We start from the raw sequence: 230391 nt of genomic DNA, 5'->3' as shown, positions 1-230391 counted from the left end.
ACAAAATACAACAAGTAACAAAATTCCCCAACAACTGAAGAAGTTGTTGCAATAAATGATGTAACTGTTGCAACAAGTGAATAGGTTGTTGCAACAGATTCTTCAGTTGTTGAATACGTGATTAAGGTGCTGTATATCTTCTACAAACACAACCAAATAACTGAAGCAATGTCCAACAGATTTATAGTTGTTGCAACATATTGTATAGTTGTTGCAACAAGTGTATAACTTGTTGCAACAACTATAAATCTGTTGGACATCTTCTACAAACAGAACCAAAGGACTGAAGCTAAGTCCAACAGATTTGTAGTTGTTGCAACATATGGTATACTTGTTGCAACAACTATAAATCTGTTGGACATCTTCTACAAACAGAACCAAAGGACTGAAGCTAAGTCCAACAGATTTGTAGTTGTTGCAACATATGGTATACTTGTTGCAACAACTATAAATCTGTTGGACATCTTCTACAAACAGAACCAAAGGACTGAAGCTAAGTCCAACAGATTTGTAGTTGTTGCAACATATGGTATACTTGTTGCAATAAGTGTATCACTTGTTGCAACAACTATAAATCTATTGGACATCTTCTACAAACAGAACCAAAGACTGAAGCTAAGTCCAATAGATTTGTAGTTGTTGCAACATATGGTATACTTGTTGCAATAAGTGTATCACTTGTTGCAACAACTATAAATCTGTTGGACATCTTCTACGAACAGAACCAAAGAACTGAAGCTATGTCCAACAGATTTGTAGTTGTTGCAACATATTATCTACTTGTTGGCACAAGTGTAGAAATTGTTGCAACAACTAAAAATTTATTGGACATAGCTTCTATATATAGAACCAAATAAATACTAGGACAAGAACAAAAAAATCATCTATTGGATATCCACTCCTAAACCCTGAACCATACCAGGACAACAGCAGAAAAAAATCATTTATTTCACTACAAACACACAACAACAACAACAACAACAACAACAACAACAAAAACAACAATAACAACAACAAGATGGATTTTATCCAAGCTTTTCCTAAACACTTAACCAAACCAAAACAACAAGCATCCACTTCCAAGACAACAGCCAAACCGTCTACTACAGACACACAATTATACAAGTTAAACAAAATACACCAAATGTATGTGCAATAATTGTTTATCCTTTCTTTTCCTAAACCATACCATAACAGGACAACACCAACACCAACATCAACATCAACACCAACACCAACACTAACACCAACAACAGTATTTCACTACAAATACACTAAATAGAGGTTTTAAAATCAAGCAACCTCAGCAACTGTCTGCAATTGTCAAACAAGTGCTGAAGTTGCTGCAGCAACTTACTTATCTGTTCGAAAAAGTCAACAAGATTGCAAGCCATTTTTTCGAAATCTTAAGGAGAACAAGAACAAAAACATCACAAAAAATCATAATTTGAGAACAATGTACGTTATTTACAAACGCAAAAACCCCAACAAGTCAAACAAATACCCTAAATAAGGGTTTCTCGAACAAGGAACAACAAAATAAACAACATTGAAGACAAACTCATGTTCTTCTTCTTCTTTTTCTACAACCAAAATTATCAATTTCTACCAAATAACTTTTGGAACAAGTGAAACAAAAATTTTACCTTGATAAAAGAAGAAGCAGCAGCAGCGGCACCTATAGACGAGGGTGAAGAAGAAGATGACAAGAAAAGAGGAGAGATGAGAGACGTCCAAGTGAAGGAGATTAACTGTTGCTTGGGAGTTTTGATTTTGAAATATGGAAGAAGTGCGAGGGAGTTGTGGAGATGAACGGTTTTGGAAGTTTTGAATATTGGGTGGGTGTTTTAGTATAATGGGTGGGTGTTTTGGGTTTTTTTGTAGTTTGTAAAAGATTAAGAAGTTTTAACAATTATATTTTGAACTCCAATCTTCTTAATCCCAAATTTAATTAAATTTTGATGTGAGGTGGGCCCTACACGTCACCCTTAGTAATTTCAAGACTTTTTGGTCACCTAGAATTAATTGTTCGAAGAAGCTTCGGTTTTAAGGAACAAACAAGAAAGACTGAGAACAGAACCGACAAAAGTGCAGCAGAGAGAGAAAAGTTGACCAACTTAAATATATGATGCAAAGAAATTTAATAAGTAATGCTATCATCGAATGAAGAATGAAGATGAAATTCCTTCATCGACGATAATATTACTTATTAAATTTCTTGTATGACAATCAAAACTTCTTTTCATTTTAATAGTGGGTAAGTTAGTTTAATATTCATATGATTAATTAATTAATGGCTTGATTACAACACCATATACTGCTAAATACTTCAGACAAGGAACCTCTTTTTCAGTTATAATGTAATCTCAAATCCATAGACTTTCCTCCAGCATTTAGTACACATATTCCCCTTTTGTGTTCACCTCAATTGTATCGCTTGTAAAGCAAATGACCAATCAAACTCCACTGAAATTCCAAGAAAAAACAAGGGTATTTTCATTCATCACATTAACAAGAACCCCTTTTGTGTTCTAAGTCTAATTTTGTGTATACAAAGAGAATTTAACTGTTATACCCCAAAAAAATCAATTTGGTTTTCATTCATGTGGTAAACTCAAAACCCTTTTCTGTTCTAAGTCTAATTCTGTGTGTAAAAAGAGAATTTAGTTTGTTATACAATTTGCAAATGGCTATGGAGGCTTCAAGTCAAGTGGTTCGAAGGAGTCCGGTAAGGTATCCAGAGGTTGATTTGTCTGTTCTGAAAGAAGGAAGTACATTAACGCCTGTAAATGATGTGATTTATGTTGCTGTTGGGAAAGAGTTGAAGGAGACTGAACCAGCTTTGACATGGGCTTTAAACAAGTTTGGTGGAAGGGAAATTTGCATTCTTCATGTTCATACTCCTGCTCAAAAGATACCTATAAGTAATTAATTCTTTTTTCTTGTGTTTCGTTTTTTTTTTTTTTTTCCATTTTAATGTGATTTTTGGTGATCAAGTTTTGATTTTTTTTTTTTTTTTAATCTTGGCTTGCTATGGTGTTTTTCTTTTGAGCCAAGGCTCTGTCGCAAACAGCCTCTCTACCCCACAAAGGTAGGGATAAGGTTTGCGTACATTCTACCTTCGCTGTTGTTGTTGGCTTGCTATGGTGTTGTTTTTCTTTTTACTTTTTCCACATTAATGTGATTTTTGATGATCAAGTTTTGTATTTTTTCTTTTTTTTAATCTTGACTTGCTAAGGTAAAGTTGTGTCGGTGGCTTCCAGCCGTGGAAGCAGCCACTAATGCTTGCATTAGGTTAGGTTGTCTATGTAACACCTATTTTGGGGTGGACCCTTCCGCGGACCCTGTTAACGCGGGATGTTTTGTGCATCGGGCTGACCTTTGCCCTTTTTTACTAGATAAGGTGTTGTGGAAAAGGTGGTTTGTTGAGTTAGCTTGATTTGTTGAGCTGTCTTGCTTTTTCTCACCTTTTTATTATAGTGAGAGTTCTTGAACCTTGTTTTCATACTTGAGTAAAAGGTTAACCACTGATTTCTGATGTTTGTTTAGACTTATAAAGTCAAACTGTGCTTTATTTGTTGTTTGGTGCTAAGGGGATCTGTATACTTGACTGATAGTTCAGGCATAAATTAATTGGACTTTGTGTACTTGATTAGTATCAGCTGCTAGATGTGCTGGAGGGAAGTTGGTTGTAATTCTCTGGTTCTACTCTTGAGTTTTATAATAGGTCTGATTCTCATTCTTGGTGTAACATTCCTACCTAATCAACTACACTTTTGAACATTTTTTATGCCCAACATTCAGCTAAGAAAAGGTCAGTTATTAATTTACAATTCTATCAAGTTTTTTTTTTTTTTTTTTGGGTAATAATTCTATTAAGCTTTCAAACTTGAGGATGCTACAAATTCTTTGCAATTGTTCCTGGAATTAAGCTTATCAATCCCTTCGATTTCCCTATTATGAGGCTCAAGACTGATGATGTGGTGTTGAATAATCTCATTGACAGACTCTCTTTTTTATTTTTGTTTGCGGTGAAGGTGGGCTAGGGGTTTTGCGTAGAGTGGAAGTTAATTTCTTGTTTACTTGCTAATTGAAAGAGTAATAGAAGGAAAAAGGGGATATTTGGTGACAACTTATCAAAATCTTTATTCCTCTCAGAAATTAATTCACTTTCATTTATAGCTCCGTGAAACCCAACCCCCATGCGACCTTCAAAGAAAATAGAAAAGAACAAAACAAAATTTACTTTTGAAATTACGAATTTCGTTAGCTTTTCTCACTCATTCTTCTGAAATTTCTGAAAATACTTTTAGTGTTCAGTTTAAGACATGTTGTTCCTGAATGAGAATCAGTTCTTTACTTATCTACAAGATTTTTTTTCTGCTTCCGCAATGATTCCCGGAATCTAAGTACCGGCACCCCAATTTCGGCCAAAAGATATAGCAGGAAACTTCACTGTGCTGCTTGAGATGTCAATTTCTCCGTAACTTATCTAAATTCTTTTTAAATAGTAGAATGATGATTACTTATTCATTTCCTTAGAAAATAGTTACTTAGTCTCATCGCAACTGTTGTTTGAAAGTGTATCCATTTTCTCTTGGACGGTTTTGCAGTGGGTTCAAAGTTTAACATAGATCAATTGGATGTGCAACAAGTCAGAGCTTACCATGAGAAGGAAAGGCAAGACATGCACAAGATTCTGGAAAAATATATTCAGATCTGTGGACGAGCCGGGGTATAGTCTTTTTCTTTTGCCGAAAATTGACTGTGAATTATTAGTTGCTTGCTTGATATTGGTGATTATTGCAAGTTGAAAACTTTATATTTGCCTGTAACTTGAGAGTGTTACTGAAGAATATTGAATGTTATTTTATTTTATTTTATTGGTGGCAACAATTATGGGAGTTCTCCCTTACTCCATGTTCTCCGTCCTGTGCGTGGATTAGTATTAAGTTATAAACCAGATTACCATTTTCAGATATTTGATAAATGCATCAGATATTCAGTTCAGAGCTTCTCTCTACACACTGTTAATAGTCATAAGAAAGTCTGCACTTCAACATTCCTTTATTATACTCTTGATTGAATTGATGCTTTTACTTCTTCTAAGTATAATGTGTCTGTTTCTTAATTCAGGTTCAAGCTGATAAACTTGTCCTTGAAATGGATTCAATTGAGAAGGGCATAGTCGAGCTTATATCGCAGCATGACATAGGGAAGCTTGTTATGGGAGCTGCGGCAAACAAGTGCTACTCAAAGTAAAAATAAGATATTCTTTTTCCGTTACTTGAATGTCAATACAATATATATTGAGTGAACATCTTGGTACATTTGTTTGGGTTAAGACTTCAAGCACCGAACAATCGAGAAATTATGTGAAGGGTCACGTCTCCCATCTTCTTCCCTTCTCCATAATGTGTATCTAGTCCATTAGCTGACTTGTTGATTACATCCTGCAAGTTCAAATTTTTACTTCAAATATAGAAATGCCATTATGAAATCGAAGTCAGTAGAATATGTGGAAAAGAAGTCACTTAAGTCGCTCATGTTTAAGGAAAAAAATTACCGATCTCTTTATTTTTTTGAGAAGGTAAGTAATTAGTATATCAAAAACAACAACATATCCAGTGTAATCCCACAACTAGGGTCTGGGGTGGGTAGGATGTACGCAGACCTTACCTATACCTTTGCGGGGTAGAGAGGCTGTTTTCGATAGACCCTCGGCTCAAAAAAAAAATGTAACCGGCGTAGGAATGTAGGAGTAATTAACTAGTATATTGAAAAGAAAAAAAGGAAACTTAGCACCAAGTTGGTGCTAAGGCAGTACAAGTATCGACAATCCTTCTGAACAAAGAGGATATCATCGATGACTGGCCCACCCAAGTCTTGTTTCACCCGATGTTGGGGCCCCATCATAAATTGTTCACGCTCTAAATGTCTACTCCTGGGCATGAGGGGGAGTGTTAGGTCCCACATCGGTGGATGGGAGGCAAATCTGTTTCCTTAAATGGTCTGAAACAAGACTTGAGTAGGTTTGGCTCTGATACAATGCTAAAGAATGGATGTTGGGCCTTGTGCCTAACTCAACCCCAAAGCTAGCTCAGGAGGTGAGGATTGCCCAAGACCATATAAGGAGACAAATTTGCCTCCCACCTAGCGATGTGGTACTTGACAGTCCTAAAATTGAAGTCTAACTTACTATCTACCTCCTTTATATCCTGTAGATTACATCAAATGGCTAAACGCCATAAACTTCTGAATTTAAGCTACTGGACACCAGTGTTATCAAAAGCAAAAAGCGCGAAAAAAGCTCTAAGGTCAGCTGGGGCTTTAAGCGCGAAGCGCATATAAAGTGTGGGCTTTAAAGAAAAAAAGCGCAATGGTGCAAAAATACAAATATATATATGTTTAGTCCAAGATTAATAATAGTAAGCATGAATAACAAATATATGGACAAAGAAATTGTAAAAATATTAAGATAAAGTGAAATATCAATCATCTAGTGTCACCTCCTCAAGAGAGGCTCATTGGCAAGGAAAAGTATGTCTTAGAGCCTTGATGACGACACTGAAGCGCACATAAAGCGAGGCGAAGCGCTCAACATGTTTTGAGCCTCGCTTCAGGGCTTAAGCGCGCCTTTGATAACACTGCTGGACACTAACTGACTTTCCTTCAAAACATCTGCCGTTCCTTTCCTTCCATTTACTCCAGCATAAGCAGGCAGGGATGGTATACCAAATCTGTGAAACATGACTTATTTCTTTCTTCCTTTATAAACTTCATTTGATGGATGTATTATCTAAGAAATATCTGTAAGGTGTGAAGCTATCATACTTAGTGGTCAACCTAAGGTTTCTTAGCTCCGTGTGTTAAAGTTTTTATGTGCATGGGATTTACTGGACCACCAGAATTATTAATACAAGTTGAAACATGAAATATTCATCTTATGCATAACCAAACGTGCATAATGCAGCCCTTTCGGCAAGAGTGTTTTGGCCTAGGTGTCCTAGTTCATTTAATTTGTTTGCCCTGCTGATCTTTTGGTTTTCCCCTTCATCTTTTTTCAAATTACTGTCAGAGTTCCTCCTTGCATCTAAATACTTACCAGCACAGCTGTTTTAAGGAGAAATAAAATAATGTGCGTATGCCCTGTTCTGGACCACCCTATCACCCAAAGACATAGATCGCAAAGGAAAAAGGAATACTTAAAACCACGTAGACAAGGAAAACAAATTTCTAGCAGCACAACTCAATATTTTTTACCTTAACAAGTAAATCAAGTCTGAGAATTTATTGGATCTTTCCTTTTTTTTTTTTTTTTTTGCGTAACACACCAAGCTGGGAATTGAGCTCTTATGGTGAAATTTCAGGAAAATGACCGACCTTAGGTCGAAGAAAGCCATCTATGTGCGGTTACAAGCACCCACATTCTGCTGCATCTGGTTTTTATGCAAAGGGAACCTCATTTATACAAGGTATGCGTCCTTTAATCCTGGATCTATCCTGGAATTTTGTTTTTGGATGAAAATTGGGTGGACAACTGGGGATAACATTGTTACAGAATTCTGTGTTTTCTTTTAAATATTCTTTTCCTATGTATTTCTATTTCTACCGTTTCTCCCCTGAGATTGACTTTCCTTGGGATTTGGATGCGTGAACCGAGGGGTTAGGGCGGGGTTCATTCTCTTATGTCACTTAGAAAACATGGGAAACTCTAAATGGAAACTACATTATGTCATGCAGAGAAAGTAAGTCAAAGAGACTTAATACAGACAGTGTGTCACCGTCAATTCCAGGAAGTCCAGATAACGATATTATTCCAAGATCAAGATCTATAACAGAAGGTTACACCGAACAAGTAGAGCTCAGGGGCCGGTTTACAGATTATCGTAGAGTTGCTTCTGACAATCACAGGATAATCTTCTCTGGAATTTCCTCCGGTAGGCGTTTACAGGCTAATTTCCCAAGCATGAGTTCAGATAGAAGTGCTGATGGCTGGGATGGAATACCACTAAATCCCTTAGTGGCTTCACGTTTTTCATCAAGTTCATCTGTTGAAATGGTTGGAAATGAGACTGCATTTGACTCATCCGCTCTGCAATATATCAATTTTGATCATCATCAGTCATCTCGTCCAAGTATAGTAAGTAGATCATGTTATTTCTTTTGTCTCTTTAAATTACTAAATTACTAGCAATACCTTCATTTCTTGCTTCCTAATGAAATGGGTTGTTTCTGTTTGAAGAATTAGATTAATAATATGCTTTCTAAATTTTGGATGATTCCGTGGAAAATTAGCAGGTCAAGAGGGTGAATGATGTGCCAGCTGGAAGCATGAACGATGAATTCTATGATAGACTTAAGCAATATGCTGCAGAGGCAGAAAATGCAAGGCGAGAAGCTTTTGAAGAATCAGTCAAGCGTAGGAAATTTGAAAATGATGCAATTGAGGCTAGACGAAGGGTAATTTATTCATTTATATTGTACTTCAAATCTTTTAATTGAATGTTATGGTACTAAAATTTGGTATTCTCTCGGATGTTTGCAACTATTACCCATTTGCGCCAAGTTTCCACCCGTTGCTTGATTTATGTGAAGCCTTAATTTGATTGAGATATAAGATGGTAAGACCTAGGCTGCCATTTTTTGAAAAGGAGATTGTTCTTTCAAGTATGTGCTCTCCTAGGGAAGCGGGAATGATGGAGGATCTGAGATACTTATTTGTGATAGTTTTGTTTCAGGCAAAAGAATCAGACACATTCTATGCTGATGAGTTGAGACAGAGGAAACAATTAGAGGAAGCAATTGCAAAAGACAAGGAAAAAGCTGATCAGATGAAATCACTGCTAAAAAAACTTAAGGAAGATCTGCGGGTAGCTGAAGCACAGACATCTTCACTGGAGGGTCAACTCTTAAATTGTGACACTCAGGTGCAAGAGTTGGAACAGAAAATGTTTTCTGCTGTCGACCTTCTGCAGAAGTACAGGAAGGAGAAAGATGAATTGAAGGTGGAGCGTGATGATGCACTCAAATTAGCTGAGTCCCAGAGGGAACAGTACTCAGATGGGTCCTCATTTCCATCTCCGTCTGTACTATTTGCTGAATTTTATTTTCATGAAATTGAAGAAGCAACTCAGAACTTCGATCCAGCCTTGAAGATTGGAGAAGGTGGTTATGGAAGCATTTATAGAGGCCTCCTTCGCCACACTCAAGTGGCAATAAAGATGCTGCACCCTCATAGCTTGCAAGGGCCCTCAGAGTTCCAACAGGAGGTCAGATTCGTTATGTTTTGCTATTTTTTTTTTATCTGTGCATAGAAGCTAAATTGTGTCTGATCTCCTGAATTGTTGTGTAATTTCTACAATTTCTTTTGCCTCTTGCCGTTTGTCCTCTCAATTGTATCCCTTGTTTTTGGCCATATCCTACTTTATGTCCCTGTTTGTGTGGCCAAGGCAAGAGATTAAAATAGGGAGGTAAAATAACTAAAGACAAAAATACTTAATTTGGTGTGATATCTATTGATGGTGGTAGCACAAACGGGTATAGAGGAAAGTAAACGTACTTTCGTGTTTATTTGTATTCAACATATTGTAGCTACTCTTAGATCATCCCCATTTGCCACTCACCAGATGAGAACAATCCTTCATCCCTGAAGAAGTTCTCTCCCACAAATCACTAGGATGGTTGATTATCTGCTAAAAATGGTTGTATATTGATTGGGCCAATAGGTTTTTCTTGGAAGGGAAACTTTTAGTGATATGTTGAAATATCTAAATACTAGTTAATCTTGTCTGTTTTGCTAGAATGTATTATTACCTTGTAAGACTTGGTTTACTCATAAAACCTTGAGTAGTGTCAGTACACCTGATATCTTTTTCTCTGGTAAGTGTCGGTACACCTGACATCTTTTTCTTTGATAAGTGTCAGTGCACCTGATATCTTCCGTGCTCACTGATTCACAGACCTATTCAATTTGACGCACACTAGTGTGTTTCTGCAGTCAGTTTTCTTCTTTGATTAGCTTTGTATGTTTGCTTTGCATCCTATGCTTCTCTCTTAATCATATGAAACATAAAGTTTTAATTCTTTAACACAGATATCTTTCTTGCAATTCATGATATGGTTTGTTGATATGATATAGGTCAATATTTTAAGCAAGTTGAGGCATCCAAATATTGTGACTCTTATAGGAGCGTGTCCAGAAGCTTGGACTCTTGTATATGAGTATCTTCCCAATGGAAGCCTAGAAGATCGTCTTACCTGCAAAGGTAACACGCCCCCGTTGTCGTGGCAAACGAGAATTCATGTAGCAGCAGAGCTTTGCTGTGCTCTCATCTTCCTCCATTCGTGCACTGCTCGGGGCGTAATTCATGGTGATCTAAAACCGTCAAATATTTTGCTTGATGCGAATTTTGTGAGCAAGCTTAGTGACTTTGGAATTTGTCGAGTTATCTCAGAAGAAGACTTTTCAGAAAATAGTACTACGCTTGGTTACAGAACTGACCCAAAAGGCACATTTGCATACATGGACCCTGAATTCCTCGAAACAGGAGAGCTTACTCCAAAGTCTGATGTCTATTCATTTGGGATTATATTACTAAGGCTGTTGACTGGAAGGTCTGCATTGGGGATAAAAAATGAAATCCAATATGCATTGGATAAAGGAAACTTAAAAAATCTGTTGGATCCAACTGCTGGAGACTGGCCATTTGTGCAAGCCAAACAGTTGGCTCACTTAGCTATGAGTTGTTGTGAGAAGAACAGTAGTTGCCGACCTGAACTTTCTTCAGAGGTGTGGAAGGTGCTTGAACCAATGAGAGCTTCATGTGGGGCATCATCATCTTTTAGAATGGGTTCTGACGAGCATTGTGACATTCCATCCTATTTTATTTGTCCAATATTTCAGGTTAGTATATTGCTTGTTTTAAATCTAGCAGTCATCATTATATCATTATAAGTCCCATATAGTCTGACTTATCAGTCATCTACGTGATTAAAAGAGGTAGATGCTCTAGTTTTCTGGCAACTTATTATCTGAAGCTCGTCGATACTTCTGGGAAATTAGCGTTCTCACCCTCCGGAACCCCAACCCCACTTTTGACTAGAATTCAGCATCCTTTTCTGTCGGTTCTTTTCTGCTAGATTAGAAGTTTCCATGTGGTTTTGTGTTTGATCTTCCAGTTAATGAGGTTTTTATCATCCAACTCAGTGATATTTGGGAAGTTAAGATAGTCTTTTGTATTTTCATTGTTATTCCCTTGAGAAAGCATAAGCAAGCAAGGAACTTCATCCTAATCAATTTTTTTTTGTTAATGTGTTTCACTACAGGAAACCATGCAAGATCCTGTAGTAGCGGCGGATGGCTTCACATATGAAGCAGAAGCATTAAGAGGATGGTTGGACAGTGGACATGAAACCTCGCCCATGACAAACCTTACGCTGTCCAATACGAATCTTGTTCCTAATCATGCTCTCCGTTCTGCAATTCAAGAGTGGCTGCAAGAACCTTGACAAAAGTTCTCAAGCTTTGTGAAATTGTCTATAGAAGTCATTACATGTTCTTCTTTATCTTGGGTTTCTCATGGATGCTTAACTTTAGTTTTGCTGTAAAGCAGTACATCAAAAGTATACTTCTATACAGGTTTTGGGTACATCTATAGATAGAAATGGCATAAACTGGTAGTTGACTGAAGTCTGATTATAGACAGGATGGTTTGATAAACATACAAGAGATGGAACAGACAGACTTGTTTCCAAATTGAATTTGCAACTTAGTAACTAGCGTGACTATTCTCTCCTGTTGATTCAAAGATTTGAGCACGTTACTTAAAATATAAATTAAAAGAATATACACGGTAAAGTTATCTCCCTGTTACCTATAGGTCACGGTTTCAAGCTGTGAAAGCAGCAACTAATGCTTGCATTAGAGTAGATTGTTTACATCACACTCCTTGGGGTATGATCTTTCCTCACACCCTGGTAACGCAGGATGCTTTGTGCGTCAGGCTACCATACACTAGATATAAAAATCTTAAGTAATATTTTGGTATTCATTTTTTCATTTCCCCCGTCTCCTTGTACTTACAAATTGTTTACAATAAATATATTGCGTTTTTTCAATTTATTTTCCTTTTTGGGGGGAAGTCCAAATATATTCCCTTTAAAGAATGACATACTAGGAATGTTTTACGGAACATGGAGGAGAAACTTTAGAAAGAGCAGGTGGAAAACATTTGTGAATGCTATAAACCGCAAAATAAACACAACGATACGGAAAGTCACACGGACCATCTAAATGATCCAAAATAAATAAAAGGAGGTATTTAAGTGAACTTCCTAACTAATAATGACAAATTTAATTAAATTTTAAAGTTTCAAGCTAATTGAAAATTATGAAGAGAAAGAATATAATAAATTCTAAATAATGTTTTTTTTTTTTTTTTGTTTGCTTTGCCTTTCTTGACAAATTAAATCAAAGTTAGAACTTCGAAACAGTGTCACGTAATATTGAAATTTCTATAAAGCCTGTTTGAAAGAATCATGCGAGGAATTACTTATGTTTCTTTTGCTAGACACTATATATGCATAACGAATTGTGTATTAAATGTATACTTAGTACTAGGACATATCCTAGAAAAACCTAACGAGGTAACGAGCTATTTGTTTTATTCTTGTATTTATTGAATTGCATTTTTCAATTGTAATGATAAAATGCTTAGAGAATAGCTTGTGATTTCAACAAGTAAAACCAGTGAATTATATTTAGATTGTTGTTAATTTTGCATAACTAGTGTGTTACATTGTTAAGTGAGAGATAATAAAATATAACAATATGAAACAAATTGATTAATTGATTATTTTGTTACAAGTAATAAAATTATTTGGAAATAAGAAAAAGAATAATAGTTTCTAAGTAGTTAAGTGAAGCAGACATGTGAATATACAAGAGAAAAAGACGTAATATGATTCTTTTTTTACGATTGAGTTGATTAAATAATATGCAATGTATGAGAACATAAAAGGAGTCGATGAATAAAGTAGTTTCTCGTCTATTATACCAAAAAAGAAAGAGCTGAGATTACTTTTTTTTTTTTAAAATTATTGTAAAAAAAACAACTTTTTTTTTTAACCCAAAACCGTGCTTAAGATAAAATGTTTGAAGATTAATCATTTTGAATCACCTGCCACATAAATGTTAAGTACTTAGTTAACTCAACTCGAATGATATGTCTATGATCATCTTCCTTTACTGAGACTTGTTGATATTATCTGGACCTATTTACATTAATATAATTTTTATTATTATACTCCTTTCCTCGTCTAAAAGAGAAAGAAAAGATTATTGAGAAGGGTTATTACTTACTAGTCAAAAGTCCCTTCGGGGACATCCGATAAACAAAAAAAAAAAAAAAAAAAAAAAAAAACCTTACTAGTCAAAAGAATCACCTAAGATACTATGCTTTATTACAAAATCTTTGACTGAAGCATGACTATCTTTGTATTTTCTTTTTCAAATTTGCTCATAGCCTTTGATTTTTTGAGTTTAATTTCCTTTCCAATTTGACTTCAGCCTTTAATTTCGAGGGAAGAAGTTTATGAAAAAAGAAGTTTTTTTTTTTTTTTTGTGGGGATCTGAAATTATCATTCATTGAGTTACAGAAAAAAAAATCTTAAAATTTCCTAAAATTACGTGTTAGTAGAGTAATAAATATTTGAGGGTGTTAAGGAGAGGAAAGGAGAGCTATAGAGCAAAATGAATGACAAATAGTTTTCAACACATTAATCAATTATCGGGAATTATTAGAAAGGAAAAATGAGACCGTGTATTGTTTAAGCACAAGCAGAATGTTAAAAAGCTAAAATTGCACTCTCATCTAAAAACAATCATGTCTATTGATATCACACCAATAATAATCTAAAGAATGCATCTTGTAGAACTTTGAATGAAAAAATTACAAGATGCATTCTTTAAGGAAAAATAAGACCGTGTATTGTTTATGCACAAGCAGAATGTTAAAAAGTTAAAAAGCACTCTCATCTGAAAACAATCAATTCTATTGATATCACACGCGCAAGTACAACATCAAATGTCGGCTATATTCTTTGTTGTATGAGCATATTTTTTTTTAAATTGAATAAACTCAATTACTCATTGTACAATATTGGTGTATTTATACCTCCAAAATTTTAAATGTGTCTGAAAGAGATTTAGTGAATCCTAATACACATTTTTCTGAGTATAATGGAAAAATAACAAGTAAGTAAGAAAAGTAAACGATTGAACACTTACAAAACAAAGAAAGTTAAAACATCTTAACCTGACCTCTAGCTATTTACTGTATATGCCTAATTTTCGTATTTTTATGTAGAACAAAAAGGATTAGATCTCAAAGTTACTTTTCTATTAGTAATATTGGAGAAGATAAATTGCAAAGAAAATTATTTTTTACTAATTTTATAACTCTATTAAATGATTTTAGAAATGATGGAACCCTTTGATAATATTTTTGTATAATGGTAGATATATTTTAATTGAACTAGTTTAATTGTACGTGCAACATTACGTCAATTCAGTAAAATATTTGTATATTGTTTCATTTCAAATTGTCGATTTTTATTATCACTTTAGCCTGTCTAATCTATTAATACCGTAATCTATATCTTAACAGTTAGAGAGATGCCGATATTCAAAGTTGTATCTTACCTGACTTCTCTTTATAAACAATATTTAATTAAATTTGGTCCTTTTATTTAACAAAATTTAAATATGGTCTTTTTCATGTCTCTTCGTGCTATTGACATAATTGTTTAATTTTCTCTTTGGTAAATCACCCTTCATTTTCTTTACGTTTTAAAATTCGGTTGTGTTCTGTTTACAAGAAATAATGTCAAACATATTTTAGTTTATCATAAAATAATAACTATTTTTGGCAAAAGTATTTTTTTTTCTAATCAATTTCGTAATAAAAATAAAGAAGACATAAAGAATTTTATACTTGAATAAAAATAACTTAAGTATATACAGAAATTAAAATAACTTAAGTATATACAACTCTAATTTTTTCATTCAAAGTTCTACATGATGCATTCTTTAGATTTGATGTGATGTTTTAAATTTGACTACACAAATCTGCATTTCAAACCAAAATTAAACTAATATAAAACAAATCATAAATAACTATAGATGAAAGAAACTAACCTAAACAAATTACAGAGCAATTAATTGGGAAGTAAAAAAACAAGGAAAAAATTGTTTAAATAAAAATCTTGCGAATTTCTAAATATTAAGCATTCTTACTTAGTTCAAATAAAAGTCCTAAATATTAGGGTTACAATTAAAGATGAACATGATAACTCACCTCCTTGACTTCCTAACAATTAAGGAGCAAAATTAAGTGCAGTAAACAAAATTTTGCCATTAATATCAGAAGTCAGAATTATATTGATACACAAAAATACACTCTGAAGAATAAGGTAAAGGAAAAATGAACTACATTATATATGGGCATAATAATATAATCTAGCAACTTGTAACAAATTAATAATAATAGAAAGGTGTATGGTAGAATGGAAGATGACAACCTGAAATTTGCGATGAAAGAAAACTGAAATGGATAGTCTTGCCACTAAATAGATATTTTACGTAATCAATAATCAACATCGCAATTATTTGATAGACGTCAACCTCCATCAGTAGAAGGCAATGATTCTTGTGTTCACCCGAAACAAAATTCACAAAGAATCAAGTCAATACTCATTACCCCGAAGACTAACAATTATACAAAATTAAAACAAAAATAAAGCACTGACTAATCAACGCAATTTAAACAGTAATATGTTTTATGGTAATACCGTTTTCAATACAAATACTTATTGTAAACTTTGTCTACATTGAGAAGCATTAAGGAGCTCTTTAACATCTGTTATAAAAGAAAAATTGGTCCCATAATTATAGAAAACTTGTGTAGTTTGGGAAACATTAGAGTTTGAATGGAGAAAATAGTACTCCTAATATTAAGTGAAATTCACGAAGACAATATTGGCCTTCCAAAAAATTTGGTCGGTCAACTATGGGATTTTATTTTCCGAAAAAAGGAAATTATGTGATTTTATCAAATTTAGTAAAGATCTCTAAGTTATTAAGTTTTCTTCTAATTACCTAATAATCAAGTGACCTAATTGGTAAGTAGTCAATCAAATAAACTCGAACTCTATGTTCTTTTACGTAGTAGTTTAGGAAAAGGACCGGATGAATGTTTTATTTTGTATTCCAAAAATAACAGTGGGTTTTTTCACCTTTTCCAAATATAAAATAGGTGTAATATTATTAATATAATTAAATAATAATTTGAAGAAAATAGTAAATGATAATTTTATCTATTATAGAGTGTTTTTATGAAGGGCAAAAAGTTCAATCAACATTTCGAAGACCCGTTTTTAATATAACATAGATGATTTAAATTAGGTAAAAATTTAATGGATTATTTTGAAAGAAAACCTGTATTATTAGTGTTTATGTATATTATTATAAAGATAATTAATAATTTGAAGAAAAAAATAGAAGAAGACAAAAATTACTAATATGCAAAATTGTAATTGACTTCAATTTTATAAATATTATAAAACAATAAACTTCATACATAATATATATGTCAAGGGAGTTTATTAAAGTAAAATAAAATATGAAAATCAAAGTGCGCAAACGTGCAATTTGTCGTACTCCTGAAAGAAGGCTAAATGTAGAGAAGTTCTATGCCTAAAACAAAGGCTAAATATTAGGAAATATATTAGTTACATTGATGTTTTGACACCGAATAACTTTAGGATTTAATAGGCAAAATTTAGTTGTTTTACTTTTCCTAGATATTAGGAGATTTATTAAATATCTATTTATAAATAAATATTAGAAAAATAGTAAAATGACTATTTTGTCTATTGCAGAATCTTTTAATGAAGGATAAAAGTTCAATTAACATTTCTAAGGCCCTTCATGCTTTTAATATAGTATAGATAAGTATACAAATCATAAATTTTCACAAGATTGTTACTTTTAATAACCAAAAAGTAAGAAAAAACTTCTCCGTCAGGCACAACGAAATAGATCATGCTTAATGGGAAGGAATAGTTCGTTTTCTATTCTACTATACTATGGAGCTAGCAGACACCTCAACGTTAACATGTCTGCTGCATCAAAGGGCATTTAAGTCATTTTGTCTACAACTGAAAAATATGATTGGCCAATCGGTAAACTTATTGCAGCTCCTTCAAAAATATTTTTGTGTTTGGACTATCTTATCCTTCTGTTTTTGACCCGCAAGTCTTGTCAGGAGCTTTTGCTGACTGTCAAAAAGCTAACTACCCTCTAAATGCCAAGTGGGATGTCATTAACTAATAGCATGTTTGGCCAAACTTTTAAAATTAACTTATTTTGAAAGTATTTTTTTTAAAAAGTACTTTTAAAAAAAATAATTTTAACGAAAAACAATTTGTGTTTGACCAATTAATTAAAAAAACACTTTTGAACAATAATTAATATTTGGCCAAACTTTTAAAAAGTGTTTCTATTTGTATTTTTCTCAAAAATACTTTTAAAAAAAGTGCTTTTGGACAAAAACAGTTTTTTTTTAGCTTTTAAAAAACTGCTTCTGCTACTCTCCAAAAATACTTATTTTCTCCCAAAATCTTAGCCAAACACCTCACTTTTTTTTTCCAAATAAGCACTTATTAAAAAAATAAGTACTTTTGGAGGATAAATAAGCTTGGCCAAATATATTAGTTACATTGCTAGGATTTACTTTTACTTTTCTTTATTGTGCATTTGTTTACATCACAGACCCACATTAAATCAGGCTTTTGTATATACATCTGTCACGTTTTGAAATTTTTATTGGACGAAAATGTTTTATCAATTGGTTTCTTTGTCCTGAAATATTTACAGTTTCAGAAAATTTCACTCTAAGAGGGAGTTAGCAGACACCCCACCGTCAACCATGTTTGCTTCATCAAAGGACATTTAAGTCATTTTGTCTACAATTGAAAAATATGATTAGCCAATAGAGAACTTGCTGTAACTCCTTCAAAATCTTTTTGTGTTTGGACTATTTTACCCTTCAGCTTTTGACTGAGTTACATCAGTCTTGTCAGGAGCTTTTGACAAAGGAACTCAATTAATTATTGTTATATCATCACATATAACTCTTAAATAACTCAGGTTTGTATATACATCTTCTCCTGTTTTGAAATCTTTATTGGACGAAAATGTATTATCAATTGGTTTCTTTGTCCAGAAATATTTACATATTTACATTTTCGAAATTTTTAGATAACATATGAATACATGATTATTCCTTTTTATCATTATAAACTGTTAAAAACTGACAGAAAAATAATGGTTCAACAATTCAGTAGAATCTTCATATGTTTTTGGACCCATGTTTAACACTGGGCTTTATAACTAGTTTTTTTCCTAAACCACACTCCAGTTCAACTACTTGAAAATCAAGGAAGAAAAGAAAAATGAAAAAGGAGCGAGGAGATAGTTTAAGAAAGTATTTTGGAACTTGATGAATTCTTATATATGGTTTAGGCGTATACAAATTAATTGAAGATTAAATATTCTTATTCAGATTTCACAAAATTAAAATCAAAGTTTATCAATACTTAAGAGATCAAACATGTAATTAACTCGAACGCAATAGACTCACCTATTACTAGTAATTAGTCAGCAGTAGTATTTTGATTTAGCTATTCAACCTCCGGCCACCCTCCCCCTTACCCACAGCGTGATTTAATTTACGTGACACATAAGTAAATCATGGGTTGTTGAAGAGTGTGAAAATATTGTATAGAATAAGTTAATTTTCTGGTAACCAAACTTCTTCTAGAAATTCATCCTATCACCATTTGATAGTGTTTGGACAGTACTTAACTGTAGGTGGGAAAAAGTAATAGAAGTTTAACCAGCCCATCCACCATGGTTGGGCTAAATTTTAGAAAAAGAAAAGAAAAAAAGTATTAAAATTTTAGTCTAAAAATCATATATAGATGTTAAAATTATTTTATTATGAAAAAATTTACAACCGCTGAACTTTAGTATTAGCGGAATATATTCTGTGCCATTTTCAATTTTGTCAAATCCTACAAAAACTGTTTTGTTTTACTACTTACTCTGTTCCAATTTATGTGGAACCGTTGGCCTAGCCACAAAACTTAAAAGAAAGACAAACTTTTAAAGTTTGTGATCTAAAACAAATCTTAGACATTTGTGTAGTTATAAATTATATATTAGAAATAAAAAAAAAATTAAATGAAATTATTTCTAATTGTAGATCTTTATCAAAAAAAATATTTCTAATGATAGAAATATAACATTCTTTTTAGGATAAACTAAAAAGAAAACTACCACATGAATTAGGATGAAAGGGGTATCATTAAAGCCAAAAATAGTATATAGATGTTAAAATTATATTTGGACATAAATTATACAGTATAACATAAGTTATGCAGAAATTTACAACTACTAAACTTCAGTATTAACGGAATATGTTATACATGGCCTTTTCTTTTAACGGGGGTAGAGAAAGGAGAAATGAGCAGATTACAAGGTGCGGAATCGTACCCTTATTAATAAGGTGAAAGTTCGTCGAATTTGACAAAACTTATTTTTTACTATTCATTCTAATTTATGTAGCATTGTTTGACTAAACATGAAGTTTAAAAGAAAGAAATGCTTTTAAGATTTGTGATCTAAAACAAATTTTAACTCATTTTATTAAGGGTAAAAGATTTTTTTTTAAATTTAAATTATTGTTCATTGCAGAAATAAAACATTCTTTTAGAAATAAACTTATATATAAAAAAAAAAAACTACCAGGACGAAAAGGCTATTATTAAAGCTAACTTTTGGATTATCAACCAATAAGTTGCTAGGAATAAAAGGAGACACGTGAGGTAATCGATACCTGAAATGTGAATCTCATCACTAAAACTCAGACCCATTACAATTAGGTGTTGTTGTTCTTATCGTACGGTTTATACGGATACTTTAGTTTATCGGTCCCATACGTAGCCGGTAACAACCACCACTTTTTTACCTACGAGCTTACAAATTTTTCACATTTTCCTTATACAGCACGCACCGTCTATGAGATATAACCGTAAATAAAAGTGAGAAAATTTTACTGAAAAATAAAAGAGAAAAAGCTCTAATCCTTTTATTGCCGATTTTTCAGTTTCAATCGACAGAAAAAGAGACGTATGATTCTGTTGAAAAGTTTGCCACGAGAAAATGTGATAGTGACAGTTTTGGTATTTGGACACAGGGTTTGTTTGTGTACGTATAATAGAACGATTGATGTTAAAAAGTATTGAAAAAGTTTTCCAAAAAAACAAAGAGCTTTTTTCGTTAAGTGAAATACTCCATTAAATAAGTAAAGCTTTAACAAAATTAATGTTTGTAAAAGAACATTTTCTTGAGGGTAATTCAAGCACACACGATAGCTTTTTTTCGAAATTATCCTGAAAACTAATTTATTATCAATCGTCAAGAACTAAACAACCATTTCAGTCACTTTAATTAGTTTCTACTTTGTTTGTTGAATATTGTGAGTTTTGATTTTATTGCAAATTTTCATATGATTTGGCAATCTAAAGTAGAAAAGAAAACTGTCTTAATATTGTTTTGGATTAGGATTACTTAAATGTAATTGCAAAAGATACGATGTATACATAAGTGATACAAAAGTGTACGTGCTTAAAACATTTCAAATGTAATAATTGCCTTAAATATTTCTCATGGTAATGTTATTTTCTCTTATAATGTTGTATGATAGGTGATCGTGATTCACGTGTGTATTATATTCTGATAGTCTCCACTTAATTGCTTAAAGGGGTATCAAAAATCAAAATATTAGTTAGATTACTTCTTTGGTTAACTTGGATTATGAACCACATACTCTTCATGGCAAAACTCTCTCATCTTCGTTCTTTAATAATATTCTTGTTTAATAAAATTTTTTAGAAGATATACTTTAGTTCTTTCAGGCAATATGAGATGAAATGATCTTTTTCCAAGAACTTCATAGTAAAATTTTAAAATAAAAACATCAAAACACACACACAAAAGAATATTGACAATCTTACTAAACCGAAATTACAAGCTAGCATAGCATGATAGCTGAAAAGAATGTTGTGTGTTATTAAACAAATTTGTGAAGGCGTAAAGACTCTTCTTTATTGTCCCATATGGTCAAGAGAGTCTTGATCATCATAAAAATGGAAAAAAGGTACATCAGACTATTGCTAATCCGTGGAATTAAAATGGCCAATGTGTAATACTACAAATCTACATGTAAATCGTTTTTTTTTTTTTCAAAAGAGTGCGAAGAGAAAGTAAAGATATTTTGTCCTATTTACTTCTTAGAAAACCCTTTTGTCCTAGAGTTTTATCCTCTTCTTAAGAATCTGAATTAGTTTAAAACATTTTACTAAATTGTCTGGTGTTATCTCTTTTATGTCACATTTATTCTCATTCGACTTTTAAAATCATATATTCATCTATGGATTGCTGGTCGAAAAAGTTAAAACATACCGTTAAACATAATGATAGTAAAAGATTTGTCTCTTTTATGTCGCGTTTATCCTCATTCGACTCTTGAAATCACATTCAAATATGAACGGGAGTTCGAAAAATTTAAAACATATTGTTAAACATAATGACAAATGATTTGTCTCTTTTATGTCGCGCTTATTCTCTTTCGACTTTTAAAATCATATTCAACTATGAATTGCTGGTCGAAAAAGTTAAAACATACTGTTAAATATACAACAACAAAATATTTGTCTCTTTTATGTTGCGTTTATTCTCATCCGATTTTGATATCACATCCAACCGTGGATTGCTGATCAAAAAAGTTAAAACAGATCGTTTGGACATGGTTTGAAACCTTAAATCATACCTTTGTGGATGATGTGAAATTTCATCCCATGATTTCGCATGTCCAAACGTTGATTTCAAATCGCATGTCAAAACGCCTGCTAAATATGATTCTAAAACAAACAGTTGGATGCAACTTGAAGGTGTTCCATATCTCAAAGGCAAAGTTACCTTTCATCAAGAAATGACAACACATAAATATACCATTTTATTGACAAATTCATGGAGTGAATAAGAAAGGTTCCACTGCACAATTGAGGTGACTTACAATGGTCAACAACCTTGAAAGGACGTATGGTACACGCGTCATTAGCGAGAGTAGAGAAACCCACACGGGACAGAAAACTAAAAATAGATCAACAGTTACAAAGGGAAAAGCAACAACTCATTACTACAATAATTAAACCCAAAAAAAAAGAAGACCAAACCGTGCTTTAATTGAATATATTTTTTCTCATTTCTTGTTTTCATACATCATAGTACTATAGTACTATATGGTGAAAAAAGCAAGAAAAACTATTGTACTATGCCCCACGCCTTCCACTTACCATGTCTTTCTTCACATCTTCCACCAAAAAACAAAGTACAAAGGAATTAAAAAAACAACAACAACACCCATTTCACTCTTTACCTTTGATCTTCAAGATTTGAGCAAAAACAAAAAAAAAATAAAAAAATCAAGGGTTCTTGAATTTCATGGAGTTCAAGAAAGTAGACTGTTATATTTGTGGTGTTTTTGTTGTACTTGTGTTGTGTACTTCTTTGGTTAGTGGTGGTGATATAGTCCACCAAGATGATACTGCTCCAAGTAGACCTGGTTGTAGCAACAATTTTGTTCTGGTAACTTCTTGATTCTTGTTTTAACTGTGCCATTTTTGTTTTTTTATTTCAAAGATTGAGTCTTTTTTAGTTAAAAGTTAGTAGTTCATTTTCTGGTTCTCTCCATTTGTTTGAATATGCCCTTTTGAGTAACTTTGTTCTATCTGTACTTTACTGGTATACAAGTTAAATTTGGAATTGTAGGTGCGTTTTGTTGAGAGTTGTGATTACTCTTGTTTTTTTCCTCCTCTTCTTCTTGTGGTGTTTATGTGTGTCTTTTAACTTGTCTTAGAAGTCAAATTATTTTGTACTGAAATCAAATTGACCTAACAGAGTGAAATCGATATAGAGAATTCATATAGTGTTAATCAATTGAGACACAGTTGCTTGATCTGTGTGGCTATTTATCAGTGCACAACTCATTGTTTTTTATTTCTTAGGTCAAGTGAGCTTTATTTAGCTTGTAGAGGTTGGATTTTGTTTTGAGTCCTTAACGTTTATAATTGCTATTCATCTGCTATATGTGTTTAATTGTATTAGAATTTAATCAATTAAAGAGAACTATGGCATTAGCACCCAAGGGTGTGAGCTAACGGTCGATAAGCTGGATTGAAGAGACCAGTAGAGGTGAAAAAGTTAGGCGATTTTTCCACCTATCTAAATCTGGATGGATAAAGTTATCCAATATCTGTACCAGGCAGGTATCCTGCGACATAGTTGGAGTGCTCCAAAAACCACCTTTATCCAAATCAACATAAACATTATTTGGTTCATGTTTTCTTTGGTTTGGTGCTGATCTGCAGGGTCTCTCGAAAACTAAGTTGCTTGTAGCGATATGATGCATTGTATCGCTATTTTATTTTAAAAAAAGGGGAAGGATGCATTGCTTTGCTAAGCCCTCCCATCATGCGCTCAATTTCTTTCCTCATTATCCTATGGCATGTGAATTAAGAAATGAGAGTTTGAATGAAGTGGCGCATTTAATTACCAAAAATGAAAAAAGAAGTGGCAAATCTAATTACCAAAAAAAAAAAAAAAAAAAAGAAGCGGCGAATATTATCTATCGTAATAAAAGAAGAAGAAGAAGAAAGAAGTGCTGGATATTTTGAATCAGTGGATGCAGATTATTAATGCACTCCTACACTTTTCTTAAAGAGGGTGCAAATTTAATATAATCTTTAGAATTTCTTTAATACAGTCTCACACATATAGGTTGAGCGGTGGGCGCTCCCACTTCCAGTTACTTGCGATTGCCCCTGATTGAGTGGTTTACCATTTAAGAGTTATGTAAAATATGACGGTACTTCCTCAATTCCTCTTCAGTAAAATATGATTGTACTTCTCCAGTTCTTCAGTTAATATATGATTATAGTAAATTGAATGTTGAAAAGTGGAAAAGTTTGTTACCAAGATGTTATATCAAGACAAAATGTGATATGGAACTCTGCATCCTCAAGTTGAAAGTCCTTTGGTTAGACATTAAAAGTAACGGACAAACTTTCTTAGACAAGAAGCCCCAACAGGTGTTATACGATAAATGACCCATCGAATATCATTTTCCCTTTTCCTAATCCTAAAACATTGACTATGTCTCTGCATGTTCCAGCATCTAAATAACATATACTTTTTTTACTCTTTTCCCAAGTCGATGTTGGTTAATCACTCTCAACAACATGGAAAGACGAAAAGTGAAGAATAACCACTCTCGTTAATATTGGTTCTTTGACCAATCTCTTCCTTCCACTTTGGGATGTAAGACCTCAGGTGATCTTAATTTTGATGCAAGCCCTAATTGTAACGCTTGGCTATTGTGTCTTATGCCTCATATTTGATGATCTTTGCACAAAGTTATCAGTCCAAAAGCATCTAAGGGGTGAACAAGATTGTACTGTGCAAAAGGTTGGTAGTTGTGAAGTTTTGTAAAGTTGCTTCTCTCCCTTCAACCTATCGGGGTTACCTCTTGGAACAAAACATTGCTTTTTTTGCATAGTGTACTACATGGTTTTCTCTCTTAAACAATGTGACTACTAAGGAAGGTATAAAAGCAACTGGATAAACTGCGTAGAGTTCCTCTAGGAAGATAACTGCAATAAGAATATCATTTTATAAGGTGGGACAAGGTGACAAAGTCTGAAAAGAGGTTGATTCATACCTTTGTTGTCTCCCTACGCTATTTGGTTAGGCAACTTTTTTCCCTTGGTTTCTTCTTGACAAATTACCTGATGTGGAAGAAAGAGACTAAATTAATTGGAGTATACATAATTAAGGCCTCCTCAAAAATAGCACTGCGGATACTACAGGAAGAAGAGGCTTTATGGAGGAAAGTGATAAATGCTAATAAGTATGGCACTTGATTATTAGACACTGTCATCAGAATTCAAATCCTTTACACAATTTTTACAATAGGTAATGGGCTACAAATTAAATATTTAGATGGATGCTTGGATTGGAATTGGACATGCTCCTGCTTGTGTGGAATCTCCTGAAATCTTTAATATAGCAGTAGAACCTGGGGCAACCTACAACTGTTGCTCAGATCAGATCTAAGCAATTCAAATACTATTTTTAGAAAGAATTGCTAAGATTGGCAGTGCGATTTCTTGCTTCAGCTGTTAGGCTGACTCCATAGGAGTATTACTGGGTTAGTGAAGGAAAAAAATCATTGAGATGGACAAAGACAACGAGGGCATCTTTATAGTCAATTCAGCCTACAAAACTTAAGCTTCTGCTCCAAGAATAGACTGGTGATGGAATATGATTTGGAAACCAAAGTGTTTGCCACGGTAGCATGTTTTGGATGGATTGCAGTAAATGAGCCCCTTCTCACTCAAATTTAATGAAGCAGGTCTTTTCATTCTCTAACAGGCATTGCATGTGAAGCTAATATTGAGACAGTTAATCATCTCTTTCTTCACTGCTCAGTCGCAAGACAAATGTGGAACCTGTTTCTGAATCTATTCAGCTTCAAATGGGTGAAGCTCAAAGACTTAATACAAGCTTTGTGGAGCTGGAGAAGGGCTAAAACTCAAAGTATCGTAGGAAATTTGACTCACAATTCTTCCTCTCATATTTTGGGTGATACAGAATTAAGGAAACCTCAGATGCTTTGAAGTCGAGAAGGCAGCAAGGCCTCATGCTTTAGCTCTTGTACTTTTGGTGTAAAAATTGAAGTGTCTACAATACAGAACAAATGTTAGCCTTTTCTTCCCCATACACGGCTAAAGGGATACCCTATTTTTCTACTGTATCTCTCTTTCCTAAAGCAGCCTTCTTGGTGCTACAATCTATATAATTAATCTTACCTTTCTCACCTATCCAAAGAACAAAAAAGTACCTTTCCTTCCTCTGAAAATTAATAAAAAAAAAGAAAAAGTTGTGCCCAATAGTACAGTCAGAAGAAAGCTGGGTCACTGGTATGGGCAGGTAAGATGTTATATTTATGCGCAGAAGGAAATTTAGAAGATGTAATGTTATTCCAGCTTTTGACCTTGTAAAGTCCTTGCTGTAACTTGTTGACATGATTGAGGGATCCACTTGCCTGTTTTATTTGTCTTCGCACATACTGTCTAAACCTCATGACCCGGCCAGTCTGTTGTACTAGTTGCAGCTGTGGAACCAAGAGCATCAGAAAAGGAGATGAGTTTAAAAATTTAGTTGCTTCTTAAGTTAAGGAGATGAACTTTATGTGTTTTCAGTAAAACATCGTTCAGTATGATTTTCCAATCAAAGGGACAGCTTTACTATCATCAGGTCGCCTGCGGCTTCTCCCTAGTATCACTTTATCACCAGATCCAATGAAAAAGACTTACAAAAGGATTGAACTGAGAGAGTACACCGTATTAAATCCTGCCTGTTGTGCAGAACCCTGATGGAGTAAGATCTCGTGGAAATTACATATTCCTGTATTGCTTGACCATAATTTATTTTCCTAGATCATTATATGAATTGACATGAATAACTCAGATGCCATAGTGTTGTTCCACACATATGTGCCATGCTATTTGGAAGAGAGATTTCTTGCCTTGTCGCATGGATTGGGGACTCGCCGGCTCGGGGATGTTAAATTTGAAAAATTCTGTTTTCTCCTTTCCCTCCTTGTGAACTGTCTGAGAAACTCCCTAGCATAACAGTAGTTAGTGTTACGGTTGGTTTGGTCAATATCACGTGGAAGCAGACCACTGTTTAGATGTTAATAGTTTTTGCTTGGTCAAATATTTTATTTGTATATGTTATTGGAGTCTCTTTGTCCCACACTAGTAGTTGGACATATTATCTAAATAGTGTTTCCTGGAATAGGTCAAAGTTCCGATCTGGGTTGACGGTATAGAAGTAACAGAGTTTGTTGGTGTGGGGGCTCGATTTGGCCCGACAATGGAATCAAAGGAGAAGCGTGCTAATCAGACAACGCTGGCCTTTGCAGACCCTCCAGATTGTTGTAGCACACCTAGGAATAAGGTTGTTTCACATTTATTTCTCCTGTTGAAAGCATATTTGGTTGGAATCCTCAAAAAAATTGTCATTTTGTATAGTGAACTCAAAGTTTTAGGTTTCTAATATGTGATAGCTCACTGGTGAGGCCATCCTGGTGCACCGAGGTAATTGCAGTTTCACTACCAAAGCTAACGTTGCAGAAGATGCCGGTGCTTCAGCTATCCTCATAATAAACAATCAAACAGGTTCAATGCTCTTCCTAAGTATTATCTGTATTGTTTTCCATGTTCCATTATGAATTAGCTCATTCTTGATGGTCTTGTGGAAACTGCAATCAGCCAACCAACAGTCCTGATTTATTTTTTGAACCACAGGCAGTGCTATTTCCTTATTATCAAATTTCAGTGATCGATTTTGGTGTTGACTTGGAACGTCATTACAGTGTGTCCTATGGAAAAAACTAAAATCATCCGATAATTTCCTGTATTACCACCCTTGCTTAATGTCTTCTTGACATGCACATGCAGAGCGCTACATATAACTTTTGTTCTCTCAATTGCTATGTAGAGCTCTTCAAGATGGTTTGTGAAAAAGATGAACCTGACTTGGACATTGGTATCCCTGCTGTCATGCTCCCACAACATGCTGGCACAAGCCTGATAAAGTTTCTTGGAAATAGCTCTTTTGGTGAGTCCCATGGTATTTTACTAATTTTGTAGGTTTCTTTGGGAAGGGTGGGGGGACACAGCTTATAGCTCCATCGACATAGTTAGTTGAGATTATTTGACATGGCTCTATCGTTGCTGATTTGTTTCCGAAATAGTGATTAAAAGATCTTCCATCTTTCAGTTTCTGTGCAGCTGTACTCTCCAAAGCGCCCAATGGTTGATGTAGCAGAAGTATTTCTATGGCTTATGGCGGTTTCTACCATATTGTGTGCTTCTTATTGGTCTGCATGGCGTGCCAGAGAAGCTGCAATTGAGCAGGACAAGCTCTTAAAAGTAAAGTCACAAAGATTCCTCTCCGTCACCTCTTTATTTTTCCTGCTCTTTAGGCTGTATTCCATGTGTTTTACAATTTTGAAGCATGAAACTCACTGCATCTTTCGTTAGCAGTTTGGTTGAAATATGTATCTTGGTCTCACAGGATGGCTCAAATGAATGCAATGGCACAGAGATGTCTCGTTCTGGTGTTGTGCTGGAAATCAACATAATATCAGCAGTTCTGTTCGTGGTGGTTGCATCCTGCTTCTTGATTATGCTTTACAAATTGATGTCCTCCTGGTTTATAGAGGTTCTGGTGGTTCTATTCTCCATTGGGGGTGTTGAGGTATGTCACACCAAAAGGAGGAGCCTTAATTCAAGGGTAGCAATACATAAGATTTTACGCAAATAACAAGGCCCTAAATATGAATGGAAATCAGGACCTTTTCATTTCCATCTCTCAATACCTTTCATATTTGTTTCCAATATAATTTCATCCCTAGGTGATCCCTTTCATTGATCCATCTGAGTTAAGAACTTGCTAGCACATCATTCACATATAGGAAAGATATAAATAGATTGAATGAGGTTAAGATTTTTGTATCTTCATGCGGACAATATTTGAAATAACACTTTTCTCACATTGTGCTTACAGGGTCTACTAACTTGTTTGGTCACTTTGCTATCATGGTATGTATCTTATTCGTGCTATTCGTATATTATTTTCTTAGCTACAGTGCGTCAAATGCTCCACCAAGCAAAACCACATTTGCACTGTTTTCAGGAGAATTTTCTTAGAAAAGTTTTCTGAAAGAACTGAAGATGTTTGTATAGTTGTTTTATAGAAGTTTGTTAGAAATTAATTTTAAAAAAACTTCTCCAAATATCTTTTTGATAAACTGTTCAAGCAAACACTACCCAAACTAAAAAAGTTAGCAAAGCTTCCAGCTAAAATAAGCATCTCCCCTTTTGTATTATGTGGGAGGGTTGAGTAGGTTGGCTGATTTCATAGCCGCATATCATTGTCCAAGAGAAAACAAAGGAAAAACATCTCTTGCTTGACGCAAATGCTCATTAGTCTTACTTTTCCAGCTGGCACTCAGTGCTCTTCTTTTTGGCTTCAGAAATTCAGTAGTAAGACTGCTCCAAGAAAGATCACGAATGAAAATCAATCTGTAATTAGGCAGCTGTGCATGGAAAACAAATACAAGTTTCACATCAACTTATACCATTGCATTTTCGGCTCTTGTTAAAATTCTATCTAGGATTCAGGGCCTGAAGCCTAATTAAATTCTATCTAGGATTCTTGGTATCAAATTATATTTAATAGGGATATGAAGCCCCAACCATCTTGTTTTTCTGTTTCTGACGCTCTGTAATTTGTTCTGCAATTCTGGCCCTTATTAACACTGACCTGTGGTTGCATTGTGCATAGATCTTGATCATGTGATAACAAATACAAGTGACATTCTTGCAGGTTTTGGCGGACCTGAATGTAACTTTATTTTGTTGTCTTTCAAAACTTTTATAATAGCATGAAGCTATAAGTAAAAATCTGAATTGTTGAATAAGATTGAGAAGTGTTGTAATATAGGTCATGGCATGGAGCAATAAATAAGGAGTCTTTCCCGGAAGTCAACAAATTTAAAGACAAAATGGAAAAGGAAATTTCTTGCTCTTTAACTTGACATGTTGTCCACCTCAATGTTTTACATCACACTTTTCAAGCATTAATCACAATTAGATTTTCTAATGGCCATAATCATACACTATGGTAGTAGTCACATTATCATTACATGTTTGTTCTTTCAAAAATACCGACCATTTATGAGTGGCAAAAAAGAAAGATTACGGTTGTTCTTTCTCAAAAGAAAACAAGATTACGGTTGTTGCTGTAAATCAGGCAACATCTGTTGTTTAAACAAGATCACAAAATACAGTAACATATGATGGTCCTTTCACTTAGTACTTAATGATTTGAGCATATGAGATGCCCCCATTTCCTATTACTTATCATATCAGGTTTAAAGCATTCAATCTAGTTGATTTTTTTACATCCTTTCATGTGTGATGGGTCTATTAGTTCCGACCAGAGTAGCAGTTATTAAGGCTCCAGTTTTGCATGCTTTGGTGAAAAGAAGGATAAAAAGCATATTTCGTAATGCTCCTGCACAGCTGTACTTTACAGTGAAGATCTAAGCCACATTTACTATCCTTTTGCATGCTTTTTATCCTTTTTTTGGTGGGGGGAAGGCGTACATAGAACCTTGTACTCTTTCAGATCACCCTGGGTGTGTGCTCTTTTGTTATAGTGCGTTATGGACATCTTGTCATTAACTGTGTTTGTTAGTCGTTGCTATTAAATTTTATTTTTATTTTCTTGAAATAAGATTGAAGAACATTTTACATACCACAACTCTGGTTGCTGGTGGTTCTTAGAAGTGTAGCTAACAGTCATTATATATAGTTTCAGATGGTTTGAACGTTTTGGACAGTCATTCATTAAAATTCCTTTTCTGGGACCTGTTTCGTATCTGACGCTGGCGATTTGTCCATTCTGCATAGCCTTTGCAGTTCTGTGGGCAGTTTACCGTCGTATCTCCTTTGCTTGGATAGGTCAGGATATACTTGTAAGCACTGTTACAATGGTGTACTTTTCCTTTGTCTAACATCATCTCAGTTTCTTGTATCTCCTTTGTTTCTTTTTTTTTCCCTCTCAGTTTCAACCCTGACCGATTGGTTAGAGAGTTGCACTAATCTAACCAGGGTTTTCTTTTTTCCTTTTCTTTTATGGACTTGGGTGGTGGGATGTGGAACCACTTCTTACCCTAATAAACTTATAGAAACAAATTATTACCTGAAAAGACATACCTTATTCAACAAATTCCAGAGGAATAAATCCTTTCTGTGTGCTTCAAAAGAAAAAAAAGATTTTTTTTGCAGTTAATGTTGTCTTAAAGATGGCACAATATGCTTAAAAAGAGTAGACATGTATTTTTTCCGATTGATTCAGTAGGTATGTGTTTAAAACGTGGTTATGAGGGATAAAGATGGAAGTAGCTTCTCTATAATCAGAATATGGGTGACATCTTTGCTCTTGATTTGACCTTCCTATGTGCTTGGATTCTTTTCATCTTTGGATTTCAAGAGAATATTGGCTTCTGCCTTTTTTTTTGTTGTCCTTTTGTTGAGTTTTCAGGTTCTCTTCTCATTATCTTTTGTTCTCTTGGAACTACTGTACTTCTGGGGAAATTTCCTGTTTTCTGTAAGAACTTGATGAATTAAATCTGTAAACATTTTATTCTTTTTTGTACACTTGGAAATATGTTTTTTTGTTCATCCTGCGACGTGGAGGTGTGTTAGCCTGTTAGGCATATTTTTCAGTGTTGGATAGCTCTATTTTTGTTCATATTAGTAGTGGCTGAGATGATGGATTAACGATCTCTTTTTACCTAGGGTATTGCATTGATCATCACGGTTCTCCAAGTTGTGCAAGTTCCAAACCTCAAGGTAAAACAATTCATGCTGCTGGTTTTTATTGTGTTACAGCTCGACAGTTTTATGTAATGTTTTGCTTTAGGAAAATGGTATATCCATGGACCTTCACTCGTTAGTGCTTGAAATTTTATTGTGGATGAGCAACGTCTTCGTATTGTCGTATCCTGTTCTTTACATCACTATTAAGTAGATAAGCGCTCCTCAAAATCCTAAATTCTACAGAAGGCAACCTTTTACTTCAGTGGAAATTCTGTTTTTGCTTTTCGATTGTCAACAACTAATAAGGAATGAGGAGAGATACGGAGAAAGTTGCCAAACACCTTTGACTGACTTCCTTATATATAGAATTAAAATACATAGAGTTACCACTGTGTAATCTCAAATTACCCTTAGATGGTTATTAATGTAACTCACTTTAGAGCCACTAAAATGTTTAATAAAAAATCAGCAACCTGCTCTATTTATATTTGGAGAAGAGGGTAGCTCAAGTGGAAAGCGCCTCCACCTCCAACGTTAAGGTTGTGGGTTCAAGTCACCAAGGGAGCGAATTACGATATACAAAATATTTGTAGAAGAGGTTTAGAAAGCTGAGAGTATGGGTTACAGAATTCATCGTTTGTAGTTACCCCACTTCTCCTCCTAATGGAACAATGCTTCACAGCTGGTTTTTCTGCAGTTTATGTTGTCTTTTGTCCTGCAGTCAAACAACTATAATAAACAACTTTCTCAAAAAAAAAAAAAAAACTATAATAAACAAGCAAGAGTAAAAACTAATAATTTGGTTCAGGAATAACCTTCTAGTGTGATTATTTCTTGGTCCTTCGTAGACTTGAATTTTTGCTGAGTAGTCCAAAGATTATCAGTATTACTGGCTGTCTGACATTATCCCATTTATTTCCTTGACTGTATCAGGTGGGAACAGTTCTTCTGAGTTGTTCTTTATTGTATGACCTTTTTTGGGTGTTTCTTTCCAAGCCGTTGTTCCATAAGAGTGTGATGATAGTGGTAAGCTCTTTATTTGTTTATAGAGTTTCTTCTCTGTGTTGTTTGTGTACTTCTACCCTGCTATAACTACCAAGGACTATTGCTCCTGAAATGTGATCATTTTCTCCTGTGTGTAGGTTGCACGCGGTGATAAAAGTGGAGAAGATGGCATTCCTATGTTACTCAAAATCCCACGAATATGTGACCCTTGGGGTGGCTACAGTATCATTGGTTTTGGTGACATAATTTTACCAGGTTTACTGGTAGCATTTTCTTTAAGGTTTGACCATTGGGCTGAATGGAACTTGTTGTTTTTTACATAACGTGGTTCTATCATCTCCTATATTTCAATCTCCTATATTTCTTGGAGGCTTCCAATTTTTTTTATTTTTTTTTTATAAGTTTACTTATTTTTCCATCCTCCAAAAGAGCCTGTTCAAAACATTGGCTCTAGCACATTTGATGGAAGGTTCTAAGCCCTATGGATGCCTCTGTGAGACCCATGGATGCATATAGGGGTGACAAAATTAGCCCTTGAAGACATGACCCACCGAACCCGTTCAAGTTTGGGCGGGTCAATTAACCCGCCCCAGTTATTAGCTCAGCCCATTTTGACCCGCCCAATTTAGCCCATAAAATTGGGCTGATGTGTAGCCCAAATTGACCCATGAGAAACCTTGTCAAAATATAAAAACATTCTTTTTGTTTGTACTTAATAAAGAAAAACAAGTTTTATTAGGTACTTAAAAAACTATAAAAGAACAAATAAAGATGTTAAAACTTAGTAAGAATTGGGCGGGTTTGGTTATGACCCGTTTTTTAGCCCATTTTAGCTTAACCTATTTCAACCCAAGTAACTTTTGGGCGGCTCATAATTATTAACTCCACTTTTGACCCGGCGAAATTCATCCCAACCCGCCCATTTTGCACCCCTAGCTGCATAATTAAATGCTTCCATGTTGGACATTTCTGATTCTTCAGATGAGCAATTTAAGTAAATTTCAAGACTAAAAAGAAAGGTTGAAGGTTAGGTTATCATTTAAATGATGAATGCATGTAAGTTCAAATATTAAAGCAGTCAAAAGAAAGCTTTATACCCTTTTCTTGTTTTTGTTTTTCCCATTGATTTTACTCTTTGTTGCAGGTATGACTGGCTCTGTAATAAGAAACTTCGAGAAGGTTACTTCCTGTGGGCTATGATTGCTTATGGTTTAGGTATGGATTCTTCAGAAAATGGGAATAAACCTATTTACTTGACATGTAATTTTGATTGTGACCAAATGAACAGCATTCTTGTTGTCGATAAAACTGCATTGCTGGTTGGTGATTTTATGTTTCATCCCTCTCTCTTTCTTCCTTCTATTCATATGTTCAGTCTGAAAGCAGGGGACTGTCTCACGGAAGTATGGAACTCGATCCTGGTTAGGTGATGAACTGCAGTCATGATGATTATGCCCATTTTCTTAATAAATAATTCAATCAAAAGTATGTTAATCAGTAGGAAAAATTTGAGGAGTGATATACTTGTCAATTGTCAGTGTCTGAGCTTGATATGTCTCTTTTACCATGTCAAGAGAAGTTAATATGTTTGTGTAAACAGCCGAACTATTGCATATCTTTATGTATTAGCATCCGTTGGTACTGTTGATCAGTGTTTTCGATTTAGAACCAATGCAAGCTTCCATTTACCTGTTAATTCCTTTTTTTTTCTTTTACAGGTTTGCTCACGACATATGTGGCTTTGAATTTGATGGATGGTCATGGTCAACCTGCTTTGCTTTACATTGTTCCTTTCACACTAGGTATGTTACAAGAAGCACAAATGGCATCTCCTCGTGATGGAGCAGCCAAACCTATAACATCTGGTTGTTACGACAGAGTCCACCACCGCACACTAGAATCTACCACCACAAACACACATAGGGTGATCACCTTTGGGTCTGATCACTGTAAATAAATAAAATGGACATTGGACCTTACCCAATGAGGTGAGGATTGCCCAAGACTATGTCATTCCCTCAACTAATCCCCCCCCCCCCCCCAAACCCCCCACCCCCTGCCCGCCCTTGGGCTGGACATTATAAAACCCTTCCACAATCTATGAGGGGCAAGTGTATTTTGTAACAACACCCTTCCGTACGTGTAACCTGTTCTAGGTTTTCTCGTGGACTGGAGATTTTTCTTTTTCCTTTTCTTTACTTGTTATTTTGATTTGTTTTTGTTTTATTTGAGAGGAGAGTGGGTAAAGAGAGAGAACTAGTTGAAGAGTGAATCTAGAATTGAAAAAGAGTATGTTCAACTTGCTGAAGAGTGGAATCGGAGCAAAGTCAATAGCTAGGTGGCTGAGAGAGATGAGGGACGCCCAGACCGATAAAGTAGGTTGAGAAACGGTCATGTAAATGGGAGTGTTATTCAAAGATAACCTGGAGGTAGCGAATTGTAAACCCCCAGTTTCCAATTTTCTGCAAATTGGTTTCTGATATCCCTTTTCCCCCTCTTTTTTAGAGGTTTATGGATGAAAAGAAGAGGTAAAAAATGTCAGCATCTCCAGTAAATTTTTATTGCAAATTGTTCACTTGTTAAGTCACAATAAGTTGCAAAATTAATATCAAAAAATTCTTTCTAGTCTCAACTCTGCCATAGACAAAAATCTGGTAGTTAAGTGGAGAAGGGTAGATAGGCGCCATTATCACCTGATTTTCGAACTGTGTGGCACTGGTTCTCAGGGATTTCTCGATTATTTACAGAGAGAAAAAATGGTACCCATATCTGCCTCCTTTGGTTTTTTTATTTTTTTTTTATTTTTTGAGGAGGATATCTGCCTCCTTTGTGCTAGAGGTCAAGTTTTCTACCCAACAGATTGATGTTCCTTATACGCTCTGTAGCGACTCCCTGGTTCTGTGTCTGACCTAATTTCCCATACTTTCGTCATGCTTGTCTTGTGTCGTCTCTGAGAAATGTCATATTCAAGGGAGAGTATGAACAATCACCTATCAACCCAAAATAAAATGAACAAATTGAGGGGAGTATGGATGCACTCTAGATTTATATTCTGGTAAAGCTGTTGACATGGGACAATTGCTTCTTACATTTTCAAATTTTGGCTAAACAATAAAAGCGTGAACTTTTCGTTTTCTATGTTAAGCACTCATCATTTTAAACATCTGTTATTGCTCATGTTAGGGACATTTTTGACGCTGGGAAAGCAAAGAGGTGATCTCAAGCATCTGTGGACAAGAGGAGAACCAGACAGGCCTTGCCCGCATGTCCGGCTTCAACCAGAGTAACTTGATAATAGACGAGCCAAATCTGTAATCCACTTATAACTCTGATTTCTCCAAATACAAGTTGGCGTACATAAGAGTGAAATTGTGCAAGAGGGTGGAATTCTGAAGATAGCACGATATTTAAGTAGGCTGCCCTTGTCAACACCGAGCAGACACTTTACGGGTATGTATCAAAGCTGAGATGTAGAGCCTGTAGTTTAAGTAGAGTTGAAAAGTCGTGTACTGCCTGTGCAGCCGCCTTGTAGCCTGCCAAGCTTCATGCCTTAAGCTGTTTATTAAATCCGTCACGATCAGGCAGTAGCTGTAATAGCTTCTTTGGAGGGAAACAAGTGTGCAGTAGTTTCATCTATAGTAGGAAAGACAACTTTTGTATGATACAACTTGTCTTAGCAAATGGTTAGCCACTTCAAAGTACTGGATGTATTACTAACTTGGGGCCTGTTGTGTGAAGAGTATGTTATTAATCTGTATTGCAAAAACGTTGAAACAGTAACTTAGAAATAATTTCTGAAAACAGAAAACAGAAACTAGACAGATTCTGGAAAAACCAGTAGAAAACGGAAAAACAGAAACTGGAAAAGTAATAACAGTCTCTGAAAAATATTTAAGAATGAAAATCGAGCCCACTGAATGCACAGTGTGTCCTTAAGAAAATTATTCCCCTCAAGTACCCAAGGTTAACGGAATATATCTTCCCAGTATAGAATGATCTTACTCACCGGTGTATCGGTACCTAAAACAACGGTGTCAGCGAACCACTCAACGACAGTAAACTACACTGGAATTTATTTGTGCAGAAGAAGAAGAAGTTTTGAAGTTCAGAAAATTCGTAAGGAAAAATCTGAGGAATCAAACGAATTTATAGCCATGGAAGTACTGTTTCTGAAGGTTTGCAACCCTTCATAATAGTCACTTTAAAAACGGGTGGGAAATTTAAATAAAATCTGGGAAAGAACCGGGTCGCGGGTCAGACACGCGGATCCGGGTCACTAATGGGTAGGATTGGATAATTTAATTAATTAATTAATTAAATAATTAAAATTAAAGAAAATTTGATCCAAAAAGATTATCAATCAAATCCAAAGCCGAAGCCAAGCCGAGCGACGACGACAGCGCGAGGGAGACCCTCTTCTTAACCCTTTAGCAACAAGGAGTACTTCTACTTTTAAGTAGGGGAATTTTTCTTTTCACTACCAATGAGGGACAAATGTTCATTTCATAAAGCAAGAGGGAACGACTCATTTTCCCTCCACTTCTTTTCCCCCCTTCATTTCCCATTCAATCTATCAATTAAACCCAACAATCCCCCACATAAATGGGGAATGGCTATAAGATAAAGGAATGCACGGACAAGTGTGTAATTTACAAGCAAGGATTAATTGCATTTGGATAAGTAGGTTTCCTTTTGAACTTTCCGTAGTGAACATATGTCGGATATATTCTGTCAATCGGTAGATTTGATATCTTTGAACCGTCGAGCTTTGGTGTATACCTAGATAATCACATGTCACACAATCAATCCTTTACCGTATATGGTTCTTACGGTTGTGTTCGTTTCAGCCATGAACACCTCCTGATTTTATGAGTGTATAGAGAATGGGCTTTTTACCATCATCCTCTTTGAAACGGCTTACACTTCACACTCACATAGGTGATTCCTAAACGTGTTATCGCGTAGATACACTATTTGGTCAAACATGCCAAACTTAGAAACCATTAAAAAACTTAAGCTTTAGTAGCTTGTTAAAAAGCCTTTACGTTTTATCCTTGTTCCTGAACATTGTCTTCATCACGAGAATGGATTGAGTTATTTGACAATGCCAAACCGTCAGTCACAACTTTGTTTGATCTCCTTGAACCTAGCTCTTGGGATCTCCAGTCTGCTAGGTAGAGTTACCGCCATGATGACTTGTCCTAAGCCTTAAACCCATTTCCTTAGATGATCTTTCAACCGCCTCTCTAGTTAGGCCTTTTGTAAGTGGATCCGACACATTATCTCTAGACTTTACATAGTCAATAGTGACAATTCCACTAGAGAGTAGTTGTCTCACGGTATTATGTCTCCGTCGTATATGACGAGATTTTTCATTGTACATAACGCTCCCTGCCCTACCTATTGCTGCTTGACTATCACAATGTATGCATATAGGTCACAGAGGTTTGGGCCAGAATAGAATATCTTCTAAGAAATTCTGGAGCCATTCAGCTTCTTCACCGGCCTTGTCTAAAGCTATAAATTCAGATTACATCGTAGAACGGGCGATGCACGTCTGTTTGGATGATTTCCAAGACACTGCTCCACCCCCAATTGTGAAAACATATCCACTCGTGGATTTAACTTCAGATGATCCGGTGATCCAATTTGCATCACTATATCCCTCAATCACGGTGGGATATTTATTATAATGCAAAGCATAGTCTTGGATATGTTTCAAATACCCCAAGACTCGTTTCATTGCCATCCAATGAGTTTGATTGGGATTACTCGTGAACCGACTCAGCTTGCTAATAACACATGCTATATCTGGTCGTGTGCAATTCATACTATACATCAAACTTCCCAAAACTCGTGCATAGTCCAATTGTGAGTCACTTTCACCTTCATTCTTTTGAAGTGCAAAACTTACATCAATTGGAGTTTTTGCGACATTGAAATTTAAATATTTGAACTTGTCAAGTACCTTTTCAATATAATGTGACTGTGATAATGCTAGACCTTGTGGAGTTTTATGGATCCTAATTCCTAAGATCAAATCAGCAACCCCTAAGTCTTTTATGTCAAATTTGCTAGCGCGCATACGCTTTGTAGCATTTACATCGACAATATCTCTACTCATTATCAACATGTCATCAACATATAAACAAACAATGACTTCATGATTTGGAGTATTTTTAATGTAAACACATTTGTCACACTTATTAATCTTAAATCCATTTGCCAACATTGTTTGGTCAAATTTTGCATGTCATTGTTTGGGTGCTTGTTTTAGTCCATAAAGAGACTTAACAAGTTTTCACACTTTCCCTTCTTTACCAGGAACCACAAATCCCTCAGGTTGTTCCATGTAAATTTCTTCCTCTAACTCTCCATTTAAGAAAGCTGTCTTAACATCCATTTGATGGATTTCAAGACCATGTACGGCCACCAGTGCCACTAACACCCGAATAGATGTTATCCTTGTTATCGGCGAGTATATGTCAAAGTAATCAAGGCCTTCTTTTTGTCTATAACCTTTGACCACAAATCTTGTCTTATATTTTTCGATAGTGCCATCAGCTTTCATTTTCCTTTTAAAAATCCATTTTGATCTTAAAGGTTTATTTGCAGGAGGAAGATCAACCAATTCCCATGTATGGTTGTTCAAAATTGATTCAATCTCACTATTGACTGCCTCTTTCCAAAATGTTGAATCAGAAGAAGACATCGCTGCTTTAAATGTTTGAGGCTCATTTTCAAGCAAGAATGTCACAAAATCTGGTCCAAAGGAAGTATATGTCCTTTGACGTTTGCTGCGCCTTGGATCCTCTTCACTTGGTGTAATTTCCTTTGGTTCTTCCCGCGGTCGTTTAGATCTTTCACTTGACGACTCACATTCAATTTTATACGGATAAATGTTTTGAAAGAATTCAGCATTATCTAATTCAATTACCGTATTAACATGAATTTCGGGATTGGCGGATTTGTGAACCAAAAACCGACAAGCTTTGCTATTTGTAGCATATCCAATAAAAAGACAATCCACAGTTTTTTATTCGATTTTTACCCTTTTGGGTAAAGGAACTTGTACCTTTGCTAAACACCCCCACACTTTGAAATATTTCAAGTTGGGTTTTCTTTCTTTCCATAGTTCATATGGAATAGATTGTGTTTTGTTGTGGGGCACCCTGTTGAGTATTCGGTTAGCTTCTCCCCACAAGCTCTGCGGTAAACCGGAACTTATTAGTAAAGCATTCATCATTTCCTTTAATGTTCGGTTTTTCCTTTTCGCAATTCTATTTGATTGTGGTGTGTAAGGGACAGTAGTTTGATGAATAATTCCATATTCTAAACATATCTCTGCAAAAGGAGATTCGTATTCTCCACCCCTATCACTTCTAATCATTTTTATCTTTTTATTCAATTGATTTTCCACTTCGTTCTTGTATTTCTTAAATGCGTCAATTGCTTCATCCTTACTGTTAAGCAAATACACATAACAATATCGAGTACAATCGTTAATAAAAGTTATAAAAATACTTTTTTCCACCTCAAGATGGTATTGACTTCATATCACATATATCTGTGTGGATTAAGTCTAAAGGATCTGAATTCCTATCAATAGACTTATATGGATGTTTAACAAACTTAGATTCAACACAAATTTCACATTTTGATTTATTACACTCGAATTTAGGCAATACTTCTAAATTAATCAATTTTCGCAAGGTTTTGTAGTTGACATGTCCTAAACGAACATGCCATAGATCATTTGACTTCAATAAGTAAGACGAAGCTGAATTCTTATTAATACTGTCAACAACCATTACATTAAGTTTGAAAAGGGCCTCGGTGAGGTAGCCCTTTCCTATGAACATCTCATTCTTACTTATTACAACTTTCTCACTAACAAGCACACACTTAAACCCGTTTTTGACGAGTAGTGCGGCTGAAACTAACTTCTTCCTAATTGTAGGAACGTGCAGAACATTGTTGAGAGTCAGCACCTTGCCGGAAGTCATCTTCAGAAGTATCTTCCCATATCCTTCAACCTTGGTTGTTGCAGTATTTCCCATAAAAAGCTCCTCTTCGGGTCTAGCGGGAGCATAGGTTGCAAATGCTTCTTTCACAGAGCAAACATGTCGTGTGGCACTAGAATCAAGCCACCACTCCTTTGGGTTTCCAACCAAATTGCACTCCGATAGCATTGCACATAGATCATCAATGTCATCATTCATCTTTTCCACCATGTTCGCCTGACCCTTGTTCTTGTCCTTTTTCGGGAGACGACAATCTGGGGCTTTGTGGCCAGCTTTCCCACAATTATAGCAGTTGCCCTTGAACTTTTTCTTGGCTTGCTCCTTCTTTCGTCCGGTGGACTTATTTCTTTTCTTACTTTTTGAGGCAGCCTCTTCAATGATATTCGCTCCCATAATCGTTGAATTCCCACGCGACTTCTTCTTGGCTGTTTTGTTATCTTCCTCAATCTTGAAACGAATCACAAGATCTTCCAACTTCATTTCCTTGCGCTTGTGCTTTAGATAATTTTTGAAATCTCTCCACGAAGGAGACAACTTTTCAATCATTGCAGCCACTTGAAATGCTTCGTTAACTACTATGCCTTCAGCAATAAGGTCATGAAAAATAAGTTGAAGCTCTTGAACTTGGGTTCCAACGGTTCTGCTGACTGTCATTTTATAGTCTAGAAACTTGGCAACCACAAATTTTTTCAAACATGCGTCTTCGGTCTTATACTTCTTCTCAAGTGCATCCCACAATTCTTTAGAAGTTTTCATAGCACTGTAGACGTTGTACAAATCATCCTCCAAAGCACTTAGGATGTAGCCCTTGCATAGAAAATCTGCTTGTTTCCACGCCTCAGCAATCATAAATTTTTCATTGGCCGGCATATCAGCGGCAGGCACAGGAGGGTCTTCGTTGATGAACTTCTGCATACCAAGAGTGGTAAGGCAAAAGAACACCCTTTGCTGCCATCCTTTGAAGTTGGCTCCAGAAAATTTCTCGGGTTTTTCCGCCGGTGGCACAGCAGTTCGGCTTGTTTCCGCAACAGTCACAGAAGTAGTAGCGCTTTCAAGTGCCATTTCTTTTCACTGTCAAAATTGACAAACTGTTTTAATAATCAGAATAGCAAACTTTTCACAACAACAACGACGATGTTTTTATGTTCTTCAAATCGTTGTACAAGTATGAACTTTAATATTCCAACGAAGTTTTTATATCTTCAAGTCAGAATACGAAATTTCATACGGAGTAGAAAACCACACAGGTTTTAGTCTCCAAAACAGAATGCAGATTAATATATAAAATTTAATTTCCTTAAGATTGTTATTAATCTGTATTGCAAAAACGTTGAAACAGTAACTTAGAAATAATTTCTGAAAACAGAAAACAGAAACTAGACAGATTCTGGAAAAACCAATAGAAAATGGAAAAACAGAAACTGGAAAAGTAATAACAGTCTCTGAAAAATATTTAAGAATGAAAATCGAGCCCACTAAATGCACAATATGTCCTTTAGGAAATTATTCCTCTCAAGTACCTGAGGTTAACGGAATATATCCTCACAGGATAGAACGATCTTACTCACCGGTGTATCGGTACCTAAAACAACGGTGTCAGCGAACCACTCAACGGTAGTAAACTACACTAGAATTTATTTGTGTAGAAGAAGAAGAAGTTTTGAAGTTCAGAAAATTCGTAAGGAAAAATATGAGGAATCAAACGAATTTATAGCCATGGAAGTACTGTTTCTGAAGGTTTGCAACCCTTCAGAATAGTCACTTTAAAAACGGGTGGGAAATTTAAATAAAATCTGAGAAAGAACCGGGTCGCGGGTCAGACACACGGATTCGGGTCACTAATGGGTAGGATTGGATAATTTAATTAATTAATTAAATAAATAATAATTAATTAAATAATTAAAATTAAAGAAAATTTGGTCCAAAAAGATTATCAAATCTGAAGCCGAAGCCGAGCGACGACGGCAGCGCGAGGGGAGACCCTCGACAAATGCTCATTTCATAAAGCAAGAGGGAATGACTCATTTTCCCTCCACTTCTTTTCCCTCCATTTCCCATTCAATCTATCAATTAAACCTAACAGAGTAGGTGTTTATTTACTAAAAATTACGGTGTTGTTTCTTCTAGAGAAATCAATTTATTGGTAAGCTCCATTTACACTATATTTCTAGCGATCGTCATTTGGTAAGCTTGCTAAAGTTGAAAAAGGTCCTCTCTTTAGACTATGTTTAACATCCCCTGTGAAGGATCACACGGAAATTTTGTTCAACTTAATATACCAAAAAAAAAAAAAATCAAGAAACAATGGTCAAGGAAATAAACTTGAGCCCAGAAGTGGCCTACTTCAATGTTGTAAAGGAAAATTGATTAACACATAGCTAGGCAGGAAAAAACTAATTGATACATGGTGTTTACACCAAAGCAACTAGTGCAATATACATCTTGTATTTAATATCTTCACTTCATTTTGTGGAGTAAATTTCACTTAACATTCTTCGTTTTTTAAGATATTAGAAACAGTACTTCCTTCATCTTTCGACCGAGACAATAAATTCATTAATTCAACGGTTAAAAAGGAGGTGGGTCATTTACATGGAATTATGGAAGTTATCATAAATAAAAGAGAGAATATCTCTGTTGCCATTTTGACCCCAAGATTTGATATAAAGGCACTTCCATCATTGTTTCTCTCTGGATGTTGTTATCCTTTGTGTATTCTTATTGTGAAGAGGAAATTTGCTGGTTCAGTCCATGACTGGGTTTTAAGTTGTTTGTTATGATGATTCATGATGATTTGGAATTTGGACCCTCATGACAAACCTGCTTCCACAACAAGGAGAACATCCAAAAACACAAAAGAGTTATTAAACAATTTATGACAAATTTAAAATTATATATTACTCATGTTATGATTTCAACATATGAGTCGTGAGTACAGTCACACTTAATAATTTTGGCTCAAACTATATATAATATGCGTACTTGAAAATTTTATCGGAATCATTTTTTTGAGTTTCCCATCAGATGTTTGGTACCCGCATTGAAGCTCGATTAATCAAGATTCACGCCACTTAGAAACCATCCCGGAGAAGTACTTCTTATCAAGGATTTTTTCGTAAGCCGAAATCTTTGATAGGGAAAGAACAACTCCATCTGCTGTACTGCATTCTTTGGTGATTCTCGGAACTATTTGATTCTAAAGAAAAGTAAGTGAATAATAAGGGGGAGAACTAAAGCAATGACATTTTTGAGTAATTGCGATCAACGCTAATCATTACTATTGAGTTGCCAAAGGCCCCAAAGTTCATCAACGGCATGTGCGACCGTTGGCTCGAATTTCGTGAAACACTTTTAAATCTTTCTCTAACGGCGGAAAAGTTTTAAAAACTACATCCTCTCTACTTTATTAATAATTTCAACTTCCCACTCAAGGATCCTTTTGCTTTTGCTTGTCTTCCTTTTTTCTTTTTAATCATATATAAGGTATACGAGCAAAGGGTTTCTTTTAAAGAAGATTGAACGTTACAATTAGATTCAGTTTGCTTTCACTTAATGTAGATTCGAATTTAAATAATCTAAAACTTGTCAATTGTTTTACAATCTTTTGTTTGGTTTTAATAGGTCTGGATGAAATTATTAAAATCATTAAGATGTTATCATCTAAAGATTCATGTGAATGTGACTTTTTCCGCTATATTATCCATTACAACCCTCAATCAATGGCGGAGCCACATAGCTTAAAGATGGTAACTTGGATATCCTTTGCTGGAACATTACAGTGTATAAATAATTTTATATTTTGTGCATAGAAAAATTATACAGTGTATGCATGTTAAATAATGTTTATATATATATATATATATATATATATTATATTAACTGTTGATACTCGTGAGCACCCTTAAAGAAATTTTTTGACTTCATCACTGCTACCAATGCTAACCTCCAATGTGCACCTGCCACTACTAGCCACCTTCGCCGTAGCTACCATCACACAACCACCACTATCAACCACCTCCATCACCATCTACTTACACCACTACTAACCACCTTCACCACCTTTCACTAGAGGTGGAATTTGTGACGGCGGAAATATCTTCAACCAAGTCTCATCTAACACTATTTCGCTTGAGGATAATTAAATGTATGTCTATGGTTATTTTCTTAAAATAAAGTGTGTATAAGTTAACATCGCTTAAAATGACAATGCAAAACGAATTAAATTCTCAAAGCTCTATTGACCGATCCAAATCCGTGGGCAAGTGACAACAAGTTGACACACTTGGGGGTAGGGGTGTCAAATTTGGCCCAAAAAGTGATGACCCGTCTAACCCGCCCAAATTTTTATGGGTTGGGCTCAAGATAATTTTATATTGGGCTGATTTCAGCCCAATCTAACATAACTCATTTTAAAGTGATCTCCAATTTAGCCCAACACTAGCCCAATTCTAGCCTATTTTTAAGATTTACTTAAATTTGGGTTTATTGCTTGAGATTTAGTTTATTTATTTAATCAATACACTTTTCTTGTATCATGTATCTTATAAGTTTGTGGTGTGTTCAATATAAAAGGAAATATTTTTCACGAAAAATATTTTTCTTGAAAAATATTTACCTCGAAAATTGTTTTCTTAAAAAATATTTTCCACGAAAAATCAGTAAAAATAATTTTCAGGAAAATATTTTTCTCAAAAAATGTATTTCTAGAAAATATTTTTCTAGAAAATAGACCCTTCAAAAAAATTGGATCAAGTTGGGCGGGTCATGACCCATCCCATTTTTAGTCCATTTCAGCCCAACCCAATTCAGCCCAAATAACTTATGGGCCAATGTTAGTCCAATCCATTTATTACCTCAGCCCATTTTTATTGGGTCAATTTCAGCTCAACCCGCTCATTTGACACCCCTACTTGGGGCTAAAAGCATGCCACTCACTAGGTGAATAGAACTCTTGCGCCAAATGATTTTGAAATTGTGAATCAGCTTTGGTTAATTAAAGTAGTTTAAAATTACTCCCTGGTTCACTTTTATTTATTCACTGTACTAAAATTAAATTTTCACTTTTACTTATCTACTTTAGCATATCAAAAAAAGATAAATTTTTTTTTTTGTTTTTTCCTTAACATTAATTAAATATATTCAAATTATTCTCCAAATTCAGTTAATATGAGTATTATGGTAAAATATATACTTTATTTATTAAATTTTAAGGAATTTGTAAAATCAAAAGTGAACAAGTAAGGGAGGTGGTAGCAAGATGAAACACTATTGACCATTACATGGTGATTAGTACAAATTGTGAAATGGCCGTTAATGGATTATAAACTTTAGAAAAAGGTCTCTGCAAAATGAGTATGACAGCTCATCTTCTTCTTGACCCCTCACTTGTTTCTTTTTTTGTGCTATACGTACTTTCCAGAAACACCCTGCCTAATGGGGCTCTTTATCACACAAAACGAAAGAGAAAAAGCAAAAAAAGGAAAAAAGAAATGGGAGAGGACCAAAAAGACAAATATACTTGAGTATGAAAAGATGAACTTACCTAAAACTTCCCTAATTCATTCTTTCTTTTTCTTAATGTCCTTTTCTTTTTCACATTTACATTTTACTCCACCCTTTTCTTCCTTGTTTTACCAGCTAAGCATTTGCTTTCTATTTTGCTTGTATGGTGTTCCAAGCCCTGAATTTTGTCATACGCCTCAACACTTGTCTTATTACTTGAAAGTAAACATGGCAAAACGTTGATTCTTTAAGCAACTATTTTTATTTTCCCTCCTTATGTCGTTATTATAGTTAACTTTTTTCCAAATACATATTCATATATTCACACATTAGGTGACTGAATTCACATAATTCAAGGATGGAATTCTACACATCACCTCGCCAACAAAAAATACACTGAAACACAAAAATATAAGTCATCATTTTAACTTACTTGCATCGAGAATTATAGCAGTCGCATTTAGTAATTAATGATCTGAGTTTTGCTCTAAAGTAAATTTATGTTTTGCATAGATAAGCTTGAGCTTGAAAATGATAGTAAAAAATATCAATTGAAGAAGATAATTTGTTACTTCAATCGTAACTAATAAATTGCTACCAACAATTGACAGATAAAACCTTGCTTTATGTAGACAAAGAAACTGAAATGGGAGTGTTGTTCTTTAAATAAAAATAAAATATATATACTTCACTTTGTTAAACTACACTAATAAGGAATGATTCTAAATACATAGACTTAATTAAGTAGCTTAGAAACTCAAATAGAATCCAAAATTGTCATATTCTCATAAATTGAATACTTGTTGACAAAATCTGAAACCTCAAGGGGCACAAAAGAAAATTAACCAAACATGAAGACCTTAATGCAATATTTATCATCAATTTTCCCTCTATAAAAAGAATCAACCCCCACTATCTTGACAACACACACAAAAAAAGAAAAGGCAAAAGCTGTTTTCTGTTTGCATAATCTTGAAGAAAATTTTGCAAGAATGGAAGGGAAAGAAGAGGATGTTAAGCTTGGTGCAAACAGGTATTCAGAAAGGCAACCATTAGGGACCTCAGCACAAAGCAAGGACTACAAAGAGCCACCACCAGCACCATTATTTGAACCTGGTGAACTGCATTCTTGGTCCTTTTGGAGAGCTGGTATTGCAGAATTCATGGCTACTTTCTTGTTCCTTTATATCACTGTTTTAACTGTGATGGGTTACTCAAGGGCTAATAGCAAATGTAGTACTGTTGGTGTTCAAGGTATTGCTTGGTCTTTTGGTGGTATGATTTTTGCACTTGTTTACTGCACTGCTGGTATCTCAGGTATACATACATATCTCTGACTCTTTTTTACCTCCATAGTTTATGTGTTCAGCTAGAGTTGTGTGTTTAACTTCAAAGTTAAGTCTTTTATCATTTTCATTAGTGATATTTTGCTTCAAAGATGAGAGCTTTAATGTGTCATTTTTACCTCCATAGTTTATGTATTCACTTTTCGGAAACAGCCGTCACCTTGGTAGGAGTAAGGTCTGCGTACACTCTACCCTCCCCAGATCCCACGATGTAGGATTTCACTGGGTTGTTGTTGTTGTTAGTTTATGTATTCACTTAAAGTTGTGTGTCTAGCTTCAAAGTTAAGTTTTTTATCATGTTCATTAGTGGTATTTTACTTCAAAGATGAGAGCTTTAATATGTCCTTTTTACCTACATAGTTTATGTATTCACCTAAAGTTGTGGGTTTAGCTTCAAAGTTAAGTTTTTTTATCATGTTCATTAGTGATATTTTACTTCAAAGATGAGAGCTTTAATATGTCCTTTTTACCTCCATAGTTTATGTATTCACCTAAAGTTGTGTTGTTAGCTTCAAAGTTAGTCTTTTATCATGTTTATTAGTGATATTTTGCTTCAAAGATGAGAACTTAATGTGTTTTTGTGACTAATGAAGAAGGAAACCCATCAAGTTGCATTCTTTACCAGTTTTGAGTTTCTTGTTAATAGAATCCTGTAGAGTTTCATAATACATCAAAATTAACAGTTTCATTTTGGACATTTGGAGAATAAAATTCTTTTGTTGTGGTTTTTGATGCAATGTTGTTATGGGCTTTTCAGCTATACTAATAGGAAATCCTTGTGCTAGAGCTGGATTAAATTCCAAGTTGTACCTTAGTCAAAGATGGTCAGATCCTCTGAACAATTGGTTCTTAATTAATTGAGTTTTGAGTTCTATTCACACAATCATGTTACTTAAAAGGTAATTACAAGCAAATATTTTTGATAAACGTTAAGTAGTAACCAAGTAAAAATGGTACAAAAACTTGCTAAAATAGGTTAAACTACATTAACAGTGCAAGAAATCTTTATTTGGCAGTGTATATAACTTAAATACTTTTAAATTTGTTCTTTGTGTTCTGACCTTGAGAAAATTCTTGGTTTTGATGATCAGGTGGACACATTAACCCTGCTGTGACATTTGGTCTGTTTCTGGCAAGAAAATTGTCCCTAACCAGGGCAGTGTTCTACATTGTGATGCAATGCCTTGGTGCAATTTGTGGTGCCGGTGTTGTCAAAGGGTTCCAACCATCTTTGTATGAGATTCAGGGTGGAGGTGCCAATGTTGTGAGCCATGGTTACACCAAGGGAGATGGACTTGGTGCTGAGATTATTGGCACATTTGTTCTTGTCTACACAGTCTTCTCTGCTACTGATGCCAAGAGAAATGCCAGAGACTCCCATGTCCCTGTGAGTACACTTAGTTGACTTCTCATTTTGAGCTGATTTACAAAATAGCCAGCTAATGTACGGGTTTTGTATATTTAAGTGTAAATATACAAATAATATACATATCGTATACATAAATATACATGTAATCAGTATTTTGTATATTTTGGCTAGCACCCGCAATAATTTCGGTTGACTGGCCAAAGAAAGCCCTTTATTTAATATGTATACTTACTCAATGTTGTGTTTTACAGATTTTGGCTCCTCTCCCAATTGGATTTGCAGTGTTCTTGGTTCATTTGGCCACCATCCCTATCACAGGCACTGGCATTAACCCTGCTAGAAGCCTAGGTGCTGCCATTATCTACAACAGAGAACGTGCATGGGATGACCATGTAAGTTTTACTTCTATGCATGAATGGATGTTGTTATATTATTCGAATGGAGTATAAGTTTTCTTAAAAGATATAGTTATACTAGATAACTAAGATGAGTTTAAATGGAGCAAGATGCACGGTAAAGATTCATAGAACCAATGACAATGGCAATTTTCTTGAGATTGAGGCATAGTCGCTGATGTTTTTGTGTGGTTACACTAAATCTGTGCCACTATCGTAGTAATAACGAATGCAACCTTATTCCGATCCATTAACTTAAACTCCTAGCTAATGTGTTTGGTTTTATAAGTAGCTAATGTGTTTTTCTTTCTTTTTTTTTCCCCCTGGTTTTGAATGAATGCAGTGGATTTTCTGGGTGGGACCATTCGTTGGAGCTGCACTTGCTGCCTTGTATCATCAAGTTATCATAAGAGCCATTCCATTCAGGAGTGAAAACTGAGGAACACCTAGGCTTAACTATGGGCTATGACTATGTCTTGTTTCAGTGTTTGGTTATTTTGCTATGATTGACAATGATGTTCAATGTTGATTATGTACAAAAGCTGTTGTAATGCTTTATAACTTATTACTATGTTGCTTCTTGAGTTGATCTTATTTATTCTAGCTTCTATTTGAGTATTGATTATTATGTTTGCAATCCTTTTTGTTTAGAGCGTAACTTCTATCAATATTTTCACAATCAGATCACTTAGAAAATAATAATTAGTAATTCTTCATGATAAGTAGTACCTTTTTAGATATGATAATAATTAATTAACTAGTTAATTTTACGATTATACTGGGCTTGTTGACTTTAGGAATTTTTACTTGTTGTAGCTTCTTTTTAAGATGTAATTTATTAAGAATAACTACCCTTTCACTTAATTATAATTACCAGCTACACCCAAATACAGAAGTTGGAGTGGCTGAAGTGGTATTGGGCGAGGCTCTCCCCCTGCCTCACCCAGGTTTCGAACCCCCTAGAAATATTTATGTTCTTACATTTACATGAATTTGAATGTATATGTATATTTGACATACACACTCAAATACACAACAACAATAACCCAGTGGCTCAAATACTCGCAAACACAGAAAATACACCCGAAAATACAGAGGCTTATGTGTGTATGTTTTTGTTGCGTCCTCTAAATTAGAAAAGATAGCTATGGTTGGTAAGTTTCGCTTTTAAGATAGTTATTCCTGTAAGTTTGCCTTAACTTTATCACGTAACACATTTTTAAATGTTCAAAAACTTGGAAGGCATCATTTTGGTGGGTAAAAGCAAAAATGGGCCGATGTCTAAATGGGCTATGACTATGTCTTGTTTCAGTGTTTGGTTATTTTGCTATGATTGACAATGATGTTCAATGTTGATTATGTACAAAAGCTGTTGTAATGCTTTATAACTTATTACTATGTTGCTTCTTGAGTTGATCTTATTTATTCTAGCTTCTATTTGAGTATTGATTATTATGTTTGCAATCCTTTTTGTTTAGAGCGTAACTTCTATCAATATTTCCACAATCAGATCACTTAGAAAATAATAATTAGTAATTCTTCATGATAAGTAGTACCTTTTTAGATATGATAATAATTAATTAACTAGTTAATTTTACATCATTGGTGGGGATTATACTGGGCTTGTTGACTTTAGGAATTTTTACTTGTTGTAGCTTCTTTTTAAGATGTAAATTATTAAGAATAACTACCCTTTCACTTAATTATAATTACCAGCTACACCCAAATACAGAAGTTGGAGTGGCTGAAGTGGTATTGGGCGAGGCTCTCCCCCTGCCTCACCCAGGTTTCGAACCCCCTAGAAATATTTATGTTCTTACATTTACATGAATTTGAATGTATATGTATATTTGACATACACACTCAAATACACAACAACAATAACCCAGTGGCTCAAATACTCGCAAACACAGAAAATACACCCGAAAATACAGAGGCTTATGTGTGTATGTTTTTGTTGCGTCCTCTAAATTAGAAAAGATAGCTATGGTTGGTAAGTTTCGCTTTTAAGATAGTTATTCCTGTAAGTTTGCCTTAACTTTATCATGTAACACATTTTTAAATGTTCAAAAACTTGGAAGGCATCATTTTGGTGGGTAAAAGTAAAAATGGGCCGATGTCTAAATGGGCTATGACTATGTCTTGTTTCAGTGTTTGGTTATTTTGCTATGATTGACAATGATGTTCAATGTTGATTATGTACAAAAGCTGTTGTAATGCTTTATAACTTATTACTATGTTGCTTCTTGAGTTGATCTTATTTATTCTAGCTTCTATTTGAGTATTGATTATTATGTTTGCAATCCTTTTTGTTTAGAGCGTAACTTCTATCAATATTTTCACAATCAGATCACTTAGAAAATAATAATTAGTAATTCTTCATGATAAGTAGTACCTTTTTAGATATGATAATAATTAATTAACTAGTTAATTTTACATCATTGGTGGGGATTATACTGGGCTTGTTGACTTTAGGAATTTTTACTTGTTGTAGCTTCTTTTTAAGATGTAATTTATTAAGAATAACTACCCTTTCACTTAATTATAATTACCAGCTACACCCAAATACAGAAGTTGGAGTGGCTGAAGTGGTATTGGGCGAGGCTCTCCCCCTGCCTCACCCAGGTTTCGAACCCCCTAGAAATATTTATGTTCTTACATTTACATGAATTTGAATGTATATGTATATTTGACATACACACTCAAATACACAACAACAATAACCCAGTGGCTCAAATACTCGCAAACACAGAAAATACACCCGAAAATACAGAGGCTTATGTGTGTATGTTTTTGTTGCGTCCTCTAAATTAGAAAAGATAGCTATGGTTGGTAAGTTTCGCTTTTAAGATAGTTATTCCTGTAAGTTTGCCTTAACTTTATCATGTAACACATTTTTAAATGTTCAAAAACTTGGAAGGCATCATTTTGGTGGGTAAAAGCAAAAATGGGCCGATGTCTAAATTGGCTATATTGGAGCCCGTTAAAGTAGCCCAAAGTTTCTCTCTTTTAATTTGGACCAGACTCAAGATTCCAAATAAAGACTCATTTACATAGCCACAGAAGTACATGTAATAGCTCCGAAGTCTTGGAGCCCGTTTGGATTGGCTTATGAGGTGCTTATAAGCTGTTTTCAGTTTTTTTGAGTGTTTGGCTGGTTCGCTTAAAGCCATTTTGTGCTTAAATTAAAGCCCAAAAAAATAATTGAGCCCGTTTGGCTTAGCTTATCTAAAACAGCTTATAAGCTGAAAACAACTTATAAGCTAACAAAAATAAGTTGGGATTAAGCCCATCCAAACAGACACTTATTTATGGAAGAATGACTAACCTACATATATAAAAGAATAGGTTATATTTACAAAATATGACGATACTTTTCAGTTTACAAAATATATTAATAAATTTGTTACAAAACATGTATGAAATTTCTGCTCAAGTTAGTTTTTTTTTTTCAAAAATATTTTTCTAAAACATATATTTTTCAAAAATATTTTTTAATTTTTTATATATATATATATATATTTTTTTAAAACAAATAATATTTTTTAGCTCAAGACTTAAAAAAAAATCGCTCAAAATTTTATGTATGAAATGTGTATATCTCGCTCAAGACTTAAAAAGCTCGTTCAAAAGTGTATGGAATGTGTATATCTCGTTTAAGGCTTAAATTTTAAAAAAATTTCTTCGCTCAAAGCTTAAAAAATTCACTCAAATTTTTGTGTATGAAAAATGTATATCTCGCTCAAGGCTTAAATAGTTCGCTCAAAATTTAGTGTATGAAAAATGTATGAAACGTGTATATCTCGTTCAAGGCTTAAAAAAGTTCGCTCAAAATTTTGTGTATGAAAACGGTATGAAATATGTATATCTCGCTCAAGACTTATAATTTCACTCACATTTTCGGTGTAAAATTCATGTTAGGTTTCTGAAAATTAATACAACTATAACAACATTGTATACAACTTTCTACAATATTCCAGGCTTAAATTTTCCGGTCACAATTTTGTGTATGAAAACTGTATTAAAAAATTCTCTCACAATTGTGTACGAAAAGTGTATTAAAATTTTCTCTCACAATTTTGTGTACGAAAACTGTATAAAGATTTTTGCTCACATATACACATTTCATACACAAAAATTTGAGTGAAATTTTTAAGCTCTGAGCGAGAAAAAAAATTCAAAAAAAAATTAAAACATAAAAATTAAAAAAAGTATGAAAGATGAAGATCCTTTATATTTTGTAGAACTATTGTTATGTTTTGTAAATAAGAAAAAATATCGTTATGTTTTGTAATATAGAGTCTTAAAGTAGGAGTGTTATGTCATTTTATTTATAATACAAAGCTGATCTCCGACTCTATATCTTTTGTATTTTTGATAAATATGTGCTAAGATTGATTATAAGTTCGACTTTGAGGTTTAACTCATTTTTTGGAAAACAGATCAAGTTCAAATTTATTAGACTTAAAATGTTTTGAACTCAATCATAATTTGAAGCTCACCGAAGACTCAAGTTGCGGTCAAACTAGATCAACTTGACTTTTGTAAAACTTGAGGTGAATTCGAAAACCTAAAGAAACACGTTGAAAATTAATATCCTATGGTCCATGGACCACGGTATCCAGTCTCTTAGTTATGATTCTTGAATATGCACCAAAACTAGTAGATGCAAAATACCAATCACGTGGATAACTTAGAAATATGTAACAGAAGAGGTTGAATTAGAGAATTCGATTGCATTATAATATCTCAATTGAACGGATTATTATAGATCGCATAACATGAAACCTATAAGGCCCAAAGCTTCAAGGAGAGTAACAAAAACCATATACCCCCGAGGCCCTGAATCGCAAGTTACACTAACGAATAAAATTTCTCATACTTCAGACCCAAAGTAACAACAATTTTTTGTGCGGAGTGTCCTCCAAATGCACTGGTCTTTAATTTTTGGCCCCTCAAAATGGCGGTTTTTAATTTTGTCAATTTGACCTAATACCATGAGGTTTGAGGTTCGAATTAGGGCTCAGTGAAAAAAAAAATCATAAGGCAGAATTTTGTAGCAAAGTTAGGCCTGTTCGGGAAAAAAGTTAGGCAAAACTCTGCCTTATGAATCCAAACTCTACCTTGCAATTTCTTTTTAATAATTAACTGAGCGGGGGTTCGAACCCGAAACCAAGGGGTTCTAGTGAAGGACAAAAATTAAAGACCACCAATTTAATGGGGAAAAAAATTAAAGACCACCCCAAAATAAGGACATTCTTGCAAATTGCCCAAGTAACAATAAGAATGTGTGAAAGTAGCTCAATTGGTTGGTTACCTGAATTCTTTTTTCTTTCGCGGATTGCCCTTCATTTGGGGTGGTCTTTAATTTTTGCCCTTCAAATTGGTGGCCTTTAAGTTTTGCCCTTTGCCTAATACCCCGAGATTGTGGACTCGAATTCCCACATTGTAATCCCCTTCCACTAAACCCCCCCCCCCCCCCCCCCCCAACCCCCAATGTAATAAAAACAATTTTAAAAAAAATGTGTGAAAGTAAAACCATTAAGAGGAGTAGAAAATGCTGCCATTTATAATTGCAACCTTCCAAAGAAGAACTTCCCCGCACATCAACCAATTCAACTTATCATAATTAAGTAATTTAGTGAAGTAAAAATATACACTATTAACTATAGTTGAATAATAATTGTATATGTTCAAACACATATCATGTATTCATTGGTTAGTGTAAATAACTGGTATTGATAAGTTTTTACCTTCCAACAGTAACTTTAATTTTAAATGTTGATTTTTTTTTTTTTTGTGCCTCGTCAGATTTGATAGTAGTAGTCTATTTCGCCCTTAACTGCCTTTTCAAGTGTCAATTAGCTTTGAGAGGTCCAAGGATTTAGGTGGTAGCTCATATGCCTAACCACGGACAATCCATTTTTCAGCAACAATGTTGAATTCACCCACATACATGTATATACACACATTAAACGCATATCATTGTTACACAAGAATAATGAATATAATGTTATAAAACTTCGCGTCAGTGGCTAAAATATTTGAATATATCTTTTTATAATATATATATATATATATATATTAGAAGAAAAGAAAAAGTTGAAAGAAAGACGGTATTAAAAGAAAATAAACAAGAAGGAAAAGGAGGAAGAGAAGTGGATATTAATTAATTAAGTGAGGAGGCAAATGACATATATAGGTGGAAGTTGGTGGAGCTGGGAAGCTGCTGCATCCATATATTCAAGTCAAAACTAAATTAGATATACATATATGTGGGAAATATGTATGGTCGATGGTTGGTGCATCTAATAAAGTACTCATACAATAGTCAATTAATGAATCAACAAGAAAACATGGGGACCTAGCTTCCTGGTTTGATCATCCATTTTACTGCCCAACTACTTCTAATCCTTTTCAACATTCAATTAGACTTCATATCTATGTCTCTCACCACCACAATTGGTTCTCACTAGTTCATCTAGTGATTCATTGTATTTTATACCTCATCTGGATGTCAACATATATAGTAGGACTTCCAAGATAAAATTGTTTTTATTTGAGCTAAAAAATTTCTTCGAGAACAACAATTCATTTCTTTAAAAAGAATATTTTTCGTCATACATAGTAGAGCTCAAAAGACATAATAGTATACTAGCAATCCATGCCCGTGCGATGCACGGGCTGAACATGTCTATTCACTTTAATTAGCCAGTCTTTAAGGTTTGTATTTTGAAAATAACTTTTAAAAACATTTTAATTGTTATTATATATAGCAACATATACAAAATGTATTTTATGTACTATCACTTTAGTTATAATTAACAAATGGAGTTGATGGAATTAAGTCTTTGAGATGGAAAGAGTCGGAGTTTTTTCCCATTATCATGACAATGAAAGTTGCTAAATTTTTTTCTTTTAAATTCTTTAATATTTTATATGTATACCGATAGGTTGATATGCATTTAAATTAAGTAACTGCTCAGATCCAAACATAAGAACCATTGTTATATATATTGGATTTTTTAAAAGCAAAACTAATTAAATATTTTTATTAAATTAATTAAAAAATATATTATAATTTTTTATATTAACAATTATAGATAAAACAAATTGTTACAAAGAAATCAAAATTAGAAAGATATATGTTATATCATTAATCACTAAATTTTAATTCTGAAATGAAAATATAAAGTAATGGAGTACATTTTATAAATGTAAAGAAATAATAATCAGAGACTGCAAAGGAGAGTAAACAAGTAAAGTATTGACAATGAAGGAAAACGGGGATAAAAGTGATTCCCTCCCTTCACTTTTATTGTCGACGTTAACATATCAAGAAAAAAAACTTCTTCTTATTTTCCCCTTCACATTAATTATTCATTTTCAAATTATTTTCTGAGGCTATTGAGACTATACACCAATAAATATGAATATTGTGATAAAATATATACTTTATTTATTAATTCTCAAAGAACGTAAAAAGTCAAAAGTGAACAAGTTATGTGTAGCGGAATTAAAATAACTTTTGGTACAAATTTGCATTGCTATTGTTCGTCCTCTTTCTACGTTTAAAGTATTGACAAAGAAGGGAAACGGCGATAAAAGTCACTCCCTCTGTTTACTTTTACTTGTCCACGTTAACATATCAAGAGAAAGAAACTAATATGGTAATTATTAATTATTATGAAACTTCAATTATGTTGATTGTGTATAAAGATAACGACTACGCATATATTATAGGCGTACATATTTGTATACATGTCATCCTTTTTTCTTGTATTCCTTTATTTATCATGGGGACCATCAAGCTAGCAACGCAAGAAAAGTGGGAAGAATCATGCAGAAGGGTGCTGGCCATTAATTTCCATGGAACTAATGAGTGAATATTTATGCGTTCTTATTATTAATTTTACCCTTTAATTACTCATTTTCAAATTATTTTCGAAGGCTATTGAGACTTACACCAATAAATATGAATATTATGGTAAAATATATATTTTCTCTGTCCCACATTACTTGTCACTTTCCCTTTTGCACGCCTCTTAAGAAATCAGAAGTAAAAGATGTATTTTACTGTCTTACTCCTATCTCTCTCCAATAAATACATTCTAATCAAAATTGACTATTTTCAAGAACATTTATTACTAAGGGTAAGATGGAAAAGATTTAATTAATTTTATCTTGGTTTTGTAAATGAACAAGTAATTTGGACATATATTTTTAGTAATGTGGCCAAGTAATATGGGACGGAGAGGATAAGATGTGAAAGATTTAACTAATTTTATCTTGGTTCTGTAAATGAACAAGTAATTTGGACATATATTTTTAGTAATGTTGAGTACTTCACTTATGAACAAGTAAAAGTGCACAGACGAAATAAATATGTGTCGGACAATTAAAATTGAAGTGCATGCTTGTATAGATGAGCAGAGAATAAATATTTAGTAAAAAAGTAGTTTAGTAATGTGGCCAAGTAATATGGAATGGAGGGAGTATTTCATTTATTAATTCTTAAAGAACTTGAAAAGTCAAAAGTCAACAAGTATAAGTGCACGGAGGAAATAAATGTGTCGGAGAATTAAATTTGAAGTGCATACGTGTATACATGAGAAGAGATAAATATTCAGTACTATGACGTATGACCACGTGGGATAAAAAAGTAGTTGGTTAAAATGTACAATTTATATAGCTTGTGATACAAATTTCTATTACTGTGTTAGTCCTCTCTTCATACTTACATATATTAGAAATAGAAAAGAAGAAAAATATAGAATAGAAAAATAGACATATATTTTTAGTAATGTGGCCAAGTAATATGGACGAAGGGAGTACTTCATTTTTATTCATTCTTAAAGAACGTGAAAAGTCAAGTATAATAATGTGGCCAAGTAATATGGGACGAATAAAGTACTTCATTTATTAATTCTTAAAGAACGTGAAAAGTCAAGTAATGTGGCCAAGAAATATGAGACGGATGGAGTACTTCATTTATTAATTCTTAAATAACGTGAAAAGTCAAAAGTGAATAAGTAAAAGTGTATGGAGAAAATAAATATATGTTGGATAATTAAAATTGAAGTGCATACATGTATACATGGGAAGAAAATAAATATTCAGCAAAAACGTGAAAAGTGAACAAGTAAAAGTGCACGGAGGAAATAAATATGTGTCGGAGAATTAAAATAGAAGTGCACACGTGTATACATGAGAAGAGAATAAATATTCAGTACTATGACATATATCCACATGAGATTTATTAATTCTTCAAGAATGTGAAAAGTCAAAAGTGAACAAATTAAAGTGCACGGAGGAAATAAATTTGTGTAGGAGAATTAAAATTGAACTGCATATATCTATACATGAAAAGAGAATAAATATTCCGCTAGAACACGAAAAGTCAAAAGTGAACAAGTAAAAATGCACAGAGGAAATAAATGTGTCGGAGAATTAAATTTGAAGTGCATACGTCTATACATGAGAAGGGAATATATATTAAGTACTATAACATACATCTACGTGGGATATAAAAATAGTTGGATAAAATGTACAAATTATAGAGCTTATGATACAAGTATTCATTGAGTGTACAATTTGTAAAGCTCATGGTACAAGCTGGAGGAGCAGTGTTCGTCCCTCCTCCACGCTTATATATAATAGAAATATTTTCCTTCACTAAGTCTAAGCTTTCAAATCGCTTTTTGATTCTTCTTATCTACACTATTTCAGAATTAAATTTTTATACCGTGAACAACGTAAAGAGCGTGTATATATATTATCAAATTATTTTTTTAAAACGACTATAAGCAACTAGTTAAGCTAAATAAGTGAGCCGTAATCTGAAAAATAGGTAATTAAGTACTCTTAACTTGTTATGACGGATTAAGCTAATAATAAAATAAATGTACACTACCACAATATATAATCGTTGGACGAATTTTTCTTCGCATCTACAGCAGTAGGGCTCTTCAGTTACTCTCACTGGATCAAAAAAAAAAAATTCCGCTTAACCTTTTTTTCTTGAGTAAAAAAAAGTGTCCACTTATCAAATAAAAAAAGAATTAACCTTGTTTTTCTAGATTTACCCTTGTTAAGTGTCATATGATCAAGTCTCAATGTCTATTTTAATTAGGGGTAATTTAGTCAAACTACCTATTTTTGTCTTGGAGTTAGTATTTTGTTAAGGGGTGTGCAAATGCCTAAGTGTACTCTTTTTTTTTTTATCCGGAGGGAGTAATAAATAATAAACTCATATGCTCTGTTGGGATAGAATGACTAAAATAGACACAAAAAGACCTAAAAGTCATCGTATTAATTGGTTGTAAAAGAAAATTGGAAAGTATAAATAGCTAGCCAACTACAAATACAAATAGAAACACCAACCTGGCCTACTCATTAGACTTCCATGTACTCAAACAAAACCAAAAGAAGAATTAAAAAAAAAAAGAAGTTTCTTTTTAATCAATCCGCCAATGGCTGGCATGTTGATCTTATAACTAAGACTTATACATAATAATTTCAACTTTACAAGGCTAAATTGAATGCGGAATAAGTTTATTGGAGCCTAGCTATATATAATATCGTGTCGTGATGGTAAATTGATATGCCCAGGGTTTCTTGTTAAAGTGGATAATGTATAGTTTAAAAAATTGGTTCTTCTCCCCTTATGTTTTTCTCGGCAATATTATTTTGAGAAATGATCTTTCTAGTTTGAGAAAGAAAAATCAATAAAAACATTCCTTTATTCTGATGCTTCATTTCACAAACTTTTCTTTATTTATTATTAGGACGTATATATAAGGCAATAATATAAGTACAAATGTTAATTTTTTGTATTAATTTGGCCCTCCAATTTAATATATTTACCTAGAAACTATATATATGGAAAATAAGAAAGAGAAAATGGAACAAAAGTTGTATATGTGATCTTAGCTTGCTACTATGAATCACTAACAAGGTTCAAGATTAAGGAGCTTAACTTAAACATCTTTTTATAATTGTGGTATTCGGGTCAGCTTGCGCGCATCTCAATTAGTTCAAATGGTATCTACTATGTCCAAAGTCTCACTAGTACATGTATCGCATAATTTGTTGGATAGATAGAAAGTAATCACCTAGTGTTTTTGCCTCCGCTGAGATTTGCACATAAGATCTTATGATTCTCAACCCACTTCGTTGACCATTAGGCAACACCCTTGGTGCTTAACTTAACACATGATTGCTCTTCTAATTTCATATTTTTCTCCTTGAAAAATTAAGGCAAAGCTCTACAAAATTTGCATTAAGTTAAGGATATTTTGGTCTAAATATGCAAAAAATTAACACCACTAACTTTTTTTATGTGAATGAGAGGTTCATTGTTTTACCAAAGAAGAGGATAAATCTAAATAATTGCTGCAAATATTAAAGCATCTATTTTTCTGCATCAAGAAAAATACTACTCCTTTTACTTATGTACTTTGGATTAATACTTCAAGTTCATTGGCCAAAAAGCTCAAGTACACGATCAGTTCCAAAAATAATAAATGACCACCAAACATGACAGCTTTGCAATTAATAGCACCAACAAATTAGAAAGAAGTAATGCTGATAGTGAAATTGAAGGACATAAAAGTCTAGTCGGTTGAGAAGTGAGTCTAGAGTTGTCCCAAGTCACACTCAAGAAATTGCTGATATGCTTGGCAAGAAGAAAAATGATTATTGCTTTATTTACATCAAATTGGTGACACTGACAACAAAGAGGAGAACACATAAATTCAATTAAAATTCATATCTGCATATTATTTGATGTAAATATTGAGTGTGTGAACACTTTTTTAACGGTAATCCAATTTACTTTCTTTCACATTTCATATTGATCAGTTCCTTTGTGTCATTATATTCCTAATTTAGCAAATTTTCTTAATGTCAAATCAAGCATGATTGCTTCCCAAATATGTAAACACATGTCTTATTTCAACAAACTAAATTCATTTACATCACTAATTATATAGCATTCATCCAAATGCAGTATTTATAGTACCAATTTAACTTCTATTAGTATAAAAATCTCAGTTATGAATATATAAGTAAAATTATTGAGAAAAAATTATGTCTGAAACTCTGAATTCACACCAAATGTTGTACATAAGCTTGACTCTGGTAATTCAATAAATTTCATCAATTTTTAAATATGCAAGTCAAATATAAATTTAATTCTCATCTTCACAAAAGATACAAAAGCACAACCAAACACCAATATAAGCATTAAATTCAATCAGGGACATTTCCGTCTTTTAACTAATCTTACCTCCAAAAAATTCCCAACTGTAAAAACCATACCCGTGTCCCACAAGGGACATTTCTGTAACTTCACACTCAACCACCTTCATTTAAATCAAGACCTTCCCTCTCCACAACCCTCCATTATTATTCTTACAAACCAAAAAAACTCTCTTTTTTTCTCTCTGTAACACAAAAATGTCACCTCCAAAAATCAAGAAAACCTTCCCATCAGTAACAACATGTGATACCACCACCATGAACAACCACTCTGTAGCGGCTGATCTTGACGGAACCCTATTAATTGGCCGTTCATCTTTCCCTTACTTCATGTTAGTAGCCATTGAAGCTGGTAGCCTTTTTAGGGGTCTTATCCTTTTGCTTTCATTCCCTCTCATCGCTATCGCGTATGTTTTTGTGTCTGAAGCATTAGCTATTCAAATGCTCATATATATATCTTTTGCTGGACTTAAAGTAAGGGATATAGAGCTTGCTGCAAGAGCTGTGTTACCGAGGTTTTACGCGATGGATGTGAGGAAAGAGAGTTTTGAGGTGTTTGATAAGTGTAATAAGAGGAAAGTCGTGGTTACTGCAAATCCAACTATTATGGTTGAGCCATTTGTGAAGGATTTTTTAGGAGGTGATAAGGTTCTTGGTACTGAGATTGAGGTGAATCCTAAGACTAAGAAGGCTACTGGTTTTGTGAAGAGTCCTGGGATTTTGGTTGGGAAGTGGAAGAAGTTGTCGATTTTGAAGGAATTTGGAGATGAAATGCCTGATATTGGATTGGGTGATCGTGAATCTGATCATGATTTTATGTCAAGTTGTAAGGTATTAGCACTAATTTAATTGCAACTCAATAGTTTATTTTTGATTACTCTCTCTGCTCTTATTTTACTTGTCATGTTTGTCTTTAACTCTTATTTTACTTGTCATGTTTGTCTTTAACTCTTATTTTACTTGTCATGTTTGTCTTTGCAAAGTGTTTAAGAACACTTTATCCTTTGTTTTACACATTAATCTGTTTTTAATAATGAGAAGGATTAAATAGAAAACATAATTGGCCTTAGTTCTTTCTTAGTTTTATAAAATAACAAGCATTTTAGAACGACTATTTCTGAAAAACATGACGAGTAAATAGGAATGAGAGGAGTTTGACATTATTACTATTCGCAGAGCGGGTGATTGTCTGGTGATAGAGAGTTGGATTATGATTTTATGATACTTTTTATCTAGTTTTTAAAGATGCAAAGTTTATTTTAAAAAGATTTAAAAAATTTGTATTTGAATTGAAATCGAAATAAATTAAAAGATTTGACCCTTGTACTCTGAACTTGTCATATTGAAGGAGTATATCTTTATTTCTTTAAGAGAAATCTAGAATCCTTAACCTTTGATTAGTATGTACATAATTCCATTAACCTTTAGATTAGTATACTGAAATTCTATAGACAGAGAATGTGAATGAAGCTTTTGTCTCATATATGTGAAATCTAACAATATTTAAATCTTTGACATTTAGCTTTTCCATTTCTATTTTTAGCAAATTGTATTTAATACTGATATTTAAAAGTGTACTTAATTAGAGCTTGTTCCAACTTGTGCATAATGTTGTTAACCAAACATTGCTAATTTTGCAAGCACAGTCCACAAAGGGACCTTAAACTTTTCATATTATTGTTCTTTATAATATTCTCAAGTGGGGGTTGCGTGAAGAATTCTTATAGATGTGATAATAATAATATGTCTTAAAATGGAACCTTATATTTGATTTCTTGTAAGAATCAATAAATAGAAAAATGAGCCTCCAGTGAATCTGGTTTTCTTAAAACTTTATTGACTAATAACTTAAAGTATCTATGGGGCTGATTGGTTACAATGCCCATTTAATGTAGTGGTTGAGCCAAACATGTGAAAAGTAAATTGTGAGGGGCCTCAGCAATTAATCTCCTACCTGCCACTAAGCAGAATTCCAGTGGTCCTTCACCTTAGACATTGATATACATGTGAATACAAGTTGTAAATGGACTTGATTTCTTTTTGGTTTGGTCATTTATGGATTGTTAGTAGTTGGTTTTTCTTTATTGAAAATAATAAATGCAACTGAAAACCATATTGTTACGTCAAGATTTCATTTGACCTTTGTGTAATATGTCAAGTTCTAACCAACAAATAGGTGATCTACATCGTGTTTAGTCTAACATATGTATGTCAAACAGGAGGGTTATATGGTACTTCCTAGCAAATCAGCACAACCAGTGCCACTTGATCGCTTGAAAAGCAAATTGATCTTCCATGATGGTCGCCTTGTCCAGCTTCCAACTCCCCTCAATGCATTAATCACCTATATTTGGCTGCCATTTGGATTTGCTCTCGCGGTGTTTCGTGTATACTTCAATCTCCCTCTCCCGGAGCGCATTGTTCGTTATACATATGGGATGGTCGGGATCAACCTTGTGATCAAAGGCCCTCGACCACCTCCACCATCACGAGGAACCCCAGGGAACCTCTACGTGTGCAATCATCGTTCAGCCCTTGACCCCATCGTCATTGCTATTGCACTTGGAAGGAAAGTGTCCACTGTCACGTACAGTGTCAGCAAGCTCTCTAGATTCTTGTCACCAATTCCAGCTGTTGCTTTGACACGTGATCGCGAAGCTGATGCTGCAATGATCAAGAAATTGCTTGAGAAGGGCGATCTAGTTGTATGTCCCGAGGGGACTACATGTCGCGAGCCGTTTTTATTGAGGTTCAGTGCTCTTTTCGCAGAATTAAGCGATAGGATCGTGCCAGTTGCAGTGGACTCCAAGCAGAGCATGTTCTATGGCACATGTGTCCGCGGGGTGAAGTTTTGGGATCCATATTTCTTTTTCATGAACCCGAGGCCAACTTATGAATTGACATTTCTTGATCCGTTGCCAATGGAAATGACCGTCAAGGCTGGTGGAAAAACATCAATTGAAGTAGCCAACCATGTGCAGAAAGTGTTGGGTGGTGTTCTTGGTTTTGAGTGCACTCAGTTGACAAGGAAGGATAAGTATATGTTGCTTGGTGGAAATGATGGTAAAGTGGAGTCCATGTACTCCAAGAAATCCTGAGTTAAACTTCACTGGAGATGGTATTATAGATGATTGATTTGGGGGATTTTGCTAGTAAAATTTGTGTTTCAACATTATATAGAACTATGCTGTTGAAGGGGATTTGTTTTTACTACATGATTGGTTACTGTATTGTATTCAATAGACAATTATTAATTGAGATCAAATTTGTTCCTGGACTAAATTCTCTTTACTGTTGCTGTGTTTTTCCTCCTTACTTTTCTTGTTTCCACGCTCAAGTGCAAAATCAGGACTACTAAAATGCTTTTTTAATTGTGACTAATGTAAGAATTTTGCACATTTTACATGTAAGCATTGTTTAAACTTTAGAAACCTTCCACCGGAACTCTTTCATTTTTTGAATTACAAAAAGAAACTTCATTTTATTTTTCAAATAAAAATAAATTATCATACCATTATAATTAGTCCAATATGTTATTATAACATCTAATCATCATCATCTATTACAAGTCCCACATGGGTACAATAGAAGAACAAAATCATTAAGTTTAAGCTTTACCCACTTACAATGTACAATATACGATTCAATCAAGTTGACCTACAATAACAAATAATTACTTATATCAAACCAAATTCGGTAACTTGAAAAATAGAGTAGATAATCTGTTATAAAAAATAACTATGATGATAGTGTAAATATTTACAATATGTATAATTGAAAAAAGATGTCAAAAAAAGTAAAGGTGAGAGGAATGCATGAAATTAGTTTGGGCCTAAAAGGTGTAGCTTGATCCATAATTGGGTTAGGTTGGAAGTGTCACACCCCTACCAGGAGTATGACGGGCTCCGACCCGTAGGCTGGGAACCACTTGACTTATCCGTTACTTTGAACATTATAAATCATAACTCAAAGAACACCTGCACGCAGAAAAGGCCCAACATAGGAATATCCGATCATTCAGCACATATGTACATATGCGGACCGACAAGGTCGCCACAACACAGCGTATATCATAAAGCTGGCAAGGCTAACAGTAAAGTATCAAGAGCTCAAAATAAGGCTGACAAGGCCACCAATATATTATACCATAGTGTGAACCGGTGGAGCTACAAAACATCTAACTGTACACACACGTCTACGAGCTTCTACATGGAAAACAAATGACCATAAGGACAATACCAAATAGACTGCAGCTCCGAAGAAAGTGGAGTGCTCCTGAGAATCCGCTGATAGAAGACCTACGGGTCTGATCCGTCTCCCTGCCTACCTGCGGGCATGAGCGCAGCGTCCACAAGAAGGGACGTCAGTACGAATAATGTACTGAGTATGTAAGGCATGAATAACAACATAATATAGATATGAAAGGTAACATGGAATATGAGAGATAACCTGTACATCTGGATGCCTCATAAGGCGGATGCCATGTATGTTTAGCCTTAAAAAAAACATTTTAGACATATACATAGTACCATGCCCGGCCATTAAGGCTCGGTGTCATATATATAGTATCATGCCCGGCCATTAAGGCTCGGTGTCATATATATAGTATCATGCTCGACCGTTGAGGCTCGGTGTTATCATCATTAGCCCGCGTCCGGGGCAATATCATAACATGCCCACTACAGTAGTGTGCACATCTACGTGTCATGCCCGGCCGACTATAGCGCGGCGTGAGAAAATACATACATATATATAAAGCATGCATGAGAGCCAAATAAAAGCTACGACTCTATCGGAGTGACGTAAGGTCGGTAACCTCCGATTTATGTTATGGGGCAATCATCATCGCTATATCTCACCTTGAAGGAACTATTATTATAAGGCGAGATCAACAACAATGAATAAAAATCAAGAAAATCACGAAAATAACTAAACATTCTCATATTCACATTGAAATCATAAGCTTGGGACTTTTAAACATGAAATCATCATCATCGTCATAACCATCATAGAAACATTCTCATCTTTAGCATCGTCATTAACATTGTAAAAACATGTCCGTTGTTGTTGTCATAAAAGCTTATAGAATCATAATTCTTTGAATCGAAAAATAGGGACATTTTTTAAAACATTTATGGATTATCAAGAAAAAAGTCATGCCTTTGAATCATGAACTCTAATTTTTAGAAGTAAGGAGGTTATGAAACATATGTAAGGAATTATAACATAGGAGTTTCTAGAAATAGGATCATCGTCATCACAAAACACGTTTATCTTTAGCATTATAAAAACTCCATGAATCATGAATCTCTAGCTTTTGAGAATAAAAATATTCTTGGAAAACATTTATGGATTCACATAGAGGGATCATGGGACATTTGGAAAACACCTATTAGATTCATAAGAAAGGAATCATGCATTTAGAAGAAAGGGACTAGCCTTAACATACCTGTTCAACCTCCAGTTATCCACACTTATTCGTCCGAATCCGTGAATCTACATTTAAGAGGATTCACACTATCATTAGACTCATCATAGTATAGTTATACTAGACTTTCAAGTCAAACTACTCTGTATTCTGTCGAAAATCGGGCAGCATCTCCCCTGTTTATATACCTAGCCCGAAATTCCAATTTAGCAACCAACAACATCAACAACAATACCAATAGCAATAACATCATTTCCAACACCAACATATGCCATAAAACAGCCCACACGCTGTTTTCCAACTTCTATATAACCAACTTACTATACAATTATTTAACGACTTTATCTCTGTAAATAAGCCTTAAATAATACAAAAGAGAAAGATTCATACCTTTTTTCTTGTTAAGATAGCAATATCCTCAATATCCACGCTAAAATCCACCGCAAAACAATACTAGAATCACAACCATGCGTTATCCGGACCTAAACCACTACTCCGCTACTTGAAAATTGCTCACTTTCTAATACCCTCACTCTCCCTTCTAAAATCTGGAAATTTCTGGGCTAAAATCTGGTGAAAAAAGGGGGTTATTACCCTTTATATAGGGGTCAAATTCGGGTCGGGTTCACTGTAGCAGTTTGCTGTAGCAGTACTGTAGCAAGTCGGTACTGTAGTAGTACTGTAGCACGCGTTTCTACTTTGTCAGCCGAACTTTTAACGTCCATAATTCTCTACTCCGATGCCCTATCAACGAGCGGTTTGTTGCGTTGGAAACTAGACTCGACGAACTTCATTTTAGGCTTTTGAAACACCTTAAAACTCCTAATATACCTGGAGATATATCCCTCCAAAGTTGACCCAAAATTCTATCCTTAATTCTGCCAACTTTTTTCAAATTTTCGACAAACTTATTTTTTTTGATTTGCTTGGTCCTGGAATCTTCCAAAACTCCCCCTACATGATATTTATCATTTATTATACTTGATAATGGTCATGTTCTTGTATTTTCAAGATTGCCCTTCCCGGTTATGACTTACGAATTCATGGTTGCACCTATTGAATTCTTTGCTTACTTCTTTGACAATTTGTTTCTTCTCTATTCTTCTGCAGTATTCTTCTTCCTGTAGAATTTCTTCCTGTAGTTTGGCCAAGCTTATTTTCCCTTCAAAAGTACTTATTTTTTCAATAAGTGCTTATTTTAAAAAAAGTGAGGTGTTTGGCCAAGCTTTTGGGAGAAAATAAGTGCTTTTGGGGAGTAGCAGAAGCAGTTTTTCAGAAGCTAAAAAAAATAGTTTTTGCCCAAAAGCACTTTTTTGAAAAGTACTTTTGAGAAAAATACACATAGAAGCACTTTTTAAAAGTTTGGTCAAACACTAATTACTTCTCAAAAGTACTTTTAAAATTAATTGGCCAAACAAAAACTGTTTTTAGCCAAAAGTACTTTTGAAAAAAGTATTTTTTAAAATAAGTTGTTTTTAGAAGTTTGGCCAAACAAGCTATTAATTAGTATCATGTTTTTTTTTTTTCCCCACCCATTTAGGAGGATTTATAGTGTTTCCACACTTCCCCTCCAGTGTAACTCGAACCCAGGACCTATCGATCGTAGGTGGAGGTGCTTAACCACTGAGCCCTCCTCACTTGTCATTAGTATCATGTTAAGAGTCACCGATCGACCTGTTTTTTCGGTTTTTCTTCCAACTACAACCTATTACATCACATCACATTTAATGATATGAAATTAAAAGATCATTGTTAATCATACAGTAGTTCATTTGATCATCAAATTATAAATTCATAAATTTACCCCATTCTCTTGTAGCTCTTAGAATATAGCTTAGCTGATAGAACTCCGTTTTTTATTGTTGTTAATGATATCATATAGTTGACCAAATAATTAAATTATAAATTCATAAATATATCCCATTTTTATTAAAGCGTACAATAGATCTTTATGGTCGATCATTTCTCAGACCCCGTGCATAGCGTGAACTTAGTACAACGAATTTTAGTGAACAAATTTGTTAATTCTTTCACTTGACTCGAGATAATATATAGCTCAGTTGATAAAACTTTCATTAAATAGTTATCATTGCAAATGATATTGTGTATGATATGTATCTAAGCTAGTAATTACTTACTTTAACTTAGGTCCGAGAAAATCATTTGCTTCGTAAAATTTAGAGTACATATAATCAAATGAAAAGAGTCTACTTAATACTCCTTTTTGCATGTAGTTAGGAGGCTTACCACTTTAGATATGTAAGAGGACTGAATCAAAAAATAGCCGTGAAAAAAACAAAATTAAGATTCAAAACCCCCTTCTGACATAAATTTTATTTTCTTTTTATTTAATGTTTTTATTTGGTTATATATTTGATTGAATTTTTTAAGATGGCTTTTAAGTTCGAAAATTTTATTTTGACTATTTTTTCAAGTGATTTTTTTTTCACACACAAAAATTCTATTTTTGTCCAATTTAAAATGCATTTTCAGACATAACTTTATATATTAATTTTTTTTCTTAATTTTTTCGAGTATTTTTAAAAAAAAAAATATCATATTTTTTATGTCCAAACGATTGCATTTGCAAATGACGACCTACACTTGAGATTTCATGTGTAGAGAAGAGTGGATAAAAAATAGCCACAACAAACAATAACTTTCTCATACAAATGACCTTTACTTATTGTAAAGCTCACGTCAATCTATTCCCTTATGTGGCACCCATGAAGGGCTTTTCAGTAAAAGCGATAGCACAGAGCTTTCATTTGAATACCCCAAAATACCCTTAACGTCACACCTTGTTTTCATCGATTTTTGGGTCAAACATGCAAGGGTATTCACGAGATTGTTGCTCTACAAATCGCAGTGGATGAAACGACACGTGTCAGTTTCTCAGCCCTCTGTTACACTCTTGCTTTGGGTTGTATCGACGCCCACTGAGATTATTCTTTTTTCCCGCTTCTCAGAAAAAAAAAAAAAAAAACAGGAAATATAAATAGGAATATTCCACTTGTAAATTGGATGAAGAACATCACTCCTGTTGTTATCTTCAGAGAATTTCAGATTTTTAGTTTCTGAAGAGAAAAAAAAAAATCAGATATTTGTGGAGCTGAGAGTGTTAAAAGTAGTGGCGGGTGACAATGGCTATCGGTGCCGTTGTTTCTAACCGGAATTTCGGTTGTTTCATCGGTTCTGGTAAACAACTAATTCTCTGTTGTTAACTCGTGCTTTGAATTTTTGTTACTTAAGTGTTTCTGCTTAGCTGTTGTTAATTAGCTGATTAACAGTTCAGTATACGGTAAGTTATGAATTTTCAGCTCTGTAGCATTTTGAGAATTTGTGAAAAAAAGTATTGGATGGCGGATGCATATGGCAATTGATTGAATTTGTGAATGTAGTTTTTTATGATTAGAAATACTTATAATGGTCAAAAACAGAGCCCAAGTTTCACTTTTTTTTTTGCGAGTTTCCTACCTGAACTATCAAGTGTTTGCGTTTCTTACCTAAACTATCACAATTATTTATCAAAACACACTTCAAAATTAATGAGTCAGCTGCCACGCGTACGAAATTTTATGAGCAAATTAAGCTGTAGTAAACACGAACACCTGATAATTCAGGTAGGAAACTCGCAAAAAAAGGTGATACTTCAAATGTGTTTTTGACCGTTATCTCTTAGAAATACTTCACCTGATAGTTTCGCTGGTTTGATTTCGAGCTGGCTTCTTGGATTTCTGTATATGTCTTTTCGTGCTGAAAGTACTGTTTTGCCTCAATGCTTGAGTTAACCTGTAGAGTTATACTGGTATCTAAAGGAATCTTTTGCATGCAATTGGATAATTATAGATTTTGTGTGACAGAGATTTTACTTTTGGTCATTTATGTGATTAAATTAGATATATTGGATGAGGAAGGCTTAACAAAATTGGCATTCGTTTAAGCGACTATATCGAGGTCGATTCTATAAACTGATTTAACTGAGACAAAGCTTAAGTTAGTTACGGCTCGACGATGTGTAACAATCACCATTTGTTTCTTTATCTCATTAAAAATCATTATAGAATCAATTTTTTAATTCGTGCCGAGACTATAAACAGGATAGACCTCCTATTCTATCAAGATAAGATTTGCAGTGTTACCTCTCTGACCCCTTGTCATCTAAAAATCTCTTGCACACTTTCTAAAGGAATAGCCTTTACCGCGAACTTAGGCGAAGTAATGGAATATTTGATAAATAGTTGTTATACCTTACAAAACTGAGGGAATCTTGACTTCAAAATTGGGATAAATAAATGTACATACACACATTAACTCATGATTTAACTCAATTATTTGGAGATCTATGTGAACAGTACAAATTCAGGGAATTTTGTGATTCTTGTTGATCATGGAAAATGCTGCAATAAACTAAGTTAACCTCGGGATAAAGCTAGTAGTTCTCGAAATGTGAAGAGCAGAGTCTTCTAACTTTTTCTTTTTCACTTCACTTGAAGTTTTCGGGGAGCACTCTGAATAGTGAAGTGATGTAAATATCAGAATGTTAGGCAGCAGTTGTAGCTGCAAAAACTAATTTTTACACTTCACTGAAGTCTTTTCCTGATTTTCTCATCTACTTGATCTACTCAATTCTTAGTATCTTGCATTTTCATGGTGCCTTAGTTAATAAAGCAATGAACTATGTCAACAGGCAGAGAGCAGTGTACAGCACATCACCATGGAGAGCGATTGGGGTTTGCTGCTTTGAAGTATGTTCAGAGGAATATGTTATATAATGAGCGGTGTCTCCCAAGAAGTGGCTTATCGAACTCGGGTTGCATATATAGGTCACATGCCCAGTCTATTGGACCTTTGGATGATAAATCTTTCGGATCAAAATCACCATTTTATGTTGAAGGCATTCACGCTAACCGGTTTAGTGGAAAGTATCATGTCATCAATCCTAAGCGAAGAACCAGAAGATGGGAATGCTATCTTTCCTCTTCTGACTCGGGTAACAGTTGGATTCAACCAAGGAAGCTGGATAAACTTGGTTTCATTGATGGACAAAAGCAGCAGCTAAAGCATGCTGCAATAAATAGAACTCAAGCCGACTACAAGTCTGATGAGTATGACATAACTGGAGCTTTGGAGTCTCTTGTGTCATCGGAAGGGGCAAGTGAAGCCGTTTTGGTGGAAAGCATTGAGCAACCAAAACCTTGGTGGGAGCAATTTCCAAGAAGATGGATTGTTGTACTGCTGTGTTTTGCTGCATTTTTGTTATGCAACATGGATCGTGTGAGCAATTCATCCAAATTTTATCTTGATACTTAGCTTTCCATTCTGATCTAATGACCCCTTCTAAGATTGGATATTATAATGCCTTTTTGGGATGTTTGAATGTAGTGTTCATTGCTTAAGCTTTTTTATTCAAAAACTAAATACAAGCATAATTGATTCAATAGCTTAAACACATGCCAAACTTCATGGTCGCTATATCAACTATTGCATATCCTATGCTTACAAACATGATCCTGAGATTCCAGCTACCTTGCCTTCAAGCTTTTGATTATAGATTACGTCACTAAAATTGTTGAAGTTCTTTAGATTGGCTGAATGAAAACGAGTTTCCTCCTTCCATACCTTTTCTATTCATCTGTTTGATATTATTTGATACAAGACCAAGTTTGACCATTTATTACTACCCTAACTCAGCTTCCACTTTGGTTTTAGGTAAACATGAGCATTGCAATACTTCCGATGTCAAAGGAGTTTAACTGGAACAGCGCTACGGTTGGTCTTATCCAGTCTTCCTTCTTCTGGGGCTATCTTCTCACTCAGGTTTTCTTCATTTGAACTTTGTATTGGTCTCTTTGTGGTGCATGGATTTTTTCCAGTTCCAGTACTAGTATTTGATCAATTTGTTGCATGATGGATGCGGTTTTCATGTATTCTACCCATGTCTCAACCTAAGATTTTATCTATCATTATGTTCTAAGCCTTAGAATTCTACTCTAGGTAGCCATTGAAGAGGGACGAACAAGTAGGAGAATGAATTCAATTTCTTATATGCTATTCTCATGTGCTAGATAAACCAATATCTTACTTTTGTTTACATGTTCGATATGCAGATTGTTGGAGGGATATGGGCGGATAAACTTGGTGGGAAGGTTGTGCTCGGCTTCGGAGTTGTCTGGTGGTCGATTGCAACTGTTTTAACTCCTTTTGCCGCCAGACTTGGACTTCCATTTTTACTTGTCGTGCGTGCCTTAATGGGTATTGGAGAGGTTAGTCTCTATATGCTTTTTCCCAGTTTCTTCCAAAATCTTAGATACAGCTGATTTTCCAAACATTGAAAGCTGTCCTTAGACCAGTAAGTAGCCTGAAAATGTTCTCGTTAGGGACATTGAAAGACACACCAATTGCTTCATCTTTAGCTATACTAAACAGTGGATTTAAGAAAAACTGCGATTTAAGAAGATACATCTCATAAACTTGTGGATCAATTGTGGGGCCTCACCACACACTGATTCTTTTGTACCAGAACTGTAGTTGGTAAGGAGTTAAATAAGTTATCACATGCATAGTCTCTTGTTCTGACTATGTAAGTTCTCGTCAGGGTGTCGCAATGCCTGCCATGAATAATATGCTCTCAAAGTGGATTCCTGTCTCAGAAAGAAGCAGATCTCTCGCTCTAGTGTATAGTGGAATGTATCTTGGTTCTGTTACAGGATTAGCTTTCTCTCCTATTTTGATCCAAAAGTTTGGATGGCCATCAGTGTTCTATTCCTTTGGTTCCCTTGGAAGCATCTGGTTTGCACTGTGGTTGACCAAGGTGAGTTCACCTGCTTTTTCTGTATCTTTGACTTCTGTTATTTTTATACTCTCCCAAAATTTTCATGACTTATTGTTTTTTGATAAGGTCATGACTTATTGTTTTTATCAAATTGGCTTAAGATTTAAAAAAAAAAAAAAAACTCTGTGCTTCTAGTTGTGAAGCAACAGAGCTATTAGTTTTCAGCTTCCAAGATCATTATTTAGACCTAAAACTTAAGTGGATCTTGTTCATGTCAATGGATCAAAGATGTCTGGTTGTTATTTCCTTTCCATGATTTTTCATGGTTGAACCATCACCCTGTGATAGCTACACTAATTTGCAGGTTGTGGTGAAAAAGGTGAGCTCTTGGAGTCCAGTTCTGTCTGATTTGTTTTTTCTGTGCCGTGATATCTGAGTCCTAGCTGACTAGTACTCTTTTGTTATACATTAACTATTTTACTTTCCAGGCATATAGCACTCCGAAAGATGATCCAGGGCTTAGTGAGCAGGAAAAGAGGCTGATCATGGATGGAAGCGTCTCTAAGGAACCTGTCACTAACATCCCATGGAAACTAATTTTATCAAAGGCACCTGTCTGGGCCCTCATTATCTCCCATTTCTGTCATAACTGGGGAACATTTATTCTACTGACATGGATGCCTACGTACTACAGTCAGGTATCTGGTACTGCTGTCTGGCACTATCATTCTTGGAATACATTCTTCTCTTTGATATTCATCGCCATTGAAAATGGAGAACAAAAAAATAAACAAATTTAATATTTGTCTTGGTCCAAGTGAGGATATTATTAGATTCATGCACCATTTCCTGAAGACCAGCGGAACTTTAGAGCTCAGAAGTTGTATTACTGATCCAGGATGCTGTGTGGTTTAAGGATTGGTCTGGAATGGCCACTTGACATAATATTTTTTGTTCATATTGGATTGGTCTCTGCTAGTCTTCTAACATTCCATTCTTTTGTGCATCTCTGTCTTTCTTTTTCGTTCTTCTGTGGAGTGACGTGTGACCGCCTTAGATTTTCCTTGCCAAGATAATAATAAATCTAAAGATAAGTTTAAGCACTTTCTGGGCCTTCTATATCAGTCAATTAATCAGCTATGCCTCAATCTCAAATTAACTGGGTTTGGCTAATCCATTCTGCTCTATTCATTATCAAAGTCCATATTCTGGCTTTCTAATATAAATATTTCTCGTGGCATCATGAAATATTTGTCTTGCTATCGTTCATGATCCTGTTAGATGTTCAGAATCTTCAAGGCTCTAGAATTTGTAACTATAATGCTGAATCTGTAGAAATAATCTCATGAAAATTGCAGTTATACTACAACTTGAATTTGGATATTGGTTTGTTTTGTCATACCTTTAGAACTGCTTACCTTACTAGCTCTAGTGCATCTTTAAACTATCTGAAGTGACTCAATGCTCATTGATTATTTAGAAGACAATTTCGTATTTAGAACAAACCTCACTGTGCAAGCTAATCAAGGTCTTCCTTTCTAATCTTCTTTTCTCTTCAGGTTTTGAAGTTCAACCTCACTGAATCAGGACTATTCTGTGTATTACCATGGCTGACCATGGCCATATTTGCAAATATAGGTGGTTGGATTGCGGATACACTCGTGAGCAAAGGATTCTCCATAACATCAGTTCGTAAGGCAAGGACTCGGAATTCTTATATACAGTATTATACAGTGTATAGCATCATAGTTTAACCATCTAATGATGAGCATTATCAGTTAGCTCAGTTGGTTGGCTACTTAAACTTTCACCTTATTGGTGAGGGTTTGATTCCCTACCTTGTAATCCCCTTCCCCATTTCCCCTTCCCCTACCCCCATTTTTACAAAAAAATAATAAATAAAAAATTGTCTTCATTTTGTTTCAAATAAATAACTCCCCCTAAATAAATTTGCAGATTATGCAATCGATTGGTTTTCTGGGCCCTGCTTTTTTTCTTACACAATTAAGCCATGTGAAGACTCCTGCATTCGCAGTGCTATGCATGGCATGCAGTCAGGTCGGTGCTATAGATAATGGAATGACATGCTTTTGGGAGATTCTTCCAAGTCTGTTGATTAAAATAATATAATTTGATTTTTTGCAGGGATCGGATGCATTCTCTCAGTCTGGCCTCTACTCTAATCACCAAGACATTGGACCACGTTACGCTGTAAGTACTTCTACTTCATATACATGGCAAAATGAAAAAGAAAAGCTTTTATGTTGAATGTTGTGTCTGGATTTGTTTGTCCTACTATTTTCCTGGTTAGTAGGCAACTGTGCTCCCAGGATGCAACTCGGGGACTTTTATCTTAGCACCATTACTGGGAGTTCTTGTCTGGGCACTGTTAACTACTACTCCCCTCGTTCCTGTTTTTGGGACACAGTTTCTTTTTTAGTCCGTCTCGAAAAGAATGACACACTTCTAGATTTGGAACAGTTAACTTTACACTTCCCATTTTATCCTTATTGAGAAGCTTATAAAACCACACAAATGTTATCACGTGCTTAAGGCCCCTAGTTTCAAAAGTTTTATAGCCACACAAATGTTATCACGTGCTTAAGGCCCCTAGTTTCAAAAGTTTTATAGCCACACAAATGCTATGGTGTGTTTATACTCACAAGTTTCAAAAGTTTTTGTTTCCTTCTTAAACTCCGTGCCGATTCAAACCATGCTACCTATATTGGAAAGAGGGAGTATATTTTATGAATTAGTAATCGTGAAAGAAATTTTACGTGTGTTAGCTTGTTGGTTTATTTATTGAATAGAACAGTTTGGACATTTCATAGCTTGTTTTTTTTAATCTAGATGTTTGAAACTTTTGTATACTTCCCCTCCTGCAGGGAGTGTTGTTGGGATTATCTAATACTGCTGGTGTGCTAGCTGGTGTCTTCGGTACAGCTGCAACTGGATACATACTACAAAAAGGTATTTATGTTGTATTTTTTCTTATCAGCTTGGTGGTTCTGAATGATAATGTCAGCTTTGAGTTTATCCAATGATATTCCTGTATTTTCCTTGTGCAGGGTCTTGGGATGATGTATTTAAGGTGGCCGTTGTATTATACATCATAGGCACATTGGTCTGGAATTTCTTCTCAACCGGAGAGAGAATCCTCGAGTAGATAATGAAATTTGCACAAAGGAAGCCCAGTGAGAAAGTGCAAATCCATCCGATACCTGGAAATGAATTTTACTACAAGCATAAAAACCAGTTAAGAGAACAAGGTGATAGTGCCCCCAGGTTTATACCTAGAAGGTCCCCCTGCAACGAGGTCCTAAAACAATTTTCAGAGTTGCCTTTGGAAAGTTAATCTTTAAAGGTGCTCTCTACTTGCATAAAACTTTGGATCATGCTTAGTCAATAGCTATCTGGTAATTTGACCCTGTAAATGTTAGTGTATTTACTGGCATGGACTTTCCATAGAAAACCTTGTGTGAAGTCTGGATATTTCCTTAGCTGAGTATTTCCCTTCAACCTTGATAATGTTTGCTAGCCGGGTTATACGGATGTGTTATTATGGTTCCATGGTAAAAAAATTATCCACACCTGCTGCTTACATCAAGATGCATGATATGTGTTTGTACATAAGACTTTTAGCACTTAACCATTGTTAATTAACATACATTCTTACCTCATTAAACCACTTAACTATAAGAAATTAACATTTTAAGATGTCTCAAGATGCTGATCTGACACTCAAGTGGACACTGAAAAATTCAGGAAACTGAGATAGGATGGTATCAAATTTAACCAAGTACAAGTACTGTATTACCCTTGTCAAATTAAGTCTTTGAATTACTTATACTTACTTGCACACCATTATTCGTTTAACTTATGTGCTAGATTTGTAAATTGAGCAAATCTTATTTTTTGCGCGGATTGTGCTTCTTTTGGGGTGGTCTTTAATTTTTGTCCCTCAAATTGGTGGTCTTTAATTTTTGCCCTTCACCTAATGCCCCGAGGTTCTGGGTTTGAACCTCAGCTCAGTAAAAAAAAAAGGAATTTCGCAAGGCAGAGGTTTGGATTCGCAAGTTTGAAACTCTGTTTGAAGCAGGCAAAACTCTACCATGCAAAATTTTGTCTTGTGATTTTTTTTTTTTAATTTTTGACTGAGAGAGTTCGAATCCGAAACCAAAGGAATTTTTAGCAAAGGGCAAAAATTAAAGACCACCTAGCGAAGGGCAATCCTGCAAATAACACCCTTGAGCACTAGGTGTGATGTGGACTCTTTCAAATGAATATAGATCTTGTCTCATCAATCGATTAACAGAAACATTTAAAGAGAGATGTTTAGTTTCTGGTCCGAAGATCAGGATACGCAGCAGCAGACAAGATTTCGCAGAATCCTGGAAAAGAACAGAGTTGAGTTTATAAAGAAAGACACAAAACAGATTGTATAGCCTTCAGCCCTTCACCATGAGATTGAGATATAATTAAACTAAGGCCCCATTTCCATAATAGCTTAGAGACATCAACCTCTTCAAGACTTTAAAATCTTGCATTTTTTTGGATGTTCAATTCCAGTTAACATGTGACTTGCCATTTGAACGAATTTCACCTTTAAATGAGAAATGATTTGCGGACAGTTAGGTTTCAAATCCTGGTTGGAAATATCATTTAATTTTGAAGATATTCAGTCATTTTAGCTATAACTTGGTTGTGTACGATCTTCCAAAAACTAATCTCAACCAAGAATTTTACAGAAAAGTTTTAGGTTGTGTTATGCTTGACCAGTGATCCACTTCTCTCCTTTTGCCATTGAACCAGAAGCATTTAATTGTATTTTGTGGGACAAGAGGGGTCAGAAACAAAGAAATAAAACAAACACCATTATTCAAAATAATAACAAGATACAAAAGAATTAACATACCAAACAAAAGTGAAAGTGTGAAAGCTAGAAAATACAAAGAATTGAGGCACAATAACTAAACAAAGTAAAAGGAACAAATAAAGGGGTCAGCTTTAGGATACTAAAATAATTAAAAGAAGAAAAACAGTGCTAGCTAATACTTGCACAACTTGTTACTGGTAAAATTATTGAGAAATCTCCCACCTCTTCAACCTCAAAATCATTTCCAATTGTGCCATCTGCCCCTCAATAAAACTTTCTCCCACAATGAATGTGATGTACCTCAAAATCGTGAATACCACCATTTCTCCTTTATGAAAAAAGCTGCCATAATTGAGCATTCATGTGAGAATTCAACCACCATAATAAGCTCATCCAATTGAACTATACTTCCTTACAATCAATATTTGCCGACACCATTCTTTAATCCACCTCAACCACCCCCTACCCCTCTCCCCACTATGAACATTCATTCATCTTTGTCCCCATTCAATTTTTGGACTAATTGGACCTCTCTTTCCTTCTTTACACTATTCACGAATGGTGTGAGGTCTCTTGGACGAAGATTGACTTTAAGTCCATCTTTCATGAACAAAGTCAACGACATTTTTTGCTCCACCTTATGGCCGGGAGCCACCATGAGCCGGTGGCGGAGCAACACTGCAGCCGCCACCGACTTCATTTGCAAATATGCCAAGTCTTTCCCTAGACATATCCTTGGACCAGCATTAAATGCCACAAACTTGTATTGTTCATGCATTACAAACTTTTTACCATCCGGGCTTAGCCACCTTTCTGGCTTGAATTCTAAACAATCTTCTCCCCACGTAGTCTTCATTCTTCCTGCTGAATATATGGAATATGTTATTGACGAACCCGCCGGGACAAACGTCCCGTCTGGCAACACGTCATCGACCACCACGTGCTTCGAGTCCTCGGGGACCGATGGATAGAGCCGGAGAGTTTCCGACAATGCAGCTTTCAAGTAGGTTAGCCGATCAACTTCCTCGAACGCTAACGGCTTATCGAGCCATGATGACGTGGCACTGCCACGTGTCTCCACCAGGACCGTAGATATTTCTTGTAAGATTTTTTGTTCAACTACTGGATTCTGGATGACCAACCAGAAAAACCAACTTAACGCGACTGATGACGTGTCACGTCCAGCTAGGATAAAGTTAAGTGCCACTTGTTGCAAGAACTTGTCCGTGTAGGATTCCTTCTTCTTCATGAACCTTGATAACAAGTCATCATGTGGGTTTCCGTCTTTTTGCTGACTCATCAACTCAAGCTTACGTGTATTGATGATGTCAGACATGTATTTGTCCAGCTGTACAAGGCTTCGGTTCAAGCTGACTTCCATTCCAAGCCCAAGCCATTTCTTCAGCTTCCATATAACTTCTGGCAATATGAAACGCTGCAATGACGCCTCCGTGGCTCGGTCAAAAGCCGAAGCAAACGTATTCTCGGGCAAGCCGGGTGCCAGTGTTTGAGGGTCCTTACCAAAAGCCAAGCCACAGATGTTATCGAAAGTGAGCCGAAGCAAAAGATCTTGCAAGTCAACCGACTTTCCCTCAAGCTGAGCCGTTTCAAGAATAGGACAAAACCTAAGGTCAATGGCTCGATTGACCCACCGAGCCATGGCTTGACGGAGAGTTCGAGTCGTGAACTCGAGCGCAGCCGTCTTCCTTTGGAAAAGCCACGTGTCACCATCAGAGTTAAAAATCCCTTGGCCAAGCAGCTCATGGAAAACGGCTTGCCAAGTCGGACCCTTCGGGTAATTCTCGAATCGGGTCTTTAAAATATGCTCCAAATTCTTCGGGTCACACGTGACAGTCACGAGGCCTTGCTTACGGGCCAAGAATGGGATGGCACATATGCATGTCTGGTACGTGCCCCCACACGCGCGTAGGTTGTCCACAATCCAGTCATGCATACGCTCCGAGTTCTCGATCAAGCCCGGTAAGCTGCCCAATAAGGGCCAGACACGTGGACCCTTGAGAGATCTTGAGATGAAGGTGAACCATAGAAGATAACATGTTATGGCAGTAAACAAGAGCAAAGCTATTGCAATGTCCATATTTTGAGAGCATATAAAAGAAGAAGAAAAAATGGCCAGTATAGTTATAGTACTCAGTGGGAATAGTAGTAGACAGTAGTATTATGAGATGTAACAAAAGAAGTTGAGAACAAAAGGGAATTTATAGGGAGGAAAATAATAGTAGTTGAAGTAGAATTGAGGAGCAATAACTAAGCGCCAGACTGTTTCTTGAATTTCACCATCTAATATTTTTTTTCCCCTCTGTCAAAAACAATAAATGCATATAAGAAAAGACTATATTTAAGATTTGTAGCAAAAGGACAATCAATGAAACCACTATACACTCAAAGGAAAAATACAAATGAGGGTGGTGGGGGGTAAGGGGTGGAGGTTGGAATGAAAAGCTCCCCAACTAATTTTTGCAGAAAGGAGCTGGTCTTTAAATTCGAGCATTGAATGAAAGGGTAGTGAATATAATGAAGTAAATGAGATTAGTTGAGAAAGTTTGGAGAAAGAGAAAAACAGATGTAGATTCCATTGAAACAAAATAAAAGGGAAATGAACATACAAAGGAATAGGGAGTTATAGTTATGGAGATGCTATATTTTTATTTTTATTTTTATTTTTATTTTGGGGTGGAAAAATTTATAGTTTAGAATTAGTAGAACAACCATAAATGGAACACGGTGTGTGGTCATGCAGGCTGGTTAAGTGTTCGGTGAACGACCAGCCACCAACAAATTTATAGCCACGTACCTCACGCTACTTGACTATATCCCATCCAACTTTTTTTTATCCCTTTGTATGTATATCCTTTTACCACTAGATATTACGTACTGTACTATCTCCTACTTCAAATATTAGTCGTTTTGGCACATGTGATTTGTTTCAAAACCTAAATTAAGTGATATGTTTAAAGAGAGATAAAAGGATATTTATAATTTAGCGTGTTCAACTTTCATCCCTATTGTTTCGCCTCAACTTTCACTACACCCTTAAATATAGATGGAAAAGTTAACCGAGGGATGTTTTTGATTAAGTTCAGGAAACTTAAAGGGATGTTTTCAGTTAAGTGAGATATTATAAGGATGTAGTGGAAGTTGAGGTGAAACAACAGGGATGATATTAGTCAAATCCTCGATATTTTTCTTAAGGAGTGTTCAAAAACTTTAAAAAGACTTGATGATATAAATAAATCCGATATAGTAAAAAATAAAATTTATTTACCACAGCAGGAGTTGACTTTGACTCTCTTGAATGAAGAATGAGACAGAGGAGCAAAGTCAACGACCATATATAGACTACTGCCATGGTTTTCTGGTTCTGAAAAATGAAACAAAAGTCAAAGGGTGCAGAGGTTTTTCGAACAGAACGAAACCTTAGCCGATTGATTGGGAAATCGAGCCTTTCTTCTTGCAAAATTGCAAGTTAAGATAGATCCTCAGGCATCAGATGCTATCTTGAGGTCAACCCTCAATTTCTTTCTTGATTTTTTTTTTTTTTTTGTTTTTTTGTTTTTGGGGAGTTGAAAATAGAAAAAAAATATTCCCTCCGTTCCAATTTATGTAATACTTTTTACTTTTCGAGAGTCAATTTGACTAAATTTTAAAGCTAAATTAAATTATATTAACTCAATATTTTAAGATCAAAATTTATATAATTGAAAACTACATGAAAAATTCTATAAGTTGCAACTTTTCTCATATTAATTTGGTGAAAAAATATATCTTAAAATGTTGGTCAAAGTTCATGCAATTTGAATTTCGAGAAGCGATAAGGATCACATAAATTGGGACCGAGCAAGTAGTATATTTTTCTATTGATAAAAATGGCAAACTTTGGAAGCTTCTAAAGTTGATGGATTAGCAAATGTATCTTCTTAATTTGGGTAAGTCACTTCACCAAATTCCTTACTTGTTTTGCCAGAATTCTTTTTCTGAGATTGGTGCAACTGTCTCCTAATAATTAGGTGATAAACTAAATCTTATTGACAACCTTCGAATCCTGAGAAAGACCATAAAGAACTATCAATTGATAGTATATTCTTATACGCACAAAAACACACACTTAGCGATAGTCGATGTTACATGGGACTCATTCTTGGGTGAATATAGTCAACACATAAGTACTCGTACGAGTACGTGTAGTATTTTGCTAATTTTCTAATGTATGTAAAGAACCCGAGAAATAGTCACACCCGCTCAAGTTTGGATGAGTCATTTATTAACTCAAATTATTTTTACCCGTCCAATCAATCAATGTGTCAAGGTGATTTTGGCTAAATATGTAACCACAATTAACCGATGAGATATCATCTTTTTTTTTTAATTGTCATGTAATATATGGAGTACATTATGAAGAAAAAAGATTATACTAGGTAAATAAACAAATTATACAAAATAAATAAAGAAATTGAAAATTGGTAAGAGCTGGGTGGGTTGTGCTATGACCCGCTATTTACCCCACATTGACCCAGTTCATCTCAATCCAAGTAACTTTTTGCAACTAATAGTCGACCCATTTATTAACTCAAACTCATTTTAACCGTCCAAACTAACCCGCTCATTTATTAACTCAATCCATCTTTACCCATCCAAATTCAATACAACCACCCATTTGACACTCATTGCTATAGTTCCTCTACATAGGGGTGTTCATGGTTCGGTTTGGATCGGTTATTGATTAAAACCATAACCAAACCAATTTAGTCGGTTTTTAAACGTCTAAAACCATAACCAAACCAAATAAAATAATAACCACCGGTTTGGTTATTGTCTGTTTGGTTCGGTTTGGTTGGATTTTTCGGTTTATGACTAACAGCCATGAGACTTATTAGTAAAACATTAAAAAGTTGAAAAAGACATGTCTTTTTTTTTATTCAAACGATAACTTTTATTTATCGTTTAAGGTGGAACATACATCATAGAAACATTTTCACTATTAGTGATAGTGTCGTATTCAAGTTACCCAAAGTTGCTAAACTATTACATATAGAGCTAAAAATTAACTAAGTGGTGGCTGCACCATTTTTGTCATCTTAATACACATACCTGGAAAAAAAGTAGAGCATAGGAGCTTTTAGTTGTTGTTATAAACATACATATTAATTAAATATAAAGATTACCTAAAATTAAAATGAAAATATATGAAATAAAAAAACTGAGTAATGATCTCAAACTTTGGGGCAGTACTTGCATTTTGCCCTCAATTCTCCCATTTTATTAAAAAAAAACTTTGTATAATGATCCAAAACTTCAGATGTTTTTCTATCATTATCCCAAAGGCTAAGATCTCAACTACAAGGAGTTGTTCTTTTCTGCTTTTTAGGAGGATTACCCACGGAAGAAGTATTAGGGCATTACCATGTGCTTGAGTTGCGGCAAATGCTGATGCTACTGAAGTATCTTCTATAGGAACCTCCAAATCTATAACCTCTGTCCTTTTCATATGAAAAATATTATAAGTTTAGAACCCATTCAGACAAAAAAAAAAGGTATAAATTCGAAAAAAAAAAAAAAATCTAAAATCAAATGGCTGACAAAGAAAGGCTAAAAATTTAAGTTAAAGACATTAGACTGTAACGTGAGCTTCTGTTAGTAGGTTTACACTTAACACTTTAAAGAATTAAAAGACTTGACATGGGCTTAGACATATTCTTAAAAATATGGGCCTTAAACAATCATGTGAAATAAGTAGATCAAAAATAAAATTAATGATTAAAAGTATAAAATATTTATAATTATTTATGAAAAACTAATATTATACATATAAATAATTATAAAATTTATGTATATAATTTATCGGTTTGGTTCGGTTATTTATTCGGTTATTTTTTAATATAACCATAACCAAACCAAATATTATCGGTTTGTAAAATTTAAAACAAAATCAAACCAAACCAAACCAAATGTCGATTTTTTTATTCGGTTTGGTTAAATTTTCGGTTTGGTTTTGGTTTTAACCAAAACCGTGAACAGCCCTACCTCTACATATCAAGAAACAAATCCAATTGGATAAAGGTAGCAGTAAGAATCGACTCTTCGTAATGGTGACAATGAGACAACCATCTTTAGAATATTTCTCCCTGCTATATAGGTCTCTAATGCAGGTATTTAACAATATTGAAGTTAATACATGCACAAACTACCTTTGGACTTTGACAAATAAAAGAGTTCATTTAAAAAAAGGGAGAACCCCAATTGGCAAGCGCTACAGAGAGAGCACTATGGCGTAAACTTAGCAATTAGCATCAAGAAAAACCATCCATCAACTATAGAAACGGAATTTGCTACGGCCAACGTGATATAAAGAATATTAAAGAAAAAAAAAACTTCTTGATCTGAATTATTGAGCTTTCCTGTCCCTCAAAAGACCTATATATTGCATCCCATCAAAATTGGGCAACTACATTATGCAGCATGATCACTCTTTGAGTGTTCTATTGCGCGAGTTTTTCTCATGAAAGCTTCTTAAGAGCCCACAAACTGTCCTCGACATCACCCACGAAATGCTCAAAAGAGGGAACACATGTATAAGAAAGTATCGAGTAATATCAAGTCCTGTGGAACTGTACCAATGATAAAAAAAATTAAACATCCCCTTCCCCTTTTCTGAGGACCCATTTCTAGTCCATAGAGCAGTATGAGAGAAAACATACATTCCAAGATCAACAAAGCGTTATAAAGATTTCACATTGAACAAACCAAAGAGAGTACCTAGCTATTTCCAGACATCCCTGCACCTTGCTTGATATCAACAGAGTAGTGTAGCCAAGAGTTGTGCACACCTCAACTATTCCTCCAGGGAAGTATTCAGAAACAGAAATAATGGGTTGCCACCTGTGCAGTTAGTTTGGAAGACCACAAAAGTACCTTCCGGCAAAATATAAAGGCTTCATGATTCTATAGCACCAATTACAGCAGATATCACTGACCATGTTTAAAAACATAAAAAGATTTCAAGAGGAATCGAATTTGAATCATGTAATGGCTGCAATGTAATGAACTAGCTAGATTCTTGAACACGAAAAATCCTAGAAAGCAACTAACTACTAATCACTTGGGTGTCGTCATATGTTCCATGTTAGTCAATTATTTCGATAGATGATACTATTTAATTGTTCTTCATGGAGTACACCCAATCAACTTACATTTAGCCTCTCACCACCGAGTATACAAAAATGAGTGATACATATAAGTAGAATCTTAATCGCACATTCACCATGCCACTGGGGTTGGTTAGGTGACATCACATTGTTGACTGCATCATGTTGCTCTTTCTTGACATGCAAAATCATATTAACATGAAGTGGCTTCATGTAAGTTACACGAAGGGACACCTTCTATATCATCCTCTATATAAATACTTTGCCAGAGGAACTTTTAGACTCTTTGCAACCTGCAGAAGTTGAGTAAAAAAAGGAGTCACAATGGAAGGTGAGAACAGCTTCTGAAAATATGGCCATTTTTTACTTTAGACAATTATGCAAACAGATTTTGAAAGGTTACCTTAAGAGCCATAGCTTCAGACACCATAGATCGGTACCGATTAGCGCCTTCCAAGGGGCAACTTCCACCTTTACTGATAAAATTAGCATTACACAGACTTGATAATTCCAAAAGAACATCAGACAATAGTCCGTTAGTCCAACTCTCTCCTTCCAATCCACCATCTCCTTGTGCTTCTTCATCAGGTAAGCATTCTGAAACAGATACGACACACTGAAATATGGCTAATAATCTTTCCAAGGGAAACGTTCCTGGTCCCTTCAAGAGCAATTCTTGTTCGGCAGTTTCCTTTTTCTCAACTGACTTCACTGAGCTCCTAAAAGCAGGGTAAATATCTTTAGGCAGGTAAGGGCAAAAGAAGTAAAATGACCAAAGACAACTAAAATATCATTTGCATCAGATAAATGCGAAACACTTTTGACTTTAAAAGGGATTGAGTGTCACGACCCAACCCCGTGGGCCGCGACTGGTGCCCTACTTGGACACCCAAACAGACAAACATATCAATTCGTAACACACTTACCCAAATCGAATCACATACAGATAGCATATACTGGCACAATTGTCACACGCTGCCTTTAATTATATCAAACTGTCTCAAACGCATTTCAACACAACCATATACATATATATATATATATATATATATATATATCAAAAAGCCGGCAAGGCTATCAAAAGCCGACAAGGCTAACAGATGGCGCAACGGCCCAAAACATATACAAAGTGCACGCCGACAAGGCTGCCATAACGAACAGGGTCATACAAACACATCTGTACAGAAGTAGGCACACACACCCACAAATACGTCTACAGACCTCTAAACAGACCAACAGAAACATATGGCGGGACAGGGCCCCGCCGTACCCCTGAACAAATATATACATATGCATCGAACAAGTATATATACCAAAAAGTAGGCTCCGAAATAAGAGGAGCACTCCAAACAGCAGAAGAGGGTGTCCTAAACTGGTGAATCACCAAACTGTGCGTCTGTACCTGCGGGCATGAAACGCAGCCCCCCGAAGAAAGGGGGTCAGTACGAAATATGTACTGAGTATGCAAAGCAGAAAGTACAGGAACAAATCTGAGGCATAAACGAAATAGTAGTACAGAACATAAGTATAAATCCAACATATCAAAATGTTTACTTTCAAAATATAAGTCATGCATAAGGTACAAAAGAATATGGTCGCCCGCCCGTCGATGGCGCCATAACACAGCATAACACCAGACGGTTTCAAATCTCCGTATCCCCGTCACATATCACAACACAGCATAACGCCATACACAGCATAACACCAAATATAAGTGGAACCCGACCCTCTTATCGAGTAGCTCGGTGAACCATAAACACAGCATAACACCGGAGTATATCAAAGTGCGCACGATAACAGAACCGGCCCGGGAACCGGCGAAAGATATAACAGAACGCACGAGCAGAGTCATGAGTAACCATATGCATAAAATCATTATCATAGACTCAAATATAAGTAAATGACCATACTTGAAATTCGAAATGATAATCATACCAAATTCTTTCAAAAGTCGTCCGAATTACATAAAGGAAAGTCGCGGGACCCACGGACGGGTATTGACCCGAGTCGGGCCCGCCTATGGAAAATATACTCATTATATGCCATATAAACTTCTACAAAAATATTGAAGCAATCCGAGCCTTTCTGTGAAAGATATGGCGTTCACAAATTACGAAATTCTTTAAAGTGAAACCTTTTTATGCAAAGTTCGGAAAGCGATTGTTTCAAAGACATAATGGTTCATATTTCATCAAATCATCCATAAGAGTGCCAAGGAATATATATAAGGATCATAACGTACTCGGATTTCGAATTTCCTCGAGGCTCGTAATGTAGCCTATTGAAAACTAAGGCATGCCAAAAGAAAGAAGGGTTGCGCTTTACATACCTTTAGCGTTTAGTCGTATTATAACTTGTACTTGCTGCCCAATGGTACTTCTCCTATATCAAGATATCAAGAGCTATGATTAGTCTACGAGGGAATTCCATATGTATTTTAACGTTAACAATTCCTTTCTAACATTTAGACGACGTTTCGTTCGCATTCAAACCAACTAGTGCTACAAGCTAACATTGCTAATCATTCTTTCATATATCAATCCAAACTTGTTTAACATGACTTAGGGGACTTTGGACAGCTTGCACATCATTCAAATCAGTCCCAAACTCACGGCCAAACAGCACATACCACAATACCATTTTCACTTAGCAATTTTCCAGTTTTAACTTACAACGACAACAACACGTTTAATAACATTACCTTCACGATTCTTGGAACTGTTTTAGCATCATTTTTATTCTTACAACAGCCCCCAAATCATTTAAATTTCAACTTGAATCATTGCACTTCACTTTCACTATATGTTCATAACAACATTCAACATACACTAATTCACTTCTAACCTTAAAACAGTCCACAGTTTTGGACTGCTTGTATACTTCAACATGATTCGTTTCTTTAACACCTCAATTCACATATTCAACATGCATACAATACACCACAATGTCCATAACAACAACAATCAAAACTTGGCGCAAAACAGTCCATAATTCCCCTAAAACAGTCCCCTTACACGGCTTCAACACCATTCCAACAACTTCATGATTTTCATCCATACTAAAACACATTCAATCCACTTCTAATACATGTACAAGAAGATTAAACATGATTCCATTAAAGCCTACAACACACGGCTCATTTAAATTTTAAGAAAAATAGTCCAATACCAACTTGCAACATCATAAACCAACTTCTACAATCTTTGTTCATTTACATATGTTGACACACATTCAATTCATCAACAATACATGCAAAATGAAACCAACCATAGCTTCACCAAGCTCACAGCTCAGCCCCCTACTTCAACCACAACAACAATCCAACAACAACATGCACGAATTGTACATTCAAATCATCATACAACACAAAAAAAAAAAATGATCATTCTTACCTTACAATTTATTCTTCAATCTTGGCCGAATCTTCAACCCTATTGAAATGCTACACCTCCTTGTTTCTTTCCAACAACTACTACACGTTTTTGTGCACTTGATGAGGAGTTGATTTGATGGAGAAACTGATTTCTTTTTATCAACTTGGAGAACCAAGTTCTGGCCGTGAGCTTCAAGGGCATGGATGGCATGTTTATGGTTTCTCCTTCACTTGAAACTTAATGGTGAATGTGTAGAACACTTTAGGGGTTTAATGGTGAGAAGGAAATGGAAGAGCTGGCCGTTTTTTTGGTGGTGGAACAGCCATGGAAGCCGTGGCTTCCTCTTTCTAGGGCTTGAGATGAGAGCTTCTCTCTCTTGCTCAATTTGTGGGATTGGGAAATGAATTGTGGCATGCAACTTTGGTCAACAAAGTTGGACATTTTGCTGCCCAAGGGGGTCTTACACGTCCCCCAACTCAAGCATGGGAAAAAATCAGATTTTTGTTATGTGCTAGTGGACCCCACACGGCCACTAGTGCAAAATTTGTGAATATTTAAGTCTTAATCCCCACTTAATAATCCAACTTGCATCGTCCATATCTCCTTATCCCGATATCATTTTGACGAGCGGTTTGTTGCGTTGCAAACTAGACTCGATGAACTTCATTTTAGGCTTTTGAAACATCTTAAAACTCCTCATATACTAGGAGATATGCCTCCTACAATATAGGCTAAAATCGGGTCCGAAATTTTACTGAAGTTGTTCCGATTCATTTCGTTTAACTTCTAATCCTCTATATCATTACTAATAATCTCAAATACTTTAAAGGTCAACTCGCATTACCTCATATACATACTCATAGCGCGATTTCAAATCCTTTAGGTAACCGTGTCACCTTGGAATACTTAAGGAAACCATATATATAACGATATTCTTACTAACTCGATTAACTTTCCTTGAACCTTCTTAACTCATTCTTTCTTGTTTTAATACAAGTAGCACGGATTATTATGGAGTGTAACATTCTTCCTCCCTTAGGAACATTCGTCCTCGAATGTTACATTAGTGTTGTATAAGCATACTTAACCCTTCACCCTTCCTAGTCAATCTTATCCTTCACAACCTCACAGCCTGTCTTACCAATATATTCACATCCGTCACAATTCTTTTTCTTCTGTACTCTTGTCTTAATCATACTATTACTTCTTTTAACTATAAACTCGTCATAATTTATCCCTGCTTATCAATTCAGTCGGTACCTCATATAACATCGTATTAAGATTTGCCAGCCTTTTCTAAATCATCTCTTATTATCACAAACCCTTCCAAATTGCCCTAGCATTTCCTTTTTACTATATTGATATCGATCTCATAATTACTATTACCATTAATTCAACGATTAACTTATTGCTCGCAGTCAACTACACTCACCACTTAGTCAACTCTTATCATTAACGTTGACACGGCCTTTCAATACATATTACGAACTAATATCTCATTCCTTTTATACTTGTGGAAAATTTTAGCAGAGTTCCCTCTGTATTTCCTTACTATCCCAGAACCTGCACGCAGGAAATACCAACAATGCCTCACAGGGCCAACATATATATATATATATATATACACATCATATCATATCATAGCCACACAGGGCTCCCAATATTAACAACATTATGAAAATGATGGACTTACCTCGTATGTCCAATCCAAACTGCACCTGTTACACTTTCCTGTTTACTTTCCCTTTCAATCTTTTAACTTTACATTTCGATCGTACTTCAAATACCTTACCCGACGTACAACCTTCGTACCGTTGCTTACCTGCGTACTTTATAACTTCCAATATCATCAGTCACTTTCTTCGGTCGATGTCGTTCTACTGCTGAAATCAAGGGTTAGTATAAGGAATTTCATTTCCTGACTGGGCTCTATCGCACGATCTAAGATATGAAAGAAAGGTAACATCCTAAATGTCCTGTAGCCTCCTGTTTATAGATGTGGTGCACAACACACCGATAAACAAGACTCTACTAGACACGGTCTGTAGACATTCCGAGGAAGGACCGCTCTGATACCACTTCTATGTATATGAGGTAATGCGAGTTGACCTTTAAAGTATTTGAGATTATTAGTAATGATATAGAGGATTAGAAGTTAAACGAAATGAATCGGAACAACTTCAGTAAAATTTCGGACCCGATTTTAGCCTATATTGTAGGAGGCATATCTCCTAGTATATGAGGAGTTTTAAGATGTTTCAAAAGCCTAAAATGAAGTTCATCGAGTCTAGTTTGCAACGCAACAAACCGCTCGTCAAAATGATATCGGGATAAGGAGATATGGACGATGCAAGTTGGATTATTAAGTGGGGATTAAGACTTAAATATTCACAAATTTTGCACTAGTGGCCGTGTGGGGTCCACTAGCACATAACAAAAATCTGATTTTTTCCCATGCTTGAGTTGGGGGACGTGTAAGACCCCCTTGGGCAGCAAAATGTCCAACTTTGTTGACCAAAGTTGCATGCCACAATTCATTTCCCAATCCCACAAATTGAGCAAGAGAGAGAAGCTCTCATCTCAAGCCCTAGAAAGAGGAAGCCACGGCTTCCATGGCTGTTCCACCACCAAAAAAACGGCCAGCTCTTCCATTTCCTTCTCACCATTAAACCCCTAAAGTGTTCTACACATTCACCATTAAGTTTCAAGTGAAGGAGAAACCATAAACATGCCATCCATGCCCTTGAAGCTCACGGCCAGAACTTGATTCTCCAAGTTGATAAAAAGAAATCAGTTTCTCCATCAAATCAACTCCTCATCAAGTGCACAAAAACGTGTAGTAGTTGTTGGAAAGAAACAAGGAGGTGTAGCATTTCAATAGGGTTGAAGATTCGGCCAAGATTGAAGAATAAATTGTAAGGTAAGAATGATCATTTTTTTTTTTTGTGTTGTATGATGATTTGAATGTACAATTCGTGCATGTTGTTGTTGGATTGTTGTTGTGGTTGAAGTAGGGGGCTGAGCTGTGAGCTTGGTGAAGCTATGGTTGGTTTCATTTTGCATGTATTGTTGATGAATTGAATGTGTGTCAACATATGTAAATGAACAAAGATTGTAGAAGTTGGTTTATGATGTTGCAAGTTGGTATTGGACTATTTTTCTTAAAATTTAAATGAGCCGTGTGTTGTAGGCTTTAATGGAATCATGTTTAATCTTCTTGTACATGTATTAGAAGTGGATTGAATGTGTTTTAGTATGGATGAAAATCATGAAGTTGTTGGAATGGTGTTGAAGCCGTGTAAGGGGACTGTTTTAGGGGAATTATGGACTGTTTTGCGCCAAGTTTTGATTGTTGTTGTTATGGACATTGTGGTGTATTGTATGCATGTTGAATATGTGAATTGAGGTGTTAAAGAAACGAATCATGTTGAAGTATACAAGCAGTCCAAAACTGTGGACTGTTTTAAGGTTAGAAGTGAATTAGTGTATGTTGAATGTTGTTATGAACATATAGTGAAAGTGAAGTGCAATGATTCAAGTTGAAATTTAAATGATTTGGGGGCTGTTGTAAGAATAAAAATGATGCTAAAACAGTTCCAAGAATCGTGAAGGTAATGTTATTAAACGTGTTGTTGTCGTTGTAAGTTAAAACTGGAAAATTGCTAAGTGAAAATGGTATTGTGGTATGTGCTGTTTGGCCGTGAGTTTGGGACTGATTTGAATGATGTGCAAGCTGTCCAAAGTCCCCTAAGTCATGTTAAACAAGTTTGGATTGATATATGAAAGAATGATTAGCAATGTTAGCTTGTAGCACTAGTTGGTTTGAATGCGAACGAAACGTCGTCTAAATGTTAGAAAGGAATTGTTAACGTTAAAATACATATGGAATTCCCTCGTAGACTAATCATAGCTCTTGATATCTTGATATAGGAGAAGTACCATTGGGCAGCAAGTACAAGTTATAATACGACTAAACGCTAAAGGTATGTAAAGCGCAACCCTTCTTTCTTTTGGCATGCCTTAGTTTTCAATAGGCTACATTACGAGCCTCGAGGAAATTCGAAATCCGAGTACGTTATGATCCTTATATATATTCCTTGGCACTCTTATGGATGATTTGATGAAATATGAACCATTATGTCTTTGAAACAATCGCTTTCCGAACTTTGCATAAAAAGGTTTCACTTTAAAGAATTTCGTAATTTGTGAACGCCATATCTTTCACAGAAAGGCTCGGATTGCTTCAATATTTTTGTAGAAGTTTATATGGCATATAATGAGTATATTTTCCATAGGCGGGCCCGACTCGGGTCAATACCCGTCCGTGGGTCCCGCGACTTTCCTTTATGTAATTCGGACGACTTTTGAAAGAATTTGGTATGATTATCATTTCGAATTTCAAGTATGGTCATTTACTTATATTTGAGTCTATGATAATGATTTTATGCATATGGTTACTCATGACTCTGCTCGTGCGTTCTGTTATATCTTTCGCCGGTTCCCGGGCCGGTTCTGTTATCGTGCGCACTTTGATATACTCCGGTGTTATGCTGTGTTTATGGTTCACCGAGCTACTCGATAAGAGGGTCGGGTTCCACTTATATTTGGTGTTATGCTGTGTATGGCGTTATGCTGTGTTGTGATATGTGACGGGGATACGGAGATTTGAAACCGTCTGGTGTTATGCTGTGTTATGGCGCCATCGACGGGCGGGCGACCATATTCTTTTGTACCTTATGCATGACTTATATTTTGAAAGTAAACATTTTGATATGTTGGATTTATACTTATGTTCTGTACTACTATTTCGTTTATGCCTCAGATTTGTTCCTGTACTTTCTGCTTTGCATACTCAGTACATATTTCGTACTGACCCCCTTTCTTCGGGGGGCTGCGTTTCATGCCCGCAGGTACAGACGCACAGTTTGGTGATTCACCAGTTTAGGACACCCTCTTCTGCTGTTTGGAGTGCTCCTCTTATTTCGGAGCCTACTTTTTGGTATATATACTTGTTCGATGCATATGTATATATTTGTTCAGGGGTACGGCGGGGCCCTGTCCCGCCATATGTTTCTGTTGGTCTGTTTAGAGGTCTGTAGACGTATTTGTGGGTGTGTGTGCCTACTTCTGTACAGATGTGTTTGTATGACCCTGTTCGTTATGGCAGCCTTGTCGGCGTGCACTTTGTATATGTTTTGGGCCGTTGCGCCATCTGTTAGCCTTGTCGGCTTTTGATAGCCTTGTCGGCTTTTGATAGCCTTGCCGGCTTTTTGATATATATATATATATATATATATATATATGTGTATATGGTTGTGTTGAAATGCGTTTGAGACAGTTTGATATAATTAAAGGCAGCGTGTGACAATTGTGCCAGTATATGCTATCTGTATGTGATTCGATTTGGATAAGTGTGTTACGAATTGATATGTTTGTCTGTCTGGGTGTCCAAGTAGGGCACCAGTCGCGGCCCACGGGGTTGGGTCGTGACATTGAGCTCATCAAATACCAGGGAGGTAAAATAGCAGTTTCACACAAATTCTTAAGAGATATTAGTGAAGAATAAGAAGTAGCAACACTTCAAATGCCAATAAGGATCCACTAACAAAGCTAATCGATCCACTAACAAACCTAATCATCAGACAACATCGCCACTTCTTCAAAATTTAAATACCCTTAAGAACTCTCCTGAACGAGCCAATAGGACTTTAAAGCTTCATAACATTAGGAGAACGTTTCCAACAAAGAGCTTCAATTATAAACAAGATGAAAAGGAAGCAAATTCTCAGTTTCACATCTGGTTATTTCAGTGATGCCTCTGTCAAGTAGTCCAATTAATCACCCCTGATTATTTCAGTAATACCTATGTCAAGTATTCCGATTTATCACGCAACAAAAACTCACTATGTTTGTTCTCTGATGAATTGAAGAAATGAAGCTATGCCCAAAGCACTCATGTAAATGCGAAGAAAACCATCAGTACAAGCAGTTTGTCTAGCAAATAAGGAACTCGATATAACAGCAACGTAAGAAAAACAGAATTCAAACTTACTTCCTCTTTCGTTTTGGGTTAACGGAGCCTCCAGTTGAATCAAACAAGTGTGCGTCAAGGGTAGCTGGATTCCTTGAAGCAATGAAAGCACAAATAAGAAGGTATTTGGCACAAGCAGACATATGAAAGTCTATCTCATCGGAAGATTCAAAAACTCCACTTTTCCTGGCAATGCCTTTCCATTTGTTCGTCTTAGCTGAGGCTTCAGAAGAAAGCCTGCTTTCAGCTTTGAATGTGTCATTCAGGGATGGTCCAATATGTGGCTGAAGATGAGAAAATAGTTTTCTTTTCATATCTTCACTTGGAACAACGCCTAAATCATCCAGAGGTTCACAATATATCTGATATAATGATGAGAAGGAAGTTGACAACTCATCAACTCGTCTAGTAACTCGACAAAATGGCCTCAGCACCACTCTGTATTAAAATAAGTCAGAATATGTGTTGCTGGTTGAATTTGTAATAAAGCCGCCAAAGTGATGAAAATCAAATTGAAAACTCAAACTTACTCGAGAAATGAGGAATATAGCTTTGGGTTTTCCTGGTTTTTCATCAAGATTTGACGAAGCTCATCCTCAGTGTAATCAGGAAAGTAAACAGGAATTGGTTCTACATAACCAGTGTCTGAGTAATACGTATCAGGTGAGGCATTACTGAGAAAAATCAAACCCACTTCTGGCATTTTCAGGATATCATAGAGCTTAAAGAGAAAAGGCAATATATTGGTACTCTTGTCCCATTCACGAGCAAGCTCCAAGTTATCAAAAACCAAGTAAACCATTTTCCCTCTAGCCCCTCCCACCGACTTCTTCGAGCTTGATTTCACCTTTAAACTATCTACCACACTACGAAGAGCCTCCTGCAAAAGATTTACAAAATCGGAAGGCCTTTCACAGCGTTTCGCACTTGAATAACGATTGCTTTCATTCTTCCTATGAAGCAATAACTGGTTCAACACAGATTCAAATAGTATCCTGGGGCTATAACATGTTATACAACTGCAGTAAACAAACGGACGTTTTAGGTTCTTGAATATCTGAAGAATGGTACTTGTTTTCCCGGTGGAAGCACCTCCATATATGAAAACAGGAAACATTGGAGAATCCAAGGGGCCCAAAAGGTGTAATAATTCAATTATTTGCGAGCGTCTACCAGGTAAACTAGAAATCAAGTCATCTAAACTAATTGATTCATCCCCATAAGCAAGGTCATGTATTGTCAAAGGTTTTTGATTACACGATTTTAACTTCCCTGTAGAAATATTCGGATCCGACAATGATGCTCTAGTGGTTCTTCTGGGAGTTTGTGGATTTCCTTCCTCACCCATTTCTTTTAATCCTGGAAAATTCAAAAATAATACTAGTATAAACCATTCAATTACAGAGAAGAAAGTCGTCATTATAATATATGCAGCTGAGGACTCACCTTAGTTGCTCCGCTGGTGAAGGAAGAAATGGAGTTGAAGAGTCTTTAGTCAACCCTAGGTTATGACATCTAATTTTCCCGCCAAAAAGCCCATCAATTTACAGTGTTTTTGGGTCATGGTTTTTAATAACTTTCAAATATTACTAATATTGGATTTTACAATCAAATAAATGTTACAACAGAAATATAGATTTGTTTAATTTTATCTCTTTATTACTAACTAGTACGGGAATGTGATTTTTGTATAGATGCTTCAGCGAAGTTTGAACAAAATTCCAAATAACATACATAAGAATAATAATATTACTATCGGATAAATTTTATCGCACATAATTTTCCATGTTGGATCCAAAATTTGTTGGTGACTTATTAATGATCCCATGGAACTAGTTTATGTAAGATATAACCTATGTATGAATGTGTTATGTAAAATTATTATATAAGATATTATACATGTTGAAAATGATTTTATCTCGGTCCAAGTTGTAAGAAAAAAATCTCAAAGCCTTATAAAAAAGGAAATATTCTTGAATTAAGCTCAAATGTCTTTGCACAAATCTGGCTCTAATTCAGCCTAAAATGGATAGCCCATTTGGCTGAATAAATGGCCCATCTGAGCATCTACTCATTTAAGAGAAGCTTTGAAGCCGCCACATCTCTCCTTGAAACTAATTAATCTTCTTCCTATTGTTCTGGCTCAAAGCACTTAGTATTCATTCTCTTGTTATTTTTGCCGAAACCGCGGATTTGAGCATCATTTGGGTTTGAGCGTAGATCGAAGATCTAAAGCCCCATTCACTGCACCCGCAAAAGGTATACCCGCTCCTTATTTTCTCTGTTTTGTCTATGTGATAAGATGTTGTCCTTATTTTAAGAAATTATGTCCTAAGAGCATTTCCGTTTAGCTGAGATTATGATAGAAACTGATGTTAAAAGGTGTATTTGGGATAGTTTTTTTTCTTCTTTCATTATCATTTAGGAATACATGTCTTTATGAGCAGTTGAAGTAGAAATAGGAAATGATTGAGTTACCAACTTTATGAATTTACCATGAAATCTAATATAGTGTGTTAAATCTAAAACATATCACTGTTAGCTATCTAAATACTCATGTGTTTGGCTTACTTTATTCCAATGATAACCTTCTGGTTGTGAAAATGATTTTAAGATAATTCGAAGTTATGACTATGTAGAGGCATGAAGCATATTGTGTTGTTATGTCCCTTTTCTGTAAGTCGAGGAGGTCATTTAAGGTTGTTAACATTTTTAAACTAGAATTACTTGTAATTTTGAGCACTGACGATATATTGGGATTCCCAAGAAGAACATACTTAATGTCTTGGCTATATGAAATATTTAGTGTTTCTTGTTTCCTTTGCAAAACCAGAAGATAACATTATCATGGTTCCACCTATTTCATCTTCATATGCTTTGAATTTTGATTATCTCTTCTAATCCCATCTTCTTTTTATTTTTACATGATCACCGGAGCCGAAGAGTTTCATTTGAGACTCAACGACGCCAACGCTGCACGGAGCCAACACAACCTCATTTCCTCATTGTTTTTTGTTGAATAACAAAGCCTGCCATGCAGTTTACCGTCTGGAGAACTGAATGGAAAACATGCTCTTCATCTTGTGTCTTGTGTGTTGAAAGCTAGATCATTATGGCATGAACAGTTGGACTTTATTTAATCATTTAGCGTTTTCTACCTCCCGATATTAGTAGGGTATTTAACGTGTAAGGGATAACACTTAGTTTAGAGGGAATGATTGGTAGCGTATTACTTCAGCAAGTATCCAAAAAGTAAGTTTTTTTTAAAACCCCACTCTAGTTTCCAAATTATTCTACTACAACCAGAGTTGTTTTCTTTTTTGACATTAGTATAGTTAAGCTAACTATTAAAAATTGTAATTCAATTCTAAACTCATTTTTTACCAACTTTGAATCCAAACCTTTTCCAGTAACTAATTTTGCCTTTATCTAGTCTATTAAAAGGGTTCAAAGTTTGCCTGGCTTTGCAATACGACGTTCTCAAGCTTTGGTACGTTTTGGTCTCAAACATTTTTTTAAAAATCAAGTCTTAAATCCGGAGTCGAGTTATCTAAATGCTATGCAGTTTTAACATACAAGTTTTCCACGAAATGCATTAGCACTTGCGTTTTAATGATTTTTTTTTTAATTTTATAACCTAGTTAATTCACCTAAGTTTGACCGATTAACCGTATTTAACGGATCTTAAATGATGCTTAATACCTTCCCTTTAGGATAATTAGAACTCTTACCTAGAATCATATAGGTTAAGTAAACTTTTAAATCAGAGTTAATTTAACATTATTTTAGGTGTCCTAATTCACCTTAAAAATAATTAGGTGGCAACTCTTTTGCATAATTAACTGAGAATCACCAATATGTTGTACCTTAGTTTTGATCCGGTTAAAATGGGGTATAACATAATGAAGGTTGTAATTGTAAGCAGAAGGTAATCCAAAACACTATATACGTAAAATTCAGCAATCCATCTGACACCATATATGTACAAGACTACGTGCAATTCTAGACCTGCTCAAAATTAGATTTATGAAAATAATACAGTACATTTTTCTTGAAATCCCAAAAGAGGAAAACCAGAGAGCAGACAACTTAAACCTTTTGAGAACAATTGTATAGAATATAAAGTTCCGGGCGCTATTTTCACAATTGCAAAGTGCCAAGTGTGAGAATCAACATCAAATAGGGCTGCTGCGACCTCCTGAATTTAACCCGACAATCCAGACTCCCTGGTGTGTGCTTATACAACCCCGTCATAAAAAACATAAGATATTCGCATTAGGCCCTGTCAAAAGTGTAAGTAAATCAGGAACATTGAAAAGCAAAGCTAGCATATCTCAAGTAACAAGATTCACTCACTCACTCATTTTCGTCATCATCATCATCTTAAAGTTGAGCTGGTGCACTCCCTCTGATAAAGGTACCACGGCGATCACCCCCAACAATCACATCCTTCAATCGAGACAGTGGACCAAACAGCCTGCTAATCCTCTGTCAACAATGAATACAGATCAGTGAAGTCCCAATGGCATTTCTGAGAACCGTGATAATTCAATTGACAAATGACAACCAGACACATAAGCGGAACTGTTTGTGTGATTGAAGTCTCATACTATCGAATTACAAAAGCTATTGACTAGACTAAAAGAAAGCAACAAGTATAAGCTTTTATCTTCCCAGAACCAAGAATGGAGATCTTGACAAAAACATGCTATCTACAGCGAAGTGTAAAATGGCAAACTCCTTTGCACTTCCAACAGAATCAGACATGGGACAAGGGGTGAAGATTAACAATGAGGAGATCAAAAGACCTTCTGCAGATTCAGTTATTCAGGTTCACTAATTCTAACAATCATGAGTTTCCAGACTCAACAAAGAACGATATTCAGAAAACAATAATACTGCGAGATAGTCAACAAGGCCAACGAAATAATAACCTAAAATCATTTTGGCATTCCTGTATAGGGCATCGAAGTTGGTGAAACTTCTTTTCTATAAGGTAAGGTTCAATTCCGTTAAATAAGTACCAAGGAAGTATGTAACAGCATACAAACTACAGCACAGCTGTACCAAATCACAATCTCATAACTTCTATAAATTCCATAGGCATAATACATAAACAGACCCTTAAACTTGGTCTCTGCTGGCAAGTATGCCTTCCAACTTTGGGTGTGCACAACTAGGCACCTCAACTTGTATAAAGTCGAACAAGTAAACACAAATGCTGACATGGCTAATTCCACGGGATGTCTGCCACCTCCGACCAGCAACAGTACTAGGTAACTTTGTCCATCAAGGCTAGGACAGATGGAAGAAATCACCTAGTGTTTTTATCTCTGCTCGGATTTGAACCTGAGATCTCATGGTTCTCAACCCACTTCGACCGACACACCCTTGAAAGGTTTAATTTTCTATCAGATTACCCCCTACACCAGAAATATAGATTTTGAAGGCGCCTATGTTTTACAATATCAAAATGATTCTTTTGATTCTCAAAACATCTCTTATTTCTTTGCAACCAAATGGCAAAGATGCAAATAGGTATGGTATTCCAGATTATCTGCAGGTTTTTCCTTACTTTCTGATTCTGCCAACAAACCAAAAGGTCTTTCACGTTCTTTGGCATCAGCCATTGCACGCCACTAATGTTTAGGCAGAGATCGCGTAGCTGTTTTGTGTGACTGCAATGCAGATAAAATGGCCTACAGATTCCAGAAAATTTTCACAGAAAAAACATAGGATATGTTAAGCATGCATTCCTAGCGGCAATCCAACCAAAACAAGCTACTTTAAGATGTGTTTGTGGTTTCCACAACAGCTTCCATGGCCAAGTCAAATCCCAGTGACCTATTATGAATCTTTACTGCTTTTTTAAAATTTTTGACGGCTAGCTTGTGTGTTGTACCTACTAGGCTGCTAAGTCCCACTAGCACATGTACCAGGTAGCTTTTCTTATACTTAAGCAGATAAGAATGAATCACCCAGCATTTATTTAGTCTCTGCTGGGAATTGAATCCTGGTCTTTCATAAATTTCACCCACTGCATTGACCGATGGGCCACACCCTTGGTAGCTCTCTCAAATCTTTGCTTTTTACAAGGGCTCTAGATATATCAATTAAAAAAGATCATACATGTCAAGCAAAGAGAAACAGAAACCATGGTAATAATCCTGCGTTTTCTCCTTTACCAGTAGTTCATTTCTCCTGAGATCGATAAACACGCTGCAAATGCCAAGTATTTAGAACCTAAAGGACTTTATAGTTATTTCTTAGGGAAAATATTGCACTTTCGAGGCCTAGCAGCATTCCCTCTTCAAACAATCATTATGACAACATCAAAAGAAATTGGAAACCTTCTAACGTGATTTCAAAGTTCAGTAATTCATGTCGAAACAAGAACAAAAAGGAATGTTGTCAGAACAAGCTATCTCTACAGATTCGGGCAATAACTTAATTTGAGATTTTGAACGATCTTACTCTAATCCTAACTCCTAAGAACCTCAAAGATTTAATTGTCGGTTTGGAACGACATGCTACCTTTCCGAATCATGCAAGGATCCCACCATTTCCTCCAAATAAAACACTGCAATCATTGTCTTCCCTATCTCTCCCTCTCTCTCTCTACACACACACAGAGGTCTAAGAACTCTAAACCCTCAAAAAATAGGCAGACCCTGACCTGTAACCAGATGATATGCAGTACACACATGTATATTCCATCCCCTATCTGAGGCAGGTGGATAATGGATCACTTATTCCAGAGAGAGCAAAACTACTTAATCAGAAATAGTAGGTCATGAATAAACACAGCTCGCAGGGATCTGTAGCACCCAAGTAACAACAACAACCCAGTGAAGTCCCACAACGTAGGGTCTGGGGAGGGTAGAGTGTACGCAGACCTTACTCCTACCAAGGTAGGACGGCTGTTTCCGAAAGACCCTCGGCTCAATAAAAAGCATAAAAAGAGGTCAGATAAGGATAAGAGATTCAAAGCGATATGGAAATGCAAATAACGAAAGCGACACAGATAAAATAGGATAATCAAAGTACAGGAAATAACATATAATAGCAGAAATCAGAGCACAAGAAATTATACTGTGATAATGCGACTACTAATAGGAAGGATAACGAGACTATCTACTAGCCTTCTACCCTGTAAATCAGAGAAAAAAGATCTCTAACATGCAGATCTAAAGATAATCATATAACAGAAACACATCTCCCCCCACAGAAAAAAAAAACATAAGGAAGGAAATCAACTCAACTGTAAGACTGCAAAGTAGTTTATTTATTTATTCTCGGGGAAACATTATACTCTTCCAAGCCAGTCAACAATTTTTTAATATACTAGATTCACCACAAGAAAGACATTAGCAACTGCACTTGTGCCAACAGTAGGTCATGAAAGAATATAATGAGATCCCCTTGTGAAACGGAGAGAAGGATGGGCTTGTGCAAGTATGCGTCAACATATGATACAGGCCTCAGCGGTGCATTCAAAAGCCATTTTCATGACAACAACTTTAGAAATGGTGTCTAACTGATGAGCTATCAAGGATTTCGGGTAAACAGTGAAATGAAAACAGAAAAAAGAGAGAAGAATGAATGCTTGGGGATGGAGAAGGGAGGAAACCTAGTAAGGTATTTGAGAATGTTGAGTAAGAGTGTAAGACAATGGGCTAAGGCAAAGCTGAAGACATTTTTATCAGTTGGATCTTATAAAATCCACCTATTCCAGGTCAATCTTACGTTTCTTGTTTTAGTTATCTCATACCTCGTTTGCTAGTTAATTCCCTGGATTTTCAAACTGTCAGCCACTTGGCAAGTATTGCTATTAAGCAAGCACCACTCTACAGAAGGTATCAATAAAAAATGCAGAAAAGACCACCTAGTGTGACTTTATAATACTTTAGCTGGTAGGTAAAGTATTACAACTTAAAAAAGAAAAGCTCTTTAGCAGATTCAGACACAAAGTTGGAATATTCAACTCAATGGGGATACCAATTTCAATTATTTTTCAATAAACAGCAACGACGCACCTCTCCATGGACTCCAGCCTGCCACTTCATTTGCAATACTTGCCACCTTTCTTGCTGCCACGTCTGACCAATAATCACAAGGCCCATAACAGCAGCAGCAATGAAGATAGACCAGAATGTGTTTGCATCTTTCGCATGGGCAATTAGGGAAGCAGCCCGTCTTTTCCACCATGCTTGACAAGGAAGGTTAGTTGTATCATAATCATCTTCATCTTTAGCCTTATCTACGCCCTGGTGAAATGGTTCAACTGATTCTGCAAGCACGTTGGTTTCCTCTGTTGTTGCTGAGAGACCCATGGGATCTTCACTCTGGTATGAACTATAGTTAGCAGTGCCAAAGAAACTCTGCTCTTTGTCTACCGAACTTAAGCCTTGCACAGCTGCATCATCTTCAAATTCTGCACCACTAATAGACAACTGGTTACCCTTCTGATCAAAAAATTGAATACCTGGAAACTCTGGTGTGCTCGAACCTTTAGTTTCTGTATTTCCTCCATAATTATCTGATTTACCTCCTTCATCAGCAACAAGATCTGGACCAGCATCTTCACCTCCCTGTTCATTATGGATCTCAATAACATCAGGTTCCAATGGCAAATTCTCATGCTGGCTTGGTGGAAAGACAAAGTGTCCAGACATAAACATTGCCTGGGAAGTTTCAGCTACATACTGTGCACTAGAATCACTATCATCATTCAGGTCAACTTGCTTCGGACCAGGGGCAGCAGCATATGCTGATTGTGTGAGTTGCACAACCTCCCACTCATTTCCACGAGGAGCAGTCTCCTCCCCTTCCTCATTACTTGCCATCTTTCCGAAATTGAAACTGAAGAGATTTAAAAAGAGAAACACATCTTAAGTGCTAAAAAGGCACCACGCACTTTGAATAACAAATTTATTCCAAAGAAAATAAGAAATTACGAGGAAGCATATGATAAGTTTAGTGAACTCTAAGACAGTTCTACAAACTTCTGGTACCAAAATGCGACGAAATTAGCAAGCATGACATGAAGTAATTCTTTACAAAATTGTGGAACTTAGAAGTCTTATAAACACATGCTACTTGCAACATTGAGGAGATAAATTCACAAGGTTTCAACGCAATTACATATGGAAGTTGCTCAATACCTCTGAGGTCACATTTGTTCCAACCGGAGCCATCTCTCGTACTTTGAAAACATGAAAACTGCTAACATAATCAAGAGAGAAACTTGAAGAAAACTTATGGTGTCTGTGTGCAGAGGCGGACCCACATGGAAGGGTGGGAGTGCACTTCAGAAAAAAATTATGTATATATATGTGTATATACCTTGAGAAATTAGTACATATTTAATTGTGCGCTCTAACAAACAAAAGTGTCTTTGGGGCACGTTGGTTGCAACTGCTGCTTCCCTTACATGTCACCTTGGATCGAACCCGAATGTCACTTTTAATTATTTTTTTGAGCCTATTTTTAGGAAAACAATAAGCGTTGAATGAGCTCGCCCAGATTCGAACCTGCACTGTCACCACATGTTGCAAAGCCTTAGCGACTGAGCTATCTCTTTCTTTTGCTTCACTGTGTTAAATTTTATTTATTACACATATTTGACCCATATACTTGTATTTGTATTTTCGCCACTGCTACGCTATTAATGACCGGCCCGACACGGTATTATCCCTCAATTGTCATTAAATTTTTTGTAGGCGTTTATGTTAAGATAATGGTGCCCCTGCCGTCTTAAAATCCTGGATCCGCCTTTGTCTGTGTGAGCGTGCACGTGTGTCCGTGCGTATGCGTGTGAACTTTGAATTCATTCAGCGGTTTCCAATTTTTCACTACCAAAGTCCGCTGCCTATATTTTTCAAAATCTACGGATCAGTAACTTTTGAACAGTGCTGTTCTGAACCCTAACAAAGTTCCAATTTCGAGAAAAACCAATACGGTATAATTTACAAAACGGAGATAGAATCATACACAAGAGAAGCAGTCACAGATACGGAATCGTAGAGTAAATATGTCACTCAACTACGCAAAGTCATTCAACTTTATTTTGTCATCAAAAAAATCTGACAGCAGAAATACGTACACAGATCCGAAGACCGAATCTACTGCACTTGCTAATTAATTCACCGAACAAAGCTAAATCAGATTAACGATTTTAAAGTCAAAATGATCAACAAATCAGTTGAGAAAAAATCGCTAAATGAAAAATTGAAAATGGAGCTGAATTTCGGAATACTTACAGAATCGGTGAAGATAACGTCGGAGCTCCGGCGAGAATGACTGAGAAAACCGGGTCGAAGAGAGAGAATTTGATTTATTTATATAGTAGTGAAGATTTATTTTATCTGTTGTGTGAAGGGATAAAGAAACCGGGAAAGCCGGTAAAGGTGTAGTGTACTATGACTTGCTGAGGAAGTGAGGATACCGGTTTTTACTTTTACCCAGTGGGCCAAATACTGTGGGCCAGGGTGGAGAATTCCCTGTTTTAGTGGTTGCTTCTGAGAGTGAAGATGTGTCTTGACGTGCCAGTCACGTTTGTGTTTTGGGAAAAGATTATTCGTGTAATTAGGATTTTTTATTTTCCCTTAATTTTGCCTTTTGTTAAAAATTGATGAGTTTTTCCTTTTTTTGGATTTCTACCCGGTTTTCGGTACATGCATTAGAGGCCGATTATATTCGTATTTGCACCGAATAGGGTCTATTTTTGGGGAAAACGCTCCTTATTAAGAATTTTTCAATACCTAAGATTCGAACCCGAGACTGGTGGTTAAGGGAAAAGTAGCCTCATCCGCTGCACCACTTTAATTTTTATTAAATTCTATGTCGATACAAAAACTGAATTTATCACCCTCTTCAATAACTCAACAAGAGAAAGTTTAAACAATCACAAAGCATTTGCCAAATTAAACTTATAGAAAAATTATCAATAAGATAAGTGGAAAATATAGCCATGTATGTCTAATGATAATTTTTAAAGATCCATTGCTTTTCTTTGTTGATGTTGGTAATGAAACATTGAAAAGTAGACGGAGGTTTAAATTTCACTGAAGTTATATCTTTTTAGTGTACGAAAGAAATTATCAAATCTATAACATCATAAGAAAAAACAAGGACGAAAACAAAGGACCAATTAGCATATTTGTGATATACCTAAAGTGTTTCCCATTGAAATTGAGCTTTCAAGTTGAAGTTATTACTATTTTTGTTCATTTTGTTTTGTTTTCCCCCTTTAGACTCCACCTGTACAAAATTTTCATTTTGGTCCCCTCAAAGTTCAGTTTCTTGTGGGCTTGATTTCACACTTTTAATAATAAGAAAAAGGAAAATATACGTGTTATAGCTACTTTTAGTACATAAATAGTGATATTAACTATTTTTTATTTTAATTACTAATGAATTTAACTAATATAGCTACACAGTAACTTTCAGTTATTGGTGCACAAATACACCTAAAATTTAGCACCTCCAATCTCATATCCCCTTTTAATGGTAACAATATTAATCACTTAATATACATTACCATTCTCTCTCCTTTTTCATAAATTTTTTACTTTCTCTATTCTCACTCACTACTCGTTTCAGATTTTTCATTTCTCAAATCCCTAAAAAATTCTCTCTCTCCTTCTATCAACCACCACCACCACGGGTGGCGGCCGCCCCTCTCTCAATTTTTTTTTGGTTTTCATGATTTCAAGCTTTGTGGACAAATTAAACATAAGAAGGCAATTAACCTTTTCATTTTCTTTTTTATGTGAATGATGTTCCAAGTAGAATGATCATTCATTATGGTTGTGGATTTATCTCCCATTGTGGGCAAATTGTGGCTGTAAATGTCAAGACTTTTGGGCTGTGGACCAATGCCCATAAATTTGGACCGAGTTGCATTTGATCTGTGGCTAGGGTTTTTTGGTGGTTTAGGGTTTTTTAGGATTTTGAGAAGATGAAAAAGATATGTATTTGTGTATGTTTTATGATATAGCTACCAATTGTTGTGGTTGGTGGTGTATTTATATAAGTTTCTCTATATTTTTGTGTATTTTGTTCAAATTAATTCCATCAGTTCATCTAGTTTCAAATACATGAGTGACGAAAATACATTGTAAGTTTTCTATATATTTGTGTATTTTGTTCAAATTAATCCATCAAATACATGCGTGATGCAAATTGTTACTCACACAAATACATGAGATTTAATATAAAAATACATGGGGTTTGATTGATAACTTCAAATACATTGGTTATGCTTCAAATACATGTGCAAATCAAAACGAAATCAATATTGAAAACTCCAAATACATTACCGCTAAAATACATGGGTGATGCAAATTGTTACTCACACAAATACATGAGATTTAATATAAAATACATGGGGTTTGATTGGAAACTTCAAATACATTGGTTATGCTATCAAATACATGGGTAAATCAAGAACGAAATCAATATTGAAAACTTCAAATATATTGGTTGTTGAATGTTTTCAAATTTTGAATTTTTGATTTTTTATGTTTGAATGTTGAAGATTGGATGGAGGAATAGAAAATGGTTGTGGGAAGGTAATCTAAAATCTGATTTTGTGGAAGGGTATGGTAAAAAATACCGATTAATAGCTAATTAATTGATCCTGCCGTTATGGCCTTAAATCAAGGGATATGTTTTATTTTTTACTGTGTTACTATGTATTTATACGCATCAAATACATCCGAAAAATACCTTAATTTGGGAAAGCATAGCTACAAATGGTAATTTTTAAAAGGTAGCTAGCTATAAATGATAGGAAACTATCAAAAGGTAGTCATTTTGTTAATTTTACCTAAGAAAAATTACTTGGGATAGTAAGAAGTAATTATTGACAATAACTATCTTTTAATTTATTTATATTTAATAGCTACAGTGATTTTGTAAATTACAATTCGTAGCTATACGAAATACATTAGGTTTATGGCTTGTATTTCTCCCTCACTCCTCTCTTCTCCCTCACCTCTCTCTCTCTTTAATCCTTTATTCGCCGACGGTTGACTACCACCGCCGTTACCTCCGGCGTCGGTTCCTCGCCGGAGCCACGCAAAACTTGGCTTAGTTTTCAAATTGAACTCACATTTGAAAGGAAATTGAACTCTGATCTGTATTTGACTGGAATCTTCCGACGTCGATTCCTCGTCGTTCACTCCATCGTCGGTTCCTTGTCGGAGACAGGATTCATCAAACTTGGACTCATTATTCGTAATCGCCTACTGCTTGCCTGATAGACCACTGAACAACATGAGATCTTTGAGTAACAAACATGAGATCTCAGATCAGAGTATATTCATCAATTTTTTTATTGTATTTGACCGAAGATTGGACCGAAATCCATCGCTTCTTCTCCTTGTTGTATATCAGATCTAAGTGTATTTGAGTGTATTTTTTTGTATCTGACCGAAGACTTGATTGGAATTCATGGCTTCTTCTATTTCTTGTATCTCAAATGTGCATGTATTTGAGTCTTTTCATCATTTTTTGAGTGTAAATATAAGTTTAATGTATTTGCTTGACTGTATTTTTGGGCAAACTAGATGTATTTGACTGTATGTGTTCTTTGAATGATCTATATACAGCCAAATACAGCAAAAACAAAAGGGTACATTAATATATAAATACAATAAAATACACATCTCTGTTGTTTATTTAAATGCACTGGAATACAATCATTTTGAATACACATGTATTTAGAGAAATTAAGGTTGCATGTATTCAAATACAGTCAAATACTCGTAACATCAGATAAAGTTGGATACAACTGAACAATATATTCAAATACAACGAATTTGCCATAAACTGGCTACGAATTGTAAACTGATAAAAGGTAGCTACTAATTATTAACAACCCTTAAAGATAGTCATTCATGTAAGTTGCCCTTAATAATAACCACTATAATATGCCCAACAATCAAATCAGATTATTAAATTCAACTTTTGATAGAGAAAAAACACAATAAGAAGATTATGGGACATTATCTTTACCAACTACTAATAAAGACTATTTTACAAGCCCTCCTTACTTCCCTAAGGCACCGATAGAGGGTGACAAGATTGGTTCTTTTTGCGTTAAAGACTTAGAGTCTGTTTGGCTGGGCTTAAAAAAGCAGTTTATAAACTGTTTTCAGCTTATAAGGTGTTTTAGATAAGTTAAGCCAAACGAGCTCAATTATTTTATTTTTTAGCTTATTTTAAGCATAAAATGGTTTTAAGTTGGTCAGCCAAATACTCAAAAAAAAAAAAAACAACTTATAAGCAACTTATAAGTCAATCCAAACGGGCTCTTAATAGAAGACGTTTGTAATAATTAGCTAGTTTTGATAATTTGTGTGTTCAAAATATCAGTACCACGTCAGAAGTTGTTACTTTTGTATCCACTAGGAACGATGATCCTAATAGGACATCTATTTTGTATAATGTTGCTATCTAGTATAATGAATAAAATTATTTCTTTTACCCAAAAAAACTACTAATAATATAGTGAAGGAGATGTAGACACGAAGCAAATGTCTATAATTGTTAAAGATTAATATAGTTTATTGATATATTCTTTCTTTCTCTTTATTAAAAGGAGAATATGAACAAATATTGGGCACAATATAATTGTTTAAAATGTATAAGTAACAATATAATGATGTTCGTGTTAGCTTGCGGACATCTAGTTTATTCAGTGGGATATTGATTATTTTTATCAATATAAGTACAAGATTATTTTACTCACCAAAATTCAACCATATAAGAAGATATTATTTAAACTTTTTGTGTTTCTATTTGTATTTGAAGCCCAATTTTCTATGATATTTAGCTTGACCATTAGACTAAACTCGGCCTCAGTCATTGATATAATGTCAAAAACTGAAAAGGGCAAAGCAAAAAAAAAAAAAAAAAAAAGGGGAACTTCCATTTTGTCATTTTTAGCTCTTTGAACCTTTCAAGTTTACTAGTTATAGTATTAATTCAAGAAACCAAAATTTCTTTTTATTCATGTCTCTTTCCTCTTTTTTTTTTTTTTTTTGTATAATAGTCCATTTTTATTTTAGAGGAATAATTTTACAGCATTCGCTTCTGGAGAGGCCCACCCGTACCTCGGAAACACTTCCATTTCCTATCGTTCGACGGGCAATTCGGAGAATTGCCCTTCTTTTGGGTGATCTTTTGTTATATCCCGTATTTTTTTTTTTCGTCGGATTATTTGTAAGCGGAGGTGGGGCCCACACATCGAGATTTTTTTTTTTTTGACATCTGAAAAGTCATATGAATCACATATGTGAAGTTAAACACAACTCAAGAAGGACCCTTGGGCGAAATCAAAGTGGAAGTCCTCCAAACGAATATTTTTAAGAAAACGTTTTCGGGTGATCTGACTTCTAGGGGCAAAAACGGTATTATAAGTTTGGAATTTGGAAAATACCAAGAAATAGAAGTTGTAGATAATTGAATTAGCTTTCCAACCATAGGTCGTGGGTTCTCAGGTGACGTCGGTGCAAGGAGATATGGACGTTTTAAGGTCGAAAGGTCAGTGGGCTAGGCCCAACTCGGGGCCAACCGAGTTAGGCCCATGACAAAAAAATAAGAAATTGAGGCCCAAATAAAGGGGGTGTCCGGCCATGGCTTGGCAAGCCCATGAGATTTAATTAATTTTTCCATGTGCTAATTAGATAAAATGGGATCATTATCATAGAACTTTCAAGAAAAATTTAGAAGATGAAAAACAAAGCAAGGAGCAAATTAAAAGGGCCATACGGCCAAGCTCTTGAAAAATTGACCCTTTGAAATCTTTCTCCAAAAATTATTTTCTTGTGGTATTTCTACTAATTCAAGGGTCCTTTACAACTTGGTGTAATTATTTTGGAAGAAAGAGCACTTGTTTCTTCAAGTTGACAACTTGGTCAAGTGAAGAAGATTGTAGAAAAAGGTAAGAATTAATCCCTTTTTATTATGTTATGAAGGTTGGTTTATGTTGTAGTATGTAGAAATGAGTAGAATTTATGGAAATATGGAAGTTTACAAAGTGGGTGTGCATATATGTAAGTGGACATATATGTATATTGTTGTATAAATAATATGAGTTGAATTTTATGTTGTATTCTAGTTGTGGTTATGGTGAAATTTATATTGGAAATGGAAGAAAATGGTTCAAGTTGGCATGGAAAATTATTGGGAATAGTTATAGGAAATTATATGATTTTAATGAAGTTTTTATGTAATTATAGAAGTGGAGTTTTAAATGTGAATTATTATGTTAGTTGGTGAATTTGGAAGGATAATAGTCCATATTGGCATGAAAGATTGGTTGTTAAGTGGTTATGAGAAGTTTTGTGATTTTATGGTAGATTTATGTAATTATGAAAATGAAATTGTTAAGGTGCAAATTATGATTATGGTTGATGAAATTGGAAGATGGAAATATGTTATGAATATGTAGATTGAAGATTAGAAGTTTTGGATGGATTATGGTTTTGGTGGAAAGTTTGTATATTTTGTATATCTTGTGAATATTTGGTAGAAACGATATAAAATGCTTCCGAATTATATTGTAATGATCTTGATTAGTAATGAATGTAAAAACATTGAGATTGGTTTGGAAATGTGAAGTTGGAATGAAAGCTATTGCATTATGTTGGAAAGAAGACTAGTTGTGTTATATTGTGTTTTGTAGTCATGGTTGTTGTCATTGTGTTGATAGTTTGGCCGGGTTGAATTCCCGGATTGTTGTTGATTAAAAATTGGCTAAGTTGAATTTTGGGGATGGTGTATTTATAGGGGAGATGCTGCCCAAATTTTTGTAGACAAGTATTGGTTAAGATTGAAATCTTAAAGCCTTACAATTAACATTTGGTAATTGTGACCAAATTGTAGATTTTGGCGAACTTGAAACTTGATTTTGGAGACGTGTATGAATCGGAAAAGGTATGTAAGGATTCACCCTTCCTTCTATGGCATGTCTTAAACGTAATAAGTTGGATACGAGCCTCGGGGACAACTCTATTCTCCGGAATCCGCACCCAAAGTTCCCCCTTTTTCATTCAGTAGAATTGAATTAAATATTGTATGAAATGTTGAAAAAAATTGCCTAAACATCTAGAACTTGCACAAATAGGACCCGACTATCTTAAAACTCTCACAAGTGACGTCATGAAATGTAACGTATGTAAATCGTGTACGCCACCTCATTTGACCCGAGGTGGGCCCGTTATTCCCGGATTTTCTTAATTGTTTCGTTTATCGAACGATAAGTATATGTACATGTATATGGGGAAGATTGGGAAAGAGAAGGCGCTATAGACGCATAGCCACCTGATCAGTTGGAGTATGGTACATGATATCGTCTCGGACGCGGGATGCCCGGACGCGGGATATATGGTTAAATGGATCGGAGCCGACGCCTCGGCAATATGATATGTTCTATGTTATATATATATGAAAAGAAATGTTTTCCAAGAAAGCAAAGTATTATATGTATATGGATCGGGCTGCACGTGCCGCAGCAATACGTTATAGTATATGCACATATGGATCGGACTGCACGTTCCGCAGCGCTAAGCATGCATGGTATCCGCCAACGTGCACTTATATGTACAGGTTGTGTTTCTACTTCATGACATGCGTTATATCTCTTTTATGTTATTATTCATGCCTTACATACTCGGTACATTACTCGTACTGACGTCCCTTCTTGTGGACGCTGCGTTTCATGCCGCGCAGGTCAACAGGTAGACAAATTTGACTCTTAGAAGCTCCATCAGCAGTACTGTGACAGCGCTCCAGTTGTTCCGGAGCCTCAGTTTCTTGGTACTACTTTTGTGTACATATTCGGGCACGGTAGAACCGGTCCTTCTTGTATATGTAGATGTACTTTGTTTAGAGGCTCGTAGACAGATATGTACAGTCAGATGTTTTGTACTTTTGTGGTCCTCGTCGTTGTATAATGTGCTAGCAAAGTTTATAAGTCCATGTCTACAATTATGCCATTAATGTTAGCGTTAAGCAACAGAAAAAAAAAAAAGATACGGTATAGTCTATACGGCCCACCTAGTAGTAAAAGAACGATACGAGATAAGGGGTGCTCGGTACAAGTATCGGGTACCCGTCGCGGCCCCTAGTTGGGTCGTGACATCTTTAAATTTTGCTCCTCATATTTGAAAATTTTAAATTTTGTCCTTCGCTAAAACTCATGGGTTTCAGATTCGAACTTCCACTCAGTCAAAAATTTTAAAAAAATTCGCAAGGCAGAGTTTAAATTTCGCTATGCCCCCACCGGCATACACTTGTTAAGGAATTACCAAAGTTATGCCGGACCCGGCATACTTATGCCTTATGGGCAAACTTTTAGTTAAGCCTTAACTAAAAGTTTTTTCCTAGTTATGCCTTATGGGCCAGACTTTTAGTTAAGGCTTAACTAAAAGTATGCCCCATAAGACATAGACTTTGTTTTATAAGCCAAATTTGGTTAGTTCAAACTCCGCATATTGGCAACCAAATTGAACTTAACATCAGCAAAGCAGTAACGCTGGGAAAGAAACAGATCATATATTGGCAGAAATAAAGCATGCTCATAAAAGGCTGATATTGTTTTTATATTTTATCTACTGGTGCATCGTAGGATGTGTCAATTTGCACAACTTGGTAAGTGCAAATATTAACAGACTGAGGTACATTTGCAACATTTTAAGACCTGAATATGCATTAAGATACATTTAGGTAGAATAGAACATCCACATTCTTTATTGGTTTGTTATGATTTACTGGTCTGGTCCCATTAAAGTTTGTCCATAAATATGGCTGACCCGATATAAACTTGTTAAGGAATTATCAAAGTTATGCCGGATCCGGCATAAACTTGTTAAAGAATTTCCAAAGTTATGCCGGATCCGGCATACTTATGCCAAGTCTGCCCATAAGGCAGAGTATGCCGGGTCCGCCATAACTTTGGTAATTCCTTAACAAATGTATGCCGGGTCCGACATACATGCGACCAAAATCTTGCCTTGCAATTTTTTTTTTAATTTATGCTTGAGCGGGAGTTAACCCAGAACCTCATGATTTCTGCGTGAACGCTCAGGGTTGCAACGCAAAGGACAAAAATTAAAGACCAGCAATATGAGGGGCATAATTTAAAGACCACAAATATAAGAGGCAAAATTTAAAGATCACTCCAAAAGAAGGGCAATCCGCGCAAAAAAATGTCGTTCGACTCTCTCAAACAACTTTCCTCCGTACAACTTCTTATGATGGTCATAAAGCAGGTTTGGTTTCTGAGCCCAACCACATAATGGTCCATAAAGCAGGTTTAGTTTTTTTTTTTTTTTTTAAATGTCAATCTCCATTTGGGACTTGGCTCCGCTCCAGTATAGGGACTGTCCAGTTTGTCAAGTGGACCTTTAATCTGCTGACATCTGGACACTTACAGATCTAAGGGTCATTAATTGTTCAACCAAAAAAGCCTCTTAAACCATGGTTAGGCCACACACTAGTTAATATTTAATATTTTCTTATCAGCAACATTATTATAGGCGAGAATCATGCTACTTTTCAGTTTTCTGATTTTCTTTATTCCCAACAAAAATTGAAGATATCTCATTTCATGATTTTTTTTTAATTTTTATTTTCATGATCTTTCTTTAAGTGTCTGTTATTTACACTACCAGGTCTCCAAATATTGTTAAATTTCCGCCCAAAATTTCAACCTCTTTCAAATTTAACGCGTCATTATTTTCATAGATTGTCGAGAACTCATAAACTAAAAATATTGCATCCGCGTATGTCCGCTCCACACTTTATTGGATGCTAATATAATCTTAAGTATTCGTTTTTTCTGTTATTACTACTCCAACTATCCGAAAAGCAGGATCTTCTAGTATTCATTTCTCAAAATAATCAACCAAACTACTAGCCACCCCACGTTTCAAACACAATATAAAAATGTAGTAGGGGACGGTATTGTTAACAGTGTAACATATAAAAAAAAAATGTCTTAACATAATCTTCCTTGGTTAAACATCTTGAAAGGTGTTACTGAAGCATGAAAACAAAAATCTAGAATTCTATCACCTTGTTTCATTTCAACTGTATTTGCAGTCAGAATTCCCATGAAATAAAAATCCCAAACTAGTCTTGCTGATGAAATCCAAGCACACGAAGCACCTTTCTCTTTCCAAATATATTTGTCTTGATTACATTGGCAATTGCCTTTTCTCTTGCTACCAAAAAACAGGGTAAATATCATGCAACAAATGATTCAATGCAGTTGCACAACCAAATAAGCATAAAAAACATTACTTTATTGTAGTTCCAAAGTTGAAGATTGTTCAGTTCTTCGATATAAGGGAAATTGGAATTGAGAAGAGGAAACTCAAAACATACTTCTATAAGGGACAAACAAATTCCAACATCCACAGGTGGGTTACAACCTTGACATGAAAAAAAAAAAAAAGGCTCAATTCACATTGGCGAATGTCAATTGCACACTAGTAAAAAACCTATGAACGGAAACAAGCTACTATGCCGGACACGATCACCATGTAACCTCTGCGTTCACGAATTTGCCATAATCAATGTTGAGAATACTTGTTTAAATCATGAAATGAAACATCCTGCAATAGATATAAAAAGACAGTTTCTGATAAATAATAGTACTTATTAGAAAAATATATACGTATGTGAAGTATTAAAAAATTGTTCACTAACTCTTAAGAGTTGAGTCAAACTTCCATTAGATGACCCTTGAGACAACTGTGGAGGGCACAATGGAGGAAAACTTCCTTCTGTCACACCCTATTATTTAAACGATTGCATGAGTTTTTAAGTTATAATAATAAATAAGGAAAAACATTAGATGTCGTGAGGTACCATATCATTTGATGTATCTGATAAAGGTGTACATGGGACTTGAAGACAGGGAAGGTGATCTAACTGCTGCTTAGTTTGGCATTGAAGAGATTTTGGCAACGAAGTCCTACCTTTCTTCTTGGACTTTTCCGTAAAACTCTTTGGCCGAGTATTAGAGCGACGAGTTGGTTCCTTTCTTTTTAACCCGGTCACCTTTGTGACATTTGTGTTGTCAATAAATATTATTTCACTCGGTTCGTTCTGAATACTCTTGCTTGGAGCCAACTTTTCAGGCGATTCATTTCTCTTCTTGATATCCTTTAACTTGGCAATTATCTCATTCGCACCTTTTGCGGCCAATTCATACCCTTCTGTGGATTCTGAAGCTTCACTTGAAATTTGAACAAAAGTATGGCATAAATGTCTGTACCTTGCAGTAACTTCAACTTTTGGATCACTATCTTTTTCTACTAGATCGATATCTACCTCGTTCATGTTAGAAGCATCTTTTGTCCACCGCTTTAATATATAATGTACCGGAATCATATCCTTCACATTTAGTAAATCCAGAATCTTTAAAGCATGTCTACATAGTATACCCAAAAATTCAAACAATTTGCAGCTGCAAGAAACTTGAGTTACTGATTGCTTAACAGTTACAGCATGCTCCTTAACACTTCCAAGAGTGCTAACATTATAGGTACATAATTCTCCTTCACTATAAGAGTCCTTTATGGAAACCAGTAGTGATCTTTCCCATTCATTTTGGAACATATCAAATATAGTTGGGGTGTATACTTCCCTAGCATGAATCAATAAAGGAAGTTTAACCTTTAAAATAGGTATTCTTTGAGTCATGTCAAAATTTGACTTATTCTCATTGGCACGCTTATCATCAACTGATCTTTGAAAATGCTTAAAAAATTGAACAATATCCAAATCAGATTTTAAATATCCCCTTAAAGATCCATTAAAACTCTCACTTAATTGTGTACTTCGCATACCTGCTGAGAATGTATGTCTTCCGTATGTCATGGACCATTTCTCTCTTACAACAAATGTGTTTTTCAACCAACTATTATCCTCAAGGTCATATTTCTCAAGCATTTCCTGCCATGCACTTAAAAAATCCTCCTCATACTCATAATCATAAAGCAATTTGCTAAAATCTCTTGGAAATGATTCATTAGCTCTAAAGATATGATTAAGATGTTTAAATGCATTCTTTTCCAAGTGCCATACACAAAGGCGATGATATGTTTTGGGCATTACAAATGATATAGCAGCAGATATAGCGGGATCTTGATCAGTGAAAAATGTTTGTGGTTTATCCGCAGACATAATCTTAAAGAATGCATTTAAAAGCCATACAAATGATTCAGTTGACTCTTCGTATAGAAGGGCTGCACCAAATATAACCATTTCCCTATGGTTATTTAAACCAACAAACAACGCCAAGGGTCGATACTCTTTATTTGTTCTATATGTTGTATCAAAGGACACAACATCTCCATAAATCTTAAAATCTCTTATCATCTTTCCATCAGCCCATAATACATTAGTTATCAAACCATCGTCATCTAGATCTAAAGAATACCGAAAAGCAGGATCTTCTAGTATTTGTTTCTCAAAATAATCAACCAAACTACGAGCCACCCCATGTTTCAAACTATCTTTTCTTTTATCCCGAAGATAATTCTTTTGATCTCTCCTTGTGTAACCTAGAAAAGATTGTCCTCCAACTTGACGAGCAGCATAATCAAATGAAGCTTTAGGGCATATTCCTGAATCATCTAATAAGTCAATTTCATATGCTTGAGCAACTTTTATCTTTCTTTGTGAGGGTAACATATGAGCCAAAGAAGAAGGAACAAGAGGATGATTATGTTTCTCTTCAAATGAAGTGATGCGAAACATTCCATTTGATTGACGACTAACACTAAAATGAGCTAAGCACCCCGTCCTAGTTTCATTTCTATGTTTTTGAACCATCGTATCTCGTTTGTGTTTATCTCTATAACCTTCTTTATAACATACCAATTTTCTTGAAGTCACGTACCCTCGGACTTTATTTTTGTTAGCATATTCTCTCCTTACGCTAAAACCAATTACACCAGCGTATTTATTGTAATATTCATATGCATGCTCATCTGAATCAAATTCCATCCCAAGTTTTATGAGCACATTACATCCACTTTGAGACTGACTAGATCCAATCTCCATAAATCTAAAATACAAAGAATATAAATAAGATAAATAATCAGTAATCTTAAAATTTTACGAGTTCATTATCAAAAAAAGCATACACAGTGATGTAAACAACCAAAATACATAGTAGCAGCAACATGTCACTTCCAAAGCAAGCTTAATTTCATAAGGCATAGTACAGTGGTGATTTTTCAGCAACTTCAAGGTGTAAGTCTACAAGGACTATTTGTGTGATATAGTTTTGAACTTTATTCAATTTATGATGTGTGCAAAAATTCCCACATTTTTGTTATTCATATTTACTAAGTAATATTCTCAAAAGGTTCTGGTTGAGACATTTTATCAAATACATTGTTGACACTTTTCACATTGACAATTGTACCAACAAAAAGTAAAAGGCTTTCACATTGACAATTGCAACAAGAAGAGGAGTGTAAGAGCAATGAATAACCTGTATTTGTGTCGTCACTTCTTCTCAAGAAAAAGAATTGTTCATCAACTGATTTTCTTTTTCTTTCGGATCTTTTGTTGTTGTGCCTTGCAAATGATTTAATTTTCTCTGTTTGCTGAGTGTTACATCGTCCCTCTCTTGAGCATATAATTTCCATGGTAAGAAAATCTTTTTCCCAACAAGAAGGAAATTCCTACAGCAATTTTGTCGGATATCTTGCAACCAGCTCCGAAAATTTTGAAGCGGGATTTTAGGATTTTCTTTTATCTGCGTTTAACCATGGTTTAAGAGGCTTTTTTGGTTGAACAATTAATGACCCTTAGATCTGTAAGTGTCCAGATGTCAGCAGATTAAAGGTCCACTTGACAAACTGGACAATCTCTATACTGGAGCAGAGCCGAGTCCCTCTATTTGCAAGGGCGGCTCATCAAAAGGCCTACAGTCATTTGGTAAGAGCCTTTTTCTTCATACTTGTTGTTTATAACGTAATACTCCCTCTGTTTCAATTTGTTTGAACTTATTTTGTTTTTAGTCCGTATTAAAATGAATAATTTTTTTTTTAATTTGAAAATAAATTCACTTTATGAATGATTTACAGCCACATAAATTTTCAAGGCTTATTTTGAACCACAAGTTTCAAAAATCTTCCCTCTTTCTTAAATGTCGTGTCCAGTCAAATGAATTCATATAAATTGAAACAGAGGGAGTATCATTATACTAAAAGTGGGAAGCTCCTACCTTCAAAATTAGATTACCATTTTTCCTTTGTAGTAAATTAAAATGTAATAAAACATAAAAAAATGTAATAATATTATAATTGCATGAATCCTGAATTATACGTTTAGGACCATAAATAAATTTACGCATTGAATGAGATCCTAATTAAATATCCAATTGAACAAAAGCATTAAAATTACATAAAGGGTGAATGAATAAGAAGCTCATTAGTTCTATTTTAATGCTCCACTACTCATGAAATAATGAATACGATGCATGCAATTGTGTATCTGATATACTATGATATTTTGATGTCTTTTTAAATTCTAAACTGAATACCTCCAACAGTCATTGAAGGCTGAATGAGTAGGATGTTTCATCTGCCCATGGTAATCAATTTACATTTTAGCTTTATTTGTTTCGTCTTTTGGCCTTTCTCCAATAATAATAGTTATATACCCCTTTTATTGCACTATATAAAGTGGAGCTGCAATATGAAAATAATAGGTTTGTCAAAAATATCCCAAATAGTGGATATCCAAAATATCCCAAAATATCCCAAAATATCTCAAAATATCTCATGTCCTGTTTCTCTATAAATAGGATGCACAAATGCAATGTTGAAAGAGCAGAAGTAATATAAACTGATATCTCTCTACATATTCTCTCTACATATTTCTTCCGTATATTTACTTTATAGTTATTATTTTATAACACGTTATCAGCACGAGACTCTGTTATCTCGAGCAAATACTTCAAAACCTCGAAGGTATTGATTTCTTCGTTTTCCTTTACTAATGGCAAATCTTACTAAATGTGAATTTGTAGCCTTAGATATATCCGGTAATAGATATATGTCTTGGATTCTTGATGCCGAGATTCACCTTAATGCGATGGGTCTGGAAGACACCATCAAAGATAAAAATGAGGCATCAAACCAAAATCGTGCTAAGGCAATGATATTCCTCCGCCGTCATCTTGATGAGAATTTGAAAATGGAATATCTCACGGTTAAAGATCCTCTTACGCTGTGGAATGATCTGAAAGATAGATATGATCACCTGAAGATGGTCATACTTCCACAAGCACGTTTTGATGGGCTCCATTTAAGGTTCCAAGACTTTAAATCTGTTAAGGCATATAATTCTGCAATGTTTAAAATTATTTCTCAATTGAAATTATGTGGTGAAAATATTACTGATGATGATATGCTGGAGAAAACATTCTCCACTTTTCCTGCCTCGAGTATGCTCCTGCAGCAGCAATACCGAGAGATGAAGTTCAAGAAATATGCTGAACTAATCTCACATCTTTTAGTGGCTGAACAACATAATGAATTACTGATGAAAAATCATGAAAGCCGACCCACTGGTACTGCCCCATTCCCTGAAGTGAATGAGGCAAATTTTCGCCATTCTAGGCGTGGAAGAGGTCGTGGCCCCAGTCGTGGTCATGGTCGTGGTCGAGGAAGGAATTTTAATAATGATTCTCGTTATGCACCATATAATACCCTTCACCACCAGCAGTGTAAAAGGAAGGATGAAAAGCATGATGTTGTGCAAAAGAAAAATTCAGAAAATAATTGCTTTCGATGTGGAGGAAAAGGGCACTGGGCACGTACCTGTCGTACGCCAAAGCACCTTGTTGATCTATATCAAGCCTCCCTCAAAAGGGCAGAAAATGATGCCGAAGCAAATTTTATTTCTGAAGATAATGTTGAGCCTATGCATTTAGATGTGGCAGATTTCTTTGAAATCCCTGAAGGAAAAATAGATCATCTGATCGGTGATGGATCTGTATTAACTTAGATATTTCATACATGTCATTTGTATTAGCTAATGTGGTTATGTTTCCATATATAAGTAATAAAGTGTGTGTAATACTTTGTCTAATCAAAATATCTACTTCGATGTTTACTTTGCCTATTTTTTCGTTTTGAAGAATATATGGAAAATCCTCAAATATTATTTGGATCAATGACAAATCATGAAGATATTTGTGTGATTGATAGTGGAACAACGCATGCTATATTCAAAGATGAAAAATACTTTTCTCACTTGCGTAGAAAAAGGGGAAATATTAATACAATTTCTGGCAATTCGAAATTAATTGAAGGCTCCGGAAGAGCTACTATATTTCTACCTAAGGGGACGAAACTTGTTATAGAAGATGCACTATTCTCTTCTAGATCCCCAAGAAACTTGTTGAGTTTCAAAGATATCCGCCGTAATGGGTATCACGTTGAGACATTAAATGAAACAAATGATGAATATCTTATCATTACAAAGAATGTCTCCGACCAGAAATGTGTTTTGGAGAAATTACCAACTTTGTCTTCTGGCCTGTACTATGCAGAAATTAGTACAATGGAAGCACACTCAATCGTAAACCAGAAGTTTAACGATTCAGGAACTTTTGTGCTTTGGCATGACCGAATGGGTCATCCTGGATCAATAATGATGAGACGAATTATTGAAAATTCAAAAGGGCATCCACTTAAGAACCTGAAGATTCTTGAAAGTAGTGAGTTTTCATGTGTCGCTTGTCATCAGGGCAAATTGATAACCAGGCCATCACCAATGAAAGTTGACATTGAATCCCCTGCTTTTCTAGATCGTATACATGGGGATATATGTGGACCTATTCACCCATCTTGTGGGTCATTCAGATATTTTATGGTTCTAATAGATGCGTCTTCGAGATGGTCTCATGTGTGCCTCATATCGTCTCGCAACCTGGCGTTTGCGAAATTATTGGCACAAATAATACGCTTAAGGGCACACTTCCCAGATTATCCTATAAAGGCTATACGTCTTGATAATGCTGGAGAATTTACATCCCAAGCTTTTGATGATTATTGTTTATCAGTTGGGATAAAGGTTGAACATCCTGTAGCACATGTTCATACCCAAAATGGCCTTGCTGAGTCATTTATTAAGCGTGTGCAATTGATAGCAAGACCATTACTTATGAAAACACGGTTGCCTACAACCGTCTGGGGTCATGCTATTTTACATGCAGCATCTCTTGTTCGTCTTAGACCGACTCATTATAATAAATACTCCCCGTCACAATTAGTGTTTGGTCATGAACCAAATATTGCTCATCTCCGAATCTTTGGCTGTGCTGTATATGTGCCTGTAGCACCACCACAACGCACTAAGATGGGCCCCCAAAGAAGGTTAGGAATATATGTTGGGTTTGAATCACCCTCCATTATTCGCTATCTTGAGCCATTGACGGGAGATTTATTCACTGCCCGATTTGCAGATTGTCGATTTGATGAAACAAATTTTCCACAATTAGGGGGAGAGAGAAAAGAAATCAAAAGAGAAATTGCGTGGAGAGTTCCATCACTATCTCATTTTGATCCACGTACCCCTATATGTGAGCAGGAGATCCAGAAGATCATCCACTTACAGAAAATAGCAAATCAAATGCCAGACGGATTTACTGATTTGAAAAGAATAACTAAGTCGCATATCCCTGCAGAGAATGTGCCTATTCGAATTGATGTTCCAAAGGGACAATCTACTAGTGTCATAGCCTCTGAATCTCATCCACGCCTGAAGCGTGGTAGGCCATTGGGCTCCAAGGATAAAAATCCAAGAAAAAGAAATACAAACAATGATCAGAATGACACTATGAAAGGATCTCATGAAGAGATTCAAGATCTGATTAATTCTGATATTTCTGAAGAAATCAGCAAACCCGAGACTTCAGTGAGTGAAGAACTATATCGTTCGAAAATTGTGGTGAATAGTGTTTTTGCATATAATGTTGCACTAAATATTATAAAGGGCAGTGAGGATCAGGAACCTCAATCTGTCGGAGAATGTCGCCGAAGATATGATTGGCCAAAATGGCAAGAAGCAATTCAATCAGAATTGAATTCACTTGCTAAACGTGAGGTTTTTGGACCTGTAGTCCAAACGCCTAATGGTGTAAAACCAGTTGGTCACAAATGGGTCTTTGTACGGAAAAGAAATGAGAGAAATGAAATTGTGCGATACAAAGCACGCCTTGTTGCACAAGGATTCTCTCAAAGACCCGGCGTCGACTATGAAGAAACATATTCACCAGTTATGGATGCAATAACATTTCGATACCTCATGGGTTTAGCTGTCTATGAAACCCTTGAAATACATCTTATGGATGTGGTTACAGCTTATCTTTATGGTTCACTTGATAATGAAATTTATATGAAAATTCCTGAAGGATATAAAATGCCTGAAGCATTTGGTTTAAAGTCTCGGGAAATGTATTCAATCAGATTACAAAGATCATTATATGGTTTAAAACAATCAGGGCGTATGTGGTATAATCGCCTAAGTGAATACTTGATAAATGAAGGATATATAAATGATGCCATTTGTCCATGTGTTTTTATTAAGAAAACAAAATCAGGGTTCATTATACTTGCTGTTTATGTTGATGACATAAACCTCATTGGAACTCCAGAAGAGCTCCAAAAGGCGATTGAATATTTGAAGAAAGAATTTGAGATGAAAGATCTCGGAAAGACAAAACTCTGTCTTGGTCTGCAAATTGAACATTTCGCAAAAGGGATCTTTATCCATCAATCTGCCTATACTGAGAAAGTTTTAAATCGGTTTTACATGGACAATTCGCATCCTTTAAGTACTCCTATGGTTGTTCGCTCACTTGAAGTGAGCAAAGATCCGTTCCGACCTCAGGAAGAAAACGAAGAGCTACTTGGTCCTGAAGTACCATATCTTAGTGCAATAGGTGCACTTATGTATCTTGCTAATGCTATAAGACCTGACATAGCATTTTCTGTTAATTTGCTAGCAAGATATAGCTCTTCTCCTACACGGAGGCATTGGAACGGGATTAAGCATATATTGCGATATCTGAAGGGAACTAGCGATATGGGTCTGTTTTATACTAACAAAGGTAGTACAGATCTTGTTGGTTATGCAGATGCAGGTTATTTATCTGATCCACATAAAGCTCGATCTCAAACGGGCTATCTGTTTACATGTGGAGGTACTGCTATATCATGGCGATCGACCAAGCAGTCCATTGTTGCTACTTCTTCAAATCATGCTGAGATAATCGCTATTCATGAAGCAAGTAGAGAATGTGTGTGGTTGAGATCAGTAATACATTTCATCAGAGAAAGATGTGGCTTGAAGTGTGATACAAAAATACCCACAGTATTATATGAAGATAATGCTGCATGCATAGCTCAGTTAAAAGGAGGTTTCATAAAAGGAGATAGAACAAAGCACATTTCACCAAAGTTATTTTTCACACATGATCTCCAGAAGAATGGTGATATTGATGTGCAACAAATCCGTTCAAGTGACAATCCTGCAGATTTGTTCACTAAATCTTTGCCAACTTCAACTCTTGAGAAGATGATATTCAAGATTGGAATGCGAAGACTCCGACATCTGAATCTTGGTCTTCGTCAGGGGGAGTGAAATACGTGTTGTACTCTTTTTCCCTTAACCAAGTTTTGTCCCATTGGGTTTTCTTGGTAAGGTTTTTAATGAGGCAACTCTCAAAGCGTATTATTAGATATGCGCACTCTTTTTCCTTCATTAGGACTTTTTCCCACAGGGTTTTTTCTAATAAGGTTTTAACGAGACACATCATCTATTAATGGATATCCAAGGGGGAGTGTCAAAAATATTCCAAATAGTGGATATCCAAAATATCCCAAAATATCCCAAAATATCTCAAAATATCTCATGTCCTGTTTCTCTATAAATAGGATGCACAAATGCAATGTTGAAAGAGCAGAAGTAATATAAACTGATATCTCTCTACATATTCTCTCTACATATTTCTTCCGTATATTTACTTTATAGTTATTATTTTATAACAAGGTTTAGTTTTTCCCCTTTTTCATCCTAGAAAATCAGGAAGGAAAACCAGTGTCTTATTGAGGTAACAACTTTATTGTTCCTTTTGCTGCTATTCATATTCATTTTCTTACTCTTTTCCAACATTTTCTTTAGTCAAACTATATATTCTTTCATCCAAATGCTATTAAAGAAGTAAGCAAAACATGAAGGTAAGAATTGGTGCGCCTTAATTACACTTACATTATAAAAATATTATTTTAATTTACATTGAGTTGGTTGTTGATTTAATTACTATCTTATATGTTTTAAAATGAGGTACAAAGGTTCTAGAGATGTTCTTCTGGTCTTGGTGTATATTTATGGTTGCTTCGTTTTTTTCTTGGAATATCAAGTGGAGATGTATTTCATTGGTTATTACTCCCATAAATTGTTTATGGGCTGCTAATATGCTTGATTTGGTTATGCCTCATTTTCTCACTAATGTGTTCTATAGTAAATTCAAATATGTAATATTGTAATATACAAATTAGAGGGATCAAGAAATATGATAGAGAGAAAGATGAATTGCTGATTTGTATGTATTGGAGACAAATATCACCTAAGTTTTTCTATGCAATTAAGGACTCTCAAATTAAGTAGACCAACTTCTATAAAATGAAAAGCTAAAATGATGAATACAATAATTGGTTAACTGTGTAGGATTGCTAAAGGATGTAGGATTGCTAAAGGATGTAAATTAATTACTTTCAAACCAGGTCTTGACCCTTAAATGTTTATTATCTATATATCATAAAATATTATTTCGGATTTTGAATTTGTGTTTCACTTATAATCATAAACCAAATCTTTATTTATTTGATTAAAGATGCTTGATGGAATTATTTTTTTAAAATTGGAATATAATGGTTTACAATTTTTTTCCAAATATTATTCCAAGTATATATTAATATGGTTTTGAAATTTGTATCTTCATCTATGGGGTACACACGCAACGCGCGACTAGTTCTTAAATAAACATTTAGCTTCACATAGTATTATTGTTATTTATATTGTAAGAATAAAACCAATTTAATAAGATGTTAGCCATGTGTTTACAAAACATTATCTTGAATATTGCAGTAAAAAACTTAATTTACTAGTATGAAGATTTAAGTAGTTTAATTCAAAGATCTAAAATATTAATAATGTTAAAAAGTATTGAGCCTTTGTTTCTTTTTTAGTAAATATTTTTTACTTCTTAATTTTTCTACAACTGCTGTAAACTCATAGCAAATAAGAAACAATACTAAAGATGAAAGCGATCGAAATAAGGAGATGAGATGAGAGCTTTTCTTATTTCTTCCAAGTAACCAAGTGTCTATACGACATGAATCTCAATACCTCTATTTATAAGGGGTACATTGAGGAATATCGATGGTGTCTTGAATATGAAATTAACCATTATGGGGAAGATTATGGGGGTGTGGGAGATCAATGAGAAGGTAATGGAGGTGTGGGAGATCAATGAGAAGGTAATGGAGGTGTGGGTATTACAACGCATAATGGTGGGGAGCAGTGGGATATTAACTATATCATGGAGAATAATAGTGGGAGCTATATTCGAGTAGTGGACATCCAAACAATTAATTTCATCACTGTCACACCCCAACCTAGGTGAGGCGTGGCTGGCACCCGGTGTCGAACTGGCCTGAGCGAACCACTCTGTAACTCATGATTGTTGGACGTAACCCAGAACATACATAGGCCAACTTGACCGAACTCATTCTTTATGTAAACTATCATGGGCCAACATGGTCACCACTCGTGATATATCTACTGTAAGTGGGCAAGCGTCGGATTAGCGAAGTGTTACTCAAAACATATCTATATGTACGAGCCGAGGAGGGCACTATGAGTATCAACACCGAACAATCCAAAAGAAAACATAAATGAGGGCCGACCAGGCCATTGACATACTGTACATACTGAACCTGCGCCTACAAAGCCTCTATGAGTATCTGACATCAAAACATGGTCGGAACAGGGCCCCGGTGTTATAACCCGTATTTTGTACATTCGGATAATTCGAGACAATTGCGAAAAGTCAAAGGCGAGACTATTTTCCAAAATTATTTCGATGAACAAGTTGTTTACTAGTATGGAAATATAGAGGAAGGCTAAGGGCAAATTTGGAATTCGGAAAATAATTTTTTCATGAATTACAAAACATAAAAAAAAAAAAAAAAAAGGAAAAGAAAGTGGGCTTGACTAATTTGGGCCAAAGTGGCCGGCCATGTGGGGTGGACCAAGGCCCACATGGAGGCCTAATATGTATTCATAAAAAGATGACCAATTAGTCATCTTTTTCATTCTTAATACTTAGACCTTTCAAGAAACTTGTAGAAGAGCAAAAATAAAATAAAGGCCATTCGGCCAAAGAAGAGGAAAATTGGAGCCTCCAAATTTAATCCAAAAATATTTTCTTTTAGTATTCCTACTAATTTGAAGGTCCTCTTGAACGTGGTACAATTGTTGGAGCAAGAAATTCCCTCTTTGTTGCAAGTTCATAATTATAGTCAAGTGCGAAATTGAGGAAAAAGGTAAGAATTCATATTCTTTTATATGTTATGGAATGGTTGTGTATGTTGTAGTGTGTAGAAATGGGTAAAATTCATGAGATATGTATATGTGTGTCATGGCCGAATAGGGTGTGTTGTGTGGAGAAGATGAGATGATTTTATTTTGTAGTTTGATTGTTGCGTTGTGGATTCCATGATGTGAAATGAATGAAAAACCATGAATTTAGTGTGTTGGAATGGTGGCCGTGTGGTGTAGAGCTTGGCCGTATGTGTGTGTTGTGTTGTATAGGGATGATGAATTAATTTTTCTTAGTATGTTAGTTGTGTTGTTGTGGATTCTATAATGCAAATGAAGGATTAATGATTCAAGTTGAAGTTATAAGTGTTGGAAAGTCATTTTAGAAGCTAATAGGACTATAATATTACTTTTTGTATTTATGGAAAATAATGTTGTTAGCATGTGAATTGTTGGTATAGTTCATGAATTTGGAAGAAGAGAATGTATTGTGATTGTTGTGTCGCATTCGGAAGGTTTTGGGTGATGTAATATGTTGATTGGGTTGTTGGAATATTATGTGAATTGTTAGAAGCATTCTTGAATCATGTTAGAAAGATTCGGGATTAATAGCTTGAATATATGTGATTAAATTGGATAAATGAAATGCCGTGAATTGTGTGACAAGAGTTGTTGATGTTAGAATATGTTTTGGGATTGATTGTTGAAGTTGTTAGTATGATTGTTGGCAATGTTGTTAATAAGTTGGCCGAGTTGAATTCTCGGATTGTTGATTTGGCCGAGTTAGATTCTCGGGGATGGTGTATTTACAGGGGAAATGCTGCCGAAATTTCGGCAGATTATAAGTGAGTTTACTTGAAAGATTAAGACAAGTGTGTGACAATATGTCTGATGATTTTGTAAATCTCCTTGAATGTAGACTAACGAGCTTGGACGAATAAACGTAGCCAATAGGACATGGAGCAGGTATGTAAGGCTTACCCTTTCTTTCTTTCTTTTGGCATGATCCTTATAACACGGGCAAATGACGTATATGTGCGATTTCAAAGAAATTTCCTATCCTTAGAGCCACTAGGATGGCTAATAGTTTTGACTCCCATAAGTTGTCTCATATGGTTTTGATGTATATCTATGATGTCCGAAGTTTGTTGATATGTTTCCAAATGGTATTCGAAAGATAATTGATATGACTAAAGTTTTGATTTTTCAAATGCTAGCACGTTCGATTATTCCATCAAGTCTTTGATATATTTTGATATGTGCGTGTGGTTCCAAAAGTTCTATTTAATCTGATCCATAACGATATCCGAAAGATACTTGACATGATTATGGCTTTGATTTTCCAAAAATGATTTCTGAAACGTTTTTAGAAGGTTCTGTACTTCAAAAGCTCGTAACTTTCTGATACTAATTCCGATTGACCCGATACTTGTTTCTGAGCCTTCGGATGTCGTTAAATATATTTGTTCATTGAGTCTTGGAATTTATTTATTGATATGCATATGGTTTCTCACTACTCTGCTCGTGCATGTGTCATTGCCTCCTTCACCGAGTCCCGGGCCGGTATATATCGTGCGTATGGTTCGCCGAGTCCCTTGCTTGAGTGCCGGGTGCCATATATGTATTCCGGAGTATGATGTGTTACGGTGTTATGATGTGTTCATGGTTCGCCAAACCATATATGTGTATATGTATATTCTGATCTTATGATGTGATATTATGATGTGTGACGGAGATTACGAAGCAAACCTTCTGGAGTATGATGTGTGTGGCGCCACGTTCCCCGAGTCCCACAAGGGGCCGGATACCGTTCCTGGCATACATGATTTGTGTTTCCAGTAAGTCATTTTTATTAATCTGCATATCATGCTTAATGTCTGTACTAACCTTCCGCGCGTGCCACAGCAATATAATATGTGTATATGGATCGGGCTGCACGTTCCGTAGCAAATACATTTGTGGATCGGGCCGAACGTTCCTCGGCACTAATATGTTATATATGTGGATCGGGTCGTACGTTCCTCGGCACTATTATGTTACATATGAATCAGTTATGTGTATATGTATATGATGACATACGCTGTTGGCACGCACGGTCTGTGTTTGGAAAGTACGCATTTTGGCACTCTGGATGATCTACTTATTTTCTGTACTTCTTCCGAACGTTCCTCGGCACTAATATGTTATATATGTGGATCGGGTCGTACGTTCCTCGGCACTATTATGTTACATATGAATCAGTTATGTGTATATGTATATGATGACATACGCTGTTGGCACGCACGGTCTGTGTTTGGAAAGTACGCATTTTGGCACTCTGGATGATTTGCATTCTGAAAAATAAGTATTTTGGGTATTCTGAAAATGTACTTACTTTTGTACTGCTTGTTTCGATAATGGTCCTGTTTTTCTGTATTCCATGCTTTACATGCTCAGTACATATTCCGTACTGACCCCCTTTTTCTTCGGGGGCTGCGTTTCATGCCACGCAGGTACACCCAGATGAGTAAAGGACATTGCTAGAAGATGTTTCAGCTGGATTGGCAACTCCATTTGCTCCTGGAGTGCTGTCGAGTCAGAGTATGCGTGCTATGATGTTTTGTTCGAAGTTAGAGACTTTGCAGACAGAGTCGTGGGTATAGGATGTCAGTTGTGCAAGCGGCTCCATCAGCCGATATGCCATTTTATGCTATGTTACATATTCCGCGTGATTACAGATTTGACTTGTTTCTGAAGTTTGCAAAAGCATTTATTATGTTTGTCAATTTCACTTATTAACAAAATCAAGCGATAAAAGAAAGATTTTGAAAGCCTGCTATGTATTTCACTTTTATTTGATTTCAGAGTCCGAAGAGATTATGTATGTAATAAGAGTCTGTGGGTTCGCTCGGCTCCGGATATGGGGTTGGGTACCCATCACACCCTAGGGAGATTAGGGTGTGACAAAGTGGTATCAGAGCAGGTTTGTCCTAGGGGTTGTCTGCAAAGTCGTGTCCAGTAGAGTCCTGTTTATGGTGTGTAGCCGGCCACATTTATAAACAGGAGGCTGCAAGGCATCTAGGGATTGTTGACCTTCTTTCTGTCTCAGATCGTACGATAGAGCCAAGTCATAGGAAAATGGAATTCCTTATATAAGCCTTACATACGACGGAAGAAGGCGAGTAACGATATGGAAGGTCATAGAGGTAAGCCTTGATGTATTTGTTCTGTTATCTGGAAATTGGAAGCTCTGGGTGACTGGGATATGTCGTATGACTGTATGCCCTGTGAGGCATTGTTGGTATTTGCTGTGCGTGGATTCTGAATAGTAAGAACTGTAAAAGAAGATTCTGTTAGAATTTTTCAAAATCAGATCACTTAGTTAAGTATGCCTAACAGAAGGAAGTGTGGAAGGGAAATATCGTAAGTAGACAATAACTGGGATGCGATGTTTTAGAGGAGCTACGGATTTGGGCGTAGCGTGAAAGATAATTGTGAGAAGGGTGATTAGCAGTCCGAAGGATTGCAATGGATAACATTCGAGACCTAGTAGGAACGAGGTCCGTTGGAGGATCCAGAAAGTTGATAATCAGTTTTGCTATAAATTATTATACAAGAATGGTGAGTGAAAAATCCGAACAGGCTGATGCCCGAAGTATTCACAAGTAACGGCGATGAAGGTACATTTGCTATCATTGGGAATCTAGGAATCCGGGACGAAGGATAGTTATACACACAAGTGAAAAACGAACACTGGAAATTGAAAAGGGTAAAATAGTAATTATAAAGGGAAAGACGTGTCACGAGAATGTCTTGGAATCTGTAAGATCTAGACTTGCTCCAAATCATGTAATAAAGGTCATGTGAGGAAGCAGACGCGATTATATCAGCATTAAGGCACCGGATTCCATCGGAGTTTCGAGGTTAAGCGTGCTAAGGTGGGAGAAATTTTAAGATGGGTGACCCCCCGGGAAGTGTGCAAGAAATTCTATATATTCCGACATAAGAGACAAATGAGAAGCTAGAGTGGCCTAAGGAAAACTAGAGTATACGGGATGGTTGGAGACCACAAAAGGCCATATAGGACGAGACAGGCTAGACTAGGGGAAAGACAGAAAGTGCGTTACAGCTTTGGAATTTGAATAGGCTTGAACAACGTTTGGAAGTATTTTGTGGGCTAGTTGATAGTAATTATATATGTATATATATATATATATATATATATATATATATATGATATCTCATATGTGATCGTTTCGATGGACATGTGAGTCCCAGCAACCAGCGCTACGGTAAAGAAGGCATTAATCAAGTAAAGGTACCAAAGTTCGAGTGACAGCAAAAATAGATGGTACGAGTGTTACAATATAAGCTGTTATTATTTTTACTACAGGTTAAGATTGGAAATTTTAATACAACGATATTGGAAAAGAAGGTGAGTGAGTAGCTGGAAAATAAACGGATCAAAGTGTCGGAAGAAAATGAAAGGTAAGAAACCTCAGTGAGTGAGGCCCCCCGAGAGAAATTACTGGCAAAGTACGAGACTATTTGAATAAAATTTAAAAGGAAGGTACCTAAAAAGGGAAAAGTGTGGTAATATAGAACAAGAGGAATGTGTGAGGTTCGAGAACCAATCTCAATAAGTGAGGCTAAAGAAATAGTGACTCCGACAAGGAATGTGAAGTAAGAGAAAGAATGATAAAGCCTTGTGACGATGTTAAAAAAAATTTCGGCCCTTGGAAGGTATATAAAGGAATAAGTGTGCAGCCATATCAACGTAGATGCCTCAGATATGGAAGTGCCTTTCTGAAAAGATGACTTAAGAGTGAAGCGGAATTTGTGCGTATAAAGTAATATTTCATGAACTTCAGAGTCGATGCCACACATGGCAAAAGGAGAAAAGTGTTCGAGGAAGAAGGAACCTAGGGAAGGTTAAGAATGAAAGTAGAAAAGGTATATTAACGGATTAGTCGAAAGAAGAGGAGAATATTTGGGAATAAAACAAATGGAAATCCTTAATCATAGGAGTAAGAAGGATACTTTGACAAGTTAACGATAGAAACCCGATTACGCACCAAGAAAAGAATAAGGACAATGGGTCAACACCGTTGATTTGGAAAGTAAAGGCGTGGAGCGAGAATTCATGTGAAGTCTGAAGGATCTGATCTTGGAGAAAATGGAATGAAATATACAGAATGTGCATGGAAGACCGCTCGGTCATAGTACCACAAGTATAGTCAAGGCTAAATGAGCACGGATAAAGAGAGTGTAAACCGTAAGGATTCCGTGCTGTGAGCAAAAGTAGCGAGACGTTTGGAAAAAAATGGACGCATAGCTGCAACGCGAACACGTAGTTAAGAAGAACTACGAGTAAGTAAGTTTAAATAGGTAAAAGGATTAATAGTGGATGGAAAAGTATGGGAATGTTGACAAGAATGATAATGTAGACGGAAAATGAAAAGGAAAGCTTATGGAAGAAGTTTCGATATGTTATGCACAGAGTTGGAAAAGATCTCACGGAAGGACTATTGGCATATGAGGAGCCTTAAAAGGGGGGGAGAACGTATTATGTTAGGCCTAAAAAGAATCGCAACATTTTTCAAGCGCTGGAAAAGGAAGTTTATTAGCTCGGAACTAGAATTCGAAACATGTCGGCACATCAAAAGGATACATGGAAGAAGTAGAAATGAATTGACAATGAGTGTACCGTGAGGCCGACATAAAGGGAAGGGTTGAAAGATACCTTAAGAGAATGCTTCATGCCAACATGAATTATGCTATGTTTATGCCATGATTTGAATCCCTCTTATCGGGCAAATTTGCGCCGTACCTAAGTACGCAGCGACATGTTGTAAGAGTAATAAAAGAGCAAGAAAATGGCTACAAGCTAAATGCAGAAAGGATAAGGGAGAAAATGATAGGATCCAAAGGATGTTTCGGACGGGAACGACTATTATAACGGAAGTATCACCAATTGATAGTCTGAAATTTTGACAGAAAGAAAGGGCGCAGTGCCTATGAGTAAAATGAAAGAGTTCGTCGGATACTAGAAAGTAGTTCATGGACCATTAATTATACGGAATATGAGGATACAAGCTATGAATTTATCTGAATCATCGATGTGAAGCGATGCTCGATCATATTTGAAAGGAATCCCCTCCGGAGAGCCAACAAGAAGAAGGACGAAACGAGCGCCAATACAAAGAAATCGATGACAAGTATACTTTTGTCGAGAAATGTGAGGGAAGGAAATAAAGAAAAAGTTGCAGTAAGAACTCAACAATGTTGCAAACTAAGAAGTTAGGTGAATTCGGATCATAAGTCACCGTAAGCGCAATTGGATTGCGAAGGATAATAGTTGGCAAAGAAACATTACGTACATATGTTTCTGGGTAAATACTTGGAATGAAAGATAAAAAAGAAAAAAAAAGAAAAAAAAGGGATAGCGACAAAGACATAAAGAAGCAGGGAGCGAAGAAAAGAGAACACCACAAGCCGATGGATATTTATGGCATGATAAGCGAGACTGCAATACTATAGATTAGATAAAAACAAGAAACAACCTGTGGCCTTATCGGATCGTCAAGTGGAGATTACGTACCAAAGATGTGGCTTTTGTTAAGGTATTGTGACGAAACAATAACAGAGAAGAGATGACTTAGGAAGGATAAGGATGCTAACTTGGTATGGTGGGTTAGAAAACCCGTGACACGGAATGAGGACTCATGTAAAGACCGAGGAGTTCAACTACAAAGAAAATAAGGTGAAAGATAAGGAATGGGCATGAAGGAAAGGGCAACTATAAGAGGGACCCTCCCGAAGTGTTATAACACCCCATGAGATCAGTTGAACATTCGAGGACGAGTGTTCTAAAGGGGGGGAGGATGTTATAACCCGTATTTTGTACATTCGGATAATTCGAGACAATTGCGAAAAGTCAAAGGCGAGACTATTTTCCAAAATTATTTCGATGAACAAGTTGTTTACTAGTATGGAAATATAGAGGAAGGCTAAGGGCAAATTTGGAATTCGGAAAATAATTTTTTCATGAATTACAAAACATAAAAAAAAAAAAAAAAGGAAAAGAAAGTGGGCTTGACTAATTTGGGCCAAAGTGGCCGGCCATGTGGGGTGGACCAAGGCCACGATACAACTCAATCTCTAAGTTAGTAACTTGTCTATATAAATTTAGGCAGCATCTCCCCTATAACTTTGACTTCCTCCAACTCCACACATCATCAACAACAACCAGAGCAACACAACAAGAATAACATCAACAATAAGGTATAATATATCATTAACAATTCCTCAACACATCACGATGAGCGGCAAACTCGTATTGAAACCTGTATAACCCCTTATGAATTTCTTACTTTAACTCAACAGTATCTATAACATGATGACAAGTATATTCATCCAATTTTCCAGCCTTATATCTCACAAAATAACAAGAAAACAGTCCATAAAGTTTAGCAACCTTGAAACTGATTTTTCTGATTACTAAAACACGTTTCCGACTTCTAAGTCGATATTTAACATGTTCTTCACCCATCTAACCTTACGTAGACTTAAACAAACTCTTATACATGAGAAGGGGTAACAATATTACCTTACATGACACGAACAACCCCTATCTTGGGCTTACTTCACCTTGAAGCAACCTCCAACTCAAGCAACAACGCAACAAGCGACAAGCTCGATTTACGATTAAAAAACTATAGCTTTAAACCCTTTCTTATTTCTAGAACTTGTTAACAACAGAAACCACAACATATTCAGTTCATTCCATGAATTTCAAGCCACAAAATACCATAAGGGAATCTTCAAAATAGTTCAACAAACAACGACAACAAAACTACGATTTCCGACCTTTATCTCATAGTTCAAAACTCCCCACCCGAACTGGAACCCCTCCAAAATCAGCAACCACAAGAAGAACAAGAAACTCAGGGATTCCCGGAGTTTGATTTGCGTTGTTTTCTTTGGATTTCAATCTTTGATGGTTGGGGATCTCTTAGAGAGCCTTTGGGGGTGTTTGGGAACTGATATAGATGAGAAATGACGAAGTATAAGACCTGGAAGGCTTAAATTCTTTTAAAAGGGTCGGCCACCGCCTCAAGTGGGTCCCAAAGGGTTTGCCTGCGCAGTCTCGCGAAAACGCGAATATCTCTCTACTCTGATGTCGTATTGACAAACGGTTTGATCAGTTGGAAACTAGACTCGTAGATCTTCAATTTGGTGGGTAGAACACCTCGTAACTCCAAGCAGATTGGGAGAAAAGCTCACTGACATCTGATCCTAATTTCAGGTAACTGATTAATGTAACTTGTGACGACTTTTGTTTTACAACTCACTTGACTTCAAAACTTAACACACGACTAACATACGCCTAAAATACCTCATAAAATGCCCTTTCTTAGCATGTTAAACACTCCTAGTCTTACCCCAAAAGTACGGGTTATAACATTCCCAACTCGCTGACTTTCGACGAAACTTATTTTCTTCTACTCGTTTAACTTCTAACCCTCTTGGTATTTGCTGATCATGATCTTAAACCTTTGTAACCTCCAAGGTAACATGATTAACTTACTTTGTATAATCTCAAAGATGATCTCATTTCCGAGCTTATGTCAATTGACTTACGACGTACTTGACGTATGAAAATGCGGGATGTAGTAATAACACAGAGTTCAATATTATCTAAGCAAAAATAATATATACTATCAAAAAAAAATTGGGCCTCAAAATTTTGAAGGCCTAAAGCAAATGCTTTATTGGCCTCCCCTTGAGCCGCCCTGCCTATTCGACATTGCATTCTGATGGCTAGAAGTACCAAATAATACTGCATTCTTTCTGTGAACTTCCATTTTTTTTTTCATCTTTTGTCCCAATTCCTTTATTCAATATCTTTTAGTATCAATAATTGTACTTAAAATTGTATTCAGCATCTTGGGATATCCTTGATTACCGGTATATAAGTACTTCTATATTGTGTATCCAGCACCTTGCACATTCCATGCCATCCTAATGCCTGAACTGAACATTTTAATTTGTGAGTTGATTTGGGAATTTCATTCTGCATCTAAATAACAGGCCATAGTGGGATAAATTGCATATGTAGATATAACAACCCTTCGGTCATTGATGCATAATGCATGCAGGTATGCAACGGTGACGAGTCAACGAGGGATTCGGTGCAAACCTGAAAAGCAAGTGTAACTTTTACAATTACTCCATTACTAAAAAGAGAGACTCGGAACATAAAAAATTCATGATCATGAGTCCCATTATAAGCTTCTGAAACTCCGATCGATATTTGTTGGCATAAGATGTTCAATGTTGAATGTCAGCACTCAGCAATCCTACTATAACTAATTTATTGAATTTACATGTCTAACTTATTTGTCAAACAGAGATATAATTTGATAAGCCCTTGGTTACAAAAAAATCACAAGATGTTAGATGGTAACCAGAAAAACTCAGGAGAAAAAAGAGTGAGGTAAGATGTCAGACATGTCCAGCAACATGTCTCGTAATAGATGTTGGAGGATCAATTGTTAAATGAGCAGCGTGGAGGAATGAACCAATGTACAAGTTCCTGGAAATCTAGAAATGAAATAGAGGAGAAAGAGACGGGTTTGTTTCTAGCCATTACAACTCAGAGTGCCTGCTCTTCTCTTCCTCAATCTGGAATACTTCTTCAAAAGGAGGGTCGCCTGGTCTTCGAAATAGTTGGTCCCCTATTTTAATCTCATATGCTTCTTCTTGTTCCAGCAAAAACTTTTTCAACTGCAAAATGAACTTAAAAAATCTCAAACTCTCTAGCATTCAGAATCTTGTGGTGTATCAAACACAACTGAAGACACTCTCAATCATAGGAGAGAGTTAAACCAGCTCCAAACATAAAATGCAAGAAGCATCTGGAGCGGTAAATTTAGAAGCAAACTGACCAAAAACTTTAAAAAGAAGAAAAAAAAAAGAATTTTCATGTGGCACATTAAGCAAAAGTTGAGAGTCGAGTCAAAGATTATAGAGAAAGAAGGAAACCATGACAAATAGCTCGTAATACAGCATTACTGGTGATCGTCCAACAATAATTAGCAATATTACATTAAGGTTACCATCAAAACAATGAGAAAAATGCTTCCTGTAATTCATTCTGCTATCTTGGTTGATCATAATAAGTTAATAACAACACCAAAAAATTGTAGGACTGAAACTCCGTAGCAGATTTGGAAGTTATCATAAGAAAGCCACATGTTGCATTTTGCATTTGAGAGTACCTCCTCTTAAAAAAAACATGGTTTTGTTGGCAGCATCCAATGAAATTGACATAAAATGCAGGATGAACCTCAAGTTTCTTGACATAATCTCTAAAATGGAGTAATTTAATACTCTAACTTCCCCTGCTACACCACCTTTGTGGGCTTACTCATCGAGCTTCGAGGAGAAAGAGCTAATTGTGAAGAAATAAAGTTGATTTTTTTGAGGTACAAAAAATCCTAGATATTTAGTAAGGGATCTAGAATAGTATAGTGTAGGATCTTGGATAATTATCTTAAAGAAAAGTCTAGATATTCTAGAGTAGTGTTAGAATATAAGGCTAACTAGATATTTTGTAGATCTATCTAAATAATTCTATCTAAAACCATCCCTAGACAAGTATAAATAGGGGTGGTCTTGAACATTTGTAATCAACCCATAAAAACCCAATTGTAAGTTATTCAAGCCAATTCAAGAGAGTCTTCTTCCATTACAAAGTTCTCCTTTCCAAAGCTTCCTCTTCTTTAGTTAAATCTTCGGATCTTAGTTAACGATCTCGGGCTAGCAAAAGGTTTCCCCGATTTACTTTTCTTCTGCTATATTTCTCTACACTAATATTTACAGTTCAGGGTTGACGTGAAGCAGGTGTAACAAAAGGAAAGTGTTATATTTGTGTTTCTCTCAAACTTTACTTTTGATTCTACTCTTTTCATATACTCGAAAACTTCAAGTGATTGAGAAAGATATGAAAATTTTAAAGCCCAATTTTGGAAAGGGAAACTTGAGATTTTACTTTAAGTCAATCCGTTCTTCATATGTGCTATGTATTAAGAGTGATTCTCTTCCATCATATTCAGAAGTGGGTAATATTGAAAAACAGACCAACTTTTTACCAAACTCCCTAATAGTTTCAGCCTTTTGTACAAGTTTTTTTCCATAAGCAATTTCAGCAGTTACAAAAGAAGACATCTGATTTGGGAAAGTAAAACAAACCTCTGTTGTATCTTGACCTTTTTCCATGGTGAACATTATCGTGGTCCAATCAACACCTATGAACTTTGTCTCAATTGCTTCAGTTCTTGCTAGATTGGCCCACCGCTTGGCAATAGCAGTAACCATTTCCTGAAAATCATTATTATCTCAACTGAAAAGGTTCTATGACCTTGCATCCAACAACAATCGCCAACAAGATAACTAACATTGATACTTATAACTAAAAAGTTTGAGTAATCTTTTACAGTTAGTAAGACAATTTTTTGTAGTTTGAGTGGTAGCTCAGTTGTAAAGCTTCCACCTTCTAGGTGCAAGTTTTGATCCTTATCGGGTCCTTCCGTTTATCTCCTAAACATCAAATAATCAATCAATCACTATCGCTCAATCCCAAACTTTTTGAAACTGGATATGAATCCTCAATATCCATTTCCACTATAATATGACCTCTTTCATTAAATGGCAACCTGGTGCACAAAGCATCATCCCACGTTAGCAGGATCCGGGGAAGCTCAAGGGGTGTGATGCAGACATTCTACCCTAATGCAAGCATTAATGGCTGCTTTCACGGCTCGTATATTATGACCTTTTTCATTCCAATACGAAATAAATTTTTTCTCAATGTAATCTAAAGGCACTCTAGAATCTAAAATTAACGATTCACATTTATCTTTACACTACCATACAAGTCTCAAACCATACTAAAAAGAGTCTAGGTATTGGTTTTACCAGAGACAATGCAGGTGTAAAACAACTAAGCCTTAATATGTGATAATAACAACAATCTGCCTATAAGGATCATTTGCTTCCCGTGTGTCCTGATTCTAGCTAATTAAGTCTCATTGATCTCGAGATATTGTAGGCTTTTAAGAGAGACTTTGTTTTCCAAAAAAAAAAAAGTCTAAACAGAAAAGAAATGTCTCAGATCTACCATAAATTAATTTTCTTGTGTTCAATTTTAGCAAAGAAATTTAACTTACAAGCCGATTACTATTCCCTATTCCGATACTTATTAATAAAGATTCAGCAAATCAGTAAGTAGTAATTAAACTATTCCCTCAGTCGCACAGTTCAGATTTCAAGAATCAAACTTCTTTATTTTGACAGTAATTCGGTCCTACAATCTTTAAGTTTTTTGAAAAAATAATGTATATATTTAGAAACTAAATAAAAAGTAAGTTACAATAATTAATAATTTAAAATATTTAAAGGGCATACGGATAAATGGTCAAAGATTTTGTTTGTTTGACTCGCAAAAAGCGAAAAGTATCACATTGAGACGGCGACGGCGAAAGTATCAATTGAATTAAGAAAGCATTAAAAGGTAAAAAGGGATATATACCGGAGTGCGACGAGTACCAAGTCGGAGCTTAACGAATCCGAAAACGGGTCCTAAAACCCGCTTCATCATTTCAGATTGGATATCCGATTCTGAGTTGGCGTTTTCCTTCCTGCCCCATTGTTTCCCTTCTTCTTCTTCGTCCTCATCGCTGTCTACGACGTCGTTAAGGTTGTCGGACACGTGGATCCTACGTTGTATTCCCTCGGCAAAACGGTGAAACCTTAAGGTTCCGGTGGCGATCAAGAACAGCAACATGCAGATTGTGTAAGAACGTCTACGTAATTGGTTTGACATTATTGTAGCTACGTAATGTTTGTTTTTTCAGTTGGGTGGTTGAGTTTTGGTTATGTTAATTAAGTGATTGCATGTGTATTTATAGGTTTGGGAATGGAGTGATGGACGTGAAGTGAGCATGGTAGAATTTAGATGTTATACTACGTGATTTTTTTTTTTTTATTTGTTTTTTTTAGTGAGTGAACCAGGAATTGTTGAAAGACCATATATAAGGTCTAAGAAGCATTCTAGACAGCCTAACTTGCATGTGCATATTTTTTTTACTTATTGTCTACAAAGAATTACACAAATTTGATGAGAAAATATTATTTTTACGTGTGGATCGGATTTAAAAAACTTGGGAAACTTAAGTCAATGTAACATTCAATGAACTATTTTACCAACATGGCTGAAGTATACACTTCATTTGTATATCTTGTATATAGGTATGTATACTATATGTATATTTAATATAAAATATACACTATCTATATACTATTACATATTTTATAAACTAAATGATTGAATGGTGTTTGACTTTAATTTTCTCAAATAACTTTCCTCTCGCTTTGCTCAAGAAATTGAGATGGGTGGGTCTAGCCAAGCCCTTAAATTGGTGGTCTTTAATTTTTGCCCTTCACTTAATACCCTCAGGTTCTGGGTTCGAACCCAACTCAGAAAAAAAAAAAAAAAAAGGAATTTCGCAAGAGGTAGAGTTTTGCATTCAAAACTCTGCCTGAGGCCTAACTTTGCTACAAAATTTTGCCTTGCGATTTTTTTTTTTTTTTTTTACTGAGCTGGGGTTCGAACCCCAAACCTCATCGTATTAGGCGAACGCCTAAAATTAAAGACCACCAATGTGAGGGGCAAAAATTAAAGACCAGTGCCTTTGAAGGGTAATCGTGCAAATGACGGAAGAAATTGCACGATTTGCGCTTCAAATGGGCTGCTCTTTAATTTATGTCCTTCAAATGGGTTGGCATTAAATTTTTGTCCTTTAAAAACGAATTTATACCTAGCGGAGTATAAGTTCTTTAAGGGCGTGAGACATAATTCGTGAGATATTATAATGCGAAAATATAAATTGATGTCTCGCGAAAAGGTTACTTGTTAATCCTTATGGGACAAAAATTAAAGAGCAGCCAAAATCAGGATTGAAGTGCAAATGACCCTAATGGGGTCCAACACTCTCCATCATCCATTTTGCCAAGTTGTATTGGATAAGCACTTTTATCCGGGAGCCCAAGACTTTTGTAACTCAAAAATAAATTTTTGAAACCAAAATAACTCATTAAAAAAAAAAAAAACCAAAATAGGCTTTACGCACAGAATCTGTGCGTAAAAGAACGAAAGTGTACTTTTACACTTAAGTCCTTTTACTCACAGATTCTGTGCGTAAAAGCTCTTAAATATACGACCTCCTTCTTCCCCACCACTGGTCCCCCACAATCAAAAGAAAAAAAATCAGCCATTAAAGGTGCGTAAAAGGGGTCTCACGCGATCAAAAACATCGTTTTCTTGTTGATTTCCAACCCGAAAGTCAATATTTTTGGTTTACTGAAGTCTAGGAACTAGTTTCTTCGCAATAAAGCGGTCGTATAATTCAATTCAAAAACTCAAAATCAAAGCTTCAATCTAGGTATTTTACTATGATTTTTCTATTACATTATTAACCTAAGCATTATTATTGTGTATTATTTGCGGATAACGACAAAAAAAAAAACTTTTACGCACTTTTTTTAGCGCAAAATGGGAGCTGTTTCTGCCCCTTTTTTTAATTTTGTTTTATTTGTTTATTTGTTGTTAATTTGTTAATTGTTTATTTAGTATTTTTTAATTGTTAGATTAGTTATTTCAATTGTTAGACTAGCTAATTATTTATTTAGTTTTTGTTAAGCCAATTGTTTATTTGTTAATTATTTGATTAGTTAGTTAATTGTTTATTTATTAATTATATGCTAATAATTTGTTAATTGTTTGATTAGTTAGTTAATTGTTTATTTATTAATTATATGCTAATATTTGTTAATTGTTTGATTAGTTAGTTAATTGTTTATTTATTAATTATATGCTAATTGTTTGCTAGCTAATTGTTAATTTTTTGATTTGTTAATTATTAATCTTTATATCTTTAATTGTTAATTTATTTATTTGCTAATTAGAAATTGAAAATCCTTAGTTTAGGATTCAATCCTTTGTATAATTTCTCGATAAAAGATTACATAATTAATACGACGTATTAGAGATTAATTAAAAAATAATGATTAATTTAAAATGCATAAAAAATATACCACTTTAATCCTTACTTCATGTATTAATGATTAATTTAAAATGCCTAAAATAGATAGGACACCTCCATGGAGCTGTGGCCCTTCGACAACAGAGGGGTACTTTATCTACATCATGAACATAGGTCCAGTATGTATGGGATGCATCGGTCCATACCCTTCGGGGGACTCAGCATGGGATATTCTAGAGGTTATTCCCCCACATCCTCGTGTCATAGATATACTAGGTCGGGGCAGTATCTACCAGTGCATCGAGGTTGGTCGGCTTGTGCACGATAGGGCTCTAGTGACGGCCATGATTGAGTGCTGACGACCGGAGACCCATACATTTCATCTCCGCACTGGCGAGGCTACCATCACCTTGCAGGATGTCGAGGTGATTTATGGTCTACATATTGATGGACAAGCATTGTTTAGAGTAGAGCCTCCGCAGCTACCGTATCGCCAGGAGTTAACTAGGCTCACTGGTTTCGTGCCTCAGCAGAGGGATATGCGTGGACAGAGTCGGTTGTTGCGGTCCTCCCTTCATGCTCACTTGCGCCTCGTACATCTGCAGCATCCGATTGGTGAGGCGACGCCTCAGGCTGATGTTAACCAACATGCTCGCTTATATATTCTCATCATATTCGGGAGCATCATGTTCCCGAACACGTCGGGATGAGCATGAGGTATCTGCTCTTTATTGAGGATCTAGACCAGCTGGGATGTTACAGTTGGGGCGCCGCTGTCCTGGCTTACATGTACAGAGGATTTGATCGAGCCTCTATGGGCGAGAGGCTTGAGGTCGCTGCATTTAGCCCTCTTCTTCAGGTAATATATTTAAGTGTGTGTAATAAAACACTAAATATATTTTTTCGAAACGACGACTGATAAATAATTTTTTTGATGACTATGACAGATATGGGTGTGGACTAGGTTGAGACCTTTTCAGCCCATAGCTGCTCACCATCCCGGTGACTATGTTGCTGAGGATATGCCATACGCGCAGAGATGGTCACGAGGCCGTACCAGAGGTGTGGAGACACACCATGTCATTCTCCCGTTTAGGGATTAGTTAGACCGCATGACGGCACCCAAGGTAAGTTTTTTTTATTTAACATTAGTTTGTTATTTTTGTTAGTCTTTTATTATTAACTAGTTGAATTCTTTTTATAGGCTTTCATGTGGACGCCGTATGATCAGATTTTGGGTCAGCTGCCGGCGTTTTGTAGGGCTGGTGAGCACATGTGAATGGCACGGTGTCCATTGATCTATATGGACATCGTTGAGCATCACGCGCACGGTCGTGTGTTACGGCAGTTTGAGCATGTACAGAACATACCCGCGGCTACATGTTGGGAGCACGCCCACTATACCAGGGACGAGCGTTCGATCGACAATGCGGCATGGCGGGAGCGTATGCACCAGGAAGTCGATGCATGGAACGCGAGGATGAAGACTCTAGCGGCGGTCGAACATGACACTCCGGTCCATGAGTATATGACGTGGTACATGCATATCACTCGCTCCTTGACTGCCAACCCCTCAACGCCTCGTCCTGATGGCCGAGGATATGCATCACTCTCAAGAGCGTATGAGGCGCTGGTAAGTTTTATTAGTTCTAAACTCAATCCATTGTCTTATTATGTATTACTTTACGAATTTATTCAATTCTTAAAATTTGCAAATATATGCAGCTACGGGTGACTCTGATGAAACGCCATGAGAGCATTCCCCTTACAGAGTCCACCGACCCCGGGATAGCGGCATATGCAGCACGGATAGTTTAGCTTACCGACACTAGTATAACACAAGGAGAGGAGTGGCATCGTGTCGATGAGGATGTTCCAGAGCCTGCTCCAGAGCCTGTACCAGAAGGTGTTCCAGAGGGTGGTAGGGCTGATAGAGGTGGTCGGGCTGGCAGAGGTCTAGTAGATGAGCATGACGATATAGCCCGTGAGGCTCTGTCGGCTACAGATATCCCGTCGACTTCTTCTTCCAGGCCGTCGACTTCACAGAGACGTGGATATACGCCAGAGATGTTTGCACATTATGATCCTTGGTTATTATTTCCACAAGTGCCAGTTAGTGATCTACATATGGGAGACGGACACGAGGACTTAGACTTGGAGATTATTTTTTATGAGTACGTCCTACAGCACCATCTGCATCTCTGGCTCCACGGGCCGCTCAGGAGCCCTCTCACATGCCATCTCAGGAGCCCGTCGGCACACAGGTTTGTTTTTTTACAATAAAATATTGTATTAATTAATTATTTTATTAATCTAAACTAAATTATTTACATGTATTATAGGTTCATTCTTCTGCGCCTGTGGACCCGTCTCCTCTTGTTTAGATTGACCCGTCTCCACCTCCAGCTACAGCTTCGGGTAGCGCTTTGGAAACCGTTGAGGAGCCAGCTAAAGAGCCCTCTGACCAGCCATCTCAGGAGGTTGTCGACACACAGGTTTGCTTTTTTACAAAGAAATAATTTATTAAATAATTGTTTATATGTTATTTCATGTTTAGTTTATGAAACATTAAATTGTTTATATGTTATTTCAGGTTCATTTTTCTGCTCCTGTGGTCCAGTCTCCTTCGATTGAGTCATCTCCTAAGGCATCTAATGAGGCTTCTCAGGTGGAGACCGCCGCCGTCTCCCACAGGAAGCATATTTTCACCCAGGGCCTGAAGATGGGAAGAAAGGATGATCATGGCATAAATCATCCTGTCATTAAGAGGAGGAGAGAGGATCCTGATGATAGTGAGGGTGGTGGGTTAGGAGGATCCTTAGGCCTTAGGAGATTGTGTATTTGTAAATAAAATGTACATTTTATGTTAATATTATATATATTTTGGGTATTATTTTTTTAATGATAATTAGTTATTTTAGTATCTATTGTGGATTAATAATAACTCGTGCGACGTCCTATATTAATTAGAACCCTATAAAATATGACAATTAAACTTAAAGATAACAAGTTTCCAAACTTACTTCGGAGCACTTTACAACCCCTAAAACGACGATCCAAACATATATGTATACTTGATGTAATGAAACGACATTATTGTACGCTAAAAAAAATATTAAGCTCTATATAAAATATTTATATTCCGACGTTTTGAAACGTGACTAATCTTCAGTCAAATTACGAAAAAAACTTAAATATAATAAATTTTCAAGCTTACTTCGGAGCACTTTACAACCCCTAAAACGACGATCCAAACGTATATGTATACCTGATGTAATGAGCCAATATTATTGTACATTAAAAAAAATATAAAGTTCTATATAAAATATTTATATTCGGGTGTTTTGAAACGTGACTAATCTTCGGTCAAAGTACGAAAAAAAACTTAATTTTGAGTTTGATTTCCAAAGAATAAAGGGTGGGGTTGGGGGGAAAGAGACTTCACGAACAAAATCTGTGCGTGAAAGGACCAAAGTGCAAATGTACACTTTAGCCCTTTCACGCACAGATTCCGTGCGTGAAGCCTACTTTGGTTTTTTTTTTTTTTTTTTTTTCAAACGGGTTAGTTTGGTTCCAATTTTTTTTTTTGGGGTTAAAAAGTTCCGGACCCTTTATCCGGCAAACAACCTTTTTTGTTATTTTCTAGTTTTAAAATGTTTTATTTTTATTAAATAACAAAAAATGTGATGCCAAGGTTGGCAGAACGGTGCCAAAATGTAGTCTAGGAAGATTAGGACAAAGTCACATGAAAGATCCTTCTCACACACAAATAACCATCTTTATTGAAATTAATCTCTCCTTAATATTCTCGACAAAGATTAAGATTGACTTCAATTTTTTTTATTTTTTTTTGAAATAGATGAAGGGCAATTAATAGTGTATCTACAACCACTGAGAACATATTAATAGGGATTTGTACTAGGAGGCATACCTTTGTGGTTGAAGACAAATGCATTGGTTTTGGACTGCCGAATGCTACTGTGATTCCTCCTTTTAAGGAATTTGTTTCATTGCATCACATGGGATTCCTTTGATCTGCCCGATTGATGCTGTGATTATATTTTTGCATCATTTGTTACAAAAAAAAACTTATATTATATTTTTGCATCATTTGCTTACAAAACAAAATTAGGTATTTTATATTCGATGGCTTAAAATTCTAAATCTCTATTTTGTAAATGCAGTTGGATTGTAAACATAATCCTTTTTGTTGTTTTTTGATAGTTAAAGGTATGGATCAAAAAGAAATTCAGAAATATGTAGAAAAATAAACAAAATAACTAGTGGTTCGACAGGTCGTTAAGTTAGATGATTAAGATTTTTAAGACTATATTTCGTGCAGCATTAATTATAGTAATTTGTGCACTGATCCTCGCGGATGTTCTTTTTTCTTTTCTCCTGATAGGAAAGATTTGAGCGATTCTTGTTTTTGGAAAAATAATTCATGAAGCCTAAATGGATTCGTATTGGATTGTTAATATCTGTATGAAGTACTTAGAATCTTCAATAAATGGATGTCTGACAACATTTCTGTTTACATTCCTAGACTTGGTCTTGATAGTGATAACACATACCAATAGATATACATCGGTATACAATAACACAGAAAGAGATGTGACAATCATATACAATTTTATTATTTATTCTTTTTTTCCGGTTTACTCAATGCCGTTTGAAGTTTATCTCAACTGATTAGGTTTGGATTCACTTGTATTGTTATTGTGGAAGTAGATACCTATCGAAAAATTCTTCATTTCTAGAGCTTGAACCCCAAACTGTTCAGAGATAAATGAATCTTAACTATATCAATAATCAAACACCTAGATGGTTATAATTCTACTCACGCTACTAATTTATCAAAATCAGTGTGATGACATTATTTTTCGGGGTCAGTGATTGTGTTAAACGGCAAAGCACCTATGTCCTCAATTTCTTTTGTTATGAATCTTGTACGCAACAAATACATTGGTCGCATCTTCAATTCCTGGTGTAGAATAACTGGCCTTTTTGCTTGCCTTATCCGTATGACAACAATGTAAGTATAGACATTTTTTTCAATGAAAAATGTTTAAATTGATATTATGCATAACTTGGCTGGGAAAACTCGATTGGACGTCATTTTAAATGGACCACCTCTAACGAGTGATTGTGACTATTCCTTCTTTTTGTTCCAACTATGGGACTTATTCCATCCGTTAAAATTTCTACGAAAGGGCTAGGTGCTATGGTCCCTTCTAGAAAATCCTATAACATATTAAGACGAGATTAGTTAAAAGGGGTCTTTACAAAATGAATAGAGGTATATAACCCTCTGTATACATGGACGATTCTGAAATAACATAGAGGCGATATGTTATATTTGTAGAGGTTCATTTAATCAATGCACCCATAAAATTAAACCTGTAAAATTCACAAGTAGTCACTTTTCAGCCTCTTTAAATGAAATAATTATTGTCATGAAGTTTCACATGTGGAATTTAAAACTCCATATAAGTGACTTCTTTTTAAAGACACCCGGACGGTACACAACTTGGTTTTGGAAGATATGGCACTAAAAGTTGTAGAGCTGGTCGTCTTTCATATCGAGCGATTGAAGCAGCGCGTCGTGCTATAATCGGACACTTCCATCGTGCTATGAGCGGACAATTCCGAAGAAATGGTAAGATATGGGTAAGAGTTCTCGCAGATATCCCTATTACCGGGAAACCTGCAAGAAAAGGGATGCACTAAGGCGCAACCCAGACAGACTGACCTCTGCTAACTACGTTTTATATAGACTGGAAGCGTCGAGAGCTCGGTGATTATCTTCGCTATAAGACTATCACGCATCCCTTGCCCGATCGAAAAGTAACCGGTTACGACACATAATTTGGATAAGCCATGTTCAAGGATAACATGTACAATAAAGAGTTTGCGTTGTATTTCATGTTTAAAGGCTCAAATCATTTGTATCTATTTGACTCTACGGGAAAAAAAGATGGATTGGAAATATTATCCTATATCATCATAGTAATAATTTCACTCCTAGTTTTTGCGTTTCCGCATAGGGAAAAGGGGAATGCGAGGATAAATTTGAACTTTGCATCACTATACTCAATTTTTTCAAAGCTCTACCAATAGCTTAGACTCAAATATAATAAAATGTGGATCATTTCTCAATTTGTGTATGTCATCCTTGCGCAGGGACCATGGTAATCTTCTTTATCGTTCCAATTTTATCGGATGTCGACTTTCTTCTTTTAGCTTAAAGTGGGACTTGGGACAATATTAGTACTAGTAGGAATTTGGACAATGCTGGCTTACAAAAGAGGTGCATGCACTGTTTGATTTCAATTTAGCCATCATGGGTCCCACGTCCCCTCCTTCCATTTGAGAATAAAACGTATTTACTTTGATTAATCACTCCTAAATCCTAACTTTTAACGTGCACGCGAGAGATAGGTTTAATGGTATGTAAAATGTACTGTCATAGGAACTAGAAAGCATCAAATTTAAGTCTCTTTCATCACAATATCATGTGAACAAGCATGTTATTTTACTACTTCGCAACTTTTGTTGCTAGTTTTCATTTTGTTTGTTTATTGGAACTTGGAAGTGGGAAGAGTCCAAATTTTATCCTTGAGGAGTCATAACTTTTTTTTATATAGGGCCCTTTTGTTGATGGTATGAATTTTTGGGATATGACACATCCTTTAAAAAAGTTAATTAAAGATATTTATCAAAGGGTAGTATGCCAATATTACAATTTCGCCTCTTCCCAAACTTTTTTTAAAACAAGAGATAGTTAATGTCGTGTTTGGTAGGTTTTTAGTTGCGTAGTATAAATTCAGCAACCAAATACGGCATTTGGTTATCATATTACAATCCTATGAAAATAAATTAAGTATAAGTTATGAGTCAAATTGTAATATTTTATGCAGGATAACTGATAAAATAGCTAAATCATGCCTAACTAATATATGCATTATTAATACCGGCACAAATTCTGACCAGAAAACAAACGACCCTGAAAGATTGAAATAGAAAGAGGGGGAAAAAACAAAAAATACAGCAAAGAAGTCCGGTTGGATAGTCCAAAGGTTAGATTAAACTTTTCGTTATAAAAAGGGTGTCCTATCTTTCAACTGTGAGGTACACAAACAAAGCTCAGCATTTGTGTAAACTTTCCAAGTGCAATACTTCTGCATTTTTTTTCAAAAGCTGCAGACAATTTCTCTGAGCTTTTGAGAATTCATCAATGGCAACTTTAAGCAGATTCTTGAAGAAAAGATCATTCTGCAATAATAATGTTGATTTGATCAAAGCAGCTAGTACCAGATTGTTCTCTACCGAGCCATTAGTTGATACTCCCAAGTTACAACTTCCTCATACTAACATCAAGTCTGAAGTTTCTCAAGTTAGTCCATTTTTTTTATTTTTTTTGGATGTGTATTACTACATATTGCTTCATTTGCTTTTTATCCTGCTATTTTGTTGTTATATTTTTCTATTACCATGCTTCACGTACTTTTCTTTTCTTTCGAGCCGAGGGTCTATCGGAAACAACCTCTCTACCCCAAGGTTTGCGTATATCCTATCCTACGCTCCCATGACCCCACTTATGGACTACACTGGATATGTTGTTGTTGTTTGTCTTTGTCTTTTAATTTATATTTATTTGATCTCTTTCTGGAGTTGCAGCTGAAATTAGTTATCGGCTATTTGCATTTGTGGTCTCCTTTCTTGAACTGAAATGACATGTCATAACAATTGGTGTTGGAATTACTGAGCAAATCATACATAGTTCAATTACTTTTACGTGATAAAAAATAGTTTTGTGACTCTTTTGTTCGATGAAAATTAACCCACCAAAGAGGAAGAAACCAAATTCTCCTTATTCCTCTTCCTTTCTACAAATCATTTCTTTTCGATGAGTTCTTGTACAGAATATTACTCCCACTTCAATTGTTGTTGTTTTTTTTTTTCATTTTCCTCATAATACTCTTTAACTTTGTTCTTTCTAACTGTAAGATTTTTGTAGTGGTGCATGCCGAATTAGGTGTAAAACATTGAGCTACTCTGATTTGATGGTAAACTATAATCGGTAGTATTAAATTAGAAAGTCGGATATTCTTCTACATTAGTTGATGATTGATACTATTTGGCAAGTCTCAAGATTAAATCCAACTTGGACAGAAAACACAATCTATTGGATTAAAATTATCTCTTTTGTCAGTGTGTTTTGTGGGCACTGTGTCCTATCTGTTGTGTTTCTTTGACTAAGATTTAGTTTATATCCAATGACAGTGTGAAAAGAATTACTTACCTTATTAATGTAAGGTAACTAGCTATAATAGACTAATTACAATTGTTTCAACTTTATCTGTTAAGAGTAAAAAAAAAAAAAAACTTACAACTGACAGCACAGAGAAGTTAACTCTTTTTGGCTATTACTCTTTTTTATTCTTATTAATTTTTTATATATATAATTTGGGAACATGTCATATAAAGTTATGTGATAAATTGACATGTTAAAGTTTTCAAATTTCAGCTAATTGGAAAAACACCCATGGTTTATCTTAAGAAAGTGACAGAAGGATGTGAAGCTTATATAGCTGTGAAACAAGAGATGTTTCAACCTACTTCTAGCATCAAAGACAGGTACTTGTTGCTGGAAGACATATCATTTTTTAACTATTTAATTTGCTTCCACTATGTATTAAGAAACAAATTCTCTTGTATTTTCACCAGACCAGCATTGGCAATGATCAATGATGCAGAAAAGAAAGGCTTAATATCACCTGAAAAAGTAAGTAATTGCGATTCTTTGCGTTCATTTATTAGTGTTTTTAGAACTTAGAACGGCCTATTTGGGCAATAGAATGGGGAGAGAGGAGTCATGCTCATTCTCTACTAGATCACTAGCACGAGCATAGAACTCAAACTCGTCTGGTTTATGTTGTGTTTGACTTGTTGCTTCATTATATTTAGACAACGTTGATTGAGCCAACATCGGGAAATATGGGGATCAGTATGGCATTTATGGCAGCAATGAAAGGCTACAAAATGGTTTTGACAATGCCTTCATACACAAGCATGGAAAGGAGAGTAACAATGAGAGCATTTGGAGCTGATTTAATCCTCACTGATCCAACCAAAGGAATGGGAGGAACTGTTAAGAAGGCTAATGAACTTTTGGAATCTACACCTAATGCTTTCATGCTTCAACAGTTTAATAATCTTGCAAATACTCAGGTATTTTGAAGGAACCTGACTTATTCCTATTTTTTCTATTTTGTTTCTATGGAGTTCTGAATTGGTTCACATTGAAAACAGATTCATTTTGAGACAACTGGCCCTGAAATATGGGAAGATTCTCTGGGTAATGTTGACATATTTGTCATGGGAATAGGAAGTGGAGGCACTGTTACTGGTGTTGGACAATATCTTAAATCCAAAAATCCTAATGTCAAGGTAAATCTATACTTAAATATACACCTGATTCCTCATATTAGAATTAGGAAACGTCCAAGATGATCCGATGTCAAGGAGCTGAGAACAGACTTCCAGCCAGTTCGTAATTTCTTGAACGGAGGTCCAAAATAGTTAACACCATGCTTATATTCTCTCCTCTTTTGCTAGATATATGGAGTCGAGCCAACTGAAAGCAATGTACTGAATGGTGGAAAACCAGGTAATTTTTTCTTCATCGTTCAATTTGTCTGCGACATCCTAGCATTTATGAAGTATTTAAGTTACTCTTTGTTTTCATATAATGATTGCTAACAGTCTTTGCATGGCCATCAATACAGGTCCTCATCACATAACAGGTAATGGGGTTGGATTCAAGCCAGATATCCTTGACATGGATCTAATGGAGGAAGTTCTGATGGTATGTAAAGTTCTTTGTTAATCTCATTTCTCCTGGAATTGAAAAATAACAACGTAATTAAGTGACTACTAAGTTTTGTTCCAATGAAATTAGAGCTGATTAATCATTTTGGTAATAGTACATTTGCACTGATCTGTCCTTGTTGTGTTGCAGGTTTCAAGTGAAGACGCCGTAAACATGGCTAGGGAGTTGGCAGTGAAGGAAGGACTCATGGTAAATTCCCAATAAATGCAGCTTTCTTTTAAAAACGAATAGATAAACAAGGATTAAATGCGCCCGTGCCCCCTATCTGTACAAATAAAATAAGCCCACATATACAGAACAGTTAAGGGGTTTCTCTGATGATCGACCATATGAATAGAAGTGAAGTAGTAATCCGTACCAATTAACATGATCTTGTTTCTCCTGAAAACAAACATATGAACCATTTGACAAAGTATGTGTTTGTATAGTCCAACATCTTGATCTTTCTCATTTTGATAAAATGTGGTAGATCTTAATTCCAGTATAAACTACATCATGTTAATTTACCTATAGTTGAAGTCTCTTCTGATTCCTTTATATCATGTAATGAAGATTTATTGTGTATAGGTTGGGATATCGTCGGGAGCTAATACAGTAGCAGCTCTTATGCTTGCTCAAAAACCAGAAAACAAAGGCAAACTCATAGTGGTATGAATATGCCAGATTCATGATAGATCTATCAGTACCTTTTCATTTCTCATTTTTCAGAAGTTAATAAGTTTTTTGTAAATGTAACCTCTTCGCTTTCAATTTCAGACTGTACATGCAAGTTTTGGAGAGAGGTACTTATCATCTGTTCTGTATGAAGACCTGAGGAAAGAAGCCGAGAACATGCAACCTGTTTCAGTCGATTAATGTTTCAATGTTACTGAGATTATAGTCGAAGGCTCAGCACAAAAAATGTATTCTTTTTCTAAATGATGTTTTCTGTATGTCTACTGTTGATGATTACCTTTATGAATCCTGTTGTTGCTATATCTTAGTAAGTAAATCAGCATGTTAATCTATTGTGAGTTTTGATATGAATGACTGCAGCCTCAAATGGATTGGTGCTTATAGGCTATATTGATTTGAAATGCTTTTGCACCTTTTAAGAGGACAAATTGTCTGATACTAAGCTAGTAAGCTCCAGTAAAAATTCCTGCTTTCGTATCTGCGTTTTCTTGTAAATTGTTTTTTTAAACACTTTGGGATCGTTTGGTTCAAGGAAAAGTTATACATGGATTAGTAATGAAGAGATTAGTAATGTAGGATTAGTAATATATGGATTAGTAATACAGGGATTATTTTTTGTTGGGTGTTTGGTTCTTTGTACTAAAATTGGACACAAAAGATATCATTTGATTATTTATTTATTTTTAAAACTAAAAAATATTTTGTTACAACTATACCCTTGGATGCTTGGCCTTTATAGGTTTCTTGGAACAAAGCAAGGTTAATTTTGTCATTTTAGTTGTTTATCCATGTACAAGCTATCCCCCGTGGTGGTAGTATAAGATTACAAACCCTATTATGTATTAAATAATCTGGTATTAGTTATACATGCCTCAAAATGTCAACCAAACATGATACAAAATAATACCACATCTAATACAATGACTATTTTATCTAACTTCTTCTAACCAAACTAGCTCAAGTGGATCTTCTAAAAGCCTAAAAGTGCCACTCTTCTGCTTATGAAAAAAGGCTTCCAGTGATCCTTTAGTTTTGAAAGTAGCATAGGCAGTTTAAGGTTTTAAATGACAGAAGTTCTTAAAATTCCCAGCTTCGTCTTTTAAAGTACCTTTATTTTAAATTATTGTTCTTTTCAAACAGCAATTATTGTTTAAAATGTTTTGAAAATAATAATTTGTTCATCACAGAGGAGCTCATCAAATTCATTTTTATTAAATAGAGTTAACTTAGTACACTATACTTTGTATATATTATTTTTAGTGGGCGTAAAAAGAGCTAAAACAACAATTAAAATAGGACGAAGTGAATATTTTTTTAACATTTTACACACATCGCACGGGTCCTAATACTAGTTTATATCAAAATTAGCAAATATTATCCTTTATAAAACAGATACAATGTTCAAATGAGTATGTAAGTAAATAGATTTTCTGTTACTGAAAATAGTATAAATAGAATGGTTCAGTGGCCTAAGCAGCAGCCGACCTTAGCTCAGTTGGTAGAGCGGAGGACTGTAGTATGCTGCTGAAATCCTTAGGTCGCTGGTTCGAATCCGGCAGGTCGGAATATTTTTTCATAATTTTATTTTTCACCCCAGGCAGTCAATGTCAATTTTGTTACTACGTGTACACTGTAAAGTTGCATTTAGTAGAATTTCTTTCAACTCAAAAAAATGGTACTCTTTTGATACATAATCCTGATATTCATGTCAGTTTATATTCCTAAATTATTGATCAAATGCAAATATGGGATGAAAATACATTATGACCATTAAATAGTGCAAATTAAAACATCCGCTAAAACTTGATTGTTGATGAAAAAAAGAGAGCTAAAACTTGGTTGTTGAAGAAGTCAAAGTGGGTCTATTAATTTTAAATGTCTAAATTGAAACCATTGGGATTAGTATTAAATGTTGAATATCAAATTTTGAGTACTTTAAAATTGATTTGGACTAATTTTGAAGCAAAAACATGTTGATAAATATTTCATACAATAACTTATGGCGATCTCAAGAATTCGTGGCAATTGTGATTTGAGGTCAAATTATGACAATCCCCAGGATTTTGTGGTCAAATTATGGCAATCCTTCATGATCTTGACCAAATTATGATGATCTGTAAAGATTTGTGACAAGATAAATTTCGTCCATCAATTTGAAATACGAGAAGATTGGTAGTCAAATCCTATAAGATTGCTATAATTTGGCCACAAATCCTAGTTTTTCTCATCAATTTGAAATCCTGACGATTTGTCGGGATTTTTTTGCCTAGTTGTAAGGATATGACGCTTGTATCTAACTCAACTCCAAAAGCTAACTTATGAGTGAGGATTGCTCAAGTTCATATAAGTAGACCACCAGTTTATTCTCCAACCAATGTAGAACTTTAACACATTTTGACATGCTAATTGTAAATCTATTTTTGTAACATTATTTTAAACAAGATCAAAATTTAAATAGTAAGACTGAAAAACTATATTTATGTAAATCACCCATTTTTCATCTGCTCATTACTATCATGGGCCTCCATTGGATTGGGCTGAGATGGATCGCCCTCAAAACTGAAAAAGTTTCATAGAATGTTCTCTTTCGGAACTGATGTTCAATTTTGGTGAAGATAGCAAGTTTGATAATTTGGCATGTGAACAATTTAAAGATAGAAAAGACAATATTATTATATTTAACATTATGATTCTCAGCATATTTTTTTATTCTTCTGAGTGTGTAGCACCGATATTACTTTTGCGAAAATTTCTTTAACAAGGACAAAGTTAAATAATGTAACACCTCGTGCATTCGGGCTAAGATTTGACTCGTAAGACGGGGGTATAATAAACTCAATTTGAGTAGTGTATAAATGGTGTTTGAAACCCAATCAAGACATGAGAAGAGTCCTTGAGCAAAGTCAAGTCGGAAGCTACCATACGGAGCGTGTTTTCAAGTGAGTTTGCACCATATCTCAATTAAAATAAGTATACGGAAAAATCTGTAAGGAATTTGGGAAGATTTCCTTCTTGAAAGTTGTAGATCTTTGAAATATCTTTCCAACGGTATATTATGGAGGTCAAACTGACATCTTTACAAAAAGTTATGCCCGTTTTACTAAAACAGTGTTCTGTCGTTTTACGGTGGAATCTACGGGCCGTAAAAATTACACGGGCCGTAGATTTGGGCCGTAAAACTGGTCCAGAAAGCCCAAATCACTGTAATTGATTTACGGTGGGATCTAAGGTTCGTAAAACTTTTACGGGACGTAAAATAGGGCGTAAAATGGGTCCGACAGCAATTTTAAAACTTCGTTTTAAGGCTTTTTCACTTCATTCTTCACACCCCAAGCCCTAGAACGACCTTCTATTCTCTCCCATCATCAAGAACACCAAGGTAAGCCTATTCTAATCATTCCAAGTCAATTCTAATACATATCCTTGTAATCTAAACAAGAAATCATCATTCCTAAACTAGAGTTTTCAAGAAAACCCATCTCAAGGTTCAAGAACTCAAGATTTTGGAAATCTTCTTCAAAGTTAAAGCATTTAATTCAAGTTTGGAGCATTACCAGGTATGTAGAGTTACTATCTACGTGTGGGAACATCATTGTTCTTCCCTACGCCTCATAATCCATAAATTATTATTCTTTACGAAAACTAGGGTTTCTATACCATGCTCATGATAACCCTAGGTCTATGTCCATGATTATATTATGTATGAATTGTTATAATTCCATCATTGAGTTCTTAATATTTCTTTATGATTATTAAGAATCTGTCCGTAATCCATGAAAAACCCATATATCCCATTCCATGGGTTCATGCATGCTAGTTTATGATATATTATGCTATTTTCAAGAAAATACTATACATGTTTTACAAGTTCATTCAAGCAAAGCTATAATTCACGATATCCATGTACAAGCAAGTTATATTCATGAAAACCATGGGCAGCAAGTGCCATTTATTTTACATATCCATGTTTTTGGGAGTTGCTTTAATTACCGAGGAGAGCTTCAGATAGCCTGAAACTACGTAGCCACCGTAGGATGAGGATCGCTCTACCCATGTCCCGGACGATCTCTCATAATGGCTGGATCCTTTCATAATATTATTAAACCTCATGTCCCTGGCAATGTATGAGTGTTCTGCTGGAAGGACGTGTTGGGAATAAAATAGACCCGCAAAAATAATATTCACGGTATTAGTGATAAACGCGGAACACTTAGTTATGGTTAAATCAGCAAGAATAAAATGCAGCAATAATGACACCAAGATTTTACGTGGAAACCCTTCTGAATAAGGGAAAAACCACGGCCAAGAGGAGCAACTGATATCACTATAGAGGAATTTTACACTGTGTAGTAACGAGTACAAATACTCCTAAGACCACTACACCCTCAAAAGAAAAACACTCTTTTGATTTTCCCACCTCACTACAATATCACTCACACTCTATTTTTCTTCACAGACTATTTTCTTACAGTCTATGGAACACCTCACTTTGCTCTCACTCAGATGTATTGTCTGAGATTTTGGTGTGTATAGCAAATGATCTTGGTGTATTACAAATGAACCATAAGCTGCCTATTTATAGGAATGAATTTCCTATGATGAGGTAAGCGCTTACATCACGACTATGATGAGGTAAGCGCTTACATCACGAAAATGTGAACAAAAGAATTGACTTGTTGGCCAATTCCACAATTGCTACAAATGTGATTTTGTCAAAGGAAGAAAAATCTTCCTTCCTTAAAATATGGGATAGGGGACTGGACCCCACAAATCTCCCCCTCCAGTCCCATTCACCTGAAGGAGGGTACACTGGCTTCTAATTTGAGTGCATGCCGACAAGTTCTTTGCACAATTCGAACTTGTCTCTCGGTACCGCCTTGGTCAGCATATCTGCAGGATTTTCACTCGTGTGAATCTTCTTGACCTGGAACAATTCACTCTCCACTTGTTCACGAATCCAATGATACCTGACAGTGTGACACACTTCTGCAACTTCGACTGCCATGGTATAGCTCCCCCTGAAAAAAATAAACAGATATCCAGTAGGGGATTTTCTGTTATCAAGATCACCTGCCATATCAGAATCTGTATAGCCTTTCCAAATTGGATTTGATCCTCCAAAACACAAGCATTCATCTGAGCTTCCTCTTAGATACCTGAGTATCCACTTCACAGCTTCCCAATGCTCTTTCCCTGGATTTTCGAGAAATCTGCTAACAATACCAACTGCATGAGCAATATATGGTCGAGTGCATACCATTGCATACATCTTGTTGTTACCAGTTTTCCGAGCATACAAACTTTCAAGATGCTCCCATAGGGTCCGAGCATGTGTCTCTCCAGAAATATGGTTCAACACATTATCGTCAACCCACTGTCTAATAAAGCCGCAAACCTGCCGATGCAACAAATTCCACTCTTCATCTGATTTATTATCAGGCTTTTTATTTCCAAAGACATGTTGATGAAAATTCTTGACATAGAGCAAATCTTCCATTTTGCCCTTCCAAATGACATAATTTACGCCACTCAAGGTAACCATTCTACTAGTGTTGGCTTCCATCGTTTATCACAAATACAAATACTATTTTATTCGAAGACCAAAGTAATTCTTTTCTGATGTGGAAGTTCAGACTGTGCTGCAACCACAGAGCATACTCAGACAGAACCTTGGCTCTGATACCACTTGTTGGGAATAAAATAGACCCGCAAAAATAATATTCACGGTATTAGTGATAAACGCGGAACACTAAGTTATGGTTAAATCAGCAAGAATAAAATGCAGCAATAATGACACCAAGATTTTACGTGGAAACCCTTCTGAATAAGGGAAAAACCACGGCCAAGAGGAGCAGCTGATATCACTATAGAGGAATTTTACACTGTGTAGTAACGAGTACAAATACTCCTAAGACCACTACACCCTCAAAAGAAAAACACTCTTTTGATTTTCCCACCTCACTACAATATCACTCACACTCTATTTTTCTTCACAGACTATTTTCTTACAGTCTATGGAACACCTCACTTTGCTCTCACTCAGATGTATTGTCTGAGATTTTGGTGTGTATAGCAAATGATCTTGGTATATTACAAATGAACCATAAGCTGCCTATTTATAGGAATGAATTTCCTATGATGAGGTAAGCGCTTACGTCACGACTATGATGAGGTAAGCGCTTACGTCACGACTATGATGAGGTAAGCGCTTACATCACGAAAATGTGAACAAAAGAATTGACTTGTTGGCCAATTCCACAATTGCTACAAATGTGATTTTGTCAAAGGAAGAAAAATCTTCCTTCCTTAAAATATGGGATAGGGGACTGGACCCCACAGGACGCAAGTACCAGACCATGTTATCGGTTATATTTACTGCTCTCCCTACTCACATACTTTATGCATGATATATATATGTATATGTACTCATGTTCATGATCATGTTTTCAGTTTCAGTTCTTATTATGTTATTCCATGTCCCATGTTATTTCTTCAGTTGCTTTACATACCAGTACATTCAATGTGCTGATGTCCCCTTTTATTTGCCTAGGGGCCTGCATTTCACGATGCAGGTACTGATCTACAGGACGACACATCTGCTCAGTAGGACAACATTCGTATCAGCTTATTACTGAGCCCCATCTCATTCGGGGTTTAGTCAACTCTTTATTTAATGATTAACTATGCATCTAAGGTATGCTGGGGGCCTTGTCCCAGCGAGTATGTTTTCCATGTTCATACTTATGTTAGAGGTTTTATAGACTAGACAAGTCAGTTATGTCACGTCACACTTTCGGAGCCGTATAGCCATTTTGGCTCATTCATGTTATTTCCGCACTCATGTTTAAACAAGTATTTTGATTAAGTATTATGACTTATTGCATTTTGTAAAGGCTCATCATGCATTCACATTATATTCCGCTCATGTTATGCCTCATGATGATTCAGCAAGCCATGTGGTTCGCTCGGTCACATGCAGTAAGGCACCGAATGCCGTGTTTCGCCCAGACCATGGTTCGGGGCGTGACAAATAATGACGCAATCTGGGACAAGTATATGAATATGCAAATAAAATACAATCACCAACTAGAGTACTCTAGAATCTTTCGCTTCTCCGTTTCGAATAATAGTGTGCGTTAGAGGAGATACCCGCTCGTCGGGCCCGAGTTGCTTCCTTCCAAAAGAACTGTTCACTAACTAGTTGGACTGGTTGGGTCCTATTAGGAGACATACTAAAAATCATGCCCTTCAAATCAAACATAATGCGTGTCTTTCAAAGAAGAAAACGACTCATTGGGAAGAAAGAAACATGCGGAGATGCGATTCGTCGGCCTGGGACAACCAAAGTCATACAACCTACCAAAGTTCCCCAAGGCTTTTGAGGATTATACCTCTTCATTAGAGGACCAAAAAAGCTATCACCCTTCAAAATTAAAATCAACCCACAATTAATGTCAAAATCCTTATTAGAAAGCTAATTATTTGTCTAACAACTCCATGGTCTTATTTTATTTACTAGAAATAATTGAGTATTTCAATTTCTCACGTACTTCAATTAAAATGCTATCGTAATATTTGAAACGTTTGTCCCACGCCTACATTCCCATCTTGCAAATACTGTCTGCAATTTTTTATTTTTTTTGGTTTCTTTTCGTTTTTTCTTTTAATTTTTCCAAAACAAGTACAATACAGGCTCTTTTCAAAAAAATAAAATAAAAAAATCTACAGGAATGACTGCCCACATTTGATAATTAAAAATTAATAATAATTACGTGGTTCAAAATGTAAAATAAGTTTTTACTCCTTACTACCCCACTATATTTACTTTTTCTTCCTTCACGTAATTAATGGAAAGTTGCAGAAAGCAAATTAGGCAGCATTCAAATTCATGCACTGAAGTTACTTTTCTGGATAGTCCTATCCACTGAGACATTATTGTTTAACTATAAAGGAGTATTATGTCCAATAGAGTAATTTAGGTGTGAGTTATGTATTTGGGTTTTTAGCGTTTTGCCTCTCACTTTTCCTTTTTTAGTATCTCCTTATTATTTTTTTTTTTTTTTTTTTTTTTGTAATTTATGGCTGCAAAAAGAAATATTTCTCAATTGATGTGACTTTCATTTGCATTTGTTTTACGTTCTGAAATATTGACATCATTCTATTTTTTTCCGAGATTGATTTTGGAGTTAAGTTTATGAGTTCCTATAAATGACCTCAAATTATTAATATACAATAATATCTGAATGCACAATTAAATATTTAATTAATTTTTAATGTATACAGGATTGAGAAATATTAAGTTCACATGAACGGTGTTACCATAGGTTTTAGTTGTACTCCAGGTCCGCCATTGCACTTATTAGACTATTTCATACAAGTATCTTAACATATTAAAATTATTTAACTCTTAAACTTGTAAATTTCTGATGTAATGTTTTCCAAACAAACGGACTTATTTAATAATTATTAAATAAGTCAAGATTAATATTTCTAAAATCCGTAGTATTTAAAAATGAGACCGGAGAATGCATTTTTTGGCAAATAATATTAAATGCAAAGCCAAATAGGATAATCCGTCACGTTATTACATCTCTATTCCTTAATTACGTAATCAGATTCCCCAAGATTACAAAATCTGGGCATTCTTGCAAATATCACCTTTTGTGAGGTCAATTATTTCCACTCGCCTAACCTCTGATTCCTTTAACCAAACCCTTAACCCAAGATAAACTCAGGTTGTTGAGCAAAAGACAAGAAGTGTATAACACATACAACAAAATATCTCAATTAGCTTTTGCACATAGCACTAATTGAAAATACTTGTAATACTTAACATAGCTTGACTTCTAGCATTCACTGTAGAAAAATAATTACGTCAATTATAAGGCATTTACGTATTAATGATAGTTACATAATTAATTCATATGTGAGCTAATTATATGTAAATCTTGATAATAAATATTAAATAGGAACCTAATTTTTGGGACAGGTTAAAACACACAAATACCATTTACCGTGCACTGTTAGAATCATTTGCGTGCGATTAATTTCATGAGATGCTTGCTATTTTTCATTAATACGTGTATGAGATAATTCCTTCTTATAAAATTTGAACAAATTAGAAACTTTTAATTATTTCATGCTATAATTTACAAATCTTGCAAAATACACAAAATTAAAGTTCCTTTGATTCCAAATCTCAATTTTGCGAAAACTTCAGCAAAGTGTGAAGAGGTCACCCTTTCTTTTGTCATTTTTATTTGGGAGGAGGAGTTTAAAAAGAAGAAGAAGAAGAAGAAGGAACAATTAGAAAAAAGGCAAAAGGACAAGCCCCACGTAGAAATGACTGGGGTTAAGTCTTGGACTAAGTGGACACTTGTATTGATTCCTGATGGAATATATGTTAATGGTAGTTAGTGTAGGAGTATATGTTAATGGCAGTCAGTGTAAAAGGTTTTTACACAATTCAATCGTTTATGAGCTAATTATATGTAAATTTCTATAATAGAGATCAAATAAGAACATAATTATTGTGGCCAATTAAAACACAACAATACTGTTTATCGTGGGTAGTTCAGATCACCTGCGTGCACATTGATTATTTCCGAAGGTGCTTATTATTTTCCATTAATATATGTATCAGATAATTTTGTCCAATAAATCTATAATTTTTTAAATTCTTTCGAACTATAATTTACAAATCTAGCAAATACACAAACTTAGGACCCGTTGGCCATAAGATTTTTTTTTTCCGAAATCATCATTTGATCATGAAAATTCCAATATTTGGTCATGACGTTGTATTTGGAATTTGAAAAAGCAGAATAACTTATTTTTCATAGCTAAAATAAGTATATTTCAACAAAAAAATATAATTTCAAAATCCTCAAACTTTCAAAGCTTAAGTAACTCCAAAATTTAAAAAAAAAAGTGGTTTGTATGGCCAAACGCCTACTTACAGTGTTTTTTTCTAATAAATGTCAATTTGGCAAAAAGCTGAAACAGCTGTGAAACCAATATTTGTCTATTTATATTTGGGATTTGGGAGGAGGGAGTAAAAAAAAACAAAAAAGGAAAATTAAACAAAAGGCAATATAAGAGGTGTGTTAGGGCTAAAGAGTGAAAATGCAAATTGCGTGATAATTCACACACACACCCAAACACAGCATATATCTAAGAGAGAGAGAGAGAGATTCCGGCAACTTTGCCGGCAACTTTCCCGATCTTAATCATTGGCCCACCCTGATTCGCGCCATAAATCCACTCACCCATTACTTGTTGCAAATTTCTCGCTTCCTTTTTTATTTTTAAAATCAAGAAAATAGAAAAAAAAAAAAAGGAGCCAAATTTATCGATATATAAAGTACAGTTGTGTGGGACAGATAGGTGGTGAGGTAAGGGGGGTGGGTGGGTTGATTTGAACCTTGGGGATCTTGGGTTTTAGGAAACTACAAGGGTTTCCACTCAAATTAATGTTTCTTTCTTTACTCATTTTCTTGATGATGGGCTTCTGACAGAAAAATTAAGTTTTTGTTTTCCCCTTGGTAAGCAAGAAAATTTCAGGTGGGTTTTAGGAGAAAATAGAATTTAGTGAATTTAGTGAATCTGCTGCATGCAATCAGGTCAGCAAGGTGGTGTGGCCGGCGGCGGAGGACATGGGCGGAGTACGGCGGCCTCAGCCTCAGCTTCTCCTTCTTCATCTTCTTCTATGGGCTTGGATCACCAACAACGCCAGGTTAGGGTTTACTAAATTTAACAAATTTTACTTTTTTTGGGGGGGAAGGTTGTTTTTTCAAGTGGGATTGTTTTTTGTTAATATATTTTGGAAGTGGGTTTTGGAAATGACATCAAGTTTTTTTTTTTTTGGGAAGGGGGTGTTTCAAGTGGCATTTTGTTTTTTTTGAAGCGGGTTTGATCTTTGTTAATCTATTTGGGAAGTGGGTTTTGGAAATGACATCAAGTTTTATTTTTTTGAAGTGGGGTTTGTTGAATTATGTGAGTGGTGATGTGGTTCAACACTTGGTTTGAATTGACATGAATTTTGCTTGCTATGTGAAAGACATTCTTTTTCTTGTTCAATTACCATTTTAGGTGGTAGGGTGTGTTTCAAGTGGCATTTTATGTTTTTGAAGTGGAATTGATCTTTGTTAATCTATTTTGGAAGTGGGTTTTGGAAGTGACATTAATTTTTTTGTAAGTGGCATCAAGTTTTCTTTTTGGAAGTGGGTTTTGTTGAATTATGTTTTAAGTGAACATGAATTTGCTTGTTATGTGAAAGACTTTCTTTTTCTTGTTCAAATGGTATTGAGGTGCTAGCTTCAGAGCTACTTAAGCTTTGAAAGTTTGAGGATTTTGAAAACTATATATATATATACATGGAAGAGCAATTTTTTGTGCTGAAAAATGTATTAGCACATGTTGATGTTTATAGTTATCCATTTTCACTTTCAGGGAATCAGCTCTGTGTATCTTAGTCTGCCCTTTAATGGGAAACTATTAACCTTCAAATGCAAGTAGAAGTGTTTAGTTCCACCAAGTGAATGTTGTCTAGCATGTTACGATTCCTACGTTTCTTTTCTTGATAAATAAAAGATAGTTCCCACCTTTTCTTCCTTATTTTAAGTGCTTGCCTTTGCCAGGTCTTTAATATGTTAGCCTTGATTTCAAAAGTTTTTTTTTTTTTCCAACAGTGTTGGACATGCATGTGATTCTTAACTGCATGATGTTCTCAACTCCTACCAGATTAACTGTCATTGCTCAGATTATGGAATGCAATCTTCTATTGCGTCCATACATATGACACATTTTGTCCACATATGTTACCTTAATGATGACTCTAAAGAGTTGTAATTGTCCTCATGTCTGAAATTGTATCTGATTTCTGAGTTGATTATCCTTAACAGGAAACAAATTTCTATAAAATTGAACTGAAGAAGATGAATTACAGGACAGGACGAAATTAGATGTTGCTTAACCAAACAAATGATGACTCTAAGGAGTTGTAATTGTCCTGATGTCTGAAATTTCTGAGTTGATTATCCTTAACAGGAAACAAATTTACCTTAAAGTGAACTGAAGAAGACGAATTACAGGACAGGACGAAATGAGAGGTTGCTTAACCAAACAAAGATGACTCTAAGGAGCTGTAATTGTCCTCATGTCTGAAATTTCTGAGTTGATTATCCTTAACAGGAAACAAATTTACCTTAAAGTGAACTGAAGAAGACGAATTACAGGACAGGACGAAATTAGGAGTTGCTTAGCCTAACAAATGATGACTCTAAGGAGTTGTAATTGTCCTCATGTCTAAATTTTAGTTGATTTCTGAGTTGATTATCCTTAATTGGTAGCAAATGCATTAGAAGACGAATTACAGCACAGGACGAAATTGGATGTTGCTTAGCCAAACAAATGATGGCTCTAAGAAGTTGTAATTGTCCTCATGTCTAAAATTTAGTTAATTATCCTTAACAGGAAACAAATTTATTAAAAGGTGAACTGAAGAAGACGAATTACAGCACAGGACGAAATTAGATGTTGCTTAACCAGACAAATGATGACTCTAAGGAGTCGTAATTGTGCTCATGTCTAAAATTTTAGTTGATTATCCTTAGCAAGAAACAAATTTATTAAAAAGTGAACTGAAGCAGACGAATTACACAACACAACAGGACGAAATAAGTTGCTAACTAAGAGGGTGTTTGGATTGGCTTTTTAAAAGTAGCTTATAAGCTAAAAGCCATAAGTTGGGAATACCCAACTTTTGGCTTTTGGCTTATTTTTGTACTTTTCTTGCCTAAAAGTAAGTGCTTTTAAGCAGTTTTTATCTTTGCCAAACACCACAAGCACTAGAAAAGAGCTTAAAAGCCAATAAGCACTTAAAATAAGCCAATCCAAACGCCCTCTAAAAGATTTTTGTCCATTATGTGCATAGGATGCTGCAAATGCCCTAGAAATTCTTCGTGCGTTTGACTGGAAGTATTTAAACTTCAGCATTGATCAACTTTGTCAGTTATAACAGTTTCTCTCGAGTTTCTTGTATGCTTTCTAGCTATAATATTTTCTATGTACTTTTGTTGCTTTGTTTGCTTCCTACTTCTGATATCTGGAGAGATGGTTGTTCCTTTATTTTTTTCAGAAATAATAATTTACCTGGTTTGTTTTCAAATAAATTGTCAAGACCTGCTATCTTGAATCAGCATGCTATTTTCAAACAGATGTGGGTTTAATCTTAGTGGCTTATTATGTTACCTTACTCAAAAAAATCTTAATGGCTTGTTGTCTTCAATAAGAATAAGATCACAAGAATCTAGGTCCTATTTGAATCACTCAACCTTCTTTTATAAATAAGTCTGACTGTATCACTTATTGGATATTTATTTTGCAGTCATTACAACAACAGTTCCTTAGAAGGCCTGAAGGAAATGAAGCTATTCTGGCCTTCCAGTCTGGCAATGCCCATGGAATTTTAGGTGGGGGTAATTTTGTTGGACCTTCTGGATCCATGCAGCTGCCTCAGCAACCGAGGAGGTATATTGATTTGGGCCAACAACATGGCTCTCCCACCATTCGAGAGGATGGCCAGAACAGGAGCCAGGGCTTTGAGCAACAGATGTTGAATCCTGTCCAACAGGCATACCTGCAGTACGCTTACCAGGCAGCGCAACAACAGAAGTCTGCTCTTGGGATGCAACATCAGCAGCAAATGAAAATGGGAATGTTTGGCCCTTCTGCGAAGGACCAAGATCCTAGAATTGCTAATATGAAAATGCAGGAACTTGTTGCAATGCAGGCATCGAACCAGGCTCAAGCATCATCATCAAAGATATCCTCAGAGCAACATTTCTCTCGTGGTGAGAAACAATCGGACCAGGGCCAGCAGTTGATGACCGATCAGAGACCAGATCCAAAGCCTCCTTCCCAGCCAACATTGCATGGCCAAACGGTAGCGACGAAGCCCATGCAGGCGCCATCATCTCAGCAAAGCATGGGGAACATGGCGAGTAACTCTCTTGCTATGGCTGCACAGCTGCAAGCAATGCAGGCTCTGGCACTTGAACGTAATGTTGATCTGTCACTACCTGCAAATGCTAACATTATGGCACAACTAATTCCGCTCATGCAGTCCAGAATGATGGCCCAGCAGAAAGCGTCTGATAGCAATGTGCCCGTGCAATCTTCATCAGGTCATATGCCAAAGCAGCAAGTTTCATCACCTCAATTTGCTAATGACGGTTCGCCCCGTGCTCATTCTTCAAGTGATTTGTCGGGGTCAAGTTCTGCTAAAACTAGGCAGGCTGTTATAACTGGTCCTCTCAGTGCGTCTCATAGCGCAGCTTCAATCAATAACCCAAATAATATTCCTCAGCAGCAGTTTTCTGTTCATGGCAGAGAGAACAATTTGCCTCATAGACAACAAATTATGACTAGCAGTGGATTACCTCCGATGCATTACCCACAGTCATCTGTAAACCTGAACCAGGGTGTGGATAACACCTTGCCGCCTAAGCCGGCCTCAACTGCCCAAGAAACCTTGCAGACACACTATGCCAGGCAGTTGAGTCGACCTTCACCACATTCTGCAACTTCTTCTCCAGATGGGAACTTGGGGAATTCCCTTATGTCTCAAGGTGGAAACGGCCGTCAGCTGCAACAAAAGCATCTGGGGTTCAGTAAGCAGCAACTGCATGTTCTTAAAGCCCAAATACTTGCTTTTAGACGTCTAAAGGTTTGTTCGTAATGTACCCCTCAGATTTACATACTATGCTTTCCTTTGTTCAAAATACTTAAATCTATTATTATCAATATATCTTGATCTTCTTTGTCTTGATTGTAGAAAGGAGATGGGACATTACCACGTGAATTACTCCAAGCTATTATTCCGCCACCTTTGGACGTGCAGATGCAGCAAACATTTCCTCCTAGTGTTACAGTAAATCAGGAGAAATCATCAGGAAAAGGTTCAGAAGATAACATAAGACGCCCGGAACCAAGTGAGAAGAGTCCTCAGCTTGTAGTACCATCTGATGGACTGAATGGTTCAAAGGAGGAGGTCATGGGAGAAGAGGGTACAGCTGCCTCAACCGCACCTGTGCCAGGTAGCACAACTGAGACAAAGGCGACTGCATCAGTGGTTCTTCCTGGAAAAGAGGAGCAGCCAATCATGGGACATGCTAGTAAATCTGACCAGGATGCGGACCGTGCTATTGAGAGTACTCCTACCAGAGGTGATATTGCACCAGATAGGGGTAAAGCTGTTGCATCACAAGTTACTGGTTCTGAAACAACTCAGGCAAAAAAACCTGTGCAGTCTAGTGCTCCTCAACCAAAAGATACAGGTCCAGCTCGGAAGTATCATGGACCATTATTCGATTTTCCTTTCTTCACTCGTAAGCATGATGCTTTTGGACCATCCATGATGATGAACAACAATAATAATTTAACATTGGGTTATGAAATCAAGGATCTTCTAATGGAGGAAGGCTCAGAAATTCACAAGAGAAAAAGGGAGGAAGGTATAAAGAAGATCGGTGATATACTGGCTATTAATTTAGAGAGGAAAAGGATTAGACCAGATCTTGTTCTAAGATTGCAAATTGAAGAAAAGAAACTCCGACTTGCTGATATACAGGCACGCGTGAGGGATGAGATTGACCAACAGCAGCAGGAAATAATGGCAATGCCTGATAGGCATTACCGAAAATTTGTAAGGCTATGTGAGCGTCAGCGTCAGGACCTTGCTAGGCAACTGCAGGCCTCCCAGAGAGCTATCAGAGAAAAACAATTAAAATCTATTTTTCAATGGCGTAAGAAGCTTCTTGAGGCTCATTGGGCAATACGTGATGCTCGAACAGCACGCAACAGGGGAGTAGCTAAGTACCATGAGAGAATGTTGAGGGAGTTCTCAAAGAAAAAGGATGATAATCGGAATGAAAGAATGGAGGCGTTGAAGAATAATGATGTTGAGAGATACAGGGAGATGTTACTAGAGCAGCAGACCAACGTTCCTGGTGATGCTGCAGAGAGATATAATGTTCTCTCGTCATTTTTGAGTCAGACAGAAGATTATCTTAATAAATTGGGAGGTAAAATTACAGCGGCGAAAAATCAACAGGAGGTTGAGGAGGCTGCAAATGTTGCTGCAGCTGCTGCACGTGCACAGGTACTTCTCTTGCCCCTGCTTTGTGCAATCGCCTATCTTAAGTTGCTGTGCATGAGTTTTGAACAGCTATATTTAGGGAAAAGGTCGTTGGTGCAATTTTACGGGTAATCATAGGGCAATGCAGAAGCGACTGCATGTCTTTTCCACTTGTGGCATATATATATATGAGAGACAAAAATCCTTGTCTTTCAAATACACACTCTTAATTTGAACAAATGGACCTCCTGTTGTACCGGATTTGTTTGATAGATGTTCCTTCTCTAGTTGGTGAATGTATTTTATTTGCATATTCATATACTTGTCCGTGACAACAGGGCCTCTCTGAAGAAGAAGTAAGATCTGTAGCAGCCTGTGCTCGGGAGGAAGTCATGATAAGGAATCGTTTCTCTGAAATGAATGCACCCAGAGATAGTTCATCAGTTAACAAGTACTCATTTCTTTCCTTATACACGTTTAATTTGGATCTCTCTTTAAGATTTTGGCATTTGGGGACATATCTGGATGTGACCAGTTCCGCTCCGCAGTCAATGATTTGTTGCATGAGTTCAGTTTGATCTTGGATAGTAGTTGGGGAGTCCTAACTTATGTGGAAGAAAATTAGTTTTGTGGTCATCGTTCATATTTTCATTGACATTGTGGTTGTTTACATCTAGGACAGTTATCACCCATCTTAACTGACTACACTTGTCTTTAGCATTCTATGCAGTGTCATTGTTTAGGTGCCATTTGGTTATCTCAACTCTGTACTCTTTGTACTATCTCCAGGTATTACCATCTTGCCCATGCTGTTAATGAAAGGGTTTTAAGGCAGCCTTCCATGTTAAGAGCTGGAACTTTGCGAGACTATCAGCTTGTAAGTTGCTAACTTCAATACATGCATAAATGATTGACTTCGATCTCTCTCATTTTCTCATTTTCAGTATCTCATTTTGTGCTTTTATGTGAGATAAAAAATTTGTATTCAAATGTTACAGGTTGGGTTGCAGTGGATGCTTTCTTTGTATAATAATAAGCTAAATGGTATATTGGCTGATGAGATGGGTCTGGGGAAGACTGTGCAGGTGAATATCTTTACCCGTTCATCCAATTTAGTGTCCTGCTTTACTCTGTGAATTGGATCGTTATAACTATAAGCGGGTCAAAAGCGTGAAAGATGTTGAACATTATTGAACAGGATGCTAAATTTGAAACAGAGGGAATACATATTATTACGCCAACTTCAGGGTACTACATTTTTTACCAGATGATTTGTAACTTGTGCTTTAGTGATATGCTTCTTTTTCTGTGTCTCAACAGGTTATGGCATTAATTGCTCACTTGATGGAATTCAAACAAAACTATGGACCACATCTTATAATTGTGCCAAATGCAGTTCTAGTTAATTGGAAGGTTCGTAATCAATTGCCGTTGTTAGTGTGTCTTTCTGGTTTCGCTTTGTACTTACTCATTCTATATTTCCAGAGTGAGTTTCTCAATTGGCTTCCATCTGCGTCCTGCATTTTCTATGTTGGTTCGAAGGATCAAAGGTCGAAGTTATTTTCACAGGTAAGATACGTTCATGCTGATGAAATTTAACTGGCTCAAGTGGTTGAACTTGGTATTGAAGGTTCCATATGCTTTCCACATCTTGTAGGAAGTTTGTGCGATGAAATTTAATGTTCTTGTCACTACATACGAGTTCATCATGTATGATCGTGCTAAACTTTCAAAAGTTGATTGGAAGTATATAATAATTGATGAAGCACAACGTATGAAGGACAGGGAATCAGTTCTTGCTCGTGATCTTGACAGATATCGATGCCAAAGGCGCTTGCTTCTCACAGGGACACCATTGCAGGTGCATTGCGTCTATCATTGCTGATGTTCAGATCTATGTTCTTCTGCTTATATTTTGGGTCTGCATTATTGCCATAAGTTTATTGCCTATGCCCTACCTTTAGATGCTACAAACAAACTATTCAAGCCAGAGAGCAATTGCTCTATTGTCTTAAAACTTGCACATATTGAATGTTATATCTTTTGAATTCAGTTGCCTGCCGATCCATTGGACTTTAATTCGTTGTAACCGGATCTCCAGTCTTGATAGCTTTCTGAACCTCTTTGGAAGGAAAATTGTGGTCCAGCAATATGTTATTTGCATACAATCACAATTCAACAGTGGGACTTTAGTACAGCTAAAGGAAAGACCCCTGCATGAGTGTTTAAGTGCCCTGTTTTAGTAGTGCTTACGCAGAGTTACATAGACATAAGAAGTGGATCTTCGCAGTTTTTGTCTTTGGCTGGAGTTTTTTTTTGCCATATGCTCTTAAACATGGTTCACTGGTTGCAAGTGGGTGCCTTTTTTTTTTTTTTTGGAACTTGTAAAGTGTGGGTGCTTATTTTCCTTTGAACTCTTTCTTACATATCCTATGAAGTTAACATAAGTGAATTTGTTTCAATGTGTTTGATGCAGAATGATCTCAAGGAATTATGGTCACTTCTAAATCTACTACTTCCAGAAGTATTTGATAATCGCAGAGCATTTCATGATTGGTTCTCTAAGCCCTTTCAGAAAGAAGTTCCAACACACAATGCTGAAGATGACTGGCTTGAGACTGAGAAGAAGGTCATTGTTATCCATCGACTTCACCAAATTCTTGAGCCTTTCATGCTCAGGCGTCGTGTTGAAGATGTTGAAGGTTCACTTCCACCCAAGGTAAACTTTCATGGTTGTCTTTAGTTGCCAAACTGTGATGTAGGACCTCCTCTCTAATGACTACTTCAACTGCTGCAGGTCTCCGTTGTCTTAAGATGCCGAATGTCAGGTTTTCAGAGCGCTGTTTATGATTGGATCAAGTCTACTGGTACACTTAGAGTTGACCCTGAAGATGAGAGCCGAAGAGCTGAAAAAAATCCAAATTACACGCCGAAAACATATAAAGTTTTAAATAATAGATGTATGGAGCTTCGAAAAGCTTGCAACCATCCTTTGCTTAACTATCCATATCTCAATGTTACAAAGGACTTCATTGTTAAATCATGTGGGAAATTGTGGGTTCTTGATCGGATATTAATTAAACTTCAAAGAACAGGGCACAGGGTGCTGCTTTTTAGTACCATGACAAAGCTGCTTGATATCTTGGAGGAGTATTTGCAGTGGCGACGACTCGTCTATAGAAGAATTGACGGGACGACGAGCTTAGAGGACCGTGAATCAGCTATTGTGGATTTTAATAGTCCAGGTACTGATTGCTTTATCTTCTTGTTAAGCATTCGTGCTGCTGGGCGTGGATTAAATCTGCAGACTGCTGACACTGTCATCATCTATGATCCTGATCCAAACCCCAAAAATGAGGAACAGGCAGTTGCTAGAGCCCATCGTATAGGGCAGAAAAGAGAAGTGAAAGTCATATACATGGAGGCAGTTGTAGACAAAATTGCATGTCATCAGAAAGAGGATGAATACCGTGGTGGAGGCGTAGTTGATTCTGATGATGACCTCGCAGGAAAGGACCGCTATGTGGGATCTATTGAGAGTCTCATTCGGAATAATATTCAACAGTATAAGATTGACATGGCTGATGAAGTTATAAATGCTGGGCGTTTTGACCAAAGGACTACACATGAAGAGCGGCGTTTAACTTTGGAGACTTTATTACATGACGAGGAGAGGTATCAGGAGACACTTCATGATGTTCCCTCTCTTCAGGAGGTAAATCGCATGATTGCTAGGAGTGAAGAGGAGGTAGAACAATTTGATCAAATGGATGAAGAGTTTGATTGGGAAGAGGAGATGACAAGATATGATCAGGTTCCGAAGTGGCTTCGTGCTACCAGTAAGGAAGTCAATACGGCCATTGCCACTTTAGCAAAAAAGCCCTCAAAGAATGTCTTATTTAGTAGTGGTGGCGTGGACTCCAGCGGATTAGCTCCTGAACCTGAGAAGAAAAGAGGGCGGCCCAAAAAAAATGTTCCTATCTACACAGAATTGGATGACGACATTGGAGAGTTCTCTGAAGCAAGTTCTGTGGAGAGGAACGGGTATTCAGCCCATGAAGAAGGTGATATTGGGGAATTTGAAGATGATGATATTAGTGGTGCGGTTGGTGTTACACCAGTGAACAAAGACCAGTCAGAAGAAGATGGTCCAAGTTTTGCTGATAGATTTGAATACCACCAAGGTCCACAAGGTGCTATAAAGACTCGTGTACCTGAACAAGTGGGTTCATCAGGATCATCATCAGACAACCAAAGGCCGACACAAGTAGTATCATCGTCTGTGTCATCTCACAAGAAGTTTGGATCTCTGTCAGCATTAGATGCCAGGCCCAGTTCTCGGGCCAAAAGGATGGTGGGAAAATTCGTTCCCTTTTTTCTTCTTTAAAGGTGTACATCCATTACTGATAACACTTAATGAATTCCATATTTCCATCTTTAAATTTCAGGCAGATGAATTAGAGGAAGGAGAAATTGCAGTATCTGGAGATTCACATGTGGATCTCCAGCAGTCTGGTAGTTGGATCCAAGATCGTGATGAAGGTGAAGAAGAACAGGTGTTGCAGCCCAAAATAAAAAGGAAGCGGAGTTTGAGGGTTCGACCAAGGCATGCTGCAGAAAGGCCAGAAGAGATGTTCATTGAGAAGCCAGCTGTGCAGCGTGGAGATTCATCTCAGATGCCATTTCAAGGGGATCATAGACATGATCTTCAAATGAGAAATGACCGTGGACACAAAGCGCATGCAGAGCCTAGTGCTCCAAAGAATAGTCAAAGTGATGCATCCTTTAAGAGTAAGCGAAGCATACCTTCGAGGAAATCATCTTCTAATTCGGTGAAGATGCATGGTTCAGGAAAACCTGGAAAAGTTAGTCGCTTGTCCCCCGATGATGCTTTTGAACCCACAAGGGAAAGTTGGGATAATAAGCTCATGAATGCCAGCGGGACATATAGTGGAGGGACTAAGATGTCTGAGGTCATTCAAAGAAAGGTAAAAAGTAAACACGTAGAAAGTAGTAATTCCACTGTTACTTAAGTTTAAACTGCTTTTTATCGAATTAATTTCTGGATATTGCATCTCTACTGGAGTTTGGAAAATCGGTTTTGTGTAGAAGATTCATATAGCAGACTGCGATTAGATTGGGATACAGGTCTAGTTGATTGATTGATCTAAAGATTGTCTTGTATTATATACCTTTCTACTTAAAAGCTTATACCTGCAATCTATGATCAGTTTTCCTATTATCTGAATATTTCACAAGGCTATAGCTTTGGCTATTGCTTGATTAGGCTAGGACTATAAATTTTTCCCTCAGAAATTATGGTTGGATACCTTAACATACTTGAACACAATGCTGGTTTAGAGTAGTGTTAATACAACTATGATCATTTTGTATCTGCTTGCATAAAAAAGATACAATACTCATGGCTGTGTGTGTCAATCTTTCCCTCTCTTGTACTGTGGATATATCCCTGATCTTGTGCATGCTTTTTCCTTCTGTTTGGCTATTTGCAGTGCAAGACTGTCATTATCAAGCTCCAAAAGAAAATAGAGAAGGGAGGTCATCAAATAATTCCATTGCTACATGGTCTGTGGAAAAGAATTGACAGTTCTGGTTGCATGGGTGGGTCAGAGGATAGTCCGTTTGGCTTACACACAATTGATCTGCATGTTGATGAGTCTGAGTACAGTGGAGTGCTCGAATTTGTCTCTGATGTGCAGCTCATGTTAAAACGGGCGGTGCAGTACTTTGGTTTCTCACATGAGGTATGCAATGACACTTAAGATCTGGACTGATTCATTTTATTGTTACATCCTCATCATTGGCCGACACTACCTTGGCAGAAAAAACATACAACTGCCAGTCTAAGAAAATTTACTTCTACACCTGTTTTCCTAATGTTTACGTAATTCAGTGAATAAGAATTATGTATAAACAAATTGGAGTCAACCAGTGACGACCAGCATTGATTGGTCTATGGGATAATCACATCATGCTCATACCCAGCTTCCCCCATGTTCTTTTACAGTAATTTATGAAATTTTGCTACTCTATTATGATCACAGGTGAGATCTGAAGCAAGGAAAGTACATGATCTTTTCTTTGACATCTTGAAGATAGAATTTCCAGAGACTGATTTTCGAGAAGCAAGGAATTCCATCTCCTTTGCCGGACCCACAGCATCTACTACACCTGGTGCATCTTCAAGGCAGATGCCTGTAGGTCAAAGCAAGAGACACAAACTGATAAATGAAATGGAACCTGACTCTAGCCCGCTGCAGAAGCCAAAGACACGTGGAGCACTCCACGCCGGTGAAGAAACCAAGGCTGCTAAGAGTAGTCATATGGCTCAAAGAGAAAAAAGATTTGGTGGTAGCAGCAGCCGGGAGCATGATGATTCGCGCCCATTCACTCATCCAGGGGAGCTTGTTATTTGCAAAAAGAAAAGAAAAGATAGAGAGAAGTTGGGTTTGAAGCCTGGGGGGAGTAGTTCTGGTGGTCCTGTCTCGCCATCTGGTGTGAGCCGCAGTATCAGAAGTCCAGGCTCGATCCCAACTCCGAAGGAGGGGAGGTTAAACCAGCAGACTCCCCAACAGTTGAATGGCAGTGGTGGTAGCAGCGGCTCAGTTGGGTGGGCAAACCCTGTGAAGAGATTGAGATCAGATTCTGCAAGAAGGCGGCAAAGTCATTTATGATTATCGTTTGTTAAAAAAGGTGTACAATGTAATGCAAGTAATAGCTGACTGATGATACTGTATTGAGGTGCTGTGAATAACCGGCCCTTCGGATTTTTCATACCTCCTGACCCAGTGTACTTCCCCATTCCCCATCCCTAGCCTCACTTGTATGATAAAACATATGCTTTTGAAGATAGGCTTCTTAATGTCTACCATTGGCGCCTGTCTCAATTATTGTCCTTATCTTCCTCTCCTTTTTTTTCTTTTTCTATTTTTCAGGAATAGTTTTGAGTTGTAGAGTATGAAAAGCTCTGAGTTGTGGGAATGACATGACCTAGGACGTGGGAAAATCTTGTGAAGTGTTTGCTGTTTCATTTACAAAGCTGAATTATCAAGTAGGCTGTAAGAACTAAGAAGGTAAGGCCAAATATTACTCAAAAACTCTCAGAAAGAATAGAGCATAGTGCCTTGTTCAGTGGCAACATTTACTTATTGGTTAATTTATGATTTTTCCTGTAATATTGGTCATAAATTCTTGAAGACAACGAAAAAAAATAAAATCAGATTCGCATATGAAGTATTGGCTTGTACGTCCGTTATGACTTATGATCTCAAATATTTGGCAAAATCTTCCATTTCAAGGTTTTAGGTAACAAAGACACAATTCAATCTAGCAAGACAATGCCATCTATCACTTGTGTTTTAATTTTAATCTTTTGTGTAATAAAAGTATATTATTACTGAATCGTGTGTTAATCTTACCATCCATCCTCTTTACAACTTCTTCAATTAATTCTCGTATATGTTAAAATGATAAACAGAACTTTTAAGAAGAAACAAAAACGAAAAGAGAAAAATAAGAAGGATTTCACTAAAAAACAAATTAATAAAGGCAGGTCTCGGCATGTCACCTTTTTTCTTGTTCTTTTTTTCTCTCTGTTTTCTATTTTTCCCTCTCTAAATTATCTTTGTTTATTTACCCACGAAATTTAAAAAGAACCAAGAGTTTTCCTGCTTCTCTCTTCTGTGTCCCGATGAGGTATTTCTTCCTTTTTTTTCCCACTCAAATATCCCCAGAAATAGTGCGAGAAAGGTATGGCAAAGAAGATGGCACCTATTGGAGCTCAATTGTCGCTGGAGGCATTACCTGAAGCCATGGTACTTGAAGTTCTGTTACAGTTGCCATTGAAGTTTCTCTTCTGATGCAAGTGTGTCTCCCAGACCTGGTGCTCAACCATCTGTGGCCCTGAATTCATGAAACTGCATCATGATCGCAACTTGGGCATTGAAATCCCACTGAGTATTTTGCATCTTTGAGGTGGTGTTTGTTGCAAGCAAGACTCTGTCTTGAGGATAGGACTGAAGGCAAAGGTCAACCTCCTTTCATTGAGCGGATTGGTTATGAACGTGGAGACGATAAACCAATTATCTTCACACAAGTTATTAATGGCCTATTTTGCTATTGGCTCCAATCTCGTGGCCTTTCTCTGTGCAACTTGTACACTGGTGAAACAACTCAGCCCCCACTCCCTCGGATTTGCTTCGGTACCCCACTCGCTCGTTTCCATTTTGGATATGATCCCTTCAGTGGCTCGTACAAGCTGCTCATACTTAATTACATTGGTACCGAGCTACATCATCTTGTTGCAAAGATTCTCACCATAGGAGTGGACATGACTAATAACTCGTGGGAAGCAGTGGTCAGGGATGTTGGAGTTCAGACAGATGATCCACTAAGTATTTGTATTGATGGAATCCTGTATTGGCTTGTCTATATAGAGGAGAAAGTTTTTATAACTGCATTGTATCTAAATGAGTATAGGTTTTGTTGGATCATCCTACCAGATACATGTACATGTCTATCAACTTTTCAACCAATCAAATTGATAAAGTTCCAAGGGAAGTTTGGCCTTGGGATGTTTGGAATATTCTTCAGCCACTACTGAGCCATGGAAACAAAGAAAGTTGGAACTATGGGAACTTGAAGACGGACAATTCAATAGGTGGATTGAACATTCCATCACCTTACCAGACGAACTGGTTAGATGTAATAGAGAGAGCTGGTGCAGTTTTGGCAACCTTTCAACAGGTGAGATACTGCTGGCTAATCCTAAAGCTAATGATGATGATTCTAATTTCACCTCTATTTTTTCTTATGATCACTCCACTGGAAAGTTTCAGAGGTTTGTTATCGGCAAGTTCCCTTTTAAGTTTTTGCCTGAATTTGATCCCATATCTTGTCTTGAAGTATACAACAGCGACTCGCTTGAAGCTTTACTATGCAAACCCCCAACTGATGAGCTTGACTATGCAAACCCCCAATGATGTCGTTATGCAGCGTTTCAAACGCCTGTGAGCCCAAGGTTATATAGGATGAAAGATGCACTGGATTCATGAACATGGGTGTGAGACACAAGTGAGCCTATCATGGTGCTATTTAGTACTAGGAGCATTATTTAGTTGTTTAGTACAGTTTTATTGTTTGATACTCAGATGTCCTCAAATGAATGACGGGTTTAGGGTATGAGAATTAAAAGATAGTACAATATTTGCTGTGGTTTCAGGCTTCATATTGCAACATGGCTTCTAACTACAAATTGCATTGTAGACTTCTTTTTACAAAAATATATTATTTTATCCTAGAGGTAGTTCTATAAGCTACCGAAAAAATGCCTATGTTTCTACACTTTTGGATATTCTATTGATTTTCCTCAATTCCTCTATTGGTTATAACTCAGCTTCTGAGGAGAAAATAAAATATAAACAGAAAAGTTAGTCTCTCTGATGATGTCATAGAGCCTTACTTTTGTTTTTTTCCACATAATACAAAGACTATATAAGGAGAAAGGCTTCGTTCTTTGTTGAAGAAAGTTGCTTACAGCTTGTGAAAGGCTTTTTAAAAACCTATTTTCTTTTTAGTCGGTGCCAAAAAGAATGACTCCTTTCCATATTTGGAAATAATTTACATTTATGCAATGATTTAAGCCACACAAAATATATGTGCCTCATTTTACACCACAAGTTCAAAAGTCTTCTCTTCTTTTTTAAACTCCTGAGCAAATAGGTGCAAATAGCATGTTTTGTTGTTTAATACTCACCTTATGTATAGGCAACTTGTTGCTCAGGCATAATTTAATCTCTTTTTTGGGGGGGGTGGGGGGTGTGGGGGTCAACAGACATAATTTCAAATTTCACACTTTTGAATATGCTAGTGATTTTCCTCTAATATCTGGTAAAACTCAGCATAGGGAAAAATTAAAATAAACAGAAAAGTAAGTTTGTTTCTGATTATTTTATAGAGCCATATTTTATTTTCACAAAATACAAAGACTAAACTATACGCAAAATAAACCTATAAGGAACAGATATGCAGAGAAATTACTATGTTCTAAATAAGTTGACTTTGGTAGGAGAAAGGCTTCTTCTTTGTTGAAGTAAATTGCTTACAACTTGTGGAAGGCTTGTAAGAATTGGTGTATTTAACACAGGTTTTTTTATTTCATAGTGTTGGAGAATACATACCAATAACAAAATTTGGAAGATTGTTAAACTGAAGCAAACTTTAGTGCTTTCCAAGTAAAAAATGCAAAATAGACCACACATACCTCAGCATCATGATAGGAAAACTAAAAGATCACAGGCTTAATGCATATGCGTCCCCCTAAATTTATCTTTTTTTTCTTTTTCATTTTGACACCTCAACTAAGTGTTGTTCCTATTGAAACCCTGAACTCGTCCTCAAGTGTGTCTATCAAACCCCTTAAATTTGATTTTTATTAGAAACAGAAATTAAATTGGAAAAATGAAGGTGGAGTAATATTTTAAACATGTGGTAAGCTATTCTTTAGGTCATGGATGTGTTGATTCTGTTCTTCCACTGCCAACTTAATTAATAGCTACCCTTTTTTCCCCTCTCAATTTCTGCTAATCTTAATTAAAAGATAGCATAATTAAATTAGACTAAATAATTAGCATGTTGTTGTTGGGAAGAAACAAGCAACAACCAAATTGCACGATGAGGTAACAGCGGAAAAAATACCCAAGTCAAAACTTCCCGCACTATTTGAACCAAGAGAAGACAGTAAACACTAGCACAAATGAAAATCCGGACAACAACTATACCAACAACAAAATAGCAAAGCAAGCAAAAGTAAATCACTACAAGAGACACCATTTACGTGGTAAAACCCCTTCATGGTGAAGAGGAAATATCCACGGGACCTCTGACCCACAAAAGCTCCACTATAATCAACAAGAGTTACAATAATTTTCTCCAAATGGCTACAACATCAAAACCAAACATGGAGCAACGATACATAAAAGATAGCACCAAAACTAGTGAAGAAAGGAGAAAAATCACCCCCAAAAACGAGCTACTGTTCGTACTCAAAAACTGGAACTAAAGACCACAAAATCCGATCTCCACCGTTGAAATCCAAGAACCAGATGTTGAGAACCCCCAGTTCAAATTTCAGCACGATCCAACGGATCGGAAAACGCAATTTTAAGTGGACTGCTGTGGCTGATTTTCACTGGTCTGAAAATCACCTCTTCTTTCCCAATTTTTCTCTCTATATGGCTGCTAAGAATTCACTCTTGTGTTATAAAAATAAGACCTAAGTTGATCCTATATATAGTGGAAAAAGTGACCTAGTCCAAATTGGATTGAGTTTTATTAATCCAATTCCACATAAGAAAGGAAAACCCAAAAAACCCAACAACTGCTACATTGAAGATGAAATACTATATAAGTCGGATTGTGTTTGATAGACACACTTGAAGACGAGTTCAGAGGTTCAAAAGGAACAACATTTAGTTAAAGTGTTAAAATGAAAAAAGAGACAAGTTTAAGAGGTCGCATATGCATTAAGCCAAAATCAAGATAAAACATCAGTACACTAGAACGCCAGTCCTTGAGACTTGTCTAGGTAGTATAAATATTACCAAATTCAGACAAAAGAAGTCCATCACAATCACAAGAATTATTTGGTTTGCAAATCCTGTCAAGATAACTCTGGTCTCTAACAACACGACATGAAAAGAAGCAAATCTCAATCTCCAAAATGAAAAACGGAAGAAGCTTTCCACGTCCCTCCTTTCTTCTCTATCCTCCTTTTACCCCTCGAAACTGAGGCTTGGAGAGGCATTCAAGATTTAAATTTGATGAATTTAAATTTGAAGTTCAAAGTAATAAAACTGATATGATTTTTAAAATTATAAGTTCAGAATATATAATATTTATTAACTTTAGTAAAATTTTCACATATATTATATATATTCATATTTCAAGTTGAACTCTAGACATCTCGTCCGCCTTGTATTTAACAAAAAAGGTTTTTCCTCTCATTTCATTTCTAGTTACCTGTCTCTTTTGTTTTTCTCACAGAATCAAAATATGAAATGTGGGAGATCACCCTTGAATATGGGATAATATCTCAAAATGCAGGTAACAGCTTTTTTTCTGCAAAAGGAGCACCCTCAGCTTGTGCTCTGCAAAGAGGAACCACATAAATAATAGCAATATCAAGAACACAGAAAACTGAATGGTGAAATTATTTACATTGAAGCTAAACTAATAAACAAGGGGAGTTTTGTTTTGCATCTTTCCCCCAATGAATAGTCTTGAACGTTTTAGTTCAACTTGATTTTAAACAGGACTAAGAACATCATTTACAGATACAGAAAGTCAATGAAGATAATCTAGCAGGGGGGTCATGGATCAACAGGGCCTGCAACTGCATCATCAGCTGAATCATATTCAGCTTCACTTAACTCCTCATCACTTGACTTCTCCTCCGGGGCAGCTCCAACATCTTCAGGCTTGGCATATTTCTGACAATACTCTGGATATACAAAGCACAAAAACCCACGTAAATGCCAAGAGCTGAACTCTTGGGAAAATGCAGAGAAGTAACCAATTTAATGTAATGGTTCAACCTCCTAGCATATTAATCACGACTTTTACTTGTGGATACGAGTCTATAGAAGTAGAAAATTTCTACCCACTCATGCATCATTAAAGAACACAATGCCTTGTCGGGTATACTTGCTATCTCATATTGGATCACGAGGATGGCAAATATGTATTCGGCTAAGACAGTTTTTACTTTGTACCATAAGCGAGACACTTAGAAAATAGGAATGATCAATTGTCAATAGCAAATATTATCCACAATTGAAGTTCACAGCATCACCTAATTCAGAGAAGCATAAATGAATAGTTATTGTATCAACTTGGTTCAAGCTATCTTGGAGCCAGCCACCCAAAAAGTGGATGAAAATATGGAGAGGAATTTATCACCATATTTAGCATGCCCATGAACAAGCCCAGCAAACAAAGAATAAACACAAAACACATCTGCATAGACATGTTTGTGCACCCATATTCTTATCAACCAAAGCCTACACATGCGCATCAAATTTTTACTCTAGAAATGTGTCACACATCCTTCAGAGTTGTGATCGTCCTTTTCTGCATTGAATGAACTTGAATCTGTTTTTCAACTATCAAAATCAAAGTCAATCCTGTATCCACAACTCCTCACTTCCCAAAAGAATCACAACAACTACAACTACTATGCCTCAATCCAAACAAGTTCGGTCGTCTATATGAATCCTCATGACCATGTCAAGCTCATCCCAGAAGAATTAAGTTACTAAATCGTTTTCAAAATTTTGGACTTCTTTCATCTTCTTTTAGAGACATGGTAAACCCCATCCTTCCTCAAACCCCCTCTGCACGGGGGTTAACACTAGCCCTTTCCTACTTTACTCCCTCGGTGACTCAGAATTATGGAGTGTACTTGCAGCTAAGCAACCTCGCTTGTTTTTGCGCTGCTTTTACAATTGAAACACGCTGAAGACATGCATATCCTAAAGTTAAACCATGAAAAGATATTTGAGAGTAGACACTTCTAAGAAACGTCACTGATATATTCAAAATCATTGCAAATTTAGCAGTTTGTGACAGATACAAGTATCTCACAACTGTCGGTACCTCATGTATCCTAATTCCAACTAAACCACACAGGTGAGCTGTGAAGTTTAGTTAGAATAAGCTCCGGTGGAAGAGTAAAAAGGTTCAGCTGACACCATCGCCGCATGTGGATTTCTGCGGGATTTGCACCATATCGTCCAAGTATTCTAGATTTTTCTTTGACATCCATACTACCTAATTTTTTACTTCGACATCTATACTCTTAAAAATTCAGCAATTTTCATCCTAGAAAAATAAATAGGCAATAAACCCATAGGGAAAAGTTGAAGAAAGAGAAAACACAAGATTCTTATCATTTGCTGAGGCAAAACTTCGGCCAAAAAAATAAAAACAAGTTAGAAGTGTTTTGTTCAACTTATGCAAGCAATACATGTGTTCCGGTCTCGAAAGTGTTTCTCATCTGACCTTTTTCTGGTTACTGTTAGTATTCTGGCTATAAACTTTGGTGACATGGCAAAGTGCAACAATCTTTAAGAGTAGGTATTAAAAAAGGTAAACCCAAGAAATGTCATGGTGGTAGTATTAGGTACACATCCTGGAAAACATGGATGATTAAGCAAAAAAAATTCCTTTCTTCTCTAAGTATTTCAACGTGAATTTCGCGGCAATAATATTCACTCTGTTTTGTCCCTACTTTTAACTATTAGTACAATTCCACAGAGCCGATCAGTGTTCCTCTCTCTTTGATTTTAGTTTTTAACTTGAGGGTACCATATAAAAATTCAGCAAAAACGTTAACTGATTTTTTGTATTTCAACTTAAGAAGTGCTAATAAGGGTATTAGGATTAGAGAACAACGAAGTTTTTAAAGCAGGACTAGAATTGGGAGTGCTGATCATCATAGAGAGAGATCACAATTGGAAGAGCCTTTGCTTATACACATAAGACGGTTTTTGGTCAACAAAGAAGGTGAGGCGAGTTCTTAAGCCGACAGTTGGTGCATTTCTAGATGGTATTTGAGATGCTTCAACTAGTAGACACCAAAGACGATATATTAGGTGGGAGTGAAAGAGATTGTGGCTAGAGAGACTCCAGTAGCTAACACGAACACTTGAAATTAATTGAGAGATGGATTTCTTCTTCTTCTTCTTCTTCTTTGATCACTTTTTTTAAAAAAAAATTATTTTATGAAGCAGTGAGAGATGGGTTACTTTATTAAGTGTTTGCAACTTAATTATGTTAACGGTCCATCACAATGCTTTTGATTCTCTCAAATAGCACACTGAATATACGTTAGTGTGAGAAGGCAGCAGGATTAACCAGGTTGAACACTAATTCTAGAGTGAAGGGACTTATTCATTGACTAAAGGTAAAACTAGACAAGGTTTTTACGAGTGCAATGTTGCCTGATTAATATGTTGCTTGGATAGGGGTGCGGGTACCGATTGGAGTACAGATACGAATGTCGGGATATGACCAATAAGTATATAAGAATAATTTATAACAATGTTATCTAAGATTAATTGTTTAAAAAGAACTTAGTTTACAATTAACAAGGTGATCTAAGTCCATTACTGTTAATTAAGTTTAAAAAAAATGATTACATAATTATAAATTGATATAAGTATAGAATTAGTATTTTTAATCTTAGTATTCGAGGGTCGGATATGACTATGGGTGCGGGTGTTAAGATACAATCAAGAGATATATATTACAACAATATTTCGACATTTAATTTAAGTTATTAAATTAAAGCTAGTATAATCAAAATTCTTGGTAATTATACATAAGTTATGTCGTATTTAGCAAAGTGTTCTAGTACTTTATGTGGATATGCATATGACATAAACCGAAAATCAAACCAAATACCACTCAACCTCTACTTCTTGGTCATAGGTGTAACCAGACCACCCAAGTTAGGTTGACCAATCTGGTATGAATCCCACACCCACATCCAAATCTTGTCGAATCAACACAGGTGCAGCAAGGATTTTGAAGGATCCGAGCAACACATCTGACTAGAGACTTGCCCTTTTACGGGCCAACAATTTCCATATACTTGTATTTCTCCAGGAATTGGTTCCTGGTTCTGAAATTACCATCCTTCCATTTAAACTAGTGTCATTGACCCTTTTTTTGAGGCAATGCCAACTATCCCGAACTTCAATTTGAACATCAAGTGACTTTTAATAGCTTAAAACATATAAGTTTCTAACAAATGAAAACACCTCATCAGAACTTGCACTAAACATCAAAAGGTAAATACAATTTAATTATAGAACACACTGTCTTTAACAGAATGCTAATGGTAAATACCTTGGACCTGCAATTGATTTAAGTGAGCAATATAAAGGCATTAGAATGAGTCAATACCTTTAACTCGTAGTTCATATGCTGGCCGGTCTCGCATCATAAGGGCAGCAGCCTCTCCATTCAATGGGTCTGACGGGTTTGGATACAAGAGAAGTTGTGGAAGAAACACTTCAAACACATTTACCAGATCTGCAAGGTTGTTTAATAATTAGATAAGTTACTCATAATGATATTACTAGAAAAGTTAGTAAGGATTTTCAAGTATCTAATTATGATTTATAGGTGCTGTTATTTCTGATTACCAAACATGGGACTCCAAGTCTGATTGATAACATCTAAACAAACTGAGCCAGACCTGCAAAATGATTATTCGTGAAACTTTAGACATTCGTTAGAGAAAACAAGAATGACGAAATCTCCTATAACTATAGGAGTATCAGCACTTACATCTCATCAACATTTGGGTGGTAGATTTTGTTAATAAAACCAATAGATGGAGATTTGTATGGGTAAGCATCAGGAAGTTCCACCCTTATTTTCCACACACCACCATGATAAGGACCTGCAAAAATCACCATAAGCATGAGCAAAAGCTGATGAAAACGCAACACCCCGAAAATTTTTCTCATATTAACTCTGCTTAAAGCAAGAAGTAACTTGAAAATTCATTGGTGAAGAGCTAATCAGCAGATATAAGCAAAATACTAACTAGAGAGCCAAAAAAGATGACTCATTTATCTATTCTACATTAGTACCCAAAGTAGCTATTAACTAATTTTAACAATCATTTCCTAATTCACTTTCACAATTAAAGGACACACGGAAGCAAAAGATTATAAATATCTGGATTCTGAGGTATACATTAACTAACCAACTTAATTTACACTTTTTTTTTTCCTCATACCCTTAAAGAATTTTGATCAAAAACCATAACCCCACCAAAAGAACCACAAATTTAACTCAAATGAATTCAATCAATAATCAGAAAACAACAAAGACCCTCTTAAGGAAAAAGCTCAAAAAAGATTAAAACTTTAATATAAACTCAAAAAAAAAAAGAAAAAAAAAGAGAGAGAAAAGGGTAGAGAAGATTACTTTCAGTAGGTCCATGGAAATGCACATAAAACTCTTGCATGCCATCATTAATCATCTCAACCTTGTAATCACTCATCATCCTAATTCAAGAAACCAAAACAAAACATATAATTAAAACCACAAAAAAAAAGAATCAAACAACTATATAAACTCCAAACTTAACAACAACAAAAAAAGATTGAATTTTTAAACAAGAACTGATCAGATATTCACAGTTTCATCAAATCCATTTCACGACGTTTGCTTGGTGAAGACATGGTTGCTTTTATCTTAGTATGATTCTAGAGAGAGAAAGAGGAAAGAAGAGAGAGAGGAAGACAAATGAGTTCTTTGGACAAGTAGTACTAAAAAGGTTCAGACAAGAGAGAGAGGAAGAAGGAAGTGGATTTTTTTTATTTTTTTATTTTTTGGGTTATTAGGAATTAGAGATAATAATGATAATGTGATTTGTCTCATAAATTATTAATGTTGTTATTACATTTTTAATCATAGTTAAGATTTCTGCAACTTTCAAGATTCTTCATCTATCTGCTTTTGTCACCTACCATCTCCAATCCTGTCCACATTTCCCCCATATTATTCAGGTTATCATAATCTTACACTTTGCAAAAATATTGGTAATTATACTTTCCCAATAAATTTTTATCCATTATTTTAGTGTTTTAGCAAATTCATGTAAATACAAATTACAAAGAAATAACACAATATCTTAATTTAACATCAACTGATAAATAAACTCGCTAATTTTGAGAATATACATTTAAACATTTCAAATTGATTTAAATTATTATGTCCCGTAAACACCTCAATTATAAAAGTACATGGTTAAAAACGGCTTAATTTAAGTTGTCTAAATATGCAACTTAATTCAAGTTAAATTATCTAAATGTTCATCCTCAATGTTTGATGTTGAAGCCAAGTTAAGGTCCCTATCCATGTTATGTCATAACAAAATCATTCAAATGTTTGCACGGAATTCAGAAATCAGATTGATGATATCCTGCCAAGTGGTCAATTAGCGAAGTTAGATATATCGAGATGTGGTGCGATAGTTGTGTGGTTAATGACAATTGTAAAGCTAAACTTTATTTTATTTGTTACAATTATTTTTTTAAAATAAAATTGAGCCGTTACAATTTACAAGAGACAAGATCATGATAATATTGCTTCAGAAAGTAGATAAATTTAGTTTATTTGGTCATGACAATCGATTGAAAGTATGTATGACGGATTATAATAATCCAACTAAATAAAAAGTACTAGAATAAAACAAGGTTAATAGTTTTATAGAATTAGTCAATAAATACATAATTGATATCTTTGAAATGAAAGGAACTTAACTCAAATAAGTGCTTCAAAAGCTAACTCTTCTAATAATTGAGAGCTGAGAAAATAATTGAAAACGGCCTAGCAAAAAGTAGTAATCTAACTGGATGCAAAGTTTAAATAAGAAAGAATTTTTTTAAAAATTTGTGATTATAAATATGTCATTATATTTGTATATCGTAAATATTTTAAAATTTATAACTTTAAACATGTTATACAATTTGTGTGAAAAAATTGCTATCATTTCTTTTATGGAGGGACTAAAAAAAGAATAGTTTGACAAAGAATCCACAGAAGCAAATTAGTTTGTTCAATGAATGACAATGCCTTGAAAGTAAGTGTAAACCGTCACTATTTTTTATTTTATTTTCTGTAATGTCGACATGTAGGGATCATAAATTAGGAAAATGTGTGTGGCAACCATTACGTTGAGCGGACATTTTTAAGCATTATAAGCTAGTCTCTTTTTTTCTTATAGAGTAGGAGAACTTTCATTTGCCACCTATTTAAAGTGAACAAATGTTTCCTTTTCTGTGTTCCTATCAATAGAAGAAAGACCATTTCAACTGATTGAGGCCAAAAGAAAATAAAAATAGGGATTTTTTTATTTATTTTTTAGAAAAAGAAGGATGTTTGGTTTACCTAGCTTGAAATAAAGAGTATTCTTCAGTATATTTTCCTCTCAAGTTTCTTCGTCATCTTACCCTTAAAAAAAGTTAGGAGATAACGTTACAACTACACATTCCGAATACTTTTTTTCTTATTACGATTGAACAAGCTTGTAAATAAGTGAAAAAAAATATATTTTAATATAAAGATCTCGCAACGTAAGTAAACAGTTGGGGTTAAGGTTTTAATTCCACTAATGATCCTTATTGTCTATGGCCTGCCACCACTAGAAAATGAGGTCTGAGGGAGCACGTATGCTTGCTTGTACAGGCAAGGATCATTCGCCTAGAAGCGCCAAAGGAGGTTCAAGTCACTTTTTTTTTACTCTATTATCTATCTTTGAAAAAAAAAATGGAAGTACAGAAGTGTAGAAAGCAACGGAAAATGTAGTTTAATGCTTGTGATTTCACCTTAGGTCTTTTCACGATTCACGGGTCATACTCACTCTAAAAATAATTGAGGGCTGTACGCTGTTTTGATTGATAGAGATGAAAATTAAAAAGACGAGTAACACCTTTTCAATGTGCTGTGCTATTATTCAAGTTTGGCAGGGTGCGGCCTATGTTTACTTTTCAAAAGTGAATTATTCTATGTCCAATTTAACTCCAAAAGTTAATCACATGCGACTTTTTTAAAGTGAAAACAGAACTACTTGAAATAGGAAGAGTACCCATCATAGTTATGTGAAATCAAATATTTACCCGCCCAAAAAAAAGTGCAACTGACAGCCTAAACACAGCTCCTTTAGGCAAAACTCAGAATTAGGAGAAATAGAATAACAGGAAAGCATCTGAAATATACACAACTATAAACTCAAGTATTGTCTATGTCACTTGTGCAGAAAGCAAAATGGGCAAGAGATTGTATCAATTTGGCAAATAGCTGCAACCATTAATTGTATTTGACACAAATCTACACCTTTTAGCACATGGCTTTGCAAGTGGATGAAAGATCTACAACATATTTTGCTACATAAAGGATAACAAATCAGGGGTAAAGAATCTCTTTAGACCTTCCTAGAGTTAGTTACAGCACAAAAAGAAGTCCAATTTGGATAAGTTGTATGTTCATCTCTTTGCATGGCCCAGAAAAGTTCCAATTCAAGGATGTTTTAACAGAAGATAGACTTTACAATATAAGAGAGAGTGGCTTTGCTGGCATGATCTTACCAAATCACCTCTACTAAGCTAGCAATCATCGGCAATCTTTATTATTATCATATTCTTTGCAACAAGAAAATGTTCAGAAAGAAGCAAAAACCTGCCAGTTTGAATTCATCAATTTACCAGTTAACCTGAACAAAAGGACCATTCAAAAGCTCAACACTTTCAGAGGTTCACAAAGAAGCAAAAGCAAGACAACAGGCAGAAAAGAATATCATCAAACAAAGAACAATGGTAACTTTTAGATAAGAGCAGCATGCATATATAACTCAAAGACTTTGCTGCTCAGTACAAGTTTGTGTTCTTAGAAGTCTTGATTCTTTCTGTTTCAAGCACTGGTAACTCTAAAGGGAGTGTAAACTGTATACATTGAGAACCGCAGACCAAAAATTGATATCCGTAAACCTCCCATAAACCCCAATACCTACTGACCCAAAATATGCTGAAGTAAAAAAGAAAAAGAAAGACTCCTGGAATTTACATTTCTGAACAAAAATCATCGATGGTAATCTACCTTTGGTTACTATTTCAGATCTAGACGTGCTTTCTTCGGGGAACACAAGATGGAGAGCTTAGGATCCCGTCCAAAACAAATAGATCTAGGTCCATACCCTGATTCGTCATCATCACTGTCAATGTCACTTGCATTCATCCTACTCTGCTGACCTATCCGCCTTAGCAGGAAGACATTAAAATAGTAGCTTACCAAAGATTCCCTGCTTTTGTGAGGAAAGCACTTAAAAAGTTCAGGCCAGTAACTGAAACTCTCATCCTCAGACAAAGGGCTCGACTTCACTATATCGTGGAATTTCTGTTCGTCTTTTGTTGTCCAAGAAAGTGCAACCTTTTCACCCATGTAGTTAAATTTCCAGTCATAAAAGGCGGATCCTAGCTCAAGTTTAAGCTTCCTCGTTTTCGCGTAAAGGTGAAACCTGATGCAGTCATAAGAACCTGGATATTGACAACCACATGTATCTTCCCTTCCTTTCCCAACAGGATCTCTTTCAATTAATATTCTGCTCTGTTCATTTTTATCCAGTGGCCAGATTTGGGTGCCCAACCATTTAGAGTCAGGTTCATAGATGTCACTTTTCCATTCTGGAATATCCGCTTGAAACTCTGACCCAATTGATGCTATTTTCTTACGCCGACGGTTCCACCAAACTCCTGACTCTGCAGAAGAGTCAGTAGGTCCATCAATATGAGAACCTGAATTTTTCAAAGACTCTTTTGCAGATAGGACCCTTTGGCTGCACCTTAGCCGCTCAGACCCACTATTATCATCATACATAGATGGATGCATTCTCTGTTTTTGCTACAATGCAAAGAAAAGTTGAATTAAACCAAGAACAATATGAATAAATTAACAATCTTCAACAGAGCCTAAATGTTTGTATTCTCATGATTGGCTAGATGAGTTTGAAAGCTGTAAGAAAGAAATGGTCAAAAGGTTCAAAAGAGATCACACTCTGAGCTTTCAACTCTGCACTACTGTGAATAATCACATTTTAAGCTTGAAAAAAATGCCGAATAAACCGAATGCTATTTCGGTTACTGAATTAGCAGCTTATCTAGCATAAGAGGCACACTGCATAAAAAGGGATCACAATTGGAAGCACGGAACTCTCTCCAGATATATAGGCTGTATTACATATTGGATATTATGGAAGTCCATCAATTATGAATTTAAAACATGCTACACAAACTGGAAAATTGGAACACATAATTAACATTTGCAGGACAGATATTCAAATGAAGTATTAAAGATGAAGGGAATAAAAAAGGGCTTAGCCATTTAAGAAGAATATTAGCGCGGCACCATCTACTTAAGACAAATAATTGAACTGGGACAGAGAAGGCCTGCAAGGATCCAACATGTCTTATTTTTATGGTCACTAAGAACACGAATCCTCTGAACATCAAATATGGCTTGGTTATTCCGGAATATGACACTAAACAATCTGGAAAACCAACTTCAGCCATCCAAATTTACTGCCATTGTCATCAACCTAAAAGTATGAGAGAGCAATAAGAATATAAACCACCCACCCCCCACAACCCAAAAAAAAAACAATTTTAAGCTTTACTATTCATATTAAAAGAAAAGTCAACCAAACTAAATCAATCTTTCTTTTTTACGAAGCCAAACTTAAAGCTGCAATTGAATTAGCATTCTTAGCTTACCACTTATCACATGTTAAAAAGTACACATCCCATCAACACATTCAATCGAGGCACATCACAATACACTTGAGGCTTTGCCGCATTATAAAGTATTTAATACAATTCCTAAACTTCAAAAGTCCATATTCAGTAACCAACCCAAACTTGATGCTGTTATGTTTATGATTTCAATGCATCCAGGTTTGCCCCAAAGCTTTCCTTTCGGGTAAATTACCAAAATTATTGCCTGCATGGACTCCGTAGTTTCATACCTAGTCTAACATTTTCAGAAGCCATGGATTTCTGAAAATAGTGTGAGAGCGTCTTTTTTTTTTCCTTCTTTTTTATTAGAAAAAATAAGTAAATTGATTTGAGAGTGAATGTGATGGGCACACACATACAAGAAGCATTTTCGTAACCGCGACTCCCTCACTAGTAAGTGCCGCTTTGCAGCATCACAATTACGAGGACTTTTCAACTCAGCATCCTAGTATTTCGAATTTCTCAAATCTGTTTGTAGAATCTTCCAAGAAATGTCTGCTAATCTTACACTTAAAGAAGTCAACAGTAGCGAAACCATATTAATGGGGACATAAGTGTAGATTTTATGCTAGGTATTTCATTGGTTCTTAACCTAGAAGAAAAATGATCTAACATCCATACATTTAGTAGCGAGGACTCATATTAGAACATTGAGCATATTGAAAAGTTTCTAAACACACTTCTGACATGTAAACTCCTATTGAAAATGGATATATTTCTAGCATTTATCATTCTAACTGAGTCAATTTCAGTAGAGAAGAAAACAAAAGATCATGAATTATCATGTTTCACATCATACATGCATTTTCTTGAGCTTTCTCATAAAAGCTCCTCTCTCCCTCTTCCCAATACCTCCTAGAAAAAGGAAAGCCGAATGGAACATAATTTTGAGCAAATAAACTCTGTCATAATCACATAAAAGCAATTTCTAATATTTTCCAAATTCCACACAATCTCAACATGACAACTGGGATACATACTAAACTTGAGCTTTTCAGATTCAAGTTTGAAAATATGCACTTCCTACTCCTAAAAATATACTAATGCCTTTTAATAGATGAACATGAACAAACGTTGAAAAAATTCATGCGCGTTTGGAAATTATAAATCATCTATAATTCTATATTGAAGTCCTGTACTATAATATTTGTCGTACGTTCCTTTGAGTTGTACCAGAATGTTGTCCTTCCATGAGAAGTCCTGGTACATTCTAAATAACACAAAGTTTACAAGCCCATCTTTCTCTTCTTAATAAAACTTTATCATCTATTCTACTATTCCATGACACAAAAGTGAAAATATTAGACATGTTTCTCAAGAAGGAAGGAAAACCAAACAATTCACATCTTTAACCCTTCTTATCGAACATGTAATGTATTGGAACAGGCTGAATAGTAAGTTTTACTTTGCTATTTTTGTCACTATATCATGTGAAGTAGAAAATTTAAGATTAAGGGTGTGTTTGGTATGAAGGAAAATGTTCTCCATGGAAAAAGTTTCCTTGGAAAACAAGTGGTTTCTTATTTATCTTCTAGTGTTTGGTAAGTAAGCAAAAAAAATATTATATTCCAAAAGCATCTATATGCAATCTCGAAAAACACTATGGGTTGAATAGGGTGGAAGTAGGGTCTGGGAGTAGTGGGGTTGGGGCGTTAGGTGGGTGGGGAGGAGACAATAAGCTTGAAATGTCACTTAGAACTTGTTTTCCCTACTTCCATTAGGGAAGTCATTTCCTCATTTTTAAGGAACTTGTTTTCCTAGAGAAAATGTTTTCCAAAACATTTTGACCAGCCAAACATGGAAAATTGGATTGGCAAAACATTTTTAATGTTTTCCTCCATATCAAACACACCCTTAACAACGGCATTGTTAAAAGGCCAATTTGACCCTGAAACTAAAGGCAAAGGATTCATTCATAAAAAAGGGAGTTCATACGAACCTTACTTTGTGTAATGCAGTACCTTTTGTCTCCAAGGCATTATTAAACTTCTAAAATTATACATGATAAAATCATGCATAACACATGTAAACTTAGATTTGTTTTTAACAAGCAAAAGTAGTCCTTGCAGCACCAGCTCAAGATGATTCTAGGACTCATGGAAGTTTCACTGCCCCCTCTACCCTTCTATATTCCAACTTCAACAAAAATCTAGAAATCCTTAGGCAGACCCAACCTTGCTCTTGAACTATTGCATACCCCCTGACAGAATAATTTGGAAACATCTTCAAATAACCTAGAAGAAATACTGAGCAAAATGCGACAGATATGGATAAAGATAAGTTATATAATGCATGAAGATCAAACAGCCATGCCCCCTGTCAACTACAACGTTATGCCGTCAACATTATAAAATGCAGTTGACATTCCAGCAGAACTACATAAATGAAATACTTTATCTGGTAAATCACAGTAAGAATTGTTGAGAGTTGAGACCAAAAAAATTTACTTAATAAATGAAGTACCTGCCATATGGAGTATTGAGTACTTGTATCCACATTCCTTTCCAAAAGCATTTCATCTCTTACCAAAAGAATCTTCTTCCAAACCACCTCATTCCCATAAGACTTCCACTTAGATTTTTCAGGCAGATGCCCAATTGCAGGATCACATGGATCCTTTGCAAGTTCAGTAACCCACTTAAGCATGTCCAAGTAAGACTCTCGCTTCCTCTGCCTCGTAATGTCATCTACCTCATCCCCACTAAGCTTCGTCAACCCAATGGCATCCCTACCACATTGAACGTCTCCATTTCCATTCTCAAACTTCAACTGTTCTTCATCACAAACGATGCTCATCTTTTCATCGGTATACTTCCTCTTCCTAATAACGCAATCTTCCTCATCCCCTCTTAACTTCATTAACCCAGTGTCATTTGTATCATGCTGGCCATCTTCGTTTCGATTCATAAACTTTGAATCTTCTTCAGCATCAACAACACTCGTTTCTTCACCAACACCCTTTTCATTACAAACATTGTGGTCCAAACTTGGGTTTCCAACAAAATTCTCAGAATATCTAATAGAACCAACAACATCCTGAACCTCAATATCATTGTTCAACTTTCTATCAGTTGCAGAATCAAACTCCATATTTGCATGTTCCGCATCTTTCTTTTTTTCATCAGAAATTTTCATCAAAACATCCTTCAAATCCAGCTCTAGGTCCATCCTAACAGCACTAAAACCCAAACCACTCTTTTCATTATCATTTTGCTTAAGTCCCATCATTGTTCTTTCCAATACATCTAAATACTTAACATAAACCAACTTCAAAGCCAAACCACAAGTAGAATCAAACCCACACTCTTTAGCTACTACACCCCAAATCCCACTAGTACAAACACTTTGATACCCACCTTTTTCCCTCACAACCAAGTAAAGCTTGCATAAATCAACTGTTTTCCCATCACCAAGCATTGGAGGAAATGGCCTAAAATATGAACTGCCATTAACTTCTTTCAACAAATGATTGATAAAAATGTCATTTTCAGATGACCTGAAACTTTCTAGTCCTGACCCATCAACTCTCTTCGACCATCCTGCCATTTTGTAAATCCAAAACCTATAAAAATGTCATTTTTAAACACAAAAATGAAAAAAAGAAACAAGTAAATGAAGTTTAAACAAGTGTTACCATTGAAGACAATGGAAGCAAGTTGGTGTTCATTAGCGTCGATTGATTTTTTGCCTTTAGGCGGGAAAGATATTTATGACCAAAAAAGGCATCCAAATTTTGGAAACCCAACAAAAATTATCGCGAGGGAAATCGGGGTTTGGGTTGGGTGGGGTGGGGTGCGGGGTCTACGTGGGGGTGGGGTGTTTTTCGAATTCTTGAATAGGAAGAAATGGAATACCCTCTGTAAAAATTGATTATGATTTTTTTCAGTCGATTCTATCAAAAATAATCTCTCTAGCCCACAAATATAAAGATGAGATTTTGTAGATATATTCTTTACATCAGATCACACTTGTGAAATTATACCGAATATATTATTATTGTTGTTATTTGAAGAAATTGAATACCCTATTCCTATGTAAAGAAAAAATTGTTGCAATAATCTTTTGGGGGTATTGGGGACCGGCGGGGGGGGGGGGGGGGGGGATACACAGACGTACCAGCAAAATGTGTAATTGGATGTTGAGGCTGGCCTTTCCTTTCTGTCTCTCTTCTTTTCTTCTTGGCCCTTTGGTTTCTAAGCTTCTTTTATATTCTTCCCCAAAGTTTTGATGTAACCCTTAAGATTTGGGGTTGCTTGTAGATCTACAATTTTGCACTAAAAAGGAAGAAAAAGAAAGTTTTTTTAAAAAATTAGAAAAAAAGGAAGAGAGAGAGAGAGAATAGTGGGTGGAGTGGGTTGGGAGAATGATTTGTCTATTAGGGTTTTTCAAGTGACACTAAAGCAACTAGGATTTTATATATATTATATAGAGGTGTCAAAACGGGCTAGATTTTGGTTTCATATGGGACTTTCACGGGCTTCCAAAATTTGGACGGGCTAGAATGGGCTTGAGGATGGGCGCGAGTGCATAGATAATCGGTCATTTGCACTTTTGTCCCTATTTTGTGTTGGTCTTTAATTTTTTCCCCTCAAGGCAAATAACTTTTTCGTCCGGCATAAGTTTATATTTTCACATCATAATATCCCACAAGTTATGTCCTGCGCCTTTATGCCCCGCTAGGCATAAGTTCAATTCTGAAAACAAAAATTAAAGATCAACCCATTTGAAGGGCAAACCGTGCAATTTCTTCTACATAGTCGACTTTGGGAAAGTTGTTTAAGTCACAAACTATAGTTCAGAAATTTTTGTAAGTTTAGTCATTGTAGGCTGAAGTTGCATACATCTGAGTCTGAAGTTACAAAATTCGTCTGATGTTTGGTATATTACTTGTACGAGCGAACTTGTGATTTATGCGTCAGAAGCTTGGCTTGCTAAGGCCAAATTTCTGTCATACACGTTTGAACTATCAATACATGAAGTTTCAGACATGTATGTTCGAAACTAAAAGTAATTTTTCTGAAGTTTGAACTACCAGTATTCATCCATACCAACGTTTTCAAGTTTTTTCACCAACACCCATTTAATTTAAACTCACCTTTCATATTTGAAATTCAAGACCTGCTTCTATAAGCTTACAATACTGTTGGTTTTTAGATGGTGTATTACTTTACTCCATTAAAATATTGTATATTTGAATTGGTGATTTTTTATGCTTTTGGTAGGCTTTGATTCTAGCATTGCACTTCATTTGATGTATAATAGATTTGAAAGACACTATTGTACAATGGTGAAAAAGAAAAATACGAAGTAGAGGAGAAGCAGTTTTGTCTGAAGTTTACCTACACTAATTACCAGTTAAGCTTTTTGTAAAAACTAGATATAAAGTAAATGAAGGAAGGAACTTTTGGATGATTGTGCAATTTTACTTTATTTGTTGGTAATTGTAATCTTTGGGTCATTGTAAGTCTCAAAATGAAGGTTAACTTTTCACATGTTTCAGGCTACTTTATTCGTTTCAAAATATTTATCACATTTTACTTTTTAGAGTTAAACAATACAATCTTTGATCAATGTTTTAAGATGTAATATCTTTTATCAGATTGATATGAGAAAAATGCAACTTATACTACTTTTCGTATCGTTTTTAATATCTGAATTTTAAATTAATCTAATCAAATATGGCTATAAAATTAATTAAATTATATCTCGAGAAGCGAAACATGATAACTATCGTGGAAATAGGAGACATTAATAATTTGACTAACCGATATATGAGTTCTTTACTTATAAATTAGTAAGATTATCTTTTAAAAAAATTGACAAGAGAAATAAATTTCACACATATAACTTTCTGTAGTATTTCATCATAAAATACTAATTTAGGAGACTTATGGGATTCTCCTTAGCGGAAGTGAATCTACAGCAACAACGACATGTGTTATCGGTTGTTGGAATTATCACGAGGCTGTTGAATCCCTTATTTCCACAACCTAAAGATCACTTTAATGGATGTAGAGAATAACCCTAACGCTTAGCCATTTTTGCAAGATTTTAATACGCGTCTTCCGACACCCATATTGGTATTAATATAGACAATTTTAGGGTTAAGGGTTGGACCACCTAATGAGTCGTCTATTGAGCTAGCACCCTTTATGGGTGTACTTGCCCCATGAGCTTTTTTTTTTTCAACATCTCACACTCGCATATAAGGTAGCGCTCAAACTCCATCAAACTAAGGGAAAACATATTCTCCTGCTATTTCTCTTGCATAATTCATACTGGATAAATAGGCCGTATGACCAACATATTATGGGAGCACTTTGTTATACATCTATTAGAAATAATAGCCTCATGTCATCGTCTTAAAGGCCTACTAGTAGATCATAATAAGTATCCACAGTATCCTAGATTATTTGAATCACATTAATACATTTCACTTTGATCTCATGTATCATAGTTTCTTGTGTTCATAATTATGACTCACAAGTCATGATGGATATCAGCAAACACAAGTTAAATGAGATTCCGCCAATGATCTACCTCTTCCCACGAGTCTCTCAAATTGTATCAAACTTGCTTTTTTCATCACGCTTCGCCAAAAATTGAATCTCTCATGGTCATTTGGTAGCATGCTAAGATAGTGAACATCGAACAAAGCTTCAAGCCATTAAGAGGAGTCCTGGAGGTAATCAATAAGGTCTCACGCAACAATAAGTTGAGATAAAATTTATGTTAACCCTTTTGGTTGACATTTATACACATGATACGAAACATGTGCTACAACTTTTCTCCTTTTACCACGAAGTGAACGTCTTTATCTCATGAGATAATGTTGTATAGATAACATTCAGATATCATATATATCTGAACTAAGTTCCTTGATATACTCAATAAGCATGAACTCATGTCTGGCCTTTTGTTTGTCTGAGCGTTAACTTTCCCGTTTCCTCTAGTTTTACATTTAAAATCATTTTTGCAAGTTTTTGATGGCCTCATTCCGCTCATCTTCTAACTCTAAGTGTTGCCTCACATCATAGAATGTACTTCCACTTATTATGAGTCAGGCTCGTATTCATATACTCCTAACTTTGAGGCAAAAAATGGACAATCGCTTGAACTTGTTGCTCATTAGTCAATTTATGACCCTAAGTTGGGTAACCACAGTGCTACATTACTTAGTTTTAAGAGCATACCAAAGAACCTTGACAATCATGTGAGACTAGAATTTTATGTGACAGTATCATTGCTCGACAGCGTAATGTGTTAGGAAATTCGTGTGTTTCAAGCATCATGGGATTCAAAGGCTCACCTATATTGGGTCGTATTGTCCTTATTAGGCTCATTCATGACATTATTCAAAGTATTAAAAACATTTTGTTCCAACACACATTACAGTTTATTGCTTAAAAGACTTATATTTGTTACCGTTGTGCTTTTCACTTATGATAAGACCTATAACAATATTTTTGAAAGCAACAAATATGGTATTTATGGAAAACAAAAGTTCTACATATTTTGTAACATACAAAATTTCACAATTAGCATAAAAGCACAAATTTCTGAATACACATAAATATAATTTTAGCAAATTGACAAAGCTATTAAAACATAAACATAAGTCTTAGAGTCGAATGTTCACTATCTTCCCAATCATCGTCAAAGCATAGAGGTTGGATGTAAAATACTCAACGAATAAATTTATTTCTTGGTTAAACAGGTGGTATATACACAAAAATATACACACCAAATAGAAAAAATCAAATCAAATCTTACTCTAAATACATACACTTATATATCAACATAATATTTTAATCAGAGCAAAAAGAAATTAATTTTCATATGTTTCCAAAAACGAATCACAGAGGAAATCAACATTTATACCTAATTTAGAAAATAAAATATATTTTTTTTATAAACTTCTAGGCAAAGTGAGTCACCTAATTAAATATCATATAATAATTTTTCATATTTTTTATTTAAGAAAATAACACATAAAATAATTAATATGTAATTAACGTTCTCACAACGATATTAATTACATCAAAAATATTTCCAGTACTCCAAATATTATTTTTTAATAAAATATGAAAAAATCATAATTTTAATTTCGAGCAATACAAAAAACATAAAAAACAAACCTAGGGATAAGCCGCACTCTCTACCACAAGTTTTGGCTGAGAGTGGACTTCACCAGCCACATAGGTTGGTCATTTTCCTCCTCGAGATGGGTTTGCTCGACCCATACATTAGCTAATGGGTTTTTCGCTATCCTATTCAATTTTTTTCTGTTTTTTGTCTATTTTTATCTGATAAAAACACAAAGTTTTGTTCTAAACATGTTTTACAATTGATTTCAAAAACCAACTGATAAAGAAATCATCAAAACATATGCAAAAGTTCAAAAAAATAAATGAGAGGACTTTTTCAGGGCGGGTCTGTTGAGAAATTCAGACAAAAATTATGATTTTCTACCAACTCTCTTAAATTAAATTACTAGTTTATGTTCTGAATGTACTTTAGGAATGATTTGAACCATCAAATCCAATTAAAAAAACGTTAAAAGATTGATCCATATGATTAAAAAAACGGAAAAGGGCCAAAATTACCCCTGAACTTTGAAAAATAGTTCATCCATACCCTTCGTTATACTTTAGGGTCAATTATACCCTTACAGTTATACTATGAGGTCAATTATACCCTTCTGTCTAACTGTTGCCACGTGGCATCATCCCAGCCCTTCAAAATTATTTTACCCTCAAATAATTTTTTACTCACTAAAATAACTCAATCCGACCGATTTTTTTTTTTCAGCAAAAATAATACGGATAATTTTTATACTTTTTTCTGGAAAAATTATACGTATTATTTTTGCTGGAAAAAAAAAATTCGGGTCGGATTGAGTTATTTTAGTGAGTAAAAAATTATTTGAGGGTAAAATAATTTTGAAGGGCTGAGATGATGCCACGTGGCAACAGTTAGACAGAAGGGTATAATTGACCCCCATAGTATAACTGTAAGGGTATAATTGGCCCTAAAGTATAACGAAGGGTATGGATGAACTATTTTTCAAAGTTCAGGGGTAATTTTGATGAGTTTTGTTCTTGACCAACCTAAACCGATTTTCTTTAAAATTCGACCTAATTTTTTGATGATAATCACAATTAATCATATGATTTTGCTAAGAAAATAGATGGGTAATAGTTTACCCAAGTTAATTCGCACAAAAATTGCACGAAAAATCGATTATTGAATTTTTTGGGTTAAATTCATAACAATAAAACCCTAGATTAAAAATTCAATATCTGACAAATTATAAGGCAAAAAGATATGATCTACGTATCATCGGAGAGCTCTCGAAGAGACATACAAAAGCTTAAGGTTTTATGCAAAAATTAAGCATTTATAGTCATGAAATAATGCAATTAAGTTACAAATTTAAATTTGCATATTAATATGTCAATTATCGGAACACGAGCTTATGACTCTAGTTCCAATATAATACGAATTTCGTCATAAAATACTAGTTTAGGAGACTTACGATTTTTCATTTAGCGAAAGCAGATCTACATCAATCACTATTTGTGTCATTGGCCGACGGAAATCCTCACAAGGCGGGTCAATCCCCTATTTCCACAGCCTAACGATTACTCTAATGGATGTAGAATATAAACCCTAACTCTAGCCATTTTTGCAAAGGATTTAGCATGCATCTTCCAACACCCATAGTGATATTTAGAGAAAAAGCCTTAGGGTTATGAGTTGGACTAATTAAAGGCAATGCTATATAAAATATAGAGAGAAAGGAAGAAAGTGTTAGTCTTCCTATGAAAAGAAAATGGAGAGTATATAGAGAAGAAAAAAAATGTGTGTGAGGTAGTGTGATTATGGAGAAAAATGAAAGAGAGGTCTCCTTAATATTGGCAAAACAAAACCACTTTTTTCTAAAACCATGGGCTTCCCAAAACCACGTGCTCAAAACCCTGCACTCAATGTCTTATTATTTTACATGGTATAATTAACATCTATAAGATATTTACCATTCACGGCTATAGTTTAAAATAATTACAATACATAGCTAATGTTTGGATTTTATAGCAAATTTTTCATCCACATACAATTTCCAAATCTCTCCCTCCCACTCACAACCCTAAGAACCATCTTGTCTCCAAAAACCTCTCTGTTGCTACCAGATCGCCGCCAGACTGTCGATGCGCCGCTATCGTCTGGCATCGCCGCCCCTGCGACGATCTCCAAATGGTCCTAAATTTTCACAATTTCTTGCTCTCATGCTCCTCTACACGAATTTATAACACTTTTCTTTCAATTTCTCAAAAAACTCCGTATATCTGAGAAAATCAAGAAAAAATAGAATTTTATTTCTCAAACTTGTTGAGCTCGGTCACTTTCATCACATGAAACATACATGAATGGATAGATCTTAGGCCAGTCTATCTTTTGACAATATTTTTATTCCGAAAATTCGATGAAATTTTTTCCGTTGAGGCACCGACGAAGCGCAAGAAAATACATTGAGTACAAATATCGTGTATTATTGTATGTATTCTCCCTTTTAAGTGTAAATACAATGTATTTTTGTTGTTTCGCCGTATTTGCTAATTGTATTGCTCGTATCTAGCCGGATTTGAGTGCATTTCTCCATTTGAGTGTAAATACAGTATAATTTTATTTTGTCAGATTTTTTAATTGTATTTCTCAGATCTGGTCGGCTTAGATCTCACCGGATTTGAGTGTATTCTCCATTTTTAGTGTAAATACAACGTATTTTTTGTATTTCTGCCTATATTTATGTGTTCCGAACGAGATTTTTTTGGCAAATCCTTATATATTTTTGAGTTTTTATTGTTTGTATCCCTGTATACACTGTATTTCGCCTTGAATTGTATTCATGGATACAACCGAATTGTTGTCATGATGAATACACCGAAGCATTTTGCCATGAACTGTATTCATGAATACAACCGAATTGAATAATATAAAAGTAGCCATGAATGCTAAATAGCGAAAGTATAGCTACGACCTACAATAAGCTACCTAACAATAGTCAACAACAATAACAACATATCCAACTACCAAACTATCGTCAACAACTACAACAACATACCAAATGTAATCCCACATGTGAGGTCTGGGGAGGGTAAGATGTACGACAAACTTAACTCTACCTTTGTGGGATAGAGAAGTTGTTTCTGATACACCCTCGGCTAAAAAAAAACGTAGTTAATGCAGGATTGCAAGGAAATAAGAAAACAAATGTCAAGCTGTCACACCCCATTTTAACCGGGTTGATTTAGGGAGTATGACGTATTGGTGATTCCTATTTATTTTGTTTTAAGGAGTCGCCACCTAATTAATTTAACGATGAATTAGGACATCTAAATGTTAACTAAGGTAAAGTTAAAACTAAACCTCAATTAATAGTCTGCTTAACCAGTGTGATTCTAGGTAAGGGTTCTATATTATCCTAAAGGGAAGGGGTTAGGCATCCTTTAGAATCCGTTAACTTACGGTTATCCGACCAAACTTAGGTTAATTAATTAATGCTAAATAAGACGTTAAACCTTAAGAAAAACAAAAAGGGTTAAGAAATGTTGCTAAGGTTTTTTAAGAAAAATATAAGAATGTTGTTGAAGATAAGATTTAAAGAAAATATAATAATTTGCATGAAAGAAGATTTCAAATGCCATTTAAAACAAAATTGATAGAAATTGATAAAACTTTAAATAAAAAATGCTATTTAGAATAAGACCTGTAGGAAACGTGATGATTTGCATAAAAGGAAATTTCAAATGCCATTCAAAATAAACTCATGAATGTTGATATGATTTTGAATACTAGTGCTACTTTTGCAATAAAACTTACAAAAGATAATTTACATATGAGTAGACGAAAATGCTTGAAATAATTCAAATGGTTCATTGATTTTTAGGAACAAAAAATACAAAAATAGCTATTGAAAGTTTTCTTTATCCTCTTCATTATTTTTTATTAACTATGCTTAGCTAAAACTATATATATGATTGATTCAAACTTAAAGAGTTATTAATAAAATATACTTGAGTTCATATTTGAGTATTAATGATGTTTTGAAGTGTCTATAATAGTAAAATATGCTTCCCTTTACTTGAATATGCTATTTTAAAAAAAAAAAAATTTATTCTAATGAAAGATGAATGTTATAAGCGTTATAAATAATTTTAACATAAAATTAATAAGGATGAAACCTATGTAATTAATTATTGGTTTATTACCCATTACTAAGACTAAACCTCTCTAACTTCACTAAGGTTCATCTAAATTAAGAAAACAAAACAAAGTAACGGGTTAGTCAAATAATACAAATTAAATGCATAAAAACAAAATAGGGGGTGAAATAAAATTTAATGGGCTCAGCCCACGTTTGAAGGACTGCTGCTGCTGTTGGTGAGAGTGGGCTCAGTCCACGTTTTTAATGCTACGGATCTGCCTGCTATTGGGCTTTGACCCAATAAATTCTGTTTTCTATTTTCTGCTGCGGACAGGATTGATAGGGAATGACTCGGAAAGATTTTGTTGGACTTATAGCCCAACTCCGAATGCGGGAGAAGAACGAGTCCCTCGGATTCGTATGCGATGGTCATGCACAGAAAAAGAAAGGAAAAGGATTAGAATATAATCAAAAGAATAAGGTCGAACATGTAAAGATAGAATTTCAAAACAGATCAAAGATTATGTATATGCTGTCTATATTTAAATATATCTTGTGTATACATATTCATAAGGATGTATAGAAGGTCAATATCGGAAAGCTTTCACCCCCGTCTTCCTATCAACGTTATTAATTAAGATATACGTATCATATACAATATATATACAATCCCATAATACAATCACACTGGACAGCCGCACAAGCAAATAAAAAAAAGAGTGGGGCAGCAATCAGTTTTCCCAAAAAAAATCATCAACATTCAATATGATCATTATTTCACTCGGCTAATGCACAGATCCAACCAAGGGAAAATGTTATTTACCCAATCCGAACAGTGGGCATACTAAATTTTAAATCAAAGGTAATGTGAGAGAGGAATGATATTCAGGCAGGCAAACTCAATTCTTAAACTAAACAAGCACGGCAACCTCCCTAACATGATACCAATATAATTTCAAAAGAAAGCCAATTCTTACTAGCCCTTTTTTTATAATACATCAAATTCAAATAAGAACAAAATCTTATGATAACCTTTAGTAAGCTTATTATCCATTTAACTGAATACTTACACCAAGCTAACCATGTATAAATCAACTACTACAGTAGCACACTAAAACTATCACATATCTGGATCACATGGATCCTTAAAGCATAAATCTCGGCCTAACAGAGTATTTCTAATTAAACAGAGAGGAAATCAGAACCAGCCCCTCAAACGAATAAAACAGAGGCAGGACCAGCCACTCCACAAACTAAAGAAAAACGCGAAGCAGAAGCGGAAGCAGAGTTATGGAGGGTAGAAAAATCAGGATCAGAATCAGCCATACGACTAACAAAAAAGAAAACAACTGAGGCATGCCATTAACTTAGCATTGTATGAAAGAACATATCACTGATCAGGATAGACTCAGACCTTATTTTAAGTCGATACTTAAGCATACAGGATGACGCTACAAGTTGATATATCATATATCATTGCTAGTTGGCACAATTCATCATGCGCAAGCTCACATGAACACATGAATACCATTAAAATCGAGATTGAACTAGACCAAACTAAGATGCTATTGACTACTAAAAATGAAAATTTAGCCAAACTAAGACATGAACATGCAGACGCCATTACCCTAAAAAAATAGCAGATAGGATACTACTAAAACACTGAACTGAACCTGAACCAACTAGAAACAACCAATATATACGAACACACAAATACCTACTAAGCTATTAAACGATATTAAACTAAATATGGGAGAGTTGTTTACATGCTCAAACTAAATTATCATACATAAGCATACTTAACCACATAAATTGACTAACAGAAACTATCAAATTAAACTAACTTAACTAAACTAACCTAACATGTGATATACCTAAACTGCTATAAGCTAAGTAATATACGACTTCTCATAACAAAACATGAAATGAATCAATAGAACAACTAAAAGGTAAGCGTATGCACGTAATTTAGCAAACTGTAGAATAATATATAGAACTAGTCGATGAAGAATGAAACAGGCACTGCGGAACTGATTAGCCTGTGATTAACCCACATTGATACACGACACAGAACCGAACAATCACAGAACTGGAAAAACAGAATCAATCCGAGCTTAAACAGGCATAATACAACTAAAACCACCACAAATAGGAACTAAAACATAATCAACCAAACGAATCACATGAGTAGTTTAAACACTCAAACAATTGCTAAAAATAATTTAAGGGAAGGAAATTTACCTTCTTCGGGTGCAGCGAAGTGAGGCGAAGGTCTCGATATCCACTCGAACACTATCGAATCCGAGCTTGCGATGCTCGGGTTCACAATGATACCAAAACCAATGAAAATGGAATAGAATTGATGTAGTATTCTGATTTGATAAATAAACAAGATCAAAGTGCTAATAGAACTCGGAATTTAGGTGATTAAAAGACTCATATTTTGGAGATTTTCAGGATTTCAAGAACAGCGAAAAAAAAAGAGCTTGTTTCAGAATTTAATTTCAGGGGGGGATTTTGCGATTCGAAAGCCTCAATTTTCCCGGGGGGGTTTTCCAGCCTCCGTATTTTTTAGGGAAAAGGGTGGGGGTTTTTTCTATCAGTCCCCCCTCCGATGACTTATCCAACCTCTATTTATAGCGATTCTAGGGCTTATTACAAAGAAGAGAGAGAGGAGCGGGTGGTGTGACGAAGTGGGGGACAAAGTGAAGTGGTGTGACGGTGTCGGAGCAGTGGAGGCGTGGGTGTAACGTGGTGAAGTTGAGTGGAGCAGAGGGGGAGTGGGATGTCAGAAGCGTAGTGGAGAATGTCAGACGCGTGGGGTGGAGGAACGTGGGGGGGAAGAGGGTTGCGGCGCTAGGGTTTTGGAGGGTTAAGGGAAAGGGAAGGGATGAAGGAAAGGAGCGGCGGGCGAAAAAGGGAGGAGGGGAAGGGAGAGCCGCGGCGGAGATGAGAGGAAAGAGGCGACGATGTGGATGGTGGGAGAAGAGAGACGAAAGGGAAGAGAGAGAAGGGGGCGGGGGAGGCGGCTGGTGGAAGGTGAGAGAGAAATGAGGGGAAACCCTAAAAGGGTTCCCCTTATTTTCAATGAAATGGGTCAGACCCGGTTCATTTACGGACCGGGTCAATTTTTACACCGGGTATTAAAAGAATAGGCTAATAAAGTAAAACACGGATTATTCTAAAAATTGAGATAAGGGATATGGACTAGTCCAAAATTATCAGGAGTCAATCGGGCTTTAATTTGGAGTCCGGTAAGTCAAAATGCGGACCGAGTGCAAGAAATAGTTTGGCTTTAAATTTGAATAAAAGACCCATTTTAATTAATGAATATACCGAGGGTGACAAAATATTACTTAATACCAAAAATGTGTGATTATTAGACTCGGGTAATAAGATCATATGGTGTTATAATAGCCGTGTAATAATATATATTATTTTTCTTTGAAAATCCGCACTAAATAAATACTATTATTTAATTATGCAAAGATAAATGCGTAAGCTGGTAAAAATGCCGAAATGATAAGAATTGTGAATTATAATAATATTAATAAATAATAATAATAATTATTATTATTATAATAGAATAATAAAGTGTCGGTATTGATAAGAGGCTAATAATTATAGTAAACATAATATATATATTTTATTTTTTCAAAAATATTAGAAGCTTAAAAATAGGTATTTTGGCAGAGAGGCGGGACAAAATTGGGTGTCAACAACTTGTCCCTCTTTGCCCGATAATGATGAAAGAGTTGTCGGGCAAAGACGTTGACTCAGTAGCCTATTTTGTCCCGGCTAAAGGAAACTTGAGAGGATTATGACCGGACTCCGGTCTCTGAGTTGCCTACATATCTCGGGCTATACGAGAATCAGGTCGAGTGTAGTTCTGGGACAATTACGACACTTGAACCCCAATTGGCGCAAAACTTGCAAAATATTGTCCCAGTGCTGAATTATGATGACACTGGGTATTGTGATAGAAACTTTAGAATTCTGAAAATTGAATTGCTGGAACGCAAGAGAATACTTGCAATTAGAGACGAGTGTTCGAGGTAGATCTTTGACCCGTGTCGGGAAGTTTGACTATCCTTCCCGACAAATTGCCCCAGTTCGCTGCCGAAGAAATAGTTCCACGATTTGATGTGTGATGCCAACTTTGATATTTCCAAAAGCCACCAGCTAAAAACAATTGTTAGCAATAAAGAAATATATGTAAATAAGACAGGGTTGGAGAAGTTACACTTGCAGCCCCTGTTTCGAAAGTTGAATCCACATTCGGAGGTGGATGCCAGAACTGAAATATAAGATACCCGCATTCGGAGGTGGGTGCCTGAACTTGAAATATAAGATACCCGCATTCGGAGGTGGGCGCCTGAACTTGAAATATAAGATACCCGCATTCGGAGGTGGGCGCCTGAACTGAAATATAAGATACCCGCATTCGGAGGTGGGTGCCTGAACTTGAAATATAAGATACCCGCATTTGGAGGTGGGTGCCTGAACTGAAATATAAGATACCCGCATTCGGAGGTGGGTGCCTGAACTGAAATATAAGATACCCGCATTCGGAGGTGGGTGCCTGAACTGAACATTGGAATACCCGCATTCTAAGGTGGGCGCCAAAATTGAAAATTGACATACCCGCATTCTAAGGTGGGTGCCTAATTTGAACATTGAAATACCCGCATTCTAAGGTGGGTGCCTGAATTGAACATTGGAATACCCGCATTCTAAGGTGGGTGCCTGAATTGAACATTGAAATACCTGCATTCTAAGGTGGGTGCCTGGATTGAAATTGACATACCCGCATTCTAAGGTGGGTGCCTTGATTGAAATTGACATACCCGCATTCTAAGGTGGGCGCCTAGATTGAAATTGACATACCCGCATTCTAAGGTGGGCGCCTAATTTGAACATTGAAATACCCGCATTCTAAGGTGGGTGCCTGAATTGAACATTGAAATACCCGCATTCTAAGGTGGGTGCCTGAATTGAAAATTGACATACCCGCATTCTAAGGTGGGTGCCTAAATTAAATTTTGAAATACCCGCATTCTAAGGTGGGTGCCTAAATTAAAAATCGAAATACCCGCATTCTAAGGTGGGCGCCTAAATTAAAAATCGAAATACCCGCATTCTAAGGTGGGCGCCTATATTGAAAATTGACATACCCGCATTCTAAGGTGGGCGCCTAATCAAGTCCACTTCCTATGGTGCAAAAATGTAAATCCATGCCCATTTTTCACGGTACAAAATATAAATCCACGTCGACTTTCACGCCTGTATTATACGGTGCAAAACAAACCTATATCTACTTTCACATCCGTATTATACGGCGCAAAATAAATCCACTTTACTTTCGAAAACGTAAATCTGTATCCACTTTCTACAATTGTAGGTATATTTTCCGTAATATAATTCTATTTTCACTTCCATGCTCGCATCCACAATGTAAATGTAAATCCACGTCCACTTTAGAAATAGTATTGTAAAAAGATATCCACATCTTAATCCCTGTCCCGTTGTGACGGAAATTAAATCTATAATTAACCCCACAATTTGATATACGATGCAATATTTAGATCTTGCTATCTTATTAAAATACCTCATTTTAAAAGAATTTGATAATGATTTGAATATGTATGAAATGATGTCGAAATTGAGGAATTGTAACCGATAACAGGTGATCAAGGTCAGTGTCCATGATTATATGTATTCGATCCATCGATGAATGTCACGAGCTAAAACAATTGTTAGTGATAAGAATAAATAGTTGGGTCTGAAAGAATTATACTTACAGCCCTTGGTTGAGAAGATGAACTTGTGTCCACTGTTGCAATTGAAATTTCGTGATGAGTGGAACGACGCCCACCGTTCGGCATAAGCTACCTTTGCATCCACGCTGAAGAGTATTTGCATTTTGAAGAAAGTTAACTTTTTGATCACGCCCATAATTTAATACATGCACCGTGTTCATGTTAATTGGACCTGTCTCAACAAAGAAAAATTGTGAGTTTAAAAGAAAATTGGTTGACTTGTGCATGTCGGGGAACTTGGCCCTTGAATTGACTTTTGTCTCGGTCGCGTCCACGTTCTTCGATGTCTCACCACATATCTTGCTTTGCCGGGGAGTTTCAGTTATATAAAAAAAATGTATTTTGAAAATAAAAGTAATGAGATTTAGATGACTTTGAAAGGAAATACTTAGTGGCTCTAATATGTAACATGATTAAGAAGACTCGATTTTTGAATTTACTCACATTTTAGAAATATGGATGGACTTTTGTTTAAGACCACTTTTATGCTACTTCTAAAAATTTGTCCCAGTTTCAGTCTTAGAGATGCTTGATTCTGGACAATTGAAAAATAAGAACTTATAATGAAAGTTTTGAAAGTGATTTGACCGACTTCAAAATTTGTCCCAGTTTCAAGTCCTGGAAACACTTAGTTCTAAACAATCGAAAAGTGAGAAAGTTGTAATGAAAATTTTACGAAAGTGATTTGACCGATTTCAAAACTTTGTCCCAGTTTCAAGATACTAAGACACATGAATTTAAATGGTGGGAAGACCAAAATCTTGTTAAAAATCCTTATGTATTTTATACGAACCAAAATGTTTGGCCAAACCGAAGATAAAAATTTCAAAATAGAAGGGCCGAACCCGCCTCGGGTTGCCTACGTATCCCAAAGGAATCAGGCCAGACGTAGTTCGTGGTAAAAATAAAGACTTTTGAATTTTTGTTTTTTTTTTTAATAAAGGGGGGCCGAACCCGATATGGGTTGCCTACGTATCCAAAAGGAAATCAGGCCATACGTAGTTCCACTCATACAACAAAAACACTGAAATATTTTGAAAAAGTGGCCGAACCCGATGTGGGCTGCCTACGTATCCAACAGGAAGTCAGGCCAAACGTAGTTCCAACCACAAACAAAGATACTGGAATGATTTGAAAAGAGTGGCCGAACCCGATGTGGGCTGCCTACGTATCCAACAGGAAGTCAGGCCAAACGTAGTTCGTTACAAACAAAATGACAGAAATCTTAATTTAAAAAGGCCGTAACAACACATAGAGGCAACATGACAAAAGGAACTAAATGTTCTAGTTGATGCCTCCGGCCTACTACAAAAGGAAATTTAAACTTAAAATACTGAAATTCCCGGCGAACCGGGGCTAAGATAGAAGTTCAATTTTGCAACTCAGGTCCTGGCTCAGCAGCCTATAAAGTCAATATTTCAGCAAAGTCTTTGATTATCATAGCGTGATCATCTTCATCTTCCACGAACAGGTTCTTGACTCCCTCCACGATATCATCATAGGCAACTTCAACAATCAGATCTGAAGGTTTTGAGAAAGTTTGATCAATGGTAGGAATAGGTTTTGGCAATGCAATCTCCTTCCTTTTATTCTTTCGTGCTTTCTTCACTTCTTCCTCAGTTGGCTCATATCCCAAACCGAATGTAAATTGTTGCGTAGGGAGAACGACTGGCTCAACTCGCCCATTTAGTGTTTTCCCTAGCCCAAATCCAGGTTGGTACCCATTTCTCACCATTTCTTTTGCAACCATAATTGCGGCGCATGATCTTTTGAACTTTTGAGTTTGACATACTTCACTCTCCTTAGTGACATTCACAACCTCCCAAGCGTGGTAAGCTGCTCCGTCGAAACCTCCTTCTGCCTCGATGAATGGGGTGGATTGCTCTATATAGAAAGACGTGTCTCCTTCTCCATGTATACATATTTGTTGTTGATCCCACTCGAATTTGACAGTTTGGTGCAAAGTAGATGGTACAGCCCCAGCCAGATGAATCCACGGCCTACCTAACAGCATATTGTATGACGTGGAAATATCAAGTACTTGAAAGTCCATAATGAATTCAACAGGGCCAATCAACACTTTCAACTCTATTTCCCCAATAGGACGCCTTGGAGCCCCATCAAATGCTCGAATATTCATATCACTGGTCTTGAGCTCACTAACATTATATCCGATCTTCTTCAGACTTGCTAATGGACAGATGTTGAGTCCAGAACCCCCATCAATCAATACTTTAGCCACAAACATGTTACGACACTTGACAGTTATATAGAGTGCTTTGTTATGCATACATCCTTCTGGCGGCAATTCTTCATTATCGAAGCTGATTCGATGACTGTCAAGCACGCGCTCAATCATCCCAGCTAATGCCTCACTAGTTGTTTCGCTTGGAACATATGCTTCATTCAAAATCTTCAACAATGCATTCCTGTGCATATCTGAACTCAAAAGCAAAGAGAGAATAGGAATTTGAGCATTGGTCTTTTTCAACTGATCCACAACTGAGTACTCACTAGCCTTGATCTTCCTCAAAAATTCTTCTGCTTCGGTTTCAGTCACGACCCTTTTGGGAGGTACATTGGCTTCCTTAACTTGCCCCAATCTAACTAGCTCTTCTGGAGAATAGCATCTTCCAGACCTTGTCATTCCTGATGTCTTAACCTTGTCAGTGATCGTGTCCTTTCCTCGACATTCCATCACAGTTTGTTGATAATTCCATGGTACGGCTTTTGTATCGAGCACTGGTAACTGATTTGGTGCTTGAACTACTTCCACAGGCGTTGATGAAGCTCCTAATATCTCGACAGGCACACGACCCCTTATCACTACAGCCGGAGAAGCAACGGCTACAAAATCATGATCCTCCACACGATCCACAGGCACTATAAATTCGGCTGGGTCGTCAACATTTCCATCTATTCCAATCATATTTATCGTGGCCCCATCATGGGTCGGGAGTGGATTGTTAACCACATTTGGTGTTGGTGGTTTGACCGTGATCTGTTTTGCTTCAATAAGATCCTCAACCTTATGCTTCAATGCGTAACAACGATCAGTGGAATGGCCTTTTACCCCCGAATGATATGCACATGTTTTAGTGGGATCAAAGCTTCTGGGTAATGGATCTGGAATTCTACCTTCCACGGGATATACTAAGCCTGAAGCTTGCAGTCTTTCGAAAACAACGCTCAGTGGTTCTCCCAATGGTGTGAAATTGCGGAACGGTTTATTTGGGCGAGGTGCGGATGCATTGTTTGGATGATGAGTTTTTGATGGTGGAGCTGGATATGTTGGTGGTCGTGGAGCTCGATATGCTGGTTGTGTGTTGTAAACAGGGTAGGATATTTGTGGTGATTGAGGTTGGTAAGATGACAAAGCTTGGTCGTAGGGATGTGGAGAATATTGGAAATATTGTGAGTGGTGAGCGTTAGGCTGGTATCGCGGTAGTCGTTGATGGCGGTATGATGTGTTTCCCAAGGCCATCACCGATGCTGCTTCTTTCTCTTTTTCCTTTCCATTTCCGAGAGTACCAGTTTGTATAGCCCTACTGGTAGACTGCAAAGCTGCTAGACTTGTTATTCTCCCTGTCTTAATGCCATCTTCGATCATGTCCCCAGCTTTGATCACTTCTGCAAAAGTTTTTCCACTCATTGTCACCAAACGTTCATAGTATTCCGGTTCTAGTGCTTGAATGAAGAAAGTAACCATTTCTGTCTCCTCCATGGGTGGGTGTACCCTAGATGCTTCTTCTCTCCACCGTATAGCATATTCTCGAAATGATTCGGTGAACTTCTTCTTCAACTTTGTAATTGAGATTCTGTCAGGAGCGATCTCAACATGAAACTTGTGGTGATCCACAAAAGCATTTGCCAAATCATCCCAAGTACGCCATTTGGTGGTATCTTGCTTAGAATACCACTCCAAGGCTTTTCCACTCAAACTCTGATTGAATAGTTTGACTCTTATCCCTTCATTCTTCCCCACACCAATCAACTTTTCACAATAGACCTTCAAATGGAAGAAAGGGTTCCCCGACCCATCAAACTTCTCAAATTTTGGAATCTTGTAACCTGGTGGCAATTCTACCTCAGGAAATGCACATAATTCTTCATATCTCACGCTTTGGTTACTACCCAGTCCACGCAAACTTCTCATGGCATCTTCCAAACTTTTGAGCTTTCTATTTATCATTTCATCATTAACTGACCGTGCCTCATTTTCAACTTCGACATAATGATCAACATCTGTGCGACATTGTCCTTGAATCTGTGTCATGGGTGGAGCTGTGGTATAAGTATATACTGGCGGAACTTGATGTGTGTCATGTGCTGGCGGTATGAATTGAGCTTTTGAAGAGGTGGTTGTAAATAAAAAGGGAGCATTTTGAGTGAGGTGTTCGGAACGAACTGGCTGAGAAGTGGTGAAATAATTTGCTTGGTTAAATTCGTCCAAATTTGGGAATGGATGTGGCACAGGCAAAGTTTGACGAACTCCCTGGGACGGAGTCATATGTGGCGGTGTTTGAGAAAATGACCGGTTATGAAGTACCATATGACTTAGTTCGGCAACTCGTCGCTCCAGACGAGCAATGGTCTCCAAATGTGTTTCTGGTTCATTAGAGGATGTGGGATCACTCGTGATTGGTAAACTAAGAGATGGCTCAGATGAAGTGGTTGCATTGATCAAACTTTGCTCCATTTTAGAACGAGTCCTTTTAGCTAACCAGACGATTAGTGATGAGTCAGAGTCTGATTTCTTGGCTCTAGACCGTGTGAAATATGGATGCTCCGCCAGTTCCCCTTTAGCACAAGTCGACCTTCTTTGTTTTGAAAATAAGTTTAAAAAGAAAAAGGATAAAAACAAGAAAAAGAAAAGGAAAATGAGTCAGTATACGGTAAGGATAATATTATTGCATATAAACACATTATTGCACATAATACATCGCGTTTTATAATGCAAGGGACCTCTTTATGCCAGAGGTAGGCCTAACGAACATTGAAGGACAAACATGTCTTTTATGTATCATTCCATAACTCTTCTTACAACTAATTTACAAGAAAATAAAATTTATTACATGCCAGTTTAATAATACAATTTAAAGTTGATCTAGGATATCTAACGCTTTATCTCCACTAATTTCTTTTAATTGTCTTCAACCTCCGGCATTAATTTTAGATGCTCCACGTCAACCTGCAACAAAAGGTCAGTTTTTCTTGAAATACTTATCTATAGAGTACTAGGTCTACATATTCCACATATTTATCCTTCAAATAATGCACATAGATAGTGAGTAGTGTCACTTAGAGTCATGGACTCTTTTGGACATTTGGTAAGGTTGACTAATGAACTTAATACACCAAGGGTATTAAGCCTCCTAGGTTTAAAATGATGCATGTTCTTACAAGGTTTTGGCTTCGCTCTACCCTAAGTAGACTAAGAATGGGTTTGCTAGACACAAGGTTCCCGAGCGGACTGCTCGAGTGAGAAGGCTACGCGGTCCCCGTTATTCGGGCACCCCCGCGCATGCGCCAACTCCCTTAAAATTTGGATTCTATGAAGAAATTTGCGGGTGCGCTAAGCACACCTCGCGTGTACGTGTGATAGTGTGAATTTTCCAAAAGTGGAGGAAATATGAACGGAATGCCAGTTTAAGGAAAGCAGTAATAACATATTACACAGAAAATACATATAAGGAATAAAAATACTTAAAAGCATATAAAGCAACAATATAGACAAAATAAAGCAAAATAAACAAAGCATCCAACAAATGATTTATTAACCTAAGTTGTTATGGTTAAGAGCCTAAAGTCCCCAGCGGAGTCGCCAAGCTGTCACACCCCATTTTAACCGGGTTGATTTAGGGAGTATGACGTATTGGTGATTCCTATTTATTTTGTTTTAAGGAGTCGCCACCTAATTAATTTAACGATGAATTAGGACATCTAAATGTTAACTAAGGTAAAGTTAAAACTAAACCTCAATTAATAGTCTGCTTAACCAGTGTGATTCTAGGTAAGGGTTCTATATTATCCTAAAGGGAAGGGGTTAGGCATCCTTTAGAATCCGTTAACTTACGGTTATCCGACCAAACTTAGGTTAATTAATTAATGCTAAATAAGACGTTAAACCTTAAGAAAAACAAAAAGGGTTAAGAAATGTTGCTAAGGTTTTTTAAGAAAAATATAAGAATGTTGTTGAAGATAAGATTTAAAGAAAATATAATAATTTGCATGAAAGAAGATTTCAAATGCCATTTAAAACAAAATTGATAGAAATTGATAAAACTTTAAATAAAAAATGCTATTTAGAATAAGACCTGTAGGAAACGTGATGATTTGCATAAAAGGAAATTTCAAATGCCATTCAAAATAAACTCATGAATGTTGATATGATTTTGAATACTAGTGCTACTTTTGCAATAAAACTTACAAAAGATAATTTACATATGAGTAGACGAAAATGCTTGAAATAATTCAAATGGTTCATTGATTTTTAGGAACAAAAAATACAAAAATAGCTATTGAAAGTTTTCTTTATCCTCTTCATTATTTTTTATTAACTATGCTTAGCTAAAACTATATATATGATTGATTCAAACTTAAAGAGTTATTAATAAAATATACTTGAGTTCATATTTGAGTATTAATGATGTTTTGAAGTGTCTATAATAGTAAAATATGCTTCCCTTTACTTGAATATGCTATTTTAAAAAAAAAAAAAATTATTCTAATGAAAGATGAATGTTATAAGCGTTATAAATAATTTTAACATAAAATTAATAAGGATGAAACCTATGTAATTAATTATTGGTTTATTACCCATTACTAAGACTAAACCTCTCTAACTTCACTAAGGTTCATCTAAATTAAGAAAACAAAACAAAGTAACGGGTTAGTCAAATAATACAAATTAAATGCATAAAAACAAAATAGGGGGTGAAATAAAATTTAATGGGCTCAGCCCACGTTTGAAGGACTGCTGCTGCTGTTGGTGAGAGTGGGCTCAGTCCACGTTTTTAATGCTACGGATCTGCCTGCTATTGGGCTTTGACCCAATAAATTCTGTTTTCTATTTTCTGCTGCGGACAGGATTGATAGGGAATGACTCGGAAAGATTTCGTTGGACTTATAGCCCAACTCCGAATGCGGGAGAAGAACGAGTCCCTCGGATTCGTATGCGATGGTCATGCACAGAAAAAGAAAGGAAAAGGATTAGAATATAATCAAAAGAATAAGGTCGAACATGTAAAGATAGAATTTCAAAACAGATCAAAGATTATGTATATGCTGTCTATATTTAAATATATCTTGTGTATACATATTCATAAGGATGTATAGAAGGTCAATATCGGAAAGCTTTCACCCCCGTCTTCCTATCAACGTTATTAATTAAGATATACGTATCATATACAATATATATACAATCCCATAATACAATCACACTGGACAGCCGCACAAGCAAATAAAAAAAAGAGTGGGGCAGCAATCAGTTTTCCCAAAAAAAAATCATCAACATTCAATATGATCATTATTTCACTCGGCTAATGCACAGATCCAACCAAGGGAAAATGTTATTTACCCAATCCGAACAGTGGGCATACTAAATTTTAAATCAAAGGTAATGTGAGAGAGGAATGATATTCAGGCAGGCAAACTCAATTCTTAAACTAAACAAGCACGGCAACCTCCCTAACATGATACCAATATAATTTCAAAAGAAAGCCAATTCTTACTAGCCCTTTTTTTATAATACATCAAATTCAAATAAGAACAAAATCTTATGATAACCTTTAGTAAGCTTATTATCCATTTAACTGAATACTTACACCAAGCTAACCATGTATAAATCAACTACTACAGTAGCACACTAAAACTATCACATATCTGGATCACATGGATCCTTAAAGCATAAATCTCGGCCTAACAGAGTATTTCTAATTAAACAGAGAGGAAATCAGAACCAGCCCCTCAAACGAATAAAACAGAGGCAGGACCAGCCACTCCACAAACTAAAGAAAAACGCGAAGCAGAAGCGGAAGCAGAGTTATGGAGGGTAGAAAAATCAGGATCAGAATCAGCCATACGACTAACAAAAAAGAAAACAACTGAGGCATGCCATTAACTTAGCATTGTATGAAAGAACATATCACTGATCAGGATAGACTCAGACCTTATTTTAAGTCGATACTTAAGCATACAGGATGACGCTACAAGTTGATATATCATATATCATTGCTAGTTGGCACAATTCATCATGCGCAAGCTCACATGAACACATGAATACCATTAAAATCGAGATTGAACTAGACCAAACTAAGATGCTATTGACTACTAAAAATGAAAATTTAGCCAAACTAAGACATGAACATGCAGACGCCATTACCCTAAAAAAATAGCAGATAGGATACTACTAAAACACTGAACTGAACCTGAACCAACTAGAAACAACCAATATATACGAACACACAAATACCTACTAAGCTATTAAACGATATTAAACTAAATATGGGAGAGTTGTTTACATGCTCAAACTAAATTATCATACATAAGCATACTTAACCACATAAATTGACTAACAGAAACTATCAAATTAAACTAACTTAACTAAACTAACCTAACATGTGATATACCTAAACTGCTATAAGCTAAGTAATATACGACTTCTCATAACAAAACATGAAATGAATCAATAGAACAACTAAAAGGTAAGCGTATGCACGTAATTTAGCAAACTGTAGAATAATATATAGAACTAGTCGATGAAGAATGAAACAGGCACTGCGGAACTGATTAGCCTGTGATTAACCCACATTGATACACGACACAGAACCGAACAATCACAGAACTGGAAAAACAGAATCAATCCGAGCTTAAACAGGCATAATACAACTAAAACCACCACAAATAGGAACTAAAACATAATCAACCAAACGAATCACATGAGTAGTTTAAACACTCAAACAATTGCTAAAAATAATTTAAGGGAAGGAAATTTACCTTCTTCGGGTGCAGCGAAGTGAGGCGAAGGTCTCGATATCCACTCGAACACTATCGAATCCGAGCTTGCGATGCTCGGGTTCACAATGATACCAAAACCAATGAAAATGGAATAGAATTGATGTAGTATTCTGATTTGATAAATAAACAAGATCAAAGTGCTAATAGAACTCGGAATTTAGGTGATTAAAAGACTCATATTTTGGAGATTTTCAGGATTTCAAGAACAGCGAAAAAAAAAGAGCTTGTTTCAGAATTTAATTTCAGGGGGGGATTTTGCGATTCGAAAGCCTCAATTTTCCCGGGGGGGTTTTCCAGCCTCCGTATTTTTGAGGGAAAAGGGTGGGGGTTTTTTCTATCAGTCCCCCCTCCGATGACTTATCCAACCTCTATTTATAGCGATTCTAGGGCTTATTACAAAGAAGAGAGAGAGGAGCGGGTGGTGTGACGAAGTGGGGGACAAAGTGAAGTGGTGTGACGGTGTCGGAGCAGTGGAGGCGTGGGTGTAACGTGGTGAAGTTGAGTGGAGCAGAGGGGGAGTGGGATGTCAGAAGCGTAGTGGAGAATGTCAGACGCGTGGGGTGGAGGAACGTGGGGGGGAAGAGGGTTGCGGCGCTAGGGTTTTGGAGGGTTAAGGGAAAGGGAAGGGATGAAGGAAAGGAGCGGCGGGCGAAAAAGGGAGGAGGGGAAGGGAGAGCCGCGGCGGAGATGAGAGGAAAGAGGCGACGATGTGGATGGTGGGAGAAGAGAGACGAAAGGGAAGAGAGAGAAGGGGGCGGGGGAGGCGGCTGGTGGAAGGTGAGAGAGAAATGAGGGGAAACCCTAAAAGGGTTCCCCTTATTTTCAATGAAATGGGTCAGACCCGGTTCATTTACGGACCGGGTCAATTTTTACACCGGGTATTAAAAGAATAGGCTAATAAAGTAAAACACGGATTATTCTAAAAATTGAGATAAGGGATATGGACTAGTCCAAAATTATCAGGAGTCAATCGGGCTTTAATTTGGAGTCCGGTAAGTCAAAATGCGGACCGAGTGCAAGAAATAGTTTGGCTTTAAATTTGAATAAAAGACCCATTTTAATTAATGAATATACCGAGGGTGACAAAATATTACTTAATACCAAAAATGTGTGATTATTAGACTCGGGTAATAAGATCATATGGTGTTATAATAGCCGTGTAATAATATATATTATTTTTCTTTGAAAATCCGCACTAAATAAATACTATTATTTAATTATGCAAAGATAAATGCGTAAGCTGGTAAAAATGCCGAAATGATAAGAATTGTGAATTATAATAATATTAATAAATAATAATAATAATTATTATTATTATAATAGAATAATAAAGTGTCGGTATTGATAAGAGGCTAATAATTATAGTAAACATAATATATATATTTTATTTTTTCAAAAATATTAGAAGCTTAAAAATAGGTATTTTGGCAGAGAGGCGGGACAAAATTGGGTGTCAACAACTTGTCCCTCTTTGCCCGATAATGATGAAAGAGTTGTCGGGCAAAGACGTTGACTCAGTAGCCTATTTTGTCCCGGCTAAAGGAAACTTGAGAGGATTATGACCGGACTCCGGTCTCTGAGTTGCCTACATATCTCGGGCTATACGAGAATCAGGTCGAGTGTAGTTCTGGGACAATTACGACACTTGAACCCCAATTGGCGCAAAACTTGCAAAATATTGTCCCAGTGCTGAATTATGATGACACTGGGTATTGTGATAGAAACTTTAGAATTCTGAAAATTGAATTGCTGGAACGCAAGAGAATACTTGCAATTAGAGACGAGTGTTCGAGGTAGATCTTTGACCCGTGTCGGGAAGTTTGACTATCCTTCCCGACAAATTGCCCCAGTTCGCTGCCGAAGAAATAGTTCCACGATTTGATGTGTGATGCCAACTTTGATATTGCCAAAAGCCACCAGCTAAAAACAATTGTTAGCAATAAAGAAATATATGTAAATAAGACAGGGTTGGAGAAGTTACACTTGCAGCCCCTGTTTCGAAAGTTGAATCCACATTCGGAGGTGGATGCCAGAACTGAAATATAAGATACCCGCATTCGGAGGTGGGTGCCTGAACTTGAAATATAAGATACCCGCATTCGGAGGTGGGTGCCTGAACTTGAAATATAAGATACCCGCATTCGGAGGTGGGCGCCTGAACTTGAAATATAAGATACCCGCATTCGGAGGTGGGCGCCTGAACTGAAATATAAGATACCCGCATTCGGAGGTGGGTGCCTGAACTTGAAATATAAGATACCCGCATTTGGAGGTGGGTGCCTGAACTGAAATATAAGATACCCGCATTCGGAGGTGGGTGCCTGAACTGAAATATAAGATACCCGCATTCGGAGGTGGGTGCCTGAACTGAACATTGGAATACCCGCATTCTAAGGTGGGCGCCAAAATTGAAAATTGACATACCCGCATTCTAAGGTGGGTGCCTAATTTGAACATTGAAATACCCGCATTCTAAGGTGGGTGCCTGAATTGAACATTGGAATACCCGCATTCTAAGGTGGGTGCCTGAATTGAACATTGAAATACCTGCATTCTAAGGTGGGTGCCTGGATTGAAATTGACATACCCGCATTCTAAGGTGGGTGCCTTGATTGAAATTGACATACCCGCATTCTAAGGTGGGCGCCTAGATTGAAATTGACATACCCGCATTCTAAGGTGGGCGCCTAATTTGAACATTGAAATACCCGCATTCTAAGGTGGGTGCCTGAATTGAACATTGAAATACCCGCATTCTAAGGTGGGTGCCTGAATTGAAAATTGACATACCCGCATTCTAAGGTGGGTGCCTAAATTAAATTTTGAAATACCCGCATTCTAAGGTGGGTGCCTAAATTAAAAATCGAAATACCCGCATTCTAAGGTGGGCGCCTAAATTAAAAATCGAAATACCCGCATTCTAAGGTGGGCGCCTATATTGAAAATTGACATACCCGCATTCTAAGGTGGGCGCCTAATCAAGTCCACTTCCTATGGTGCAAAAATGTAAATCCATGCCCATTTTTCACGGTACAAAATATAAATCCACGTCGACTTTCACGCCTGTATTATACGGTGCAAAACAAACCTATATCTACTTTCACATCCGTATTATACGGCGCAAAATAAATCCACTTTACTTTCGAAAACGTAAATCTGTATCCACTTTCTACAATTGTAGGTATATTTTCCGTAATATAATTCTATTTTCACTTCCATGCTCGCATCCACAATGTAAATGTAAATCCACGTCCACTTTAGAAATAGTATTGTAAAAAGATATCCACATCTTAATCCCTGTCCCGTTGTGACGGAAATTAAATCTATAATTAACCCCACAATTTGATATACGATGCAATATTTAGATCTTGCTATCTTATTAAAATACCTCATTTTAAAAGAATTTGATAATGATTTGAATATGTATGAAATGATGTCGAAATTGAGGAATTGTAACCGATAACAGGTGATCAAGGTCAGTGTCCATGATTATATGTATTCGATCCATCGATGAATGTCACGAGCTAAAACAATTGTTAGTGATAAGAATAAATAGTTGGGTCTGAAAGAATTATACTTACAGCCCTTGGTTGAGAAGATGAACTTGTGTCCACTGTTGCAATTGAAATTTCGTGATGAGTGGAACGACGCCCACCGTTCGGCATAAGCTACCTTTGCATCCACGCTGAAGAGTATTTGCATTTTGAAGAAAGTTAACTTTTTGATCACGCCCATAATTTAATACATGCACCGTGTTCATGTTAATTGGACCTGTCTCAACAAAGAAAAATTGTGAGTTTAAAAGAAAATTGGTTGACTTGTGCATGTCGGGGAACTTGGCCCTTGAATTGACTTTTGTCTCGGTCGCGTCCACGTTCTTCGATGTCTCACCACATATCTTGCTTTGCCGGGGAGTTTCAGTTATATAAAAAAAATGTATTTTGAAAATAAAAGTAATGAGATTTAGATGACTTTGAAAGGAAATACTTAGTGGCTCTAATATGTAACATGATTAAGAAGACTCGATTTTTGAATTTACTCACATTTTAGAAATATGGATGGACTTTTGTTTAAGACCACTTTTATGCTACTTCTAAAAATTTGTCCCAGTTTCAGTCTTAGAGATGCTTGATTCTGGACAATTGAAAAATAAGAACTTATAATGAAAGTTTTGAAAGTGATTTGACCGACTTCAAAATTTGTCCCAGTTTCAAGTCCTGGAAACACTTAGTTCTAAACAATCGAAAAGTGAGAAAGTTGTAATGAAAATTTTACGAAAGTGATTTGACCGATTTCAAAACTTTGTCCCAGTTTCAAGATACTAAGACACATGAATTTAAATGGTGGGAAGACCAAAATCTTGTTAAAAATCCTTATGTATTTTATACGAACCAAAATGTTTGGCCAAACCGAAGATAAAAATTTCAAAATAGAAGGGCCGAACCCGCCTCGGGTTGCCTACGTATCCCAAAGGAATCAGGCCAGACGTAGTTCGTGGTAAAAATAAAGACTTTTGAATTTTTGTTTTTTTTTTAATAAAGGGGGGCCGAACCCGATATGGGTTGCCTACGTATCCAAAAGGAAATCAGGCCATACGTAGTTCCACTCATACAACAAAAACACTGAAATATTTTGAAAAAGTGGCCGAACCCGATGTGGGCTGCCTACGTATCCAACAGGAAGTCAGGCCAAACGTAGTTCCAACCACAAACAAAGATACTGGAATGATTTGAAAAGAGTGGCCGAACCCGATGTGGGCTGCCTACGTATCCAACAGGAAGTCAGGCCAAACGTAGTTCGTTACAAACAAAATGACAGAAATCTTAATTTAAAAAGGCCGTAACAACACATAGAGGCAACATGACAAAAGGAACTAAATGTTCTAGTTGATGCCTCCGGCCTACTACAAAAGGAAATTTAAACTTAAAATACTGAAATTCCCGGCGAACCGGGGCTAAGATAGAAGTTCAATTTTGCAACTCAGGTCCTGGCTCAGCAGCCTATAAAGTCAATATTTCAGCAAAGTCTTTGATTATCATAGCGTGATCATCTTCATCTTCCACGAACAGGTTCTTGACTCCCTCCACGATATCATCATAGGCAACTTCAACAATCAGATCTGAAGGTTTTGAGAAAGTTTGATCAATGGTAGGAATAGGTTTTGGCAATGCAATCTCCTTCCTTTTATTCTTTCGTGCTTTCTTCACTTCTTCCTCAGTTGGCTCATATCCCAAACCGAATGTAAATTGTTGCGTAGGGAGAACGACTGGCTCAACTCGCCCATTTAGTGTTTTCCCTAGCCCAAATCCAGGTTGGTACCCATTTCTCACCATTTCTTTTGCAACCATAATTGCGGCGCATGATCTTTTGAACTTTTGAGTTTGACATACTTCACTCTCCTTAGTGACATTCACAACCTCCCAAGCGTGGTAAGCTGCTCCGTCGAAACCTCCTTCTGCCTCGATGAATGGGGTGGATTGCTCTATATAGAAAGACGTGTCTCCTTCTCCATGTATACATATTTGTTGTTGATCCCACTCGAATTTGACAGTTTGGTGCAAAGTAGATGGTACAGCCCCAGCCAGATGAATCCACGGCCTACCTAACAGCATATTGTATGACGTGGAAATATCAAGTACTTGAAAGTCCATAATGAATTCAACAGGGCCAATCAACACTTTCAACTCTATTTCCCCAATAGGACGCCTTGGAGCCCCATCAAATGCTCGAATATTCATATCACTGGTCTTGAGCTCACTAACATTATATCCGATCTTCTTCAGACTTGCTAATGGACAGATGTTGAGTCCAGAACCCCCATCAATCAATACTTTAGCCACAAACATGTTACGACACTTGACAGTTATATAGAGTGCTTTGTTATGCATACATCCTTCTGGCGGCAATTCTTCATTATCGAAGCTGATTCGATGACTGTCAAGCACGCGCTCAATCATCCCAGCTAATGCCTCACTAGTTGTTTCGCTTGGAACATATGCTTCATTCAAAATCTTCAACAATGCATTCCTGTGCATATCTGAACTCAAAAGCAAAGAGAGAATAGGAATTTGAGCATTGGTCTTTTTCAACTGATCCACAACTGAGTACTCACTAGCCTTGATCTTCCTCAAAAATTCTTCTGCTTCGGTTTCAGTCACGACCCTTTTGGGAGGTACATTGGCTTCCTTAACTTGCCCCAATCTAACTAGCTCTTCTGGAGAATAGCATCTTCCAGACCTTGTCATTCCTGATGTCTTAACCTTGTCAGTGATCGTGTCCTTTCCTCGACATTCCATCACAGTTTGTTGATAATTCCATGGTACGGCTTTTGTATCGAGCACTGGTAACTGATTTGGTGCTTGAACTACTTCCACAGGCGTTGATGAAGCTCCTAATATCTCGACAGGCACACGACCCCTTATCACTACAGCCGGAGAAGCAACGGCTACAAAATCATGATCCTCCACACGATCCACAGGCACTATAAATTCGGCTGGGTCGTCAACATTTCCATCTATTCCAATCATATTTATCGTGGCCCCATCATGGGTCGGGAGTGGATTGTTAACCACATTTGGTGTTGGTGGTTTGACCGTGATCTGTTTTGCTTCAATAAGATCCTCAACCTTATGCTTCAATGCGTAACAACGATCAGTGGAATGGCCTTTTACCCCCGAATGATATGCACATGTTTTAGTGGGATCAAAGCTTCTGGGTAATGGATCTGGAATTCTACCTTCCACGGGATATACTAAGCCTGAAGCTTGCAGTCTTTCGAAAACAACGCTCAGTGGTTCTCCCAATGGTGTGAAATTGCGGAACGGTTTATTTGGGCGAGGTGCGGATGCATTGTTTGGATGATGAGTTTTTGATGGTGGAGCTGGATATGTTGGTGGTCGTGGAGCTCGATATGCTGGTTGTGTGTTGTAAACAGGGTAGGATATTTGTGGTGATTGAGGTTGGTAAGATGACAAAGCTTGGTCGTAGGGATGTGGAGAATATTGGAAATATTGTGAGTGGTGAGCGTTAGGCTGGTATCGCGGTAGTCGTTGATGGCGGTATGATGTGTTTCCCAAGGCCATCACCGATGCTGCTTCTTTCTCTTTTTCCTTTCCATTTCCGAGAGTACCAGTTTGTATAGCCCTACTGGTAGACTGCAAAGCTGCTAGACTTGTTATTCTCCCTGTCTTAATGCCATCTTCGATCATGTCCCCAGCTTTGATCACTTCTGCAAAAGTTTTTCCACTCATTGTCACCAAACGTTCATAGTATTCCGGTTCTAGTGCTTGAATGAAGAAAGTAATCATTTCTGTCTCCTCCATGGGTGGGTGTACCCTAGATGCTTCTTCTCTCCACCGTATAGCATATTCTCGAAATGATTCGGTGAACTTCTTCTTCAACTTTGTAATTGAGATTCTGTCAGGAGCGATCTCAACATGAAACTTGTGGTGATCCACAAAAGCATTTGCCAAATCATCCCAAGTACGCCATTTGGTGGTATCTTGCTTAGAATACCACTCCAAGGCTTTTCCACTCAAACTCTGATTGAATAGTTTGACTCTTATCCCTTCATTCTTCCCCACACCAATCAACTTTTCACAATAGACCTTCAAATGGAAGAAAGGGTTCCCCGACCCATCAAACTTCTCAAAATTTGGAATCTTGTAACCTGGTGGCAATTCTACCTCAGGAAATGCACATAATTCTTCATATCTCACGCTTTGGTTACTACCCAGTCCACGCAAACTTCTCATGGCATCTTCCAAACTTTTGAGCTTTCTATTTATCATTTCATCATTAACTGACCGTGCCTCATTTTCAACTTCGACATAATGATCAACATCTGTGCGACATTGTCCTTGAATCTGTGTCATGGGTGGAGCTGTGGTATAAGTATATACTGGCGGAACTTGATGTGTGTCATGTGCTGGCGGTATGAATTGAGCTTTTGAAGAGGTGGTTGTAAATAAAAAGGGAGCATTTTGAGTGAGGTGTTCGGAACGAACTGGCTGAGAAGTGGTGAAATAATTTGCTTGGTTAAATTCGTCCAAATTTGGGAATGGATGTGGCACAGGCAAAGTTTGACGAACTCCCTGGGACGGAGTCATATGTGGCGGTGTTTGAGAAAATGACCGGTTATGAAGTACCATATGACTTAGTTCGGCAACTCGTCGCTCCAGACGAGCAATGGTCTCCAAATGTGTTTCTGGTTCATTAGAGGATGTGGGATCACTCGTGATTGGTAAACTAAGAGATGGCTCAGATGAAGTGGTTGCATTGATCAAACTTTGCTCCATTTTAGAACGAGTCCTTTTAGCTAACCAGACGATTAGTGATGAGTCAGAGTCTGATTTCTTGGCTCTAGACCGTGTGAAATATGGATGCTCCGCCAGTTCCCCTTTAGCACAAGTCGACCTTCTTTGTTTTGAAAATAAGTTTAAAAAGAAAAAGGATAAAAACAAGAAAAAGAAAAGGAAAATGAGTCAGTATACGGTAAGGATAATATTATTGCATATAAACACATTATTGCACATAATACATCGCGTTTTATAATGCAAGGGACCTCTTTATGCCAGAGGTAGGCCTAACGAACATTGAAGGACAAACATGTCTTTTATGTATCATTCCATAACTCTTCTTACAACTAATTTACAAGAAAATAAAATTTATTACATGCCAGTTTAATAATACAATTTAAAGTTGATCTAGGATATCTAACGCTTTATCTCCACTAATTTCTTTTAATTGTCTTCAACCTCCGGCATTAATTTTAGATGCTCCACGTCAACCTGCAACAAAAGGTCAGTTTTTCTTGAAATACTTATCTATAGAGTACTAGGTCTACATATTCCACATATTTATCCTTCAAATAATGCACATAGATAGTGAGTAGTGTCACTTAGAGTCATGGACTCTTTTGGACATTTGGTAAGGTTGACTAATGAACTTAATACACCAAGGGTATTAAGCCTCCTAGGTTTAAAATGATGCATGTTCTTACAAGGTTTTGGCTTCGCTCTACCCTAAGTAGACTAAGAATGGGTTTGCTAGACACAAGGTTCCCGAGCGGACTGCTCGAGTGAGAAGGCTACGCGGTCCCCGTTATTCGGGCACCCCCGCGCATGCGCCAACTCCCTTAAAATTTGGATTCTATGAAGAAATTTGCGGGTGCGCTAAGCACACCTCGCGTGTACGTGTGATAGTGTGAATTTTCCAAAAGTGGAGGAAATATGAACGGAATGCCAGTTTAAGGAAAGCAGTAATAACATATTACACAGAAAATACATATAAGGAATAAAAATACTTAAAAGCATATAAAGCAACAATATAGACAAAATAAAGCAAAATAAACAAAGCATCCAACAAATGATTTATTAACCTAAGTTGTTATGGTTAAGAGCCTAAAGTCCCCAGCGGAGTCGCCAAGCTGTCACACCCCATTTTAACCGGGTTGATTTAGGGAGTATGACGTATTGGTGATTCCTATTTATTTTGTTTTAAGGAGTCGCCACCTAATTAATTTAACGATGAATTAGGACATCTAAATGTTAACTAAGGTAAAGTTAAAACTAAACCTCAATTAATAGTCTGCTTAACCAGTGTGATTCTAGGTAAGGGTTCTATATTATCCTAAAGGGAAGGGGTTAGGCATCCTTTAGAATCCGTTAACTTACGGTTATCCGACCAAACTTAGGTTAATTAATTAATGCTAAATAAGACGTTAAACCTTAAGAAAAACAAAAAGGGTTAAGAAATGTTGCTAAGGTTTTTTAAGAAAAATATAAGAATGTTGTTGAAGATAAGATTTAAAGAAAATATAATAATTTGCATGAAAGAAGATTTCAAATGCCATTTAAAACAAAATTGATAGAAATTGATAAAACTTTAAATAAAAAATGCTATTTAGAATAAGACCTGTAGGAAACGTGATGATTTGCATAAAAGGAAATTTCAAATGCCATTCAAAATAAACTCATGAATGTTGATATGATTTTGAATACTAGTGCTACTTTTGCAATAAAACTTACAAAAGATAATTTACATATGAGTAGACGAAAATGCTTGAAATAATTCAAATGGTTCATTGATTTTTAGGAACAAAAAATACAAAAATAGCTATTGAAAGTTTTCTTTATCCTCTTCATTATTTTTTATTAACTATGCTTAGCTAAAACTATATATATGATTGATTCAAACTTAAAGAGTTATTAATAAAATATACTTGAGTTCATATTTGAGTATTAATGATGTTTTGAAGTGTCTATAATAGTAAAATATGCTTCCCTTTACTTGAATATGCTATTTTAAAAAAAAAAAAATTTATTCTAATGAAAGATGAATGTTATAAGCGTTATAAATAATTTTAACATAAAATTAATAAGGATGAAACCTATGTAATTAATTATTGGTTTATTACCCATTACTAAGACTAAACCTCTCTAACTTCACTAAGGTTCATCTAAATTAAGAAAACAAAACAAAGTAACGGGTTAGTCAAATAATACAAATTAAATGCATAAAAACAAAATAGGGGGTGAAATAAAATTTAATGGGCTCAGCCCACGTTTGAAGGACTGCTGCTGCTGTTGGTGAGAGTGGGCTCAGTCCACGTTTTTAATGCTACGGATCTGCCTGCTATTGGGCTTTGACCCAATAAATTCTGTTTTCTATTTTCTGCTGCGGACAGGATTGATAGGGAATGACTCGGAAAGATTTCGTTGGACTTATAGCCCAACTCCGAATGCGGGAGAAGAACGAGTCCCTCGGATTCGTATGCGATGGTCATGCACAGAAAAAGAAAGGAAAAGGATTAGAATATAATCAAAAGAATAAGGTCGAACATGTAAAGATAGAATTTCAAAACAGATCAAAGATTATGTATATGCTGTCTATATTTAAATATATCTTGTGTATACATATTCATAAGGATGTATAGAAGGTCAATATCGGAAAGCTTTCACCCCCGTCTTCCTATCAACGTTATTAATTAAGATATACGTATCATATACAATATATATACAATCCCATAATACAATCACACTGGACAGCCGCACAAGCAAATAAAAAAAAGAGTGGGGCAGCAATCAGTTTTCCCAAAAAAAAATCATCAACATTCAATATGATCATTATTTCACTCGGCTAATGCACAGATCCAACCAAGGGAAAATGTTATTTACCCAATCCGAACAGTGGGCATACTAAATTTTAAATCAAAGGTAATGTGAGAGAGGAATGATATTCAGGCAGGCAAACTCAATTCTTAAACTAAACAAGCACGGCAACCTCCCTAACATGATACCAATATAATTTCAAAAGAAAGCCAAT

At 35.8% G+C, this 230391-nt stretch overlaps 14 protein-coding genes, 1 non-coding gene and 1 pseudogene across 26 annotated transcripts; 8 read left to right on the top strand and 8 right to left on the bottom strand.

Moving 5' to 3' along the window:
- Positions 1-2087: 2087 nt before the first annotated feature.
- On the top strand, positions 2088-11774 carry LOC132645572 (U-box domain-containing protein 33-like). Of its 4 annotated transcripts, none has more exons than XM_060362617.1 (9): positions 2088-2924; positions 4614-4735; positions 5137-5258; positions 7371-7475; positions 7744-8143; positions 8302-8463; positions 8742-9272; positions 10142-10906; positions 11329-11774. In XM_060362617.1, exons 1-9 carry the CDS (start codon positions 2687-2689, stop codon positions 11509-11511), a joined length of 2628 nt encoding a protein of 875 aa, XP_060218600.1. In that variant the 5' UTR covers positions 2088-2686; the 3' UTR covers positions 11512-11774. The 4 variants fall into 4 exon arrangements, with proteins under 4 accessions (XP_060218600.1, XP_060218599.1, XP_060218601.1 ...); XM_060362616.1 differs by having other exon boundaries at positions 8299-8463; XM_060362618.1 differs by lacking the exon at positions 2088-2924 and adding an exon at positions 3039-3727 and having other exon boundaries at positions 8299-8463.
- A 10659-nt stretch (positions 11775-22433) lies between these two features.
- LOC132645571 (signal peptide peptidase-like 4) lies at positions 22434-36368 on the top strand. Its single transcript, XM_060362615.1, has 14 exons — positions 22434-22774; positions 27050-27208; positions 27318-27429; positions 27752-27871; positions 28034-28185; positions 28331-28513; positions 28823-28857; positions 30635-30797; positions 31624-31677; positions 32578-32670; positions 32787-32929; positions 33794-33864; positions 34368-34451; positions 35833-36368. Exons 1-14 carry the CDS (start codon positions 22631-22633, stop codon positions 35934-35936), a joined length of 1617 nt encoding a protein of 538 aa, XP_060218598.1. The 5' UTR covers positions 22434-22630; the 3' UTR covers positions 35937-36368.
- Positions 36369-47086: 10718 nt separating this feature from the next.
- On the top strand, positions 47087-49903 carry LOC132645570 (aquaporin PIP1-1). Its single transcript, XM_060362614.1, has 4 exons — positions 47087-47492; positions 48613-48908; positions 49142-49282; positions 49629-49903. Exons 1-4 carry the CDS (start codon positions 47168-47170, stop codon positions 49722-49724), a joined length of 858 nt encoding a protein of 285 aa, XP_060218597.1. The 5' UTR covers positions 47087-47167; the 3' UTR covers positions 49725-49903.
- An 11779-nt stretch (positions 49904-61682) lies between these two features.
- LOC132645569 (glycerol-3-phosphate 2-O-acyltransferase 4) lies at positions 61683-64828 on the top strand. Its single transcript, XM_060362613.1, has 2 exons — positions 61683-62377; positions 63766-64828. Exons 1-2 carry the CDS (start codon positions 61745-61747, stop codon positions 64642-64644), a joined length of 1512 nt encoding a protein of 503 aa, XP_060218596.1. The 5' UTR covers positions 61683-61744; the 3' UTR covers positions 64645-64828.
- A 5101-nt stretch (positions 64829-69929) lies between these two features.
- LOC132645568 (ascorbate transporter, chloroplastic) lies at positions 69930-77416 on the top strand. The gene is made up of 11 exons (XM_060362611.1): positions 69930-70172; positions 71665-72251; positions 72687-72794; positions 73085-73240; positions 73573-73788; positions 74238-74447; positions 75309-75446; positions 75706-75807; positions 75895-75960; positions 76635-76719; positions 76818-77416. Exons 1-11 carry the CDS (start codon positions 70118-70120, stop codon positions 76913-76915), a joined length of 1821 nt encoding a protein of 606 aa, XP_060218594.1. The 5' UTR covers positions 69930-70117; the 3' UTR covers positions 76916-77416.
- A 1194-nt stretch (positions 77417-78610) lies between these two features.
- On the bottom strand, positions 78611-81210 carry LOC132645567 (cytochrome P450 86A22-like). The gene has a single exon (XM_060362610.1). The coding sequence runs from the start codon at positions 80721-80723 to the stop codon at positions 79113-79115; it is 1611 nt and encodes a 536-aa protein (XP_060218593.1). The 5' UTR covers positions 80724-81210; the 3' UTR covers positions 78611-79112.
- A 4346-nt stretch (positions 81211-85556) lies between these two features.
- On the bottom strand, positions 85557-96848 carry LOC132645566 (origin of replication complex subunit 5). 2 transcript variants are annotated; one of them, XM_060362608.1, is made up of 5 exons: positions 96640-96825; positions 95724-96552; positions 95215-95631; positions 86192-86507; positions 85557-86081 (listed from the first exon to the last, which is right to left on the bottom strand). In XM_060362608.1, exons 2-5 carry the CDS (start codon positions 96539-96541, stop codon positions 86031-86033), a joined length of 1602 nt encoding a protein of 533 aa, XP_060218591.1. In that variant the 5' UTR covers positions 96542-96552; positions 96640-96825; the 3' UTR covers positions 85557-86030. The 2 variants fall into 2 exon arrangements, with proteins under 2 accessions (XP_060218591.1, XP_060218592.1); XM_060362609.1 differs by lacking the exons at positions 85557-86081; positions 86192-86507 and adding exons at positions 86863-87190; positions 88118-88170 and having other exon boundaries at positions 96640-96848.
- A 2274-nt stretch (positions 96849-99122) lies between these two features.
- LOC132645565 (ATG8-interacting protein 1-like) lies at positions 99123-105614 on the bottom strand. 6 transcript variants are annotated; one of them, XM_060362606.1, is made up of 6 exons: positions 105456-105613; positions 103878-104055; positions 103703-103784; positions 103230-103627; positions 99554-99681; positions 99123-99475 (listed from the first exon to the last, which is right to left on the bottom strand). In XM_060362606.1, exons 2-5 carry the CDS (start codon positions 104037-104039, stop codon positions 99577-99579), a joined length of 747 nt encoding a protein of 248 aa, XP_060218589.1. In that variant the 5' UTR covers positions 104040-104055; positions 105456-105613; the 3' UTR covers positions 99123-99475; positions 99554-99576. The 6 variants fall into 6 exon arrangements, with proteins under 6 accessions (XP_060218589.1, XP_060218590.1, XP_060218587.1 ...); XM_060362607.1 differs by having other exon boundaries at positions 103742-103784; XM_060362604.1 differs by having other exon boundaries at positions 103703-104055.
- A 9672-nt stretch (positions 105615-115286) lies between these two features.
- LOC132644401 (protein FAR1-RELATED SEQUENCE 5-like) lies at positions 115287-118874 on the bottom strand. Its single transcript, XM_060360999.1, has 4 exons — positions 118603-118874; positions 116080-118285; positions 115918-116004; positions 115287-115823 (listed from the first exon to the last, which is right to left on the bottom strand). The coding sequence occupies exons 1-4, from the start codon at positions 118872-118874 to the stop codon at positions 115782-115784; spliced, it is 2607 nt and encodes an 868-aa protein (XP_060216982.1). The 3' UTR covers positions 115287-115781.
- Positions 118875-137085: 18211 nt separating this feature from the next.
- Positions 137086-141132, bottom strand: LOC132599990 (uncharacterized). The gene is made up of 3 exons (XM_060313129.1): positions 140420-141132; positions 139081-139209; positions 137086-137613 (listed from the first exon to the last, which is right to left on the bottom strand). Exons 1-3 carry the CDS (start codon positions 140711-140713, stop codon positions 137476-137478), a joined length of 561 nt encoding a protein of 186 aa, XP_060169112.1. The 5' UTR covers positions 140714-141132; the 3' UTR covers positions 137086-137475.
- Positions 141133-149068: 7936 nt separating this feature from the next.
- LOC132600907 (U6 spliceosomal RNA) lies at positions 149069-149161 on the bottom strand (annotated as a pseudogene).
- An 821-nt stretch (positions 149162-149982) lies between these two features.
- LOC132645564 (bifunctional L-3-cyanoalanine synthase/cysteine synthase 2, mitochondrial) lies at positions 149983-153852 on the top strand. Its single transcript, XM_060362600.1, has 10 exons — positions 149983-150327; positions 151462-151571; positions 151662-151719; positions 151902-152165; positions 152247-152384; positions 152553-152604; positions 152723-152802; positions 152956-153015; positions 153394-153474; positions 153583-153852. The coding sequence occupies exons 1-10, from the start codon at positions 150169-150171 to the stop codon at positions 153679-153681; spliced, it is 1101 nt and encodes a 366-aa protein (XP_060218583.1). The 5' UTR covers positions 149983-150168; the 3' UTR covers positions 153682-153852.
- Positions 153853-154981: 1129 nt separating this feature from the next.
- Positions 154982-155066, top strand: TRNAY-GUA (transfer RNA tyrosine (anticodon GUA)). Its single transcript is given in 2 exon segments — positions 154982-155018; positions 155031-155066. It is a non-coding gene; the product is annotated as a tRNA-Tyr (tRNA).
- An 8546-nt stretch (positions 155067-163612) lies between these two features.
- Positions 163613-176528, top strand: LOC132645563 (ATP-dependent helicase BRM). Its single transcript, XM_060362599.1, has 14 exons — positions 163613-164236; positions 166889-168229; positions 168338-169663; positions 169978-170090; positions 170429-170516; positions 170638-170724; positions 170960-171052; positions 171125-171208; positions 171297-171500; positions 172116-172358; positions 172437-173993; positions 174088-174627; positions 175153-175404; positions 175705-176528. The coding sequence occupies exons 1-14, from the start codon at positions 164114-164116 to the stop codon at positions 176332-176334; spliced, it is 6681 nt and encodes a 2226-aa protein (XP_060218582.1). The 5' UTR covers positions 163613-164113; the 3' UTR covers positions 176335-176528.
- A 5328-nt stretch (positions 176529-181856) lies between these two features.
- LOC132645561 (ubiquitin-conjugating enzyme E2-23 kDa-like) lies at positions 181857-187086 on the bottom strand. The gene is made up of 6 exons (XM_060362598.1): positions 186875-187086; positions 186662-186741; positions 186014-186128; positions 185869-185921; positions 185627-185755; positions 181857-182159 (listed from the first exon to the last, which is right to left on the bottom strand). Exons 1-6 carry the CDS (start codon positions 186916-186918, stop codon positions 182029-182031), a joined length of 552 nt encoding a protein of 183 aa, XP_060218581.1. The 5' UTR covers positions 186919-187086; the 3' UTR covers positions 181857-182028.
- A 2957-nt stretch (positions 187087-190043) lies between these two features.
- Positions 190044-196405, bottom strand: LOC132645560 (uncharacterized). Of its 3 annotated transcripts, none has more exons than XM_060362595.1 (3): positions 196141-196405; positions 194488-195586; positions 190044-191134 (listed from the first exon to the last, which is right to left on the bottom strand). In XM_060362595.1, the coding sequence occupies exons 2-3, from the start codon at positions 195568-195570 to the stop codon at positions 190343-190345; spliced, it is 1875 nt and encodes a 624-aa protein (XP_060218578.1). In that variant the 5' UTR covers positions 195571-195586; positions 196141-196405; the 3' UTR covers positions 190044-190342. The 3 variants fall into 3 exon arrangements, with proteins under 3 accessions (XP_060218578.1, XP_060218580.1, XP_060218579.1); XM_060362597.1 differs by having other exon boundaries at positions 190044-191125; XM_060362596.1 differs by lacking the exon at positions 196141-196405 and adding an exon at positions 195659-196069.
- Positions 196406-230391: the final 33986 nt, after the last annotated feature.

The sequence above is a fragment of the Lycium barbarum genome, chromosome 6 (genome assembly GCF_019175385.1).
Source record: "Lycium barbarum isolate Lr01 chromosome 6, ASM1917538v2, whole genome shotgun sequence".
In the NCBI taxonomy this organism is placed as follows: Eukaryota; Viridiplantae; Streptophyta; class Magnoliopsida; order Solanales; family Solanaceae; genus Lycium; species Lycium barbarum.
Note: the sequence above shows the minus strand (reverse complement) of the source record. Positions and strands in the feature narration are given on the sequence as shown.

Bases quoted from the DNA above. Each gene is read 5' to 3' on its own strand.
- LOC132645570 (XM_060362614.1), top strand. From the start codon at position 47,168: ATGGAAGGGAAAGAAGAGGATGTTAAGCTTGGTGCAAACAGGTATTCA. The intron at 48,909-49,141 runs GTGAGTACACTT...TGTGTTTTACAG, and splicing joins CCAGAGACTCCCATGTCCCT to ATTTTGGCTCCTCTCCCAAT. The intron at 49,283-49,628 runs GTAAGTTTTACT...GAATGAATGCAG, and splicing joins AACGTGCATGGGATGACCAT to TGGATTTTCTGGGTGGGACC.
- LOC132645572 (XM_060362616.1), top strand. From the start codon at position 2,687: ATGGCTATGGAGGCTTCAAGTCAAGTGGTTCGAAGGAGTCCGGTAAGG. The intron at 2,925-4,613 runs GTAATTAATTCT...ACGGTTTTGCAG, and splicing joins TGCTCAAAAGATACCTATAA to TGGGTTCAAAGTTTAACATA. The intron at 9,273-10,141 runs GTCAGATTCGTT...GATATGATATAG, and splicing joins CCTCAGAGTTCCAACAGGAG to GTCAATATTTTAAGCAAGTT.
- LOC132645566 (XM_060362608.1), bottom strand. From the start codon at position 96,541: ATGGGTGAGGAAGGAAATCCACAAACTCCCAGAAGAACCACTAGAGCA. The intron at 95,632-95,723 runs GTAAGTTTGAGT...ATTTTAATACAG, and splicing joins CTATATTCCTCATTTCTCGA to AGTGGTGCTGAGGCCATTTT. The intron at 86,508-95,214 runs GTAAGTTTGAAT...CCCTGCTTTTAG, and splicing joins AACCCAAAACGAAAGAGGAA to GAGCTCAGTGAAGTCAGTTG.
- LOC132645560 (XM_060362595.1), bottom strand. From the start codon at position 195,570: ATGGCAGGATGGTCGAAGAGAGTTGATGGGTCAGGACTAGAAAGTTTC. The intron at 191,135-194,487 runs GTACTTCATTTA...TTTGCATTGTAG, and splicing joins CTCAATACTCCATATGGCAG to CAAAAACAGAGAATGCATCC.
- LOC132645565 (XM_060362603.1), bottom strand. From the start codon at position 104,039: ATGGCAAGTAATGAGGAAGGGGAGGAGACTGCTCCTCGTGGAAATGAG. The intron at 99,682-103,229 runs GTGCGTCGTTGC...CATTGTTGACAG, and splicing joins AGGCTGGAGTCCATGGAGAG to AGGATTAGCAGGCTGTTTGG.
- LOC132645564 (XM_060362600.1), top strand. From the start codon at position 150,169: ATGGCAACTTTAAGCAGATTCTTGAAGAAAAGATCATTCTGCAATAAT. The intron at 152,166-152,246 runs GTATTTTGAAGG...CATTGAAAACAG, and splicing joins ATAATCTTGCAAATACTCAG to ATTCATTTTGAGACAACTGG. The intron at 152,803-152,955 runs GTATGTAAAGTT...GTTGTGTTGCAG, and splicing joins TAATGGAGGAAGTTCTGATG to GTTTCAAGTGAAGACGCCGT.
- LOC132599990 (XM_060313129.1), bottom strand. From the start codon at position 140,713: ATGTCAAACCAATTACGTAGACGTTCTTACACAATCTGCATGTTGCTG. The intron at 139,210-140,419 runs GTATATATCCCT...AATGATTTTCAG, and splicing joins TTGGTACTCGTCGCACTCCG to GAAATGGTTACTGCTATTGC. The intron at 137,614-139,080 runs GTTTGTTTTACT...TTCATTTTGCAG, and splicing joins AAGGTCAAGATACAACAGAG to TTGAAAAAGTTTTTGCTGGA.
- LOC132644401 (XM_060360999.1), bottom strand. From the start codon at position 118,874: ATGGAAATTATATGCTCAAGAGAGGGACGATGTAACACTCAGCAAACA. The intron at 118,286-118,602 runs GTCTCAACCAGA...TTTGTATTTTAG, and splicing joins AACAATGTATTTGATAAAAT to ATTTATGGAGATTGGATCTA. The intron at 115,824-115,917 runs GTTAGTGAACAA...TATCTATTGCAG, and splicing joins GTTTGACTCAACTCTTAAGA to GATGTTTCATTTCATGATTT.
- LOC132645561 (XM_060362598.1), bottom strand. From the start codon at position 186,918: ATGTCTTCACCAAGCAAACGTCGTGAAATGGATTTGATGAAACT. The intron at 186,742-186,874 runs GTGAATATCTGA...TTCTTGAATTAG, and splicing joins GAAATGGATTTGATGAAACT to GATGATGAGTGATTACAAGG. The intron at 185,922-186,013 runs GTAAGTGCTGAT...ATCATTTTGCAG, and splicing joins CACCCAAATGTTGATGAGAT to GTCTGGCTCAGTTTGTTTAG.
- LOC132645568 (XM_060362611.1), top strand. From the start codon at position 70,118: ATGGCTATCGGTGCCGTTGTTTCTAACCGGAATTTCGGTTGTTTCATC. The intron at 72,252-72,686 runs GTGAGCAATTCA...CTTTGGTTTTAG, and splicing joins TGTTATGCAACATGGATCGT to GTAAACATGAGCATTGCAAT. The intron at 72,795-73,084 runs GTTTTCTTCATT...TTCGATATGCAG, and splicing joins GGGGCTATCTTCTCACTCAG to ATTGTTGGAGGGATATGGGC.
- LOC132645567 (XM_060362610.1), bottom strand. From the start codon at position 80,723: ATGGACATTGCAATAGCTTTGCTCTTGTTTACTGCCATAACATGTTAT.
- LOC132645563 (XM_060362599.1), top strand. From the start codon at position 164,114: ATGCAATCAGGTCAGCAAGGTGGTGTGGCCGGCGGCGGAGGACATGGG. The intron at 170,091-170,428 runs GTACTCATTTCT...TACTATCTCCAG, and splicing joins GATAGTTCATCAGTTAACAA to GTATTACCATCTTGCCCATG. The intron at 174,628-175,152 runs GTAAAAAGTAAA...GGCTATTTGCAG, and splicing joins CTGAGGTCATTCAAAGAAAG to TGCAAGACTGTCATTATCAA.
- LOC132645569 (XM_060362613.1), top strand. From the start codon at position 61,745: ATGTCACCTCCAAAAATCAAGAAAACCTTCCCATCAGTAACAACATGT. The intron at 62,378-63,765 runs GTATTAGCACTA...TATGTCAAACAG, and splicing joins ATTTTATGTCAAGTTGTAAG to GAGGGTTATATGGTACTTCC.
- LOC132645571 (XM_060362615.1), top strand. From the start codon at position 22,631: ATGGAGTTCAAGAAAGTAGACTGTTATATTTGTGGTGTTTTTGTTGTA. The intron at 27,872-28,033 runs GTGAGTCCCATG...TCCATCTTTCAG, and splicing joins TCTTGGAAATAGCTCTTTTG to TTTCTGTGCAGCTGTACTCT. The intron at 28,514-28,822 runs GTATGTCACACC...TTGTGCTTACAG, and splicing joins TCTCCATTGGGGGTGTTGAG to GGTCTACTAACTTGTTTGGT.